The 240,000-nt window shown below is 39.5% G+C and overlaps 4 protein-coding genes and 1 pseudogene across 6 annotated transcripts in view; 1 reads left to right on the forward strand and 4 right to left on the reverse strand.

Annotated features, from left to right (window-relative positions):
- LOC146319268 (uncharacterized) overlaps positions 1-12,347 on the reverse strand; it is a 25,643-nt pseudogene extending 13,296 nt beyond the window's left edge.
- Positions 12,348-14,264: 1,917 nt separating this feature from the next.
- spry4 (sprouty homolog 4 (Drosophila)) lies at positions 14,265-21,440 on the reverse strand. The gene is made up of 2 exons (XM_084729865.1): positions 21,190-21,440; positions 14,265-18,752 (listed from the first exon to the last, which is right to left on the reverse strand). Exon 2 carries the CDS (start codon positions 18,699-18,701, stop codon positions 17,550-17,552), a length of 1,152 nt encoding a protein of 383 aa, XP_084585991.1. The 5' UTR covers positions 18,702-18,752; positions 21,190-21,440; the 3' UTR covers positions 14,265-17,549.
- A 63,982-nt stretch (positions 21,441-85,422) lies between these two features.
- LOC146319270 (putative fibroblast growth factor 1) lies at positions 85,423-93,612 on the reverse strand. Of its 2 annotated transcripts, XM_084729867.1 has the most exons (4): positions 93,455-93,612; positions 89,133-89,349; positions 88,027-88,130; positions 85,423-87,233 (listed from the first exon to the last, which is right to left on the reverse strand). In XM_084729867.1, exons 1-4 carry the CDS (start codon positions 93,494-93,496, stop codon positions 87,048-87,050), a joined length of 549 nt encoding a protein of 182 aa, XP_084585993.1. In that variant the 5' UTR covers positions 93,497-93,612; the 3' UTR covers positions 85,423-87,047. The 2 variants fall into 2 exon arrangements, with proteins under 2 accessions (XP_084585993.1, XP_084585992.1); XM_084729866.1 differs by lacking the exon at positions 93,455-93,612 and having other exon boundaries at positions 89,133-90,621.
- A 7,912-nt stretch (positions 93,613-101,524) lies between these two features.
- LOC146319271 (rho GTPase-activating protein 26-like) lies at positions 101,525-231,142 on the forward strand. The gene is made up of 24 exons (XM_084729868.1): positions 101,525-102,300; positions 151,344-151,439; positions 153,864-153,925; positions 154,784-154,855; positions 161,636-161,737; positions 161,840-161,950; positions 162,495-162,599; positions 164,327-164,456; positions 166,111-166,211; positions 168,850-168,944; positions 172,653-172,731; positions 173,963-173,999; positions 175,235-175,300; positions 176,651-176,725; positions 176,825-176,909; positions 178,378-178,436; positions 194,886-194,991; positions 200,089-200,248; positions 202,880-203,024; positions 203,956-204,136; positions 220,860-220,895; positions 221,030-221,140; positions 223,321-223,412; positions 228,165-231,142. The coding sequence occupies exons 1-24, from the start codon at positions 102,147-102,149 to the stop codon at positions 228,251-228,253; spliced, it is 2,349 nt and encodes a 782-aa protein (XP_084585994.1). The 5' UTR covers positions 101,525-102,146; the 3' UTR covers positions 228,254-231,142.
- A 6,436-nt stretch (positions 231,143-237,578) lies between these two features.
- The window catches only part of LOC146319272 (glucocorticoid receptor-like), a 100,808-nt gene continuing 98,386 nt past the window's right edge, over positions 237,579-240,000 (reverse strand). For both annotated transcript variants that reach the window (XM_084729870.1, XM_084729869.1), the window contains one exon: positions 237,579-239,092. In XM_084729870.1, coding sequence (XP_084585996.1) covers positions 238,940-239,092 — 153 coding nt within the window. In that variant the 3' untranslated portion in view covers positions 237,579-238,939. The remainder of the gene's footprint in view (positions 239,093-240,000) is intronic.

The raw sequence follows: 240,000 nt of genomic DNA on the forward strand, positions 1-240,000 counted from the left end.
TTTCCCTCAGCTCTTTCCAAATGGCTGGGTAAGCCTCTTCTTATGGAATCTAAAACACCTGGATAAAATAAATATACATAACTGACATAACGGACAATCCAGTTTTTCTGCCTACAAAGTTGCCCTGGAAGTGAATCTCTACAGCTAGCTGAAACAATACAGGCCAGCTATTACATCGGACCAATGTAATGTATCTCATCTCGTACATGGTCTCCTCATACATGGTCACAAGTTACGTAATTAATGCCACACAGCAGCATTTGCTGTGCAATGTATTTCAAGGATAAAACATATGCTTCTTTTGCTAAAAATAAAGTTGGACAGGACTATGAGTGCTTGTAACTTGACGTGTCTTTCATAAAAGAGAATAGTAACAAGTTATAACGGACCTGTCTGGTGCGTGTAGAGGTCTGTATGGTTATACTGTAGTAGCCTGGTGTTCAGGTGATTTAATGAAGGTGAGGACAAAAGACCTTTTATGCAGCCCCAGCCCAAGTCACTTTTTTTTCTGGATCTGGGCCTGAATAGCATGACCCTTCAGTCAGAATGGCTACAATTGACATCAATAAAATATTTGATTGCATGATGAAGAAATCCCCACTTTTTTAAGCAAAGGACTCAGAAGTGCCTGTAAATTTAATTAAACTGTCATTAAATGAAAAATTTCAACTTAATTTCTGTTTCTGGGATGACAAACCTCGTTCTAAACTATTACATAGAACGACTGGCTGCGGCTGAGAGATGTGTGACCTTCGAAAACAGAGAGTGCATGACAGGAACTTCACAGGAAGAGAAAAGGTCAGCCAACAGGAACACGAGAGTGCCAACAGAGCTAAAAGGAAACATTGAACCGTGGTGAGACATGCCAAGATACCCCACCCCGAGGTCCTAAACATGCACACATACACACACACATTTACAAATGCACACAACTCACACATATGTGAGAAAACATGACTTGACCTGTTTTTTTCTCTTTGCCTATAGATGCTGAAGCGTGAGAGGCTGGTTGTTTCTGATGGGTTGCCGTGGTGATTTTCCTTGTTGCTCACGATATTGACTAAACAGATGTATGTTAACAGGAAGAAGAGAGGGCATGTCAGGGTAGAACTTTGTTAGAAGAAGATGTGACCGTGTGAAATTTACGAGAGCGAAGTTTCACAAGAGTAGGGTCTCTCCTCTCCTGTCCTCTCCTGTCCTCTCCTCTCCTCTCCTGTCCTCTCCTCTCCTCTCCTCTCCTCTCCTCTCCTCTCCTCTCCTCTCCTCTCCTCTCCTCTCCTGAGCCACAGAGTGAGTTGGCAGATTCAGTGCAGTAACAGATGTGTGTAACATCATTATTTCAGTCGCTGGCCCGGCCACTGTTGGATTTGTAATACAAAGCTGCTGTAAGTTTATCAGAAAACATCCAACCTTCACAACTAAACACTTCGAGTCTCCCATGGTGTGTGAGAGTGATCCTGTACTTAAGTAAAAAGTTAAGGCCTGTGTGTTTATGTATGTATCCAACACAAGCTTTCTTTCTGTTCTGTTATAGAAAAAGAACAACTCTAGAGCAGAATACAACAGTTATTAAACAACAATTTTAGAACAGAATAGAGCAGTTCCAGAACAGAACCATACTATAAATACCAATAGCAATAACAGTTGTAGAACTGTTCTAGTACACTCCTAGAAAAGAACAGAAGTATTTTAGAACAGAACAGGACACTTCTAGAAAAGAACAGAGAGTTCTGGAACAGAGTGGAACAGTTGTAGAGCAGAAGAGTTCTAAAACAGAACCATTCAAGAACAGAACAGTTCCAGAAGAGAATCATTACAGAATAGAGCTGTTCTAGAACAGAACAGGCCAGTTCTAGCACAAAACGTAAAGTTGTATAACAGAATGGAACAGTTCTAGAACAGAACAGATTAAAAACAAAATAATAATACTTCTAGAACAGAACCATTCCACAGCAGCAACAGCTGCAGAACAGACAGTTCTATAACAGAATGGAAAAGTTATACAGAAAAGTTCTAGAACTGTCTAGAACAGCAGAAGTTAAAGGATTACAATTTGTTAAAATACATAATCATGTCACAATCACATTTGTACCACTGTTGGGCAGTTTAATCTGGAGCAAAGCATCATATTTTATAAGTCGTGTCTTCAAATGTTTTGAATGCAAAAATCTTAATTTGTAAAGTAACTAAAGCTGTGACATAAATATGGTGGAGAAAGAAGCACAATAGTTAGCTGAAGTATTAAAAGTCACTAAAAGAAAATACACAACTACAAGTAACTCAAATTTGCACTGAAGTGCAGAACTTAATTCCTGCAAACTAGCTGCTAACAACTCATCAGATTCCCATATGTATCTCTGTTCGGATGATTTAGTTTGACAGCAATTTAATCCACAAACATTAGAGGAAAAAATAAAACTCTTAAATTACAGGCCAGCAGAGAAATATTTGACAATTTTCCAGTAAATTTCAACACCAGTATTTTTGAATATGATCAAATCAAACAACACCATCCACATCTTATACACACACAGGGAAAACTGGACACTGACCCGTCCTCCTGAGTCCAACAACAAAGCTTCATTGTGGACCATGAAGCACACACACATACATCCATGAGTCAGCATTGAGCAATCTGCCCACTTATACACACACAGACATGCACACACACTAAAAACATGGACACATTCATGAAAGAAACAAACTGTCACAAAAGTATACAAGATAAACACAAGCCAGCAAACAAACAAACAAAAGCATGCATGCATGCACGCACGCACACACACACACACACACACACACACAATGGTGCTGACTTCCTGTGAAGTCATACCTGTTACATAAGTCTCTCTCTCCTCTTGTCTCCTCTCTCTCTGACTCTGCGTCCGTGTGTGTCTCTGTTTGTGCGTGTGTGTTTGGCTCTTCTGGTGTTTGTCCTGACAGAATAAACTGGAGCACGGACAGACAAACAGACACATGAATGAAACAGGTTTAACCGTCAGGAACATCAGTGAGAACGAAGAAGCATGAAGCCAAATCTAGGACAGACTAAGAGACAATTTGAATACATCATGTTGGGCTTTGGGGAAATTTATAACACTAACTTTTCACTATTTTTGTAGATTTTATAGACAACATGATTGATTAATCAAGAAAATAATCGTTAGTTGATTTCAGTCAGTTCATGCTAATTGTGTTTGGATTGATTCCACTGAAGGCAGTGACACTTTACTAGCATAACAAGAGAGAAGCACATTTCTTCTTAAAAAATAGGGACAGTGTGGATTATTTGCAGCGGGGCTGTATGAGGTACTCATCAATAGTCAGTGTATTGCCGATAGTAGATACTGGTTAGTATGTGTTAATGTGTGAAGAAGGAGGTTGAACATGCTTCAACTGTCTCACAAGGACTGAAGGCCTGTCAGGGGTGAGATACTATTGTCAAACGAAAAAATTTGGAGGATTGAACCAAAAACACTGGAGCACACAGACTGAGGCGACAAAACTTTTTTTTAGTAGTCAGAGACTAATGTCTTGATGCTACTGCGTCTTTATCAGAGTCTGATGACTCAAGAAGAGACCCATGATGTCCAGAAGGAAGATGCATATCAGTAGCAAGTGGAGGTCAGGGTGAAGGTGATGTTAATTGCTATGTAGTGAAATCATGAGAGGTGAAGAGTCACTTCAGAAAAGAGAAAACACGATTAGAGAAGGAACATAGATAGGAACACTTGGACAGAGAGGAGGGGAGGCAAAGATAGAAATACACAGCGGTGTTTTGCAATACCGTTCTGTGCAAGTGCGTGTGTGTGCATGTTCGTGCACTTTCTGTCTTCTGCATGCACACATGTGTCTGTTCTGTGTTTGTGTCAGTACTGAGTGTAAGAGACTCGAGCCAGGAGATAAATGTATGAAATGTTATTGTGGCGAGGCTGGCCCTGCTCCAGAGGAAGTGCTTGGCTTTGACAATGCTCTCACCAGGAATGCACTGCAGGCCGCCGCCAAGTGGGCGTGTCGCTGCTCCGGGGTCGGAAGCCAAGTTTGGTCGGTTCAGTTTTTGGCCCCTCCGACGCCTCGGGGGACCGTTCTGCTCCGCTGTTGTTCAGAAGGAGGGAGAGAAGGAGAGGGAGAAGAGGGAGGAAGAGGGGAGAGAGGGTGCAGGTTTGTGTGTTCTTGTAAGCTCAGTTTGTATAGATCTGAATGAGTGTGTTTGTGTGTGTGTTTTCCCTTTGAGAGGAGGATCTGAAAGGAATGCAACTGTTCCTTTACACATGTCCACCCCCCTTAGGCTGCCACAGGGCCTGTTGAAAACAGACACGCATCCATGACACACACACACACACACACACACACACACACACACACACACACACACACACACACACACACACACACACACACGGAGAGAGGTTGTGGAATGAAAGGAAGTATCAAACTACACCGGCAGAATACTTATCAAGACTGAGGAGCAAAGCTGCCCATTAAGATTCCAGACTTTCACTGCTTCACTTCTGCAATAAGAAAATAACAGGATCACAATAGAACAGAATAATATGTAAATACCACATTTTTAGGCTTCAGATGTTCAGAAAATGTTACTCCCTCAGCTGCAAATCTGAGAGGCAAGACTGTGGTCTTGAAGCTGAAGTCCACTGACAATAGAGAACTGACATGTGTGTTCCTAAATTATTGGTCTAAACTTTTAATACTGCATGAACATTATGTGACATGATCACTTTTCTTAAAAATGCACATTTAAGGGATGGATGGATTGATTCTGCAGGATTGATACATCGATACTCACCAAGCTACTTCATTTGGTGTAGATTCCTTTATTGAATTTTCCTTGACTTAATTCATTATTTTAATTATAAGTTTATTTGTATAGAGACAAGTATGTAGCATAAATATATGCCACACGCCATAGCATGTATAGCCCATCCCTGGCTAGGCCTTTAAAAAACAAAAGACTCAGTAACAAATATACAAGAGACAGTGCAGTAAAACACAACAACAAGAAAATGCAGACAGAACAATTCAAGACTTTTTGAGGGTCCCTGTGGACAAAAGCAATAGTTTTCCCACCATAATAATAACATAATATAGCATGAAAGATAATATGACCTAAATAAAGATCTCATTTTTAACTGGATAATGTACTACTCACTGTAACACAGCCTGTGAAAATGTAAACACACACTCTGTGTGATTTCATGGAGAATCTGGCCTGATGACACACAATAAGAATAATGGTACCACTTTACAATAAGACTAGGCTTATAAATTATTTGTAAATGGTTCATAATTAGGTTATTAATCACGTTTTAAACACTTAATAAATCATTAATAAACAATAGCAAACACATTTAACAGTTGTCATATATCATTGTGGGCTCACTATTTGGCAAGTTTGAGTTACTGTTTACTAATTAATCTTACTAATGAGTTACTGTAAAACACTTTGAATTTTATAAATGACTTACTACCATTCATAACTGCCAAAAGGGAGCCTTATGTTAAGTGTAAAATGGTGAAAATGTCAAGGTGAACAATATTGCCAAAGACTTAGTGTACCAGATTATTTGATATTTTAACTGATTCCAAATTAAACATTTTGAAGATTAAAATATGCTGATACTGGTGAAATGCTTGCAACTTATTAATAAATATGTGATGGAATAGACAAGTATAAATGCTGCTAATGGAGAAGAAAAAGTAAACTTGGTAAATGATGAGATGTGGGGCTTAACAATACAGATAAATGTGGGTTGATGTTGAGTAACAAAGGAGAAGGATATGTTCAGTACTTTTGCCACCATTGCTTGTATGCGTTGTGATTTTCTGATCTCTCTTATTTCTAAAAATTACCATTATTTTAAATTTTTAAAAAAGTCTAAAATTACATTCCCATTCGAAAAATATTATTATTGTTATCAGTAAAAGTGCAACAAAAAGAGTCATTATTGACTTTAAAAAGTTTGGTAACCTCGTCCCTATTTAAAAAAAAACTAAAAAGAAATGGAAAAATTGTCCTCCTTTATGCTGGAAGGTCAGATTAAATTCAATTAAAAATGCTGTTTGATGGGTTTAATTTCTTTTTTTTTTTCTTTTTAATGCGTTGCCCCTTTTGTTGACGCCCCTGAAAGCTGAGATGAAACCCTCCCCCTGGATACTGGGTTTGGGGTATAATGGTGGTATAATGAGAGACGGCAGTGACAGAGAGCAGTAAAGAGGCCGGTGTGGTGGAGGCCTCGGTGTGCTGCAGACTGGCAGTGCCTGGTGATAAGAGGCTGCGGCCTGGATGGCCTCTCTGAGGGGAAGTGATGCAAGACAGTAGCTCTTTGTTTAGTGGCATTACTTGGTCCCATGCCAGTGGCCCCACTGAATGAAATGGACCGGTTGGCTTGTTTGCTGGCTGGGTGACTGGCTTCATGGTGGACAGGCTGACTGCCTGGCTGACTTGCTGGTAGGCAGGCAACTGCAGCGCTAAAAATCGTGGCTAATCTCTCTTTTCTCTACTTCTTCTTCTTCTTTCTGTCTTTCTTCCTCTTTCGCCTCCTCAGGCTCAAAGGAACACATAAGCCGTAAACTGAGAAATACTTTGTTCCAGCACCACCAGTTTGGTTTTTGACATGCTAGAAGTGAAAACTATTTGGATGTTTGACAATAGCTGTCTTGAAAAACTTTAAGATGTTTTTGATCTAATATCTGCAGTTATAGCTCGAGCACACTGAGGCTCTTGTTGACCATTTTAGAACGGATGCACGTTAAATCACACAAGCTTCTCAGAATCCTGAACAACTGCTCCTCCTTTGCTCCCTGTTCTCCTCAGACTGTCCCAGAAGCTCCTTTCTGCTTTCCCTTACACTTCCCGAGTGTTGAAATGTGTGTTTCTCCTGCTGCTGAAGCCGTCCTGTCACACTTAGCTTCATTTTACTTTTGAATTCCACAGAGGAAAGAGAGGAGGAAGGGGTCAGAGGAGATACTGTGTGTGTTTGCACATCTGTGCATGTGTGTGTGCATGTGTGGTGTGAGGCGACATGATTTTGCAATATGCAGGTCTAAATGTCAGGGGTCCCATTTCCAAACAGCGTGCACTTGCCCTGTCTGTCCCATATAGGAGCGTGCATTTCTGTAGACCTGCACAGGATCACGTGTGCATACAAGCATTACGAACCCCAACTCACCCATGTGCACATGCACACAAACTCATTCTCACTTGCTATCATTATCCTGCTCCAAAGTCTCTAAGTGCATTTCCATCCACCTGTTATTATCTGCTTTTTCAATTTGTGTATTAAAAAAGTGGGAACATTGGAATTTGTCAAATTTTATACATGAAACAAACATAAACTCTGTTTTCTTTTGCTGATTTTTTCAAAATTCAGTTAAAATTAAAAAAAACTTGAACAGAAACTTGATTTCTGCCTACAGGTTTTTCCCTAACCCTAATGTTGTTGTAAAAATCAGCAGAAACGGCTAACAGCTAGATGCCACCAGACACGGCTGCGTTGCGGCCATGCTGCAGCAGAGAGGATCCGAAAGAGGTCAAATTTCAAAATAAAAGATCCTGTGGAGAGTCCTCTGGCAAGATGTTTTGAAACCTACAAAATAATAGCATTTACACAACAGCAGGGCAGAATTAAGACAACATCAGCAACAAAACAAGAATTCTAAATACAGAACACAAGCCCTGTAGAAAAGCAGGAAACAACAGAACATCAGAGCAATAACACAACAACAACAAACAGCATTTCGGCACAAATAGTCATGCAAGTAGCACAGCACATGTAGACATGCAGAGTGGCAATTAACAGTTGACAAACAAAATATAAGTCTTAATATTAATTTTGATAAAATGTTGAAAGATACATTTTATTGCACAAGGAAAAAATAAACAATTTTAAAAAATCTGCCTTTATAGATTGTGTTCTGCCAGACAGAAAAAGAGAGAGGGGCGAAAAGGAAGGAAGAGAGGAAAGAGTGCGTGTTTGTGTGTGTGTGTGTGTATTTGGGGGTTGTCGATGGGGCGAGGGGTTTTTGGTTGAGCGCTACACCAGATGTGAAAATGACTTTTGCAATATGTCATCTAAACAGAAAACTGCGGGGGATTTACTTGAGCTAACTTGAAGCACATAAGTGCTGGAAAGTCAAAAATTACAGTTTCGGCTTCTTGAAGCTCTCAAATGGATTCAGACACCAGCTGAGAGGAAACATCAGTCATTGCAGGAAACTGGCATGTGGTTTTCCCATGCGGCCTCAGAGCATTAGTCTAACATATGTCACCTAAATGCAGATTCACGCTGAAAAGTGGCGGTTTGCCCCCCTTTAAACTCTATCTCAGGTCACATCGATGAACGGAAACGCAGCAGATAAGAAGACAAACATGAGATGGGTCAAGTCAGATTGTGTCACTCAGAGGTTTCACCTGATGATCCCTTTGTCAAGCGTTATCGCAACACAACCTCTGTTTTCAGTGTGACTCGTGTAGTTATGGACCAGCACACACCCACACACACAAACACCTACACACACACACATACACACACGCACGCACACTGGGTTACATGTGTCCTAACTGGAACAAAGTCCCATCCAGCCTGAGGGCCACTGACACACTTTTACAGGATAAAATGACCCCTCTGTTACTGTCCTCTCCTCTTCTTTCTCTTTACATCATGTAACTCAACTCATTTACTCCTGTTTACTGCAGATAAGAAAAGTCGTACAAATCAGATGTATCCTGTCCTCTACAGATCTAAAACTATTAATTCCTATGACTAATTATTAATCACTTTAATTTTCTCCCTTCTGTATTATTATAATTCCCTTTACACATGTCTCAGTCAATCTGGTCTAAATCCTCTACAGTTGGCTCAAAATGCAGCTGCCAGGGTCTGTATTACAGAAACTTCTTATATTAGGCCTGAGACTTAAATTAAGATAGAGTCTAATATAGATTTTCCCCCCCAATATTAGGAATCCTGTCTTATTCCTTTCCTATCTCAGGTTAGGAAATTCCAAATACTCAATTCAGCATCCAAAATCTTATCAACTTTTATGTTTGTAACCTAGCCATCAACACTACTTTCCAAATCTTACCAGTCAAAAAAACTTTCTAACTGTTGATTTCTTAAACTTACTGACACATACTGTACATTGAAACATATAAAAAGAGCAAAAAAAACATTAAAAGTAAGCAATTAAAGATCAGCCATATGGATTAAACAAGGCAGCAAACACTACTGTTTGCTAGCGCTCAAGTTAGCTAACACTAATCTTAACACTACCATTAGCCACTGTTAGCTTACCCTACTGTCAGCTACTGTTAGTGGACACTACTGTTAGCAAACACTACATTAGTAAGTTACTAATGCAGGTGGAATGATTTTGGGAAGTTAGGATGCTTGTGTAATACACATTTCCTATCTCAAGTTACCATAGGAACATCCACTTATCTGTAATACTTTTTTTTTCTTAAATCAGGTCCTAACCCTAATTTCCATGACCAGTTAAGCTAAGATCTGCAAGTTAGGAACTTTCTGTGATACAGCTATTAACTAGAGGTAGCTGACTGTCCCACATTGGCCCTGTCCTCCACCAGCTTACTATAGAATTAACTACAAGATCCTGATTGCACAAGAAACTGCATGAATTAAACTTTCCAGTCTCCTCATACCATATTCCACCCCTCAACCACTAGGATCCTCAAACCTCGGACTTTTTAATCCAATCTCTGCTCCGACTGCAAAACAAAAGGTGATTGTGCCTTTGGTGTTTTAGACCCAACCCTCTGGAAGCATCTTCCCCAGTCTGAGCACTGTTTTAAATGGATCGCTGGATTATTTGAAATGGGGTTGTCTCCTCTCGGCTTCTCCAAACTGTAGATGCTGAGAGGAGTATCAGGACAGAAGCTTTTATTAAATGTACAGCTGTGGACAGGGTCAGCAGCAAAACCTATTACGTAAATGTAAACCTAAAAAAGGTCCACTAAAAAAAAAAAAAGAAAATCAATATCAGCTTAGGTTTTACACTATATTTAGAATATTTTTCAGTCAGACAGCCTTTTCCAAACCCCACAATTATATAAGCCAAATATCACTCTCTCCAAACTAACCAAACTCCAAGGATGAAATCAGTCATTTTACCCTGAAGAAGCCAAGAGCTGTTGGTCTACCACTGCCTCAATCTGAAAGTTTGTTTGTATTATTGAGTGACTTTAAACTATGTTTTTAAAAAACCAAAGTTACACAATAACACAAACAAGCTAACTGATCGAGGCAGCGGTAGACCAGCAACTCCCATGTTCTGCGAGGTAAAATAACTAATTTCGGCTTTGGAGTTTGGATGGTTTGGAGAGAGCAATATTTGGTTTACATAACGCCATTTCCTGCCAGAAAAGGCAGTCTGCTGGCAAGATAGAGTAGTGAAAATATTTTAAATATAGCATATACTTAAAACTAATATTGCTTTGTTGGCCTTTTTAAGTGACTAAAATACTTTTTGCTATTTTATTTTTCTCTTTAACAAAAAGGTGCACATTTAATTAATATCCTGTTCTGAGTTGTTAATTTAGATCATTAACATTGTGTTTTTTTCTGTTGGACATTAATGTAACACTGTCATATTTGGATTTGAGAATGTCTGCATGTGTAAGAAATTACCAGCACAACAGAAATACTTGGCCATAACAACAGCTGATGCGTGTTTGTGTTGGTGTGTGTGTGTGAGTGTGTGTGTGCTGGGTGTGACGACCTTATTCTTGACATTGTACAATAACACTGCAAATGAAGCACAGCACAAACATGCAGCAGCAGCAGTCTGATGTACTGACTTCCTCTCAGTAAACATGTGCACAATCTGTTTTTAAAAACTTTCAAATATCAGTTTTCTGGCTGGTGTTTGTTGCATTGTCTCCTGTGGTAAACCCAACCCTGCAGCAGGCCAAACCACGGCACAAATAATTATTTGCATACACAGTTTCTGACCCGCGACAGTGAATCCAGCCGCCCATAATACTAGCCGATAATAAATGGTTTCTTCTTCACCTGCCTGTGCTGAAGCTTCCTGTGTTGATGATATGTATGTGGCCCGGTGGGGTGGAGATGACAATGTAGGTGTGGAGGAAGTCAAATGCAGGTGTTTGTGTGTGTGTGTGTGTGTGTGCGTGCGTGCGTGTGTGTGGGTGTGTGTGTGTGCAGTCCCAGGTGGGTGCTGACAGACCGGCAGGTAAACAGGCAGGTTGGTCTCTGATCTCACCTGTTGGAGCAGACACTGCAGCGCCTGCAGGGCTTCTGCAGCGGAAACATGTTCTTTATGTGATGCTGCTGGAAGCTCTTCTCTTCTCTTCTCTTCTCTTCTTTTTCTACTTTTTCCTCTCTCACCATCTCTTCTCTACACTATTAGAAATAAAGTTGCTAACTAGACCCATATAGGGTTGTTTGGCTTGTCCCCGTCAGAGACCCCTTTTTTGGTTTCTGGTAGAATCGTTTATCATGGTTATAACTGGAACCCTTTCAAAGGGTTCTAGACGAAACCAAATATAAATGGTTCTCCTATGGGGACAAGCCAAACAACCCAATATGGTGTGCTAACAAGAAGGTGCTAACAAGAATCCACCCAGGGGGTTCTACCAAGAACCAGTTTATATCTAAAAGGTTTCATCAACGCTTCCAGTTTTTTTTTTCACCAAGAACTGTTTTATATTCCAGTGGATTCATCTAGAACCCAACCAGGGGGCTCTGCCAAGTGGTTTTTAATTCCGAGGGATCCATCTAGAACCCGGAGACGTCCTGCTCTCTCAATATATTGTGCACTCTCGCGCATGCACCTGCTTCTTAAAGGTGATGAGGACCAGCTTTCTGATTGGTTTATTGCATGTTCGGCCTAAACAGTGAATTAATCAGGGCACTTGGACACAGCTGATAGGTGAATTCCACTTTCCACTTGTACTTTAGATCAGCATAAGATAGGGCCCAAGCTCTGAACAATCCATAAACTCTTTTTTCTAAAAAGGATTCTTTGAAAAAAAAAAAAAAAAGGTTCTAAATGGAACCCTTGGTCTAGCAAAGAACCCTTTCTGTGTCATTCATTTGTTCTCTCCTTTCCTCCCAGGTGCACTCGGGTAAACACCCAGGAAACAAGCGTGTGGAGGGGAGGGAGGGGAAGGGCATGAGGGGAGGAAGAACGCCTCGGGGTAACAGCAGCAGCACAGGTGGGCTGGGGGGTGGGGGGTGACGACAGTGTGTGTGTGTGTGTGTGTGTGTGTGTGTGTGTGTGTGTGTGTGTGTGTGTGTGTGTGTGTGCTTCATAAGGAGGTGCTTTGGAGAGAAAGGAATGTTACACATCCAGATTATAACAGACCACCCCTATAAACTAGAAGGAAGTCAGTTTAACCTGCAAATCACACACACACACACACACACACACACACACACACACACACACACACACACACACACACACACACACACACACACACACACACAAAAACACACACACAGCAGCCATCAAATATAATCTCTGATATGAAGTGACCATCTGACTGCTTTGTGTCTAATGTTACATCGTCCAGAGAGGAAGTCGGTGAATTATTTCCTGCGACTTATGTAATGTTTTCTTTCAGTTTGAGGTCAAGCTGCTTTATTTGGCCTCCGCTGCCCTAACAGTGTTTTATGGAGAGCGATCTATTCAGACACAGGAAGGGGCGACCTCAGGAAGTTGAAGTGTGGATGTAAAACAACTAAAGCCCATAAATATTCTTTTACAGAATGATTAATAGTTTAAGTAATCAGCATCTAGCAACAAAAACACCTTTATAAGACGTCTGTAAGTGGTTGCAGGGATGTTTAAACAGGATGTCTGCATGTGTCAATAAGTTAAAGGCAAAATATGCAGGATTTTATCAAAAACAATGTATAGACTCATACAAAAATGATCCTTCTCGGCACTTGCATCTGCAGAGACCCCACCCACCACCTGTACCTTCTTATTTTCTCATTGTTTTGCTGTGCTTGGGATGCTTTACCAACCCAGTACATCTGTATTTGACATCCTGGGAAGGAGATTCAGCAACAATCCTACTGATTCTGCCTTTAAATGTAAGACTGTTTAATTAAATTCAAGGCCAATTTTGCTACTAAAAACTAAACATCAGATGTGAAACTATAGGCGCACTCTTCTGAGTAAATACATTTATTGTCATTTCTAAATTATAAGTAAGGCAAGATGACAACTGGTTAAGTTAAACAACATTTGTCAAAAACTGGTTATTAGTGTGTCTCATGGATGAGAGTCTCACGCTCGCAGGATGTGAACATAAACGGCGTCCTTCTCGGCTGAGCTGTAACCTCTCGTCTGTGAGTAGATGCATGCTGTTTTCTGCACGGTGATACACTTGGCAGGCGAAGTTTGGTAGAAAGGAAATAGTTCCTCCGTGGAACTGCTCAAAACAAGGTCTGTGTCTTATCTTGAGCAACCAGGTCATGATTTCTGGAAAGGGACATTACTGTTGAGTTTTTCAAGTGTATTTTTTGGCACTTTGAGCACCACAAGCTGAGCGCCATTTAGTCCCATTATATTCAAGAGAAGGCAGATGTCTCCACGGCAATGCATGGGATGTAGCAAGACACTGAGTACTGCAATATCTACTGTGATTTTACATGGGTAATTATTTTATTTTATAGTTTTACTTTATTTTATAAAATGATTAGCAATGACAGCTGCACCGTTTTTGTTTTGCAGTTGTACATAACTAATTCAATGATTGCCAAAGACAATTAATATAAATTTTCTGCCCATGATTAGGTCATGGCTGACTACTTTTAATCTATTTTAAAAGCAAACTTTAAATTAAAAAGCAAACTTAATTTTATATGAACAAAAATGCTGTACACATCAGGTTCATCATTTAATAGAGTATATTTTCTTGTTTTGGTATTGTTATATCAGTATCTCCAAAACTTGCAAAAAGTGCAAAAAATGCGTATTGTTAATTTTGGTCTACTGCCAGTTTAAGGTTTTTCTCACTATTCTGCAAAATGCTGCTTAATACATATTTGGCAATAAATTCCACTATGTATCTTCACACAAGGAGTAGATTTTTGTCCAAACTCCCTCCTACTGTAATGCCTCTCCAAGTGCATGGTCATTTGGAAGGTAGAGTGTATGATGTATGTGTGTGTGTGTGTGTGTGTGTGTGTGTGTGTGTGCATGTATTATTTGACAGAAAACTACTCAGGTAAGGAACGACACAACAGCCAACATATATTTAACAATATATATTTCCATTGTCAATGTACATTCCATTTCGACATAAGCTTTCTTCACAAACAAAAAAGTTGGCATCTAAATAAATACTATATAAAATAGAACTTCAAAATAAATATATCTATAAAGGGAACCTTTTATATGAGAGATTTTTTTTCTTTTTGTTATATCTAAACAAAAACAAAAGCACAGATCTCGTTCTTAATCCCCAACATTGACATTTGCAAAGGCATAAAGGAATGGAGTAGCATCACCCAGCTGTATGAGACTTTTCCTCTTGTTTGGGTTGAAAATAAAAATGAAAATCAGGGTACGGGTGTGTAAAAGTCACAGCATTGTAGCAAAGGAGAAAAAAAAAAGAAAATAATAATAAGTTTTTAATCACTGACTTGTCATTGTTGGTGATTTTTCCATACCTTGAACAGGCTAGCGAGCACATGTAAAAAGTATAAAGCTAACGTGAAAGTGAAGAACATTTACTCTTGCAGTGACAGAGAAGAAAAAGAAAGGCAGCGACTGTTTTAAAAAAGAGGTCCGCTGGTTAAAAAAGATGGCACAGAACACAACTTGAGAGAAAAACAAAGACGGCGGTGGAGGGGGGGGGGGCAGCGAGAAAGGGAGAGAAAGAGAGACAGACTTGTCTTTCTCTCCCGTCTCTGTGGTATGACAAGTTTATGCACAGCAGCTGTGTTTGTCAATCAAGGCCAGGGGTGTTTGTTGGACAATTTCTCAGGGAGGAAGGAGGGAAGAAGAGGAGGGGAAAAAAAGCACGAAAGAGAGAAAGAGAGGGGAGAGGGTTGAGACACTGAGCAGTAACAGCAGGAAATGGGTTGATCCGGATAGGGGTAGATTGTGTTCCCTGTGTGGATTCAATGAGTCCACAGTCTTTAGGACTCGGAGAGGAACCGGGGAATTAGCTTAGCCTCTCGACTGCTAATGAGCCATGGATAGCATAAACAGCAGGAGTTTTTCTTTTTTTATTGCCGGGCACACTTTTCTAAATCAAGTGCTAGTGATAGAAAGTTGTTTTTGTTACCCCCTTCGTGAACCTTCCTCTCACCAACCCTCCCCTCTTTTCTTTTTCTCTCTCTTTCACAACCTCAAAAATACCCTCAAAATATATATCTAATATATTCTCTATATATTTTTGTACTGAATTGTAGTTATAATGTACCATGCAATCTTTCAAGGACATTTAAAAGTCTCTTCTAAAGAACACAAATGTTGTGAAACTATTTACAGCAAATAACATTTCACCTGCATAGCTCTATTACTAAATATATTGTCAAAACATTTGTGATTTTTGTCGCCCCACCTACAGGTCACCAGGCATTTGCCCAGTCACACAATCATTCTTCAGTTTTGGCACCTTTCTCTCGGACTGAATTGCTAGGTTTTGAAAATATTGCCTCATACATTCAAGACTAAGGACAGTGTGTTTTTTCTTTCCTTTTTTTTCCAGCTTTGTGCAACAAGACAAATATGAGCAGAGTTAGGCGCCCTAATGGAAGTTAAGGGTGCAACATGAAAGAGAGGTGTGTGTGAGTGTGTGTGTGTGTGTGTGTGTGTTATGAAGCAACAAAGACAGTATGCCTTTATGCCAAACAGAAAAAAGGCCATCTGTATTAAAGGGCAGCATGCCTTTAAGAACCAACTGCCGTCAACTCCCATTTGGCAAAGAGTGCATAACAACTGTGATCACTCAGACAGCGAAAAACAAGCTACTGTATGCTAGCTTCCTTTGGCAAAGTCCTAAGAACGTCATGCAAGCCACAAAAATAGACTTTCAGAATAAAAGACAGACTATCTAACTAACGCAGCTATGCAGCATAATGATTAGAATTTAATGAAGACACTGTGTGTAGAGGAGGGGGGGCTGGGGTGTAAATGTAGTGCACGCAAACATAGTGTGAGATAGCTGAGGTGGTTAATACTGTGCTTTAGTACATCCTTTAAGGGGTTTGCGTCTTCCTAAAAAGGTTGTGCAAGTGGCAGGTTTGATTTCCGACAAAGGCTGACTAGATACGAACACAACAACGACTTTGCTATGCCCTCCCTCCCCTCCTCTCTCTTCACTCTCTATCACTTGCGTCCCCTCTCCTCCCCTCCGGAAACATCATTCTCTGGCCAGTTTGTCTCTCACTTAGCTTACTTTTGTTTTAAATTATTCACTATTGCCTTTTTGCCCCTAAATGTTTCTTTGCCATCTTGTGCAAAGAGGAAGTAGACCAGGCTCTTAGGCAGTTTAGAAATCAACATGCTGTAGGCCAAGTTCTAGAGAGGATTACTGTAACAGTCCCTGAGAAGGTTGGGTGTACTCTTTTTTCTTTTTTCTTTTTTTTTTTTTTTACACATTTCTCTACGACACATCGACTTCTAGCACGGTGGGTAACCATTAGACTAGAGCATGCAGGTCATGACATGCATTACCTCTGAGGTGATTGGTGAACAGCATTCAAAATCTTAGAATTTCTGGGCTTCACCCCCCCAAAAAATAGGAAACACACTGTAAAGTGATTATCTTTTTTCTCTCACAACAATACAGAGTGAGAATCATGGGAAATTACTATTATTTTAGGTTTGTTTTTACAGCTCCTCCGCTGAGAGCTATATTCTTAGCATTACTGAGCTAGCATCTTTAAGCTAAAAGAGGAAAAATGGTGACACTAAAAGATGGTGAACATCATAATAGTGGAGAGAGTAAGTGGTGGTTTCACTCTCGCAGTGGCCTATCATAAAGCCACAGCTATAGGTAATCACTTGTTTTGTTTAGACAGAGGGACACTGGGCTGTGCTCTTGGGGGTTTGGGGAGGGGGGTGTACAGATATTTATCTCCAACAAATAACTTTCAGGGTTATCCGAGGACCAGCAACCAGCTTCTGGTTAGTTACCGTTACAAAATTAGCTGTGAAATACAGAGCAGCAGAGAGGTACAATGACTTTTGTGCCTTCAGCCATCTTTGCAAAACAACACCAGTCCCACAAGTCTCTTCTTCTTGTGACACTCTTACAAAACAAAAAAAACATCTCAGAGGGGCTGTTAGCTTTTCCTAGGAGCCAACTCTCTCAGATCAGGCCCCTTTTGATCATCCACCCTATCAAACGTAGGTCAAGAAGCCATTTAAGTACCTTTGTTTTACATAAGTCATCTTCCAGCAGATTAATGGGGTAGTTTAAGGGGTTGGTGTTGGATTGTCCTATCCATAGAGAGCAAGCAAGTACTGTGTGGTCCTGTCCGTTTTTTTTTAGCACGGCTACTGCCAGCCAATTTGGTCCACTATCATGACCCCTGCTGCTGCTGCTTCTCTAGCGTCCCAACTTTTGCTTCCACACCTCCGTTTTTACACACAGGGGCGCTCATGCCGCCCTGCGAGTTCTTGCAGCGGCAGCCGGGCCTGCTAACATTGTCGTAACACTTCTGTCCCAGTTTGGCCAGGCCCGTAGCCGGCAGATAGCAGACCAGGCAAGGCAGGACGAAGGAAAGGGCAGCCATGAAGGACCAACGCGCACAGCAGTTGGCCTGGGAGCACGAGCAGGGCTTGTCGGCGCAGGAGCCCTCGTCGTCCTCGTCCTCGGTGCAGTGGTAGAAGATCCCTTTGACCAGGCACATGCAGGTGGCTGTATCCACCAGGCTCTGAGCAGAGCACAGGCACTCCTGGTTGCAGACCCAGCAAGAGGGTAGGGTCCGGGGGAGCGTACACTCCGTGCATCGACACTTCCCGCAGTGCTCGCAGAGAAGGAGGTGCTTCTTCTCGGCCGGGGAGGATGGGATCAGCGCCAACCCCTGCTGGCCCCCAGTGGTGCACACGCCTCCCACGGGCATCTTTGCAGACTTGAGGTCCAGCGATTTAGAGGAGGAGGAGCAGGAGGAGGCAGAGGAAGAGGAGGTGAGGACTTTTGATTCAGGGGAGGTGAAGCAGCCTGGAGTTCGGGTGGTGATTGTGTTGACGGGGCCCTGGTGGGGGTGCAGGTTTGGGTGGTGGTCCACTGTCGGGGTGGGTGCAGCGTGGTCCAGCAGCCTCTGATCGGAAGAGGTGCTGCTGCTGCTGCTGATGGAGCTGGGCCTCCCGCTGAAGGAAATCCAAGGGTGGGTGGTGGTGTCCTGGTGTGGGTGGGGCTCGCACCTGCCCTGCTGGTGGTGCTGGTGTTGGTGATTGTGGTGATGGTTGTGGTTCGCCCCCAGGAAGGCCTCCTGATTCTGACCGAGCCAGGTGATTCTTCGGTTCGCTGACTTCTGGCTCGGGGGCTGCTGGGAGACAACGGCGGGGCTGTCGATGTAGTCGTTCTCCACATGCGAGGACTTGATCTGGTCGATGGGGTAGATGGTGAGAGGGTGCTGCAGACGGCCGTATGGCACTCGACTGTCCAGCAGGGGCTGGGATATGAGGGAGGAGGACACTCCGGGGATGTGGTGGGGAACCCTGGACTCCATGTGTAGGCCGGTGCCTCGCACGTCTTCACTCTAAAGCAGCATTTAGCAAAACTGCAAAGACAAAAGAGACAGTCATGACCGGCTGCATCTGCTGCTGGTTTAAGTCGTGCTCTTTCAGCCTTTTGATCATCTTGTTTTTCTCTGACGACCTTACTTTAAACCACAAAGAAAGCATAGAAGTTGAAGGAAAAAACTGTGGCAGGGGAAAAATAGTTTTACAAGAAGTTTATATGTCAGAAAACTGTCCAAAGAGTGAGAGCCAGGTTAGCTATAAAGAGCAACACACTGCCTTCCTCAATTTGTCTAAAACTAAACATGATCCTTTGCATGTATTCAATCTTGTATTTAATTATACACATTAATTTGTGTTAGAGGATCAGGTTGAAAATACAATTTTTACCTCTGTTATAATTTCCTGCTGCTTTTGCATTGCTACCGTTGATGATTAATCTACTAAAACTACTTTTCCCACATGACTGAGACTTTTCTGTATGACTGTAATAAATCATACAACTATCCAAGAGCTGCAGGGATCACTAGTTTCAAATCAGCCTGTAAAACCAGCACAAGTAGTTTACATCACCCACAACAATTATTAAATCTTTACAAACCAAAGCATTTCAGTCTCCCAAACCAAAATCTTTTTTTTCCAGGGCCGGATCTCTGCAATAATCTGAATGTAGAGTTTCCAAACGATCTTGATCTTTCGACTGAATACCAACAGGGTTTCAAACCTCCTCCATTCTAACTTTGACATTAGAACAATGGAAGTTGGGCTCTCATCGCCTCCCTTCCAAAGAGCAGGGAGCACCAGAGAGCAGGGTTTGCATGCAAAAGACTCAAAGATGCAAAACAACAAGGCAGAGCGCAAAGAGAAGAGAAGAAGGTTGCCAGAAAAGGGGACTTCAACAAAGCCAAAATGAACGCAAGAAAGAGGCAAAGAAAATGAGGTCTTTGTATAGAATCACAACTATTAACTTACGCTAAGAATTATAATTTTATCTTATTCTTATTTCTCAGTGTGCGGTACATTTGAATCTGGGGATTTGTGAATGGATCTGATTTTGTGAACTGCAGGCTTTTTGTGAATGAAAGCTGCTACTGGCTGCACTGCATGAATTAATGCGCTCCAGTCATGACGAGCCTGAATGAAATCGGTTTCATCCATTTCATCGATGAGCGCTCGGCAGACCTAACCTACTTATTTACAGAAAACAAAAAGATTATTGAAGGCAAACGGCGCAGTACGGCCGTCATTTTCACTGACCCATACCTGCGGCGTTTAGTGACCTTATTGCAAAATCCCCCCACAGGATGCATTATGTTTTTGATTATTTATTAATTCAAGGCAAAGGCTGAATTTTCCGAGAAGAATCAGTCGAGTTGTGTTATTAGAGCTGATTTATGGTGTATTTCGTTTAAAAATGTGTCAGTGGTCGCCATCGTTTTTTTCTGTTTTTCCTCCGATTTGCAAAAGCCTGGCTGGTTGAGAAACCTGTTGCGACATTGCTGGCACCGACACAAGCGCTTGTGATCGTCAAATCTCGACCATTATGAGCTCCAAGCCGGAACAGTGCGTGTGCAAGTGCGTGCATGCGTGTGTGTATGTGTGTGTGTGTGTGTGTGTGTGCGTCCCTCCCTTCAATATGTGAATGGACTGAGTCATAAAAACCGGAGGCGGCCGCTCGGCATACTCAAATAGCATGTTTATATAGGCATTGTAACCACGTATTCAGCACCCTCGCTCTTAATATCAGTAAACGACAAAATTAAGACACTGATAAAGAAAATGGTACACTGTGTGCCCCCAGACACACGGCTGGGGGGGGAGTTTTAATCATCGGCGGCGGTTAAATGCGTCGTTTGATGCGTGAATCTGGACGTTTATCGCTTTTGGCGATTAAAAATAAGCTGATTTGAAGCATATTTTGATGTTTTATAAGTAGTTTGATGGATAAGGTGAGAAGCTAATGGCAAAAACACCTGACACAACCGATATGGTGCGCCAACCAGGCGGTCGCTGCAGAGCGAGGACGAGACACGCAACCGAACCGCCCGAGATAGACCACAACATGTACAGGCTTCAGAGTGGACACATTTACACAGACATGGGAATATTGATCTCTTATCGTGACACTAGACTTAGAATAACCATAAATAGCGACGAGGTAGATGTTCAAATACGTATCGGCTGTCAGAAAGCAAGTTACGCTTTTAAATACGCCACTGTGTCCCCTCAACCTTGCGTTTGGTACGAAATCGGTGGTTAAATATTGACTCAAAGTGCAAACACGGCTCCGAGGAAGCAGCTTGTTGCAAAATAGAGTTTGCAGGAGCGTTTTCATGCCTGCGATTCAGCGGCTGGAGAGGAACAGTGAAGCGTAGGTAGCAGCTAAACTGAAGGGAGCGAATAATCGGTTTGTGCAGCCACACGACCACAAGTTAGACACATTAAACGATGATAAAAACAGCAGAGGTGATCACTTACTGTGGTTTCAGGATAAAATTCTCATCTCTTCGTTGCGCACGGCGTTTGCGCGCAGGATATAGTCCAGTCCGAGCGAGTATCCACAGATGTTGAGTAAAAGTAAGTCCAAATGTTAGGAGATAATATAGGCGAAAGGAGAGCTGCGTCTCCTGCACTATTCTCCCCTCGCTGGTGCGTAAAAGGCGACTGCGGTTGTGGACGCAGAGCTTTGGATATGATGTTGCAACCACCGAGGGGGAGGGAAGTGAGTTTTTATGAATGGGAGGGCAGAGGAAAGGAAAGGGACGGCACTGCGCAGATGCCTCGGCGTTTTTTTTTTCTCTCTCTCGCTTTTTTTTGTGAATGGGAGGGCAGAGCGACTCGGGAGGGCTGAAATGCGGAGGTTACATTTTTATGAATGGGGAGGACTCCGAATGGCATTGCGCAGGCGCGATGCCGAGATTTTTATGAATGGGAAGAAATGGCGAATGAGGCGTGTGTGTGTGTGTATGAGAGTGGGGGAGAGAGGAGAAGGGGGGAAAGAGGAGGAGGAGGTGGTGGTGGGGGCTTTTTTTGGTCACAAGGGCAATGTCAGGGCTGATTTACATAAAGAGTCGACTCATCGGCTCTGGTGCCACTCTCGCTTTATTTTAGCCTGTTAATTTATTTATCTATGCAGCGCGCTTCCTGCTAGATGTTAAAGGAGACGCTGGGATTGTGTAATAGCTGAGAGGGAGATGTGAGTGGGTTAAATCTGCAATGAATTAGCTGCTTTTTCATCTGATCTCTAATATTCTGATAAATTGGTGCCAAAATGTCTAATGGAAAACATTTTTAGGAAGAAAAACATCCAAACAAAACCATAAATCTGCAGGAATATGATACCAGTGGGTTTGATGAATAAAATAATACAGCATGAGGGCTATTTTTCACTTTAATCAGTGCAGCCTCGACGAAAATACTTCAGATCACATGCCTCGGCTCGATTAGGCTTCATAATGGCCGCTCCCCTTGTGTTCCTGTTCTATGTAAAGCCGTTTATTGCGAACAAGGACGTGCCCTTCCTTCCTCTGCAACAATGTGAGGTATGACTACAGCTTCTATGGTAGTGTAAAAAAAAAACAGAGGAGAAGAGGAGGAGGAGAAGTGGGGTTGGAGGGGGGGTGGGGGGGTTATAACGCCTACTCTGAAACGCAAACCAGCATGAGGGCAGGCAGGATTCACAAAAGGACAGGATGTTGTTGATTTGTACCGAAACCACACGGAGGAAATGAGTGTGAATTTCCTTTCTCTCTGACATCCCAGTGTGTGTGTGTGTGTGTGTGTCTGCGGCAACCCCCCGCCGCCACCACCCTCTACCTCCCCCTCCCCTCCCTCAGCTTGGGGCTTTTAACCAGTCAAAGGTTAACAGTTGCCCCATTATCCGTTTGCACACATCACCATGGAAACCACTACACCTCCAAATTGGGATTATTGTTTTGGAGAAACCTAGAGACAGAGAGGAAGAGAGACGGGGAAGAACTATACGTTTATTTATATTTGCATGGATTAGGGATAGGTTACCGTCAATATACCATCAATGTCAGTAAACATACCGAAAAATAGAATTTAATCAGCTGAAAAACAAAAACAAAACACACTGTAGCATTTTCACAGACTTGTCCAATATTTGACCTATAATTCTAAATTATAGTTTAATGTGACTGAATTACACTTAATGTGTTTTGTTTCTTGGACATCACTATAATATTCATCTATACTTCTATGTGTCTGCAACACAGTATTTATATAAGCGTTTAAAGTGTGACTGCAGGGCTCAGCAGTAAATTCGTGACCTTATCATGCAGGTGACATGTCCTTTTTCTAGCACAATATTATTAATTATGGAAGCATATTGCTGTCACACAAGAAAAAAAAAAACACATCAGTTAAAAAAAGAAAAGTTGAAAAGTGTAATGTCATAATGACAAGATGTTTTTCATGTTGTAGCAATAGCCTATACAATACACAAACTTTTATAACAATCATGTTATAATTATGATACACTTTTCTCGTTAGGCTTTAACATTACACTATTTTTCCTATTATAGAATATAACTTTTTACATTATACTGTGATAACTTACATTTTTATAATGTCACACTGTAACCAGATAAATAGAACATTGTTATTACAATAAAAGTTTCCTGTTATAACTATATTTTATGTAAGGGATCATGTTTAGTGAGCTCACTGTACATTATCATGCTTGTTAAACTGCTACTTATTTCTTCATAATCAGTAATTTGACAAAAAAAAAAAAGACATTTAAAATGATTTTATTGATTTAGAAATTATTCTATTGCTCCTCCGGAGTCTATGATCAGAACTGTGTCCATAGCAACAGTCTGTTGTTCATAGCAACAGTCTGTTATACATATAGATAACATATCTTCATAATGTAATTGTATATAACATGTATAACATTTCAGTATAACAGTATAAGATAAGTGTATGACTGTTTTCCTTTTTCTGGCATGGCAGCAATATGCTTCTGTACATAACCTTTTGTTATATTATTATTGATATAACTGTACAATTTTACAGTAAATAAATAACCAGTGAGTAACTAAAACTATAAAACAACAAAAAAAGAGATCTGAATCACTGTAAAGAGGTTCTATTGGAGACTTGTGAGCTAATAATAATAATTTAGTGTGGATTCTTGTGGTAAATATTTTAACTCATATTCAATGTAGGATAGTATTTTTTAAATAGTGTCACTGTACAGAAACAATGCACTGCAGTTCTGCTAAGCCTTTATTTCATGACTTTATGGTTTTATCTTTTGTCTACAGGGACCTTTTCAGTAAAAAAGTAACTGAAAGAAGCTACTGTAAAGATGAATATAAGAAAGGAAGCTTTCATAATAGACCAACAAAAATGTAAATCATAGATGGCAGCTTCTCCTTTTTCCTCACATCTTCATCCCCCCCCCCCTCTCTCTCTTTTTCTCTCTCTCTCTCTCTCACACACACACACAGGGAGATGCATAAAGACAAATACTTGCAGATTTCTGTCCGCAGCTGTGTGGCTCGCAGGCATGGCCTACATGAAGTGCTTGTTGAATTGTAGATTTCTTGTCGGTGTGATCATCCAGGCATACATGCACGGAAGGGAAGGCCTAGATTTCTCTCCAGAGTCTTCCCTCCCAGCCTTCCTTCCTGCCACATCTGCTGGCTACTGCTGTGAGCTCAGGACTCTAATGGACAGCCCCATCTGCTTCCAGACAAGTTTCACATATTTAATGCTTTTATTCCATTGTGCAAACCCAACAAAGCCTCCATTATTTGTATTTTTAAGACTTGCCCTGCTATATCCAGACTAATCCACATACATTTCTGCCCAATCAAATTACAATAGCCTTTCTGTTTATCACTTAGGTCTATGACTTGATGTACTTCACTAATCTATCTGTGCTTGTCTGTCCTGTATTTCCTGGCTGCTCCCGAGACACAATGACTTGAGAAAAGCTGGTAATTGTTGAATGTGTGTGTGTATTTGTGTGTTAGGTGACAGTGCTTACATGCAAATCACAGTGATGGCTCTAAAGAGTGCTTGCAGCTTACATCAAAAGCTTCCTGTTGCAGGTAAGCCATCATTTACTCCGTCCCCCCATCCCCTGACACTTCACAATACGCATCTCTCACCACTTAACAGTTGTGTGGGTCTGCGGTTGCAGGAGTGCGACAGCCTGGAGATTTTGAATGCCTTCAAAGTGCATTTCACACCAGGTCATCATGTCTGTGTGCTCACAACTTACCTCACAGACATGACATGAAATCTCAAACAGAGACACCAAAACTGCTGGTAAAAAGGATTCATGACAGAGGAGGCATAATGCTGGTCTGTGGTATTTTTAGTAATAAACCCATACAGCATACAGTAAACAATAGCTCGCTTTTGAGTCATGTTTCTGAAACAGCTGAGGAGCTGAGTCACTCATTAAAAATAAATTTTTTTGCTGAACATGCTGGGAAAAAAAATGCTTAAAAGTTCCCAGGTTCAACTTCCGTTCCTAAACATTTTCCCAGCAAATATTTTGCATCTAACACAATAGAAACTTTAAAAATAGCCACATTTAGAATGAAAAAAATACAGATTTGTGTTGTTAAGGAAAACTTTTTAGTTGTGAGCACTGACCTCTGGCACATTCAGAGGGATGACTATTCCTGCGTATCTCAACAACTCTGCTTGGTCATGGTGATTTTCTTCCCGGTTATGGAGCAGATTGTTTGTTAGTCAAATTTTAAAAAAGGATGTTGATGCAGAGACGGATTTAAGGGAAATTGTGCAGGCCACTATGTTACATAGGTTATATCACTATCAAGTGTGTGATTTAATCCAAACCTGATCTGTACTGCTGTTGTCACATAATAGACCTGACTTTTTTCTTAATGTATTTTCTTAAAAAGTATCTCACTATGATGTCCAGCCATTTATGATTAAGTTATTCATGACAATGAAAAAATATACTTAAGCCTTTATCCACATGTCTGTATTATGGAAGACAATAAGCAGCCAAAAAAAAAAAAAAAAAAAGAAATGTATGTGATCATTTACAGTATTTTGCAAACCAATAAGCTGCTAATCAACTTGACTCCTTTGTAACTACATAGTGACTGGGAGGGAATGTTGCAGAAAAGTTAGCAGTTGAAATAGATAGCAGTTCACAGAAAGAGTAAGCTAGCAAAATGGTTAAAATAGCTAATGAGGGATTTGAGGACCAGAGACAAAAGTAGGCTAATGGATAAAACAGTTAGCTAAAAGTTATGGATACAAGTTTAAATCAGCTAAAGTAATGGTTGAAATAGTTCAAGGTTGAAATTGTTTAAATACTGGATTAGCCGTTAACGTAGTTAGCTAGCTAAGTAGTTGAAATAGTCAACTAAAGGTAGGCTGAGGGATAGGCAGTTTAAACAGTTAGCTAAAAGTAGGCTAATGGATAAGCTAAATATACTGAACTTGTTATTTAACTATAAATTAACCACTGAAACATATGTAATGGATTTACTAACATAGTTAGCTACAGTATTGATCACTAGTCGAAATATCTAAAAGCAATAGTTTAATTATTGAAACTGTTCATGGATCTCAGTTGAAATATTAGCCTAGCTATAAACAAAGAGTTGAAATAACTAAATGTAAGGGATAGGTCTAAATATTTTGAAATACTTGGCTAAAAGTAATGGATAAACAGTTAAAAAAGTGACTTATAATGGATAAAAAGTTGAAATAGGTAGCTAAATGGTTGAAATAGCTAAAAGTATTGACATATTGCAAACTTGACCAGAGCAACCAAAGACTGACAAATCAAATGTATAAAAAGATGTTCTTTATTATAGTATTACATAACATCCAGCCCGGTCAATAATCAGTTCATAAAAACATAAATTTGGAAGATGAGTGGTGAAGATGTAGGGTTACTTGAGCTCTTGTGAAAGGGCTGTGAGGGTTTGGAAACCACTGCAGCACAGTGTATCACCAATGCTTGTGTTTTTGTACAGTGTTACCGTAAGGGTGGACAGAACGATATAGGCTTAGAGCCAATAGTAACAGAATAAGCAAAAGTAATGACGTGTTAAAACCTACAGGAACACTCAAACTGAGCGAGCTGAGAGCTGCATTGTAGAAAACTCTATAGTTTGCCTACAGTAAGAGGCGGATCTCGACCACGAGGCCAGGTAGCTCTAACTCCTCAAATATTGACTTCCTTCCTCACTGCCCGCCTGGTCAGGAGGTGTGTTTGTGTGCTTTGGAGTCAAGAGAGGTGTGTGGTAAGAGAGGTAGGAAGGGGGTGGGGGGGTGGGGGAGCATGTACGTGTGGTTGTGTGAGTCTGTGTGTCCACATCCATCAAAATAAAGAGTTTGATGACTTTGGCCTGCCCTCATTGCACCATAATAGGATACATTAGACCTAATTCACTTAGAGCCATTAGAGGGCTCAAAAATTCCTGTAAAGGAATAACAACACAGAGGCCAAACGAGCTACACTGGCTCTGCTGCCTGAGGAATTTTACAACAGGTTGTTTTGTAACAAGATACGCACGATTATAGTACTTATAATCATGGGAATATTTGTAGACTTTGGAAAATCTAATTTCCTTGTAGAATTCTTGATACTGAACACACCGGCTCCACGTCTTCGTCTGCTAATAAGATACTTCGAATCCCTTTTAAATTCAAATTACAGTGAAGAAAAAACAGTGAAACTGAATTTTACAAAACAGAGATGGAGAAGCTTTTAGCTTTTGTAAAAATAACCTCATGATCCTTGTCTGAACAAGCAGCCTGTCTTGCACCTATTCGAGCCTGTTTACACCTCGCATTAATATGCGTCTTGGGTGATCCAATCACAAGTGGACATCTCTAAGTACGTCAGTTCACAGCTGGCAGCAGAATGTCTGTACATGCGGATCTCAGGTCTCACTTCCCTGCTCTACTGTATATGCAAATACAGAAGTAGCTACATCATTTCCATTTGGAAAGACCAAATGCTTTGTTGTTTTTAACTTATGGCACTATAGCCAGAATGCTGGGACAAGTGGACACAATGTTTTTTACACAAAAATTAGTGCACATATGCAGGGTTTTTAAAAAAAATGCAGCCAAACCTGCTAAAAGTAGGCAATTGACACTTGCATTTCTGACTTTTTGAATTGTCAGAAGTGCAAAGAGAGCAAAGAGGAAGAGGTTTTAAAAGCATCTGTGCGTTCAGGTCTCAGTACTTTTGTAACTTCTAATTGAATCTCTGTTCTTTGGAGTTTAATTTCTCTCCTGTGTCTCTTTTTGTAAAAATGAAATGAAAAATGAAATTACAAGAAGGCACAAATGACAAACAGTTTGTTGTAGCCATTTAGCGTAGTGTAATAAGTTTAGGGACATGAATTATGAAATCAGCCGAAATATTCGAATATACCTGATGCTTTTCTATGGAGTAAGACAGCCCAAACATGTAATTTGCATTATGGGGCACTAGAGCTGCAGCGATTAATCGATTATTAATTGACTCTTTGCCAACTATTTTGATAACCGATTAATTGTTTTGAGTCATTTTTAATCAAAAAATATCCAAGTTCTCTGATTCCATCTGCTCAAATGTCGGTATTTGTGCTTTCTTTATACTTATCTATGACAATAAATATCTTTGTGTAGTGGACAAAACAAGACATTTGAAGAGATCACCTTGAGCTATGGAAAACTGTGATCAACATTTTTCATTGTGTTCTGGCCTTAATGGACCAAACAACTAAATGAGGAAATAACTGACAGATTCATCTAAATTATAATAACAATTATCATAAGTTGCAGCCCTGTAGGGAAACAGCTGTTTCATATGTACTTGCAGGACATCAGTTGAGGAACTGTCCCTTTAATCTGGCCCAGGATGCATTCACATACACACTGCAAATGTGGTTCGAACGATCAGATCTTAGTACATCACACATGTAGAACTGTCCTCTTGTGATCGGATCACAAAAGATGCATGTTAATGCCAGGTGTAAACAGGTCCTGTTTCTTCAGTCAGACTCTGATGATGTTTTTTGTTCCCTCAAAATGCTTTAGTAAATCCAATGTTTTGTAAAGTTTTTGTTGTAGGCTGCATGCTTTGAAGGTCAAACTTGTTACTCTTCTTCTTTTACCCGAAACCAAACAATTGTTTTGTCAGTATGTAGTCAACTTTTACACAACTTTCTGCCGCATTAGTTGAAAAGCTTTGCATGAGCATTTGACATTTTGAAAGGAAAATTCGTGACCAATAATTTGACTTGGTTACGCAGGAGGAAATGGGTTTTGTGGCTCCAGATAGTCACACCCATTGTTAGAAAAGCCCTGCTGGTCCCTCAGCAGCGGTCTGTCCAGATCAGCAGTGAGCCCATAGGACGCTGTTGTTTTTGTTCTTTCTGGGCAGCCGTCCCAGGAAATGTGGTCTCACCTGGTCTGGGTTGGTCATACTTAAGACAACTTCAAGTAGCATATTATGGCATTTAGCAGAAGCTTTTCTCAATGTTATTACAGGCAAGAGCACTGCACTGAACATGTAAGCGTTCAAATGGTGACCTAAAAATAACTACAAATAGTCTACAGACCCACATTAAGAAGGTTTTGTTTCATGCTGTATAGATTATTGTTGAAGTAGGAAGAAAACATATTTGGTGAGACTATAAAACAAAGACTTTTGTAAGCTATGATCATGCTTTTCATGTGAAACATGCTTACAAACCATCAACTTAATCTTGCTAGTGACTGTCAGGGACAACTTGAGGATCCCTAGTTTGGAAACCCCTGACCCTCGAGGTCAGGTAGACTATATTTTCACCGGATGACCAGGACATGGTGTCCATGTTGACAAGCATCTGCCCTGCTGAAATGCTCTCGAGCGAGACCCTGAATCCATGTCAGCTGCAGGGGCCCTGCTCTGTCGCTGACCCTGACCTCTGAACTTCCTGGGCCGGTGGAAAAGTGATGAAAGAATTTCCCTGTGGGGATCAATAAAACCATCTCATTAAAGCACTGTGATACATTTTTAGCATGGGTGGTCCTTGAGGGAATCAGATGAAGAGGATTTAGCATACCTAAAGTCTTCATTATGTATTCTATATAATCGTTATTTCACTCTAATGAACCTGAAACCAGTGGTGTAGTTATGGATGAAAACCAGGACAAAGAAACTCCAAGGTGATATGTAAAATAAAGAAGAGCATGTTAAATGATTTATGTTGCCAGTGCCACAGCTTTGTGGTTATTCTAATGATGCTTTCCCTCCTCCATATCATGTTAACATGGTTTTGAGTAAACAAACCTATTCGTTTGAATAATTTCTTTATTTATTTAACTTTTATTTAAACAGGAGAGTACCACTGAGATGAACAATCTCTTTTTTCACGGGAGATCTGGCCAAGAAAGCAGCAGCAAAAACATAAAGTTACAGGCAGAAACACAAAGGGAGACAAAATACAATAAACAAGGATTTAAACTCACATTAAAAAGAGAACTTTATAGGACTCAGTTGTTAAAAACAGCTAAAAACACTGACCAGGATTTTTTTTTCTAATTCTTCAATCTAAATTATATTAAGTAATATATCCAATTTCCCTGCAAAATGCAGCCATCATGACTTTCATGAGTTTGGAGGCTTGTTTAATTGTGATGTCCTCAGTAAAATATGTTCCTGATGTGCCACACTGATTAAATTTACTCATCATTTGGACCAAATTATTAAACATTTGATCCCCCTGTTGTGTTTGTGATTGTAGACTCGTGATGAACACAAGATGTTGTAAACGTGTCAACTTGTCGTGTATCTGTTTCAATAGAGCTGTTTAGAAATGCTAAGTTGAACGCTTATTGGGATTGATCAAATTGCAAAATTGCACAAAAAATGATCGGCAGCCAGTATTTTCAGTTAATGAATTTTAGGTTCATTTTGGTGATTTTTTTCCCCAACTTTCTGTGAATTAATTTTGCATAATTTAAACCTGTCCTTACCCGACGCGAATGGTGTCCTGTTTTCTTTCAGAGCTTTAAGTCTGACCTTTTGTAACAACATTTAAGCTGACAGGAACCCAAAATACAAAAAAAACCCCCAAAAAACTGACAGCTCTTGAGTGATAATCACTTAAGATTTTATTGAAGAGACATTAGAGACAATTCACTATTCTATAAGAGGGTGAACTCAGATATTTTATACTGTATGGAAACCATTTTAACCTATTTTTCATGTTAAATGTATTTATATGTACATGTTATTTCTCAAAATCAATTCTGTTTGATTATCACGTAGAGCAATAGGCAGAAACATGGCGGGTATATTGTGTTTATCCAACTACATCTGCATTTTATTGCATTCTGTACGACTTTAAATACCAATAAAATACCCTGAGTAAAAAAATTACTAAAAACAGTTAAAGGTTGAAAAGACAGTTTCACTTTTTCTACAGACAAATACATCTAAAAAAAAATGGAAGGAATAAAACTATAATTCAGTCTATCTACATGTGAACTGTTTTTTCCTTTTTGTGCCTTTTTCATTTAAAGTCTGTGTATGCAATCATAAATCACAGAACCTATTGCTGCAATAATAAATATTACATAAATACATGAATATTTTATGGTGCACGGACATAAATGTGGCCCATTGAAAGCCCCACATCAGCCCTCAACAGTGTTTTTTCAACTGGTCTGTACATGATGTATAAATAAAGTTTTATGTTACTATAAATTAAACATGCTCAGTGTGTTCACTGAGAATGAGAGTGCAAAGTTGGCAGAGCTCATGTATTCCTTTTTATCAGTGTATTCACTTTTCAGCAGCGGTTCAACAACAAATTCAGGTGCTCCACGTCTCTAAAATGAAAAAGCAGTCATTGCCTTAAACCTGCATTTGAACTTGAGTGTTTTCTTCATTTTGTGGTTGAAAAGACACCAAACCCTTACCACATTTTCCGGCTACACCAGTTTCAGACTGACACTCCTCTTGTGACGGATGCTGTGGAAACTACTATAGTTTACGACACTGTACAAGGCAAAACATTGTTAGAAACTCTCACTCATATATCATATTGGGAAAACAAGATGCAACAGACATTCCTGTGACCAGGCGACGTGTAAAATTTAAAGGTAGAATCAGCAGGATTTGTCCGAGCAGTTCATAAACTTAACAGAAAGATAGTTGATTGTTGAGTCTCATTCCGATGTTTTGGGTCGGTATAATGTTACGAGAAGAGCAAAGTAATAAGAAAATAAGGATATACAGATACAGAAAACACCATACACTTCCAGTGGGTCATTTACATTGTTTTTAAGGAAATGTTGCAGATTATGCCTTGAATTCTTGTGTTTCAAGGCGACTGAGAATGTTACACACTGCACTACCTGATCTTCTCCATCCTTAAACATACAGTTCATGCTGAAATCACACACACACATGAACACACACCCCTCAGTTGGCCTTCCATTCCTGTTTCCATAGTCAACCGGCTGGCTGATATTATGTCTAATTCCAGGCATGTAATTAGTGTGTAGCCTGGTCTGGTTCTGTCTGGGTCAGTGTCGAGACTGTGAGTGAGTGTGTGCGTGAAAGAGAGCGGTGTGTGTACCTATATGTGTGTGTGTAATTGGTGTGTGTGTTGAGTCTGATGTTAGCCAGCACCACAGGATGGGATGCGGACTGTACCACTCTAAGCTGAGCCACACATGAAGGGCAAATAAAAAACACATTAAGACACACACACACACACACACACACACACACACACACACACACACACACACACACACACACACAGAGAGTAGGTCTTTCCCTGGTACTCTTGTGGCAGGGATACGCAAGTATTCACATGCACAAATACATAAATAGCAAAGAACAACCAGTATGGGGCGAATGCTTTTCACCATTCAGCCGCAGAACGTACACACCAGTCACATCAGTCATATTAAAACTCGTGAATTTGCCAAACTAAGCAGGCAGACAGACAGCAACAATGTTTTGACTTTCAAATTTAGTTGAAATGCTAATGACCCACATCCCAGCGAGTAGTAACAGGGTACATCAAAGACAGAATAGGACAGAAATAAAAACATCACCTCATGTGCGGGCAAATTATTGCACGCATGAAACTAATTCTGACACTCTGACATATGAAATGTTCCTTTGCAAATATCAATGAGAATCACAGCGGTGGGAAACGTGACCAAAGTCTCGGGGAAAAATACCATATTTCTGCCATTTGGTTTTGTGAACGAGGTTCAACCAGCTCTTTGCAACATCTGGAAGTTGCCATTAATCCAAACGCTTCACTCAATAAATTTTTACACTTAAAAACTCCACCATTAGCTCAGATTTTTTGAACAGAGCTGCCCAAGGATGCAAAAAAGAATTTCTGACAATAAAGTTGTGTTGTATCATTTTTATGTGACGATGCCGACCTCATTCTCATCACCATCTTGTTGCTGCTGATCACATTCAATCATATCATAGTTACCTATTCACTTATTTCAGTAAATGTATTGCATGTTTCTTCTTTAATATGTACAGATTCACTGAAGTCACACTATATAGGAAACTAACTGACTGAGGAGTCTGGAGCGATATAACAGCTTCAGTTCCCTGTTGGTGAGTTGGCTCAGGCTCAGAGGCTTTATTACACCTGTTTGAGTGAGAGAACTGACGTTGTGGAATTTTTTTATGATTCATTCACATAATTTTTTCACATAAATGTCTGAGCATAACCACGCAATTCAGGAAAGTGGATAAAAACTTCTAATACATTTTAGATGCTTATTATCATGCTCATAAGACCCTGAATTACATAGAGAGCTATGTGGATTTTGGTTTCCGGTGGCTTTAACACTCTAAGTATTACATGCACAATTAATATTGAAGCTGTAATAAATAATTAGCTCTTGTCATGGTTGTTTTAATTATATTAAATGTTGTTTTTAAATTTTAATTTATGACAGTGCATCATATATTATAAGCCCATTTGATGTTTTGCATGATCTTAATTAACTAATAACTATCAAATAAATGTGGGGGAGTATATAGTATAGAACAATATATTACTTGGAATTATGGCATCAAAATGGAAATATAAAGTACTTAGTTTCATTTCACCACTGAATGTGTGTGGTTTTTGCATGTGTGTGTGTGCATGTGTGTGTGTGCATGTGTGTGTGTTCATCCCTGGGGTGCCTGGATGATATGTGCTCTCAGCGACACTTGGAATGTCCAGAATGTGAGAGGTTGAGAGGAGAAGCGAGGTCCTTTGTGGCCACGCCCCTGACGGCAGGTCACGCTTCAGCGATTGGTTGGTCCCCGGAGGTCGGAGTGCAGTTGGGGTCCTGTCACTCCTCTGAAGAAAGGTCGGAGGTCAACTTCCACCGGAGCTCTCCTTTCCTCCCCTCGCCCAGCGGGGTTCTTCCAGCTTAGACGAGAGCCACGAAGTCAGAACTGCACTGCTTTTTTTTTTTTTTCTCAGGGATTTTTCAAGCCTTACCGCTGAAATCCACAGATTTGTCTCAACTTTTTAATCATCTAACTACATGCATGTAGTTGTGCGAACATGATACAGAATCTAAGAGTCATCAAGTATAAATATCTCATTGTGGTTTGAGTTTAAAGCATTGAAAATATTATCTTAACATTTTATCGAAAGAGTGATTTAAACCCACGTTGTTCCACAGTGGTTTGACTGGTATGATCAAATTATTCTGTATCAGTTCATGTGCTCGGCTGTAGGTATTTCAGTGATGTGTCACTTTCCTAATGGGTGGTGTAGAAGGTGTAGTTGAAGCTGACAATGCTGCTGAGGGAAAGTTGGAATGTTATTATGTGACCACAATTATTAGCACTTGCATAAGTTCAGAATTTCTCAATATTTCTCAGTCAGAGAACCCTTACGAGATAGAAAATGTACAGGGACCCCTCAGGTAACATTTGACAGCAGTGCGAAATTACAGTCAATGGTACCTCTTATTTACAATTTTTTATTATTATTATTTTTAGTTTTGAGTCACAGTTTGGTTTGATTCAAGGTAAGATCACGGGTTGTCTCTGCCATGAGGTGTAAATAGCCACATTGCCTACCTACACCCTGGATGCAAATAGCATTGTCTCTGCCATGCTAGGCCATATACTGTAGCCACATTTTCTAAAACAAGACAGGTGCAAATAGCATCTTCCATTAAAACATTATTCGTTAAAGTATGCCTTTTGTAGATAAAATAACTGAATAAATAAACAAACAAATAAATGCTATGGACCCCTGGAGGTCCACACACTGGGATTTGAGAACCACTACAGTCTGATGAAAGGAACTACCTCGGAAATCATGTCTAACTTTCCACACAGCAGTCTCATCATTTCAGTAAGTCAAGTCAAGTTTATTTATAAAGCACATTAAAAAACAACCAAAGTTGACCAAAGTGCTGTACAATAAAATAACGACAGTTAAGTAATATACCACGGTAAAGATTTAGATATGAGATAACATATAAATACCATCCATACTATTTATATAAAAAAATATATAAATAAAATAAATAAATAAAGATCTTTTTTACTGCTGTGCAAAAGGCTGCCTGATTATTATTATTCTACTTATATTCCAGTAAAAGTCCAAAGATGGCTGTCAAATCCTCTTTCTCTTCTTCATATCTTCCTGTTTGTCATGGGACTCATGCATTGATAAATAAATTCCATAAAAACAGGTCTGTATACACACAAGGTCAAACTCCTGTTTAGTTCAAACTGATATCTTTGGCTTGCCACGTCACTTCTGTATACACTCAGCCTCTGCACAGCTAGTTTCAATCTGTTATTGTTGCCACAATAATAAGAAGAGTCACAGCTACCTACCGCCTACTTAACTTGTAAGAGCTGCTGACAGATACACTCCAGAAGTATACAAATTCAGCAGAAAGTCATACATTACTTCACAAAAATCTGTTTATTTACTTTTCAACAGCCTCCCCCAGTAACCAGAAAATCTGTTTTGATTGTAAACCATGTCGCGGCAGGTTATTATTTTAACTTGCTGGGTATATTTAAAGAACTAGTGGGCAGATGCCAGCAAGGTACAGAGGTTAATTTCTGGTAAGTGGAGTCACAGCAACAAATAATACCTTAAAAACTGAAACAAGAGATTCTGTTTTTGTCTCAGTAGTATACTGTATATTAGGTGAATAATTTATGGAAAGGCTTGTGTTCCTGTTTATTTTTCCCCTTAAACATGATTTACATTATAGAATACTGTATTCTCAAAACTACAGTGGCCCTGAGACCTCAGTGCAACTAAAGAAGACTGCTTTTAATCTTAGTGCACCAGACTCAGGCCTCAAAATTAACTTTTTACCCAGTGTCCCACGCTCTATTTTCAACTGAACCAGACCCTTTTTTATTCTACATAAATGTGCTTTAATAACTCTCATCTCTGACCTGCCATGTAAGTTTTGCTAGTTGTTCCCCGCACTTAGAACTGAATAGAAAACTAAAATCACCCTCAGTGTTACCAGGTTTTCATTATTATTTTAGTCACTGGTTGAATTACTGTTTCGTGTTTATTTCCATAAAATCAATAAATGCATCACTGCAAACTGCAAAACCTGCTTCTGATTTTATACAGCAATGGAAATTTACATACTTAAATATGTCTCATACACACTTATTTTTTATTACAAACACCACGACACTAAATGCATGTATGACGAAGCATAAAGGTTGTGCCGCCGCTATGTGACAAATTTTAACACCTAACAAATAAAATAATAAACCTTCCATGGCACATAAACATAATAATTTCATGTGTAATGCTAAGTTTCTCTACTGTCCCAGAATTGTCCCAGACACTGTATTTTTGTGACCCAGGTGCTGTTTTTATTGTCCCTTTGACAATGGGACATCCTTAATTTTGAGTGTTGAGTTCCTCCTGGAGCAAAATAGAGCACCTCTTTAAAATCAGTATACCTGTTGGACATTTTAGAAATCTAGATCTTAAGCCCCCAAACTCTACTCTTTACATGACTGTATATTATTTATGATTTTAATTCATTTAATTTAATCAATTTATCTATATTATTAGCAAGTTTTAAGGCTATTCACAAAACTTTATTTTATTGAACATTTTAATATCTAATTTATCAAAATAGTCTCCTTAAATGGGAAGGTTTTTTTTTCAATTTAGATTTAATCACATTTAAAAACAACTGTAGTTGACCAAAGTGCTATTCAACAAAATAACAGAAGTCAAAGCTACTACAAGGAGGTTTTTTTTTTTCACAATTTACTGATCTATATGATCTATAGCTCTTCTTATTGCCTCCCATCAGGTCAGATTCTCCTTGAAATGAGATAAAATGAGCCTGTGTTAACATTTTTCCTGGCCAACGTTACAGTGAGTAGCATGTTAGCCAGTTAAAAGGATTTTTATTTTTAATTTTCATATTATATTTTCTGGTTATAACAATGGAAACGCTGCTGCTTTTGTCCACAAAAGCCTCAAAATTTAACTAAATATTAAAGGTCAATGCAGTAGCTTTAAATAATATAACACTGTAACAGTAAAATATCAGTAGACAAATGTAGACAAAAAAAAAGCAACCTACCATCCCATACACAAATAAAGAACAGGCAAATTGTGGTATCGCCTTTTCTCTCTGTTTTTATTTTGTTTCCTTCCCTTTATTTCTGTAACCAACTCAATATCACTGTAAATCAGAGTCTTCCCTCAATGATCTCTCTGGTATAAATAAAGGCTGAATAAAAACAGATGCAAATAGACAAACACAATCAAATGAAAAGGACATCTTCACCAGTTTGATAGCACACACGTGCAGCATGATAAAACACGCTGTCAGTACAGAAAACACAATGCAGAAACACTGCAAACTGAGACAACACAAGCATATGTTAAAAAGGGAAGGCTGAAAAAGCTATAGTGGGAAAAGAGTCACATGTAGAAGCCGGCCTGTCTCAGAGCCAGATAACACATCGGTGAAATCCAGACCAAATCCACAACTTGCTCCCTATTTTTAGACAGTCTGTGAACCAAATGTCTTTCAGACTTTTACTTATTTCTCTCTGCTCTCAACAAAAAAGGTGAGAAATAATCAGTTTGTCATGTGAAACAGGCACAAATAGACCGGCAGGCGAGTTACACCCCAGCAGTTGTGGTGGCTGCAGCATCAGCAGTATCCAGCTTCAGCTCACAGACACTCCTGATGACAAGCTTAAATTAAGCCTTCAGAGGAGGGACGGGAGGACAAGAGGAAAGAGGAAAGGAGCAGAGGATCAGGTGAGTGGAAAAAAGGAGGAAAATGAGAGGAGAGGGCAGCAGGAGGACGGAAGAGGGAGAAGAACAGAGAGTAGATGAGAGAGAGGCGAGGAGATCAAAGGAGAGGAGGAAGGAGGTGAGAGGAAGACGAGCAGGAGATGAGAGGAAGAGTATAAAATGATCGCGGGGAGGAGATAAGGAGAGGAGCAGAGGATGGAGGAGAGGAGACGGCGAGGGATGAACGCCAGGACGGTTACAGTAACTTCCTGTGAGCCATCAGTCTGGAGACACACAAGGGAGGTAAAGTGGGCGGCGGACAAAGGAAAATCAGTTTCATCCTGAGAAAATTTCCCAGTCTGGTCAGTTGTGAACTGGTCATATGTAAAGACGCTGGCTCATGAAAAGTCTGGGAACTTGGCTGGACATGTTAGACCACTGCAGAGCTTTTATTAAATATCTGATGTAAGCTGGTGGATGGTCACATAATAGAAAATGCTTTTTGTTACCTGTAGGAGGTCTAATACTGCACTTAAGTTTATTTTCTTCACTTTAGATCATGTTTAACTGACTCTGAGTCTGAGTGACTGCCCAGAAGCAGCTCCATAATTATGATTTTGAGTGTCTCACATTGTGTTAAAGGAAGTGTTCAACATTTTGGGAGGTCAGTTTTATTAACGTCGGCTAGATATGAAGATTGATGCCACTTCATATTTGCCAAAGTTGAGGCCTCGGGGATAAGGAGCATTTCAAAACAGAAGAAAATTGAGTTTCTAAGACTTTATTACCTGCATCACAGTGACTTTTATGGAATAACAGCATTATTATGTTAAATACATAATTTTTAATTTAATTTTTAATTCTCGCGAAACAATACAGAATAATTCACCCCTCTGTTGTGTAGTTGAGTAAATCTCTGGTATAAACTAATATCCATCAGTTTTCTTTCACTCGTTTATTTTGCTTGCCCCTAAAAGAAAACTGACAGAGCAGATTATACAAAATGAATGGCCCTTTCCTTAAAACTTTCCTTAAAAAACAGGAATTCTTCTTTCCAGGAAGTCTGGAGCTGTGTTGTGCCGGTAGAAACAATAGACCAATAGAATACAGCAGAATTGTGATGTCAGGGAGAAGGCAATGAAAAACAGACGTCTCCTGGGAAAATCAGGAAGGTTGGCAAACATGTGCTAATGTCATGTCTGTGTGTGAAAGCTTGTTTTTGGCATCACTGGGCAAAAGTTCCATAATAACCTTTAATAACCAAAGACACTTAAAACAGAGCGATCAGGTGGACACAGACACGACTCTAAAAGGCCGATAATGTTTCTCCATATAGCTGAATGTATAAATAATAAACTCCCTACTAACATATCATGTTAAGGTATACTGTTGATTGATTGGTATCTATTTCACCATAATCATTAGCAATGGTCTTTACATATGATGCTTGTACCGGCCATCCTGCTCGTAGATGCTTCCTTCAGGTTAAAATGAGAGGCGCAGCTCGCACCGCGGCAGACTTACATTACAAAAATTCAGAGGTGCGCGACCAAGCGCCACGACAGCTTTTGGAGCATTCACACTTGACTTGACACAGGATATGACATCATTTTTGTTGCATGCCGGTCACACATAAAGTCGAGCATAAAGTCAGCTTAATGTGCAGCAGTCAATCATAACAATTTCTCCTTGTTACCGGTCTTCATGCTAAGCTAAGCTAATCATCTCCCGGCTCTGGCTTCATATTCAAGTCGGCAGTATAAATTCTCCTAAATTTTGTTCAGTAACCTACTTTTACTTGAGATCTTCTGATTTTACTTTTTTTGTACCTCATTTTACACTTACTCTAATTTAATTTCACAGTTTTTCTCATCTTATTTTTAATCTGGTCCAGTTTATTGTCTTTTATATACCTTTATGCCATACTATTTGCTTCTTTTTTGTTTTGCATAAATCATTTAACTTGTTTCATAATAGAGGCTCTACCAGAAAAAAGCATATTGGCCTTCTCATTAAAAAGTAGAGGCTGAAATGGCTCAGAGATGGCCGTCAAATTAACTCCGATGTGTGTTTTAACACAGAAATATTAGTTTGTAATCTGTAATGGTGTATGCAAATCAGATTTAGCCTCTGCAGAGTTGTTTGTGTGAATTCATGTCCAGATGTGAGTGTAGTGAGTGTGCTTCACAGGCCTCTGATTAATATAACAAGATCTCCTCCTGAGCTGAGAGGATGTGGCTCGAGAGGGATGCTTTGACTCACCGTCTGTTTTGTTGTGATGGATGATGAGCTGGTCAATTTCCGAAGTGAGGCCCAGTCAATACAGGATATGAATCAGGATCCGATTCAATATGAAAAGAAAATAAGAAGTGGCTCTTCACTATAGGGTCTATTTTTACATGATATGGTTCTCACAAAAATGAATCATTTCAGCTTCAGGAGCTGAGTCAGCGGTAATGATTACATCCTGACAGTCATTGTAGTCTATAAAGAATATTTTTCTGCATTAGATAAGCTGTGTCACTCAGTGCATTTACATGTGCTTCAGTAATTTGGTTCCCTCCAGCTGCCTGCAGTAACATGACCGATGAAAACAGGAGAAAACTGGTTAACAGAGATATATTTCTGACGAGGATTTCATAAAATAACAATACATGATAAACACTTAAGACAAACCAAATATTGCTGCAATAGCAGTGCGGAGGAAAGAAAAGAAAGATAATTTATTTTAAACAGCAGTGTAAAGTCACTAAGTACAATTACTCAAGTACTGTACTTAAATACAATTTTTAGGCACTTGTACTTTGAGATTTTTCATTTTTATCTATACATCTACTCCACTACATGTCAGAAGACAATGTACTTTTTTTTGCACTACAATATTTGATAACATTTGTGACTGTACAGAGTTGGATTTATTAACACAAAATATAAATCAGTTAATAAATGAGGTTGTATTATCATAGAATATAAACCATGCAGTAATAAGGTGAAATCACATCACAATATTTACCAGCTGCAACATAAAAGTGATGTTTGCATGTAAGGCATCACTATTTCCAATCAAATAATATTTCATCAGGAAAGACTTTGTTTAACTGACAAGGAATTATGTGAATTTTGGGCAAACAAGCATTCATAAATAAATAAATAAATAAATAAATAAATAAATAAATAGGATTTATTAATTTCTCCTTAATGGCTCACTGTTTACTCAAGATCTCCTATTTCACTTATATTTGGTCATCCATCCCTTCAGTTATTATTAAACTAATTATTATTAAAGTTATTATTCAAAAGATTAGTATTAATTATCATTAAAGTTATGGGTAGTATTTTGTTAAAAAGAAAAAAGTTTAAATCAAAATAATTTGCATTTTGCATTTATTATTAAAGAGATCATTAAAATGATATTAAACTTTTACAGCTGATTTTCTTTGCTTAGCTTAACTGGAAATATTTTGAACTGATGTTATTTATACAAACATCTTGGAAATAAAGTGTTGGTTTTTCTGAGGCTGCCATGACAACAACAAATCTAACAAGAGATCACATTAGTTTCTTTCTTTATCTAAAGGTCTGCGTGTTTCTCTGACCCTCTGCTCTGTAAAAGGGGAGGAATCGGCATAATTGACCCGGAAATGTGACATTTCAGTCTGGACCTCACCTTCTCCTCCATCCACCCTCCTTTCATCACCACACCTTCATTTCCTTAATTGATCCCCACATCCTGCATATCAGGCAGATTAGCCTCGGATTAGCCAGGTAAACACAGCAAAGAGTGTGTGTGTGTGTGTGTGTGTGTGTGTGTGTGTGTGTGTGTGTGTGTGTGTGTGTGTGTGTGAAACCAGAGGGGGAAGTGGAGTCTTTGATCAGGCTAATGAGCTGCCAGTCCTCCCTCCAGGGCCTGCTGGTTGGCTGGGGGTGTATGGACACCTGAAACAACATGGAGACCACGCATAGCCTCTGGTGGCACACACACACACACACACACACACACACACACACACACACACACACACACACACACGTGCTCGTCAGTGTAGCACACCCGCATCCTGCCACCATTATTCTCTGGCTGCCACCTCCTCCACCCCCTGCTACTCGTCTCTATCCATGTGTCAGTCACACCCTTACTTCACCTCCACCCGACTAACAGTAGCCTATCCTCTCACAATGGCCACACCACCCACCTACCGCCATGCCCCCTACCTATCCTCTGTTCTGTCACTCACACACACACTTACACCTTCACTCATCATCCTCCATCTACTGTTCTTTCCTTAATGAAGCTTATCGCCAAGCGGCAGGGCATTTTTCTTCTTCTTTCCTATCTTTTTTTTTTTGTTGTTTCCATGAATACACATTAATGGGCGTTCACATATACAAACACATACAGTGACACACAACTTCCTGTCCTCCACATGTCTCATCCATGTAAAATGTGACCAGGCCTGTAAAGGCAGCAACTAACGCTTATTGTCATTGTTGATTAATCCGTCATCTGTTTTCTCAATTAATTAAAGTCAATTAAAGTCCTCAAATATCTTGTTTTGTCCAACCCAAAGATATCCACTTTACTGTCGAAGAAACCAGAAAATATTTACATTTAAGAAGCTGTAACCAGATAATGTTGACATTTTTCTTAAACATTTACTCAAACCAATTAATCAATTATCACAATAGCAAGCAATTTAATAGTTGACACCTACATCACCCATTCATTATTTCTTTATTATTTCATTATTTCTTCTTTCTTCACAGACTAAATTAAAGTTGAAATTTTTTTGCTCTGCTTTCTTGCCTTGCTTTTTTGTTGTTTTTTTTCTTACAAATTTTAATTCAGTTAAGTTAGGCAAATAATACACACAGCACTAACAACAATAAGGATATTATGATATAGCTAAAAAATAAAATAAAATAATAAAATGCAGACAATTAGACAAAATTGAAGAAATATAGTATGAAGAAAAGACAAGGGTAGAGTGGAAGCTATTTAGAGTTACTAGCTACTACTTTCCAAAAGAAACTGGCTTTGCAAATGTGTAAATTCAGATTAAACTTTAAGATTAAACTTTATATGTAATTATTTTACCTCACACAATTTATTCCTACCTTTGACAAGATGTTTTTATTTTTATTTTGGTCTTAAGATTCTGTTTACACTGGCTGAAATTAAGTTCAGGTGATTTTATGTGAGTTTAAGAGCTGACCTTAGAAAACCATACTCCTGTTTCTCCTCGATCCACTGTGGCCACCAGAAGCGTTAATTAAAAAGATTAAAAAAAAAGATAAAAACAGACAAAGAATGACTCCTGTGTGTCTCAATTGCTGTGTAACACAAACAGTCAAACGAACAAACAAACAAACAGATAATTGGCACATCATCTGCAGGGATTTGCATTGCATTCCATTACAACAGGGCTTAATGAGAGTGCTGTTCTTAAGCTGAGGAAGCTATAAAACAGTGGATAAGTAGATTTAAATTCCTATAAAGTCTTCACAATAAAAGTCCCCTGATATTTTATTATTTAAAAGTTTTTTATTATTGAGCGACATAAATGTTGGGTTTTCATCAGCAGTGACACAACTCCTCTCCAGCTGAAATCGAACATGAAACAGAAAAATATGCCAAATACCTTAAAGTATAAACACTGGTCCTAAGTTACTGGTAACTAAAGTTGTCAGATAAATGTTGTGGCGTAAAAAGTACAATATCTCATGTGAAATGCAGTGGAGTAGAAGTGAAAAGCACCTTAAAATGGTAAAGAACAAATACATCAAAACTGTGCTTAAGGACAGTACTTGAATAAACGTAGTTTGTTACTTTCCATCAGTGTTAACATTTAATCGAATCAATGATCCTTCCCTAACCTTATCAAAAGCCTAAACCTAAACACACACAGAGTGCTCTGGTGTCAAAGTCCTGTGCTTTGTATTCTCACCATCCACCCCCTGCTGCAGGGGCAGCGCCTCTTTTATCACCCAGGAAGTATCAAGGTGGATTTCGCAGTGTGAACAGCTTTGAGAGGTCAAACACAGACCTGCTGGCAAACTTTTGTGCCACATACAGTCAAGCACTGACTGACGCTACTATCAAGAATTAAGACTTTTTTTTTTTTTTGGTTAATGCGTCCTCCTGATTTCCTTTGCAAAGTTTCCACAGTTAATAAACAAGAGAAGCTTTTAGGGCCTTGATTGGTTAGTTCCTGAAATTTGGTCCTGCAATCACTGCTTTTATTGTTCCTCTCCAGGGAAGTTTTACAGCTCCTCACACACACACATACATCACACTTCCTCACCCCTGCTGACCCCTCAACCCCGATGTGTGTCACTCAAGGTGGTGACAGTCAGAGATGGTGCTGCCGACACGAGGGCACTCAAGCGATAAGCATTTGTCTTTGCCCTCCTGCGTTTTCTCCTCTCCTCTCTCTTCCTCTGTGGCCTTTGCAGCCTGTCGCTATGTGACCCATTGACCCATGACTTGATTGGTCTCTGACAGCCATCAAAGCACTTTCTTATTTCACAATGACAGCTACAGGACAATGTACGACTCGGATATGTTTAAAATACTTAAAAAAAGATAAGGACGAAGAGCAGCTGGGTGTTCTGTTTTTACATGCTGTGTAAAGGTATAACCTAGAATTTATTTGACCGTCTAAAACTGGCATGCGTTTGTTATGTTACATGGCCGAAGAGGAACTTTTTTAACCCGTCAAATTACAGGTCTATAATGATCAGGAGGAGAAACTTAATATTAAGGTTGAAAAACCCCTGAAGTTCAGTTCAGTTCAGCTTCTTCAAATAACACATCTCCTGAATGTACGCTGCTCACTCATCCTGTCTGGAAGTCGTCTCATACAATAACTGGGAGGACTTCACGGTTTCACAGCCACCGTCTCTGCAAAAAGCTTATCTGCATGATTTCAAAACCTCCTTACCACACATCTCTCTCTGTTGTTATATTTAGCTCTCTGTTGAAGCAACACTTTCAGTCTGCTGACACGGGAAACCAAAGAAAGTTTCCGAGGTGAGTAGGATGGAAACAAAACTGATACAGTCTGTGGTCAGATTTGATGATGAAATATGGTGTCACAACATGTGAAGGCGTTCTGAGTTAAAAGTCATAAAAAAAAGGTTTCATGGTTGATTCTTAAAGTCAAGATTAAATAAAAATAATTTTTAACCCTTTTAGATCTCATTTCCATTCATATACCTATTTATCAATATACAAAAATATTGTTTTTTTATGTCAAAATTTGCTCATTTTTTCCTCCAAACAAAGTAAATATGAAGTATCTGTAACAGCATATTACATGTATTGCTCCACCAGAGTCTATGATCATAACTGTGTCCATAGCAATGGTCTGTTCTTCATAGCAACGGTCTGCTGTAAAGAAATAACAGACCTAAGAATGCTGTAACTGACCAATCAGAATCGAGTATTCAACAAAGCCATGTGATAATACTTAATAGCTTGTACAAAAGTACAACTTAATGACTTCATTCACTGAATCACATTTTATATAAATAATGCTTTCTGGTTTTCACTCTGATATCCCCCAGCTGCTTAGCTAACTTAGCTGCCATTAGTGGGCAACAGAACGGGGTTCAGCAGCTTCCCAGTGAACACAGACCAGGATACAGTTCCAAGGCAATTTATGGAGTTTCCTGATGGAAAGATGACTTTATATGTTGCTAAAGTACCTGACTACTACCTGCTGTTAGTTTGGTTAGCTATGCATGTAGCTTAACTGACTCAGTCACAAGGTGACAGGAGTAAACACGGCAAGGAAGCCACCTTTGTACTGTATTCCCTTCCTCAAACCTCTGTCAGGGCAGGGGTGTTGTGGTAACAGTGTTATAGAGTGCCTAAGTCACGTCCCTTCAAGTCATGCACCATGGGACCAAAATTTGCAAAAAAAATATAAACGGTAGTCTATGGCGAGAGACAAATTATTTTGCAGTTCCATTGGAACTAGGCCACAAATTCCATATATGTTGTTTGTCAGTTTTAAACCTTATTTACAAGTCAAGAAAGTTTAGGTTTGTCGTAATTTAGTTTACTTTTGTGTGAAACTGTTTAGTGATCTACATCTCTTGTCTCGCCCAGTATACATCACCAACATCAATCTTGTTGACCATCTTGCCATCGACTACAGGTTGTATTTTTTGCAAAATAAGGTCCCATGGCTTTGGCTTTCTGTATTGGCTACCACAGCAAGTCCTCCCAAGCTGCCTGTTTTTACAGGAAACAGAGACAAAAGATGAAGCAAAGCACTTTGTGTTTCATGTGGATTTAAAAGGTTATCTGTAAAGATCATGTGAGATGTGGTTCATCAATTCACTTTGTGTCACGCGAACAAAATATGATAGGTTCCATGTGACTCATCCTTTTTATCAGAAATGACTGTGATGTGCAGATATAGATGGTAAAAACTTCATATTTTGTTCCTATAGAGACAAAGAAAAGCACTCATGTTCATTTTAATTTTAATTCTTATATTTTCCTTCACTCCTCTCCACCAGCTGAATTATCACTCATCTCACATGGTAAGTTCTTGTGTGTGTGTGTGTGTGTGTGTGTGTGTGTGTGTGTGTGTGTGTGTGTGTGTGTGTGTGTGTGTGTGTACGGGTGTCTCAGTATGCTCTCAGGATGTTTTCACAGCGCTCACTTTTGACTGGGTGATTTACATCCTCTTAGGCCTTCTTATTTAGGACACACACACACACAAAAGCCACGTAAACACACACTCCACAGGCCAAAGAGCGGAAGACATGCTCAGCAAGAAAACAGGTTGATGATCAAACTGGTTTAACAGAGGCCTTATGATGTTTGTATAGAGATCTTGAACTAGAAATCTGTTTCACATACTCAACGCTGACAGCACTTCCGCTGAACTCTGAATGTGAGGGTGATGGATATTTCAGAAGTTAGTGGGGTCCTGTCACACAAACATGCTGCTTCTTTAGAAGACGGCCTTCCTGGAACAGGATTATGACCACTTCTGAAGCAACACTTCGCTTTGATAACAAAGCAAGACATTTTCAACACACACCTTGACATATCATGAGACAGAAACTTCCGAGTGTCACCATCAGTGTGTATTCACAGCTGCAAATGTTAATGTGTTAACCCACTGGTGAATTTGACTCATTTCCTCTGGTAATTTAATAATTGCTGACAGGAAAGAGTGAATGTGAATTATGCACCTTGTAACTAGCTGGTGTTTGTTTCTTAGAGGGTATCACAAATACAGTAGTTGATATAAATCTTAACCCTCCCTGTCCTGTCCTGTCATTTCATTTTCATGTTATGTAAAAGCACTGTACTGTATTCTTTTTTCATTGAATGTATCATAATATTTCATGGAAATAGTGATGACTATATGATTAAAACTCTTTTAACTACCTAATTTTTGTACAAAATTAAAAAATATATCACATCATATTTTTTGCATATGAGAATTTAGCGACTTTGGTGCCTCCCAGTAGCTCACATGGGACAGCATGTGCCCTGTTCATGTGTGTGTGGATATTGTTGTTTGTTTGCACATTTTGCTGTTTCATGTTGTTTTATGTAAAGTACTTTTAACTGCTTTTGCATGATATGATGCTACACAAATACATTTTGAATTGAATTGACTTGAATGTACAGAGGCTATAGCTCTTTTTTACAGCGAGATCCTGCAATATAGAAACTACACAACATTACCCCACAAAGACTTTCACCAAACACTGTGGGAAATTGGTCCATGTGCCCCTGACATTAGCGCAACACTGTGCCCGTATCCGTGTGTGAATGTGTGCGTCTACATGTATGTTTGTTTAAGCATTTTTCCTGCTCTTCAACAGCCTCTCTCTGTGTCACCCTTTTCTCCTGTTGTCCTCCTGCTCAGGTGAAAGGGATCCTGGGAACAGCCAGGTTCCAGCTTCCCAAAAGCCTCTCAGTCCTCGCTGCTTACAATGGAACAAAGATTGTCTCAGTGTTGGGATGCTTATGGGAAACCCAACCCAGACTGTAATGGCCACGGTTTGACAACAGGAGAATTGAAGACAGGATACATCTACTGTACAAGCCTGGGACGTGAGATTTTTACACCCTAATGTTTTAATATCGTGCCAGTATATAAAATCTGGCAACCTGCTCTGCAGACAAGAACTAATTTAGGACAGAAAATGTGGTCAAATTCCATTAATGAACCAAGGGAGTTGTTTTGGCTTGCCTTTATCCTCAAGGACATTGCACACCAACTGTTTTCACATATGCACACTGAACAATGCCCTGAGAATTATAGGTTGATAATTTGCCCTTTCACACATGCAGCACATGACAGGAGATTGTCCTCATCAGACGTGTTCTCACACGTTGGAAATACTCCTGTCTGATCTGTAGTAATGACAGTTTGGTATACATGTACAGGAATTTTATCTTCATATTGTGTGTTGCTATTTTACCTAACATAACATATTTAAATATTATAATTTTTTTCATAATATTGTCAAGTTTTATATGTAGCTTATCTCCATGCCATCATGTCCCATTAGATATTATACCATAGTGAGATGGGGTACTTCCTTTTGTGAACAGTTTTAGACAGGGCACTGAGCTCTGCTACTTGAAGAGAAGAGGAGAGTCAGTCAAGTCTACCAGAAATGAAGATATTGGAAGAAAGCCATGGTGTGAAACCTTTGTAATATCAAAGATCATGCAAATCAAGAGAAAACAGATGGCAAGAGTGAACAGGAGTCACGGGTGAAAAAGAAAAGAAAACAGGTGACGAAAGACAGAATGTGCATTATTCACAGGGTGTGACACCACAACACAGTCTCCAATGGTAAACATGTGTGGTGGTTTGGGGCCTTAGTGGCTGCCCCAACTCCCAAACACATAAGTTTGGGCTGTCTGGTTTGGGGTTGCAAGTTGGCTTGTGGAGCGTTTCTCAGTTCTCTGGAACTGGCATTTAAAAGGATTTGAATGTTTTAGCCAATTAACTACAAATCATGTACTTTACAATCCAAAGTAATGCCAGTTCATTGTGTCTAGAGATACCTAATCCATCACAGTGGATATTTGTTTGGCTTCAGTGTTTTGTCACAGTTGCATAATCATCATGTTGTAATCCAGCTGCAAGCAGGACCTGTTTGGACACTCTGTATGTCTCAGCGGAGCAAGTACCCAACGTTTGACATCTGATATTTGAGATTTGGCCATTGCTTTCACAAGTTTGCTGGGAAATCAAAAGCCCAGGAGATTAACAATAAGCAATCATGAATGCTAATGTCGTAATAATATAAAATAAATGGTTTTGGCCACTTTTTAAGCACTGCCTTTCAAGAAAATTGTCCAGGAGGTCCTGTTCATCAAATGCTGTTAAACAAAGGTTACAGTTCAACAAGATTTAGCCAAGTTAACAAACAGATGGATAGTCTTTTGTGTGTGTTCTGTGCTGTTGCCAGCTTTTCTGATTGAAAACTTCAACTCTGGAAAAAAGAGACAGTAAAAGTACAATCCTCTGCTCCATGAAATCAGTTTTACTTTCACAAATCTCCATTAAATCTTCATGTTTTGTTCACAGTCTGGATCACGAAGGACCGACCAGTGACTGATAAAGACAGACCAGGAGCTCTCTGGGTTGCAGTGATACACAATATTTGCAAAACCTATATATAAACATATTACACTGACTGCTATATGCGCAGAAAGTCATAAGCAACTGTTAGGCTAAAAGCCAGGATTACCTTGTCTGTTGCAGGCCACATTTTGGCCTTTGTCGTGGCTCAAAAGCTAACATCAACAAAATTATGCATCCACATCCAACCCAAACTTAGGGCAGATGCTGAACCCAAGGCGAGTAAATAGTCAAATAAACAACAAACCTCAAAAACCAACATCCACAGAAAAGTTTTGTTTCATTTCATACCTGATACATATGTGTGCAGCTGCACAGAGCCTACTAACCGGGCAGAGAGTCAAACACAGGAACAGCAAAGAGAAAAAAACAAAACAAAACATCCTGTGCAGATTTACAATGATAAAAAAAGACAAAAAAGAAACCATCAACTATAGCCTACTTATCAGTCCTAGAAGAACAAAACTCAAAACCAAATCACTGAGCAAGTCAGCAAAATAAGGCAGGCAAAATCCTCTGTTGATGATGAGGAGGTATGAAACCTCGTAGAGGATGGATAAAAAACAAACTACAGATGCAACATCACAGATCCTATTTTTTTTTTTTTTTAAATATTAACCATAATATAATTTGTATTATATTAAGGTTTTACATGATGTATCAAATGCAAAGTAGACAAAAGTGCAGGACAATTTGCTGGATAAGATTATGCATTAATACAGATCATATTCACGCATTCAATGTCCTGGGGATGTAAAGGCCATGATTTGGTAAAGCTAAACTCAAAGTTTTGGCACCCCTAGACTGGCTCCATTCAATTAAAGGAGGCTGTTTTTTTTTCACGTAGGGCTAAAGTTGGTCTGGCCTTGAATCAGTAAAATATTGTATTATCAAAGTCTTGTCAGCGGCCATTTCCTGATGCCTGAATCTTTTAGCCAGAACCCCAATTTCCTGGACTCAGCCCTCGTTATTACAAAAAAACTGTCATTCATGAGACCTGTCTGTCTGTCCATCTGTCTGTCCGCCTGCGTGGGTGTGGTCATGCCTGTCTGAAGTTTCTGAGGCTTAGAGCGGAGCATTGTACAAAGTGACAACCCCATCAAAGAGACCGGGCCTGCATAAAAGGACGTTTTATGACTCTGCCCTTCAAAAGAGCAGTTTGAGGAGTTCAAAGCACACACACAGGGAGAGGCAGGCTGTGGATGGAAAGTTCAGCACAGAACCAAGAGTGAGACAGAGGATGGAAGAGAGAGAGACAGGGGAACATAAAAGGCAAGGAGAGGAAAACCCTCAAAAGCCATTTGATATCTCTCATCAAAGAGCGATGCTAACCTGCCTCACTTTGCATTTCCAGCCCGACACTAAAGCTCCAACATGAGGTTGTCATTCTCTCCACGGCCGAAGAACATCAAGCCCAGCCGCGGCGTTTGATCGATCTCACCAGCCCGCACGTGTGTTTTTAAGGCACACACCTTCCAGCCACATGCCTGGGATTTCTTCAGAAGACAGGAAATGTCATTTTGTGATTTACAGTGAGGTATTGATGGATGGTTAAATAGGAACAATGGTCAATGCTGATGGACTGCCCTTTTGTACATTTATCTGCTAAAGTGCAAAGATTTAAAGCCTCTGCTGAATGGTTTGGCATGAAGGCAGACACCTGCTGTGTTCTTAATTAATGGCTGCAAATCAAAGCTGTTGAGCTGCAGTTTCACCCCAAAATGCTTTCAATCCACCAAAAATCCTCCAATGTGAACCACGCTCAGATATACAAACATGACAATGTGATTCTTTTGCACGCATCAAGAAATCAAAAATGTCATCAGTGTTGACTTTAAATTTCATGCCAGCAGCCAGTATGCATGAACATTCACTGCATTATCTAACTGTGGAACTAAAGTCTTCATATTCTTGTGTATGTGTGTGTCAGACCTGGTGTTAAAGTGCATCCAGGGTGATGTGATACCACAAGTGGACAGTTCTAACTAGAGGTATGAATTAGGTTTGGTGACTGGATTAGTGTATCTCCTATCAGCAATGGGCTGAATCCATCGCTGGCTGGTTTTTTGAGGGACGACATTTGTTATGTTATTTTAGCGTGCATGTAGCCTTATTTTTTACCAGCTCATATTGTTTTCACCTTGTGTGTCTGTGTTTTAATCTATCCAGAAGAAACTGTAGAAAGCGAAACTAATCAACACAAAGAACCAAAGGCAGAGAGAGAGATTGGAGACAGACGGCAGGTAATGTCTCATTCATTATTCATTATGGAGAAAAATGTTGTCTTCCTTATTGAATCACAATGTTAAGCACAGATGGTCACTTCCCCCAGATGACTGTAACCACAACAGTGACTGGAGTGCCGTAATGAACAACTAATGCAACAGCTAATACTGATTTGCACAAATTAGGTCAAACGAGTAAACATCTGTGAATTTGCTGTCAAAGTGCTCCTTTCTTCAATCATATTTCTGGTTTTAAGAGCAGAAAAGCATCCAGTCTATGCAGGCAGTGGACATTTTCTTAATTTTGTGTGTGTAACAGGGTGTGTTATACTGGTGGTCGTGATTAGAGTTGGAGGTGTGGGGTATGGTGTTTGAGGTGGCAACCCTGCCCTCACCTCCCTAACTAATCCCCCAATAACAAAGGCCTGCTTCTCTGCTCTGCTGGACTCTGAGCCCTGCCGGACTCTGCATCAGCCTCCAGGCCCAAAAAACCTGCTGTTTACAATTTCCCTACTACTGCTTTAAATGTTGCTTCACTCCGAGAGAGAAAAAAGGGTGGGGTGGGGTTAGAGAGATGGAGAGACGGGCCACAAAGGTGGTGTTTTGTCCGACGGGAACAAGGGAGCTATTACACGAGAGATGGAGGGAGGAAGGAAGGAAGGAAGGAAGGGAGATTCAGGGGGGGTGGATGAGGAGGAGAAGGAGGAGGAGAAGGTCCCATTGGGGATTAGCTGGCCAGCTGCTCCCTCAGGGACCAGACATGAGAGACACTTTTATTCTGACAGGAAGAGTGACTCCAGAGAGCAGTGAAGAAGAGACAGGAAGAATAACCGAAGAAAGACAAACATTAAATAAGGCAGAGGAAGAATGTCAGAAGGATAAAGGCAAATAAGAAGGAGAAGAATAAAGAAACTACAGTTAAAAAAAAATAAATAAAAAAGAAAGGCATGAGATGTCATCTAAGGTGTCTATTCTGTTAGCAGATACAGTGAACCACCACACCTGCCCAATAGATTCTGAATGTTCAGCAAATTAAAATGTCAATCAGGATGCTTTTCCAGTAACCGTTTCTGTCAAATTCGATTGACAGGACGTGACAAATGACTAATGCAAAAATCACATGGTAATGGTGGTGCATGCAGATGCTGCAGCTCCTTCAAACTTTGCAACATTTTTGTTTTTATCTGTTATTTTTTCAGCTTTATTGCTGAAACACATATTAACTATGAGAGCATAAACAATTGAAAAGGAATCATAGAATTAGGATTAAAGAGCAACGGACGTCAAGACGATCATCAGCGCTCACAGCATCTTTCAGCCACCTGGCTAGATCAGCTGGACTTCACCGCCACAGGAGGAGACATCTTGCAGAGACCTGCTTCATCAAAACATCCTGGATCAAACTATTTCACTTTACAGGCAAACTGTTCTAAGCTGACAGCATGCAACATGCGAGGCAAGATGAGGGGACGTGGACTGTGTTTACATTGATGATACTGCACAAATGCAGTCAAAGTTAATAAACTATGTTTTCCAGATGTTTGAGTTTGAAAAACTTACTGTCTAGAATCAACCAAAGTTAGAAACAGTCTCCCAGTGTATCATGTGGTGTTTTTATCAGCCATTATGGCGATAATAGCTGATGAATAGCTCAGCTGCAGCACATTAAACAGCATGTAAATGTACCTTCTTATATTCTGTAAGCAAGATGACATAATATAAATTTTTTTAATCTAATTTTTGGAAAACGGTTATAGTATAAAGAACACACCACTAAATGCATAAAATCTGAGTTCAAAAAGTTTATTTTTTTGTGCAATCAGAACAGTGAAGGTAGATAACAACACTGCTATCTTGGTTATGTCAAGGACCCTCACAATAGATGCACAGACCCCCAATTTGGGTGGATTCTGTCTGAAAATACCCTCTGTGCCATTTTTTCTTAAAGGGTAATTTCATCGTCAATCAATGATCAAACTAGGATCACTAAATTACAATAGATCAAAAAGATCAGCCCTTTTTCTCCCTTAATTGTCTTCACTTCCAATAAATGTGATAAAAGTAAATCTAAACATATTTATACATAAAATATTCTATTCCTCCTTTCGCTGGGGACCCCCTACAACCCACTCAAGACCCCTGTTTGCCCCCGGACCCCAGTTTGTTTACTTTATCTCTCGTTCACTACAGTGTAACATCAGCAGCCTGCCAGCTGCTGTCACTCAAGCACAGACACGACCCTCCAGTCCCCAAAAACATTTTTCTTCCTTTCAATAATAAATAAAATAATGAAAAAATAGACGTATAAGTGAGCATGATTTGATTTCAGTAGGACTTAAAAGGTAACAAAGACACAAAATCTGGTTTCTTGCATCATATTCAGATGCACTACACCTCTCAACCTCCACATCTTTACTTTATACCTCGCCACATCAAAGACACACTAGTTTAGAATTAAATGTTGGCTTTGGAGTAAATGATGATGGGTAATGGTCCAATATGGACATAATTCTTAAGGATACTTGGCTGCATAGCCTTAATTAATAAATGTAAATCAATGCACCAATATCTGTACTGGTGAGTAACTACAATACCACCTCATCTCAAGTCAGCTGAACTCTCCCTTTAAACATTTGGTTGTGCTAAAGGCTTCACATGTATATGGCAGAGAAATGTGTCCCTGTGGAGAACGGAGACGGTGCGAGTGTGGTTGTGGTTTACAGCCCACAGAAGCTGTACATCTCTTTACAATGAGACAGGATTGATATCTCCATCAGCTCGATGAGACAGCAGGCAGCGCTGCCATTCGTGTGGCACGAGACACGGAGCCATCCAGCAGGAAATATTAACACGGCCCGCGAAGCGTCGTCAAAAAACTGATGGAAATTTCAAAAACCCCTGAAGAGAAAACTCACAAGGCCACAGAGACACAGAGAGGACGCAGAGAGTTTTTCCTTCCTTCCTTCTCCTCTGCCTTTCTTTCTCCATATGGCAGCCATTTGTCTGGAGGAGGTCTGTCAGACATAAATAATAGGTTATGAAAAAACAGTAGGAGGGAGGGGGACGCTTGCTTTCTTCCTGAGGGACGGGATCTCCAGAGGCCTGGTGTCCTTCACGGCAAAATGGGGAGCAAGCGAGACGGAGGGAGAGAGACAGAGGGATGGATTGAAGGAGAGATTGAAGGAGAAAGAGAATGACAGAGAGGGAGGAAATACAGACTGCTAGAAAGAGAAGTGGTTAGTGTGTCGTCTGGAGAACCTGGCAGCAGAATATCATAGAGATACTTTTTTTTTTAATCTAAACGCATTTTTAATATTTATGTTTTTTATGTTAAAAGAAATAGGATTATTTGAAGTGCTTGTATGAGGTACATAGCGATTGTCTTTTAGTAGTTGTCAGTTGGCACTCCCCCAGTTTGGAGAAGCAGACAGGGGCACCGGCATGGAAGCTAAGCAATGTACTGCAACAGCAACAAAATGTATTTCAGCCACTTAAAAAGGTCCACCTTAAAAAAAATCATACCAGTGTTAGTGTACGTTATATTTAGAATATTTATACTGCTTTATTTTGCCATATCAGACAGCCTTTTCTGATGTGAAACCACCGTTATACAACCTATATGTCACTCTCTGCACACTGTCTCTCGATCAGTAGCCCAGCCAACAACAGCGTCCTGAGCTCTGAAGCAGCACGGAGCAGCGTCTGTCACCCTGTAGACCATTCAATTAGCAAAATAAAATGACAGAAATTGCCCCCAGAATTGGTCCTATTGCCCAATTTTATGGCAACCACTGAAAAGTCATACATTTGTGAGTGAGCATGTGCAGCTCGGCCAGTCTGGTCCCAAAAAATTAATATGAACTTTTTCAAGTAATACTCGTAGTCCAGGAGTGAGTGACCATACATATTCAGAAAAACTCTTTTCTTCAGCCATTGTTAAAAAACAAGCCACCAAAACATGCTTGCTAGTGTTAGCTAATGTATTTAGGAAAGTTTTTCTGCCTCCACCTGAGCACTGCCCAACAGAAAAGGAGTCTGGTTGGTTTGGAGAGAGCAATACAGCAATTCATGGCTTCGCTTTCGTGCTGGTCCTCTTGTCTGCCTCTCCAAACTGGAGGCATGCCGACCAGCATAGCTAATCCACTGACAATAAGTGCTTCATACAGCCCTGCATCAAATAATTTGAACTGTTCCTTTAATGCAACTGTCTTGAGCTATGACCTCCATGACACTACAATCATTGCACTAAAACAAGACAAAGTTTGATGAATTGACCGGTCAGGACGGCAGGAAGACGACCAGCCAGCCAGGAGGGAGAGAAAGTGAAGGAAAGACAGAGAGGTGGAGTGTGTTTTTTGAAAGGGAGATGGAGTGCAAGGCAGAGAACATTAAGGCCTTCTCAAGTTTGTGCTCGCTGATTTTCATCTGAAACCAATTAGTTCCAAACCACGAAGACAACACCAAGCCTAGTTTTTAAAAACATCCTCTCTTTCTCTCTTCTTCCCCCTCCTTCCCTCCCGTTCATTCATGTGTCAGGCTCTGCTGCAGCTCTCTGCTCAGTCTAGACTCCTGTGTGTGCATGCATGCAGGCATGTGTGTGTATGTGTGTGTGTGTGTGTGTGTGTGTGTGTGTGTGTGTGTGTGTGTGTGTGTGTGTGTGTGTGTATGTGTGTGTGAGCGCGTGCACTTAAAGGCATCGTGATTAACATTCGCCCCAATTCGCTGAGGGACACGCATTCTAAGCCCTTCCTTCCTGCTCCGAGTGGAATTCTCATTAGCTGATAACTACTTTTCAAGAGACTGCTGCATTCCTCTGCTGGATACCAGGGGCCTTACAGGACTCCAGAACACACACACACACACACGCACGCACACACACACACACACACACACACACACACACACACACACACACACACACACACACGCATGCACAAGGAAGCAAACCCACAGATACAAACAAGAATTGGCATGCCGACAGGCAGAGACACAAGTGGACAGAAGTGGAAGTAACTAAATACAAATACATTGTTACTGTACTTTAGGTTTCAGGTATCAGTATTTCACTTAGTATTTATTTTTCTGACAACTTTTTACTTTTATTCTCTACATCACACACAAATATCTGTACTTTCTACCCCTAACATTTCCAAAATAGACTTGTTACTTTAGTTTTAATACATTTGTGGGATTTATTTATTGCATTTATTGCTTATTTCTATTTTGTATCATTGTGTGCTACTGGTCCAACCTAAATAGGTAGGACAATAACATAGAACAGATGATTCTTTGGTGTATCCATCAGGGCATATTACAGAAGACAGGCATAATGAGAAAAAAGATGCAACAAGATGAAAAACAACAAACAACATAACAAAAATGAAAAATGTCACAAAACATGTAAAAACATAACAAGACAATACACTATGTAAAAGATGTAACAAGACGAAAAAGGCATAAGACAAAGGTTATAACCAGGCAAAAAAGAACATGACAAGACAAAAATGATGAAAAAGATGAAAAAGATTTTAAAAAGACGATAAGATGAGACAGGATGTAAAAGACGTAGCAACACAAAAAGGACGCAACGAGCCAAAAAAAATGACATAAAAAGATGAAAAAGACAACAGGACAAAAATCAATGTAAAAGAAAGTAAAAGAAGTAACAAGATACATCTTTTACATAATTTTCTGAAAAAATATGGAACTAGACAAAAAACGTGAAAAGAAAAAGATGCAACAAGACAAAAAAACAACGCAAACAAATGTAACAAAATGAAAAGCAACAAAAAAGACAAAAAGATAACGAAACAAAAACAATGTTAAAGACATAAGAAGATGAAAAAGATGTGACAAAACATAAAAAGATGAAAACAACATAAAAGACATAACTAGATAAAAAACTATCTAAAAGATATAAGAAGACAACCAATGATGTAAATGATGTAATGATGAAAAATACATAACAAGACAAAGAGGGAGGCTCAGCTGCAGAGAAAAGGTGAGGTTCAGCAAGCTTTACACAGAAACAGCCAGCAGAAATGTCCTTGTACTTTTTCACTTTTACTGCGATAAATCATTTGAATGAGTACTTCTACTTTCACCAGTCTTTTTGTTTTAACATAAGTATCTGTACTTCTACTTGAATAAAGAATGTGTGTACTTTTGCCACCTCTGCACTTGTTCAGCTTGTTAATCGGATTTTGGACATTTCATTCACGAGCTGAAGAGTTTCATGGCCGTATATTTGTGCACTAACAACCCTCATAACTTCAATCGTAACCCAGAAGTTTCCACAAACACAGACAGGTAGACAGGCAATAATAATTTCTGTTGGGCTCCTGTATAATTCTGCCTTCCTGAGCTGGAGGAAGAGAGCACTTTCTTTATTAGATTCTCACCAGAAGGTTATGGTATCTGTTAGCACTGAAACCAAATGCTCTCCAGCATCCCTCACTCGCTTCCCAGGACTGTCTGAGGCTGCCAAGCAGACCAGGTGGGGGGGGGACAGAAAAGGGAAAGAGAGGTGAGCGTGTCTCTTTTTAAGTGGGGGCAGACAGAGGAGAGACAGGGACACCTGGTGCTCAGTTTTCTCATCATCATCACACCTCATTTGGTTTCATCTGATTTTGAACTTTGGGGAGAGCTGTATAAGATATCGACTACATTCAGAGAATTCTGACATTTATGATGCTCACGGGGGCATGAAATCTGTTGATGGCGTGGAGAAATATGGTCATATGTGGTGACGTGGGAAAAAAAAAACCTGCTAGAAGGGATGTGGAGAACCACATTCGTGCAAAAAAAAGAGGAAAAGTTAGTTGGGTCTTTAGCCAGCCACGTCTGGCCAGAGTGTAAATGTGCAAAAGGTGCTCGGTGAGAGATTAGTCAACAAATGACCATCTGTCTCATATTCTTCCTGCTCTGCATATGTAAACTCACCTCCTTTGCCTTCTGCCATCTGCCTTTTGGCTTACAGCGATGTGGGCTGTTTTGTTTTACAACTTTCAATTCTCAAACAAACCCTGAGATTTCTCCTGTGCTCAAAGTGCACCACACACTCAATGTTTCATGTCAACACGTTGGCCTATTAATTTATAATGTGTAATGCAGAGTGGGCCGGTTATTACATAGACTGAAGGGGAAAGGTCTCTGTAATAATGGGAGGACGACAGTGAGTAACTCAAGGATTATTTTATTTCTGAAAACAAATCATTTAAAATGGAAAACTAAAAGCAGAAGCAGCATTTATCAAGAACAACAAAAATTAAAAATTAATCTTAAAAGAAGTTTTATTCATGCCTGCTGTAAGGCCATGTCAATTGGTCAGTCCAGTATATATACTATACTATATTATTCATGACCCCCAGAGGATGCATCCAAATGACTTTGGTGATCCCAGGACTTTCTTCTAGCACCACCAGCAGGTCAGGTCGGTTCTCACTTACCCAGTAAGGAACACCCACATCTGCTTTAGGGACTGGCACAATCCAAGGCTCCACAATAATTTATCCTCCAGACCTTTGGTAATTTTGGGTGAAATGTCTCAACCGTTGGATGGATTCCTGTGAACTTTGATTAAGACATCCATCTTCCCCTCAGAATAATTTGGTTCCCCAGCGGTGCTGGAAAAAGGAGGAAGTGGGATGATACTAAAAGTCAATACCCACCCCAGCCACGGCCTTTTCACCCTGCTGCCATCTGGCATGAGATACAGAAGTATCCACTGTCGTAACACCAGACGACAGAGCAGCTTATTTCTTCTTCCTCAGGCCGTGAGACTGCTTAATTAATCCTTTTTCTTCCTTTGATTAAAATCCTTTATTTTTTTAGACTTATATTTGAAAGGGGGTAGACCAAGGGATGTGGAGGGCCCCACGACTGTGTTTACCCAAAAATGACTAAATCCACACCTGCCTATTTTCAGGTTGCATAGTGATGTTCAAATTCAAACTTTTAAAATAAAAAATATTTTTGTTTCTGCTTTTTGCACTGTGACTCTTCTCCTACTCTTGAAATGCTAGAGAGCAAAAGTTGAGCTATTCTTTGCCAGTTTGCAATTTCTGTTCATATCTTTCCCTGTAAGTCAGAGTTGGCCTGTGTGATCCCTGTTGTCTACCTGCAGGACTGATGAAGGCCAGTAGCTCTGTAATAGGCCAGTGTTGCCACCCACTTAGCTCTCATTCAGTCATTTGTCTGGCTCCATCCCCTCTCCAGGAACACTTCCCCTCAGCCTGTAAAATGATCACCGGATGGCTACTTGATTTCCCTCTCTTTTCTCTGTCTACTCTCCTTTCCTCCCTTCCTCTCATCTCCTCTTATTTTCACTTTCTCGACCCCTCCAGCTCACCCACCCCGGCATATAACCTTAATTCTCAGTCCTCCCTCTCCTTTTCTCCTCCTCCATCATTTTGCCTTTCTTCCGCTGCTCTTTTCCTCCCTAAAATGGATGCTGTTCCCCTGGGAGTGGTCAGCCGAGAGCTGTGGAGGGAGGAGGCACTTACTGAAGAGCCAACGCTGGTGCCTAAACACCGATGCTCCTGTAAAAGAGGGCAGTTAATTCATGGAGGTATTACAGTTAAGGATGCTGGCAGTTAAGGATGATGAGTGAGGCGCTGGAATTACTTCCTGTCTCTTAATTAAAACCGATTAACACAGTTTGTAGTATTCAACTTGATTACATCTCAGCCACAATAATTTTTCTTTTTATTTATCTATATGCATGTCCTTTGAAAACCCCACCTCTCCTGTGATTAAGTCTTTGGTAACATTGTACTCGAGATCAGTTTTGGTCTCAAAACCTCTTTTAAAGGTCTTGTAATTGATCTCAGTTTTATTTGGTCTTGTCTCTGTCTCAGACAAAGATGACTCAGGATTTTATTTCAAGACTGATCAAGACCACTGTATTTCCTGTGCATTGTTTTATTTGTTATCTTCATAACCGTGATTCAATGTAAAACTTCTTGATCGTCATGATCATTCTACTATAGGGGGAAAAAACACTTTGGCTGGTTTGTATTTCTTAGGACCAATCACAATCTTTGTAGGCAGCGCTAAGCCCAGGATGCAGTGACTGCGTCCCTGCAAAATAGTGTCGAGGGTAGCCTAGCTTGTTTCGGTGGAACATTTGCATGTCAGGAGGTGAACCCTGGCATTAAAATGGTTAAATCACCACAAAAGAATCAGATTATCACTTGGGTGAGACAGCTTAGAAATGTGACCACACTTGGTCAGGACTCTGTCTCAACCCTTCAAAGTCTTGGTCTTGTCTCGGTCTCGATACACTCTGGTTTCGGTCAGGAGCTGGTCTGAGTTTCGGTAGTCTTGACTATAACACTGGTCTTTGATCTCGTTATATCTAATGTTTATGCACATATTTGAGTATTTAAAGGTAACATAGTTACTAGTTCTTGTCAGTCAAGATGTCACAGGGGCCTCCAGTTGGTGGACTGTGCGCCCCATGTGCCTAGACTATGTTCACATCCACACTACTACCTTTTCCTTTTAAAATGAAACAAAACAAAAATTATCTATGTCCAGATGTTTCAGCACCATTTGAGATACAATTTCTGTCCATTCTGACACACCTGAAAATGCACATCGCATGCATTATAAAATGCAGAATTTAACTGCACAACAGCTGCTAGCATAGACAACAATGTCAGCAATGCCTGTAACACATTATCCATGTTGAAATAACTGCGGGAAGCTAAGGCTAATGGATGCACTGGCTAATGTCTGTTGTTTTCTTCTGATAAAGGGTATCATGTGAACGCTTATGACGAATCAGGGAACGACACACAGGGACTAATAAGACCCAATCAGGACGAAAATCTGGGTGCTTGCGGCATTGTTTCTAAATGTCTCTGTCTCTGTCTGTTCAGCCTTAATGTTTCCCTGGAGTTTTAAAACTGGAACGGGGCTGCCAGCGTTTTCCAAAAGCTTCTGTTTTATGTGTCCTAAAACGTAGCAAAACTTATACAAACAAAATCATAGTAATGGGGATGTGGCCTATGAGTCCTCGGCAGTGGCCATGTGCTCAGCTCCCGCCTTGGTGCGTGTCATCCTCCCGCTCTCTCTCCCCATATATATTTAGCCATTTTATAGTCCATATTTCCATAATCTAAGTGTTTGTCAGAGGGGAAGCTCATAAAATTCATAAAACCAATAACCCAATTGCCTTCCATTATCTATACACGTGAATCATGTGCAGGATCATAGTGGACTGAACACATCCCTGCGTACCTAAATGCCTAATAAAACTACCAGTGATACCTAAAAGAGCCACAGGACTGTCTCTGAGATTGGCCCAGTTGTAAAGAGTGCAGGAATTTTGGCATTTGCTCTCATCAGGTAAATCTTTTATGGAAGCCGGTTTGTGGTTTTTGCCAGCACTCAAGCAGAGGTTTATGGAAGGAAGTGCACTTTCTATAATTTATGTTCTAAACTAACTATAAAAGTTGGTTTCCAGTACTCACACTTGTGAGTTTTTTTATTTGAAATTGAATTCTTCCTGTTTCCTACATCACTGTGTATCCTCAATCTGTTGGGATAAAATATTCAACATGGGATTTTGTTAAGTGCATTTTACATTGTGTGTGTGAGTGCGTGTGTATGTGTATGTGTGTGTCATCTACTTCAGGTAAACTGTGTCTATAGGCTAAAGGTTTGTACGTCACTGTTTATGCCCAAATTATACCTTCTGCAAGTGATGATAAATATGCGTGAACACAGTGTGGCACACGGCCAGTGTAGTATAAACAGAACTGTATGCATGTGCACTGTATAGTATATCCTATTTGGGGTTGGGCTAAAGGACGGTCATTATGTCTGACAGCCATCTTCCATGAGCTCTGTGCCATCGTGTGCTGAGGCTGCTATCGCTGTGCAATAGGTTTCCAAAGTCATGTGACAGGAGCCAGCCAAATAAGCCCGAGCTGTTTTGGCACAAAATTATGCATAAAGGACTGAAAACATTTAGAAGTCATGCAGGCACACACAATTTTGTATTTAAATAATCTTGTTATCAATATTTCTTAAAGGAATCACCCATCACTAAACTAGTTATGGAAAGGATGTCAGAGAAAGGAGGGTTATTCTGCAGGGATGATAGCTTTAGTGGTCTATTTTGGTGAGAAAAAAGTCAGGTAGCCATTCTCTTATTGTTTAGTCGTTTCAGTGGAGACAGGATATTGGATATGGTCTAAAAACTGGTGCACGTTTTCAGATTTATCTGGCATTAGCAGTGATATTCACATTGATGTAATCTTAGTGATTCCATGCAAGGTTTTCATTTGAGAAAAACAGCCAGCCAACAATTCAAAGCTCAACATGTCTCGTGGTTGCATTACAATCTGGTCTGTTCAGGAAAACTGTTGTTGGAGAAATTTACTGTCTTTTTTGCAAAGTGTTTGCCAGCCAGTACAACATGATTCTGCATTTATTGTTGATGAAGCTACAAGGAGACTTTATGCCCCAAACTCCAGGCTCAGAGCATCCACCCAGCCGGCTCTGCAGCCTGGTGCCCCCGTTGTTGCGTGATCAGACAGGCTCAGGGGCCCCCGGTCGCACTGGCTGACTCCACTCCTTTTCAATGGGGTCTTCCGCTGTCACAGTCACAGCCATGGCCCTGAATTCCCGTACGCACACACACACATAAACAGTGCTTACCCATCCGCCTGCATGTGCACACACACTCACAGTCATCAGGGGTGGTAGAGGCTGGAGCCAGGGGGACGAGTAGTGGAGGGGGGTTGGGGGGGTGCACATGGGGATAGCCCCGACCGGAGGCACGCTTCTAGACTTGTGGATGAGGCAGAAAAGCCATTATGGATTGTTATGGTTGGCTGATCGCTCCCTTTCAGCTGCTGAGCTGCACACAAAAGCGGCAGGCAGAAGCTAAAATAATGGATCTCTTTTCCACACACCCCCTCCGGAGCGTATCTGACTTTATGTGATCACAAATGCATGTTGGGAGGTGGAGAAGAGTGTGTGTGTTTATGAGAGTATGTGTTTATGCCAGTTGGAGTGCGTGAAAGAAAAAAGGGACCGTGAGAAATGGGGGAATGTCAGTTTTTTTTTTTTTTTTAATCTTTGCAAATGTAGGTGAGTATTTGCTGAATGGGTTCAGAGATGTTACGTTTTCATTGACAGAAATGTCGGGAGTTGATGTGCTGAAGGTATTTGTATGATCCTCAGGTGTTACCAGGGAAACAAAGCTATATTTAGTAAAACACACACACACGCACACACACTCACACATACATAAGTGCATGCATGCTTGAGTGTGAACACATACTCCCACACAAACATGAAAAAAGAGCCACATCCAGCCGAATGAGATGATACTCTGCCATGCTCACTTAAAGGAGCAATATGCAACAATTGCAATTGGTACTGCAGTCCAAATAATGACTTGGAACCCCACACTGTATATTAAATAGGTTGAATCCCTACTTAACATACAATCTATGGTTGAAGCAAGTTTTTTCCACCACCCCCTCCTCCCCACACTTCAGGAAGCTCTGCAGTCTGCAGCAACACTGCAGGAGTCAAAAACGAGCACAACGTTATCGCTTGACAATAACGAGCAACAACAAGTCCTTGATTGTAAGCTGATCAGCTGTTTGTAACTGTCAGTTGTCTGTTAATATAAAGTTAAGCCTGTTATCTTGAAAACAAAAGCCTGCTGCTCTGAAAATACACGATCTGGACTTCTAGTTCAGTGGCTGCCTGTTTCACTGCTGCCAGACTCCATTAACATATTTCTCAGTGTATCAGTTATAAACATCTTCTCCCTGTAAATGACAATTATTTTTTTTTTACAACTCATAAACACTCACTAATTCAGCATTAATTCTAACCCTACTAAACACAAAAGCAGGAAAACAATAACAGAAATTTCAAAAGAGGGCCCAAAGAGAAGCAGGTATATCAGTTTAGCATGTTTCTGTAATCTCTGATGTTATATCACGGTAACCGTATGATTTATTACAGTAAATATATTACAGATTTCTTTAAGTTAAAATGTGACATTGAATATGTTCAGCAGTGAGTGAGCATTTATAAATGTGATGAAAGTGACTCATCAGTGATGTTGACCTTCTGACAAAAATATTTCCTTACCACTAGGAGGAAATCGGAGTCGGAGAAATGTGCTGATTTAAGGACAAATTTTTGAAAATATTTTACTTTTTCACATTTTCACAAACATCTACTATATTGGAAGATGCTATCTTTACTCTCTAACACAGGACAATGTCAGTAGTGGCACACAGGCTCTTGTTATGTAATTGGGTTTGGGTGACATTGAGGGGAGTTACAGCCATCCATCCATCCATTGATCTATAAATAGACCTGGAGCCATTTATAGACCAATGCCACATTGTGACGCCTGAGCGCTGCTTTTTACTAAGTGGATGACATGTCTCAGTCAATATGAGACAACTGAACAATTGGATTATGTCTCGGTGATGCTCCCACCTCATACTGTAATGTGATAGCACTTTTTGTTCTTATTTAAATGTGCATTTTAAATGGATTTGTATTTTTTTTTTTGTTTTATTTACAGTTAAACTGCTGCTCCTCTCTGAAAGGCCACGTGGCTGTCCAAGCTGGCTGTTACAGAATCAAACCTGTGACCTTTTAGTCACACTAATAGGACCTTTTAATAGGTCTGTCTCTGTGTGCCATAGGTCACCTCGATCCCAGGGTGCATTTTCAAAGAGTAAATTTTTCATTCATGTTCTAACTTGTGCCAGTCCTGCAGAAAAGCTGATCTGTGGCCATTGCCAATCCAACAAAACAGGAAGATTTAAATTTATGTGTGGATGCCTCTGTCCTGTTTCCCAAATCCTAAGCAGCAGTTTTTATCACATTTGCTCCTCTGTGTTCTTCTGTCTAAAAAGATTTAAAAAAAAAAAAAAAAAAAAAGATAACAGCTGCTAGCTTGTTTATGTTTGTGCCATAAGCAACTGAGGTGGTAATTTTCAGCATATAGGTTGTTATCTCAGAGGTTGTTGTTTCCTGGAAACTTTGAAAACACAGATAGCAGATGCAATGATGCCGACTGAAACAAGAACAAGCAAGACCCATTGCACTTGTGACTAAATCCCGAAATGAAAACATGCATGCATCATAGCTTCTGGGTGTGTTGTCTTTCTAATTATGTAATCTAATTATCTTCACAGTCTGATACATCAACAGTTTTATGACAAAGAGGGACTTTCTTGACTTGAAAAAAATATCTTTTAAATCGACAAACATCATATATGTAATTCACGGTGCAATTCAAATGGGATCAGAAGAATATTTGTCTCTCGCCATAGACTGCAGTTCTTATGTTTTTCAAAAGTAAAGTCCTGTGGTGGTGCACCAAAAGGAGAGGGACTTGCCACCCTATCAGACCACTAGCTGCACAGCTAACTGAGCCAACTAGCTAACTAGCTTAGTTTAACAAGAAGTAAACCTCAGTCCATCCAGAAAGTTCATACATCACAGAGTTGAAGCAAAGCAGCTGAGCACCACAGAGGGAAAACCATTAAATACTGTATTCTCTCCATAAAATATGATTCAGTTTCACCAAAATCAACGAATAAAGTTGTAAAGTTGTGTTTTTGTACAATAATCATTGAGGCCTGACCCTGAACAATTCTGGCTTCAGGGCTTTCTTATTGCCTACAAGTTCAGAATTATGTTCATGATTCACCTAGTTTGCATGAAGATGCTCAAGCAGCACAACTTTTATCTGAATGGAAACATCAGAGGTGTTATCAGTGCTGCACTTTATCCTCTGATTCAAGTCACCAGCCAGGGTGGCATCTAAACCTACAGGGCATTTGTTTCCCTTCTGTTGAAGGACTTTTACACCTACATGTAAAGTAGACAGATGCAAATATGAAGATTAAGATAAGATTAAATTCCAGTGGTGGAGGGGAAAAACAATATTTTGCAATGAGAACTGAATTACATTAACATTACATCTAACAGGCAGATTTCAGTATACAGCTGATAGACATTGTTTATTGGACTTCAGAGGTATTATGGAGTGTACCAGACTCTTTAGCTGTTTCCCACACCGTTTGATAAGAGAGCTGGACTGACTCAGTGCTCAACCAGTTATTTCCTCTCATTGTCTCTGATTCAAGCGCACACACTCACACACAATCGACTGTGGGTGATGAATTTTCCAGTGAACTCGTGTTTTTATGTCTATTTCCACCCAAGTGACGTTAATCAAAGATATTTTTAAACTGTTAATGTTTTGTCAGCTGAAGGTTAATTATAGATAATTGTTGTGCAACTTTTAAATCCATGTCTCCATATCTGCATGCATGTAGTTTCCCCCCGTTTTTAACTTTATTTTTTCCCCCTATCTCTGTCCTTAAAGTAGCTTTTTCATAAGGTCTACGTAGAGGTTCACAGCAATGAGAAAATGGTTAGAGAAAGTTCTTTTCAACTAAAAAATTCCAATTTCTCAGCTTTGAGAAGATTTGACCTCTGTGAAAGAAGTCATTTTCAGGTTCAAGGCAAAGGGAAGTGCTGGCAATCTGTCTTTTCAGGACTTACAATAATGTAAGAGAAGCCAAGCCTGGGAGTCAAGGCAGTTCTTGGTGTAGTGCAGCAGTGGGGAATTTAACACAGAGTTTGTTGATGACAAGCAATGTAATGACATGTTATACCACGTTAAGGCATCTGATACACTACAGCTAATGAAACAGCCCTGTGATGTATTGTGCTTCAACCCAGCCTCTCTCAGACCGCTCAGGAATGCGTCATCATTTTCATTTTGGTCGCATATTGAATCGTAACCTGATACTTTGTCAAATTGTGGGAAAAATCTTCAAATAGTTTCAGTAAGTTTAAGCAGGGATGAGGAGCCAAGTAACTTTTCTTTTCGGGTAATACCTCAAGCTGCTTTAAACCGGTTACGAAACGGTCTCAGTAGTTTGCGTGCCAGTGACTGATTTTGTACAGGAGTTTTGGTTCCTTCCCAGTTTTCAGTCTTTTATTACCTGTCATCAAAGTCTCATGTTCACATGACGCTGCGTCTTGTTCCAGTTGCACTACATCTCGATTGTTTGCATCTAAAGCAGCCTCACTTACAATTTTGTTTCAAGTTGGTTTGCCCTAGTTTTTGTGATTTACATGCATATTGAAAACACAGCTCATGCTCACTTTCATGATGCTTTGTTGTTGTATTTGTTGTCATTACTATATGCAGCCCACTGTCTTATGCTTACTCATATTGTATTTGACTTGACTAGTGTACTGTATATTACTAGAAAGAAAATATTAGTATTCCCTCACAAACTTCAGAGAGGAAGGGACTGAAAAAAAAAACAAGAAAAAGTAGGTGTTGCTTTATGTGTGACTTTAAATAATAGCCCAAATATTACATCTATTGATTTTCTACCAACATATAGACATTTATATACATTGACAAGTGATTTTCATGCCTTATGCCAGGGCTACAACTCTGTACTGTACCTGTGCATGGCAGCTACCTCTTACACATGTGGCGTACACTGCTGCAGCAGCACTGCTACTGCCAGCTTTATCTTTCTACACCGAGTTTGCAGAAGATTTTTGACAAGAGGAAAAATGATTGATGATTTTTGTTCTCCATCATTCAGAGAGAGTGAGAGAGAAAAGACAGAAAGAAAAAAGAGAGATGGCACCAGAAAGATAATGCCCTTCATCCGATCTTTTCATGTCTGTGACATTTTCTACAGACATAAAGACTGAAACTGTAGTGAAAGCTAGTCATGTTGCTGGTATGATGCCAGTGTGACTGTCAACAGATCATTATCACTGTTTAATCTTGCTGAGAACCATGTGTGTCACACATAAAAAATAGGCGAGATGCCAAATCTCTAGATCAGCCATTCCCAAACTTAAGAATGCCATGGCCCAGTTTGACAACTGATGACTGATACTTTTATTGTCAGAACGAGTCTGACATTTGTCTTCAGTCATAGCTCGGTTTGCAACATCATAGATAACAAACATTAGAACAAAAACAAAATACATACATTTAACATGGCAATCACAAATATTAACACAGGAGACAAACAATACACAACATTTAACTACATAAACACAGAGGATGACATTCATGGCCCTTTAACATACATTTGATCTGGGATTGAGCTACATATTTAATTTTAAGATTGACAGAGGCACAAAAGTTTTTCAGTCTAACCTTATTATATTGTTATTCACTATTCAGGACATGACTGGGATTAGAAACAGTGTTGTTAACCAATCTTAATACGTTGTTATGGTGGGCTGATGCATAGAGTTTCTCCAAAAGTTGGCCTACAACCTTTGAGCATATTTTAATTGGTGGAGCAGTTTCAACTTCCACAGAGCAAGAATTTGTCTACTCACCCCAAAAGACCTAAGGCGGCGGAGAAAATAAATTCTTTGTTTTGTCTTTTTGCAGTTCAGTGTGATTTTTCTATGATAATAAATGGTAAATCGTGACACCCAAGTATTTATATAAAAATACCTCCGTATGTCTTTCATTATGGATAACAATGGTAACTTTATGAGGGTCGGATGGTGAGCCAAATGCAATCTCTTGTGTTTTCTTTGTGTTTATCTCAAGAAAATTTCTGTCACTCCACTTGACCGCACCATTTTGTTAGGTTATATGATGATCTTACCTGGTGGTGCAATTAAATAGCTGTTCATATTTAAGTATTTCACCTCTGGTCATTCAGTGGGATCATTTCTCACAGAAAAGCAAGGTATGGAGACGGGACACTGAGATATACTGGAAATATTGAGTTTGTCAGTTTAACTTTTCCTCTCTGGTAGACAAGGCGTGCTAAAATAATCTGTTGACATGCTGACATCTATTGTTTTCAGCAAGCTACAGCCACTTTGTTAGCGTTTAAGCACCTAGTTCTATATTGTGGCGCCGATCTTCTCCCTCCGGTGATTTTCAGACTATGACACACTGTTGTTATCAGCCCTCCAGCCTCAGGGGGCAGTAATGAGCTCATTACAGCTTTGCACACGTGAAGCAAAGAAGATTGCACACTTGAAACCTTACTTGGACAAGCAATACAAAGATGCGGTTTCTGCTACATCAGACGTGTTTTTCAACAGTGTTTTCCAGAGAAAAGAGTTCAAGGATGAGGACTAATTGGTTGGTTTGGCAAATGCACATCTAATTAACTTCCTTTAACTTTAGAAATGCATGGGCTTGACTTGGGATATTATCTTTTCATAAAATTTCCTTTTTGCTTCATCTGTGAGTTCAATTTTTTTGATTCAGCACAGCACTAATGGTCTAATGGGTAAACAACTTTTTCTGCAGCATAATAGCAAAATACTCAGGATAATGTATCCCCATATGAGTAACATTTCTTATCCAAGAGCCAAGCACTGGATGCCAGTGTACTGTCAGTGCTGATAATGAGTGATTCTTGGTCATGTGTGAGTAATAAAAACCAGCACACTGTTTATTTCCTCAACCTGACCTCTTTTCAGAGCACGCATAACTAGGATTATTACACCGACCGCAGTGATTGTTTTCAGAGCTCTCTGGTTTTAACACATGCCATATAAAGTCAGTGTAGTGTACTTGTGTGTGTGTGTGTGTGTGTGTGTGTGATTGACAGTAACAGCTTTAATGCAGCAATAGTGGAAGAGGAAAACAGTCCATTCATCATATTTTGCTGTGATGCCAGAATCACTTTCGTCACACACCTCGTCTCTTTTTGCACCCCTCTGCTTTTTTTTTCTGTCCTTATTTCCTCCTGATCTCTGTCTTTTTTTTTTCTTGGACTCTGTTCTGTTGTCTCTTCCTCCCCCTCCCTCCTTCTCTCTCTCTCTCTCTCAGCCCCCCCCCCTCCAGTCTTCCCATGGGCCCAGAGGAGATGATAAGGTGATGTCATACCTCCGCTTCCTGGGGATGTGAGTAACTGTACACTGTGTGCCTTGGGCCATGGCAGGGAGTGTGTGTTTGTGTGACTGTGAGGAGCAAGTAGTTTGTGTTTGTGAATGAGCGAGAATCAACTAGAGAGAAGAGGGAGGGGAGTCAGTGGTGGAATTATTACAGCTTTTTTAAATGATTTATAAAACCCTCATCAAAACATGGGCTCAAAACCACGATCTAATTTTAAAGGGACAGTTCACCCCAAAATGTAAAATAAATATTTTTCATCTTGCCTGTAAGTGCTATTTATCTACCTAGACAGTTTTGGTGCCAGTTGGGTATAGGGATGTCTTCTCTCAAATATTATGGGACTAAAGGGCACCCATCTTGTGGCAAAAAAAATTAAAGAAACATTTGAAAAATCATGACCTAGTTACTCAAGATAATTCACAAACCTTGTTGTGAGCAATTCCATGCAAGAACTATGCAAGTTGTATGCAACTAATGCAAGTTCCTAGGTTAAACGGATCACAACAAGGTCTGTGGATTATCTTGAATAACCAAGTCATGATTTCTGGAAAAAGACATTGTTGTATGTATTTCTGAGAATGTATTTCTAAGATGAATGCCCTCTAGTCCCATTTTATTGGAGAGAAAGCAGAAATCTCAACAGCAAAATGCCTTTTAATCAATATTCTTATTTCAACAATGGATCAAATAACTGTGTATATTAAACAGGACGCTCATTTGAGTCCACAGATAACTCTCAACTGAATCTGCAGCTTCCCTCAGTTCAGTAACACATTTCAGCATCTTTCAGCTTATTGTTTTGGTTCTCAAAACAGTAAAGTCTCATCAAACAAAGCAGTCAGCTGTTTTCAATGACAATTTTCTAAAAATTGACCATATGCTACCTGCCCAGTCCCAAAAGACACAGAAGAATGACGCTTGTGAACATATTCAAGCATTTTGGCAGCTAAAGAGGCAGATATTAGCTTCAGGAGTTGTAAAGAGCTAAAACAGATAATTTGCTAGATGTATAAATAAGCAAGTGTTTGCTAACATGTTCGCCATATCAACTTATAGGAAAAGATGATAACATGTTATTATGACATTTATAGTTTGTTTTTGCTGCCCCCAAGTGGCAAAAAAACAAAACAAATTTATTGCAGGTTTAGTACGTCAAATGTAGTATGCCATACAGGATAATGAGGAAAGAGGTTGACATTCAAGGCATAATGTTGTTATAGGAAGTAGTAAGTCCCAACTGTATACATACAGCACACAACAGTAATTTGTAACGGCAGCTGTAGTTTGTACTAAAAGGGGGAAAATGTCTGCAGTTTGGAACGTAGCCTATTTATCAGCCCAAAAAGTTTTGTCTGAGGCTGAGGTTCAAAGATGTTGCATAGTGACCAGCCCACAGACAAAGAAAGACAGTACAGACCTGTGTGAACTAGTTTGAACATGTAAAGATATTCTTTTATCTGCGGCCTTGTGGTTTTATTTGTGTGCTCACAGTACTCTCATTTGTGGAAGGTGAGTTCAGTCCATGAGAATAAACGCAGGTTACCTATTGATCACTTCCTAATGTCAACACTACATCGAAATCTGCTGCTGTTACAGATTTACTGAAGTTGGAACCCGTGGAACTTTTTTTCCCCTGTTAATCAAACTAGACCAAGTAAACCTCTGGGATTGTGATCAATAAAGAAAGGGACAATTCAAACAGGCTTTGGAAGGGTTCAAATGTACAACTGTCTGGCCTTAAATTTAATATGTTGCTCAGCACCATTTTAGAACACCAGCAGTTTTTAAAATTATTTTCTATTTTTCTTAAATTTTTTCGAAAAAATTATGAGACATGAAGTTTGACCACAGTTAACAAGTTTACTGTTGAAATTATTGTTGACTGAGAAATTAGGACGCAGGAAGCATTATGAAGCCATCAGTTGATTAACTCACAGCAGAGCGAGAGAGAGAGAGAGAGAGAGAGAGAGAGAGAGGAGAGAGAGAGAGGGAGAGACAGAGTTCAAGACGAGTGACAAAGACAGACCGTGTGAATATGATATCAAAAAATGTACTTTATTCCCAAATTCTGTTGTGTATCAGTATGAACTACACTGTAGACTGAAGTCTCTGCTAACAGTGATAAACCGACAGATCTGTGTTACACACTTATCCTCTATGAAACATGTATATGCAGTGGAAGCCCATTTCTGCCAATGTGATGGAAAAAAGAACCTGTAAGTCATTATAATACAAAACTTTTTTGAAATAATTAATTATCTCAAAATAATGAGAAATGTTCTCAACATGACTTACATACTATATCATTATTTTGAGGTACTGCTTTTGAGATAAATGGCTGTTAATAACTATAGATATAAGTTATTTGGGCCATTGCCATAAGAATTTTTGGCGCAAAGACAAATAACTGACCAACCATGAGGGATTACACATTGTCTGCCATTTTCAGATCTCTGTAAATTCTTGTTCATACCATACTGGCAAATAGAAGCCACTATAATTAAAGTTTTACCTTCCATTTTACATTTTTACTTTTAGCATGGATTCTGGATGGTAGGAAATTAATCTATAAATGTTAATGTTAATTCACAAATATGGTGACTTAACATGCATCAATCAATTACTGAACTAGTATTGTACATTATAATGATTTACACATTTAAATTAATCCAAGTTATTTTTCTGTTATTCAAAAAATCCTTAAAGTAACACGTAACACTGGACCAACAACACTTAAGTGCGGTTAGGAAATTAATACAACCTATAATAATATATAGGCAACTGTGCAGTGAACTGAGCTGCGCAGATGAAATACAGCTCAGTTCAATCCGTGTTGTCGGCCAGCTGACTAACCCTCCCACTGTTATGTTACAGTAACAGACATGCTATTTTGAGCGAGAAGTTCTTGGCGTTCATTTTTAGTAAAATTATACAGATGAGATCTCTGGGAGGAGAACAGGCCGGAACAGAGGGAGTCTGAAAATAACTAAAGGAGTGGAAAAAGAGAGATCCCCCCCCACCTCCTGTTGTCCCTTTAAGACCTGCCTGTGTGTGCCCTGAGCCCGAGGCAGGTACGCTGGACGGCAGCATGAAGTTGTAAAACAATGTTGAGGGTGTGCTCAAAGCGGTTACCTTATAAATCAAACATAAAACCGTGCTGGCGCTGCAGTCCATCTGGGCCCAAGAGCAGCACTTTGAACCACGATCACGTGGAGCTTTCACCTCAAACGAGGTGCGTTCAGCTTCGATGCTGCACTTAAAAGGACAACACCTACACCGTGTTGTTTCAAGTTTGTGCTAACCCTCTGTATTGCTGATGCTGCTGTCTGACATGTTCGGAGGAGTTCAGGAAGCTATTTGCTGCCATTTATTACAAACTTCCACTCATTTGAAAATTGATAAATGATAGATTTTTTTTTCAAACTTACTTCAGTTTTCCTTGTGTTTTGTCTTTATATTTACCTGCGTGTAGACCTATTTGTAAGTCTTTTCATGTGTTTATATTAAAATATTTTTCATTGAATAAATGAAAATCAAAAGCTCAGATCAAAAACTTGAAGGTGCAAAAGACACAAATTTTCTTTCTTTTTTTCCATAAATGTATGGTTTTTATTGTAAAAATGCCACTTTAATCACAGAGAAGTTTTTTTTTCTCTTAAACATACCACTTTAATCTTTGAAATGAAGAGTTTTACTCTGATTATTACCCTCCTCTCCCTCTAGTTTTTTTTTTTTTTTTAACCTAATGGCCCTACAGAAAACAGAATTCCTCTTAAGAAGTCTGGTTTGGTGTTACTGTACTGAAAACAGTCGACTTTTAGAGCCGTATAGGGCTTATACACGCTGTACAGTGAAAATTAAAAAATTGTCAGAAATTGGGAGAAATACAGGAGACTTGTGATCCCAGGAGGAAATTGGGAGAGGGGAATGAAAAGCGGGGGTTCCCTGAGAAACTTGAGAGGGTTGGAAAGTATGCTGAATACGCTGAAGTCTTATCCTCCCCTTCCAAGCACATAGGACAAACTACAGGGGCTGCAAAACCTGCAAATAACACAAAAAGTTCTCTACAGAGTCACTGTTTGGTTTTTACTTTCTAGGCTACTGTAGAAACATGGTGGCTCAACATGGCGGCCTCCGTGGAGGAGGACCCATGCTCTCTGTAGATATTCTAAGGTAACGATTCTTATTTTCAGGTGATTATACACAGAAAAAATACTTAAGAATATTCTGTTCCATTTCTGCCAGTACATCCCCTCAGATCTTACACAACCGACCTTTATCACCAAAATATTTTCCTAAACAAATTGTTCTTGTAGCCGAAACCAAATGACACAGTCTGTGACAGGACATGAACCCTGGTCCCTTGAGTGAAAATGCTGGTCTTTTTACGCCCACCATCCGTTCCGACCACCGCCCAGTGAGTTTTCCGTGGTAGGCTACGTAGCACTTCCTGGACTGATGCAACAGTCTCCAGTGAACGTAATCCGTGCAGCAATTATGTTTTGTCCTCAGAATGTTCCAGGTTAACCCATGTAGACAGAAATTTTAGGAGACGGGGTTGAAAGTATTTTTCATTTTGGCATCACAATGTGGACACTTAGCTGGAAAATGGTGGAGCGGAAAGACTCGTAACGAACACTTTAAATTTGATCTTCATCAGTGAAGACATGGCCCAACTCTTTATCATCAATGTGGCAGTTGGATTTCACAACTTTTTCTCATCAGTCATTTCTCTCTCCTTCCCATCCTCTCCTGTCCTATTTGCTCACCTTTCCATCAGTCCCTGCTACTCCACCCGCCCCTCTCTTCCCCTCCTCCACCACCTCCTCCTCACCTTCTGAGGTCAGCAGACAGACAATGGGCCACTTCAAAAGGCCTGTTGGCTTTGGACATTCTTTCTGGAGAACGAGAGAACAATTATAGCTGCTCCTCTGGCCTGGGCACACACAGAAAAAGGATGTCGTCTAAAAACAGAAAGGAAAGGAAGCGGGGACAGAATAAAACGGGGGAGTGAGTAAGACAGAAAGAAAGAGGGAGGAAGCCACAGTATCCTGCAATGACATGGCCGCAGCCGCAACCAAACAGTATGAGATATCTGGGATGTGTGGAATGTGAGGCATTTGCCATGAATAGGCCTCGACGTTTGTTTAAAGATCTATTTTTCCCTCAGTTGGACAAGTTTTTTTTATTTTCATGTTCTGAATGACAGGAAGGGGAAAGGGAAGAGGAAGAGATAAGAGGTTAAACTTGGACGTTTCTTTCCCAGAACAGAGACTGGGCAGTGGTGCACAGAAGAGTGGGTGTAATGGCTTTGCTTACGCATTCACTCCCAGAATAAGAATTATTCCATGACGACTTCCAGGGAAATGAAAAGAGGATACTGTAATGCTTTTTGCATCATGTCCTTGACACAAGTGCAGTCATGCCTTTATTATTTTTTTTTTTTACGCGAGAAGTGGGCTTTCTGCTCCTGTTTGTTCGTTGGAAATTAGGCCACATATTTGGATTTTTTCCGTTTCGCAGCACTTGTTTTAAGATCAATTTATTCAAAGATGTAGGAGTGTAAGACGAAAAAAATACATGATAATGAGATTCGAGAGAGATTTATTGAGACTCCCTTCAACAATAAAATTGCACTTGCAATTTCAATCAGGTCAGGAAGAGACGAAAAGATATCAAATATCAGGTAAAAAGAGTCATAGCCAACATATAAGTTTCCATATTTGTGGTTCTTTTTGTTAAATATATTCTGACAGACTACAGGAATATGAATTCCAACTAGGGTTGGGTGAAGCGTTAAAATTTTACAACCAAAAAGATGGTGTTTAGTGGTTGAGGTTTGCACATACGTTGTTCCAAGTAGTAGCAGTAACAGGTCAGCTGGCAATTGGTTGTATAAAACAGAGCGGTCAAAAAATTCATTAAAAGAAAAGAAAGAAAGTAAAACAGAATTATTGTCTCACAGTCAAGTTACAATTTATATCCTTGTCTATCCAGACTCCTATTATGTACTCAGTGAAGACTTTGAAGGAATTTTGACCTGTAACTTTGAAGGAATTTAATAAAAACAGTTAAGAGTATTTTTTGGCAAAATGGAAGTTCTCATAATACATGTATGTTTCTTGTTAATAATTTCCAGTGAGAATCACCTTGTCTTCACCCAGACTATTTTTTACAGAGGAGCACAGAGGAGTGATAGAGAGTTGAACATTATGATGTCACAGTGAAGTTGACCTTTGACCTCTTGGATATAATCATCATTTTTTTTCCTACTAGATTAGACATTAGGGAATTAATTTTGTCAGAATTATTGTGTGAAATCTTGAGTTATGGTGAAAAATGTCTTGACCTTTGACCTTTGTTCACCAAAATCAGTTCATCTTTTAGTCCAAGTGAACATTTGTGTCAAGTTTGAAGAAATTCCCTCAAAGCATTCTTGAGATATCATTTTCAAAAGAATGGGATGACCTGGAAACATGATGCCTGTGGCAATAAAAACAGCAGAAGTCATTAAAAAGTGTTTTTTCAAGAACTCCAAATCACAGTGGTCCTCCAGCATAAACTCATGAATGTGAAACAAAAAAAATGAGGATGATCACTAGTATTCGAGATTAGCACCAGACAAAATGTAGGTTCAGGTATCACACAGATGATCACTCATACACACACACACAGACCAAATGCCCAAAATCACCCAAAAAGGTCGCACCAAAAAATGTATTTTGCCATGTTGCTGAGGTCCAAGTCCCAAAGAAGTTTTCTCTTTTTTTTTTTTTTGTAACGTTGTATGTTGTAATAATCGTCATCTTTTACTTCATTGCCTGGAAAATCATCAGCTTCCTTTCAGTGGACTTAATGTTCCTGAAGTTTTGGTTTCTATTTTGATGTAATAATGGGACAGTTGTGAATAATCCTTTTGAACAATACAGTACAAGTGAACCGTGGTCCCTTTCCTGCGTTCTGAACGTCATCAGGAAGTCTAAAACGTCACAGTTCTGTCGAAAGACGCGCTAATAAAAGATGTTTTCGGCAGCTCAGCTTCCCATAGGATGCTGAGTAATATGTCAAGACATCAGCTGCCACGGCGCCCGCAAAGGTGTCGCAGAAACTAATATCCTGACTTTAATCATGTAGCATGTCAGCATGAGTGAGAATGATTGCGTGCTATAATAATATCTGGTGTCAGGCTGCAGTGACAGTGGATTCCCAGGATGTTTTAAAAAGGATAAAAGGAAACAGAAAGAGGTCTGACTTCACTGCTAACTATTCCATTCAGGATATTTTTGACCATCACAGGCGTCATCGCTGCAGTCGGTCTGTGTGTGAGAGTGCATTTGTGTGTGTGAGACATCACAGCTGAGAGGACAGGGCAGCTTCCGGTTTTGACAAGGTGTCTGTTCGCATGTGTGTGTGTGTGTAAAACAATGGATGACAGTTCTCCCATATTTGCGGAAGTACAAGCAGTGATTTAAAGAGTCACACTCAGAATGTGTGAGACACTGGGGTGATGTGTGTGTGTGTGATGGTGTGTGTGGGAACAAGTCGTACTGAGTGCAGGTGTGACAGGGGAAACAATCACCCCATTTATTTTCCTCCATCTCTCACAGTTTTTAGGACATTTGTAGGATCATGTGCAGAGACTCACGATGGCAGTCAGTCTGGGGACTTTTTTTTTTTTTTTTTACATCCAAAACTCTATAATTTCTTGTTTCCTACAATATGGTTAATGGTTACTTTTCACATTTAGAGCACATTATTTCCTGCATTGGCACTGACAGTTGGGCATTGGGCATAAATCCTGAGGTGCAGAATCAGTGGTGGAGTCAGGCTGTCTGGGAGGCAGGGGCAAAAAAAAGAAAAAGGGCATCGGTGCTGCAAAAACTGTTATCCATTTAAGGTGAAACAGTTCCAATTCCTGGTTTAGATTTTGTCCACTAGAATGGCACTTGAAATGGCACGTTACCATATTATGTCCACTAGAGGGACACTTTAGAGGGCACTTTATCATATATTATTAACCATAGGGGCATCCAAGTGGGCACATTTGTGTAGTTTTTTCAGGTATGGAGCCCCCAGGTGTGTGTGACCCCCCCCCCCCACTCCACCAGTGTGCAGAATCAAACATTATGGAAGTAATATTAGTCTGCTCCATGAGAATTATCTAGTTTTAGAAATAAGTAAGCTCAAGAAGCAATGTGTCAGTAGGTTCAATTCATATTAACAACAGTGGTGGAGTAGGTGTTCAAGTATCACGCTCCAGCAGCACTTGTAGTATTGCAAACGACTCATCAAAGAAACGTCTTTCAGTCTGTGGCCTTCAGCAGGGACCCTTAATACTAGAGAGAGGCCAAACATAACAAAGACACAATAACAAATAGCTTCTTATGACAAAACTTTAAAAAACTGTGAATAATTTTGCTCAAAATATATATATATAAAAAAAGTTTAACCTTAATATTTCACGTAATGAAACACTGCCTACATTTTCAGTAGTTTAGTAGTTAGTTCAGTAGTGTCTGTATATGTTGGTGTTGATCAATAACCTTTCATTTTGTTGGCTCCTATATATCCATCCTCTGCAGCCGCTGCCTCCTCATACTATAATCAAAACATTCAGGGCTAAAATATTAAAAAGAATTACTCTAACCACACCACTGGCATACCCACTCCCTCGATTCCACGCACACCACTGCCTGTCAGTAAGTGGATAAAACATCTAATGTGGCAGCTTTGATGAACTGAAGCCCTGAGCACTCCGGAGACTTAAAGCTGCACTCAACAAGCGTTTAGTCGCTTTTGGCTCTTTGTCTTGTTTTGCTTTGTTTCGCCAAAACAGTGCAGCGACTCTCAGCTTACATACTTGCAAGCCGGTCATACGCCACCGTGAAATAGCAAAGAGACGACCTAAATGAGCTCCATGTGAAGACGGTCAAATACGAAGTGTACCAATGAGACGCGCATAAATCTCCCAGGGCTCTCTTTTTTTCTTTTTTTTTTTTTTTTTACAGTAATAGCTGTGTCAGTTTCCCTTTGCTGTACTCTGTGGCTCAGTCCTAAAGGGTCTACTGGTTGACAAATGCCATTCGCTTCCACTCTGAGGGAAAGCTGCATGTTTGGAGCCCCTGCAGAATGTGTCGATCCAGCACAAATCATCTATTAGGAAAACAGTTGCTGTAGGGCCAACCACAAGCATCCGGGCGATTCTCTTGGTTGTCAGAATGCTCCCTCTCGCGCTCTCTGTCCCCCTGTTTTCTTCCCCTCTCTGCTTTCCTCCCCTCTCGTCTCAGAGAGCAGTAGCAGATGGGGAGACCGGTGTCAGCATTTCCAGTTGGATCAGCTGACGGATATGCATCCCCTGTTTCCCTTCCTGTTGGTGTGTGTGTGTGTGTTTGTGTGTAGGAGAAAGGTGAAGCGAATAGCATGCATACAGTAACGTTGACAAAGCATCTCTGTTTTCATGATGAGGCCACCAGAACAGGATGAGAGCAGAGGAGGAGAGCAGAGGGGCAGAAGAGAGAAACCGCAGGGGTTCAGTGACTTTTTTTTAACCAAAGAAATGAGTCATTATTTGGTAAGATTTTGCCCAGTGGATCTTCATTGCACTGTACATCTTAATGTACTGTTTGCTGGAGTTCCCCAACAAGGATCCAGGGTCAAATGAAACAGGAAAAAAAACACAAAAACTTTCCCACTGACTATTAATGGAAGCCCATGGTTATTGTTTGACAGTCCAGAAAAATCCAAGGCATTCTGTAAGTGTAAATATTCTTAATCAGTTCACGGATTATTAATGCATTTTGGCTGCAAATAACAAAATTTTCATAATCAATTAATCTGTCAATCATTTTCTTGATCAACTGATTAATTTTTGGACCCATAAAATTTCAAAAAAATAGGGAAAAAAATGTTGATCAGTCTTTTCCAAAGCCCAAGATGATCTTCTCAAATGTCTTGTTTTGTCCACAACCAAAAGATGATCAGTTTACTGTCATATAGGACTAAACAAAACAAGAATATTAACATTTTAGAGGCTGAAACCAGAGAATCTGGACATTTTCTCTGAAAAAAGAGTCAACATGATTAAATGATTATCAAAATTGCTGGTGATTAATTTAAAAGTTGACAACTAATCGACCAATTGACTAATTGCAGCTCTAGTTTCAGCTCACAGAGTATTCATCGGGGTAAAAAGTGCAATGAGAGCAGGTGTAGAATTGAAAAAAAATATCTAGTGCTCATATGACCAGGTCACAAAGCATGCTAATTCTGCTTCTTGAAGGCAACCACACATATTGACATTAAAAGAAAATAAATATGAGATCTCTCCAAAAGTGAAGTGAAAACATCTGGACTGCCCCCTGGTGGCTGGCTGCAATATTTATCGAAGTACACATCAAATATATTTTGGTATCTTGGTTTCATTTTTGGTAGTAATTATCACACAAATATTTGTTCAAGAGTTCATTTTTCTTTTAAGTTTGGTTTTATTTAGTTATTTCATGCTATAAATACATAGTTTGACAGCATGAAATCTGAAAGCGCAGATCTGACCCTGATCACTACTGTCAGACTCCAAATGACGTCACCAGAGCAAGATGGCAGCACTCGTAATTGGGATATTTTAGCTTCTTTTTCATACAGTGGGAGGAATTGGAGATGCAACGTCCATCTTTATTAATGTCACTGTGAAAAACCTTGGTCAATGCTAGAAAAAGAGAAAAAGATATAGATACAGTGAAGAAAACTGGATGCAGCATGGATCAGGGTCCAGGGTCTTTTGAAGACCTCAGTATATATATATATGTTTATACTAACAGAGAGGAACAGTGAGAGAAGGAATGCAGGGAGAAAATGATGAGGAGAAAACAATAAGACAGAGACAGAGGTCAAAGGAGGCTGGAAACTGAGAGACGGGCAGGAAGGGAGAGTAAAGAAAGACAGAATTGAGGAAAGAGAGGAGAGGACTAACAGATGAGAGAATGTGTCCCAGTTCCAGGGTGTGTACGCGATGATTTGTGTGTGTGTGTGTGTGTGTGTGTGTGTGTGTGTGTGTGTGTGTGTGTGTGTGTGTGTGTGTGTGTGTGTGTGTTTGCTGGAGTGGTTTGTGTTGCAGGGATCTTGGCTGCTGTCAGGCTAGGGGACTCCCAGAGGAAGCCAGTCCTTGTTCAGTTTACAGTGAATGATTCCCTTCCTGCCCTGCACAGCCCTGCAGGCCAATGGCCAACCAGGTTTGTGTGTGCGTGCGTGTGTGCATGTGTGTGTGTGTCTGCGTGTTTGTGTCTGTGTGTCTGTGCAGCTTCATAGGGTGGCCTGGTGGAAAGAAGGAGAGAGACTGTCCTGTAAATGAGAGGTCACAGGTTGTGTAATAGTCAATGTTTGTCCACCAACAGCCATGTGTCCGCTCAGTGTCCTCAACTTAGAGAGAACTGCATGTTTTTCTGGTTTTTGTTTGCAGACCAAATGCTTTAGTGAAAGAAGACAGATGCGTTTTTGGTGGCAACAGGTACAAGTCAAGTCAATCATCGAATCATAGTCAATCAAGTGATCTCAGGGCACTTTCCATATAAAGCAGGTCTAGACCATCCACTCTTTATAATATTATTTAAAGAGACCTAATATTTCCCACCATGAGCAATATCTTGGCAACAGTGTCGAGGAAAAACTCCCTCTTTAAAGGCAGAAACCCAGCATTGGGTGGGCGTCCATCTGCCTTTTGTTTTTGTTGTTTTTTGAATCATCTCAGTCATCTTTGTCATCTAAAATCTCGTTGGTCGCTTCCTGAATTGATTACAGAGTAGGACAGTGGTGGAAGAAGGAGTTTTTACATAAGTACAAATATCAATTGGTTACAGCACTGTAAAATTAAAATAAAAAGAAGAATTAAGAGGAAAAAAAAAGATAAACATGAAGAGGTCACTCAGTAGAGTGCGGATCCCCACCAGGCAACAGATGGTGAAGCACCTATTGCAATGTCACCACAACTGCAAGATGCAACCAGCAGAGATTTGACCCGCACATACATTGTCCTGAGCTGAAAAAAGGTTTCAGACTGAAGCAGTCGTTGATCATGTGCGGCTCCTAGTGGCCAGTTAAGAGGAGTCAGAAGGCAGAGAGGTCGTATAAGTAGAATTACTGCCTCACAGTTGCATGTCTCAACCAACCAGTCAAGTTGCATTGCATGAGCCCCAGGATAACAATACATAATTTTTATATACTTTTTATATGTTTGCAGATCTTACAAGTTAGTTTATTACATAGCTTTGTTGAATATTCAGTTCTGATTGGCCAATGAAGGCATTTTGCTTCAATGAATAACACCGTTGCCATGGCTGCAGTTCTGATCATAGACTCTGAAGGACTTGGTATAAGCAGTAAAATCATCAACCAATATTTCGTGTCAAACTATTGATTTTTGTGTTTTTATTAAGTAGCTGTGTGATAAACAGGATAATATACAGTGAACAGGTTATTATGGAAACATAAACTCTGACTGGGTGGTGCAGAATCCTGACACAAAGCTGTCAAATAATACTAGTGGAGTAGATTTTCCTCTGAAATTTAGGGGATTCATAAAAGGGAAATGCTATATTATAATACCCACAGCTGACACAATTGCAGGTCAAGTCAAGTCGTGCTGTTATCTTACTGACAGGGCATACATTTTTCAGCAGAGACATCAGCGACATATCAGAACAACAAATCAGGGGATGGAAACACGGTTATAAGTAAGATAATTCAGCTCTGATCTGACATTTGCGAAGGCTCATCAGAAAGTAATTTCTGAAATTGGAAAATGTAGAACTATTGCTCAATTTGAAATTGTAATTTGTCACACTCTTGGAAAAGTAATAACCCTACTGTAATGTTCCCTGCCAACTCTGTTTAAATCCCACAATAATATGGAACTTGTTGGAGCCATGAATCAGCTCCAGTCCTCCCAAACATCTTAAACCACGTTCCAGTGTTTCCTCCAGGATCTTTTTCCTGGCACAGCCGCCTCTGAAACAGTGTTTCAGGCCATGTTCTGTTTCAGCCGTTACACATTAAGTGTGGATTAAACGAATAATGCTATTCCTTCCAAAAATGTGGTGAAAATACTTGATCGGGGTGAACAGAGGTCCTTCTCCGCTCGTATCATCTGTTACAACGATATGGACACAAGCATTTTGACTGGAAAACAGCAACCTGACTGAAATTAATGACGATTTTTATTTTCTTAAAGGACATTAGATACATTAACTTGGCCAACAGTTTCGTAGAAAGAGACCTAAGGCTGCATTACACCATGATACTTTTTAAAGTGCTGAACAAATTTCTACCAACCATAGGACGTTGGCTCTGAATGTTTGCTCAGATTCTTTGATTACGTATTTTCTGATAGAAATCACAAATTTATTAATTATTATACTGTGATTTTATTCAAGCAAAGATTTTGCATGGCTGCCTGGGTCAAGACAATTTTTATTTCTTTTAAAGTTTTGATTAATGTTCAATCTAAAAAAAAAAGTACTGTAGAGACTGTTTACAATCAGCAAAGTAAGGTATGAAAAAAAGTTTAAAATACTGAAAAATTAACTTCATATGAAATGTTATTTTTCAAATTAATTTAATATATGTGACATTTTCTTTATTTAACGATGAAGGGTTTGCTCATACATCTGCCATAACCCCCTATTCAACATGTACAGTGGTTTAACTTTACCAGTTTTAGTCATGATTTATTATTACTTGGATTTGAGGGGTCCCTTACACAGAGTAATAATAAATTAAAGACTGAAACACTGCAGCTTAGTATTTAGTGCTCAGTGCCCGAGTGAAACACCACGTAATCTAAAGCAATGCTGCCATCTTGTGGCCAAACATCAATATTTCTAATGCTTGTGTCATGAGGAGGAATGTGTCTCTGGTGAACACCTGTGAGAGTGTCATTTATTGATAAATTATATTAAACAGATGTTCACATGTAATGCCAGAAACACACACACACACACACACACACACACACACACACACACACACACACACACACACACACACACACAAACAAACACACAGATGTACTGGACACTAACATATTATTTTAATTATATATATATATACACTAGAAGTATTGCCTTTAATCACATGATTTGGGCTCAAGTCAGACTTTGTCAAAAAGTTTGATGATTTAGGACAGTGATTTTCAAGCTTGGGTTCAGGGCCCAACAGGGGTCCTTGAGTTGTTTGTAGGGCATCCCCAGCAAAAGGAGGAGTAGATTATTTTAACTTTTATCAGTTTTTTTGGAAGAATGTAAGTTATGGTGATCCTAGTTTGACCATGTTTTGACTATTAAGACTTTATTAGCTTCAAACCTAAAGAAAAAACAAATTATTCTCTAAAGGTCCATGGTCTAATGTGCATCTGTTGTGGGGGTCATGAAAAAGTCCCTGACTTAAGACTTAAGACTTAAGTTCCCCTGACTTTCCAAGTCATAAATCCAACGTGTCTTCTTTATGATGCTTTTTGGACTCGAAACTCAAAGTTTACAACTTGGGATTTCTTGGATTTGACTTGACTTTGACTTAGGCCCACTTGTGATTTGCAAAACAAAGATTTGGTCCCACATCTGGTACACACTTATGAACTTTTATTCAAAGTTTTTTTTGGTTTAAGATGAAAAATAACAAACAAACGAACAAACTATTTTATTATGGATTATAATGCAAATTTTATTACATACATTTAAATACACTTGATACAATATGTATTACTTTCTGAAAAGGTGGTCACATTTACCTTTTTACTCCTTCACTATGTATGTATAAATTATTATTCTGAAAATATCCATTATAAAGTACAGTAAAATTAAACTCATTAGCAATAAAAGTTTATAAATAAATATTCACAATAGTAATTGACTCTATTGTATTAATGTTACAGTAACATGTTTTTCAACAACAGCAGAAGAAAGTTTACAGGAAGATCTGCTGGGATGTGAAACTGATCCGCCCAGTGAAAGGAAACTTTATATGACTTCTGTGGTCCAGAACAGAATGGTCTATATTTGGTCCGTCTCTGCTTCCTTAAAACCAAAGTCAATTAATCCACACTTGAGCATTTGGTGTCACCAAGATGTTAAGTCTTCTCTGGTTTCTCCTTTACCTAAACCTCAATAATAACTTCACTGATTACTGAAACAACGTTTTCACATCAGCCCTAAAGACTGTCAGCCAGTCAGGGTCAAAAATATTGTGAAGATGGTTAAAAGATGTTTTTTGGGACCTGTAAAGGTAGTACAAACTAGTAAAACTAATCACATCTTAAGGTGGGTAATGTTAGATAAAACACTACTAAAAAGCAAGTCCAACATACATTAATTGTTAGCTAGCTAGTTACAACTCATAGCTAACTTGCTAGCACTTTGCTAAAATTTGCTATGTTGTTTTTACAGGTCCCCCAGTATCTTTTAACTATCTCCAGAATTGGTACAAGAAAGGATAAAGTTGACCAAAGTTTTGCCAGTTGCCAAGCTTCATCAACTGTTATTGGAGAACAGAATGAAGAGGGGCGGGACTTAGGAATGGTCAGTTGCAAGACGTTCTACATAGAACACAAGTGGTTACAAAAAAGGGCATCAAACAGGCTGGAGCAGATTAAAAGCAGTGTTATCATGAGGACTGTGAGTCAACCAGAAGTCATCAGAAATCCACCCTAGTGAAGAACAGTTGATCAAGACACTGAATACCACTTTGACTTCCTGTACTGTAGACTTTGTTTGCTTCAGTTTGAATTCAATGCCAGATGGTAGTCTTTTTTTTTTGTTTTTACTGCCTTGTTGGTTTCCTCTGAGCCAGACGTGATCAATTGTAAAACTATTTCTGTGTAAAAGCGGTTCATTGCTGTCTTCCAGCAGTGGTATTTCATACAAGGGTTCAAAGTGAACACCCATTTATCAAAACTGACACTGACATGCACTGATACCGCACACATTTTCTGTGTGCAGTAAGAGGCTGTATATGTGCTTATAAGCAGAAAGTACTCTGGACATTAGCTCATATCCCTGTGATCATCATATACAGTAAGTTGCTCAGCCTGATCATACATTTCCTGTATGTTCAAGGAGAATAAACAAACATTTAGGTTAGAGCTTGAACTAAAACAGCATTATGTGTTTGCTCCAGGCTCTACCGCCCTATCGCACTGATTGTAAGTGACCTTTAAATGGGGGCACTTTGCCCCAGCGTAAAATTGCACCTTTAATGTGCATTTTAAGACTTCAGTGAGCGTGTCCATGGTTCCTGGTGCCGTCTTGCTTTACATGTTGCCTGCAGGCCTCGGCAGGAAAAAGATGGCCTTCTGTCCCTGGTGGGTGTCTGGTCCTGCTTTGGGTTGGCCGTTCCTCTTCAGCCCAACGTACCAGTTGTACTTCTGCGAGCGATATGTGTTATAGTGGTTTTCTTCATACTTTTCCAGGAAGTAACACTCATCGTTCAGTGCTTGCTGAGACAAGAAAATAAAAAATGGGAAGGAGAAAAGAGAAGAGCAGAGGAAAGTTTGTTTCATTGTGAGTCCTCTAATAGTTCCTGTAAATTCAATTTAAAGGTTGCTTAATAATAGAAAAAATAATCTGCAGGACAAATCTGGAACTCCTTAATGGCCTTTGTTTGCCATCAGTTGCTTTACATGTCACTGTAAGTTCTAAATAATTCTTCGCAGTGATTTTTTGTGGAGAAAAATCCTTTGGTCAGACTTTGGCACAGTGGTTTTCCACTGTTGCTGTTGCAGTTTTGGAAATATCCTCGGCTATTACAAAACAGTTGGAATTACTGAGCTCAAACATATACTGACAAGTTAATAAGTATTATCTGATGTGACGAAAGTAGCGCCAATAAAGCCGGTCCAAAAACTATTACGTAACAGTTTGAAAGAGAAGTATAATCTTATTTCATTATGATACATCGCACCATGATTCCCAAACGGTGGTGTGTGGGACAACCAGGAGTGTGACACGTAAAAAGCCCTGATTGATTGACGTTTCATTATTTTTTTTCCCACCTGCCTCTTGCTGACTAGCTCTCGTTGCCTCTGTTGGTTAGGTTGGTTAGGTAGGTTAGGTAGGTTAGGTTGGTTATTGGGGCTTGTCGAGGCCATACATTATAGGGGATATAAACACAGGATAAACACGTTTTTTGAGTGGAGGGTGTCTTTAATATTGAAACAGATGAACATTTTTATCAAATATTAATCTTTCTTCATCACAGTAGTAATTTTGTGACAAAATATAAACACTTACTGATCCATAGAGATGTCCCTTTTTGTTCATAGCCAGGTACCTTCCTGTCATCTCGCCCTTAATGACCACGACACCTACGCTCACAGCCTTCAGCCTCAGGATGTCTGCAACACAAATTAATGAAACTGTTCAACATAACTCCGCTGCTTGATGTTTTTTTGTTGCTTTTCCAAGAGTAAAGTGGGAGATAAGCTCACTTAAACACAATGTAACCATCATTTTTCTATTAAAATAAATATTTGTCCTTGCAGAATAGCTCCCGTCAAGTGAATGTATACACAGTGTAAGTATTTACAGACCCAAATCACTGAGCAGCTTTAACAGAACTGCTGTGATTACATACCAAGAGAACTTTAATAGTTTGTTCAAATAATTATTAACTTACCACACTCAAGAGTCTTAATATTCTCCCATTTGTTTAAATTCAGTTATCAGTTTCCTAAAATAACTTTGGCAACACTTTCTGTGAAAGTCATGTCTAAAATGCATTATAAGCATATTAATATGACAATAATAAAACTATTTACAAATGTTTTCAATCATACATGACGACTTATAACAAGATTTATGGAGTGTTATAAGTGATGGACATAATGCACCATAAGTTAAGCATTTATAACACTCTATACCAAAGTGACAACATTGTTTAAAAGAAGAATCTTAGTTCAGGGTTATACAGCACATTATGGAATAAATGAAATAATTTGAAGTTATAACGTGACTTTGTGAACTTTAAGTAAAGTGACAGCACAGCACTGTAGGCTATAGGATTACGTGCAAATGACCCTTCATAAGTCCCTCCCCTTTTCATTCTGTGCTCCAGTAGCCACTGAGCAAGCTTGGTACCCCCGTCGATATTAGAGGCGAAGTCCCTCCCCTACCGGTGGACCACCATGGAACTATCTTTTATCATTATTTTAACAACCATGAAGATTTTTAATCATCAGTAAAGTTAAAACTCTTTAAAAGTATTAAAAGTTAGAATTTTTTTTCCATAATGTTGTAGCTAAACAACTCTTCTTCACATCTTTTAGTTTGCTCCTGATACTGAGATACAACAACCAATCACACATCAAAAAGAATGAAAAAAAACATTCCTTCCCTACCATAAGGATCGTTTTCCTGCCTGCCACCACTCACAGTCCCATCTGGTAAAATCCTCAGGTGATATCCTCCATTCTGGCTGTACAGTCTGGTCAGCGTCCGGTTCTCCTGCCTGGACAGGTCCAGAGACGCAGGTCCAAACGGCAGCACTGTAACGTCTCCCTCGGACATCCTGCAGAGAGTTTGAGGCTTGGATGAAGTGGAGTGGTGTCCCTGTGTCTGCAATGACAGAGAAGATCCACCGTTTTCATTGTCCGTGTCACCTGGGCTGTGTCTGAGACATGAAGAAAAACAGCAGGACAACGCCGCCTTCATGATGATTACGGGAAATGCTTTCCTCCCCAGCCCTCCTCAATCACTTTCTCCCTCTCTCTGCGGCTCTGTTTCTCTCTGTCAACCTTTTAAGGTACTCTGGTTTTTTCATGAACTGATGAAACTAGGCCGGGAATCAGATCTGGACAGAGGCCAAGCAGAGCCACATGACCACACTTGTTTTCCAACGTAACATCACTCAGATTTTTTCTTTGTCGAAAATAATTTCCAGATGTCAGTGATGTAACTTTCACCTGAATCAGTGCAAGGCCAGACAACAGAATAAACTACACTACAAAGGATAGAAAAAATTTGCGGTAATGGTTTTTACTCCTTGCTGGAAATGTTGCAAGTGCCAGCAATAGTCTAACAAGTATATGCAACAGTTTAACACATGACAAGTGAAACACAAGAGCCATTTTCCTCACTCTGTTTGACGCAGAAATGTTTTGTATTAACACCCTGCAGTCAGTTGGCTGAGCAGCCAAACAAATCTCCAGCAGCCACTTCAAATCTTTCCGCTTGTGGAACGAGAATCCATCCAGACCTTCCTGTCTTGTCTTACCCTTGGACTGTCTGCTTCCTCAAGTGCTTATCCAAAAAACAATCAAGGCCATTTTTAAAGCCACAGAGTCAGTGTAATCTCAGTCTCCTGGAGAATAGAGATCCCAGAGCAGCAGTGGCTGTCATAATATCTGTCAAATGGAAAAGGAGCTGGGAAGCAGTGAAGGTCCCAGCCAGCCAGCAGTGGTACTGTACAACTCTGCTCTTTGTTATCATTTGTAGCCAGAGGTAGAGTGTTGCTCCAATAGAGCCCACATCTGGAATGTCTTGGAGAGGCATAAGAAACAGAGGGAGGAAGGGAGAAGGAAAGCGAAAGACAGAGCAGTGCAAAAGCCACAAGAGGAATGTGAGGCCTACCCACTCACAGCCGCTTTTTCCTAAGAGCAGGAGCAGGACCTGGAGAAGAATCTTGTATTACTGGATATGAGAGGCTAGTTAGTGACAGACTGGTCCACGGGGACCTTCGGACAGAGACACTACTGGTGGGCAATGACGTCAAAAGTCTAAACCGTTGCACGAGTCAGAGTGCAGATGCGTGGGAGGGGAGACTGAACCTGTGAATGTTTTGGTCAGGGGTAAGATAGTTGAAGGGGATGATATTTTGGCTAGAGTCATGTTCAGCCAGAGGAAAAAAAAAATGTTGAGTCATGGATGTGCAGAGTACAAATACTTTGCTGCTGTCACAAGTAGATTTTTCAGGTATCTGTACTTTACTTGAGTATTTATTTTTCAGGATTCTTTTTGCCTGTAACAAATCATACAGGAATGTTGTGGCTCAGCTAATATTTTCTTTTTAGAAAGCTTTTCTTCTAAACACATTATAAGTGAAGTTTCAAGTTAGAAAATAGTTGTCGAAAACATGTGAAAAAGCTGACAACTGTGAAGAACTGAATCATGGAGTTAGAGCATTAAACTAGTGTTCAGAATTTCTGTGTTCTGGATATTTGCGGGCCTGAAATATGACTTAGTAACATGCCAGACCCCTGGTACCCCAAATGCTATATAAGCCCCTCGAATCAACACTGCCACCTCCTCACTCTGTACAGTCAGTAATGAATGCACCTTCAGTGACTCTATCAGTCCAAAACAGCCCAGCAGGTACCGTTCACTTCGGTTCCAACAACCCAACACAGAAGGAAAAAATACCATACTGTTGCAGACTGAGAGGAAAGAGTTCACACAAGTAGTTGAAAGGTCATTGTCCTCTGGATCTGGTGGCTTAGACATGTCTGTACAAGTCCAGTGAAGCTGCTAGATGGACCATCTATGCTTTAGGTCATAGTGGAGACAGTGGACTGTCAGGGCAGAGAAAACTGCTCATTTTTTCAGGATTTTGAGACCTAACTTTATGTACTAATTTTTCCAGTTTGGCTTGGGGGCTAATAAACACATGTTTGTGGTGTGAAGAACTCAAGACACATTTAATATAACATGTTTTACATAGACTTTAACCTAAGACAAATAATCAAATTTAATTTATTCAAGTTGATTAAACTTAGTATTTTTTTGTTCAGAACACACAAACATGAGTTCTCATAACTTCAAGTCTTTTTGACTTGAAATGATGAGTTAAAAGAATGATCTCTCTTCTCTTCTCTAGTTTAATCATCTCATTAAATTTAGTTTCTATAGAAACATAATCAGCATATTAGCATACTTCCCAGCAACTCTCCTGAGACTCCTCCTCCTTTTTTATAGTTTGAAGTAAATATAGATGTTGAGAACTTGGTGTGTGTCTCTAATTCGCCTTAACATTAGTTATGGTTGCTTATTTTCATTATAATGAAAACACTGTGAACCCTTATGATGGTTAGTATTTAAATGGACCCCTCACATTTAAAATGTATAATTCACTGTGGGAGCAGTTTCACTTATTGTCTTTGTACCAATAATGGAACAGTAGCTGACTTTTCAAATTGAAAATCTGAAAGGAAATCAATTTTTTTTTTTTTTTTTGTCAGCGACTCAAAAGTTGTTGATTCAATTTAATATCTTAAGCTTATCAAACATGTTTTCTCAAGTACAACTGAAGATCAAGTTAAACTGGCTAGAAAGGTTTCTTTAAGTTATTACAAAATTACCTCAATGTGTCTTTTCAGATTCAGTCAACTTCAAAGTTTAAGGCAGCCCTGACATTAACTTTTTAAAGGTGCTAAATACAACATTCAGCCTGATTAGAAGTCAGCAACCAACTATTTGCAGTGTGAAGATATGCTGGAGTAATGCCTTCCTGAGCAAAGAATGGCATCATGCTCTTAGCTGTGTACATGTTTGTACGTGTGTGTAAATATTTGTGCATGTGAGTCCCTCTCGGTCTTTGCCATGTCCGTTTTCACTGCCTGGTGAGTAACTTTATTATATTACAGCTTAACAGTCACTAAAGCATGTTTCTGAAAACATTTTAGGCAAGAAATAGCCAATAACATAATATTGATCCATTTTTGATCAGCACTGCCTAGATTGATAGTTTGATCTGAGTTTCATCAGCAGTCTGAGTTCAGATGACACTTTTTCCCACAAATTTTATTGAGAAAACAAAGAATGAACTTGTTTTGCCCTGAGGTTCTGGTGCTCCACTGCACCCTCTAGGGTAAATGTCGTATACAGCATCTTTAAGTTGGAACAATTTGCTCCCTACATTTTAACACAAATACCTGCAATTTCTACTCCTTATATTTTCAAAACAGACTTGTTACTTTAGTTTTAATTCATTTAAAGGGAATTACAAGTTATATTTATTTTGTGTCACTGCACACCAAATACACAATATCAAGACCAATTTCACCCCAACTGAATGGGCAATGAGCATGACAGACTTAACGAGATGAAAATGACTTAGAAAGATGTCACAGGATGAAAAAGACAAGGCCACTGCGGCTGAACAAAGGATTCAGGTATTCTTGTAGAGTGAGAGAATTTCTAACATAAGAAAAAAAGTTCAATTAGATCTGAAGTGTGCTCACATGTTGATGACAATGTCCCAAGTTCTCTTGCTGACAGTGAAAGTTAGAATAGTTCAGGTTTAATAGTACAGAAATTATATTAATATGATGTTAGGTTCAGGTTTATACTTTGAGTACATTTCAGACCCTGTACTTTTTCACTTTTACCTGAGTAAAGAAGTTGAGCCAGTGCTTCTACTTTAGCAGAATATCTTTACACAAGTATCTGTACCTCTGCTTGAGTAAACACTACTTTTCCTACGTGACTTTGTGTTTTTGCCACCTCTGATGTCATTAAAAGTCATGGATATATATTTAAAAAATTGCACAACCACACATAAGACAAATCACCTGAATCAATTCCTCACAAAAAAGCAAGTTCAGCTTCGACTTGCTTTCCTGGCATCAAACATCTGTTATTGGTGAATCAGCGGAGGTGATTATTAGTTAGCTATTTTCCCACACAAACACCAAGTCTCCTCTAATTTTGTGACTCAGTCACCTACCTGTGAGAAAGTCATGCAGCAGTGTCCCTGATGAGCCAGCATGTCCTCCTCTTTTCCTCTTTTTTGTATTACTGAGGTTTGGGTGAAACCGGCTCTCGATGCCAAACTGTCTTCCTCTGTTCTCCTCCAGAGCAGTGGCTGGACTTAAAAGACTTAAGTGTGTGCAGAATGTCTGTATTTGTACCCTATCTACCCCCCCCCCCCAACAACGTCAGTCGACTCATTTTAACAGGCCAACGTCAGGACTAAAATTATCACGCTAGAATATATAGAGAGAAACAGACTGAGACAGAGTGACGTCAGTGTCCAGGCCGTGGGATCCAGCCAGAGCCTGGAAATGAGCAGAGCTGCCTGTCTGACTGAACGCTGATACATTCTTATAGTGGTATCCTCCTGGAGACACAATACAAACATTTATAAAAGACACAAAGCAGAATGACTTCAGTTCCCAGAATTAATCTTACATAAGGCCAGTACCTCAGCCCAGCAGTGACAGTGCAGAGGTTAGTTAGGTCATGTTACAGGACTAAAGGACATGCTTCACATTCCTACAAAGTTAAAATATGTACTCCCACATATGTAAAACATGCAATCCTATATATAGTAAATGTCTTCAGTACATATAGTAAATGCAGGTACAGTCATAAAAGGATTGAGGTCAGAGGAAGCTGGGAAACACCACAATCAGTTTTCTATTTTAAAAAAAACGTAACTGATGGTCAGTAAAGTGTCACTCTGCCTCTCATATTGCAGTTTTGTAACTGGGGCCTCACCATGAGAGAGCAAACAGGAATGTTGACACTCTTTCTAGAGAGTCTGAAAAATGCAAAGCCACCACAACGGCCAGATGCAACTATTGTCATATATAAAGATGGATGCCCTTAAAGTGAGGGCAAAAACATCTTGATCGCCCCCTGGTGGCTGGCAGCAGTATAGGTCATAATCCCACCCCCTCCATTTTAGTAGAAAGGACATGGGCCAAACTAAAACACAGCAAATAATTAAGGCTGACATTTAGGCTTAGATCCAAATAGCTCATGACAAGGGAAAAGGCCAAAGATAGTAAAATGTAAGAGGGAGAAGATAAATGATACTAGTGGTTTATAATTAATAATTCTGCATTACATTACCAAGAGCAGTTTCCAAAGCCCTGTCATCTACTTCCTGATAATTTTTCTAAGTGAATGTTCTCAGCTGAAAATATTTATATTTAGCCGGTGGTGTTGACATTTCTCAAAACGGTGGAAATGGCTTCTAAGAAGGCAGCAATCTGAAGATCTATTTTTGCACACTTTCACTGTCTGCCTCACACTTGCACGACAATAAACAGCAGTGGTGTGCAGGCCGGGTGAATTATTCACAGTCGGCTCATCTCTGTCCTCTACTAATGGAAACTTCAAGCTCTCCCCTCTATAATTCATCCCCTACAGTACATCTGCATTTAAAAACACTCAGCCTTTCTAAGTCATATAATCGTGAGACTATGTGGAGAATGTGCAGGAAAAAATAGTGTATAGTAAGCTGCCAAAAAGTGGGGAGTCTGACCTACTTTTCTCTCACCTGTTCAGCTTGAGCCTCTTGGAGTTTTTTTGGCAAGAGCTGCTTTACTTCTGTTTAACAGGAGATGGCAGAAAAGGTCTGTTTTGCTATTGTAGTGCAACACAATATACAATAAAACCTGACCACAAACTATTACAAAACAATTGAAAAGTGTAAAATTACAATGACGCTTTAGTTGGCAAAAGCTCCTTTTGCACAATCTGTTATAAGGATCTGTTGTTCTGTTACCATTGTTATGGAGCTGTGAGACACCCCCTCACTAACATGAAAAACACTTTATAGAGTTTACTGCATACACAGACACACAGTCATTTCAGTTCTAGTGGCGTGATGAAACAAGAATTCATAGATTTCTTTCACAGCGTTGACACAGTATTACATTTTAAAACATGATATGGAGGAAATGTTAACAAAGAGTTGCCTTTCTTCAAATCCAGCATAGATTCTTGTTAGGATCCAGGTGATAACTTTAAGTTAAATATCTTTGTGAGAGTGATAAACGCTCCACCGTGTTCTGCAGCTGGCTGCTAATTTTGTCAGCTTTTATGCTGAAAAGTGAGAGTGAACAAAAAACTGTGAAGTTACAGCTGTGAAACCAAAACAACAAGTTCTAAGGTACTAAAAATCACAATGGAACTGAGGAAAACTGCAGAGTTTGGTGATAACTCTCTGTAGTATATGCCTTTCACATTGTTACTGAAATACTGATTATGGTAGTTTTAATGAGTGTGCCCTATAAAAAAAATCTATATAATCTGACAACCAGTAATAATTTCTTATTGGTGAAAAATTGCACTGTAAAGTAAGCTCACAGGTGAGGCCTCTCCAGCTCATTCAGTCCTCTTAATTGGACTAAACCAAGCTGAACTGAGGAGAGGGGTGATACATTGTGTTGTGATAGATTCACTTTGTTGTTTATTGTTATGTTGGTTTGTTCTGTCATCCAGCTTTTGTTGCATACTGCATATTGTTTTTTTTTATTCTGTATAGTACTTGAATATTGTAAAGTTGTAAATACTTACAGTGTAGATTATTCTTGCACACTACCACTATTGTAAATACAGTAGTGGGAGCACAGATATGAATGGAGAACTGTGGAGATTGACTGTCACATTTGAACTGAACATTATTTTCTTAACTGCATTTACAATATTTTGCTGCCTCTCACTTTGTAATTCTTTTGGCAAAAAAAAGGTGTCCGAATTATCCTCAGTAAGGCCTGATGTCTGAGAAAAGTAGTCTTGAACTGATATTGCTCAATCCTTTTGTCCACCTAAATCTTCCCAGCTATGTTAAATTCAGTAAGAAAAACAGTATGATTGTCTTTTTTAATACTAAGCCTGGGTATATTTAGGCTTCATTGTCCTTAATAACAATCAGAAAACAAACCCCTAACAAACAGATGGTGGTATCCACTTCTCCCACTTAGTAATAATGTATATTACAGGAATCATCATCTAAATGTGACGTTCATGTGTTAATGCAGCCTGCGGTTATCTTCTTCAAAGGAGATATTTGCTCATCCAGCTATCTCAGATGCAGCTGCTTTGGAAAATACCACTTCAGTCTTATGAAAAGAGAAGCCTGCACTCTGATCTTGCTCCGCAACACAGTTTATTGATCACAGTCATGTTTCTGTCCCTCTGGACCTTCATCAAGAGCGTTCAATTGTCCTGCAAACAAATGGTTGCATTATATATTTAATATCAATATTGTATGAATTGTTCGAAACACTCTCAGCGAAGGTCCGGACGGACCAAAACATTAGTTTGATCAATAAATTATGATGCTGAGCAAGAGCAGAGTGCAGTGTCTTTCATAAGTCTAGGGTTATCAAAATAACTAGAATCAGCTTTATGTGCCACTTGTGTTTGGACAGACAAGGAATTGGACTTATTGCAGTGGCAGGATGTTGTGCTCAGACGTGAGTGTTACCAGGCAGCACCAGTGTTGTGTTTTTATCACCTCTGACAGACTCTACCTGGATGCAGAGAGACAGCCTCTGAATCCCCACTGTGGAAACACCTCTGGCTGAGAACAGAGACACAAGATGGTCTCCGTCTTCGCTGTCCAAGGGAAAGAAAGTAATTAAATATTGGACGGGAATGATGGAGGACTGTAAGACCGTTAAGAGGAGAAAGATTGATGTGACTGGCACCTTGTCAGAGTAAAAGTGAACCTCCTGAACCAGACCAGACCAACCAGCAGTTGCATTAAAGCTGCAGATACATATTTTAAATTCTAGTCATGGTTTCCAAGACAAATGCCTGTCTGAATTCTGAGCAGATGTATATAAAATGCAGGGATGTGTATGAGTTGTGAAGGGCTGAAGAACTCAGTTTGTCAGCTGTCACTTCTTTCACGTTTATGAAGAGGAAATGGAAACATGCACATATATTTTTAGCTGTCAAGTCGATGATTACATTACAGTTCTCTCAACAGGGAGTTTGTCAGGGAGAGGATGAAATTAGAGAAGGGCCACAAAAATCTAATTAACAGCATCTTGATGGCCATAAAGCATCTTAGCACTGATATTGATTAAAGCTACCATCTTTAAATACATTCAGTGACACTGCTGCGAATGTAAATTCTTTTTTTAATTAACCGCTCCCCATGCCTTCACTACAGAACAGGTTTATGTTGTAGGATTGGAAACAATTTCTTTCTAATATAAATCAGCTACAGTACATGAGCTCATACTGACTAATAATGTGTAATGGCTAAACATTGTTTTTACATTTTGAAGAAAAACATTTTAGTTTTACAGTTTTACATGCACAAGTTACACAGTTATGTTCAAACTATACTGACTATAAGGGCAGGTTTCTGAACAATCAGAATAGAAGTACTTATCTCCAATCTCCCAAAAATGTAATTATTTCATACAAATCTCCAAATGTCAAAAGTTTTGGTACCAAATCACAGCACGAAACTTTCTGTGGTGTTTCTTCACGTCTTGGCCTTTTAGTGTGGTATTTCTGAGGAATTTTGGACAATTCTGATCAATTCTCAAGTGGTCAAAATTATTAGACTTTACACCAAATCTGTGTAACACAAGCCAAAACTTAGGAGGCATAATTGAGCACTCAACTTAACTCAACTTAATCCTCAGTTTTCCAGCTTTCCAGTGGTGTGAACCACCGATTCCCAACCTGTGGGTCCTGACCCTGACTAGGATTGGTTGACCAAATACCCTGAAAAATTCAGAATGTCCTGAATCCTGAATTCTGTCCTGTTTGCCCTGAAAATAAATCATTATAGTAAAAGATAATATGAACAAGCTGAAACGAGAGCTGCCTGTGCTGTGAGACTCAACTTGACTTGAGCCTTGAAGGCAAAAATTCTGAGGAGACCTGACTTGGTGACACAGTACCATTGAAAAATGCAGTACCTAAAGGGATAGTTCACCCAAAAATGAAAATTAATTCATTATGTACCACTTCTATATGGCATATACTGTTGATATACTAGCTCCCACTAAAGACCCCTGCCCCTCCCATAACAATTGACAAAAATGGTCTATGCTATATATTGTTATATTTTAATGTCATCTTGTGATATCGTAAGAACTATCACTTTTTAATAGTTTGTGTTTTCATTTACAACAGGAGCCAACACTCAGTAGTATGACTGAACATGCAACAGTCTCTGTTTCCCTCATGTATCCGACTGCAAACTGGTTAATTCTGGTTCTTGAACTAGCCTCTCATACACAAACAACAAGCTATGACTTCCTGTAAACGGGTGTCTATCTCTGTCTGTACACCACACTGTGACAGATGGAGAAATGAGCAGGCCACCAGGCGCTGCTCTGTGCCCTGGCAGAGCAAGTAACGCAGCTAAATCTGAGCTGTTTTCACACAATAACCACAAACACAAACTGTGCATGTGTCAATGATATGCATGTAATGTTTAAAAAAGTTTCATCATCTAAATGGTGAGGCGGGGGCTACAATACACAGTCAATACATTTTAGATTAGTGTGACGCAGATTCTTCATTAAAATATGAACCACAATAATTTTAGAGTGAAGGGAGTCATTTAAAAGTTGGCAAAGCAATAAAACTGTGTTGTGGTTCGGCATGGTGCCAGCAGAGGGCGCCAGAGAGTGATGGAGGTTTTAATCCAAGGCAGATCCCCTCCACAGAAATTCCCCGCTCTGCCTGAAATGACATCAGCGTCTCCTCCCACCAACCAGGAGCCCAGAAACTCCCAGCCCGCTGCATGCACAGATCGTCTCTGCTCAGGAAGAGGTAATACTGCTCTACAGATATCTGTCCCTACTTCCTGACGTGCATCCACTCTACTACTGACTCTACTTCAGACAGAAGATAGTGACTTACTTCTGAGTGGCTGGTGAATTTGAACTTTCATATCTGTTAGCAGCTGGTAGATTTTAAAACTCACTGTTTCTCATCCTGGTTGTATATAAAATGCTAAGTCCTAAGTGTTTTATATAGGGCACGTCTACTGTTAGTCACCCTTTCTGAATTGACATGTGATGAACTGTGGGCTAATATTTCGTTGGCAATGTCCAAAACTTGATGTTTTACAGGAAACTATGCATGCCGCCTACAGGTTGCAATGATAGTGGCAGCAAAAATAGAAGAAGAACAACATAAACAACATGGAGGTGCAGCACTGAGTGAATCAAGTTACAGTTTAATATAAAATATACAGTTCATTATCATTACCAATTAACACAGCACTGACCCCTTCCAAAATAAAAAACTAATTACAGTTTAATGGTAAGCAAAATCCTAGATTCCTAGCTTTTGGTATTTCCATTATGGCCTTGCAGGCCACATGTAACCTTTCAGTGGGCTGCATCTGGTCCCCGGGCCGCTTTTTCACCAGGTCTGGTCTAGTTCAAAGTGACTAAAATGTTAAAGTTTGTCACTAGCAAGTTGCTGTTGAACATCCAACCGAGGATGAATTCTTCTGACTTTGGTGACCTTTTGATTTTTCACTGAACACCATCATCAGGCTCAGCTGACCAGTTTGGATTTTGCAAATTTTAAGAAGTAGTCAGATATTTAACTTTAGTAAATATGGCAATGTATGCATTGTAAAAATACTATTTTAAATGTAAAAGGCATTGCTTTCATAATCTTATTCAAGTAAAAGTATGAAAGTATTGCATCACAATATATACTTAAAATACCAAAAGCTATTAGTATCCATTTCAAAAACATAATGTGTACTTTGCTTTGTTGCAGCTGTTAAAGGTAGGGCTAGTTTTCAAAGTGTTATGGTGCTTAGATGGCTGTTGTTCCTGATTCACAGTATCACAGTATAGTGTCACAGGTAACTACAGCATAACGAAGCCCTGTGACTGACAACACACCCTAACAAACAACCTTTATGTTTGGCTAATTCATTAACACCCTGCAGTGATGTTAGATGATTACAGGCCCTTGTGCTCACAAGTTCCTGTTTATGAAATACACACACAGGCACACAAATATTTCTCTCCTAACATTACCTGATACATGTTTGTTGACACACCAGTGATGGCAGCGTTGATGCTGATGCCAGCTGAACCACTAGAACGTGGGTTGTCTGTGGGCTGCCGCTGTTTGCTACCTTCTCTTCCTGATCTTTTCTGTCCTGTCTTCTTTCTTACATGATCAAAATGAGACCTGACATCAACATATACCCAGAATTCAGTATTGCATCTGTATATGAACAAATACCAAAGAGGTAAATGCATTAAAGGTGAAGGTAAACTGTGTTGTATACACAGTGATACATAGTACAACATACAGTGAGATTTAGGTTTTACATTTAACCATCTGGGGGGGGGGGGGGCAACTTCTTAGCAACCACCCTGAAGTACTGACAGGAGAAATTCAGCTAGTATAGGGTGACATCAGATAAATTTGGCTACTTTTTGGTTAATCGCTCGGAACGCTAGCAAAAAAAAAAAAAAAAAAAGTGACATTTAACTGTTTTGTTATGATTGATAAGGACTACTTCTACTTCTTCTTTTGCTTTGAATTGATGTAATAATTGTGCAGGCCCTACAGCTCTTGAAACATCAGCTGTCCCACATTTTTGAGATGAGCAGTGTTCAGGTAAAATGTGCCGTCTGATCACAGTCAAACTGCAAAATGAAACAGTCATTTCTGATAAAACAATCTAAAACTTTAATTTCAAAACACATCCATATAATATAACAATATAACATTATTTATAAATTACATAAAAGCTTTTAGCCTACTTTATGAACTTATGTAATTTTTGAACAAAATGTTTTACAGGTCAGATTCAGTGTGTATGTGTGTGTGTGTGTGTGTGTGTGTGTGTGTGTAACTACTTGCGTCAATGTATCTAGTCACTGCAGCACCTGATGGGATGCAGAAGCAGTCTGAACTCTTTCCGGCAACATTGTTTCTAGAAAAAAAAAAAAAGATCAGAGTGAGCCCTCTTCTCTTTTTCCTTCACCTCTCATGTAGAGTAACTCACCGCACGCCCGCCCCACGCGGTCATCTCTCCATCCCCGCCCTCTGATTGGCCGAGAGAGGCGTCAGTCAGCGGATTATCCGCGTTCGGGTCTGCAGCGCTGAGCTGAGCTGAGCGGGTCTGTGCGTGGAGAGAAAGCAGTGAGTGCATTTAAAACCGCCCAGGGAAGACACCGCATTTACGAGCCTAGTTTAGTGTGTTTTTATCTTCCTCCTCCCTCCTCCTCCTCCTCCTCCTCGGCCCCGGGTGACTCTGTCCGCTCCACAATGACTCGGTCGAGAGGAATGCAGCACCGGTTTACCTGAGCAAGTGTTTTCTTTTAACCAGCCATCTCTACAACACTTATTCTGCTGCTCTGACTTTTTTCTCTCATTTAATTGGACATCGTGTCGGACTCTGGCTTGTGTCAACCTCCATTAAAGAAAAAGAAAGGTTATGTAGTGGGGGATTTCTCTCGGATACCTCTCCGCTCCGCTGTTTACATGTTGTAATTGGATTTTCCATCATTTCCAGCAGCAGCAGCAGCAGCAGCAGCAGCAGGAACAGTAGTAGCTCAGGTTTTCCTCCCTCCTCCTCCTGCTTCTCCACTTCTTCTTGTTCCTCCTTCTCCTCCTGTTCGGAGCTTTGTCTTTTTTTTTGCCGGGTCGTGCTGGTGGCGTGAAAGAAGATGGGACTACCTGCTCTGGAGTTCAGTGACTGCTACCTGGACAGCCCTCAGTTCAGGGAGAGACTCAAGTCTCATGAACTGGAGCTGGACAAGACCAACAAGTTCATCAAGGAGCTCATTAAAGACGGCAAGGCGCTCATCCAGGCTCTCAAAAGTAAGTGGAGCTGGTGAGAAAGTGTGTGTGTGTGTGTGTGTGTGAGACATTCATCCATGCTGTCCGTAGTGATAACAGTCTTTTTTTTGTTGCATGTGGTTCTGACAAAGTTGAGATGCCTTCAAGTGCGTGTCTGTGCAAAGGAGAAGGATCTGAACTGCTCTGGAAGTCTTATCTTATTGGACTCATATAAAGTAGTCACACTCTTGCTCTGTGTGTGTGTGTGTGTGTGTGTGTGTGTGTGTGTGTGTGTGTGTGTGTGATACTGATAAGAAGTTAAGAGCCAAGGCGGGTGATTTTGAGTGAGCATGGTGTCCTGTGAAGCTGTCAGCACATTTGTTCTCATTATAAGGCATTTATAGAGAAAGAGGGAGTGTGTGTTTCACCCTCACTTGATGGGTGCTGGTGTGTGTGTGTGAATGTGTTAAAGGCTGTGATGCTGTTTAATGTTGATAAGAGGTTTAACTTTGTGCTCCTGATAGTTGTTGCTGTAAGTCAAAGTGAAAACCAGCAGGTTTGCTTCTTTTAGTTACTGGATGGTGTGAATGAAAGCCTGGACAGGTGCTACCAGGTTTATAGGAAGAAGAGCTGTCAGTGGCCCAGTAAACGGTGATATCTCTGTACAATATGAGTATATATAGTTATGTTTATGTAGTTTATGAGTTAGGTGATGATTTGGTTAGAGAGCAATCTGAGATGGACAAAGGTAGGGCTGAATGATTTTGAAAACATACCTAATTGCAGTTATTTTGAGTCTGTAGAATCTGATTTGTGGGACAAGACATCTCTACCTCATGACATTCATTAATTTAAAAGTTTTTTGACACACATTTTGCCTGTGACAAATATTGCACCACCTGTGATTTGAAAATTGCAAAAAGCCATATTGTGATTTTGATAAAATTTTCTTTAATTGTGCAGCCTTAGACTAAGGTATAAAGAAAGCAGTATTAGATCGCATTGCAAGATGTTTTACATTACGGTTGGGCAATGTATGCTGAACTGTCATGATGATGCATTCAGTGAAACACATCGTTGTTGGGGGGGTTCCCATAGGAAAAAACCCAAAATGCTCAAGCGAGCTTACCACTGTAGTCACTACTAAGCTGGTTTTCCCCAGTGCATTGCAAGCCTGGTGGCCCACTGGTCCTAAGCTAACCCCTCACCGGGCCTAAGCATCAGAGAATTTTAGCATTTCAAGACTGTACATTGTAAGATGCTTTCTAAAACTCTACTATAGGTGTAGACCCTATGAAATCTGTGTCATGACTTTTTTAAATTCTCAATTCTAAGATTCCAACAGTGATTATGTTATCACAGAAACTGTAGCACTCGACCTTAATGCCGCCATCAGCCTGTCGCTGGCCCATGCCGGGCCCCGTCAAAAAATACACTTGACACTGGATAACAACTTTGCTTTGCATAACTTTGTGTCTTGGGCTCACCTAACTGAGCAGGTTAGATTTGAAATAGTAAATGGGACGTGGAGATGTAATGTCATGACCAGCAGCAATAGCTTCTTTGTATTTTCTCTACCACAAACAGAATTTCACCACCAACTCCTGCCTTACGGCAACTCCGAGGGGACAGACTGCCTCAAATACAGAAGGCTTTTAAAACACAACATTACAATTAGGAATTCACAATAAATATCGGAGCTGCTAAATTATTGGCCGATATTGGCCTATATAGCTATATCGGTCTATATTGATATTAGCATATTTTAGCTGAGAAATATCAGCTCATACTATTATCTGATTTGACAGCTTGTCAAAGTATTTTATTTGAATTCTTTGGAAAAATGCTTTATAAAACCCAAAGTATATTTGTGAAGTTTCTGATGAACTTTTCTAGAAAAAAATAATGAAGATAAAATGAATGAAAAGTCAGAACTGTTCTTTGTTTGTATTCCAATGATGATGTCAGTGAGATTTGGTTCAGTTAGAGCTACAAAATATGAAATCTTCCATCTTTGCCCGCTACATCTGAGCCATTTGTCCTCCGGTATGCATAAACTACAGGTTATGTGGTCCCTTGGTCCCTCAACTAAACTTAGCTCCTCTCCAAGAAAAGACAAAGATAACAGTTACCTAATCAGTTTTCCAAGAATCAGAAAGTTTATTATTGATGGTGGAAGTAGCAGTTTTAAAAAGGTCCTTTGACGAGGTGTTCTGTTCCTCTATCACACCATCTCTCTCAACAAATGCAGCTGCAAAAATAAGAGGTTAAAAGTTCACAAGAGATCACAACTTTTAAGACTACGTTGAGTACAAGTCCTGTATAACATCTATAGGTCAATGACAACTGGACTTTTCTCCTTTGTGGTAACAAAGTTGGCACCTGTCTCAACTCTGTGTGTTTGGACAGTGTAACACTGTACATACACTCTCCTGATTTACTGTAGATAACTGTTGTGTTTTGGTATATAGTGTATTATTCACACTGCTCATGTTCAGATTGGCAGATCCTGGACAGTCCAGAGCAGAGCAGTCTAACCTGAACTTTCCACCCTCTGTGTGTTATCTGTCGGCTGTACCTTTAAAAACAAACGAGCTCAGTCCTCCCTCTGCTGCCACAAAGCTCTGTCAGCTGATGTGTCGCTATAAAGACAATTCTGCTTTTGTCCAATGGTGAGGTCTAGAAATCAAATGGCCTGGCCTGATTCACTGAGGTTGCGGTGAGGGTGGGAGTCATTTGCTTGTTCTGTGCCATTGTAGCAGGGTGCTGCCTCACAAAGAACCAGTCAGCAAATGTCCCCAGTTAATCTCTTTATACCTGTACTACACAGTATTGTTTGCTTTTGCTGGTACATGAGATAAATCAGTTGCAACAGGTCTTTTCTAACAGCACTTTGGAGTTCTCCATGCAGCTGCAATGTAAATCTCCTCTGCTGCGTTTTTCGTCACACCTCAGCCTCTTCTGCTTCTCTTGGGGCACTGAGAGGATGTGCGACTGTCCTGGGAAGCCCCTAAATGTTTTGTCAGTTACTAATTGCTGCTGGAGGAGACATGAGGTCTCTTGACAGATGTCACACATGTTCTTGTTGTAATGACTACATGCATTTTACCACAGAAAGTGAAAGGGAAACATTTACAGCACCATGTGCAGTGTTGCTCGGGACTTGCTACTGTGGACTTAATAAAGCCTGTCTTCTAGGGCTGAAATTCTACCTACTCTTCAACCAATCGATTGGTCGATGCAGTAAAAAAAATCTGCATGTTATCTAGATTAATTAAATCGGCCACTGTACACTGAGTACACTCTACCTGGTAGCCTAAATGGGTGCTGATAAAGGTTACACAATGTTGCCAAGCACATGAATTCCTGCAGTTTGACCTTTTATTCACTCATAATGATATCATTACCTTCAGGGCATGTCTATCAAGTAAATTAGTGTCACAGCAGCAATACAAACACACACACACACACACACACACACACACACACACACACACACACACACACACACAGCGGCAAGAAGGATCACAGAATCAACCGGCCTCTGTACAACACTGCAGTTTACGCAGTTGGCTCAACAGTATAAACTTCCACAAAAAGCAACATAAAAGAAAACAAAACAAAAAAACAAACAAACAAAAAAAAAAAAACAGTTTCAGCATCCAGCTGACCACTGTTGTGCATTGGGTGATATGATGATATGGACTGGTGATGATAAAAATCTCTCCATAATTATTTTTATGTAATTTATATGAATGGTATTTGTCCTTTAAAGGGATAGTTCTGATTTTTTGAATTGGGGTAGTATGAGGAACTTATTGATAGTCAGTTTATACCTACAGTAGATGACAGTTTGGAGAGGCAGCACTAGTGTAGGAAGCTGAGCAGTGTACTGCTGTGGAGAGGGTCATATTGTAGTCACCTTAGAAAAGCCTTTTCCAATGGGAAACTGCAGTTATATGAGCCAAACATCAAGTTCACTGGCAAAATCAGGAATTTTACCTGGCAGAACACGGAGTGGTTAAGCTACTGCTGCCTTGATCTGTTAGTTAAGTTTGTATCTACAGGTTATGGCTACAGTGACTCGAAACTAACCTTTTGAAACACCAAAGTTTCATAATAACACAGATCAGCAACTCCTGTGTTCTGCGAAGAAAAATTACTGATTTTGCCAGTGGAGTTTGGTTGGTTTACACTGACTATTGATAAGTAACTCATACAGGCTCACTTCAAATAATCCAAACTACCCCCTTAATGTTGCAGAGTGAAGAAGCATGATAGTAAATTGCACAAACTACACGTGTGGTACTGTATATATTATGTAATATAATCAGATGTCAGGAAAAATAGACACTGTTTTTTGCGTATCTGTGCTAAGCTAATATCAGCTGATAATAATGGCTTTCAGCTTCATTGTTTGGGCCCAATAAGAAAGCAAAGGCTTGATACATTTTGGTGACAGTTTTGGTCACAAACTGTCACATGTGATTTTGCTCTAAGCATCTCAGACCTTGTCATCTTCTTTTCTTTCTTTCTTCTTCCTCTCCTTGTGGGAAAGTTTTGTGACATTTTGACATGGGTGTTATTGGTGCTCATTTGTGCGAAACCTTCCTCTATTTGAAAAATTACATTGACGCCATCATCACCATTGCAAATTTACAGCAGCTCCATCCTGTTTGTGGCTGCCAGACTGGTTTATGTAGCAATTAAACATGTAGACACATTCAGACAAATGCCTGTGCTCACACACTCAGCAACTCTGTTTCGGTATAGACTATGAAAACCACGAAGAGACACACACAAACTAAGACTGCAGATGTATATGCACACATACACACAAAGAGACACAAATGTGTGTGTGTGAGTTTAAGTGTGTGTTCGCCAGATGTCATTTCAGGGCAGATCTAGCTTGTCATTACGGAGCCTGTAGAAATGTTTGGTTCTCTGCTCCACCTCTAACATGACATGCTTCAATCAGCCAAACAAACCCTAATTACCAGCTGGGAATTCACTGGTGCTGTGAGGGGAAACGACACACCGTGTTTAGACAGTTTATGTGACACCGACACATGATGTTGCCATGTTTTCAGCTCAAAGTTTAAAGCTTAATGGAGTTATTTTTGAAGTTCACGTGATTGGCTCAGTGGAGGGCATTGCCTGTCATTTGTTTGATATGTTATGTTGCAGAAGTGTCTTCAAATATTGTGTCGAAACACCCACCAGATCTGTTTTGTGTCGCATTCAGTCTAACCCTAAAACTAGGGCTGCATGATATCATCTGCACATCATCAGTATTGGCAGATAAAAGCTTTAAATGATATGAGGATGCTTTAATTTTGAGCCTGTGATGCAAGTTTGTTTTTTGGAGTGTCTGTTTACAATGACTGACCAGCGTCGGTCATGTGAGGAATAGCCAATCACATTCTTTCAACACTACAAATTTAATTTGACCACTACAGCAGTAGTTTTCTTATTCTGCCAATTGCATGTCTACATTTAGAAAACCATTGTATTTTATTTTGAAAAGCATTATATTTTACTTTGAAAATGTTGTATTTTATTTATTATGTTTTATTTTGAAGTCCATTGTATTTTATTGTGAAAACCATTGTTCTTTTATGTCTGCATCTGCCCATGATCATCATGATAAGATGAGGCAGAATAATATGTCAGTTCCAGAAGAGTTGGAAAATATTGGCGCGTCGGATATCGGCAAAAATCCGGTATTGTGGATTCCTACTCAAAACTAGACTGAGTCATTCCCAGGGCTCAGCTGTCATGTACTAGTTTTTCACAATGAGGTCATCACCCGCTGCTCTGACAGCGCTGCGTCCCAGAGTGAGGAATGTTTTAGTCTGAGAGTCATCTTACCATTAAGACATTGCGTGATAATCACATTGTCATGCGCTGTTTAGCACACACACACATGCATTACAGTGAAAGCATCATTCTGTCATAAGATCATTTTTCTTAACCATTAAATGGAGCTTTCAGGGCATGGAAGTCTGAAACATGAGAGGATACAGCTCAGGGTGCAGCTGCTCAGTTAGTGTGTTGATTGTGTGAGTATGTGTGATTTCAAAGCATTTTTGCACATTTATGCTGCAAATATGTATATGAATATATTCATTGTATCCAAACAAGTGTTTAAGTGGCTTGGCGACCTCTGTGTGCACTGTGTGGTTAAGGAGTGTGTGTAAAATCCTGATCTTCAAAGAGCTCATGAGATGATGCTAATTGATGGAGCGTTAACATGTCAAGATGACAGATACTGATACACTGTGCAGTGATATAGAGGCATACAAAGAAAAGGAAAATATCAACCAAGAAGCATGTGCTATATAATATTAAAAAGGTACTGTTTTTGCACTAATTCTGAAAAAAGTTTGAAAAGACAACTTGTATTAGATCATATATTAGGTCTAGATTTGTTTTAAACCTAAGAAGATGTCTTCTAAGTTAGATTAACTTTTTTAATTTGCCCTCCTATTGCAGGAGAATGCAATTCTTGCAAAAATGTCAAGAAATGTCAAAAATTTTTCATGTGAATGTCTGTGGTGTTCCTTAAAGTCTTGGTGTTTGAATGTAGTGGTGGGATTTCTGACCATTTTGATCAATTCCTGAGGGGTTAAACAGTCAAGCGTTTTTTTTTCTTCTTTGTTTTTTTTAAACTTTTTATGTAGGATTCATTTATGAAAAAAAAGCACAAAGTTAACTTGAATTTGTTTAAAATTGTCTCAACTTATCAACAGCTACGGCTTGAAGAGGAAGTCTGTCTCTGGTTTAATTTGGACAAAAATAGGAAAGTTGAACCGTAAAATTTTCAGCGACTATTTTAGTCCCATGTAATTGTCCAGATTTAGCCAATAAAACAATGCCTGTAGTAGACGCTGGCTCTTTGGAGAGAAAGTTGCCTAAACTTTTATGAACACAGCCCAAAACTAAAATGACTCTCCAAGAACCACTGCTGCATGGTAACCCTGAACGACAAGTTGTCTTGTACTAAAAAACTACAGTATATGTATCCAAGACCTGACCCTAAAAGCACACGCGTCTGCTGTGTGCGGCCGGCTGCTGGTTAAAAACAGTCCTCCTCCACCCATTAGCGCCGTCTTGATAATGGCTTCTTTTCCAGGCGTTTTTACCCTGACTTCAAATTGAACCTTTAACTGCCCTGAGCAACCTCACAAACAAGCTGCTGGCGATGAGGACGCGTGTGTAAACGTCCCAGAGAGGGAGAAGAAGTGGGAATTCCCTGCGGTGGATGGACCGCACAGCACTGTCGCAATCCATGCCTTCCTCTGTCTTTACCTCCTGTCTTTGTTTTTCTGCAGCCACCGAGTGTGCTGTTAGTGAGTAATAAGAGGGGTAATAGAAGTCATTCAGTGGCTCAACTGTCAACTGCCCTGATAGATGAGGGTCACACACACACACAAACACACGCAGCACCATAACTAATTCTCAATTATGTCTGATGGAGGGAGTGAACCCTCCTTTTAAAAGGTCCAGAGCAGAGGGAGAGTATGCCAAGGGGCAAAAGAAAGAGAGAAAGAGGAGGTGGGGGTGTTGTTGTCTTTCACAACAGTGTTTAAAAGCCGACATGGCCTTATTTTCTACCCGATGGAGGAGGTTGAGGCAGAGTAATGTAGGCTAAGGAGAGAAGAAGGAGAAGAAGAAGAGGAGGTGAAGGGGTAGAGGATGGAGGAGGAAGGAGGCAAGAATTGGGGAGAGAAAAGCGAGAAGGGGTGTCACTGTCTGAAGGCATTCCTCTGCATACGTCACATGGTAACAAAGACGAGAGAAGGGTGTGTGTGTGTGTGTGTGTGTGTGTGTGTGTGTGTTTATGCATGCAGCATATTGTCTGCAGTTATGAATCTTCTGGATTTGCACAGAGATCATACAAAATATACATGTTTCCCATTAAACCAGTACATGTCTGCTCATTAGAAGATGTTTGTGCTCTGTGAGTATGTACATGCTTTTGTGTGTGTGTGTGTGTGTGTGTGTGTGTGTGTGCGCGCGTGTGTGTGCGTGTGTTGCCACTGCAGTACAGCACAGTGGGGGTTGGGGGTCTTCCTCTGGCCGTGACGTAGCGTGGAGGAGAAGGAAATTAGGGCACGACTCAGCTCAGCACTGGTGCTATTGTTGCCTTGCTTTTGTTGGGCTAGACTGTCTGACACACACAAACACACACACGCCCTACATGCAGTGACTGACTTTTAACATCACACTGGATCAAAATTACGTATAATTTGTCTTAAAAAAAAAAAATGTAAGGAGCACCAACGCCCACATTCAGAATTTTGCAACAGAACAGTTTAACCCTTTTCCTTTCTGGTGTAACTGATCATTTGTTGCAGAACACTGGATTTTTTTGGTTAGAGCTCAAGACTGTGCAACAATGTATTTTGACATTGGCGTACACACACTTAAACTCCTTGTGCATGATGGTGCTTTAGATCAGAGACAGATCAAACGATATTTTTTCCGAGAGAGCTGTAAACCGAAAGAGCCCAAGGTGATGTCTTGAATCTTCTTGCTTTGTCTGACCAAACCGTCCAAAGTCCAAAATCTAAGAAAAACAGCGAAGCCACACATTTAAATGGATAGTTTAGATTATTTGATATAGGGTTGTATTAAGTTCTTATCTGGTTGGCACACCCGTTTAGCAGAAGCAGAGAGAAGCACTAGCATGGAATTTAACTTAAAAAGGTATTTTGGGCACTTAATAAAAGGTCCACCTAAAAAAATCAATATCAGGTTAAGTGTATTCTATATTTAGTATATTTTCACCGCTTTACCATGCCATCAGACAGCCTTTTCTGATGGGAAACCACCACTATATAAGCCAAATATTGCTCCTTCCTAACCAACCAAACTCCATAGGCAAAAACAATACTTTTACCTTGCAGAATGCAAGAGTGACTGGTCTACTGCTGCCTTGGTCTGTTAGTTTGTTTGTGTTATTATGTGACTTAATTGTTTTAAATGGATAGATTGGACTCACCAAAGTTACACATTAACAGAACCAAACTAACAGATCGAGGCAGCGGTAGACCAGCGACTCTCGTACTCTGCAAGGTAAAATGATCGATTTTCCCCATGGAGTTTTGGTTGGTTTGGAGAGTGATATTTGGCTTGTATAATGGAAGTTTCCCATTGGAAAAGGCTGTCTGATGGCAAAGTGAAGTGAAAATACTCTAAATATAGTTTACACTCTGACTGGTATTGATGTTTTTTTTTTGTTTGTTTGTTTTTTTGTTTTTAAGTGGCTAAAAAATCTTTTGTTGCTGACCTGGTCCATTGCTCTTATCTGCTTCTCCAAACTGGTGGCTGCCATCTACTGTAGGTAATAGAGTATCAGTCAGAACCTCATAAACCCCATTTCTTTGCTTTGTTGCAGAAATGTCATGTATGTAGACTGAAAACTTGCATATCTTGTAACATTGACCACAGAAGTAGATCTCCAGCCAGTGTGCCGCTTCATCTCATTAGCTGAAACTTTGATGTGGAGTTTTGGCCCTGGACTCCAGCTGGACTGAAGCTGGTAAATATTTTAGCTCAGGGACTTATTCAGTTACACTGCCCGGCAATGACATGGTGAATCAGCCCCTCGGTGCACTGTGGTATTACTTACTTATGTGTGTTTCCTCTCATTATATTATGGGACTTATTTTGCTGGTATGCCACCTCTGCTTTAAGCCCCAAAGATGCAAGCAGATACAGATACTCTGGTTATGGTATGTCTTCAGGAAGTCTTTAGCTTGTTTGAAATGCACGTTAAGTGTACAACCCCAACTCCAAAAAAAGTTGGGATGTTGTGCTAAATGTAAATAAAAACAGAATGCAATAATTTACAAAAAGCTTTTGAACCATATTCTATTGAATACAGTACAAAGACAAGATATTTAATGGTCAAAGTAACTGCAGTGTCTTTTGTAAATATATACTCATTTTAAATTTTATACCTGCAACATATTCCAAAAAGTTGGGACAGGGGGAAGTTTACCACTGTGATACATCGCCACAACACTTAGGAAACGTTTAGGAACTGAGGACACTAATTGTTGACGTGTTGAAGGTGAAATTATTTCTCGTTCTAGTCATAATGAGCTATACATTTTCAGTGAGAGATGGACGGGTCTGAACTGCAGGCAGGTCAGTCTAGCACCCACACTATTTTACATCAAAGCCACACTGATGTGGCAGATGCAGAACGAGTCTTGATATTATCTTTCTGAAATAAGCAGGGATGTCTCTGAAAGAGTCTGGATGGCTGCATATCTTGCTCTAAAACCTGTGTACCTTACAGCAAGGTTTAGGAGAATGACATTTTAGAGATTTAAAAATGAATCATCAGAGGAACTGAAAGAAGAACTGAAAAAGAAGACAGGTTTGTTTTCTCATGGCATAGTTGTAAACAGCGATAAATTAATTAGAAATATGAGCATTTAAGAGTACATGAAACCGTAAAGAAGGAAGTGGGATTCACACATTTGTACCTCAGAGGCTTCAGCAGAACGACCACATCGCTTTTAGGAATGAAAATGTCCCTCTGACACGTCTTGTCAGTTACTTGCAGAACTGTAAGCGGCAGCTGTGGTGAACTTGTTCATTCTGTCATTATATCTGGTTGGCCACAAAGTCACAGTTCTATTTAAACAGAACGCTGAGATAATTTTCATTTCTTTATCGTTGGTCATTATTAGAAATGTAAGTCTTGTGCACTGAAGTTTACACAGAACATAACTGCCTAGACCAAAACGCAACAACAGTTGCAGTTGTTCTGTGTTTCTGCCAAAATAAAGTGAAATCATGTTTCAAATGAAACCTGCTGTGGAGGAGACTTTGTAGCTTTTTGTTGCACCAGCCTCAATCAAGTCTTGTTACCCAATGTGATATTTAATGTAATGTAGCAGAATTTGAAGCCTCACGCAGGAAATGATTTATGGCTTTTTTTCACTCCTGATGTGTCTTTTAACACATGAAAAACACCACATGGAAATGTTAACAAGGTTGAACATTTTCACAGTCTTTAAATAGGTGCACAATTTGACAGGGGATATGATTTAAAAAGTTTAAAAAGGCATTTTTAGCCATTCTTAACTAATGGTTTGCTTATTGAATTGTTTAAACATATTAATGAATTGTAAATATTAATCAAAAACATAATTGGTAATTCGTCTGTCATGCCCTGCATTGCACGTCTTTTTGCTTTTGGTACGTACTGCAGCTGCGCTTACAAAGTATGGATTGTTGGATGCAGTACAATATACATGTAACTGGGACTTAATGCTTCACATAACAGTATGCCTTGAAAGTTGACCCTCTTTCTCATACATCTGTCACAGTAAAAAAAAAAAAAAAACAGAATGGGATTTGGAACGCAGCTAATGAGCTGTCATCTGTCTGTGCTCTCTCAGTGGACCAGTAGTCATAACATATTGTCCACTGTGCAGAGGATTGTGGGTCACAATAGCTAGGAAAGCATACTGGCTTGCATACTGCAAAAAGTGACTGGATGCAGTCTTGGTAATTTTGGCATTATGCATTTGACATACTATGTATTGGAACATATTAAATCTTTTTCTGGCATACTAAATAGTATGGTAGTATGGGTATTGGAATACACTCTTAGTCTAAAGAAAGAAAAAAACAGAACAGAAAAAAAAATCCATGAATGAGTAATCATGGGGGAATAAAATGTGTGTGTGTCTTGAGGTCAGTTGCAACTTTATCCACCTTCCTCCACCTGTGTACTTTGTGCCTGCAGCAGCACAGAAGAAACAGCCAATCCTCACAAGTTAGAGTGTTGCATTCATAAACACAGCTCAGTCCTGGCAGATTCCCTGTTTTTAAAGTCTGCCTTTAAGGTGAGATACTGTCACTTGTAATCCAATAAAAACCAACCTGATTCAAGAATGTTCTTCAATTGTGCTTCAGTTTCTTCTCTCTGCTGCAGATGTCTGCTTCCTTCTCCCTTTAAGCTAGAAAAGGTTCTGTAAAACCAGGAAACATGGCAGAATGGTATTGATTTCAGAAAAATATCAGTCCAAGAGTACATTTGACGCTTGGGGACATGCACAGCTTTGTTGGCTGCACACTAATTTGATCACATTACTGCACTCTTAAGATCATAAAGCAGCAGGAAAGAAGCTGGAAGAGTGGAGGGAAAGTGAACTCTGAGGAATGCTCTTAACTTTCTGCATAGGGCTACCTGATTCCTGCTGTTCGCTCATAAAAGAGACAGCTGTGCTTTTCACAGCTGTTTAAAAACCTTTGTTTACTGCAGGTGGTTATGGACACAAATAGTTTAATTTGAGGTGTTTTTAACAGCAGAATTACTGTACGTGACACCTTAATCCTGGACCTCCTGCACCATAAGATGAACAGCAGTCTAGTGGACTGAGCTTTAATGTCAAGTTTGTGCTGCACTTGAAAATTTACTACAAACACAGAGACAGGCTCTTATCCTGTCCAAGAAGAACGTAATGCACCTGAAAAAAAACTCAGTTTTACTGAGGTTTTGAAATGGAAACCTAATAAATTATTCAGCTTTTCTATTCTCTGCTCTCCTCCTGTTTTGGAGTTGCCTGGCATCGTCCAGTTCATTTTTGATTTCCTAGGGGTGTCATCAACGAGCGCAGACCAAGATGCCTCTGGACGCAAACTAATCAGAGCAACAAAATGTGACAGAATGGTGCTTGGTCTGTTCCTAAGCCAGGCCGTTTTTAGCCCTGACACTGGATGCAATTGGATAGTTATGGGATGTACCGATACTGAAACCAGAACTGGGTATCAGTCCCATACTGTACTCATGTACTCGTAGTCTACTCCGATACGACCACACCCGATACCATGCTGCAAATGGCTCCTTCAACCAAAGTAATTCAGGAAAACAATTAAAAAACCAACACAATGCCAAATTCAATGACTAGCTAGCAGCGGGAAATGGCAACAACAATTTGTTACATTTAGAAAGCGAGGAACATTTGATGAAAATAAAACGTGTTTTTTAAAGTCATTTTAATAACTGTAATGGCATTTTTAAGTGCTCACATTGCTACGTGGTATTGTTAACTACCCAAATGGAAGTACTTGGTCTGGAAAAAGCAGTATTACTGCATCCCTAGATAGACATACATCCAATCAGTGCAGTGAAATGTTTTACATGTGACTTTTGAAATCCGGACCAGTGAGGCTCCTCTGTCAATCATTGTATTGAACCTGCCATTGATGAGATAAATGGTTGTGATTGGCCTGACCAGATCCAAGGCTGTTTGAATTTTGTCTGAATGGAAGGGGACCAAGTGTGCCTGACAGGGCGAATGAAAACGTGAGCTCGATAGATTCCATAGTTTCCAGGCTAGTTTTGAAATATTTCTTTCTTTTTTTTTTTTTACAGGAAGAGTAGATGTGTCGTGTTAAGTGTGAATCTTATCAATCCTCTCAACTTTATTGTCAGTGTCACTCCTGACACCTGGATGTTGTTCCTGTCCATAAAGTGTCACAAGACCTGAATAACTTGAGTGGAAAAAAAATGTGCTTCAGTGTAGAAACACCCAGGTTATCCAAACAAGAAACTCCTGACTGAGGTTAATTATTGAACGCTAAGGGAATTAAACTAAGTTTTTGCTATCCTGCAGGAAAAATAAATGTCACTCAGAGATTTATCAACTTCTCTGAAACTTTTAAAACTAAATCTTCAGCTCAAGGTTATCATTCACTCCTTAGCCTGCAGTGTTTAGCTGTCAGTCCCAAATTCAAGATGTGTGTGATAATGAACTAGAAACTCTGAGCCTGCGGTGGAGAAAAGGTGTGGCTCTGAGACACTGTACAACTCGCTGCCCAGACATGCAACAGGTGTTGTATTCTGCGGGGAGATTTTGACTCTAGTTTCTTAAATGTTGTTAAAGTGTTACTGGCAATGCTTATAGAAGTAGCCTGACAGGTGTGACTCAAATCGGGGAGAAATACACAAATACACCCACACTTGTAGACTCACATTCATGCTAACACATGTTGTTGATAAAATAGCTATTTTCCTCCCACATCAAAGCTCTGACAGTGAGTCAGAGAAAGGGGAGCAGAAGATCCAGTGTTACCAGTGAGAAGCTGGTGTTAGTCCAGACTCTTTTTTTTTTTCCTGGGAACTGTGAGTCGGCGGGTCTGTAAGCAGGTGAAAGCAGGTTGTTCTGTTCAGGAGGGACGTTATTGTCTTTGACACAGGAGAGAACAGTCCCTCTTTGTTGTGTTCAAGAAGACTTCATGTTAAGCTGCAGGGTTTTAGTTTAGTTTCTGCAGATGTGAGCATTGTGCAGTGAAAGTTCACTTCCTTGTTGGTACAAAGGAGAAAACAAGTTTTGGTTTCCCGGCCACTTGACATCATGCTGAGGTCAGTGCTGGAAACAAATGTAACTAATTACAATTATTCAAGTATTTAAACATGGTGACGTCCATGGAAGAGGGCTGACACCCTCTGTAGATATAAACAACTCATTGTAAGGTTACAGAAACACAACAATTCTTGTTTTTGGGTGATCATACACTAATGAAATTATGGTTATAAATGTTATAGTGTTCTACTGATAGATTCCCATAAATCTTACACACTGAACATGTAATGCATCAGTAAAAGCACTCACAGGTGCTGTTTGTCTGCATAATAAATAATAGTACTTTTCTAATATTTAAAGGTCATTTTGTAAACATTACATGGTTTTAATCAAATACCATTTCCAGTGCTGGGCTGGGTATAATGGATGCTGCTTAGATAACTCCACAGATGTTCATAAAATAAATCAAAGCATCCAAGATTCAAACACAGCTCAATGAGAAAAAGAGAGTGATGGGACAGAGGTCATGCTACATTTGATCTCTATGAGTTATGAGATTGCGGTTTGCGCCTACAGCCTGCTGAGCAACCAGGACAACCTTTAACACAGTCCTTCTTTGTTGGATTTCTCCTTATTGTGCCGTCTGTGTTTTTCATGAAACCGTGAGGCTGAAGCTTGCATGGGAAAGACAGGTTTAGTGTCCATGAAAGAAAAAAAAAGAATTATCATCATCTGTGCAAAAAAACCCTAATTCCTTGTTGTGTTTTTGGAAAACTAATAGCAAGACTCCATTTCAACATGGTGACAAGTTTTGCGCATCAGCTTTTCTGTCTGTCATTATTAAGGACAATCAGGAGTTTGTTTTTAGATGAGAAGTGATCTGTGGGAGAATAATGCAATAATTCTCTTATAATTCTCTTTTTCTTTTCTTTTTCTTTCTCATTTAATATTCATTGTCAGGTTATTTTGAGGGAAAGTTAATGGCAGAATTTAAACCTTATATCTTTATATTGACAGTATGTTGCATGTTTCTAACTGTATCACATCCTTCTCTTTGTTATTTTATGTCACCAGCATCAGATGTCTTTATTGTGTTATAAAAGATTAAAAAGCAATTGAAGCATGGTAATGATTAACATGTAAAACATGTCAACAACCCACCTGTCTCCTTGAAAATGCTCTTTATCACAGCTTAAAGGGACAGTTTGAATTTTGAATTTATAATTATTTGAAGTGGGACTGTATGGGATACTTATCAATAGTCAGTGTTTTATTCACATCAGTACGGCTCCAGTGTGGAGAAGCAAAGGAGTACCAGCACAGAAGCAAATCGGTGAACTGCTGTAGACAGGGCCAGCAACAAAATGTATTTTAGCCACCAAAAAAATCAACATTGAGTGTACATTATATTTAGAATATTTTCACCACCTTACTTAGCCATCAGACAGCCTTTTCTGACAGGAAACCACTGTTATATGAGCCAAATATTGCTTTGTCTCCCTCAACCAGACTCCGGTGGCAAAATCAGCAGTTTTACCTTGCAGGACAGGGAGTTGCTAGCCTACTGCTGCCTAGATTGGATAGTTTGTTTGTGTTATTGTGTTACTTTGGTAATTTAAAAGGTTAGTTAAGATTCACCAAACTCACACAATAACACCAAACTAACTAACTGACCATGGCAGAAACTTCTGAGCTCTGTGAGGTAAAATAACTGTTTTTACCAGTGGAGTCTGGTTGTGGGAGAAATAGTATTTGGCTTATATAACAGCGGTTCCTTGTTGGATAGAGCTGTCTGACAGTACCTCATACCATCCCACTTCAAATAATCCGAACTATCCCTTTAAGACCCTTACTGTGTTTGGTCTGATTGGCATTGAAGGAGACAGTTGACCTTCCCACACAATGATTCTACTTTCCCCCTCTCCTCCTCTTCCTCTTCCTCTTACTTCCTCCTTCCTCTGAGCGGTGGTTGTGCACATACTATTATAAACATTTTACCCTCATCTTCCCTCACCTTCTTCTTCTCATCCTCCTGTCCCTCCTCATTTCCTTTTGTCAGTCTGACATGGAAATGCCTGTCACTTGTCTTCTTTCCTGCAGCCTTTCTCATCCTGTTTCGTGTTATTAAAATAGGATAAGTGCTTGCAGAGAAACCTGACTTGGCCATGACTGGAAATGGCCTGGCGGATGACTGAAGGAGTGGGTATTAAATGAAGTGCAGGAGCCTCTGTAACTCCCTCCATCACTCCCATTGTTTCACTTTGGACCACAGCAGACATGACCGGTCGTTGGCCAGGCCTTATGACGCGTTTAGCCAGAGGTTGTGTTATTTTTATAGCAAGGAGACATGAGCAAACCCCCGCTGTGGTGAAGTAATCACACCGGGCATCAGTCCGAAACAAACACAGAAGGCTAATGTAATGCTGTGACTCAGAAAACTACCAGCAGTCGGGAGATTGTTAGATAGGATTTCTGATTCTGAGATGCACATATTGAAAAGTGTATTTAAATGGTGCAAGCTGAAGTGTGATCACACCCAGCCAGACATTTTCTATTTATATTATGGTAATACGCTGCATGGCTGAGCTGGAGATGCAAACTGGTCTCAAAAAGGAACGGATGCTCTGAATTATTGAACACAATGCAGTGACCCGAGCTGAGGCGTGCCCTTTCTCTAACTGCTGGTCTGTCTAGTGGAGAGTCAGCAGTCTTGGAACAGACATGGAAGCAGAGAGGTGGAAACTGCAGCTGCAAAGGAGAGCAAGTCAATAAATACCCGGTAGTAAGACCTGTTTTATAGTGAGAGACTGTGTGGATTACCTGTTAAGAGGATGCAGTCATTTTCAAGTGTAGGATCAAAATGAATACAGGAAAACGCTAGAGGAGAACGTATGCAAAGTCAGTGGAAGGAGGCTGAGTTTGAAGTGTCAGGTTTCAAGGCAGTGAAATCGACCCAGCCTAACTCATAGTAGTGCAAACTATGGTACAGATGTATTTAATCTAGATAAAAAAAAATCCAGGACTGCCGTCTGTATTTTTTTAGTTGATTTATTTATTTATTTGTTGTGGACAAATGTGCCTTTTGGGTACCGTGGACCAAAGAAGACAGTATTTGTGTTGTCCTGACAGATATGATAAAGAACAGAAGGTCACTTGCAGTGATAAAGCCACATCCTAACCAAGACTCCAGGAAGTGCATTGGGCTTTGAAGCCAATTTGACAAAGTGGCCAAATGTGTAATTATGATGTCATGTGATGTCCAAAAAAACTTTTTCCCATATGCTTACACTGTGAAAAAAGTGGCTATAAAACATTGCATACATTTCAGCGTGAGAACCCCTGTGAAATGTCTGTGAATTTGATCCATTCAGTCCAGTAACATTTGGAAAGTCTGGAAGAGCTGCACAGTTAAATGATTTTATCTACATTCAAGTTAGTAGAGAGCTAAAGCTGAAGTTAGCTGGCTCGGCTGCATGTCTTGATGGGCAGCTGCAAGCACCGCTGAACTTTCTTAGAAATGAACTGAGCCCCGCCTCCAACACCGCACCCATGTCTCCCTAAGTCAGTGTTTTCCAAACTTTCTGGCATGCCCTCCTTCAGAAGCAGAAAAATGTTCACACCCCCCCCCCCATCAGACAATTATTATCAGTCATTAACAATAATTGAGGAAGCAACTGATTAAAATAAAGGATTCAAGTTGAATTTTAGTGAAATAAAAGTTATCCTTATAGCACCAGCAAGCTCTTGATTGTTTTTCTCCTACCTAAATCAAATTCATTCAACTTTGTTTCACTGCCTATTTCTCTTTTGGTCGTTCATGCCCCCCTGCAGTGGCTCTGTCTCCCCCCAGTGGGACCCGCCCCCCAATTTGGGAGCCATTGCCTTAATATGTCCATACATTGAATACTCAAATTTCTATGGCTGGGGGCCACTTTTGCTAATTGACAGGAGGAGAGGGGCCATTTTTTCTTGAGGTGCTGCCAGGTGGGAACTTTGCACCGAAGCGAGCGTGTTTTGACTCGTGATGGTGTCTGATATTTGCAACTTCGCATACAGCAGTTGTCATTTGTTACATTAAATACAGAGGGTTTCGATTAGTATGAGGTGGCAAAGTAAAGGCAAATTCAGAGAGTGAATAGGTTGAAATGAAAGTAACAGCTCTGCTTCTCTTTCCATCTCCGGCGCTGCAGCACTTCAGACGTGTTTGTTGGGGAAAGGAAGCGTGCTACCGCTCAACTTCCGCCGCCCAGATTTTCCCAGCGGGTTGAGGGATTTGAACTGGCAGCCCTCCAGTCACAACCTATTATATATGTAATGAAGTCATTTAATGTGTTGTCTTGCTGCCCCACTTTACCCCATAATGATGTTCACCCCATATCGATGTTTAAGTCTAGAGACACGCAGTTTTTAACTTGTGTGTCTGTGTGTAAGAGACAGAGCACGTGCAGGGGTGGGCTGAGGGGAAGACTCGTCTCCACTGCTGACCAGAGCCAACCCAAACAAACCACAGTCCACTGGCATGGAGAGGCGCGCGGGAGTGTGTGTATGTGTGTGTCTGTGTGTGTTTTAACAGTGTGCGTGTCTGTGTTCAGCTCCCATCCTGCTCCAAAAATAACCCCCTGCTAAGAATATTTAATCCCCAGGTTACCGCACTTCCTTTTATTTCTGGCTCTTTATCACACCCTCACACATTTGATGTGTGTACTGTACACACACACACACACACACATGCAGGGGCGTGTGGGGGGTGGGTGAAAAGCCAGCCAAAACTCAGGCTTAGTGGGGGTAATCTGGGAGGTGTGTGTTTGCTTTATTCTGTTTTCATGCGTCTGGTGTCATTGTCGGGGGTAAAGTTGGCTTGTCCTGGTGTCTGGCTCTGGTCGAGAGATTACCGAGGATGACAGAATCTCTGCATGTTATTTATTTGTTTAATCTAACAGTTATTTATTTAAAACTTATTTGTATGTGTAAGTGATGTTGTAGATCTTGTCTGCGGGGTCGGGTTGTGTTGCTGATGGGACTCGGGGTCAGCAGGACAAGCTAAGATTAATGCAGGGGAGTGGAGGGGGGGTTGTGTTTGGTGTAGGTGGGAGAGGATTGAGTTTGGGGGGCAGGGATTTATGTCCATCTCTGCGGGAAATTATAGCAAACAGAGTGTTTGTGGGGTGGCTTGTGGTTGACGCTGGTAGCTGAGGGCGGGGTCCTCCTCTAGAGGACCAACAGTGTTTGGTAGTTTGACCATTTCACTCATATTTACTGAGATTGTGCGCTGCAATGATTAATTGATTATTAAGTAACTACTAAATTAATTGCGAGCTATTTTAATGATTGATAAATCATTAATCTTTTTTTTTAATAACAAATTCTCTGATTTCAGCGTCTCAAATGTGAATATTTACTGGTTAGCTTTGGATTGTGGACAAAACAAGACATTTGAGGACGTCATCAACATTTTTCACCATTTTCTGACATTTTATAGACCAAACAACTAATCACTTAATTGAGAAAGTAACTGACAGATAAAGAGAAATGAAAACAATCATTAGTTGCAGCCCGAGTTTTATCTTTGGCTGCGATTCTCCCCACAAGCAGTTAGGACCACGGAGAACTTCCATTACCTTTAATTGTAAACTATGTTTTGCTAATAGGGTATCCCCTAGCTAATATTTCTTTAGCTTTCAGTATTAGCACTCGTAGTGAAATGTATTGTTCTTTTAAAGGAAGAACAGCATTTTTCAGGTTTTGTCTTTAAAGTTTGGGAAAATGGGTCATTTTAGTGGTTAAGTTAATCATCATCATCATATTTGTCTCCTGGTTGAAGTTAGTGAGCATCAACAGATCATCTGGTAAAACAAAGTGACCATATACATACATCACTGCTGTGGGCATAAAGGTATTCTGTAAACTTTATTTTTTGCGATGTGATGATAAAGGCTTTGAGACTCTGGAAATCCTTCTTGAAAGTGCTTGAATTTTACTCTTAAAAAGCTGTCTGAACCCTGATTTCTTCATCTGGCTGATGGATGATAGAAACTTGCTGTCTCTTTCTGAGTTATTATCTACAGTCAGGTCTGTGTAGCTCAGCGATTACTTCTCTTTGAGCAGCATTCAAGGTTATTCTCCTTCACTCGCAAGTTGAAATTGAGGTCAAAGAAAAATTGCCAGTGTAGATAAATGGCTGAGTTTGGGTCTGTCTGCTGATCTGGCTCTATCTGCCCCAGGTTTTTGTTTGCCTAAGTGATAACAGCCCATGGAGCTGAATAAGGACATCTCTCTTCATCACGTTAAGCATAAATTATGCTTTTTTGTGCTGCTGGATAACTTATAGACATTGACAGCAAGCAAATATATATTTTTATCTTGCTTTAATGAATTGTTATTTGGGTGCATTGAGTGGCTTTGTGAGTAGATTCTGCAGGCATGTAGGGCAGCGTTTCACCACTTAACCATCATTTGTTTTAAAAACGTTTTTACTATTCCCAGCACCACTTTTTGTCCTCTTTTTCGGTGTCAGCATCTTTTGTGCTGACACATGAAGCCGGATTGACTAGTCTGTTTTTCATTGTCATGACAGATGAGTTGTCTCATCCAGAAAAAAAAAATCTAATTTTATCTGGAGTTTATACAGAGAACATTATTCTCTACTCTAAATTTAGACCATTATATAACCTGACACAGTCTTTCCAAAAGTGATTTGTTTTATTGTGCCTTCTTTTTGAAGAGGAAAATGAGGGCACAAGCCAAGAAAGACTCTGACTCTGAAATGTAAATAAATAGAATAGAAAGTGGAGACATCAGAAATAAAAAATGAATGGAAGCCTTCAGCGCTCCAACAGGGTACATTTCTTAATATCTGGCATTTAAAGTTATGTTGTTTTTATACCAGCATTAACTCAACAAATACATGATTTAGCCTATACATTCTCATTTTTGTAATAGTATCTGACATCAGTGTCCAGAGACTCCTTCTCCAGAGCAGGAGAATGTAATAATGCAGTAAACCATTATCATCACTCCTGCTTCACGCAGCTGACCACAAAATAAAACTTCACCCTTCAAATTGAACATGTCACATCGAGAGACGTCCAATAGAAATCAAAAGCTGACCACGGAGATCGCTGCGGAGGATCAAATGGTGATAAAAGCAAATTTTCTGGCTCAGAACTGAAACACCAAAACCACAATAACGTAAAGCTCATTTGTCTCCCCTGTACGCTGTAGGTCCAACAAATTCAGTTTCCCACCCACCGTCAACAGACCATCACATGCTGGATTCTTTATCTGATTCCAGCTAATTGGAGTTATTTGACTTTCTATAAGTGGCTATTGATTAGACTGTTCTAGACCAAATGAATAACATGTTAAAATGTTAAACTGCGTGGAATTCCCCTCTCAGCCTCTCTGTAAACCAGCCCTCTGTCTTTATTTGTAGGTTGTCCAGTGTCATTTCACAGAGCGACATTGAAGTGTTAAAATGAGATGTAACCTCCTTTCAGCTTCAATTTAAACGACCTTGATAATTCTTTGTGATGTTATTATAATGGGCCTGTTCACTGAATTAAATGCAGGTAATTTCATAAATAAGATATTGACATGATGCTTTATTTGTGCTCAGAACTTCAGAGTTTGTACTTTAGTCTATTACAGTTGCAACTTGTGCTCATTACCTAGGACTGGATATTGTTCAAAAATTTTCAATACCTGTACTGATACCTTGACTTCAATACCGGTTCCTGAACGATCCTTTTTTCTATACAAATGTAATGAAATCCATTTTAACTTAAGAAAATGACATTGCACATTACAGTACAAATCTTTAGTTTCATTTTTCAGCTTCCTTTTTTACATACTCAATGAAGTTTCATAAGATGAAAATATAAACCTCATGACTATGTGGTTAAGCTTAAGCTGTCTGTTTCAACTCTCTAGTTTTAGTATCTTGGTACTTTTTCCACTGAAGCCGTTTTACAACAGAAAAAATAAAACATTGTTTTAGATTTACTCCTACCCTATACTAATGTATTGAAATTCAGTATCAAATGACAAACCATTTTTGGATACTCTATCAGTTTTAGAGCCTGTGCATGTGCCTTAGCGCCCGTGTTTGCCTGAAATATGCCATAACAACGTTGTGCATGTTCACATTTCACAAGAGCTAGCTCAAAGTTCAGTTCACATGTATAAAAATTAACAAGTTTGTGTGCATAATTCACAACTTTGTGTTTAGTTCACTGTCCCCCCAAAAAATGAACAAGTTCATGTTCATTTCTTCCGTTAATCCTGCTAGTTGTTTGGAAACTAAGGTAATCTGTCCTTTGCAAAATGCTGTGAGTTTGACTTGGGTGGAGGAGCTTAGTGGCTTTTGGCTGATGGTCTCACCCTAATGACTTCTTGTGATCATCATTCAATCCCAGATATTTTCCAACACTGGTTGGATGCCTCAACTCGATGTGTTGCTTCAAATTTGTTGCCGACATGGCTGACATTCAGACTTGTTTTTTTTTTTTTCAGACATGGCAGGCACAATTTGCATAAAAATCTGAGACTTTTTCCATTGGAACCTGCACTGATTTCATAAAACTCCCTCAAATATACGGCCGTTCAGCAGGTTCATGCACGATACTGCATACTAAATCATCTCCACTGTATTAAGCTGTAGTCTCTCTCATTGCTTTGTGGTCTGTAGGAGCTTTTACTCTGAAATTCAGCTCCACTAAACAATGAACACTAATTGTTCAAGGCTGCTGCAGGACAAACGTGTAATGTCCTGTCACATTATGTGCACGTGCACTTCCTTGCACATACCAAGGTGACAAAGGTCTGCTGGGCTGCTTGAAAAAAGGAAGTGCCTGACAGAACATTAAACCTGCTTATTCTGCCACCAGGACTTTCAAGTGTAATGTGACACTAGTGTAACTGGAAGTTACATATTGGCTTTCAGTATACAGTATTTTTTGCAGTCAGGATGAGGCAGCGGTGGGAAAGATCCTCTATAGTGACAGACACTGAACCTGCCCTAACAATTGAGGGTAGAGTGGAATTTGTAATCCAGTACTTCGCTGCCTCAAGGCAAAAAAGCATATATCATGTCTTTGAGGTTCGACTTACAGTTTGTTCCTCCCAAATTCTGCATGAGTGCATGAGCAGGGTGGCATTTCATTTGTTGTCTCTCAACCCTATCCTCTTTTCATGTTCGTCTCATCTCTGTCTCTGTGTTACGCTGGCCTCAGAGGAAGGACATTAAACTGACAGACCACCGAGCAGCAGCCACTCTGCTGCACATCCCCCAGGCTCTTGTGATCCAGGCTGCTGTGATCCGTCCTGACAGACAGAGAGAAGAGAGAGAAAGAGGGAGAAACAGGGTGAAGGAGGCCAGAGAGAAAGAGGCAGTAATGGCTACACTACCAAAAGCCTGTAACTGACTCGCAGGACAGAACGTGCATCCTCTCTTTATCTGTGCTATCTGTGCACACTGTAATAGTTAATGAACAGAAAATGAGTGTGTGTGTGTTTGCCTGTGTGTGTGCGTGTGGTTGGACACTAATAAAGCGTATGATGGTGCCTTCAGGGCTGCTTTTAGTCTCCCACTGGGACAGAGAATGAGGGGAAGGGAGCTTTTATTACCATTAATGTGAAGTGCTGTAATCTTCTGCACTATCGAAGTCATCTCTCAGATAGTTGTAAAATATCTTGTCTTGTTTTTCTTCCAGATTTTTTCAGTCTTTTCTCTTTCTTTTACTGAATAGAAATGGATTTTAAAACTGGCCAGTGCGTGCTGTCATTTCTACTGATTAACTGAAAGCTTGCTTTTCCTCTGACCTGCCTGATTGCTAAATACGCCTGGGGAGGATTATTGGCCCAAATTTTGAAACAATTTTTGGTGCTTTGAAAGTCTTTTTCCATGTAGATCTCTTGTGTTCCAAACAGTGAGAATAACCGTAATTTAACCAGAATTATAGAAAATTGCTTTTTTTAATCCAGTTAAATTTAAAAAGTACATAAATTCAAGACTTTGGACTCCTTATGTTATCATGAAAGGGTTTTTTATAGATCTCTGAACCAGTAGAAGATGGATTGTCTGTCACTGGCAGAGAGTTATGTTTGGTGTTGAACTGTATGAAAAATTTTGTACAGTCAACATATAGTAAACTGTAATTAAGCACCTCTCTATTGTGATGCCCTTGAGCAACAAATTTAGCATTTTGAAGAGTCCCAGAATGTGTCTGAAAATCCCTTCAACCACTCACTGTGCCTTAATTGAATTTGCAAATATTTATCATGCACGAATTAGTAATTTCCTCACTTTACTTCTTTGAACTGTATTCACAGTAGGATTTTGCGCCCATTGGCCGCCTTTCTTGGGAGAGAGATGGTGACAGACAGAGAGACAGAAATAGACACGCAAAGTGCCAAAACACGATGACGGCAACGAAAGGACGGGAAGATATTCTTCATGCGTTTCAAACAAGCAAAATCGTGACAAGCAAAAGGAAATGCAGCCCTGTTTCAATTTGCCGAATATGTTTTTGAGTTTATGCCTCAGTGTTTTGACACAGTACCATCAGGCATTTTCTTGTCATCAGATTCATCAAATGGGGATAATGAGGGATTCATATGGCATCAGTGGTGTGTTAAGTGCTGTGTGTGTTCAGGGGAAAGCCAAAATCTGCACGCTATCTCTGCACACTCTCTGCCCAGATCACAGCCTGTACTAGACATTTAAATCCTGCAGTGGCTCAGATTCACTGGAGGTGTCTGTGAGATTTCAGCTGCCAGTATGCTCTCTCAGCAGAGCTTGTTGGACAGCTTCGGAAGCACGCTCCCACCTCACCTTTCCAGTCTTGGATCATGGAAGGGTTTTGTCTGACCATATCTGTAAGTTTTTCACGAAAATGACAATCCAACAATCACACCCACTTTGAAACGGGACCGGCCAGCTGTGTGGAGGTGATGGTACGTTCCGTTTGAGCTGTGAAGCTGAAATTTCCCAGTTCCCAGTTGAAAATTTCAACTGAAATGCACACGCACCATGAGACAGGGGCCAGGCTTTGATCTTCTCTCTTTTTTCAGTCAAAATGAAAATTGTGGTGCAAATATGATCATTTCCATGAATCGTAAATCATATTGCAATCACATCATCTGTCCAAATAATCACTATTACCGTATCATGCAACACTAGTTCAAAATTACACCTGTTTGCTACAGACACAGGGATGTGCTGCAGTGCTCCTCATCCTCGGTTAAATATTATTGCATTCGCTCATATGCAGTCAAACTGAGTGGCTGATGGGACAGAGGACTGGGAGACAGCAGAGGCAGAAGGTGCACCGGCCAAGAACCACATACTTCTGTAATCTCCTGTCAGTCGATTTGAAAAATAATGACAGCTTGTCCATATGCACTCCCTGATGCTGTCAAAGTCACTGCATTTCTTTGCAAGTGGGTCATTCTGGCATCCAGGTTGTTTATATAGGGCCTTCAAGAAAATGTTCACCATTACCCCCATATAAACCGTATCATGAGCCTCCTCTCTCTGATGGCTGTTTTCCAGTTTGTCCATTTGCATCAGCTACTGTATAATCTGACTTTGACTTCATGTCATATGGACTAGTTCTGTTTGAGCATTAACCTGATGTTATGCTGCTTTGTTGCATCGTGAATGTGACTCACTTGCTGCCTTTGGCAGTAATACACCACAATTTTTGTTATGCAAGTAGGAAAAAATCATCTAATTCAATACACATTTACAACTCTTCTCTTCTCTTCTCTTCTCTTCTCTTCTCTTCTCTTCTCTTCTCTTCTCTTCTCTTCTTATATAGAATAAATGTCTACTGTCACACTAAATTACTTATTTATGCACTATTACAATTATATTCCCATTTATCCATATGAGTAACATAATATTACCGTAACGTTAATGCAACATTATTGGATCATTATGTCGTGACTTGGCGCCAGGCCTCTCTTAACCTCGCAGCAGCTTGCCTGAGGCTGCAGCAGGTGTCAGAGACAGCTTGCTCACACATGCATGCGTACGCACAGCAGCATGAACACATGCGCTGAGACACACACTTGCCCCATTAGTTTGCCTTGTAGCTATGGTCACACAAAAATCCAGCACAAGTACAAATTTACAAGAGACAAATGAGCTCTCCTCGCTCGGGTGCAGAGGCGTGAGGAAATGAGCGCTCAGGGCGTCAAATTTAACACTCAAAGCTCTGTGAATTAATAGGATTTACCCAGATAACCTGGTGACACCTTTACAGGAAAGGAGTGAACAGGAGAAGGAGGGATTAATGAGGGAAGAGGAGAGAAGGAAAGGGAGATTACAGCTCGGTCTGTGTGGGGTTTGGCTCAGTAAAGGTTGAGGTTTTAGTTCTGTGATGGTGGGGGTCGGTTGGGGGTTGGGTGTTGGTGGGAATGACTTGGAGGCTCATTCATGGAGCCAGAAGAATATTAATTTAAATGCATATTTCTCTGCCTCTGGGGAGAAGGAGAAGGAGGGAGGGAGAATTATCCAGAGCGAGAGAGATGTTTGGAGGCAGACTAGCAGGCTAGACTTTACGTCCAGAGAGGGATCAAAGTGTAATTTCTTATTCCTGCTCCCAGATTCTGTTTGAAGCTGGATTTCTCTGAATACCTCAGATACCTCCAGCGAATTTTCCTGCTGCCACAGCACATAAAAGGCAGAGAGGTGCAGGGAGAAGGGGGCAGGGTTGCTAGGCTGGCTGGCAAATGTCAGATGGCATTGGATACACAACGAGAAGACTGCTCTGTATCTGCTGCTCATTGGAGAACTGGTGCTTGGCCAAGTTAAAGGTTACCATGTGGTGGACATTCAGACTGTGTGTGTGTGCACTGAGTCAGAAAAGTAAAATGGGATCACACTTTTTTTTTTAAGCAAACTGTAAAGGCCTATATTTCAAGCTCATGTTTCCACAGTGTGTCGCAGCAGATCCAGGCCTTGAGTTTGCCCACTAGATGCACGTCACATAGAAATAAATTAGAGTTAACCATTTAAAAATGCATTTAATCCATATTCTAATCTGAAATTATGGCTCATTTGACATATTTTTGTCTGCCTGAGACATTTCTTGAATATGAAATCTTAAAATGAATTTTGTATTTTATTAATTTTTAATGATTAACTGATTAATCAGCAATGTTTTCAACAATTGGTTAAGGAAAATGCAGAAATTTTGAATGATACTGTTGATTGAAATGTGATGCGATTATCCAATTACTTGATCGAAAGAAACAATTTTGATAATCGATAATTCATTTCACTCATTTTTAAAGAAAAAGTGTCAAACATTTGTAGCTTTGAGCTTCTTAAAAGTGAGGATTTGCTGCTTTTCTTTGTCATTTATGACAGTAAATGAAGAGTCTTTGGATTTTAGACTGTTGGTTTGGCAAAAGAAGCAAATGAAGATGTCACTTTGGGCTCTGGGAAAATGTGATGAGTACTTTCCACTTTTTATTGACTTTTTGTAGACTTAACAATTAATTGATTAATCGTGAAAACAATCAGCACACGAAGTGATATTGAAAATAACATTTTGGGGTACAATATTAACATAAAATAAACACCAGTTGATAGAATAAGTTGTAAATGATGTTATTTCGGTTATCTTATGGAACTCACTGCAAGTAACCATCAGTTTTGTGTCGGTGAAATGAAAAACTATGAAAAGTTCAAAGTGAATGTTTTAACGCCACAGATCTTTTGATATTTCCTGTGCTCTAATGTGGCAGAATGTTCCCATGTCAGGGTTTGAGTTCAGATTTTCTGGCTGGAAAACTGGATGGAGGACCTACTTCCTCTTCCTGTTCTTGTTTGGCACTTCCTGTTTCAAACTTCCCAGAGCTGCCACAAAGAGAGTAGGAAGGGAGGCAGCTGTAAGCCTGGGAAAACTGTTACAGCTCGACACGCTGATCATACTGTGTGTATGATGTGTATGAATATTTTAACAAAATATTAAAAGTGGCAACTCCAAAGTATTCGGTAAATCATCATATATGAAAAAGAACAACAGGAAATCCTCATACCTGAAGTGAAAATGAAGCATCTTTGCTTGAAAAATGACTGAAACAAGAAATCAGTGATCAGAATAGTTGTAGTGTGATTTTCTGTTGATAAAGAAAATGACTAATTGACAAAATGTTTCAGCTAAAAGTACTTCTTAACTCCAGATCTACGTACTTTGATCAGTTCTTCTGGAAATTGCTCATCATTGACCTTATAGGTGTGATAATTTGATAATTTGAAAGCCAGGTTTAAAAAAAAGACTATTTAAGAAAAAGTCACATTATTTCGCTTTCCAGGTTTTTCCTCGGTAAATGAAAATTTGTCATCAATCATGATACTGTACATTTTACTTTTGTTCCAGCTGATTTTTCCGGCTTGCCACATTAATAATGGTATGAAGGCTTTCTGGTCCAGAGCAGCAGTTTTATGACCACTAGCCAGCCTGTAAATACCTCAACTTTTCACTGCCAATTTTCGCTATTTTACAAGCAATTATATTTTGGAATTTGAAAGAAGGATAAAGTAGGACAGGGCGTCACAGTGGCTACATTAAACAAACTTGGTAATAAAGAAAATGCAAATATTATCATTTTTATACATGAGTCAAAGTTTGACAATGCCTGTTTCCAACTTTTCCTTCTTTTATGACTTGCAGTCTTTTTTTTTTTGGCTTCTCTCTTAATCCTTCCCTCCCTCTGTCTCTGAAGAGGTGAGGGAATGAGGTCGGAGAGGATTTCATCCTGTTAAAAACTGCTGATTTATTTTTCTGGTCGATGTCTCACGGAGGCCGAGCTCAGAGCTGCTGTCCCGTGTCGTCTTCAACAGAGGAGACTGGCATTCATACAGACGTCTTCAGTGCAGTCAGCAGCACTGGCAGTCAGGCAGCGTGTTGGCAGCTAATTCACTGGCATTTTCTCCAAGTATTCAGATGTAAGTGAGGTTGGCATTCACAGAAGGCAGTTTGCCACGCTGTCGAGCTGGCATCTGAGGGATAGTCTACTCCACTAACCATGTAATGTGTTTAAGACGGGCACGGCAGACATAATAGCTATTATAGCTGTAATAGATTCCACTTATGTAGGACTTGCAGTCAATTCTGCATCAACATGATGACTGATTTGGTCCTCTGAGGCCTTCATTAGAACACTTTCAGGACTTTTTAATGACTAATGCAGGAACAAACTGAAAGGTCAGACTATAACTTAACTTATTGAGATGATCAGTAAATTGTTGATATACAGACATTCTAAGACGTCCATGAAAATAATGCCCTTTTATTAACAGAAAGATGCGATGAAACATCTAAACCGTTTTGTGCTACCATGAAATGTACAGTGATGCAGGTGCAAATCAGACTGTGAATTTGTAACATTACAGCCATGTTAACTCTGAAAATTTTCACAAATAACAAGCAAATGTTTTTTGTTTCAAAGACATTACATTTTTCCTTTTTGCTAATGTCACCATCCCTTTTCTCCTCACTTTTCTTCAGCAGTTGGAAACTTAAATTTTAACAATTTTAGTTTGTATGCTGGCAATTTTAAGTCCAATTTTTTGTGTAATCGTTCCAAATGTCAGTGCACCAAATACCCAAAATTTGGTTAGACATAGAACCCTTTCACACCTACCTTTTAGTCCAGACATTCTGACTTTTGGATTTGATCAGAACAAAAATAACTGTTGTGAAACCTCGCCTGACCACAGTCTGGACCAAACAACCTAAACCTAGATCCAGCTGACAGAAGTGGTCCTGGTCTAGATCAAACTGAACCATGGTTCGGTTAGTTTATAGTGTGAAAACATTGTTCTGGATGGTTCAGCCAGTCTTGGCAGGCTCTCGTCAGAAATGGAAAAAGGAAAAACAATGAAACAAAACAAACAGAGCCATGGTTGTACATGAGGGAAAGGAAGAGTCCAAATGTTTGTGTGTAACCGATATTTTCTCTGACAACTTTTAATTGGAAAAAAATGTAAAAATCCATAGCTTTGCAATTATTTACCAAGGTTTCCTGTTGAATCTATTTGTTCATTCAATCACACAACAGCTATTTCTCATTTTAGAAGTCTTTTTTTTGTTTTTTTTAGTGGCATTCAAGCTGACGCTTTTTGCCACTCAGTGACTCCGCCTACTGTGACATCACATGCACATCCTTTATAGTTCATGAGGGCATGTGCATAATTGCAACGTGAAACCAAAACTAACTGGATCAAATGTATACAGTGTAACAACGTGAATCTTGGTTCAGACTTTCAGGTGTGAAAAGGCCCTCGTATAGTCATAGGACGCAAGGTCACGCAAAGTTATTTATTTTATATTACTTTTATTTTACGTGGAAGTCCGTTGATATCAAATCTCATCTCTTTTACCAAAATCTCTACTGTAAGTGAACCGCTTGGTACCAATGTGTAGGCTTAAGCTTAGTAGCTTTAAAGTAACGAGCAGTAAATGAAGCCTTTAGTATAACTGAGTACACAAGGTCACAGTTTAGCTGTCGGAGAGTGTGGGCAGTGTTTCTCTGTATGTTTGTACTGTTGTCTGGAACAGAGGTCAGGTTTGTGTCGGGCGTAGGGGAGGAAGTGGACGAAGGCTATTTGGAGACTAACGCTAATCTGGTTAGTGCGGTTTCCACCCTCTCTCCTTTCTCTTTCTGCTATCACCATTCCTGCCAAACTGATCTATCGTGTGCCCAGCAGCCCTTTGTCCGCTGCTGCTCGGACACTGCACAGTTCAAGGCCTTTATAAGCCAGAAGTGTTCAGTCTTTTTGTGCAGTAACACATTTTGCATGAGAAACTAAACTCCATGTCAGACTAGTTGGATCATGTTGGTTGATTATTTGAGAACACTGCTTTAAGAACGTTTTTGGGCAAAGCTGATGGAAAAATGTGTGAACAAAGTTGCCTCAGTGTTGTTGCTTTAGTTTGATTTATTCACAACCTCCTGACATGATGATAAAGACTAAATGTTCTTTTTCCACTGTTTGTGTTGGAATGGCATTCGGTTAGTCCTGTACCAACGATGACCTCAGGAGGGACGACAGAGTCTCCGAGTCAGCGCAGAACAACTTCAGCAAGTCACAGCAGAAGGAAAACCACTCTTTCATCCCCAGGCTCTTGTTTCCTTCTCTGACTCTCTGTCCACCTATTTCTATCATCCCGGGTTCTCTGCTCTTGCTGTCAGCTCTGTGTAAAGGAAGGTCATATATTCTCTTACATTTCCTGTTTTGAAGAGGACGCCTGGCCTCTGGTCAGAGTCATGGCTGTAATGTCAGGGAATGCTTTCAGATGAGTTGTTTTGGACATCATAAGCGTTAGAGCTGCAACAAATGTTTATTATAATTAATCTATCATTAATTTTCTGGATTATTCAATAACGGTTTGGTCTATAACATGTCAGACGAGAAAGAAAAACGCCCATCACGGCGACGTCTTCAGTTTGCTTGGTTTGGCCAAACAACAGTGAAAAACAAACCAAAGATATGATAGAAAAACGGCGAAAGCTTGAAAACGAGAAGCCAAAAATAATGTTTGGCATCGGCAACTATCAAAGTAGTTGCTGTTGACTGACAAATCTATTATATGACTTATCTTTTCAGCTCAGATCAGCTTATTTGTGTCGTGACAAGAGCACTTTATCACACAATACATAGAGAGATTGCTGGTGACTAATGTTATCTTAAAAATGAGACAGTGAGAAGTACTAGATGCGTTTCAACCAAAGACTAAAGATTTAAGAATGTTATGCAAAATATGGCACAAAAATAAGCTTTTAAGTGCTTTCCATGGCTGCAGCTCATGATTATTTAAGATATGATAAGATAATCCTTTTAGTCCCACAGCGGGGTAATTTGCAGCACCATTAAGAGCTCAACAGCAAGAAGCATCAGAACAATGTAATGAATATAACAAAGCAGTAAACAAACTCAGCAGTTTGGTTCACATTATTCCGCAAGTAAATATCGATATTGCACACTTTGGTATAAATTTACCCTGTAAAGAAATAAAGAAAACTGAAAAATGACCATGAAGTTCCCAGAGTCCAAGTTGTCTTCAAATTGCAGTTAAAAGCCTGAAGGTACTGCGTGACATTTACAATGATGAGGGGAAAAAAAATGCAACACAGCAGATCCTCTCATTTGAGAAGCCTGCAGGTAATTTGCATGTTTACAGACGAAACGCTTAATTTACTTTTCACAGGACTGCATTATTGATTCCCGATCAATTTATCATAATCTAAAATGGATGAAATGAGAGAATTTTTGTACAGCATTCATTTTCATTTAGATTTCTAATCCAAAAAAAAAAACTGCTAAACCTGCCTGTGTGGCGCCAGTTTTTTCATACCATACAGAATCTTTAACCTGAGTAACGGATGTGCTTCTCTGTTGTGTGCAATGAGTGTCAAATACATGATATTCTTGAAAATTTTAGCCCATGTTGGGTAGACAGGTCTTTCAGCATGTTTTCACCCTTAACGTGAAATGATAACTTTAGAGACATTGAAACTAGCACTGTCATCATCTTTGTGAAGTCATGCTTTGGAGTGTTTCTTCCTCTCCACCACGACTCCTCCTTGTTGCAAGTTTGCAGCAGCGTAGATACAAGTTTGATGTCATTATTTTGCAATGTCAGAAAAACATAATTTGAAATTGAAAGATTCAGAGGCATACGATTCTAAGGGATCGGATAATTTGGATGCAGTTCTCAACATTTCCGTCCTTAATTTCCATCCTTATTGATAATATATAAATAATCTGAATTGACTGTTCCAGCGCTCGTCTTTTTCTAACGCCTGTCTCAACATCATGAAAAGAGTTCTTGAGGAAACTGGGGATACTTGTGGCATCTGTGTTCTCCTCACTTCACAAGAATGTTTCAAAACTTGGTGTTTTCCTTTAAATTACGAGGTCAGTTTTTAGCTGGAGCAGGGCATTTCTGGCCCTGTGTCCTCCGCGCGGATTCCAAGTCAGATTGTCCCACATTCCTGCTGCGGATTTTTCCAGCGGCAGCCGGCGGTCCGCAGGATGATTTCACCCCACAGACGCTCCTTTTTAAAAAAGAAAAAAAAAAAAAAAAGAGAGAGGAAAACCTCCCCGGTTGTCTCTGTTCGCTGTGTCAGCAACAGGCGTGGCAGTGCCAAAACGAGAGCGGGAGAGCCAGAGAGAGGTTGAAAGAGGGTTACAGAGAGTAAGTGAGGGGAGAGGAGTGTGACAGAGCGTAAAAAAGTGAGAGAATCTGATAGGAAGTAAACAGGAACAACAGAAAAATAATGAAAGAGGGAGGAAAAATTGCCAAAGACAGAAATGACAATGAGACTTAAACAGAGGGAGATATACTGTATAAGAGGCTTTAAAAAAAAACTGAACCAAGGAACTGAACTTCCTGCTCCTTGTGGTGGCCTGGCTTCTTTGTGCCTGTTGCTAGGATACGAGAGCTATGTGGCCCGGGACAAGAGAAGGGGGAACGTGAAAGCCTCAATGATGTACAGTGTTTCTCTCTTTTATTCCCAAAGCTATACAGACAATTTCCAACCATTAGAGTCAATTATGCAGTCAGTAATATAATTTCACCCACAGACACTGGAAAGTGTTGTGGAAGTTCAATGTTTCACTGTCTTTGTGAAGATACAAAATGACCGGTCATGACATTTTTACATTCATTCTTAATGTATCTATGGCATTTTGCATGCTTGTTAGAGCATGACTAGTTCGACATTTTGAGGCAGTTATGAAAATATCAATAACTGGAAGCAGTGCTGAAGAAAAGTTTTGATAAAGTTAGGTTCTTGATACAATTCTGAGGAAGCAATCAATCGATTCTTCCTTCACTTGATAAGACATTTACGGTTGGCTAACAGTGAGCTGAAGCACAAAGACTGGTGTATTGTTACAGAGCAGGAAGCAACTAATGATTATTCATTATCAATTAATCTGTCCATCATTTTCTTAATTAAGTTGTACAAATTGTTTAATTAGTTTTTTATCAAAAGTTTGCTGTCATATAGGATAATTTGAGACGCTGGAATCAGAATTTGGACATTTTTTTTCTTTAAAAATTACTCAAAGCAATCATACAATTATAGAAATTGTTGGCAATGAATTTGATAGTTGTCAACTAGGGTAATCTATTAGTCAACTATCACTGCAGCTCTATTATAGACTATTATAGAATAATAAGCCCATCTTTCATTTTTCTACTCTCTGGCTGATGCTCCTCATTCATTAGTTCTGAGGTGCTAAATTTTTTGATAAATTACTTGTATTGGGCTTTTACTTGTTGCTTTTACTAGTTGTTGCACTTTCAGTAGCGAGATTTTACTCGGCAAACGGTTAATCTGCTACTGGGTCTTAATTTGAGACCCAGTCCCTCCTGACCCTGGGTGGCTTTTAAATCACGATGTTACAGTGGTAGAGGGCTCAGTGCTCAGTAACTGTCAGGCCTTACAATGGAACGATGGCATCTTCCATCAGCCCGACCCCAACAAATCACATTTTTGCTTGCTTGTCTATCAAGCAAAGATGTTATTTGTTGGTTCCAGTTTCTGAAATATGAGGATTTGCTGCTTTTCTCAGTTTTATAGCATTGTAACTTGTAGAGAAAATGGTCAATAGTGTAATATAGTATATTTAACATGATACAAACAAACATTTTTGACATGGATATAATTGTTTATCCATTGCAACATTTGAGCTGATGCTCTGAAAGTAGCGTACAGGAGCAACTGTAGGTAAAATTGAAGTTTATTGAAAAGACAGCAAGGATACATCAAATGCCCTCAGCCCTAAAACATCTTCTAATTCCTCTTCCACTCTGATGCTTTACATCCAACAGGAAACAGTTCACACATGTCCTTCTCCTCCAGCTGTTTCTCAGCTCAGTTCCCTCCATCCCCTCACTAAAACTATACGACTTTCTTCCTCTTTTCTTCTCCCTGCTCCCCTCCAACTCTTCCTGCCCCCCCCCCTTCTACCACCAGCTGACTCTCAGTTCATTCTGGCCGGGACTGTGTGTGTGTCATTGTAAGGCTCTTTTTGTTCCCGGGCTTTATTTAGCCATTGTTAATCACTTTGTTGGCCTCCGACCACCATTCAGCCAGTTTCTGATGAGCAAAGTGTTGTTACAGGGCAAAGAAAGAAGCCACGATGATAAACTAACACAGAACACAGGAGATTTTATGATCTCTGTGAGATTTGGAGGATTTTTTAAAGATGATTTCATCTTGTTTTCCTGCCCTTTTCGTTCTCTTGCTCCTTCCTTAAATTCCTTCCATGGGGTTCCTCCTCGGGATGGGCAGTTTGACGCTCATTAAACAGGAATGAAGATGTAAGTGGGGTGTGTGTGCGTGTGCGCGCTGTGTGTGTTTATCTCCACTGTATGGGAAAATGAAAAGGTTCTGACTGTTCTCAGCTAATTACAGTGAACTTTTATGATACACACACACACACACTCTCTCACACACACACACACAAACACTTGTCCTCTCAGTCGCTGCACTGACACATTCAAATCTGATGAAAGCCATCTGCTGAGATAGACAAAGGGAGTGTTTCCAATGTGTGCGTATGTGTGTGCTGGGTCTGCTTTGTCAACCCCGGTGCTGTGTCATGTGTTGGCCCATGTTTGCTTTTATAAGTGGTTCCAAATGCGGGCCAGTGAGTGCCCCTGTTAGTGCCTCTGTGTGTGCGCGTGTATGTGTGTGTGTGTTTACTGTCATAACTCCCACATACGAGGGAGCTCCATCACAACTTACTGGTGTTTATGGTCCTCAGAGCTGCTGCTGGCAAACACACAAAGGTTTTCACAACATTATCCTAGTAAATATAAAAACTAATGTTTGTAATCTGTTCTCGAACATATACACATGTTTCTGGGATTTATGAGATTTCAAGGTTATACACATTAAAGTTGTGAGCTGAAGAACCTAAATCAGGCATTTTGGTTTAATCCAGTTTAGTGAAACAAATGACATATTACTTTAAGTTCCCATATATATAAGCATGGAGCTAATGGACTAAGTGCTAGTTCTTTATATGTAAAAAAAAAAAAAAATTGATTCAGCAGTCAAAAACATCAATCCAGTGGGCGCCTCTATAGCTCAGTAGGGCGCACGCTCCCCATGTATTGAGGCTGTTGGTCCTCTGCAGCGGCTGCTGGTTCGACTCCCGCCTGCGGCGCATTTGCTGCATGTCATCCGCTCTCTCTTTCCTGCCATGTCTTCAGCTGTCCTGTGATTAAAGGCATAAAGCCCAAAAAATAATCTAAAAAAAAAAAATCAATCCAGGAACCTAAAGAAAAGAATCTGGATACTTGAGAGAATCTTTTTTTTTCTTCCACCCTGATTGGTTTATGGATATTCTTAGGTGTTTTTAATGGTATTCCTGTAAAACTGTTGATGACTCATCCTGGACTTGTGGGTGTTACTAAAATTGAGTCCAACGAAATGCTTTCATGCTTATGACACAGTGGAGCATAGATACTACAATATGTCCATTCTTTGGAGCGGACTGCGGTGTTTCTGGAGGCTGAGCCTCACTGTACAAAAGCACAACTTTATAACTTTATTCACTGATTTGGGTGAACCTGGCTCATAATTTACAGAGATTTTTTTTTGTGGTTTCCTCTTTTGATGTCCTCTGATGTCCTCAGATTCCAGATGGACAGATGGCTTTTGCTGACTTGTGGCTAAATTAGTTTACCTTAACTGTTAGCAGGCAACAGAACTGGACTCTTATAGAAATATAAGGAGTATAATTGCCATTAGTTTGACTAACTGTGACTCAGCTCCAGGAGCCAAATCAGGCAAGAGCACCACCTCGGTACTGTAACCTGTAACCTATCGTCAAACTGGCCTCTGTTGGTTTCGATGGCTGATTTGGTTGCGATTCGGCTGTGTTTCTTGTGCTATTGGCATCTGTAAATTCCAATTAATGTCTGTGACAACCCCCCCAGGTCTGTTTTACAGGAAACATGTTACCAATAAGCACTCAGCTGGCTGTGTCATAGGAATTTCAATAGACTGGACAACTAACAGTTATATAGTTTCATTCACTGTTTTAAAATCTGGACAAATATTTTGAACCAGTGTCAAATTTAAGTACTAAGTTGTGGCTTTAATATTACCTCATTTCCTCCTTCATTACCTTCTGTGGTTAAACGTGTGTTAAAAATAAACCTGACAGTGAATGGCTGGCAGCGTTTTGGGGGTTGGTGTGGAGTATGACTGAGGTACTGGACCTCAGGTCTGTGTGTCAGCCTGTAGTTAAAACACCAGCAGGAATATTTATACAAGTGGCGGCAATTAGGGCGTGATTGAGAGGTATGTAGAAACTGTGTGCGCACAGATGTGTGTTTTTTGTCTTTTGAAGCAGCTGTAGTTGATGCGGTAGAGTAAGTTTTGGATCGCTCTGGAGCACGTGTTCGTGGTCACCATGCTGGTGACAGAATGTGGAGCTATGTGGCCAATAAAAACTCTTTCTCTATCTCTGATCACCTTGAACCTCTTGATCAATTTAAATGCTGTGAAAATAAGATCTCATTTAGAAAGTATAGAATTGACCGCATGTCCATTTCGCTACCTTTGCTTTTGAAACGCTTCAACTTTGAACAATTTGGTATGTTTTATTTAATAAATTCATAATCCAATGCAAGACTGAAAGACATATTTAGACTAAAATTAAAGGAAAATGTGGTAGACTCCTGCGTGTTGTCATTTAAGGCTGTCAAAAGTACTGACACTTGTATAGTATTTCAATATCACGAGTTTAAAATATCTGTAGTTCTAAAACAAAATATAAGTGCTCATTCAAGACCATACTTTAGTTCTGTCTTTATTGTCCTGCCTGAATTTGGCTTGCAATATAGCAAAACTAGAAAGTATTTAGTGACTTTTTACTGTACCAGCACTACGTCCAGGTTGTTTATTAAAAAAAGAAAAAAATATATAATATTTTGTGTTGTATTTTGTGCCTAAGATGTTTTTTTTCTTTTTGCCATGGCATCTAAAGAGGTATTGATTAGCCTTTATTATACTAGTATGCCTTGAATTCCCAGTCCCCAACAGTAATCAATTATCAAAGTTGGAGTAGATTTTTGGACCACAGAAGAAGTGATTGACAAGAAAATATGGAGATTGAAGTTGTAACTGTAACGTTGTTTGTTTGAGTGTTGTCGAGTGTTAAATAAAAGAAGAAAATAATCGAATGTGATGAACGGTCCAGTTATTTTAAACTATTTCTTAATAGGATGCAGTACAGTACAGCGAGATGATGAGGATGGTAAACATTATAAATGTTAAACAAAAGCATGTTTACGTCATTGTGAGTGTAGCATGCAGGGATTAGTATTTAGCTCATAACACTGCTGCACTGCAAGTATGATCTCACATTTCTCGTGTGTGTGTATGTGTGTGTGTGTGTGTGTGTGTGTGTGTGTGCTCACATTCATATATGTATGCATGTGTCTTCTGCATGTGTGCGGTGATGTTTGTGTGAAGAGTTTGCCACAGCCTGGAGCTCGTCTCAAGCATCTTGGCAGCAGCTTGTCCTGATGACATATTTACTGTACAGGCAGACAGCTTAGCCCCTGGAAGGTGATGAGATAAAATATAACCCTGTTCTGTTTTTTTCTCTCTCTTTCTTTCCACTTCTCTGCCAATCTTTCACTCTTTCTTTCGATCTCTAAAGTGACGTTATTGCTTTTGCAGCCAACTCAAACTCACGCGGTGTTGAAATGGCCTCGGAAATTGACTTCCTTGTTTGTATGCGGTTAGAATACACACTCGCATACCATTTTTCAAGTCAACCGTAAAATTAACAATGTTCATGACACAATATTCCAATGACTGAGTTTGATTCCACTGCGATTAGTAATCCACCTTTAACCTCTGCACATTAACCCACATTACACAGCCCACAGCCCACAGGGCCTGCACCGTGAGGTATTAGCCGGTGTAGACTTAATGTTACTGGACAGCGCTGAACCATTTTTCTACTGTTCTCCAGCTGTGTTGGCGGATTGTGTTACAGGCGGATGATGGACCTTAAATGTGGGTCTGTAACAGGATCTACATTCATGGCCAGATTTGACCTTAATCACCCGTATATGCTCCACTGCGGGCACGAAAAGAGCGATGAGGCAGTATAGTCGGCGTGCACCGACCCGGCCTGCTTCCCATAAAGCTGACAGAGCAGAATGGACAGACGAAGGCTGACCTTTGACCCTGGCTTCCCCTCCCAACCTGCCCTCCCCACGGCAACGCCTGAAAGAAGCCATCTCCACTTCCTTGCCTTTTCTCAGTCTCACACTTTCCCTGCTTGTGGGGCTCATTGTTGCCATGAAAGTTGTGTTTCCTCCCCGCTAAATGTCATATGACCTTGTGTTCTCTGTCCAACAGGAAAGTCCAGCCGTGAACAATTTTTATTTACTGTACAGTGGGCATTCTTTTTTTTTTTCCCCTTTAAAAGTTGTTGCTCTGCAGTTCCTGCTTTATTGTTGTGGAAGAAAAGAGACAGGGCAGAGATTTCATTAGAATCAAACTCACAAGGTTTCAATTAGCTTGTATTTGTTTCAGCCACAGTGAGGATATTTGAGTTTGACAATATTGACCTTTCCGGTATCAGCTGCTCTCTCTGTACAGTCTGTTCCTCCCTCTGCCTCCCTGTCTATCAATCCTCCCTCATTTACATGCACACACACTGAACTTGCTGTACAAGGAAAGTATTTGGCCGAGGGGGAGGTCGTTGGCTGTCAGAACAGGGGTCAGTTTCACAGGATTGTGCTCTAAGAGTGATGACGGCTTTGGCAGCAGTATGGTGATGTTAACATGAAGGCCATTAGACTGATTAAAAAAGGTGATACTTGTGTCAGTGGATCTGTTCAGTGTAAAACTGAGGAAATGTACGAGGTTGATAGAAAACTTAATTTGTAAAGATGTCCAGAGAGGATCCTTTAGGGTGGATCCCTCATCCACATTATTAATTCTGCAGAGCCTGACCAATAAATGGGCCTGTACACTGTCTTATTGATGTATATGTTGGCAGCTAAGTAGAAAGTAATCACAGTACAGAAATGTCACAGATGTGTTTTAGGGCTCCATATCAAATTGTCTCATGTTTTGTATTTATTTATTTATTTATTTATTTTAAATTGGTATTAACCAATGCATCTTTACCAGATTCCAACTACTGACATTGGCGTCATCCTCAAAAATCTAGACTACACTACAAACTACACTGTAGGCTCAAATATCTTTCACAGTATGACAACACAGAACTGTGTTTGTTTATATGGCTGTTAAATTGAGATCAAAAGTCAATGTACAGTAACTAACAGGACGTTAAAAATTAATGGTTTTTTTTTTTTCCCTCTGGCTGTTTTTGGAAACACAAAGAATCACATGATTTTCTTTAGTTTTTTAAAAAAAAATTTCAATAAATTAAATTCAGCGCAGCTTTAAATAAAAAGTAAATATTGCACCAAAGGACACATTTTTGCACACTATAATAAAACATAATGAGCATTTTTTCACATTTAAAAAAAAAACCTTTGTTGTAACCTCTTCTCACCAACAGGGCTTGAACTGAACTAACATGAAACATACTGTAACTGGAACAACTCTTACATCCATATAGACTGGAGCCACATGTGGAAGTAAATTAAATTCAAACGCCACATTTTTCTGTTGGTCCTGGAACAATGGCAACCACAAACCAATATTTAGCCTGTGCCATAAATTTCTTTAAGATCAAAACAAAAGTGTCTCAAGCAAAACTCTACACGAGATCATTTCATCTCGCCTGGACACTTAAATATGTCAATCCATTGTTCTTTAAATATAGCTAACATCCTGGCAAAGGGTAAGATTTTAGGAGAGGAACATTTTTTTACAAAATAAATGGTACCAGAGTCACGTGTTGTATGATTTTTACAGTCTGTCACTGTCTGATTGAGATCACAAATTCCTCTCCTTGCTTGGCTGCTGGGTCATGTAAAGAATTAGATGAGGACACTGAAATCTGTCTTTGTCCCCGCAGATGAATGGTCTGCATGTGTGTGATGGTGTGTGTGTGTTTGTCCCACTTGGTGAATAGAGTTTCTATTCACATGCCTGTGGAACAAAGCTACTGCAGAGTCCAAGCTACTGCTGGATATCCTGTTGATATCACACAGGCCCATTCTTTCGACTGTGTCTGTGTGTGTTTGGGAGTTAATACACATAGCAGCCGTTGTACACTGCTGCTGCATGGTTGTGGTTAATTACAGATTCCTTTTTGTGTAGCTTACAGAGCTCTGTGTGTGTGTACTGTATGTGTGTGTGTGTGTGTGTGTGTGTTTTCCCTGCACTTTTGTGGGCAAGATGCTTCATTCCAGCAGCATCCAAGCCACTGTCCCTCAAATGTCATTACTAAATTGCAGACGGAGCATGTGACTGGCTGACAGGATTCCCCTCATCAGTGTTGCATCACATGACACGCAGGGGGGAGACACTGACACAGTGATGTTTTGCATGGCCATATTGAGATAGATACACGGATACAAGTATCAGTCTTTTATTACGTTAATTATTTATACTGCAAATGCAAATTAAAGTTTTTGCTTCATTGCTTTTGTTTGTTATTGTTAATTGCTTTTTCAGTCCACTAGATGGTGCTGAGTTTTTTTCTGATGAGGTCAGCAGAGGTCACGGCAGCAGGATTTGTCGATTTTTGTGACAGTGTTGGTCAATGTTTGACAATCCCATTTTACTGCAATAATAATGGTTGAATCTGTTTATGTCATTACATAAAGCAGATTTGCAAAGTTTTCTTTTGGGGATATAATATGCATTTGAAAAAAAAAGATAAATTGCAATATATGTTATCACAATACTTCACATGTTGCAAGATGCTCGTCATGACATAATTTTTGACATTTTCCTGTATAGACATAGATATAATCTCTCTAAATCGTCATTTCTAACCCACTAAAAGTGTTTGGTGGAGACCCTGCACTCTGCCTGTATTCCCTTTTTTTCTCATCTTTTGCTGTGTCCTGGAAGTTTCTGGGCTCTAGCCTGCTTAGCAGTGGTGTGTCACCTCCAGCCAAGAACTCTATAAAAATGTCGAGACCAACGATTGCACCGTGTTGCCCCTCTCTTTCCTCAGCTCTCACTCTGTGAGAGCTCCTGGAAGAGTTTTACACACACACAGACAGATCGTTTCAGCTGCATTCACATAAAATCTGGCATTGTGCAGAGGTGTGGTAGCATTGTTTGCAATCTGAACTCAGTGGGTAAAATCTTATTTCTATTAATACACCTGATAAACAAAATAAGAACCACGTTGTAATTTGATACAATTGTTCTCTGAGGTAAGCTGGAGCATGAATGCATGAAAATGGACGTGACATGTCAGTTACTTCTTCTATCATAAATATGTATATAGGATCACAAGACAAGACATTCATTCATACAGAAGTCCCGGGTTCCTGTGTCGTAATTGCTTGACACTGTTTGTTTGTTTATTTTTGCGTGTCTCATTGGGTTTTGTTCTGGACTCAGGAGGAAGTGAAAGGGAGAAGAATGGGGGGAATTCTGTCATACAAGTGTGAGAGAAGAGGGGAAGAGGATAGAGAGTGTCAACAGGGTCATTTATTTATAGATGTCAATGTCCTTAGCTGTCCTTCCTGCCTGGGCATGGACATGTACACACACACACACACACACACACACACACACACACACACACACACACACACACACACACACACACAGACCAAATAGCACTGACACCACAGCGTCATCCATGCATCTTGCATCTGGGAACCCCCATCAGTGTGGCTTTTTATCTTTCTGCTGCAAATCTGATGTTGCATATTCAAAATGTTTCAAATACTTTCCATCTAACAGTTGATTTTTATCACTTTAACAACAGACCTACGCAGCAACACCAATGGTGGAATGCTTCTGGGGCAACACAACATGCAAATTCAATCCTGTTTGGTTGTTTACTCCTGTTGTCTCTCTAATGCTGTCTTCAATATAACGTTAAAAATGTTCCACAAAGGTACAAACCAAATTGGAATCCATAGTTTGGTACTGTTTTAACATCAAGCACTAAAATTCACTCTAAGCACTCCTATAATCTTTACCTGTTGGTATCTAGCCATAAATATCCCTAGGTTTTAGGGTTTCAGTCTACATGTTAGGAAACCATCTCTTAACCTGGGTCTTGAACTTGTGAATCACTGCATTGAAACAGCTACCATAAATGGTAAGGCGTCTGTGCTCGCTACATCTGTAAGGAGACATTTTCTTACACGAAAGCTTTTCTGGACAATGTACTTGTTGTGGCATGTAATTCCTCCTTTGTTTTGTGGTAATTCATTTGTGTTGGCGAGCTCTTACAGAATCATATAGGCCAACAATGTGCTTTTGATTTAGCAACTCAGTTTGAGTGGGCCGAGAGAGCCCCACGTTGGGCTGATGTGTGTGCACGTGCACAGACGTGTGAACTTATATGTGCGTTTGCATGCGTCCGAGTGTGCCGCTGCTGGCAGCATCTATCGAGAACGTGGCTGTGGGGAGCGATACGACACGCATGATGTATCTGCGTGTACGAGCCAGAAAAATTCTGATGTTACCTCATCACCTCATTTGCCAAAATGTACAGCGAGACGTTCTCCAAGGGCACGTAAGCTAAACACCAATGCATGCTTGTGTGTTTGTTTTTCATCACAGTTTTGAAGCCATTGTTTCCAAAGTAGAATAAAGCCATACTTCAGTCATCAAGGAGTTTATTCAATATGCCAGCACAAGTAGATATCGACACTGAAAGTACTTGTGGCAAGTAAATACAGCTTGGACCTTGTAAAATTTGAAATCTTCTTATAATTTCGTTATACTATATATATACTGTCATGTAACTGACAAATAATGATATGTACAATAATGCAATCATAACAGTTTCTGTACACACCGCAATGGAAACGAAGGAGGGAAGGCCTCATCAGACTGCTATATCATATGGCTCATAGTGTAGAGTGTGTTGCCTCATTATGCAGTGTAGCTACGTTATGATGCAGCAAGACAAGGGTTGCAAGTTCTGTGTGTTTTCCTTAGCTGATCATTGAAAATGTTAGTCAATAATCAATTAATGATTAATAATTGATAAGATACAAAATACATGCTTTCTTTTTAAGATTCATTTGAACAGTAGCAGTTCTAGACTTTAGGACTTCACAATTAAACAGCCATTTATCTTTTTGATCATCTCTGATCATCTTAAACCTTTTGATGTTTGTTTTACTGATCCATAAGCTGTGGTGAGCGCTCCAACATTTTAATGGCTATGTAAAATATGTCTGCCTTTTTTAAGAGGGTTTGTGTGTGCTGGACAGGACAGTTGAATAAAAGTTTAAACACAATATAAAATGTGTCTCTCACTATATGTGAGATTTCTCTAGAAGTGATATTCTGGTGTTTTCCAATAATCTGTAACTTTAGTAACATATTTGCGGAAGTGGGAAAGGTTCAAAACCAGAAGTCAGAGGTTTTTAATGTTTCAGCTTCTTCAACACTTGGTATGTTTTCTGAGCTGGTAAGAGCATATAAAAAATAAGGAATAAAGTTTTCAGTTACTTGAAGCAATTTAATTTAATCAGTGAAGAACTATCAAACCAAACAGAGTTTCAATCTCTTGTGTTCATTTTGAATTCTGGCTATGCTTAAACATGTATATTAGTGATGTACGCTGCATTCCTAAATGGATCTAAAACATCAGCACCAAACACGTTTTGGGGTGACTCTCTCCTAGAATCAGAGGAGGGGCTTCTCTCCATTCTCATTGTTTTAGGCGGATGTCGGAAAGTCATACAGGAAGAAATTCATCAACGACCAATTTCTCCACTCCGAGTGGAGCAGCAGTCACCATGTCTGTATGTCGAAGCATCCCTGGAAATCCTTTAAAATGCAGTTACTGTAATGGCTTAAGATTCTGGTTTCAAATGACAAATAGTCCTATACAAACATTTATTTTGTTTATATTCTAGAACTTTATTCAAGTGTCTTGGTAAACCTCAATCCTTCCTATTTGCTTTTTGAATAACAGAACTCTTCCATAACTTTTTTTTAATTCAGGCCTTTGCAGCAATTGTGAAAATCGTCCTATGATTAGCCGTTAAGTCAACAGTAGCTTTTCAACAGTTGTGTAGAATGTTATGTTAGCAACACGTTAGCTCCTGCAGCTAGTGCAGTGGTTAGCCTGGTTAGCAGTTAGCTGTTCATAGAAACTCTGAAGTCTGTTAAACCACAAAACAGCTGTGATAAAAGTGTACCTACAGATTGTTCCAACAAGGGCTTTTGAGGAGTAGATCAAAGTTGTCTGTCAATATTTTCTTGGTCACAGATCTGACAAAATGCCGAGTGCACGACAATTTCAGTTTAACTGCTAGAGAACTTCGTCAGAAGTGGTTGCTATGAGCAACAGAACCAACACCGACTGCTGTTGGCAGAACAAAACGCCTGAAACGATAAAAAGAAGCAGAAGTGGACGCCTGTTTTACTGTTGCACAGTAACTGTTATAGTACACATCTGATGATATATAACAGTGTAAGTGTATCTGAAAGCCCTTCTGTTTTCCCCACTCGCTGGCCTGTGGTCGGTTTTGATGTTCATGAAGCGGAGCGTGGAGAGTGTGGCTGGAGCCGGGGGTGAAGAAATTAACAGCGACAGGCACGTTTCACTCACGAGGTGCTGAGAGGAGCTGTCAGTGGCAGAAAGGAGGAGGAGGAGGCAGAGGCCAAAAATAAGAGAGCGGGGAGGCAGTGCAGGAGGGCAGTGTGGAGACAGATATACACTGGTCCATACTCAGTGGGCACAGAGCATGACATCAGTCACGATGAGGCCACCCAGGCCTGTTTATACCTGTTGTCAGTACAACCCCATCTGCTAACATAATTATGTTGGGTGGCTGGTTTTGATATAATGATGATAATATAACTATTTTACTGTATATTATGTTAATATAAGTCTCTACAAACCTTCTACAACTTTTCAAGCTTGCAAGACGTGTTAAATAGCTGATACCGAACTTTTTTTTTTTTGATATGAGACTTTTTGTTACAATTAGGGTTTGCAGTTTCCTTAACCTCTAACAAATGCTAACAGTCAATTCGCTGATTAATCATTAACAGTTAATAAGATACAAAACATGCAATATGTTCTTTCTTATTTTGGCGATGGCGATTAAGTGATTAATGATTAGTCATTAGTTACAATTTCATCTGTACCAGTCTTCTTTTTTTCAATAGGAATGTTATTTTTCAAAATAATAAAATCGAGTTTGGACGTCACATGAAGCATACTGGCCAGTAATAACAAATTTATTACAGATGCAAATAGAGTACAATTAAATAAAAATGTTTGTGCTAATTAAGTGTGAAAAAGTGTCTATTTTACAGAGATAGTTTGATGAAATGATCAGAAAATAAATAATTTTCTTTAAAATGCATGAAGAAGTTATTTGTGTTGCTGCTCTGCTGTAATATGATGTGGGTCAGCTGAACACAGTATGTCAGGGCTGTTTATTGCCACAACAATTTTACATAAGTACTAAAAAATGTTTGGACGTGATGCAGCCACCCACATTTTGTATTTATATTAATTATAAGACTTTTAAAAGGAATCAATACAAAATGAGTAGTTTGTATCAGTGTAGAATCCAGCTGCACATCCTTATATCTTATAGCTTTCACTTGGTTGTTGCGTCACTAGTATCTCACAGATGACTTTGCCAGGTGCTGACATGTCTGGCGTTCAAAGCTGCAGATCCACACACAGCAGCTTCAAAGAGTCGGCGGTTCTCTGCTTTTAGAACAAACACACTGTGCTGCCTCAGACCTGAACAGGACTTTATCTGCTCAGCACTGGAGAACAAAAAGCACAAGTAAGCAAAAACTGTTGTGCACATTTGCTGTGGGTCAAATCATTTCTGTAATTTTTCACCAAGCAGTATCAGACTTGTAGCAGTGTATTGTTCTTATTTAAGGTTTTTTTTTTGCTCTAACTTATTATAGGTATAGTTTTCATGTTATTATAATATCACAACACTGACTGCTCCTGTTGAATGAATTGTAACAGAATACAGTATTAGGGTATTACTGTAAGAACTGAAGTATTTTTTCTTCTACTGGACAGTGGTACTGTAAAACCGCAGTTTATCTTTAAAGGCTGGACTGTGGTTCCAGTTTGGTCATACTTTAGTTATTTTGACGCTGCAGAGCCACTGTGACTCACTGCTGACTGACATCCTACGATGTTTTTCTGAGTCAGTCCGGAGAGAGACAGCGGTGTGTGTGTGTGTGTGTGTGTGTGTGTGTGTGTGTGTGTGTGTGTGCCGCCATGTGTGTGTGTTTCTGGCAGCACATGTAGGAGCTGCCTGTGTTTTATTTCTCCGACTGGCGAGCTGCAGCGTCTCTTTCTGAACACACACATACAGACACACACAGACACACACAGATGTACGTGGAGGACCTGTGGTATTTACATAAACATGGCCAATTACACTCTGTCTTTCTCTCTCTACACTCTCTGTCCTTTCCCTGACTCCCATCTGTCTTTCCACGAGACTCTTGATCTCTCCTCTCTTTTCTCTGCATCCTTGTCTGGATTTAATATTAAGGTACATCAATAGGATATAAAACACCACAGAAGTACATATTTGCTTGTGTACGTTTTGTGTAGTTTCTTCCTTTCTTTGGAAAAGTGAGATTTCCCTGCACACAGCATATTGTATGATGATTATTAGCCAAAGTATCAATAGAGATGGACATAATTTTAAAAGTTCAGGTTAAATGTCTTGGCTGCTTTTTGCTCTGTGCGCTAATAACAGCTGACAAATCTCTTGAGAGTTTCACAAATCAAGGGTTCCCTTGTATATGCCACTGAAGTTGACTGCGGCTCAGTCAGGTATCAGCTGGCTTGCTTGCTCAACTGTTATTGGAGCACAGAGCAGAAAGACACAGGACTATGGAAGCGTCCATTTCTGTTCCCTCTTGATTCATTCTGTCTCAGGATAACATGCAAGTTCCTGGTTGCAGTGTGTTGCTCCTCATTAGGTTTCACTCCAATCCTGCGCACATGTGGCTGACCTCGACCACTTCAGCAACAGGAAATATTGTTGTGAAGGTAAAGGTGACCCTGCCTCGAGTTTAACCGGAGGCGAAGCCAAGCCCGCCCTGAGTGTCGGTCTCCTAGGAGCTCTTAGCGCCTCATGTTTTATTTGAAAGGCATCCATCTGTCCGAGGCCTTTCACTGCCTCACTTGGCTAATGTGACTTAAGTTTAATGGAACTTTTTGCACTTTTCAGCACACACTCACATGCGCACACACCAAAAAGCCTCCGTGCGAATGTAGGAGCTGTCAACCTTCATCACTAACGCCACTGGGGATCCACTCTCAGTCTACATTTAGCCTCTCTCCGCTCACTCTCACTTTCACTAACTGCATAAAATCAGGACAAAGAGCGATATTCTCTTACGCGGTCGTGTTGCGTGTTTTAGGCCAGGCAACCAAACTTGAAAGTAAGAATGTGATCCTTTATGAGCTTGCGGTTGAATCACTATGAACTCCTGCAGAATAACGGGCCTTAAACATGAAATATGGCTTTTGCTAAGAAAGCATGCTGTCTCTGTAGTGTCCTTTAGTAAAGCTAACGGCCTCTTTTTCTTTTCTCTCCGTTCTCTCAGGTCTGTCAACAGCCAAGAGGAAGTTTGCTGACTCTCTCAACGAGTTTAAATTCCAGTGTATCGGAGACGCCGAGACGGATGATGAGATGTGCATAGGTGAGCTTGCTGATATGAAATCCAATATATCCTCTGTACCGACGGAGGAGGGAGCCTGTAAATAGACGGCAGACAATGCCCTCTCATTTTATTTGATGAATGCCATCCAGTGGAATTCATAGTGATAAGTCATGTCAGTTTAACTGTCAGGTCACTCCCTGACTTTGGTGCCTAATGAAGAAAAAAAAGTGAAAACATGTAAAGCCTTTTCAGCTACTAGTGATCAGTTTTGGGAATAGTGCATTTGGTTATTTGTCTTTCATAAGATAGATTTATTCATCATTATACAAACAAGGTTGTTCAGTCTGATTTATATGTAGGTCCCTCTTTGCTACTCATAAAAATCAACCATTAAAATTATTTTACATGGAGGAGCGCTGAGGTATTTGAATTGCATCCTAGCAGTAGTCCCTGCTGCTAGATAACCAATAACAAAAGGCGAAGAGCGAGGCTCAGTGAAAGAACTGGATGCATCTCCGACTCAGTCATTGAGAAGTGCAGTGGCAGGCTGCTGGTGTGCTGCACTGTGTCACCTTTGAAGTGTTTTTCCCTTTGGAAGAGCATCAGACGTGCTCAAGAAGGTGGTGTGGAGAGAGAAGAAAAGTATTTTTATCACTTTTATACAATATCTTGAAAAAAAATCTATATTCTTTTTTTTTTATTATTAAATATAGTAAGGTTATAAGATGACAACAGATACTCAGCTGGAGCAAATGGGACCAGTGACTTTACTTGAGTAAATGAGAGGATGCAGGGCCATGTGGGCAATGTCAGAGGGGAAAGAGATGAAGAAAGTGGAGCCAGCGCCTGAATATTGATCCTGTGTAAAATGAGCATCAAAAGCATTTCTAATAGTCAGTAATGATCAGTATATCAATGTTTCCGGTGTCACATTTCTTAAAATCCACAACTCGATTTGATGTTCCATTTTAAGGTCACAGTTTGATTCGATTTGAATCGATTAGACTCCGGTTGCGATTTAAAAATATTTTTTGTTAACACTGATGGGTATGCCATCGTTATGCTATTGAGTCTTGATTTGCCGGTAAGCTACACTGTGCCATCTTTGAAGTGTTTTTTGTTTTTTTTGGACGGGCACTGTGCACTGCAAGTAGGCGGGGATGAGGGGAAATTGAAGGCTCATTTCAATTGATTTTTAATTTAATATCCTCCTTGAATTGACATGATTCAGAGCTCTTGCCTAAAGCCTGTCCGGGGTTTTCTTGTTTCAACCTTGCTCTTGTTTGACATTAACTACTCCCTTCTCTCCAAGCACTTTTAATAAGTTTCATGCTGACCCAAACCTAACATATTAGCGTGTTATTGTTGTTCAGCACAGGAGAGTATAATTCTTTGATTCCATGAACTCATCCAGGCCTCTCCGTCGCCGTCCAAACAGTTTGCTGTGAAACATGCAGCAGTCGGTCACCACACCCTCTCATGCTGCCTGGCTGTGTCTGTGCAGGCTGCAGCTCCTCACTGGTCCGACCCACCCACTACTGTTGTTTAACTAACCCCGGCTATCTTTCCTGAACAGCTTGCTGCACCGCGGCACTGTTGTTTTTAGGATATTCATAGTTACACTCACGTCAAAACTCATCTCTTCTCTCTGATACAATGATGAGTTCACCCTAAATGGATGTAGAATCTATCAAATTACTTTTATTATTAAAAAAAACAAACATTCTCTGACACAGCAAGTAAAAAATAGTCTACAAACAGCATCTGAGGGTTATATTGGGTCAATATCTTCTGTGTTTATCTGTTATTCTCTCTATTACATTTATATGAGTCTACGTGAGTGTGATTGAGCTTACTGAAAGGATCTTTCTGCTTTTTACGAGCTTTATTAAAAGGATTGCACTGTTTTTCAATGCATTCCTTGAATAGTCCTGAGGTTCTGCTCCTTTAAAGTGGATCTAACTTCCAAGAACCGAATCCTGTAGCTTGAAGTCTGATGTTGAAAAGCAGAGTGGGCCTGACTGTGTGTTTTATCATGTGATGATTAAGGAATAAAAGCTAAGTGCGTGTGTGTGAAGTGTTGGACAGGGGACGGAGGCAATTGAAGTGGAAACTCTGACCCAAAACAATGCAGCCATGCCTCGCCTGCCTGCCAGCGAGCGGGGAAACAAGCGCTGAGCTGTGCTGTCTGTGAAAGCACCATAGAAACGAACCATATAAATTGCGGTTTCATTTCCAGTTAATTACTCTGCTGTGTCATGAGTTTAGAAAAATTTGTGAGGCGTCCAAGAGCAGAAACAAAGCCTCGTCCCCACCACCTCGTGCCAACGCTTTTCAAACACTCCGTTTCTGTCTGCGTGTACTTGTGTGTCTCTCATCATCACCATTTCAAACACCAACTTTCTGTCTCTCTTTCCAATTATCTCTTGTGTTTTCTGTCTGTCTCTTTCTGTCTGTCCTTAGCCAAGTCTCTGCAGGAGTTTGCAGCGGTTCTACAGAACCTGGAGGATGAGAGGACACGTATGGTGAGTGACCTAACAAATTCTAAGGAGTATTACGGGTGGTTGATGGGAGGGAGTGGAAACTTTGTTTTGCACATAAATCTTGTCTTTACTCAGAAAATGTTTTGACAGTGATTGTCTGACCCCTCTAAGTCAGTTAGTTAAATCAACTTTGAGGACATGCTGCTAATTTTGTTGTCTTTTATATATATATATATATATATATGTATGTGTGTATATATATATATATATACATGTATATATATGTGTATGTGTGTATATATATATATATATATATATATATATATATATATATATATATATATATATATATGTATATGTTTATTTTTTTATATATATATATATGTATATGTTTATTTTTTTATATATATATATATATATATATATATATATATATATATATATATATTTTTTTTTTTTTTTTTTTTTACTAACTATTGCAAGCAGATCATCTGGAAAACAGAGCAGTGAAACAGTTTGTCAGTAAAAGAACAAGAAGAATGAGCAATCTCATTGAAGAAACACCAAAAATGGTCCTGTTTGTCTGGCAATCTAGTCACCTTCCTCTTTCCAGCACAGATATAGACCTAAGGCTGGCTGGTTCTGACCAGTTCTTTGCCCAGCAACAATTAATTAGAATATCAGATGAAGGAAAAGGAGAAGTGCTCACTGGGTAAAAGGCAAACACACATTCAAATCAGTGATATGAAAAGTTAAATTAAAGGTCATCTGAATGATAGAAGATTCAAATTTTCCATCAAGTCGTTTTTGTGTGTTTTTTTTAGTCCAGTGTCGTTCTTAGAAAATGTCATGTCTGGCACGATATAATGTTCACAGATAGGTTTGTGTCTGTGTCCACAGATCGAGAATGCCAACGACGTGTTGATAATGCCTCTGGAGCGCTTCAGGAAAGAACAGATCAGTGCAGCCAAGGTAAGGAGGTGATAGAGTGCACGGCAGCCACAGCATTGGTGACAGAAACGCCTCCCTACACGTGTACTGTGCATCAGTATTGATATGCTGGGAGTGAAACATAAATCAGCAAATCAATGAAATCCTTTTAGTGCTTCTGCAGCTGTGGGAAGAGCACTGGCAGGCACAACACCACCTAAAACGTACAGTTGGTCAAAATATACATTAAATCTTCAATTTAATTAAAACAGCAGTCAGGCACTGACAGATGTTATGTCTGTACATCTGGATAAAATTATTCATATAATTTGTAGTCACTGTAGTCTCATGTAATTTCCTTTGAAATGAGTTTCTTCTGCTGCTCACCTGGTTTTTATAAAACTATTGGCACATATTCCAGTGAGATCCTCCTTAATGCCGGATAACTGCAGTATTAACTCCCTATTGAGAGTTTATATGGATGTTCACTACGCTGTAATATTAAAGGGATAGTTCAGATTATTTGACGCGGGACTGTGTAAGCACTTATCAATAGTCAGTGTATTACCTGCAGTAGATGGTGGTCGACACACCCCCAGTTTGGAGAAGCAGAGAGGAGTACTGGCACAGAAACTAAGAAAGGTACTGCTGTAGACAGGGTCTGCAACAAAACAAATTTTAGCCAATCAATATCAGTCTGATTGTAGGCTTTATTTAGAATATAGTCACCACTTTACATTGCCATCAGACAGCCTTTTCTGACAGGAAACGGTCTTTATACAAGCCAAATGTTGATTTCTCCAACCCAACCAGACTTCATAGGCAAAATTAGTTGTTTTACCTTGCAGACAACGGGACCAGCACGTCCACTGCTGCCTCAATCTGTTAGTTAGTGTTATTTTGCACCTTTGGTGAATCCAAACTAACCCGTTGAAACACAGTAGTCAGACAATAACACAAACAAACTAACCGATTGAAGCAGCGTTAGAGCAGAAACTCCCTTTGTCTGCAAAGTAAAATTTGTGATATTCACCTATGGAGTTTGGTTGGAGTGATATTTGGCTGATATAACTGCAGTTTCCCATCAGAAAACGCTGCCTGTTGGTGACAGCAAGGTAACACTGAATTAAAGAATTTCCATCAGTAACAAAATCTAGTATATTTGACTGACAGGACTGGTACAGGAGCTACTAGGAGCAAAGACTTGAGAATAAGAAAATAGAACGAGCCAAATGCCATCAGATAAAAGTACAGTATACCTTAGAGATGGAAAACAATGCCATTATATCTCATTTTGCCCATACCACAGACCTGCATGTGTTTTAATGACACCTTAAAATACTCCATTATGAAGTTTGTCAATTCAGTCAGTTGCCTCACAGTTCTTGTACCAAGAGAGAAGTCCTTTAAGACTGGCTTGTAATAAAAAGTTACAGTATAAATACATATACAGAGGATTTACTTCATGTGGGTTAGGGGGTTAGGGTCTAATTCTTGTCCCATTATTGTCCGTGAATGTCTATCAAGGTCTGAACGATCACTGCATGACCTGGATAGGAGATTAGAGGAATACATAATCCTGACATAAATCACTGATTCCCACTGGGGGGTCTCACAGGCCAGCAGGCCTCCCTCATGGCACCGCCGGTGTTGTTTTAGTGTGTCACTGTGTATAAATCTGTTTGTACCTTGACTGCATGGTACGAGGGTATGAAAACATAGAATTAGCTAAACAGGAGGATGTTAATTCAAGATTTACTACATAACTGTTATGTTCATTTGACTTCTTTAGCACTTTAAGATCAAATTCTACTATAAGTTCAAGGGTTAGTATTATACTGTAAATTCTGGGGTAATCCTTTGCCCCACGTAGTAAATATGTAATGTTTCTGTGTTCAAATCTCCTTACAGCCGGTCATGGTGCACCGACCCTGTGCAGTCATTAGCCATAGGACCTAGATGAGTAGCCACAGGGGGTTCCCCTGATACATGCAGTATTAAACATGTTACCAGCGTTTACCCTGCTAATCCATCTCCTTACAGCAGGTCATGGTTTGATTGTGACATGGTGGCCAGATTAAGAAGTGAACACATAATCTGCGCGGTCAGGTCACCATGAGTGATGTTCTAATCCCAGTTTAGCCCTAAAAGAACCGACCGCATCTTCGCTCGGGACAGTTTCACCTGGTTCTAAAGCTGCAGAGCTGGCAGGCCTCTGACATAAGTGGAATTACAGTGAGTGGATAAAGAACAGGAGACATGTATTTAAAACAGTTTACAGAAAACAGAAAACTCTCAGGCTCAAGTTTTAATCTTGTTTGCCACTTATTATTCCACACTTGGAAATTTGTTTAGTCCGGTGTAGAGCTGCAGCGATTAGTTCGTTAATTAATTATTTGTCGACTACTTTGAGGCATTTTTGCCTCACAACCAGTCCTTTGAGGGCAACCATAATGCTGATGTGGGCAGGGATTAAATTGAGTTTGACACACTTGTGTTATTGTTTCCATCAGTTGAAGCCCCGTGCTGCCTCTGTTAAGGATACGTTTAATAATACAGTGCAGCACATTTCCTTTAATGTTAGTGAACTTTGGTATGGGGTTAACCTGAAAAAAGCACAATAAAGCGAATGTTTACTAAAAGTTTCGTGCCATGTGCTGCATTCAGAAACGGTGGGTGATGATGTTTTGTTTGGCCTCATGTTTCAGTGGGACTCGTCAGTAATTGTTGACATGACGGAGCAGTGGAGTGTGGAGTCGAACTTGATTGTAGCTGTGATGAGTCAGATGTGTGGTTGCAGGGCATGATCCTGTATGAAAACACTTCATTCACCTCGCTCCTCTGAAGGAAGACCATCAGTTAGCAATTATACTGGGAGGAGACTGCCACCTGCTGGCTAAAGAGGAAAGTAATTTAAAATAAACATTTAAATGCCTCTTTAATTTTGTCATCAAAGATTTGGTTAAAAACAACAGAGATTGGCAGAAAATAGGATATTTACTGGCTGCGTAATTTGTAAATTGTTTTCACAAAGGAAGTCAGGAAATCAAGCTTCCTTCAGTTGATTTTAAAACTGTTTTGTTTGTAATGTTTTAGTTAAAGTTACATTATGAAACTCATGCTGAGGGACACACAGGAGAGGGTTGAAGCAGCAGCAGCAGTCACGTCAGAACTGATTTCCTCTGTGAAAATGAAAAAGTCAAAGATTCAGACTTTAAACAGAGGCCTTGTTGTTTAGAGGAGCGTTCATCATCTCTGATGCGTTCTGCAGCTGCTGTCTGTTCCTCCTCTGGCCCCGAGGACTCCTCTCGCTGTTGAAACCGGCTTGGCAGTGAGACACCTGTGTCATGTGACTGCAGCAGGGGGGTGACATCATGGGTTCGCCCGAGTTCAGACTGACGAGGCATTTATTTCGTTGTCATTACTGATCTGGGAGTTTTATTTCCAAGAGGAGTTGGAAAAACTATTTCACACAGACACAAATTACCAGACGGGACGACTGCAGGCAAATCTGGCGAATTACATACATGACAGATGAAGGCAATTCATCACATTAATGCACAAAATCCTGTAAATCCAAAAATACCATAAAACAGTGCCGCTCAATGATTTACAACATCACCAACCCCCAACTGGCCTTTTTCAGAGCAGACAGTGTGAAAGCACAGGTGCTACCAGAGTAATAACAGCAATGTCTCTGTTCTATTTGTCCCAATAAGCCATGACAAACGGAAAATGGGAGCAGTCTGAAATATTATGACTAAAAGGCTACTCAGACTGTATGATGACGGTTTAAATTTAATGAACCATCTTGGGTTTGATAGATTTAACTCAGTTTTTTTTATCCTGGGAAGAAAACTTCCCAAAGAAGTGGTGTTTCTTCTCCTCCGTCGACACGAGTAATGCTCATCTAAGCTAAAATTTAATGCTCGCCTTTTTTCTTTTCTTTTATTGCATAAATACATGGTGATTATTATGGTGAAGTAAACTTATTCAGCATTAATACATGAAAAAATACAATTAGATAATGGTAATTTGGCATCCCTGTGCATTTATAGTGTCTCTTTTTTTGTTTTTCTTTTCTTTATTGTGCAATAAAGTGCATACAGAACAAGTGTAGACAAGCACAGAGAGACACACATTAACAGCCAAAAGATTTCATTCAAATAAGACAAAGAGCAAAAACAAAGGAGACAAAAAAAAACAAACAAAGTGGGGGATATAAGATGTGTTCAGACTGTGTTCGGTCTTGATATGTGTGGCTGGTGTGTGTGTGTATGTGTCTCTCTAGTGTTAATACTGGAATAATGTTGTTGCTCCTGTTTAACTAAAGGAGCAAGTGAAAGAAAGATGAGAGAAAAAACAAAAACAAAAAGAAAAAAACAGTGCAATTAGTTAAGGCAGAGGGTATCCCATATATAGTGGCGTAGGGGCAGATACCCGGTCCAACCACCCATGAGTATGCCCAAGCTGCACAACAGGGAGACTGGACTCCTCTCCACCCGTGGCGCAGAACCCATTAAAAACCCTTTTTTCCCCTCCTTTCACCCAAAGGTTAAGTGGAAACCGATGACTTGGTGGGCAATTCTCAGACCCTCAGGAGGGGGTAGACTGCTCTGCAGGCTTTACTTTTATTTATGCAGTTATTAAAGGGTTATGGGTCTATAGAGCAGCAGCATCTCTCTGCTCTTCCTGTCCACCATTGAACGCTAACTAACCACTTACAAGTGAGGTCAGACAGCCGTTGTCAAGGATACAGGCAGTCTTGTGTGCATTCAAAACACTGAAACAGGCATGGCAGGATGAATGCAGATATAAGAATGGAGTTTATATTTCTAGTTAGGAACTTATGTGAAATCTGAGAGAGGCTGGTATGCAGCCATGAGTTTCAGAACAGGTAGGAACTTCTTTCTATGATGTGGCTCTGTAGGAACCCAAAACAAACCATTATCAGCCATTATTATTTCATTCACTGACATGTCAAAAATCAATACCACATGTTTTAAATGATAAAATATTCATCAAAGTATTCATTCAAAACCTCAGTTCAGTTCAGTCTTTTTTGTCCTGCCTGAAATTTAGCTTGCAGCAGAATCAGGCAGTGTTCACTGACTCTTTCCATACCAGCACTGTGTGCAGGATGTTAATAAAAAAAATCCTGTCTTGTTGTCCTAGGATTCTTTTCCCTTGTACCGTGGAATCAACAGAAGTATAGCAAGTTTTCAGTGGGCTAATAAAGTCGATTGTTTGGTTTTTTACATGATAAAAAATAAATATTCTCCGTCTGTGAGTATGTCTCATGTTTTTGAGTTTCTTTGTGAAGCTCCAGCACACTCATGTTATGAGTCTGGGATGAAGAAATGCAATAACCTTAACAGGCCGGGGCAGATGTACAGTAATAATACCCCAGGGCCTCTTTGACAGACCCACCCTGATCTGCCCCTCCTCTGTTTGTGTGTTCACTTCTCTCCTCTTGTTTCCCACTCTGTCTCTCTTTACTCATGTCCATTTCTCCCACTTCAATGGGCCGATAATTACTGTTCAACTATTAGAACATGGGAAGAAAGAATGGGAAGAAACAACTTGCAGGTGTTTTTCCTTTTCGTGTCTTTTCATCTTCTTGGACACTAAAGTTTTTCTCACTGTTTTTCAATCCAGCAATCTTAAGAAATACACACCCTGCTGCTTTATTTGTCCCCGGTTTATCATCCATTTATCTGTCTACTTCTTATGTCAGTGATCTCAGCTCTGATGAAACGGTCTGTTGTTTAATAAGCAGCTGTGCTCCCCAAAGGACCTATTACATATTGGGCTCTTGAAAAAAACAAAAAAATTAAGTTTGCCTTTCTCTGTTCTCAAAATCTTTAGCTTTTTGTCCAACTGCACAATTGCAAAGGCAGTAACTAATCAAAGTACTTAGCGACTATGTTAGTATGATAAGAATGAAAATGTGTTTGGTCTATTAAAGGGACAGTTTGGATTATTTTATTTTATTCAGGTATGAGAACCAGAGAGGAGCACAAGCACGGAAGCTACTTAATATTAATTAAGTCTAAGGATTAGATTAAGTCGGCGCTGTATTTTAAGTATTTTCTCCACTTAACCTTGCTGTTTTCTGATGAAAAACTGCCATTATGTAAGCCAACGATATTGCTCTCTCCAAAATAAAACAACCAAATAAACCAAACCAAACTCCACAGGTGAAATCAGTAATTTCATCTTTGCTAACGCAGTAGCTGCTGGACCACCACGGCCTTGATCAGTTAGGTTGTTTTTGTTATTATGTGCTTTGTTGAATGTGAACTAACCTTTTAAAACACCAACACTGCACAGTAACATAAAGAAACTAACCAATCAAGGCAGTGGTAGACCAGGATCTTCTGTGTTCTGCAAGATAAAATGACTGATTTTGCATGTGGAGTTTGGTTGGTTTCAAGAGAGTGATATTTGGTTTATATAATGGCAGTTTCCTGTTATAATAGGCCGTCTGACAGCAAGGTGAATAAATTTCTAAATATAGTGTGCAGATAAACTGATATTGATTCTTCTGGTGGACCTTTTATTAAGTGGCTTAAATACATTTTGCTGCTGCCCCCGTCCACAACCGTACATTTCTCAGGTTCCATGCTGGTACTCTGAACTTGGGAAGCGCCGACCACCGTCTACCGTAGTCAGTGCACCGACACACTGACATCACCTCATGCAGCCCCACTGCAGACAATCTGAATTATGCCTTTAACAGTGCAGACCTCAAGAAGGGAAGTGGAATAAGCTGAGACGAAGCTCTTACAAATAAAAGGTTTTTTGTTTTATCTGTTACAGGAAGCCAAGAAGAAATATGACAAAGAGACAGAGAAGTATTGTGCAGTTCTGGAGAAGCACCTCAGCCTTTCAGCGAGGAAGAAAGAGTCCCATCTACATGAGGTAACATGTTGTGTCTGAGTTTACAGTTTGATTGATGACATTTCTCATATTTTTCCATGAATGTCAGTCTGTTATTTTTCTACATTTTCTTACCCATTGCAGGCGGACAACCAAGTAGACAACGAACGGCAGCATTTCTATGAGGTGTCTCTGGAGTACGTCTTTAAGGTGCAGGAGGTCCAAGAGAGGAAGATGTTTGACTTTGTGGAGCCTGTAAGATGAAGCTTTTTTTTTTCTTTTCTTTTATGCAATTTTTAAACTCATGTTTTCCCAGATGTTGCTGTGCACACATGCCCTTTTTCATCAGTATGACGTGTACTGACTTTGACATGTCCACACCCTGCAGCTGCTCACTACACCACACCACGCTTCGGTTGTAGACATAGTGGTTTGGAGGTTTCGGTGCCTTGCTCGAGGGCACCTCAGTGGTGGTTGCTGAGGAAATAAAGACAATTTGTTGCACACATACCACATAAACCAGACTTTTCAGTGTGTAGAAATGTACAGTGTAGCTTGACTTGCCTCCTTTTTCCTCCTCTTCCTTCTGTTTCTTTGTATCTGCTTCCACTCCAAACCCTCAAAATTTCTTCTCCACATTCTTATATTTCCCTCCTTTGACTTTCACTCCTCCTCTATTCCCCGTTTTTCTCATCGCCCTTCTTTCCCTCTCCTCTCTTTCTCCTTTTCATGATCTCTACCTCCTCCTCCTCGTCTTCCTTTATCTACATCACATTCTTGCTGTTTTTGTTTCCCTCAGCTGTTGGCGTTTCTTCAAGGCCTGTTCACCTACTATCACCACGGCTATGAGCTGGCAAAGGACTTCAACCACTTCAAGACTGATCTCACCATCAGCATACAGAATGTAAGGTCACACACACAAAGAATAAAATCACACTATAACCCTGAGCACTGCCTGTAGAAGTTACGTGTGTGAAAAAACTAGTGAGTTGTAGGTTTTTTTGAGTCCTAATGATACGTCCATCTCTGCTAGACTTGTTTTGTTTTTGACTTTGAATTAGGAAGGACTTCATGTTCTTAATCCCTCATCAGTATTACCAGGGAACCTCATATGATTCAGAAATTACCCTCCAGTGTCTTTCTTAAGCACTTGATGAGCAAAGTCTGCGTTTTACTTGCATTTGCTCATATTATTGCTCGGATATGCCTCTGCTGTTTGATGTCAAGCCTGTTAAAAGATGTAATGATGTTCCTCACCCACTGAAAGAATGTATGTGCAAGGAACCCTATTACTGCATGTCGCCATTTTATGTTATCCATCTCGTCATCTTTTGATGATCTTTCATTGGGTTTGAATTGGGTCTCTTTGCTTTGCAGCTGGATTAACCTCCTGAATTTGCAGCAGAACTTTCATTTATAATTGCCAACACTGCCTCCATAAGTCTTGACCACGAATAAGGCAGAATGATGCCATGGAGAAAACAAAAACCCTAGTGAAAAAATACAAAACCAAAATGCAAAACAAAAAAAACCCCAAAACAAAACCAAAAACCAAGACAAAACAAATTAAAACCAAAAAACACAACAAATTAAAACCAAAAGACAAAACAAAACATAACAAAAAACAAATACAAATATTATCACATGACCTCTCTGTGTTTAGCAAAATATGATATTGGCAGTGATTTCTAGTGGAATTTTTCTTACTTTGCAAATTTACTGCAAATTTCAGACATGGCAGACTCGCACGAGATTAAGATCACAGACGACCTCTGCGGTTATTACAAATTACTAGAGGTCCCCAGGAAATGTTAGTCCAGTGCGAATAAGGCTTTAGTTGTAATCTCCAACTGGAAAAGCTCCTTCACCCAGAATGCTGTGAATGTTTTGAAGCGTTAATGTTGAAAGTTTAAAGGCCGCCTAAATCTGAGGTCATTCAGGTCAACCTCATTACCAGAGAGGAAACATTTTTGAAGCTAGAGGAATATGTGAGAGGAATAATTCTCTGAGTGTGAAAAGGCTGCAGGCTGAAAGGAATTTAAAGGTCAAAGAGTTATACTCAGAGAGCCTTCTGAAATTGCGTTTGATCCCTGAAGGAAACAAAAAACCTCTCTAGAAAAAAATGAGGTAACATACAGTAGTTACGACTCTACTTCTAGCAAAAAGAGGAAATTATCAAGAATGCAAGGAGCATTCCCCAGTTTTTTTTCCTGTAATAGAGCTTTAGGCTTATCTGTAAGGCCAGTGACCCAAAAACCACTATGTGTTACATGAACATAAAGTCTATGCCATCTGATTACATGCGTTGCATAAATGCACATCTTTTTGTTTGGATTCCTGTCTCACACATTCAATTTTCTAATATTTATTTCATATTTTATTGTCAATTTTCTACATTTTAACTTTCAGTACTTTCTTTTTATCTCTATTTTTTCTTCTGTGTTTATTGTTTTGCACTGAGCAAGATTCCTCGCATGTAAAAAACCTACTTGGCAATAAACCTGTTCTAATTTTTTAATGTATTTCTTATACTTCTGAAAAATAAGTTAGTCGAAGTTCTGCTGTTGTTGCAAGTTCAGGGTACATACTGTAGGATGAGACTGAAAGATGTTTGTGTGTTCACGCTGACAGACGAGGAACCGTTTTGAGAGCACGCGGTCAGAGGTGGAGTGTCTGATGAGGAAGATGAAGGAGAATCCACACGAGCATAAGAGTGTGAGCCAGCACACCATGGAGGGATACCTGTTTGTGCAGGAGAAGCGTACGTATCAGCCCACCTCTCTCTGTGTGTTAGTGTTACATCTTACAGTCAGGGCACGACTCGGCAACAGTTTACAGCATTGCAGCGCCATGGAAACATGAATGACTTGGCGGGTGGGTGGGTGTGTGCGCGTGGGCACGTTGCATACATGTTAAGGGCATGTTGTGGCTCACGCGCACACGTAAATACGCACACAATCACACGCGCTGTCACAGCAGCAGAACAAACAAACCGTAATGAACCTACGGTTGGCAAAGTTAAGTCTGATCTGCTGGAGACGTGAGAGCAGTGCTGACCACGTGCGGTTACCATGGTAACATCTAGCACTAAAGCAGGAGTGACTAAGACTCATTGTTTTTTCTGTTTTTTTTTCTTTCTTTTGCTTTAACCCTGTCTCCCCCTCCTGTCTCTGTCTTAGTTTTTCTCTGACCGTCTGACAGCACTGTTTTCTCTTATGTATCAAGCCTTTTTGCTTTTTCATTTCATTCTATTGATTTTTTTTTTGAATGAAACTTCAGATGTCTATCATCATATTTTGTCATAATTCTCAAAAAAAAAAAAAAAAAAATCCTTGAACGCAATCCTCAATTTGAATAAAGTGATTCATCAGATTAAAGAGAGTTTTTTTTATAATTAACTCAACTTTCTTTCATGAATATTAGTCTTCAGTTTCATCAAAATAAATGTAATTCATGTTTCTGTTAGACTGACGTTGGACTGCCCCTTAATACAGGTATGTCCCTCTTTCAACAGTGTTGGGCAGTAATGCATTAGTTACTTTTGGAGTCATATAATTACTTTACTCAGTAACAAGTAGTATAAGGAATTACAATAGTCAAAATAGAAGTTATATTACAGTTAATAATTCAAGCAACTCTAATTAAATTTTGACCTAAGTAGGTTATCTTATAATAACGTGTGTGTGCAGCAAGTCAAAGCAGGTCACATCAGCTGCAAGCCAAAAAGCTACACAAAGGATGAAGGGTGAGGGAGAGGGGGAGAGGCATACTTTCCAAAGGTGGAAATATTGTCAGTATATTTGACTTTGTCTCAGTCGAAGATGCATGAACATGTCCATCTGTTGTAAACTTTGTGAAAGCAGCGATGAAATCTAACTTGAAGGCCACGCTCAGAGAGGTCGGCTTTGTTTCAGCTACAGCCGACGTCTGGACAGATAAGAACAAAAGCTCTCTGGGTGTTAACAGTTCACTGGATCACCAGTTCATGTTTGAAGTGCCACAAGGTTCAAAAATAATATAGGAATATAACAAGTGATATAACTACTTTTGATACCAAGACATAAGTAAAGAAATATTATTACTTTTTAATGGAGTAGTAAGTAAAGGATAGTGTACAGTGAGTAATTATCCTGCTTATTTCACAATAATTTGACACAGAATACTGATTTAAATTTATTTTATTTATTTATAAATGGTTTTATTTATTCCCCAGAGTATATAACCAGAGCACCATCCTTAGGAACGGTTTGTTCTTTTTTATTTATAATTATATACAGTAATCGGTGGCAACAAATAAAAAAGACACAACAAACTAAGAATTTCATTGCATTGATAACTACTTCTACTGCTTTCTGCATGTGACATTAAAGCCTTTGAATCCTTGAATCACTCCCTTTATTTCCTGTCTCCCTCAGGCTCATTCGTATCAACCTGGGTGAAGTACTACTGTACGTACCATCGGGAGCCAAAGAGGGTCACCATGGTCCTGTTTGATCCCAAATCTGGAGGGAAAATGGTGAGTAGACAGACATGGTTACGGTGTCACTGAAAATCCAAGCTATCGTCTGTCCGGATACCCATATGTATATCTGTATGTTAGTAGGAATCAAAACATGAGGTTTGCATAGATTTTTACAGAAGTAGAAACATACAGTCAGATGCTCCACATGCTTAAGACACACAGACAGGTACAGACACCTATTTTGTGTCTCTTCAATCTGTCATCATGTTGTCTAATGTGCAGTTGCTTCTCATCTCACTGATCTGCTCTCCAGATGTAATTAACACACTCTGCTCGCTCCTGAGCTCAACAAGCTCTCACTGTGTGTTTATTATTCCCAACACACAACCTGATGTTAGAGATATTTTTCAGGGAAGCTACAGTGGCGCTTCGAGAGCAGAAGACCGTTTGTCTATTTTAAGTCATCAGCCAAAAATGTCAAGTTGTGCGTCAGTCCTTCGGCATGGAGACGGAGGAGCGTTTTTGACGCACGGTGCCTTTTTACACCATCGCACAGTCATACAGGGACAGGGAGAGATAACAATTTCTCCTGCAAGAGCAGCCTCGGTAGATGAGAGTGCAGCATCACCAAAGATGTTGTGAGTAAGTAGCATGACTCCAACTATTTTCTCGAAGTCTTATCTGTTATCACCCTCTCCACCTACATGCTGAATAACCCGAAGCTGATGCAAGTTCAGGCCTGTTCTCTGTAGGAACATTTTGCGTGGTTATCTGAGGTAAAGAAGTAAAAAGTGCTGAACATCACAGAAAGAATTTCAACACCATAAGACAGAAAGAGCATATCATCAGACCGGGGCCTGTTAGTGTTATATAGTACGAGCATTTCCAGAAATCGACACATCCCTGTATGTGAAAGCTGAAAGTAAGAGCTCAAAGGGAAAATTAGTTCCAGTCTTTTGAGGTTTTAACATGCACATGATGAATATTACTCTGCATCATGCTAAATATTTACTTATTATTCATTATTCAAGATAATATGCATGTATTTGCTTCTACCAATCAGCACATGAAAGTAGCAGAGGACTATTATTTTATTTTGACAAATCGTTTGCCTAAGAGCCTTAGTGCTTTATATTCCATTATATTTTAAATTTTTACCTGGTACCTGAATTTTGTGTTTTCCTTTACAGCCTAAGTAAAAACATTTTCACTATAGATTTATGCAGAAAAGGCAAAAATCTGCCTCAGAAAAAAATCATATTAATGCATATATTACATATATGACTGTTACAACCCTAAAACGTTTCACATACAGAAAATGTAATCAGATTTTGTACCTGCTGGTGTACCTGAAACTAAAGAGCTGAGTGTGTAACACAGACTTACGACAACAGTTTGTGAGATAGTCACAAAATCTAATCTATTAGATTTGTGAACAAACCGTCAGTTATTTTCTTGGCACTGGTCGACTTCTGGTTCTCATTCCACGGTCAAATTGGCAATAATAAATAGTTTTTTACCACTGAGTATCAGAGAGTTCAGAACTTTTAAACCTTTTAAAGACAGTTTGTAAACATGGTTTAAGGCAATCAGGTCTGTAGGCATTGAGCTACAAGACACCAAATATATCCATTATTGGTAAATTGTGTGGTTAGTAATTTCTTGTACTGATTAAATATCTTTTCTAATGAGGGTGTGGGTTTTAGAAGGAATTTAGTTTTGTACTTCAGTTATCTATGTAGAGGTGCGTGTTTTGTTTCTTAGTGTTTGTCAGTTGTGTGACTAAGTGTAAGTTTTCCTTTACTTTGATAGATCTTTTATCTCTGTAACGTGCATCAGTGGTGGCCTCAGCCTAGGGACTACAGATCAAAATGAGCTGTTTGCTTTATCTGGCACGATCCAAGTATTGTGCACAGTTCCTGCTAAATAAACCATAAGAAAAAAAATGTCAGGAAAAAATATAGGTTGTAGGTTTAGGCACCAAAACTACTTGGTTCTGTTTAGAAAAAGATAGCTGTTTGGGTTAAAATAACTACTTCCTTAAAACAATCTTAAAACAATTCTCACACAGGAACTGAACCTCAGTCTCCTTTGTGAAAGTCCCGTGTTGTCCCACCTGTACTGTACAAAATAATGACAATTTGTGTACATGAATCACAGATACATGATTACATTTCATGACTACGTCACGAGTGTCTCATGAACCATGAGTGATGGGGTTCAGTCTGTGATGACATAATGCTCAAATCTTTTAAAAATGGCAAGTTGGTACAGTAACACCAAAGTTTTTGGCCCCTATTCATGCACATTTTCCATTTTCGAGCTCATTTCTCGTTAGTTCCTGCAGAGATTTGTGTCATTGCCCATCTCACACTGCAAGTGTTTGTCCAAAATTATCTTGGTGTGTGCTTCCAACTGGAAGTTATACAAGTTAGAAACAGTTTCTGTAACTTTATTTGTACTTCAACATGAGAGGAAAAAGAGTTAGTCCTCATAATTGAAACCATACTAAGAACTGACCTTGTGTTTTACGAAACCTGTCAGAGTTGGTTGGTTCAGGATTCTTCTTCTTGTCTGCTAATAGCCAGCTGGTTTGCATCCCAGTTTGATGACCTACATGCTGTAATGCAGGTATCAAAATGAAACGAACTTACTGTGATGCTTTTTTTCTCTTTTACTCTCTGTTCGTCAGGGAGAAGAGGAGAACTTCATCCTCAAGTCGTGCACCAGGAGGAAGACCGACTCGATAGAGAAGAGGTTTTGTTTTGACGTGGAGGCTGTTGACAGGTCAGTGAGTGTGTGATTTCACTGCATATGTCTCTGTTCAAATCATGGATTTGTCACACAACCTTCCTTTTACCCACCTCCAACTCCAACCTCGCACTGGGTCTCATGCATGAATGTTTGATCTTAAATTGGATGTGCATGCCAGGAAATTTGCAATACCACAATAACTCCACGTATGGGCAGCAGACTTCAGTGTTGTGCACAAACCAAAATACATCAAAATTAACAAAACAATTAAAGAGAAGATGGTGTTTTGGATGCTTCAGAAAGAGATTCAAATCGTAGACTTCATGTGAAGTTTGTAACGCTGTCAACAAACAAACGCTAGAGCTGTTATCTAAAATACAATCATATATAAAGCCTCAATTTCATACTTGGCAACAAAGAACTACTTGTTTATTTATTTTCATTCAAAGGGCGAGTACATGCATTCATTGGAGGCTCATTGGATCAAGCTCCTTGAATAGAGTGTGAAATGATCCATTGGTCTCTCTGTTGAGTAGCCAGTAGATTGTGTTTTTCCTCCAGCATACCAATAAGCATTAACGCACCAGTAGCTCTCTTCATTCTCTGTGACAGCCAGTATGAAACAAAGTAGTCAGCCTGTGCCAGAAGAAAAAGTCCAAATTGATATTGTCTGTGGAGAAAATGATACAAAACAAGATACAAAGATGCAAATGTAGTTACTTTTCACTTGATATAATCTAGTGAGAAAACAATTACTGGGATAAACTTACCATAAATTACCAATCCAGTTAGCTAATTAACTGTTACATTGCATGAGACTTTGATTATGTTTGCTTCGTGAAATTGTCAAGTTGCATGGAAATTATTTTTCATGCAATTTTCAGCTTGCAAGTAGTTGCATGAAAAGTCTCGCTGTGTAAACCCAGCCTTAGGGGTGCAGGTGCAGCCAAATCGTAAGTATGCAAGTACTGATGAATGCCACTAAAGTTCTTCAATTGTTTGCACACACGATTTAATCTGTGCCTATAAACAATTCATGAATGAGGCCCATTGTTCTACTCTATCTCAATTTATCTCTTATTCAGGGTACAAACTGTGCCTTTATTATCCCTAATCAGTGTAGTACAAGAACCTGCCTTCCTGTGTCTATTTTTACTGAATTGAATTGAACTGAATTATTGAATTCTCTGGGGGTTTTTTTTTTGAGTTTTTTTTTTCTATTAATATATTAGACTCCATTTTACAGCTTGTTTCACACCTATACTACAATATGGTCTAATGCAATTTTCAAATTGTAGGAGGTGCAATATTTCTTAAAGGTGAAATGTGTGTTGAAATACTATTTTAATATAAATATTGTTATGCTGCAGAGATGTCCTGGCCCACACATCATGTTCTACAGAAAATCTTTGTTTCAGTACAGATCGCCCCTAAAATTGCACAATAATCACTTTAAGATATTTTTCAAAGAAAACTAGAATAATGATGTAAAACTTTTCTCTAATATTATGAATCATATCACAGTTGAAACATCAGTCAAAATAATCACCATTACATTTGTTTTTTGAGGATTTTCATTCAGGTGATTTTGGTCCCCGGCACAACAGACAACAACTGTAGTGGAAAAGCTCCTCATATCTGTGACAGGCATGAGTTTTATGTGGTGTAATTACAGCTAACAGACACATGGGGGTGCTCAGTTGACTTGGACCTGAGGACGGGACATCATGGCTGTTTGTCCTCACAGGCTCGGCCCCCTGTGGTGCTTCCCTTCCTACACTCCTCCTCCTCTTTCCTCCACCTCCTCTCCCCTTGCTGCTCACTCCTCCTCAACTTCAACCTCACGACATCAATTCAGCTCACCCTCATCTCATCCTCATGTTTCCCGTTCCCCCATTGTGCCTTTATTTATATTCCTGTTGGTGTGTGGTGTGTGTGTGTGTCTGTCGGTGTGTGTTTGCTCATCTCTGAAGAGGTACACGGGAATGCTAAAGCATGCAAAGATGTTTCCTCTAATGGGCTGTTCACACATAAATGTGTTGCTATTGCACAGAGTGGCATAAATACATTTCGTTCAGTCAATTCTGTAAATGTCCTGTTGCTTTGTATGTATTTGTGTGTGTATGTGTGTGTAGAACGTGGCTGCACATACATGAGTGTGTCTGGATGTGTGTGATTGTATGCCGGGTGGTGTGTGTCGTCACTGAAGAACAGTGTGTAGATCAGTGTGTGTGTGGAGGAGGAGGCAGTTGAAGGTGAGGGTGCTGCCAGTCAGAGAGTGACAGACTATATAGGACCGATTGGAACCCTATAGGAGACTAGGATGGACATGACTAATGAGGCTGTGTGTGTGTGGGTCAGTGTGTGTGTGCTGAAGATTGTCTATATCAGGGTTTCCTTGATACTCAGTAGAGTGAATCATCCTTAGTTGGTAAATTTTCCAGCTATTATCTTAGCATTTTTTTCTTTTTCTTAATCTTTTTAAGTTAAAAAGCTGCTGATCACCTATTTTACTTGAAAGTGATACAGGAATCATTAATAGTTCTGGCATTCACAAATGAGCATGCATTACTCTTGAATAAAGTAAATGTATTTTTTCTCAATTGCATGTTTTTTCCACGTCCATCTTTGTAATGTTTGGCATTTAACAGACAATGGGCCTCATGCAAGAGCTACTCATATGAACAGATTCGTTCTTAAGTGGTTTGTATGAGTGATTTAGGAGAACCTGCCACATTCAGCAATATTCTCTCATCTGAATTTTTTTCAGGGATATGAGCACAATTAACGAGTGGTTGAGAGCTCAGTTTTTCACTAATTACTTTATATTTCATTAGTTTGAACATGTTTTGAGTCTGTAAAATAATTATGTTGACTTTATCCTGTTTTACTACATTTCAGATTGTGATATAAATCTAAATTTATGCATAAAATCTATCATCATTAATTTAAATTGGCTGTTACCTACTGTCAGGAATAGTGGTCGTATCTTCACCTGCAGGTTTGTGAAGTTGCTGTCCAGGAGAACATCCTCCGTTACCATCCTTGACAGTGCAGCATCACCTATTATGACACCTATTGTGTCCTCCATTGCTGTGATGGAGACTTCACCTTGACCTCCACCTCCTGTTGCAGTCAATGAACGCTTTGCTGTCGCAAGGCATTTTTTTAAAGCCATTTTCATACTGAACCATTTCTTATTCATTTCAGTGACAGTGAGAGCCTCACTTAACACAGCATTAACAGCACGTTTTTCCTGTTTCTTGGCTTTAGCAGGTCGCTTAATTCCACTGCTGACACTGTGAAAGTCATAAACTTTCCTGTATGGATCTCTGAAAGCAGAAGTTCAGTCTCCAAACTTGTTGCCATTTTCATGAATTAACACTTCCTGACGTATGCGGCAGGACGCATAGCCTTATATGCTGTGATTTGGGTGTTAATCGTGCTTTTTTTTTTTACAAGACCCATGAATGTGCACTTAAATATGCACAGCTGGATCATTTACACAGTTATGAGTTAGGAGCATTTGCTGAATCCGACGTGGCATGTTCATACGAGTCCACCGCACTGAAAAGAGTGAACGAAAATTAAGTTAAGGGTATGAAAGTGTTCTTGCATGACGCCCAATGTTTTCCACTGATCTTGATATTTGATAAGCTAATTTGCTGTTCGTGTGTGTGTGTGTGTGTGTGTGTGTGTGTGTGTGTGTGTGTGTGTGTGTGTGTGTGTGTGTGTGAGAAGGCCGGGAGTGATCACTATGCAGGCTCTGTCAGAGGAAGACCGCAGGTTGTGGATGGAGGCCATGGATGGGAGAGAACCGGTAGGTTACCACGGTTACCAGTTTGTTCTTGTGAGAGAGAGAGAGAAAGAGAGTGTGAGAGAGAGAGAGAGAGAGAGAGAGAGAGAGAGAGAGAGAGAGAGAGAGAGATGTTGCAGTTATTGAATGTAGTAAAATATCCATTAGGACTATATGTTATGTTATTAATGTTTGCTTATTAACTGCCCCCTGGCCTCATGTCATTTTGCAAAAATGGCAAAGCAAGTTGAGTGTCCCTGCTGTATAGCCTCATTTCCCAAAAGTGATGCTCAAAAACAACATGCAAAGAGAGGCTACAACCAAGTATGACAGCTCATTTTGTTCATAAGGACCAGGGCTACCGATATGCTGACTGATGGTCAGACAAACCCATAAGTTCTTGTGCAAACCTGAATTAAACAGCGAGCAGGATGCTGATTGCCTGCTGTGATTGACAAGGTCTTACTGGATAATTTAGCTGCTTTATGCCTCCCAACAATGAAACAATCTGAGAAGGTTGGAAGGACAAATCTGTGTTTATTGGAGCTGCTCACAGCTCTTGATATCAGTATGTGACCTGTGATGAAGGCTTGCACGGAGACATTGCTTCATTTGCTTAGTTGCAAGCCAAAAAGGTCTGTGCTCCACTGGCGTAGAGCCATTGATAATTTGGGTTTTTATGTTGTTAATGGAAATGCTGACTGACAGCGAGTCTCAACACTTAGTTTAAGCCCTCTTAATAGACAGCTTTATTTTGCCCTAAGGCTGGAAGTGTTGTAGTGCTGTTTTCCACACTCAACTCGCTATTTAGTCACGTTCGTGTCCCAACAACTCCCTAAGGTAATCAGCATCCATAAAGCCACCGCAAGCTTGAGCAAGCAGTTGCTGAGCTCAGGCGATCTGTAATAAAACAAGAAATGTTGATGCTCATGTTTCACTTAAGCTCATCTTGTCTTTGCTGTTGTTAAGACATCTGTCTTATGTGGCTGCTACCTTAACTTCACCTTGATAGTCTATACAAACTACAAACTCACCACCGTCTGCAGCTGCAGCATCCAACCACGCAAGATTTGAGCGTAATCACACACAGTGAGACAGAATTATATTTGCTGCATTGTCTATGTTATATTTTATTTAATATTATTTATTGTGATCATTATGCAGGTTGCAAACGCCAACAACACCTCAGTATCCCGATATACTCCAAATGATGCATTCAGGTTAGCTTACTTACGTGTGTGTTTTTTATTTGCAGGTGTACAATCTGAACAAAGACAACCAGGCTGAAGGCAGTAAGTAGCTTTAATTAATTAACTGTTTACTCAGGGTACAGCATTAGTTAGCATTTGATTCTATATGAGCAGGGTTAGATATTATCATTTAGAAATCAATATATAAAATAATAGATAACATATATTCAATTGACTACAGTACAAAGACAAAATATTTAATGTTCAAACTGACAAACTTTGTTGTTTTTTGTAAAAAGATAATCACCTTTTCTTTTAACAACACACAAGCGTTTGGGAACTGAGGACACTAATTGTTGAAGTTTTGGAAGCAAAATTCTTTCTCACTCTTGCTTAATAAATAACTTCAGGTGCTAAACTGTCCAGGGTCTCTGTTGTTGTATTTTGTGCTTCGTAACGCAGCACACATTTTCAGTGGGAGGCAGATCTGGACTGCAGGCGGGTCACTCTAGTACCTGAACTGTTGTAACACATGCAGGATGCGTCTTGGCATTGTTTTGTTGAAATAAGCAGGGACGTCTCTGAAAAAGACACCATCTGGATGGCAGCATATGGCGCTCCAAAATCTGTATATGCCTTTCAGCATTAAGGAGCCTTTACAGATATGACAGGTTACCCACGATGCCTTGGAAAATAACGCTCGATGCTGGCTTTTGGAGTTTGCGCTCATAACAAGCTGGATGGTCCTTTTCCTCTTTAGGCACGAGGACACAACATCCATAATTTCCAAAAACAATTTCTGAAGATGAACTTGTCTGATCATACCACACTTTCCCACAATTCATTTCAATCCTGCTCCCTATATGCAGTGATTTCTCTCAGTGCTCTGAATCTTTCAGTGATTTTTTGGACAGTAGATGGAAATCCCTAAATTCTTTGTGGTGCTGTGTTGAGAAACATTCGTCTTAGACAGTTGGACTATTGTCCCTCACAGTTTTTCAGAACAAAGTGTGCTTGTGAACGACTGAGCCTTTCCAGGATGCCCCTTTAATACCCACACTGTCACCTGTTACCAGTTAACCTGTGGAATATTCTAAACAGATGTTTTTTGAGCGTTCTACAACTTTCTCAGTCTTTTGTTGCTCTTGTCCCAACATTTTTGACATGTATTTCAGGCATCAAATTCAGAATTAGTGTACATTTACAAAATTAATAGTTTATCAGTTTGAACATTATTGTCTTTGTACTGTATTCAGTTGAAGACGAGAGGAAAAGGATTTCAGAAAAGCAAATGTAAATAATTTTTCCCCTTCCGACGTCACCTGCTTCTCAATCAGTGGCCCAGCTGGATGTGATTGGGTTCAACGTGATGAAAAAGTTCATCTATGCCGTGGAGACTCGAGGTACAGTGATTTCTGTTTTATTCTTTTCGTTCTGTGGATTTCTACGTAGTTAGTGTGATACACTGTGCTTCATTTAGTTTCATATCAGATCTGTCTTTATGTAGGTACACAGTCCCGACTACTGTCTGAACTATGAATAGCAGCTGGTTTATTTTTGAATTATTTATTAGTTATTACAAAATGCACCTTGAAATAACAGCACACCAAAAATACCAGTGCCTCCATCGTCTAGATTGTTAACCTGTGAACCTGAGAGTGGAGACGTGATGAAGTGGTCCACCTTTTCCCCACTGGACTCCTAAATGCTAAATGCTCGCTATAAGTAAGGGATGATTACACAGAATCAGAAACGGTGGGTAGGGCAGCGGGTTTTGAAATGACAGGCGTCAGTGGTCATCATCTGGATTTAAACGCTCCACCTTCTGAGTATGTTGTCATGACGATGGTGCATCTTAAGGTCCCTCTTTACAGAGACTCTTCTTCTATTATTCCGAGCAACCAGGATTTCTCTTTACATGAAGGACGTGTATGAAAAAAAAATGGATGTTGATTAACCAGATTTTAAGGCAGGGGATCTCAAACTCAAACCAGTAACGATGGTATAGTCATCTCTTGAGGAGCCACTTCAATGTTCAAGTAGCGCTACAGAGTATGTGGTGAAAGTGTTATTGTGTCTATTTTCAGATAGAGAAATATTGTTGAACAAGTTATTCTTTTCTGGACATAGAATATCAGCTAATTGCAAAATTAAAATCCTTCAGAAATGCATATATTCAATATTTTGTAATAGAGTCGTGTTTTTATTTCAGCTGTATTCAACTGAAGGGTAGTTAAAAAAGCAGGTAGTTTAAAAAATAATTTTGCAGGCATGGTTTATATTATATTTTCAATGTCATGTCACAGGCTGTAATATGGCCCCTGGGCTGCAGTTTCAGACCCCTGTGTGAAGGCAAATATATTGATAAAAATTCTGAAATTACTTGAATTGTACTGAAATGCTTTGTTACTGCAGTAACCCTGGCTAGGTTGAAATGCAAGCTGAATAGTTCTCATTCACCTTTTCAGATTTAATAATTAGATTTTCTGTCACAGTTTAGTCGACTGGCGGTCTTTGAGTGATGCCAGGTTTAAAAAAAAAAAAAAAAAAAAAGCAATGAAAAGGTGGCGCTTTATTACCATTAATGCCTTCTTCAGTTATGGATCCTGACCTTTATTTTAGGAGGATTGTTTGTGAGTGGGTGTATATTACCTTTATCTTTGGTAATGTTGAATGGTGTGCAATACTCAGAGAGAGGAAGCCCAGAGAGAAGTGTTATGTTTTATTTGGTAATCTCTCCTCTCCTCCTGCAGGTATTGATGAGCAGGGCCTGTACAGAATAGTTGGCGTCAGCTCCAGAGTACAAAAACTACTGAGCCTTGCTATGGGTAAAACACAGAAACCCTCATATTCAGTCAAAACTTAAAACAAAGTATGTTTTCTTGGGTTTTTTATTTTTGAATCATCTTTTTTTTTTTCTCCATCAGATCCTAAGACGTGTGCTGACGTGGAGCTGGAAAACCCAGAGTGGGAGATTAAGACGATCACAAGTGCTATCAAGCACTATCTAAGGTTTGTGTGAAAAGGCTTACACCAGGTGTAGAAATAGAAAATCCTGTGAAACGGCTTTGCAGAGTTCTGTAATAAAATCTCCCCACTCAAAAGTTAGTTTCTGTTTTTGTAGATTAAAAGAGATAAGAGTGTTTTAACCTCAAAGACCCGTGGCAAATGGATTGACTGCTCTTTTCACGAGTCCTATTATTCCTCCCATTCTGAAATTACAGCACTTTTCTGCTCTTTTCACTCACAGTGCCTGAATTAATTCATATTGCTGCTTTCAGTCTGCTTCTTAAAGGGATAGTTCACCCAAAAGTAAAAATTCAGTCGTTATTTTCTCAGCCACATGCCAACTGAAAACTGGGTTCAGTTTTTTAGTTTTTTAGTCAGGGCTTCAGGAGACCAGATGAGCAACATGTAGGCATTTTATTTTTTTTACTTTTTGTTTTTTTTTATTTGTTGTTGATTTTTCCGTTTGAAAACTGGTCACCATTCACCTCAGTTGTTTGGGAGATTATGCAACACTGTTTTCCTATTGAATTCCAGCAGTGTTTTGTGAACTTAAAAGCTAAACCTGATATTCAATCAGCATGAGGGTGAGTAGATAATGACTGAATTTTCATTTTCGGGCGAACTATCCCTTTAAGCTTCTTTTATTATGCCCGTCCGACCATCATCTGTCCATCCCATTCCTGTTGCTGTGATATCTTACGAACGCTTTGAAGGAATTTCCTCAAACTTAGCAGGTATGTCCACTTGGAGTCAAGGATGATCTGATTAGATTTTGGCAGTCAAACTTCAAGGACACTGTGACCAGATCTGGGCATTAAGAACTGGTTGTAAACTTGAACATACAAAAGCATGGTGGTAGTTGTTATAAAGACTTATTTCCAAATAGAAGGGTGCAAGTGAACTTTTTCCACTTCATATTCACACAATCATAAGTTCCCAGTACAACCCCAGTCTCACTTGCTGGCCAGTGAATATTGCTTGATGGTTAAATTACTTCCTCAAGTGCATCTCGACAATTGGAAATGCTAGAAGGATTCGGACTGTGGGAGACCAGGAATAGGCAGCTAAGTGGAAGGAGAGAGATGAGCAGTGGTGTTCAAGCTGTGCTCAGTCTGCTGTATCTGAATGAATCGACACTGTGCACAACACAAATGTTTACATATAGACACACATGCACTTCAGTGAAAGCATCACAGAAAGACCCACTGTCCCCGCTCATGCGTGCACCTCACATACACCATTTACAGCATCAAGACCTGAGGTCAGGCCTCATTGAGAGCCAGCAGGAACCACTGCGCTCCTCAGGCAGCAGTGATTAAACTGATGTCCAGTTGTTCAGGCTGGCATGGTGGAGGAAAAAAAGACATCATGCAGAAATTTATAGATTTTTGCAAAGCAGCCAACCCTGAACTTTAGCAGATTTTCCAAGCTGACATTCTGCACCTGACGTCTCCGTTTACTGTGTTTCCAGAATGCTGCCTGCACCTCTCATGACGTACCAGTACCAGAGGAGCTTCATCAAAGCTGCCAGTGAGTGTTTTACTTTTATTTTTCTCTCCAGCGTGAGTTAATTCTGCAGAAGACGAGATAGATTCTCCTACAATTGGAGATTGTTTGAGGTTACCTATATAAAAACACTGCGAACAGCTATTCCATGACCACCTTCGATTAAAATGACAAACAGCATTGAATAAAGGACCATATTGTTTACATGGAGCGCACAGATTCTTACAACTAGTCAGTAACCTTGTTATTGATTAAGATGAAATCCTCTTGAGTCATGTCACGCAGATATGTACAGGTGAATGGATTAAAGCTGGATTAGAGGTATTTTAATCTTTGTTAGCACTTGTGACAGGGATTCTTTCTCCGTTTCCTTTTTTCCAGTGAATATTTGTTTGAAGATAATTATTAAAGGGAAGATTTTGCACCTTTCATATGGGTGTCCTGCCAGTGTTAATAGAAAATGTAGTCAATTTAAGCAATAAACTCCTCAGTTAGGTCTTTTACACCAACAAGAAACCAATTCTGTCAACTGATTTGGAACCTGACAAGTTGTTTCTCAGCTGGAACCAAAACAAAATCAGATTTTCCTTGGGAACTAAAGTTGGCGTGTCATATTCTACAGGTTCTTGTGCATTGTGCAGCACCCTTTGCTGATGGCATCCATGACTACACTGATTCTGGTCAAAAGTGGTGGAGAGACTAGCAATCCAAGCTGAAATAGCCTGTAGTTCAGCAGGTTTTGCAGCAGGAGAACTATAACACACATGGAGGAATTTATTGCTTCAGTTGACTGTATTTACCATCAACACTGCTTGGGCACGCATGTGAAAGTTACCAAATTTTCCCTTTAAGCCTTCCTTCTCAGTTAAACTTGGAGACTCAGAAACTCAAAACAACCTCTTCCAAGTTAATAACCTTACAAGCTGAAAATGACAAGTTACCACCTGTTTGCTAATGGTACGAATGAGAATTGATCCTTTGTAAACTTGTACAGGAATTTTGCCTTTGTAAGTTTCCTTAAGAAATACAGCCATTAAGCTGATGAGCTTTCCTCATCAGGGTGGAGATGTGTGATGTTCATGACAGGTTCTCTGTGATGCATGAAGTCAAATACATCAGTATTTGATATCCTTGAAATGAGACTCAATACAGATATCTCTCTGGGTTGAAGACAGGTTGGTCAATGCAATCATTTCAGTGTTTTTGATTCTCCTCATATGGCTCAGTGGATACAAAATAAAGTTAAGCTCTAACCGATTTAGACTATGAATTGGATATTTTGCATGAAGACTCTTTACTTTAAGGGTAATTTTGGTTATCTTCAACCTTGCCCCCGTTGTCCCATGTTTTTGTGGACATTGTTAAAATTACAGTTTTGCAAAGAGAGCCTGGATAGTTTGGCGAGGGCAATAAAACAGCTGCTTCTAGTAGGGCGGCAAGATTCTTTCTAAAATGTGAATCTCGATTTTTTGTTTTCCTCTGCATGAGTTAAGATCGCTGTTCTTTGACACGATTCTTATATTTTCAACAAAAACTTTAATTACAGTCTCAGACGCTCAAGTGAAAAACCGCATCTGAGTCACTTGCTGTCTAGACTTGCTGTTTAAACAGACAAACATACATCAAAGTGCTGGACTTCAACTCGAAAGTCTTTTGTAACAAATAACCCTCGAGTCTCTTTTCCTGTCCTACTTTGGAACATTTAATTAAGCAACAAAAATGCTGATGAACATAAAAAAATAAAATGTGTATAAAGTTTGCATTATTGAGGTTTGTGTGATCTGGTGGCTCTGATTTTGTGATGTGGTTTTTTGTCCTTTGGGACCAAGTGAATCATTGTCACTTAGAATTAGTTCACATAAATGTATGAATTGAGATTAGTTTAAACAAAATGTTTCGTACTTTTTTAAAAATAGGCTTTGTAGTGATCCTTTCCATAATGTTGTTAGACACTTAAAATAACAATCTGAGCCTGTCAGTGGTAAAACAAGCATTTGTAGTGGACTTGATGGTTTGGCAGTTGCCCACAAAGCAAATCAAGTTGCGCCACACACATTAGGAGAAACCTCACAGATTGTCTTCTCAAACGCTCACACACTATAAGATTTGAAAACAATGGCACACTACACACCACAGGATATTGTGCCAGCGGTGAGGGCACACTGCCATGGGATTTCATGAAAAACGTGTTCTTGTGTAATTTCATGGCTGAAGCAGAAGTACACGATAGAAGCGGACACAGCGGAACAGCTCACAGTAGTCACGTTAATTATTTGCAGTGAGAAAAAACAAAAGCAGAAGTTCAACAAATCTGGACGACAAAATGTTTGGAGAGTCAGCACAGGCTGTGTTTTCTTCAGTGAGAACCGGAGCTGAGATTTGAACTGTCAGTTTTGGTCAACAGCGGTGTGCAAACTAAGCTCAACTGGCGGTTCGATCCCTGGCTCCCTCGAGTCTTCGTGTTGAACTGTCCTTGGGCGAGGTACTAAACCCCACGTTGCTCCCGAAGGCATAGCCCTCAGTGTGTGAATGAGATTCAGAACAGAGACACCTTGCATGGCAGCCTCTGTATGAATGAGTGCCTGAATGGGTGACGTGGAGTAAAAGTGCTTTGAGTGGTCGTAGGACTAGAAAGGCTCAGTACAAAAGCAGGTCCATCCATTAGTCACTCAGACACAAAAAACATGGGAAAATAGTACTTCTAGCTCGTGTCTGGCCTTGTTTTGATCTAGTTTAGTTTGGTTCAGCCTGTTTACCCTGGCTTTTATGGTCTGAATCATTTCCATTTTGCTACTGTATCTACTTATCTACTTTTTACTGAATTATTGAAAATTGGGCTTATTCTAGCGAGCCCAGGTGCAGCCGAGTCTGGTCCAGTCTGGTCTGCTGTGTTACAGGATGTGTCGGTGACCTGTTTTCTTTGTTTGTCGGGAGCTAAGCCCTCCAGAAAGCCGAGCTGACAGGGGAAGGAAGTCCAGGAAATGACCGCGTGTCTCTGGCAACGCCACCAGGAAATGGCTCCATAGTGAGGCCAACTGGAAGGAGAATGAGAAAAGTGTGTTCAAGTGTGTGTTAGGAGAAAGTAGTAGAGCGTGGCGGTTAGGAATGCCAAGGTAGCTGGTTTGATACCAACTTGGACCACCCATGCTATAAAATGCATGTATTCCTGGTTTTGTAATAATCATAAAATATACCAGGAGCCTGCCAAATATTTGTATAAGTTTACAGATTTATATCTCTCATCCCGCCCCGGTTCTTTCCGTCTGTTAAAGTTCTTCCCCTGCCATTACTCAGTCTCTGTTTATGTGGGCGTCTTTCTTTTGCATGTCATGAATGTGTGTGTCGATGCATATGTGCAAGAATGCGTGTCTGCCCGTGTGAGTGCTCTTTTGTGTTTTCTCCGAGGCAATCATTTAGTACAGGCAGCGGGGTGATTTAAGGACAGCGTCCTCAGTTGAACTCTTCCCTTTCTCCTCCTCTTCTCTTTCACTCATCCACTCCAACTCCTCCCACCACCATACTCATCTTCCTCCTACTCCAGTTTCATCTCAGTTTACTCTCTCCCACCCATGCTACTCTGGTTTTAAATATCTCATGTAAAAGGAGGGCTTAGTGTTTGTTAAGGTCCGTTGGGTCAAAAAGCAGCTGCAAAGCTTTCCATTCATTTTTTTTCTACCAGCACCTGATGGGTGCGGTGTGTTGGGTCAAGATGAATAATTAGATTTTTCAAAAAACACTCAGCTGTCTTGAAGACAAATTGCCTAAACTCTCCAACAGTCACTGCAATCATTTCAGTGTATTAGATTTTTCACATGTGGCTCCTAGACAGCATAATAAAGTTTCGTAAGCGCTAACTGATTTAGACCATGAAATAGAGACTTTGAGGGAAAGATGAGCAGGAGGCGGGGTGGAGTTCCACCTGGATTTCAGATACCTGCCTGAGGCGTGTACCGACAAGAAAACACACATGCAGTAATTACCCTGTCTCCAGTCATTAAACTTTGCTCGCTGTTTCTCTTTCTTATTAATTCGTCAATTTTCTGCTCGTATTTCACCTTCTTCTCTTTGTTTTCTTACTATCTTTTATCTGACATTTTTGCTTGTAATTACCATATTTACGTAGCAGCCATTTTCCTCTGAGGTCACACCGTTATAATTTGATTGCTTCCTGATTGATGGACAAGTGAAGAGACAATGGATGGTAAAAATCTGGAGGGACATCAGACCATATTTCAAGCTAAAACAATGCATTTGATTACATATTAGCTCCTGTTACACAACAGCTAAAATTAGCATTCAAGTACTATGTACAATACAATAGGAAAAGTGTAAATTAATTTTGAAATATCAACACCCATCTTGGACAAATTTATTTAATCCTGGAAGTAAAACACACTGGATGTAGACCAGCCTACAGTGTGATGTTGGCAGTCTTGCTGTCTCTTGTCCAAGTAAGCTAAGCAGCTGAAACAGGGTTATCACTATGTCATGTTAGAATGAAATAAATCTGATCATATTTATTGACATGTCTCAGATTGCATATGACAGGTTTTTCAGGAAAGTGTTGATCACATTGAAGTTTCACACACTCATGTATCAAGAATGACAGAAATGGCGTTACAGGGTTGAGTATAATGTCACATGACATTGCAGACTGAACCAGAACATTTCTGAAGTTAGTGAACAAACAGTTGACATAAAAACATTGCAAGCTTGTATACATCCATCATGTTTTACAACCAGGCTTAAATGAATGTTTCCAAGATAGGCAGAATAAATTTTTTCCAGTCTTATCACTATGTTAGCTAGAAAGTGGTTGAATGCTAATGTTAGCTGTTGTTTCACGGTAGCTGATTATCCCGCTGATTATCGGGTTATCAAATATGTTGTTCATCATCCATCCATTGTGTTTACAGCTGCTGATCAATCATGAAGCAGTGAAATAACAACAAATTGTCAGATTCTCTACATAAATATAACTTGCAAGCTGGTATTTGAGCTTCCCACCCTGACTGAAAAGTCAGAGGAAAGTGGCCGCCATTTGAATATAATGAATAGCCTAAATGCCTTCAATTCACTTTTCAATAGGCGCCATTCTCTACTACTGCAAGGTGAAGGTTTCTTTGTAAAGGTTGTTAAAAGCTGAACTAAACATTATTCACTTTAATCATTGAGCTTTATAATCTAGTACATAAAAGGAAGAGATGAAAGCTTGAGAGATGATACAGAGGTGAAAGGTGACGACAGTGAATTTAATGCTAATATGCAGTCTGACATTGAGAGTCTTGCCTGCGTGGAACAAATTTCACAGGATTTAAAAGACCCTATCACTTTTTTCAGCCAAACTGACAGAAAATGACTTGAAAAAATAGCACTGTGTCCCTCAAAACTAGCTATTCTCCTTGTTCAACAAGTTACTGTCACTGTCTTCTCCACAGACCACACAGTGATCATAATGTTTAGCTGCAGATCAGAACAAAGAGCTGAAGAGGGAATTCAACATTTGGGTTGGGAGGTCAAGCTTATCATTATTACATGATCCTTCTCTCTATTTTATCTCTGTTTTGAAAGACTCTCGAAAGTGGTCAGGTGAAGACTTCAGGTGAACAGGGTACTTCTGCTGGAGCAGAAATAAATAGATCCCCACATCAAGTAGCTCCCGTTAAAGGGATTTTAATAGCTGTTGTTAAATTGCTGCTTTCCTTTTAGGCTTCTTTTTATCGTTTCTTATGGGATAAATGTGCTGCCTGATTTTTGAAGTGAATGTGGATCAGGAGATTTCCTCTCAAAATCTTACCCTCTTGTTATCAAAACGTGTGTCCTAGTTTTCCATCCATCCATTAATTTTCTGGCACTTATATTGATCAGTGTTATGGTGATAGAAGATAACAGGCATCAGCATTCTTCAGACAAACTCCTTGTTGGATCGTCGAACAGGGCCTAGTATCCTGTTACGCCTCCACCTTTCTTTTGGAAATGAGGTTACTGCATCTGGCAGTTTTTGTAACTTTTTGAAACCAGCAATCTGTCAGGCAATGACTGGCCAATTGTCAAAAGTGAAAAATTATTCAGGATTTTAACTCTTGTTCTTCAGACATCTATTTTTGTTGTATATACCCCTAGGGAATTTTCCTCCTTTCGGTTAAAGGTTATAAGAGCAGGACATGTTTGGAGTACAAATCCTAAGAGCATATTTCAGCCATCTTTCCCTCCTGTCTTCTGTCTCTGTCTCTGTCTCAGTGAAGTTGTCCTGATAATGCAGTCTCCAGCTCCCTGAGACCAAAGCCATAGCGGGTATATATTTGTGCTTTACGTTAGACCAAACAGTCTGACACAGAGTCGGTTCTCAGTTCTCCTTGATCGAGCTTCAATAAGTGCTTCTGCGTAATACATCGAGTTTTTCATTTGGAACAGGTGTAAGCACATGAACCTTTAGATGTGATCTGTCAATCTTTTGTACTAACTTGTTGATTTTAAGTATACTTGCTTACGCAGGTGCTCAGAAGCCTGTTTGTATGGACTGTAATCTGTAATCTATGAATCTCAAATTAATTTAAAATTCACTGCAACCCGCCTGACGATCAGTGATTTCCCTTTATATAGTGCTTGCACAAATGAGGCTTTAGCAAAGGCGAACCTTTTGGAAGATGAGATCACAGTCATGTTAAAGGAGATTGAAGCCAGGCAACACGTAATTCCTATCATATTGTTCATAAAGGTAATACAAAGTTCACCACAGGCTTGGGCGCATCCCAAACTGTAATATCCCTACATGCCTGGCAGGAAAATCACTTAGATCAAGTCTAGTCTTTGCTTAGAGCTATGATCATCACAAGTCAGTCTTAAGATCAAAATTTTATAAATGAGGCCCCTGCACTTTAGTAAAGTAGCTCAAGATCTCCAGGCATTCCCAGGCCAGATGGGACACTAAAACTCCTCCTCCAGTGTATTCTGGGTCTAGCCCTCTTGCCTCTCCTATAGTTTGGACATGTCTAGAGTATCTTCAGAGGTCACACCTCAACTACTGTTCAGCGTTTTGTCATCTGCAGCTAAGAAAGATCCTTAAAAAAACAAACAAAAAAACACAAACTTCCAACGTGCTGAACACAAAGCCGCCAAATTGGAAGTCCATTTTTCAGTTTGCACTAATGTCAATCAGATGTGCAAAGATCTTTCATGGCCTTCTGTAGAGGGAAGATTACAATGCAGCCTTCTGACCTTCTTCAGGAATGTCTTAAGTGACAAGAAACCCTGTACTTTTCTCACCAGGTAGCATAATCACCTGACTAGACAGGCCAGTGCAGGATATCTCTTGCCACCTGGACGTGGGATGAATCTCTTCATATCTAATCTACTATCATTTACAGAGCCGTTACAGGATAGAGCTCTTGTCCAAATCATCTCATTTAAGCAAACACCACCGCTGCTCTTCGGAAACTGGTAAATTCCTACAAAGCTGTTAAACAGCGGCCATCGCGCCATTTTTTTAAGGCTGCAGTGCTAGACCAAGTACCCAACTATAGACCAGTTTCTTTTTTACCTGTTTTCTTAAAGGACTTGGAAAAAGTCATTGCAGAACACCTAGTTGACTACCTTGAAAGCAACAAGCTTACTTGTCCTAAACAATTGGGATTAAGGCCAGGAGACTCAACAGAAATGGCTACCTGTTCTCTGACTGGTGTGGGAGCTGTGTTCTTTCTTTTTTTTTTTTTTCTGAGGCAGGCAATTGGTTGGTTTGCAAAATATCTTGGGTATTCCACTAGGATTTACCATCATGCTGTAAAAGATCAAGTTGTCAAATGTACGATGAAGACACAATTGTTTATGTATCAGATAAAACCCCTTGTGTAGCAGCAGAGACTTGAGCAAATGAAATTGAGGGTGTATCTCAGTGGCTCAAAATAATCAATAAACAGTCTAACACTGAACCTTAAGACTCTTTTGATGTGTTTTTTCCAAAGGGATCCTAATTTCAGGGGTCATTTTGCACTAGCAACTCAAATTCGACAAACACAAGTATGAACTGTTTTAGAATCTGTTTTTTTATGTCATGATGTTTTATGTAGAAGATCCTAACCAGGGACGGTGGGTTGCGAATTAGCCCCAGCTAGAAATCCTACATTCAACACTAATACTGTCTCTGTGTGAGACCCCAGGAAGACTAGCTGACATCATGACATTAGTTAATAGGGATCCAGATAAACTAAGAAACAGGTAGGCATCCAGGCATCATCCTAATCAGAAGCCTGAACCACCTCAAGTGGCTCTTATTTAGAGCAAAGAAGCAGCGGTTCAACAGCTTTCAGATGTGTGAACTTTTCACCCTTTTCCTAAGACTCAGCTCACACTTCAAAGGTAACTCTTTCAGCTACTTATACACACAATGCCATTCTTTTGGTCCTCACCCAAGGCTCACGGCTCTATATTAGAGTTGGTATGTAGATGGACCAGGAAATCGAAAGCTTTGCACTCACACTTCGCTCCAACACCCACGTTACTGATCCCACTGACTGTAGTAATCCATATGGTGATCTCAGACTCCATCTCACCCTCTTGTTTCCTCTTCTGTTTTCTGTTCATGCTGATATTGTTTCCAGAAAGATCCCTTTCTGCATCACCACATCATCCTGCTTAACCTCCTCATAAGATTCTCTGCTTCTGCTGTACAGATTGACGTGGCTTCAGTGGCAAAGGGGATAATGTCTGGCAAACAGTGATGTCTCATTTTAAACGCAGTGGAAAACACTGTGGTCAATAATATATACGGCTATGTGCGCATGATTGGATGTACGCAGTGTTATTTTGCTCCTTGCCAGGTGGTGTGATTTCAGCCTGCATCTAAAACAGTGATCAAACATTATGTTTCCTCGTCTCCCGCTTGATAATTCAGGCCAGCGATGGCAGCTCGCAGCATGCCTTTCTGCTTGACAAGAAACATCCTACATAAAACAGGGGATTGAATCTGTAGATTTAACAGGTTACACGTAGACTGCTGTTCAGCCATTTGGTCATCTGCAGCTAAGAAAGAAAGAAAGAAAAAAGAAACACAGATTCTGAATCTAAATCAGTGATCAAACTTCATATTTTCTTGTCTCCCGCATGACAATTCAGCTCGCAGCATGCCTTTCTGCTTGACAGGAAACAGTTTACATAAAAAAGGAACCAAAAACTGAAGTGAGACAAAGACAAACACCTGATTTTACTCCCAATTCAGACACCCCCTTCACCATTTAGAGATTTTTTGACAGGCAATCCATGAAGTCTGATGCCTGTTATTTAAATAAATAACCTGTATTTTTGCATGCAAAGCTTGTTGTCAGTGAACATCTCACATCAGGACAGCATTAGTTTGCCTGCACCTGCTCAGAGCAATTATTGTTTGATTGATGGAAACTGTGTTCAGGATTTAAACTGTAACTCTAGCCTGTTCTAACCATTACTTCTTATAAAACTAAATCATTGTTTGTGTTGTGGCAGCTCCAGCTGTCACCCTCATGGCAGACTTTGCCAAAGTCCTGGCTAGTCCAAAAATGGGCAAAGAGGTACAGTGTTAGCATGGCTAGCTCCAGGGTTTTTTCTCTCACTGTGCCAAGAGGGGCTTGACTAATGTGTGGGATGCTAAGGAAATAGTTGATTTTCACTCAGACTTCAGAGTTACTTTATAAGGAAGTTTTCGTTTTTTCAATAAAAGCAAATTTGACACACAGCACGCTTGTTTCATGTTCAGCCAAATGGTTATAAGCCTAACGCAACTGACCACAAGGCAATGACAAAAACGTCTTTTACATGCAAAGGTGAAAGACTTCTGCATAGAACGGACCTTATTTCTATCTGCTGTAAAGTTGGGCATTTTAACATGGGGGTCTGAGGGGACTGACCCACATATGGAGCAGCTTCAAGTGTCCATTTGAGGAACTGCAGTTTTTGGCATTTACCCACTGGCTTTATTTTTCAGCTCTGGAGGTTGCTGCTTGGTTTCTTCCCAGGATTTTATGAACAAACAAGTGACAGGTGGTTGTTGGTAGATAGGTATGACAGTGTCTTTCACAGATAGACTCAAACGCACAATCTGCCACTAAGGTCTCTCTCACATTAAAATAATAACAAAAGATGTAGTTTGGTGATGTGATAAGAGCTAAGTTAACCTGGCTTAGTGAGCCAGAAAGATGCATTGTTGTCGACCCACTTTGGTCGGAGGTGGAGCTTAACAGATTGTATGTCAATTGTATCATTTCAGAAAATATGAAATGTTTGACCCTCTGTTTCTTAGATTTGTCATTCTCTAGATAAATTAAGATCATGTGGTATCTGGCTTTGCAGACAGAAATGTCAAATATGAAACGCTCAGTTTAAATAACCTGCTCTTAAAAAAGAATTACCACAGCAATGTGGCTGAAATCGTGAAACAAATAAAAACGAAGTTCTCCTTGTTAAAACCGAAGATGTTTTGTGTTTCTGTCTTTTGCATCCCACCACCGTGTGAATCCAAGCAGGGAGCTCCATATGAGATATACAGTGCTGCACATCCTGCACAGGCCTGGAGATGTCGAGTATGAATAATGAATTATAAGAAAGTAGAACAGGTGGCAGTGGAGCTGGAGTTTGTTAAGAATCGGCCGATGGTCAGCAGATGTGGCAGTCCTGAAGTAATGCACGCTTCATTTACTCTAAGTGGGAATGTGCATGTTTGCTTTGCTGACTTTGATTGTAAAAGTATGTACTCCATACATAATCAAAATCCCGTCTTGCATAAGAGATGCACTGATGAAGTTTTAATGAAGTGGGACCCGGACTTGTTTTCAGGACTTTTCTTTGCTTTTCAGCACCAGGAGCCGTAAGGAAGGTGATTTTTTTTACACAAATTAATGCTGTTATATCTCATTTCATCGTTAAAAAAGCGAGAGGTTAATAAGGCTATGAGTGTTGCCAGTTCTACTGATGCTTTTTTAACGATGAAATTAAATATAACAGCATTGATTTGTGTAAAAAATCACCTTCCTGGTGCTGAAAGGCAAAGAAAAATCCTGAAAACAAATCTGGGTCTCACTTCATTAAAACTTCATCAGTGCATCTCTTATGAACTGGCAACACTCACAGCCTTATTAATCTCTTAACAAGACAGCTGAAATCACACCACCTGCCTTAAATAATTAATGAGCTTTAAATTAGTTAGAAAATATTAACACTGTGTCATCAACATAATGTACAGGCACTTTACAAGATATCAGCTGTAAATTGTCCAGACTTTTTTCAGACTTGTTAAAATGATGATAATTATGATAATAACCTTCATAGTCAATTCCTCATACCAAGATTACACAGACAAATGGGGTCATTTGGCTCTGCATGAGGCTTAGTTCAGAAGTTGTGAGATTTTTGGACAGTAAAATGTCTGCAAAATGGACCATTAGGACAATATTTCGAGCTGGGAAGATAAAAAGTTGTTTAATAGACATCTTTAAAAAAAAACTTAGAATAATATACCAGCAGAGTGTTTGAGGAACCCATCTTCCGAAAGAATAGCTTTGAAACCATAACCCAAACCACCATACAATTACCACAGCCACTTTATTTCAAGTTTAATCAACTTAATTTGTATTTAACCATTTTATTTATCAAGGAACACAGGTTTTAGACTTACTAAGCTTAAAAACTTGTTACAGCAGCAAAGTTGCTAGCAAAAGGAAGTATAAAAGTAATAGGATCAATACAAACAAGGGGAAATATAGAAAAATAGTGACAATATATGCAATGTAAACAAGAAACAGACTCAGCAGATGCATTTACATAATTGCAGACAGGAAATATTAATATTGCACAGGTGAAATCATATTACACCTGAGTTAAATATTGGTGTTGCACAGAATGAGGTGAAATTAAACCTGAGTACTGAAATGATGACCTAGAATTTTTTCCTCATCATCTGCACTCATTTTCTCACTCCAGACTGTTTCTGTTACATTTGATTTGGTGCAACTGAACAACACACCTGTGAAATGTTTGGCTGTTTGTGTGTCACTCCGAGCACCGTCCATTATCAAGGAACACAATAGAATACAATAGTTTTTGTGCCAGGGTGTGTTTGTTTTAGGCTTTCATGGAAGTTTGCAAATAATGCATAAGTGAATTGAATATTGAACATTTTATTGAACAATGTTATAATATATTATTAATGTTATATTAATATTATTATTGTTTCATTGCTTAGGCCTAATCTGAAATAGCATGATGAGTCACAGACTGCTTTTTGTGATATTGCAGTAGATTAAATGTTTTTTGTTTGTTTTTTTAATTGCTAAATTAAAAATTGGTGGCAGCCTGAACATTCTCTAATTCTCTCAACATTGTGTGGTCAGATGTTGTAAAATCATGGCATATTTTATATTGTGTCTGGCTACAGTATGTCAGAAGACATTAGCATGAATATTAGGAGCATAGTTTATTCATAATTTTGACTGAATATCTGAAAAAGGTGACTTTTAAAGGTCATCGTCTGTGAAGTGATGGATGTGGTGGAGGCTGAGATGATGAATTTCTTCTGCTTGGTATAATCACATGTGAGTCAGCACCAGAGCTACTTACATCGACATTCAGACAATGATTTGTGTGTGTGTGTGTGTTTTTTGACTCATCAGAGTGGCTGGTGTGTGTGTTATTAGTGTGTTATCATCATTTGCTGCTGAATGTTTGTGCCTGGAGTGCCTTAATCTGGAAAACAATATAATTAATGTTCTTGTTTTGTTAAAACTCAAGGTACAGTAATATTGTAATTAAAAAGTCCAGGATATGATATTTGTTGCAATATTAAAAAACAAGGAAAAATGTTGAAAAAAACCCCCTATTTTGAAAATATAAATATGATGCTCACAGTGTTTTTGATCCTATAAAATTTGCTTTTCCTTAAAGGGCTTATGCTTTTCTTTCTTTAAAGCTCCTACAATGAGTTTTTAATTGGTTATGAAAGAGCCTCAATTTAATACTTTACTTTTTAATACTTTAATATATGACCTGCATAGCAAACAAGGCCATCAGTGAGAAGATCTGCTATTTCTCTTGAGTTATTCTTAACGCCTGCCACTGAGTTGGATTCTCCTTCAAATCGGATGAAAGACGAGTGTGTTGAAAATGTGTTTACATTTTCTCAGACAACAGTTACACTGAGTAGTGTATTAGCCAGTTAAGAAGAAGCAGAAGGAGATTTTTTATTCAGATAAATTTATTTTTGAAGTTATAGTTTGCTGTTATGGAAGTGGAAATACTACCAATTGCACACAGTGGCCTCCAAAAGCAACAAAATAGAAAAGTTTCTCATATTAGTTTCAATAAAATGAAATAAAAGTAGCCAGCCATGACCAAAACATACACAGAAATGGACAATAAATAGTCTTTGGCAATGCATTTGAGAATTATATATGTAATTGCAAAATAAAACCAATGCAGCAGTCAGTAGCAGTCATTATAAATTAAGTTTTTAACCATGTAATACTACCGTCACAGTCTGGTACAGTATCAAGATATTTTTTGTTGCAGTATTCAGTATATTATTTCCTACCATCATTGAATTTGTTTCCCAGTTCTGTTTTCACAGTTTTATGGTCGTTTCCAGCGTATATTGAAAGTGTATTTAGCTCGCTGTGTAGCTGTGAAATGTTACTGCACTTAACTTTCTGTTTGTGTGCAAATTAAACTAATCAGATATGGTCAGATATAGGTCGTACATAGACCTGTCTGTTCTACATATTGATCTTTATCCATCGGACCAAAATGCGACTGTAATCTTAACAACTGCAACACAACTTGCCTTCAGTTAATACACTCCTCAAAGCACCAAAAACCTACCTTTCATCAAATGTTCACCTTCCTTGGTAATGAGATAAGTTGAAAAACAGATGAAAAATGAATGTAAAATAGAAATGACCTCATTGCTGAATCATATTGACGTGACACGTTTTATCTCTCTCCCGGCGTTTGGTTTGTGTTAGTGGGAGTTGATTCCAGACTTTATTATGATTAGAAAAATAAGTCAAGGATAAAAAAAAAACAAAAACAGTTCTGGTTTAAATTCACTCCTGCATTGAATGAACACATTTTCTGTTGTGTTGAAATGTTTTTGTAAAAGTGTAAAGGAAAAGAGGAGTGTGTGCTTCAGCATAATGTGCATGAAACAGTGGCTATACCACATCCTATATAAGGAGTAATGAGTGTTAGTGTTTTCATGTGCATGCATCTGTCTGGAGGTATGTGTGGGTGTAGTGGACGTGAACATGCATGTTTATGGTATAGGTATTTTAGTTAGTGTGTGTGTGACTGCTTATATGTCTTTGCTTTTAGTGTTTGCACTGTGTGTGTCTGCTAAATTTGCGATTAGTATGTTTGCAGCAGCTGTCCTCTCTATATGTGTGTGTGCTTGTAAATATTTGGTGTGTATTGTCTGTATATGTGAGTGTTTTGGTGTGTGTGCATGTTTTAGCCTGTCCGCTGTTAGTTTGTGAGAAAATGTGCGTCTGTGTGTGAGATGCTCTGCTAGCTGTGAGTGTACAGCCTGGCGCTGACAGTGAGGGACTGAGGGTTGATCTAGTGCCAGTCTGCTGACATCTCTCTATAGACTGGCTGTGGACAGCTGTGACTTATTATAGTCATTGATCAACAACAGGTCTCCCTGCTGGCCTGTCTGTCTACCTGTTAATCACCAGGACACAGACTTTTCCCACTTTGCAGCAGAGTGTCTGAAACTACCTTTTCATTTGTCTCTGGCTCCCGTCACTCTGCCTTTGCAGCCCGTCCTCACCAGAAAAACATGTGTCTATGTTGTCTGTGCAGGCAACTCATTACAACTCATATTTAGATTTATTATTCACCTTATACCTACCCAATAGAATAGGATGATTGCCAATGACTACATTTATACCGTTTTTAAATCTAAATTAGCTTGTAGAGGCAGGTTTTTAAATGTGGCTAAACCTGCTAAAATTATGCGATTGATCCTTTCCCATTGCCAGTAGAGTTTGCCTTTCTGGTTTTTTTTTCTGACATGTGCTGGAAAGCCAAGACTCAGCTGTGTGTCTGCAGGCGAGCAGAGAGAATGACGTTTATTTATTTTTTTTTAAGTCTCTGTGTTTTCAGCTGTCAGTGCTTTTGCAGCTTCTAACTGAACCTCTGTTGTTTGCGTCACTGTTTGTACTTTCAGGAATCTGCTTTATTTTGATGCACCATGTTATATTGAACTATTTAGGAGTCCTGTTAAGTTACTGTTCTTGAAAAACCAACATTTCCTGCTTCATTAAAATGCTTTTAAATCCTAAAATAACAGCAGGCTTTTATTTTGAAGACTTTATGGGAAATGAAACATTGTTTTACAGACACTCAATTTAAGACAAGCTCATCATCAACACATGCCTTCAAACTGAGTCAAGTCAAGCAGCAAGTCAGTACTGTGTTGGTCTGAATACTATTCTGACTTTGGTGCCCAGCCCCAAGCCCATTGGTGCCTACTGAAGATAAAAATCTTTGAAAACAGATCACAAATAAATAATTTCATTAAAAAACACAAACAAACTGGAGTAGCTAGTGTATTGCCAGTCACAGATGAATACACATTTAGTGCTCTAGTATTTTGGGTAACAGGATGGTGTATGGGGAGTCAACTCAAAATCAAATACAGTGTCCTTGGAACATCCAGTGCAACGCTCAAGGTCTTTGGCTCAGAGGAATATATTAGGCTTTAGCTACACAGAAACTACTCCTTAAATTTCCTCTCCTTGCATTGATTAAACCCCTAAAAAGTACTTTCTGTTCGTCAAAATGACATGTGTAGAGGTTTCCTGCAGGTTTTTTCAGAGGTTTTTTAAATACCACCTTGAATTATTTGAAACACTCTTGTCGACGGTCCAGAGGGACCGAAAGGTTCATTATGATCAATATACTGTGATGCTGAGCAAGAGCAGTCTGCGGGGTCATCTTTTCCCAAGACTGAGGTAACATTTTCAAAATGGACCTCTACAAAATGACTACTGCAAACCAGAATTTTTTTTTTCTGAAAGTTTGGCTAGGATATCACAGACTTTTGGCTTTTCCAAAATAAACTCCACACATTTCTCTCAGATTTTCAGATCCTTTTGTAATACAGGCTCACCATTTCTCCTTTTGCTGCCAAAAACAGAACACATCTCTTCCATTGTCATGAAAATAGTGGAAAGTATTGTGCAACGCACTGATCAATAGCTATACCTGGCTTCTCCACTCATCATACATCTTCTAGCATATACAAAAAGCACTATTTGGACATGTTAACAAGTTTAAAAACTCTATTTTAATGTCTGTAATTGGATCAATTCATTGTTGGCTTGGTCTTTTTTGTGTCTGCTCCTTACATGTCAACAAAGAAGTCCTTTAATGTGACACTCTGTTAAATAAATAAAGACCTCAGCTTGAAGTCCAGTCTCTCACTCTGTCTTCATATCTGTCTCCGTCCAGAGCTGGACAACCCAGAGGCCAGGGTGACAGAGATCCATGCTCTGGTGCACCGGCTGCCTGAGAAGAACAGACAGATGCTCGAGCTGCTGATGAAACATCTGAGCACGTAAGTGGAGATACCACACACACACACACACACACACACACACACACACACACACACACACATACCAACTGCAGTCATTCATTATTATGCTGCATCAGAGACGCTTTGCACTTAAGGAACAGCACAATATTGAATTTTAGCCGCTACTATGTAGTGCTAATAGCAACAGTGAACTCTGTCCTCTTCTCTTTATACACCCACACTGCTGGTATACTCCTCAGCTTGATTGTTGTTGTGGTCCATCCTCGAGGAGGATTAGGGCTCCCTGTAATCTCTTGACCGCATGCATTAAGGCAGCGTGAACTGAAAATAGAAACCCATCCAGCGGCTGCCAGGCCAAATCTATTTCCCGACTTATCCCTTGATGGGAACGAGGGGTTAATGGTCAGGTGCAGGTCTGTCTGTGACTACCAGGAAGTGTAGGAGCCACCACGGTCACAGTCTGGTACAGTGCAGATTAATTCGGTGATTCGCAGGACAAAAGATGACCCCAAATTTAGGTTGAATACTTATGTTTTAATCAGATTTAAATGACTATATATCGGCCTGAAGCAGGTTCTAACTACACGTTGACATAAAGACATTGATGTCTTTGAATGAATGTTATATGAAACGTAACTGTTTGGAAGACGTATCCCTTTTTAACCTACATTTTTAACCTGCAAATCACCAAATCTGTGCTTACTGGTGGGATAATAGGATGCTACTCACTATTTGAGCTGATTGAGACTAAATGTTTTGCTCAAGGACATTTCAGCGGGGCAGATGCTGATGAGCACTCCAGATGATTAAGTTCAACAAATCTGTTGTAAGACTCCTGCAAAGATCTCATTTTTTTTCCCCTCACAATTGCCTCTTCATTTTTTTGTTTCCCCCAGGACTTCAAATCACATGCTTGCCTCTGCGTTTTAGATGCTTTTATACTGGCATACATAGGCAACAGTATACTCCTTGTGAATCAAACAGGTCGTCTGTCTGTACGTTACATAACCACAAGCTGCCGCAGCCCATAAGCAAAAAAAGCAGGGCATGACACTGTTGGCTTATGTGCAATTATTCCTCTAATGCTGCCGACTGGCATTGTGTTTTCCCTCTAAACCCACATCTAAGCCCTGTGGCTTTATCAGGCTTTTCTTCAACAGCAGCGGCATGATATAATGTATGACAAATGGGACGCCAGCCATACTTATGCAACATGTAAGAGAGCATGAATGCAAGCATTCTGAGGGCAGACGCATCTTTACCTGGGCTTAGTGGATTACACCTGCCTTGTAGGTTGTATGGCTGAATGACAGTAAACACACCTCAGCTCTCTGTCTCTTTCAGTTCAGATCAGATGAAATCAGAAGGTTTATTGGTATCAGCAGCCTGTAAAAACAAGGAAAGGTTCCTCTGTCAGTTGAGGCACTTTATTAGATAGACTTAGCTAAAACGAACACAGTCTAATACGACCGCTCTGCAATAAATCTTTTCTTCATGAAGGTCATAATATAATGAGGTGTTTCTGTTATTTAGCCTACGTAGCCTTCTGGAAGCACATGTCACAATTCAGCGTCACCACAAACTACAGCCTCTAAAATGTTGAAACAACACGTTTCTGAAACTGAACTTTATAAACTTCATGTAGATAGAATTTATTGCAGGACTGTTGTATTAGACTGCTATAGTTTCAGCAAGTAGTCACTAATAAACTGGTGACTGAGTTTATTCAACATAGTGGCAAATGATACCTAAACTAATCATGTAAAAAAATCACATCATGAAGTAGGGATTATTCTTTTCTTGAATTTATCAATTAATCTAAAGTTTTTTTAATTATTAAATTAACATAACAATTAATTCACAAAAACTAGATACCAAAACTTTGCCTCATACTGCCTCAACTTGCCTAATATTTCAATGTTATATTCAGTCACAAGCTTGAAAAACAGACACACAAAGCAAATTAAATACTGATAATTGTGGTGTATTTTAAAATTAGTCTAATTTCCACCTTATTTAATAGACTCGCCTGATAACTGATCAGAAAAATACTGGTCTCAAATTCACAAGAAGCTGTGACACATTCATTTAATTACTGTGTCAGTCTTTTCCTTGAGCTGGACAATTAGTATTTTTTCTTAAGAACTTGACTTAAAACTCAAACTGGTTATGACATGGTTTTATTTCATTGCTGCAGTCGTGTGCAGTTAAGACAATCACCAGCGCTATATTTTTGCGTAAGTGTGGGACAAGGATAATAATTGAAATGACTTGCAGACTGTAGCAACAGTCAGTTATAGTCATTTTCTTACTCATACATGTCCGGTAAACAGGAAGTATAAAACAGCTGACTAACAGTGTTACTGTTCCTGCCCTGTTATGAAATAAACAGGTGGGTTGTGTAAAATGAAAAAAATACAGCCGGCGCCACAAGTGTACAGTAAACTTTAAAGTGCTGCAAGAATGGAAATGAGTCAATGCTTTTAAACTTCCGGTTCACTCGAAGTCATTGGGTTTTTTTGAATGTTCTTTTTTTTTTTTGCTAGATGCCTGAAATCAGGTCTGTGGTTAACATAAGCTTAAGAGATTTTCACGTTGTGTCGTTTAGAAAACATCATTATAAATACCTCAGTCAGTTACCGAGGACGTTAGATGGTTAGGTGGTGATGTGAAGTCATGCAGCCGTGGTGTGGTTTGTTTATGGCCTAATGTTTGCACTAATCCAAAATCCAGTGGAAGAAATTTGATTGTTTTTTTTATCGAGGGAACCAGAGCAACTAACACTTTGGTAGCCTTCAAAAATATGCCATTCCTGCAGACACATTAACGACAATGAGGATTGTATTGGATCAGATGGGGAGGTTATTCATTGTCACATTCCAGGGGATATTAATAGTCTGTCATAGTCTCACATTTCTTAGTGGCGGTAAATTATTTTTTATTTTTTAAGGTTTTTATATTATTCTGTAGCTTCCCTCTAATGTTCACTAAGTATTAAAATCAGATCATTAAAATTTTGATCAAAGTGTGTATGTTTTCTCATGTGACCTGACAGGTTTCTGCATGATGATGTTAGTACATATAAACTCCTGTGCTGATGGAGGACAGGAGGAGGGTATGAATGCTCTAATTCATGTCACTTCTTTCTGGTTGAGTGGGAGTTTTCATTTGAAAAACCATGAAAAGGATGCAGATGAAGTTGCCCTTTACTGTATTCTACTGTGATAAGATTTTCTTGCCTGTGCATCTCTTTTATTTCGAAATCAGTAAAACTTAACTCCATCAGAACGTGTTGCCAAAGCGTAAACTCGACATTAACAGAGGAAATTAATGCATTCGATGTTTCTCTGACCGTCCACTGCCTCCCAGTCGATGACTTTGACCTGTTGTCCACAGAAAGCTGATTCTCTTTGTCTCTGGTGCTCTTTCAGGCTTTTTCTCGGGGCCCTTCCTGTTTCACTAATAAAGTGTTTTCCACAGCTGTCACATGTAATGTCATAAACCTCTGTAGTTTTCCTCTCAGGTTGGAGGGAAACAGTCTTTGGGTTGTACTAACACAGGTCTCAAGGTGTTGAATGATGTGTGGCAACGTGTTGAGTCTTTGTCACTTGATAACTGGCAGCTCAGCCGTGAACATGAGCATGAGTTGGTTGAGGGTTTGCCTTGGTCTCAGTTGGGGTGGAACCGCTATTTCCAAGATCAATATATAACCTTCAAGCTCAAAGGATATTTTGTGTCTTGCTTTATGACCATAATTTCCTTCTGGTTATGCCACCTCAGAGTTTTTCCTACCTTGAAGGGAAGGACACACTTGGCAAATTAAGAGATAAATGTATTTCTTGTTTTTTCATATTTGGGGCCTTCTTTAAGAAAATTTACATCTGCCTTTCTGTTTCACACTTGGCAAAGATTTTTTTTCTTTGTCTAACTACTGTTTTCTATGGCAGCCTGTTTCAATAGCCATTTTCCATAATTCTCTACGCAGTTTAAAACAGTCTTAATTGATCTTTTTTTAGCAACTGGGGGCAGCGGAACAAGTTGTAAACACAACACTGACATATTAAACAATTCTCTGTTAACATCAATTTGTGCTCATGTTTCAAACAGTCCAGTATCTACTCTTCTTTCAGCTCTGTTTGTTCTCTCTACTAAAGCTGCATTCACATGGCTTGATGCAGATGGTAGATGGCAACCCGATAATCATTTTAGTGGACGAGAGCGGTTCGGTAAAATTAATTGAGAATTCTGGTAAATGTAACAGTAGGTGGCATTCCTATCCAGAGTAAAGATATTTTAGTTTTTTGCCGTCCCTTGTGATGGAATTCACAGCTGGATGTAACCTAGCTCCCTCACACAAAGATTGATTGAAACACAAACACAAGATGCACCACGTTCAGTTCTCCTTTCACTTTCTGTGTTGGAAATTAATAAATATCCTCATGTTCTGGAGGAAATTTAGCATTAATTTTAAGTTTGCAACAGAATATTAAAAGAAAGCTGCATTTTATAGCTACACACATCAGTAATAATATAAAATAGACTTGAAATCATATCAACTGCTAAATTTTATTCAATTTATTTTTAAAGCAATATAACATAAACATAGCAACGTATCATCACGTGTATTTTGAACTCTTTGTTCACCTCCAGAAGGTCCATCTGCCATCTACTGTCTGCCTGAATCCATGTAAATGCAGCAAAAACTCCTCAGGGAAATATCTGGGTCTGTAGCACCTAAGTACTCCACTATGCTCACATGTTTTTCAGAGCTGGATAACACAGTAGATGAAAGTGGTGAACCTGAACCAAATAGTGAAGTTGCAGGCTGTAAAAACCAAAACAATGAGCTGAAAGATGGTACGATTCTTTGAGGCGCTGAGGAGAACTGGAGAGTTACGCATAAGCTTGGCAAGTTTCTTATACATGCTTATGAATGTAATTTAACAATAAATTATTATAATAGTAGTTATATAATCTTATTAACAAATATTAATGTTGTTTAGCATTTTACAAGCGCCTTATTACCAATTAATATAAAGTGTTACCCAGGTATTTAATTTGTATTGAATGTGGAGCTGCTCACCCTGTTTCTCTCCATCTACCCCTCCTCAACAGCGTGGCCAGTCACCACCAGCAGAACCTGATGACCATCGCCAACCTGGGTGTGGTCTTTGGGCCAACTCTGCTCCGCCCACAGGAGGAGACGGTGGCAGCCATCATGGACATCAAGTTCCAGAACATCGTAGTAGAGATCCTCATAGAGCATCATGAGAGGGTAAGAGGGTGCAAGTGTGTGTTTGTAGAAGTAAAAAAAAAAATAAGACAAACAGCACGAATTAAAGGACATGAATGGATGGTAAATCTAATGTATTACATTATTATTAAAATACAGAGTAAACAAACCCGTTCACAGAAATCATAAAGGTGGACACCCATCATTTTTTGAGAATGTCATGAATTACACTAATTTAGGAAAATTGAGGAGGCAGTTGTTTAACACAGATCTGTCTGTTTGTAACTGCTAACAGAGACTGCAGTCTGCAGTGTAAACCACAGAAGTGTAGAGTAAAATCAGCCTTCATGATCAAAGAAAGTTCATATCACGCCAACACTTCTGTCCATTCAGCACGCTCCCTTTCTCACGCTCGTCTACATAAGTACTTCCTTTCTCTCTCACTGTCTCTATCACAGTTAAATAACCCAGTTTTCCAGTGGTTCATACCAGCTCATACCACCGGTTACGTGCACAAAGTTTCACTTGTTGCTCAGAATCTCAATAAAAGACGCTGGTGTCTAAAGACTTTTTCAACAGCAAAGAGCCAGATGAGATAACAGTGAAATCAGCTGAAGCAATGCAAGCAGGGCATCAGGGCCACTGTGGTCACAGGGCATGTCATTTTTCAAGGAAGTTTCTGCGCTGCTTGTAACTATGGTTGTTTGGTTTTTGTTTATTTTGTTTCTTTCTGTTCTTTGTTAGATAGATACATGTTTTATTTGTAGCCACAGCCCTTACACACAGAGGAACGCTTAAGGAACAACAGTGCAAAATGGCCACGGGAAACGTGTTTTTTAAAAAGTCATAAGTTAACATGCACAATACTTTTGTTTGTATGCTCAACAGAACAAAAGCCTGATAAATAAGCTGTTATACAGTAAGTAAAAAAACCAAACAGCAGAGCCTGGTGACAAAATTGAGGATTAAATGAATCCTGCAGCTTTGTCAAGCAGATTAACTTTTATGTAATTGTGCACTGAGATAACAATTAACACACCTAAACATTTATATGAATGAGTCCCTGCCACACACACTCACACTCACACACACACACACACACACATGCACACAAGTGTACTGTATATAGTCTATATACAGTACACTTGAAAGCCACTTTCCCCTGTAGATCCAAGCAGCTTATTGGCAGGCCAAGCTGCTTACAGATGTCACCATGGCAACAGACAAATCAGCCTGACTGTTTGAGACCCTTTCATTGTGCTCACGCAGTATGTTCAGCCAGTGAAGAAAAAAAAATGGTCAGACATGCAGACGAATAGCACATGTGCCTCACCTGTTTGCGTACATGACTTTACACACGGACAGGGTAAGCGTGTGTTGAATAAATGACGCACACAGACTAGACGTCCTCTTGACTTCCAAGACAACAGCTGTCTCTTGTGCTGCGTGTGAAAATAAAACGAATGGAGTACACATACTGTGATAGAGCGGCTCTAAATCCTCTAAGAGAGTCTGTCCTTCACATGTCTGCCTTCTCCTTGTAAATAAAAGGACTATTAGGTCCATTTTTCTGATATTTTGTTCATTTTGTTTAGCCTGAAGATTTGTGAAGTGCTTTATTCACCTTCTTTGACAATATAACTATCAGGTAAAATGAAAAAATTTCGTTTTAGGGCAAGTGAAAAATGAGCTTCAATTCAAGTCAGTTTGATTTATATAGACCAGTGTCACAATTTGCATCCAGGGGCTCCCTGACATACTGAAGCGTCAGTACGTTTCATGTGATTCTGCTTATGACATTATTGCGCCTCAAGTTCAGTGTGTTAAAATGGGTTCTGCAGCACTCAAATCTGTTTTTTCCCTCCCTTTTCCATCTTGAGTGGAACTATGGGTGTGGAGCTGGCAGAAAAGTAGAAAAAAAAAGGGATGACAGATGAATGGATGTGAAGATGGTGACATTTGACTGGGGCTGAAATAGCGGACTAATAGAAACAGAGCAGCAATAGTTGTGGAAAAAATAAACAAGTGTGAAAATTATAGCGATATTTCATTGGTGAGGGGACTTGAAAAAAAAATGAATCACAGAGTATGTATATATTTATCGCAGCATGGGATTTTCTGCATCTTGCCTAATTGTGTTTCAAGGAGTAGAAGTGATGTCACAATCAGTGCCGTAAAATAGATCTCAGCCCACAATGTCCCCTGTTGTTAAGTTTCTGCGTATATAATTATTCACAGTTAAGAAAAGCTTTGGACAAAGCAGCAAGGAGCTGTTATTAGAGTCTGTTCTGGAAAGGATGCAATTCAGAAGCACAAATCCATGAATTAATATTAGATATACTGTGTAAAGTCTCTTTTCCACAGAGAGCAAGAAGGCAAGAATTAGTAACTAGACATAAAGTGAGTCATACCACTGGTGGTTTAGCTGACCTTTGTACTGTGTCTTGTTGCTTTTTTTAGTGCTGTTTATGTAGTAAATCACAATCTGGCAAAGCATTGTCATCATCAGGCTTGGGGAGTAATGGATTACATGTAACAGGATTAAATAAATTTCATATAAATAAAGGTAACTGTAGTCTAACTGTAGTATTCTGATTTAAATCAGACATTTAGTAATAATGGGGATTATTGGCAGGTTGCACTCACGCTTGATTATTTGCCTTGTTTGTGCAGATATTCAGGGACGTGCCGAGTTCCGCAGGCGGTTCGACCAACATGCAGCTCAACCTGCCCAGGAGGAGAAGCAGCGAGAGCAAAGCCCCGTCCTGCAGCGAGAGGCCTCTCACGCTCTTCCACACACCGACACATTCCCAGAAAGGTGAGATGAACCACTTAAACCCCCTTTTCCATACACATGTGCTGGCAAGGCTTGACTCGGTTTGACTTGGCACGTCACACCAGCATGGCAGGGATTTGCATCTCCATTACAACAGAGCTGTGCACTTGAAGGTGTGCGTTTTGACCGAAGAGCCATTTGTCTTGAGTCAAGTGGCTGTACAATTGTGGAAAACACATTTTATTTCTCGTTAATTCGTCACAATAAAAGTCCCTGATTATTTTATTATTTAAAAGCTTTTATTGGACATGAAAGAAAACATGAAACACTAAAATAAAGCAGATACTTGAAGGTAGAAACAGCGACACGGGAGAGAAATGAAACTTCAAACCAAAGGGGAGAAGGGGGGCCGTCACAGTTTGGCCACAGTCGGCAAGATGTCACCACAACCTGTTTTGAGGCGGTTGGTTGTGCTTCGGCTCTACTCCAGACATGGTCCATCTTGGATGCAATTCTGCACAGATTGGTGTGTAATGGAAATGCAAATCAGTGTGACAGGGTTTGATTATGTGTAACCAAAAGTGACAATGGAAAAGCCTTGTTCTAGTTTGGCTAACAAAAATAATAAAATGTATTAATTGTGTCTTTACTCACCTTAGTTTTTCTTTTGTTTTTCATTAGAGTTGGCTCACACCTGCCACATGTTGGCATATGGTAGGCTTAGAGAAAACAAAAGCCTCTGTGACCACCACTTTTTGTTGAAAAACAAATACAGCAGGCTGTCATTGGTCAGTTTGCTTTGATTTGGTTAGCCTATGAGAGAGTTAGAATTAGAGAATTCACGGTCAACAGATGCATTGTTCTAGAGGAGGAAAAGGCATGTCAGTATGAAAGTGGCCACTTGTAGCAAAAATGGACAATGTTTTTCTGTCTGAAAATACCGGAGTGTATAAATCTTTCTTAACGCTTGTAGGTGAAAAGAGGAACAGCGTAGCCAACGCCACAGTCGCCGAGCTGCAGCAGCCGGTTTCATCCTCAGCCAACTGTAACAGCAGCAGCAGCAGCAACAGCAGCAGCCAGGGTCGAACCCCTAGACACAGCCTGACCAGCAACGACGGGGAGCAGGACACCCGACAGATCCGGCCCAGCTCACTGTGAGTCACATGATCAGAACATGGAAGTGAATTTAACCTGTGTAGTTTCTCATCGATATTCTAGGTCATATTATTTACCGTTTTTATTTTAAATTTTAAAAAAGAGAGTCAGTCATTGACAAAATAAAAAATAATTTGGCAGTGCTTTTAATAAGAAGAATAATTTAGTGAAGTTTAAGCAATAACTGACATTTAATTTTATCTTTATTTTCTGAGCTGTCTTTGTTTACTGTAAACTAAAATGAAAAGTGTGGAGGAAACACAGACACTTTTGGATGTTTGGAGGCATAAAAAGGTGATCGTAATCTGGGTAATTTAATATGTTTAATAATGCCGAACCTCATTTTTAGACTGCAGCTTCAGTTCTTTGCACAAACAACATCAAGACAGGTGCAAATGTAAACATGAAAAAGAGAATACAGACAAACAATATTAAGACTGAAGTCAAGAAAGGTAAAAATATAATAAAAGATTTTCAGTTTAAAGGCAAACTATGCAGCATTATTTGCAGGATATTCAGAAGTAACTGCAGCTGTACAACCAGACTGAAGAGCAGCTTCTTCCTTGAAACTGTGATACTGTTTAATTCATCCTCAACACTCCTCCATGGAAATTAGTTCTATTTGTTCTATATGTTTGCCAGTCCAATCAATCAATCAATGTAAAAGAGGGGACTATGTCAAAATCTTGGTATACAACCTTGTTGTAAATGATGTATAAATCTTGTCTATCAGCAGAGACCCTGCCCTCTTTCTGTATTTTCTTATTTTCTCATATTTTGCCGTGTTTGAGACATTTCTGGGCTTCAGCCTGCTTGGCAGTGTTGTGTAGTCCCATCCAATACAGGGACTTTATAAAAAATTAGCATCCTCTGCTCTCTGTCTGTGAGAGCTGCAGACAGAGTTTTACACACACGGGCAGAGCAGACAGAGGATCACTTCAGGTGTATTCACACAAAATCTGGCATTGTGTGGAGATGTGGGCATGTTTTATTTGTGCTTTAGAACCTGACCTCTGTGAAATTATCAGAAAATAATAATTTATTTCTGTGATTCACGGCTTCTTGTAAACAGCCCTTGCTCTAATTCTCTCTAAAAGTCTCTCTACCTTTGCCTCCTGTCTTCCTTCAGCCAGGGAAGGCTACATTTTCTACCTTCACCATGGCATTGTCAGATCAGCAAATGTTTTTATTTGAAATGGAAATGTCATCCTGACAACAAATACACACACACAGGGAAAGGAGACTTAGGATCACTGCGGCTGTATTTACACAAAATCTGGTGTTCTGCAGGAATGTGGGGCTGTTTATTTGTGCTTTAGAAAGTAATCGCTGTGAAATGGTTAGGAAATAATGTTCTCTGACCCATTGCTTTTTTTCTCATTCACTGGGACCAACTTTGAATGGTGCATAAACTAACAATGCTTTTAATACATGTTTGTGAGTGAGGAGTGAAGGACGGGCACTCCTTTGTATATACAAAGAGACATACATAAATTCAAACACACTTTCTGTATTCAAGAATATTCACATCCACTTTTTCATGCACTGAAATTCACAGGCACGGGAATGCATGAGCACGCACACACATGTGAGCACACACGCATGCGTATGTTGCGGCCTAGAGCTTAGAGACGTAGTCTTGTGACAGGCAAGTTGTTGGTTTAAATCCCCCAGAGCATCTGGAAAACATTAGCAAAAAGTAACTGAACTCTAACTGCACCAACACTGAAAGGCTGTGTCTACTGAACCTCGCATGAATTAGAGAAATTTTAAAGGAAAGCAAGTACACAAAATCCCATTCACATGCATGAGCACATAAACATATCGCGTAGCAGTCCCATAATCTTGTCAAATAAGTTTTGAATACAGTCGAACTATAAAAAGGACCTGCTGTGTATATCTTGGATTTATCTTCCACAGCGTCTCAACTTTTCAGACTGTCAGTGTCTGACCAGCAGTTTACACAACTGAAACCTAAAGACTTTACCTAAACAAAAATATTTGAACAGGTCCGAACAAGACCCCTCTCCCCGTGAGAAGTTCCATGTATCTCCGTATAAACACTGGACACGCCCACCCTGAGGTTATTAACAGGTGTAAACACACGCCTGCATAAGGAATTCACAGCGACATGAGGCTGACACACTTAATGCACACACACACACACACACACGCACACACACACACACACACACACACACACACACACGGTGTCTTCATTTGCCTGTCCGTCATCATGGCATTGTCTGTTCCGTCATGTTGTTTCTTCAAGCCACTCTGGTGTTGACTTGCACCTTGTTAGACCAAAGAGGATTCGCCCTACCAATCATCTCATTTACTGACACCGCGGCGACAGACCTTCAAGTGCAGCCTGTCACCAAGACAATTGCACGTCGGCACTGATTATTTTTCACCTTCTATCTTCCCGCCGCCACCTACCACTCAATGTTCCTTTACTCTCTCACCCTCCTTCATCTTCACCCCTTTAATCTCTCACTCACAGATAGTTGTTATACCCGGCTATCGTTCATTTATTCAGCTCTAGATATGAGTTCTGTGTCGCTGTTATTTAATGCTTTTGATACATTGTTCGGTAATGTAAGATTTCCCTCTAGAATCATGTTTTGCTCTGTCACTAATGAGGACATCAGGTTGTAATCTGACTGATTTTATTATATGATTATTTTATTATAGATTTGCATTATAAAATGAATAGTAGGAGTCCCTGATTATGATTGGTAGGGCCACATTCAAAGCTGTTGTAAAGCAGAGGGTATGCACTGATGTCACTTTCCCACTGTGACACGCCCCCTTAGTCAGACTGAGGGGCAAAACATTCTGGTTGTATATGGACAGGTCTGTACAGATATTTTTATTTCATGACATTATCGGAGAACCATGTTCACACACAGTTGAGGACGCATGATGCAGTGCATGATATTTGCACGGAATATAAATGAAAAATACTAAATATTTTATTTATAAGCTACATTAGTTAATACAGAACAGTTAATACAACCCATTTGTTTTTACGGACTGCTTTCAGCAGATCGCTCTGATTTCTTGTTCAATGTATTTGTGGCGTCAATCGCACAACAGCTCTGTCTCATTTTAGATTTGTTTTTTTGTCACTCAGTGGGTGTAACTGCGGTGACTCTGCTGCTGTGACTGACATCACATGCGTACTCACTATAATCTATACATACACACTTTTGAGCACATTACATCAGCGTTAATAAGCAAAAGAAAGTGATTTGAAATGTCAGACATCAGATTTTTATTTGCTGGGTGGGCTGAGCGTGGATGATTGTTTGAAAGAGATGGAGGGGGAAGATAAAAAAAAAGAAAGGAGCTGACAATAATGACAGAGAAACAGAAGAGCTGGAAAAGTCAAGAAACAAAGTTGTGACCATTAAAGAGTTATCATGTGCCAGACCGAGAGCGGTCAGAAGTAGGCAATGCTTTCATTTAGGGATGTCGTAATTTAATATTAAATTGAAAACTGATCAAGATTCTCTCTGTATTTTTTCTCTCCATCTCATCTATTGGTAGCATCCAGCGCGTGTCCGAAGCACACTTCAGAGATGACACAGAGTTGCTTTTGAGCTGTTATATCACCCTTAATACCATGTAGACTGTCTTTTAAAAGAAGAATTTGAAAATGCAAGTTCCAGTTATATGGGCATAAAATCAATTATCCGTTGTATTTACAAAATCTAAAAATTTGAAATTGTGGGTTTGAAAAATTGTGACCCCCCTACTTTCACTCCATGAATGCACAGAAAAAAAAAAACAAAGATGCAAGCGAAAGTAACAAAGAGAGCTTGTGGGCATTTATGTTGTCATATATGAGCTGACAGGAGAACCGGTTGTGTCCCGTCGCTTCATTGGTTCGAAATACCTTTCAGTGCTGCAGCCCTAACAGCACCCCTTAGCTGTTTTAAAATCACCGTAAACCACAACGTCTTGGGGTTTATTGCTTTAGTAAACACTTGGACAGCGGACCTGATTCTGTCATGTGCTATCGTTCTCTTGGGGAAACCGTACGATTGTATATCTTGTGTCCGATGGCTTTAGACTGACAAGGAGATCGTATCTCAAAATGAAGGAACGCAGACCACAGCCGTACCCGTACATGCACTTATGTTGTTCAGCCACATTCAGTAACCATAGAGAAGCACAGTTCCCCAGTTGTGCTGCCGTTTCTGCTGCAGAGAGCTGCAGTGATACCAACTGAAATGAAAAAGCTACATTTAACTGCTGTTTTGTATAATTGCTGCTACTGTGTCATAAATTGGAAAAGTAATGAAACATTCATATAAACCCCTTGACAAACAGCTTCATCCGCTGTGAAAATGTCTCATGAGTTGAAATCTTACAGTCCTTTCAAAATGAGGTGGGTGGTGTGTGTGTGTGTGTGTGTGTGTGTGTGTGTGTGTGTGTGTGTGTGTGTGTGTGTGTGTGTGTGTGTGTGTGTGTGATAGAGCAACGTCTGAATGTGAAGACAAAGGACGGACTTCAAATGCCATGAATAAATGTAATCCAATTAATTAGTTGACATTTGATTAGTATTTTCTAGTAATTTGTCAGGACGTGCACACAATTTTTTTTGGCATTTCTTGAACCAAGGCCAGCGTCCATCTCTGGGTTTAATGCAAAGGCAGAAGTGATACGACATCTGTCATCCCTCCTCAGAGATATGAAGAGGGGAAAAAAAGACAATAAAGTAAAAGCAGAGAGACAAAGGGTCTGAAAGAGATATTCAAGAGCACTGACAAGCATTCTCAGATAGTGATAGTGATATGAGTTGCATTAAAGAGGCATTTAATGACTGAGTTGAACAACCTGTTGGTCACGATGCTGCACCTAATGGTGCGCGAAATATATTCACAACCGTCTGCCTGCCTTGTATGAAATATAGTGGTGTCAAGTGTTTTCTACATGAAGCTCTTTATATATCTACTGTGTGTGCACATGTGTGATCAAGGTGAATTAGATTTCCCTTTATTATCTCTGCCCCAGCCAATTTAGTCACTAGTGTCTTGCAGTTGCTAAGATTGAATACCTTATGGTCTTTGCACTTTGTCCATGGTTACATTTTATTATCATGCATGAAAAAAGAGCAGTGTGTAGTTAAAAATTCCACCAGCTCAATGTGAACAGACATGAAGCAGAGGATTTTAGATTTAAAGATAGAGCTGTTGAGAGATTTTCAGCCACTCTGCAACCACAAAGAAAACATTACACATTGTGGGGAAGAGAAAGGGTATTTCTAAAGCTTTTAGACTGTGAAGTGTGAATCTCGAAGGACCTGCCAAGGCTAAGATAGATATGGTGAGATTCTCAAGATTTTGCCCAGTTGTCTTTTTTTAAAGCAGCAGTCCCACATTGTGGGAAAATGTGTGCATCATCTTTCAAAGTCAAATTAGAGAATGCAAATCCATAATAATCATTTGATCTCTGTGTGTTATGTACAAAGATAAGTCTAGCTTATCTAGACACAAAGACTGGAGAGAAATCAAACAGAAATGAAATCAGTTGCCTTCTGAAGTACAGTATTAGTTTCAGTGTTGGTTGGTATTATGATGATTTGATTTCCAAGTGGTGTTATTGACACACACAGACCAAAATGCCTCGGGACGCAATTGGATAGACGTACAACTAATCAGAGCTGTGAAACATGCAATGTAGCGGCACTTGGTCTGTTTTCAAACAGGACACACAATGGCTGCTGCAGTCACAATGGTTGCAGTCTTTGTTGTGTTACAGCTAAACGGTGCACTAAAATATGTTTCTGGAAATGTTTTAGGTGATAAATAGGTGATTTAGTAACAGAATCCCTGCACTGCCTAGATTTTTATCTGCACTTTGGGAGCCTGAGGCGATAGCTAGCTAGCTAGATAGATAGATAGATAGACACACATCTAGAAATGGAATAAGTCTGTTAAAAACGCAACTGGCAAAATAGGACTGAGTGCAGTGTCTATTTTAAACTGTTCACAGTGGTGATTGCAGAAGGGGTAAAGTTTTGTTTTGTTTTTTAACTTGTGTTTCAAGCTAGTAGAACATGGCAACGTTGGCCAGACGGCAGTAACTGGATGTATGGTTGGAGGGGGTGAAAGGGTCCCTGTTTGACCAGAGTGGCTTTTCTGATCACTGGCCAGGTGTGCGGTCCAAACAGGGGAGTCTGGGGTGAACCAATGATTTTGCTAGCTTGATTAGTTATATGGTTTTGTGTTTGATGGTGAGGGCATTTTATTTGACTGAATAGATTCTTAGTTGTGGCATGATCAGAATCATGCAAAAAAAATGGCCTCGAGCATTGCACAGATACTCAGGAAAATGTTCTTGACAAGAACAAAGATGGCAAACAGTCCTGAGAGCTTGAGTTAATAGATTTTGCCCGTGTAAGGACACAAAATTATTACATTAAAAAAGAATAAGCAACACATATTTTGTGTTTTGTTTGTGGACAATGGCCATGTTGTCCTTGAAAGGATGAGTGAATACAGAATACAGAACAGGATCATTTTGCATTTTATTGAATTAGATGATATCTGGCTTTTTGAATTGCTGCACTCCCTCTAGCCTTTACATCTGTCAAAAAAAAAGGGTTAAAGAAGGGTTAAGCAGGATAAAAGAAACAACATTTGGGGATTTTGGAAGCTCTATCTAATCTAAATGTACTCACAGGTCAGGAGGTGATCCAGACCCGCTGGTAACAGATTATTACAAACAGATTTAACTTCATGTGAGCATGTTTGAATACACACGCAAACACTCTGCCTTAATAGATAAGATTTTTGTTTGACAAAAACCTTGATTCTCCTGTTAAGCAGTAAAGATCAGAGGAATATAACCACATACCATCCATAAATAGTCATAATTCCTGGCCAAGTGCTCAGTATGAGTTTTCTAAAAATATTCTGATGAGGGCATGGAGCCTAAACATGGATCATTCCTCCACAATTCCTCCATCAACAGTTCTGATGGAAGTTCAAGTTTCAAGTTTAACTGAGGATAAAAGTGGCAGCAAAAAATCATTTTTTCCAACTTGTGGCAAAGGGGGATTCTTAATGGGAGCAAAGGGCAACAGTTTATGTGGAGGCTGTTTAGTTCAACAGGATTCTTGGTGATTGTATCCAATGTTCCAATATGTGTAGACAAATATCCAAGGATTGTATTCTTTTCCATGAACATGAAGTATTTAAAAAAATTAAAGGATCTATAGTCCTACTTTGAACAAGTAGCCTTCTCCCAGTAGCTTACGGATGCCCAACATCTGATTTATTAAAAAACATTTACAGCATAAAACGCTCCGCAGAGTCAGTCTGGGGTAATTGACCGGGATCCCAGCCCAGACCGTGTTTTCTCAATCTCCCCGAGCCAGACATCCTGAATTTCCAAGAAAAGCCGGCCAACACCCTCATCAGAGACAAGAGAGAGGCACGAAGGTCAGAGGTTAACAACTTCTGTCTTCAAAAGCCCCGCATTCCCTGGAGGCAGAGGTTATTTTCAGTCTTGACACCCTTTGTTTGCTTTCAGGTGGGACATGCCTCGAGTTTTTTTTTTTAAACACCTCTTTGAAAATGTCACTTTTATGCTTTCTCAGAAACAAACCACTTCTCCTTGGCTCTTTCCAGTAATGCAGGAAATAAAACAAACAAAAAGGAGCTACAAGTCAAATTGGGAAATGAGGCAAGTTCAGTGTTAATGCAGGATGAGTGTGTAGAAGTTTACTGTCCGAGGAGTTTACCTCTTGACACCGTGAACTTGACCTTCAACCTGACTTATAAAGATCAAAGTCTAAATGTCTTCCTCGTGAACCTCAGGGAAAGTCAGTGAATTTTTATTTATTCCTCTTGTCTGTTTGGCATTTCGAGAGCTTAAAAGAAAAAAAAAAAGCAAAGAACAAGCATTTGATAAAGAAAGACTGGAGATAAAGAGAGCTGTGAAACAGAATTACACCCTCTGAAAAGACGCATTCAGAGGGTGAGAAGTTAAAAAAAAATCTCTGTTGTGACAGCAGTTTTCTAGGAAACCTGTCATAGAAATATTTCTTCCCCACAGCAAAACACCGATTACACACACACTCACTGGGTTACAAGTATCTGCTTGCTGCTTTTGCCCCATTTTGTCCTATTTTTATTTTTGCCTTCAGCATAATACAGACACAATCTGTCTCTTTCCCATACTCTTAAATCTTCAGATATTACACTGAACACTGGCGGTTTTTGTAATAGATTTTAAAGCAGCAACCCTGATAACACTAGATATTTTTTGAGTTTGCCAGTGGCATAAAGATCAGAGAAAGTTCTGTGAAAGTTCTGACTTCCACTCTGTGACATTTTCTTCTTCAGTAGCTAGCCCTCTCATCTGCGCCGCCTTGACCGATCAGTTATGAGTTCATGTAACTCTGACTAGCACCTCGAGCTGCACAGTCATGAGTGCGGCTGCCTGCTTGGATGACGATGAAAATAAAAACTCCACATCAGCGGTCAAAATGATTATCACTAAGCAGAGAAATTAATTAACAAGCAAAGAAGCCTTATTATTCCGACTGAATGAATATAAAGCGGCTGCTTTTGTTCCCCTGGTCTCACTCTGTGTCCTTTCATGATCGTACATGTGCCAGTGTCAAGATAGCACAAAGAAAAAAGGCCAGCCGCTAATACATGTCAGGGCAGTGTAACATCGATCATAAAAACTGACAGGTGAAAGGACTTGAATTAAGTGGTGATTGAAATCGGTATTTATGATAGAGAAGCTCAAAGCAGCAGAGTGGAGAATATGACATGACTGTTGCTGTACTGAAATTATCAAGACAAAGGGTAAACATGGAGGATGGTGTAAGTTTTAATTCACTGGGAAAGTAGGAATAAAATGCAAAATAAAGACTTAAGCTTTGCCCTCATGCAAAGTACAATCCCAATCCCAAAAAAAGTGTTGAAAGTTAAATTCTTTCCCATTCAGGCCTGGCTTTTGTTTCAATCAGTATCAGTACCCTTAAATGATACAGATGCCATACCTTAGATAGTCATTTTTGTTTTTTTTAGATCTGGGTATCAGAAGGATTGAATGCAGGTGTCGTTTGACTGGAGAAGTTTCGTTACTACTTGGCACTGTTATTTCAGTCAATACCTTAAAGGTATTGAGTATACCCTGGAAATGCTTGTAGTAATTTTCTGCAATTTATTTTTTCTAAGGCAAAATGTGAGGGCAACGTTAGCCTAAGTGGTTTATGCTATCAGGCACTTGTTCTGTCTGAAAGTGAAGTAAATTATTTTGGGAATTTCTGGTAAAAGTGCTACCACTGTAAAAATATGAGATGGTGTCAGGACTTTGTAGTGGCATCAAGCCATCATGTATTCATGTCATCATTTCTACAAATAGAAATGCACTCTGAGGACAGAAGCAGCTCGGTTTATTAACCAACCAAACTTGTCTTCTTTGTGTCGATGTAATTGATAATTGTATATTATTTTCATTGTGAAAACAAAGGGATAATGTTCTGCTCAGTCACACCACTGTGACAACTGCGGCCGCTGAAATTTACGATGCTCATTATTGAAATATTTCTGAGAGCTTTTCACACCCTTGTGTTTTTTCTGTAGTGCAAACTTGACATTTGCGGGGCATGCAGGTCGCGCGGGTTTATTTTGCCAACAGCTTTCGAGCAGAAGACGATACTCTTCTATTTAAGAGATCTTCCCAAGGTTGAAAACCTAAACTGTATTTGTCACCTTTAAAAAGACATACTGTAAAAAGAGATTGCATGCTGTTGTTGTAGTGCACCAGCATTTTAACTTTTAGTTGTGGTTGTATCAGCACATTAAATACAAACACACGTCGTATTAATTTGAGATTTTTGTTTTCAGTATCAAAGCTGTAAAAATGTTGATCACTGGTTACATGTATTGTCTATAAATTTTCGATACATCCTATCACTATAGGCAGCTTCCACATACATCTTTGTGAATTGATGTCCTGTCAGGTAGAAGAAGGAGAGACAAGACATCAGTTTAATTAAATCAGCTGTCAAATGTGCTGTGAGTGCGATGGGGAAGCTGAACTCACCTGACAAGATGGCTGACTTTGTAACCTGTAATATTTATCACTTTATTTGCACGATGCTGGCAAATATAAGGTCTTATGTGACAAAGAAGAAAATTCAATCTTTCTCCAGCAGAGTAGGAAAAAAAACACTATTGATTTACATGTTCCATCCTAGTATCTTGATTGTCAGCTGGAAATCATCCCTCCGTGTCTCTCCTCCTGCAGCTCTGCAGAAGGGGCTAGACAGAAGGGAAAGGGATTGAATCAGAGGAAGCAGATGAGAGAGAGCACACTGACAAGCAGTGAGTGACAAATGGGGAGAGAAGGTGGATTGCTGAGACAATCGTTCAAGCTGACAGTTTAATAAATATATAAAGAACACAAGCACAACTTTCTGCTGTTTTGCCTTTAAAAGGATAGTTTGGATTATTTGAAGTGGGGTTGTGTGAGGTACTTTTTTATAATCAGTTTTGGCTCGTCCCCAGTTTGGAGGAACAGAGAGGAACACCAGCAGGGAAGCTGAGCAATAAACTGCTGTGGACAGTGTCAGCATAAAACATATTTTAGCCACCTAAATAAGCAATATCAGTTTTAGTGTTTGCCACATTTGGAATATTTTTACCATTTTACCTTGCCATCAGACAGCCTTTTCCAACCTTTTCTGTTTTATAAACCAAATATCAATCTCTGTCACTCAACGAAACTCCTTTTGCAAAGTCATTAATTTTACCTTGGAGTTGCTGGTCTACCACTGCCTCGATATGTTAGTTTGTTTGTGTTATTGTGTGACTTAAGTGAATCCAACAACTAACTGTTCAAAACACAGAAGTCACACAATAAAATAAACAAACTATCTGATTGTGGCAGCGGTCGACCAGCAACTCTTGTGTCCTGCGTGGTAAGATGACTGATTTTGCCAGTGAAGTTTGGTTGGTTTGGAGAGAGAGCGATGTACTGTGAACAGGCTCAGCAGCAAACATTATAGATACCCAAAAAAAGAACCACCTAAAAATAATATTAGTTTAGTTGATATGGCAGCATGCACAAGCAGCAAGCAGAATTATCTTTTCCTCAGTTTTTTACTATTTTTTACTAGTGTTTGTGTTGTGAAATGTGCTGTGACAACTTTAGGTGTGCTCGAGCAGATGAACTGGGATGCCTTTAGATTGGAAGATGGGAATGTCGATTCAGAACTATCGACTTGTGACTTGCAGTTGCTTGCAGCATATTGATAAGTAACTCACACAACCCCACTTCAAATCATCTGAACGTCGTCTTTAAGTTGGAGGTCTAAAATACGAAACAAAATACCATTGAAATGAAATGCAAGAAAGAAAATGTATCCAGTTCTGTATGTTGAAGAACAGATAAGACCCACATAATGGCTTAAATATGCTAAATTAAGCATGTTTATTCAGTTTTATCATCCTGATAGTTATTTGTACTGCAGCTCATGTACCAGTATTGCGATGTCAAGGAAAAAAAAAACAAAACAAAATAAACAAACAAAAATAACAGGTCGCTTTCACAGTGTAGCACTGAATTAAAATGATTTCAATTCTGTTTCCAGTTTCTTTTGGATATCATGTCAGAGCTCCATCTGCTCAACACTCACCCTAAAAACATTAGAGTTGATGAGATTTCATAGGAAGAGATTTATTTTACAAAGTCAGTTCTTTAAGTCCAACATTCACAAAATGCGGTCGGCTCAAACATCCACCGTCGGTGCGATTCAGTGGAAATCTCCGAAACAGCCACTGTGAGTGAAATTGTTTTGATATCTGCTTCCAAGGTCAAGAACGAACTCTCCACCTCAAATTCATCACTCTGTCTGTATTTGTCACTTGGCAACATGTGATCGCACTGCAGAGTTAAAGCCGGTATTATCTGCCGGAGTGCATTGTTGGCATCAACAGATGGGCTTTTTACTGGATATGCAAAGAACATACATTTATCACCTCTCGTCTTCGTGTTTTTGAATGAGTGACAGTATTATCGGTGGTCATTGATGTGGTTTGTTCCTAAAGAGAGACAGATCTTGATCATCCCAAATCTTGCCTAAGGGTATAGCAGTGTCGCTATGGCAACCACATTTTGCGTCATCAAAAAAGGGAAAATCTATGTCTAAAAAAAAAAAGGGCCCTGCTTTGAAAGAGTTGGTGGTATGTGCAGAGTGGTAGATAAGAGGAGAAAAGCACTAATGCCTTTACCTGGTTCACCTTTATTCTGTGAAATAGCAAACAGTGAAAAGGGAATGAAATATCTCACACTGACAGAAGAATGGAGTAATACTCTGCCTTTGCTATTCATGTGTATCCATAGTATCTTGTTTTTTTTTTCAAATGAGAAGCCTCAAAGCTGCTGTAATCAAGATTTTTATATTAACATTGGATGAAATGATGTGAGTATAATGTGAAAGGGATTGTTCAGGATTATTGTGTGACTCTGTACAAGTTTTGAACCCTTTAGCATCTTTCAGCATGTTGTTTGGGTACAGCACCAGACAGACAGCAGACAGACAAAGTGAGTGTCCAGCTGCCGAATATAGTAGAGCGTTTCACTGCTGGAGAGCCAGACATACTTCTCAGAAAATGGCAGGTGAGCAAATTAATGTTAGTGGTGGCCCGTGTTTGCTGGATATGTAAGTAAGCAACTGTTTACTAGCACCAACCAGAGTAGATGGTAGTCAACATGCCCCAGTTTGGAGAAGTGGAGAGGCATACCAGCATAGGAGAAAAGCAATATACTGATGTAAAATCACTGATTTTGCCGATGGAGTGTGGTCAGTTTGGAGAAAGCGATATTTGGCTTATATAACAGTGGTTTTGTATTGGAGATGGCTGCACATGTAGATGCTGCAGATGGTAGTTCTGTGAAATATTTTGCTACTTTTCTCCTTTCCTCTGTCATTTTTCAGCTCTATTGCTGAAACGTGTGTCGCCTATGACAGATATATACTTCTAAGTGTTGGAAAAAGAAAATGTGGGGTTTGGATTAAAGAGCAACAGACCCCGAAACAATCAAAAATGTGCAGATGGCATCTTTCAACACCCAGCCAGGTGACCTGGAAGCACTGCTGCAGACCACCCCAAGGCAAGAGGAGGTGAGCAGAGACAAGAACCATACTCCAGCTTTGATCTAAGGCTGCTCCTGGCTAATGTCCAGTGAAGGAAATGAAATGGATGCAATAGGACTCAAGCTGGCCAAGCAACAAAAACTCCGAGACTGTACAAAGTATATTTTCTAATATCAATACATTGCTGTATTGTTTTCACAATGCATTTACAGAACCTTGTCTCTCTCTGAAGCCAACTAATGATGCACTGACTTGTTTGTAGAACCCCAATGCTACACAAAGCCTATAGAAACACCTGTAAAAACTTCAGCATAGAAATGCAATCAAAAACAAAAAGGACAGCTGTTGTTTTTCCTGATGTAACTGTATTAAAATTACAGCATAAAAATAGATTGATGCCAACTGTAAGGAGTTCTCCAAGTCTGTTGAATAATTGAGATTTCTTTCTGGCTTCAGGGGCAGTATATACATTAATTATGTGGTATTTTTCACCCCAATAAAAACAATTAAAAGGCTACCTGGAATTATTTCTCTTTTTCTAATTATAATAACATGTTGAGATTTCATTTTGTCGTTCTCCTGCTGTCAGCATTACCAGGTTTTGTTTGAATGAAAGAGGGAGAGCTTGCTTGCTGTTGTTACAGAGTGCGCCTGGATGACATATTTTTACTTTTACATCAATCCCAGTTGAGAGCAGGTTTCCTTCTGTGAAGAACACAGCGTGTGGCCAATTGTATTTTAGAAAAGAAAAAACAGCAACAGCTGACTTCAAAGCTACGCTTAGCCTAAAAGTAACAAGTATCGACAACCTTCTTAGAAATGTAGTGGAGTCAAAAGTACAGTATTTGTCTTTGAAATATACTGGAATGAAAGTCAGAAGTTTCCAAATACTCAAGTAAAGTACAAATACTCAAAAAATGTACTTAAGTACAGTATTCAAGTAAATGTACTTCGTTACTGTCCACCACTGTGTACAACCGAAGGTCTTCATTATAAGTGGCAATCAGAAATCTGACCATTTAGCTCAATTCTTGCAGGGATAATTGAGGCAGTCTGAGTGCGAACAAGTGTATTTTAAACTCAATAGACTGATGAGTTAAATCTATGGATCTTTAGGAACCCTGTTGTCTATACATCCCTTTGAAGAACAAGAAAAAGGCTCAAGAAGAACTTTTGAAGCAGACAGTTGAGAAAAATTCCTTGCTGTGCAGTATATGAACGTGACAGACAAGATCTCTTATAGAAGATTATCTGTATAATTGTCTCCAGTTAGAGGTTATTAATAATGGGCAAATGGCTGAACATTAAGCTTAATTAATGAAGCTAAACTTTGCTTGCATAGCCTGTCAAGACCATCTCAGTATTATTACAGGTCATATTGGGCAGAGAAATAAATTAATGGGGCGGCAGATGCTGCAGAAAATCTCTCTGAGTCTGAGACACATGTCGACAGTCACGATGCACAACAGCCTGGCTGAGTTTTTGCCAGCGCTGCTTTGTGAATGCAAAGTGGTGGGCGTTCTGTTTCCTCATGACTCTGCTGGCCTTGTGTATGACAGATTTTTCTGTGATGGATGCATCATAATCTACGTAAATGTTAAGGACTAAAAAAATACCTGTCAAGGAAATTTATCTCAAAGCAAAACCTTGACTTTACATAATTTGATTGACTTATTACGCCTTTCGTTGTTTTCTCACTTCCATCATCAGGATGCCTCTCTGTCTGTCTTTCACCTCCCATTCGAGACCATCATTTAGCCTTAAGGGCAGCCTGTGATGGATATCAGCCTGCGTGTCGTCTCTGAGAGAGAAACTGAGACTTGAATGATCAACATGGTCGATGAGTGTGTGTTTGGCTGCTGACTGTGTCAGTTCACCTGCATCTTGCAGCATGAGATTAGATGGATAAAATGACAAATGGATTGATGAAGGCACCTAGCTTGTTCAGATAGAAGGGTGAATTATATTTTACAGCATCATGTTGACTGACCATTTTGAAAATTGATTAGATTACTGTTGATGCACACTCGTCCTTGGAAAGCTTGGAGTGAGTCCCGCCGCAACTGTGTGTAATTACAATTGACGAGGCCTGTTCAGTTATACAAGGAGACAAGTTGATTTATTCATCATTTTACAACACGGTCGTATAATGAGATTTCGATGTAGTTCTCTGATTGGTTGATTGATTTGAATTGGCTGAAGAGACGAAATTAAAGGGAGAAAATAGAACAAACTAATTTACATGGAGGAGTTCTGAGGATGAATTAAGCGGCGTCACAGCCTGAGGGAAGAAGCTGCTGTGGATGGTTTTACTGACCTGCTGCAGCTTCTTCCTGTCCTTTGCTTGCACATCTCATGGCAGTTTGTGATGTTTCCAATCAGGATGCTTTCAGTTGCTCCTCTGTAGAAGTCAGTAAGACCTTGACATGCGAATTTTACCCTTAAAGTCTCTTAAGAAATTCATCCGTTTTTGAGCCAGGGTGGAGATGTGCGATGTCCATGACAGGTGTTCTGTAATGTTGGTTTTGCTGATGTTGAGCAGTAGATTGTTTTCTGTGCACCACTCTGCGAGACTGTTGGATTAACTCTGGATACTTTACATTTATTTAACATGACAGTCTTTAGAAGAAGTAATTTCAAAATATCGGTAAAATAAAGAATATTGTCTTTTGCATAGTGGCTGCACATGTGCAACCCTTTTCTCCCACAACATGTGCTTCTCTGCACCTCTCCAATATTGGTGTGCATTCCTCCCTCCTACTAATCCAAACAACTGGACAAGAAACATACTGTATACAAAAGTACAGAAAAAAACAAAGCACCTGTATAATCCTAGAATAGATTAGCTTGTTGTTTTAATAAACACAGTGTTTCATTTAACATCTGTTTTTTGATTCCGTCCGACTGATTCAGCCTGAATGTAAGTGCCTCTGTGATTAACAACAGACAGAACCAAAGAACGGGCTAATTAGTCTCACTCGCATTTGAGGAAATTTCTTATTTATGCTTTATAAAATAATATTTATGAAAGATCAAATATTAATTTTATTTGTAACCATGTTAGTCTTACCAGTGGCGATGTTCCATGTCTGTTACCACTTTCCACAGATGCAGTAATCAGTTCATATGTTGACCAGGTACCAGAATCATATTAGGGTCAAGCGTTTCCATGTGGTGACTTTGCTTGTTCACCACAATGTAGCGTTTTCTTATTGTGGCTATTAGCCTTCATTTAAGATTATTTTAATCAGGGCTGGAGCACATTAAGTCACTCTCACCAGCCACTGAGACCTATTAGGGAGTCTCCTTGCAGCTAAATAATTTGGGTTTTATTTTCTTTTTTGCTAAGCAAGCTGGGAGGTCTTTTCTGCAGACTTGTCATTTGTTCTCGTTTGCTGTAAAGCTGCGGCAGGTAGTCCTCAGTGAGAAGAGAAAACCCCTCAGTAACTTAATCTCTCTTCAGGGTAATGTGTTTAAATTAATATGAGGTTAGTTATTACAGTCCAGAAATGTTTTGCTACTTAACCTTATGGCCCGTTGATTAGAATGGATTACTTTATCTTGGTTTTTATTTCATTTTGTGTTTCCAGGCTGAACCCAAAGAGTCGTAGCAGCATCCCAACCAGGTATGAAAACCGCGTCTTTTTCTATGAACATCTCACTGGTCGCAGCTGATAATGTCCAAAACTGTGTGCGTAAAATCTGTATAATGCTACCAATATTATTAATTGCACATTTTTTGTGTATATGTGTCCATCAGTGCGACGTCTCCCAGCCCCACGTCGCCACGTTCCCCCTCCTGGCCGATGTTCTCAGCCCCGTCAAGTCCTCAGCCGACATCCTCCGCCTCCAGCGACTCCTCCCCAGTCAGGTTGGTCCACATTGTTTGTGTAATGATTTAATCGCAGCTTGTCACTAATTACAGTGAAGCACTATATAACAGTAGTTGTACTGGGAAACTAGTCCTCAGCTGTAAAAGTGTGTGACAGTGTGCAGTGACAGTGAAGAGAGGAAAGAAAAATAAAATAGCTCAACAATGTAGTTGTCAAGAAGTTGGACTTCTGGAGGTGTTTGAGTGCCTGTAAATTTAATTTAAGCACTCATTAAGTACTATTTAGTAAATTATTTGATTGCTGTTGGCAATATGCTAATATCCTGTGGAGGTTATGGTTTTGATTTGGTTTGTCTGAAAAACTACTCGCCTGATTTTCATGAAACCTTTTGCAAGGGTGTATCACAGGCCGAGGAAGAACCCATTTAAGTCCATGTCCAGTCATATTTCAAACAGTATAAAATACTCTGCAAGAAGTAATGAATTGGGTCTGATGTTTTTTGTTTTTACAAAATAAGTTCAAATATCTTGTTAAAATGGCTTACATATAGCTCTACACCTTGCCTTCATTTAGTATTCAGTGATTCATGGATATACTTATAGTCACACCCTGTGACACCCACACCTGCCCCTAAGTAGTTGCATCTGGCTTCTCCCCTGTTTTGCTAGCTAATCATGGTAACTAGCTCCATCTGGCTGAAGGACTCCATTACAAAAGTTACATTACACAAACTACGCAAGCTTTCCAAACTGAAGTTCAGTTTCAGCCTCATGTAATCTTACTACTACTACTACTAGTACTACTACTACTACTACTACTACTACTACTACTAATAATAATAATAATAATAATAATGATGATAATAATAGTAGTATAATAAAAATATCAGACTCAAATTGGAACTGGAAAAAAAAGATTGCTACTTCTCTATTCATAATACTAAGTTTACACAAAGAAGTTGTCTATTTCCACTTTGAAGTGAAGGGTGTGTTGCAACTAAACATACAGCAAAACAAAACAGCCACCTCAAACATCACTGGGGAAACATAAAGCTGGTATGTAAGGAGTAAACAACGACTGAACTGCTGGCCTTAGCGGAGGTCTTTGCTCTCCGAGTACTCTTCTGGTTTCCTTGAGTAGCTCTTCAAAATTCATCATTCCAGATGTATTGCCAGTTTTCTCTGAATGCATGAAGAACAGCAAGGTCATTCAAGAAAAAAAAAAAACTCTTCAGCCCAAAGACTTACTGCTGTGAGTGCAAGCACCAGTCGTGAAGTGGATCATGACTTCTGTCCTTCTCGAAGAAAGAAGGGAATTTAAAAGCTAATATAGCATCTTGAATCAATGATGTACTCCAACTTTGCACAGGTCAGGCGGCAGTTATGTTATATTTGAATTCGATAAAAAAATGCACATTAGTTGGATGTAGTTATTCAACTCAACCTTGGCAGACAAACAGTCTGGTCTCACTTTGCGTTGGTTTGCACGCTAAAAACACCAGCTTTTTCCTCAGCCGCTAGCACCTGCATGACAGTTTCCAGATTCTGTGGCAGAAATTCATTCTGTATAAACCACAGGGATAATGGAAAATGACTTGTAACAGAAGAGAAACGGTAGTTTCAAAAGTGCAATATTTAAGAATTGGCCACCTGTTAAACTGAAATAGGGTAGCAAGTGCTGGAAACTGTAGCTGTCAGCTGTTAGCTTTTTGGCACAGTTAGCCGTGTAGCTAGTGGTCCAGAACACTGGTAGCTAGCACAGGTGCACAGGTGGCAATAGGAGGTTTTGAGGCCCTGGGTGGGGGTGGTTAGTATGCTATCGCAAGTAGATATCTCTGCAACACACTACATAGACATCTTTGACATAACATCAAAACTGTTATTTCTTCACATTCTGTTGATAATTTGAGTTAATTTTTAAAACTAAATTCTTCTATACTGTACCTTTAAATTTGATATACATGGGCATTATGTGTTCAATAAACCACTACAACCACACACAACATCCTTATCCTTTGGGGCCACTTGATACTTATAAAACACTTTATATAAAGTAATGACCTGTCTGGGTAACTTCAGGTGTTGCTTTACTTATCTTGGTGTGTCTAAATGAAGCAATGTCTCAAACAGAAAGCTGTCTGTTTTTTTGTTTTTTTTCCCCCTGAATCAGTCCAGAACCTACGGCCTCACTGTCACTGTCATTCTCTTATTATCTCCAGTATTGTGGGCAGGAAGGCTCGAGCGCTGTATGCCTGCAAGGCGGAGCATGACTCGGAGCTGTCCTTCATCGCCGGGACCATCTTTGAGAATGGTGAGTCAGGCTCTGAGCTGGCCAGCAGAAAGGAAAAGGGAAAGAATGTGGGTTGGTGTTTGTCTAGAAACAAACTGTTACTGTCAAAAAGCAAGAGTCAGCCTTGAGAATTTGTTGGACTTAATTTAGCCTTGGTGTTGGATTTCATTCTTAGGGGAAATATGTCAGAAATACCCAAGCAGTTGAGGGGTTTTGCTAAAAAAAAAACGTATAACTGGAAGGCGTTTAACACCATTTTCCCTTGACTCCCATTTTTATAATGAAATTGAATGGTTATTTCTCCCCAAAGGTTTTCCTTCAGTAAAGTCTGGTGGTGGAGAGAGGGAAGTGCACTGTAGTTGTACAAAGAAGCTCTTTAGTTTACTACTTGCAGTAAATTACTGCCTGAATCCATAGGTTGAATGATATATTATTCTGTTTGTAAAACCTATTTTTATCCAGCACTTGGCTTTAAAATAAGCTTGGTTGTGCACTTGCTCTTATTGCACACTTCTCCAGAGGATATTAGAGGCTGGCAAGCAGATTAGAGTGTAACAGACGCAGTCAAGTGCAATGCATTTCTTTTGCACGCAGCCAAGAACTTAATGTCTTTCAGATCTGAGGAGTCATGTGTTCAGTTTTTGGCAAAAACAGTATGAAAGTAACCCTAGACATGCACACAAAGGATGACAAAGGAGAATATTGAAAATATTATCTTATTATTCAATTTTACAATGGCTTCCTCGCTTTTGTATTTCTTTGTCTTTCCTATTCTTTCCACTTCTGCTCTGCATAAGTGTCTTGATACAGACAGTCTCAGGGCCGTTTCCAGCCGAATCTCAGCTTCTCCAACCTTAAGCTCCCCAAACTCTAAATCACATTGATCTCTCCAGTTTTCTTTGGCTTAACTCGCCTAATGAAGACCAGACTTGCACAAATTTAAGGATAATAAAACTACTTATGCCGCTTTACTCGTTATCAGGCAGAATAACAGTTGATCTGTGTAGTTATCATGGTATGTTGTAAATCCCTGTGGGTAAACAGATAAACACACTCAGGATCTGTGGGATTCACTTTTTTGGTCACGCCTGTGGACACATGGACTCTCAGACCCCCAAACCCTAAATAGAGTTAGCTGTGTTCAGACTATTGCAGGTTATGTAATGCAGAGCAGTGTCACCAGAGCCTTTTGGGTCAAAATGTGACCTTGGGGACATGTAATCCCTACAGTGGTATCTCAACACCCCAGTCTGTCCATAGCAAGCCAAGGCTGGAGCATCCCAGCTGTCCCTGTGGAGCTCATACTGCAGCCGCATTATGTCTTCAACGGTCATATTAACTCTGTTACAGCGCAGTGTGTGAGATAACACTTTATTGGAAGGGGTGTGCATAAGACTGATATGACACTGTTATAGCTATATCATGTCACCTGTAAGTCTGTATGACTGTGTATGGCTGTTATTAATGCAAAGTTGACATTGTTTGAGTCGTCTTTGTTATGACAGCTTCACATTATCAAACTTAAATAAACTGTTTAGGTTTATGTTTTAATATTGCAGTAAACTGTCAAATGTGGTTGGTTTTGACACTGACCTTCATGAGACCATTATAAGCATAAGCATCATAAATATTTTCCTTGACCTCAACTACAGTTATACTTGTCACAAAGATGTCATTAATGTTATAAGGACAGTTTGAGGACAGTTCAGTGTCGGGGTGATTAACAGAGTTACCTGATGGACATATAGTGACTAGCTTGTTTAATTGTTGCTGAAGTTTGGCTAACTGTAATCTGCTGCTAACTGTAGTTAGTGTTAGCTAGTTCGCTCGGTTAACCTTACAGTAGTAGACATAAGCCTGCTGTTGGAGACTTCACTATTTTCAAAGTCCCTGGGAAACAATTACTAACCTTAGAACGAGCACACCTGGTCATTAACGTTACGAATGTCAACAAGCTAGCAGCTGTTACCTTCTCTTTTGTGTGAATTTAGCCATTGCCAGAGTTTGCGTCACTACATGCAAATGTTTCACCAAAAAAAAAAAAAAAATTCAACCATGACTGGTTTAGAGAAATACAAACAAGCCAGAACATTTTTCCCATATAGCAGGAGCTAGACCTTTCTCCACAGTGCTGGAGAAAAGTATACAAGGCTATTTGTGCAGGAAGCCATTCACATGGTATGTGCAGGTTATGTTTTCTTGGTTAATGTCCTGATGTTCTCAGATGATATCAACTTGATGACACATTTGACAGAGGCATTCATAAAGACTGCCTCAGGTTCATGACAGATGTCCTGTTGGTCTTATTCACACCCCTTCAAACAAACTGTTCAAGAATGTAAAAAATCCGAGCTGTTATACAGAGCAGAATTTCACCAGTTTTGATTCATCCTTTGATGCACAAACTGAAATCAGAGGAAGAGTTTTTTTTTTTACATTTGTTTAAATCAGGCAGATCCATTAAGATCAAAGACAGAGAACAACCTCGTGCACTGTCTCACATTCACTTCACATTTGGCGTCTGTCTTTGATGTAACTCTGTGGTAGCACGCTCTGCAGTGTATCTGAGTCGGATTCCCTGTGAGGACAAAATGTGGTGAACACAAAATTAATTTCTGCATCGGTGTTCCATTTAACCTCCTTGTGTTTTAGCCGTATCCTGCCAGAGGTCCTCTTGTTGTTTGGTGGATCTCTAACCAGAACATCACAGAACAATAATTTTAATTTTGGTTTCACAGCCCACAGCTTTACTGTTCCGGTTCAGTCTAATTCACCCCGTTTCCAGCTGTAGCAGGTAGCTGTGATAAACACACTGTGCCGCTGCCTCGGTGTCTGCCAGACTCCATAAACATGATGCCCAATTTCTCCATTATAAACATCTACTCCTTCTAAAGTATTATTAATGATTTTTTTGAGACTAAATACCAGACACTAGACCATTACTCATTCTGCAAACATTCTGCATTGATTTTAACTCTAGTAAACATGAATCAGGCAAACAAAAACAGATGTTTTGCAGCAGAATGGAAATTTCAAAGAACATGCTGGCTGTAGCATTGTTCCTTAATCTCTGATGACATATCATGAACAATTTATGATGTAATCCAGTAGATATATTACGTGTTTCTCCTTTAACTCGCAAAATCTGAAGTATATCTGTAAGTCTCCACATCAAAAGTGGCTCATTTAGTTTGCGCTGTCTGTGGCCTGACAATTTTCAATCCAATGTAGCACAATTTTATGTAACTGAATAAAAAAAAAGAGAGTTTGAAGTGACAAGGACAAATGAATTGGGTATAATTACGTAACGATTTTAAAATGATGGACTTAATTAAGTAGACTTCTCAATAACAAAACCACAGCTGCTTTGAATAATGTATAACCATCATTAGTTTGGTTTGATACCTTTTACCAAAATATAATTAATGTGGTTAGCTAATTCTCACCTTTGTCTACAGTTGAGAGGGCAGAAACACCTCTGTCTGGAGTTGACGTCTCCCATGTAAGGCAAATAATAAGGGCCCAAAGATGGAGTACTCCAAGTCTCCATCTTTGGTCCCATATTATTTGTCTTAAACACTCTCACATTAGGTTCCAGATTCCAAAATCTCCTACCATTGCTGCTCAAATGACAGGCAGCTATACTTCCTATGACAACAGTAATAACAAGCCCCTCCCTTGATGTCTCAGGGATGTGAAATATTGGATGACTAACACCTGTCTTCAACTAAAAGACTTTTAAACCAAAGTGGTCTTATTTGGTCCCCCTGACTCCACCACTGGTATAGCTGACCACTTTGGGCCCCTGGTGCCTAATTTTTACGCACATGCCAGAAATCTCAGTGAACTCTGTTGTGAAAGGTTATTTTTTTCCAGAAATATTGCCAAAGTCAAACCGCCACTCTCTTTTGATAACCTAGAGATTGTGGGAAAATTTCTTAATTTTCTCTCGGCTGGATTACTGGTGCTCTGTTTATTTGGGGATAAGCCAGTCATCCATGTCTCGCCTGCAGCTGGTGCAGACTGCTGCTGCTAGATTATTGACCGGTACCAGGAAGTGTGACAGCAACACACCCATACTGATGCCCCTCCATTGGTCACCAGTTAAGTGGAGGACAGAATTTGGGCTTCTTTTCAAACCAGCTGCTCTTAGCTGTCCCTCAATTGATGCTGAAGAAGACGAGCAAACAGATATTTACTGCAGACACTCCGAAGTGTTTTATTGTCGACCCATGGTCATCTCCTTTGCACTTGTCAACCTACAAATGTGTTTTTGCGCTTTGATATTTTAGATTCCTCAAAGAAGCCACCTTTGATGACAGCTTTGCACACTGTTGGTAAAATCTGAACCATTTCTCATAACAAACACTGAATGAGAAGCATGTCCAAACTTTTGACTGGTACAGTATATTATCTATACTGTTATCTCTAGTGCTACATACAGCACTTGCACAAAAGTGCTTTCTAAATAAACTTGATTTGATGTGATTTAATATTTCATGATTGCTAGCAGCTATTGGTGTGTGGTGCTGCCAGACATGTCCACTCAAAATATTTAGCTATGAGACTATTAGACTATTAGATAATGAGGAACATTTGAAATTGTTATTCCCCAGTTATTTACGTCTGTCTCTAAACACACATGTTCTCTCTCACATCTGTTTGTGTACATGCGTGTGTCCATATGTTTAGGTGCAACATATTTATGGTTATTTTTCCCTTTATCTTGTGACATTCAAACAAAACTCAAAGTTTTTCTTTCTCTCTCTGCAGTTCATGCTTCCAGGGAGCCCGGCTGGCTGGAAGGGACTCTAGATGGCCGGACGGGACTGATACCAGAAAACTACGTGGAGTTTTTATAGTCCAGGGCCGTGGAGAAGACTTGAACCAGATGATACAGGACTGGAGTTAAAAAACCAAAACTGGACTAGATTTGACCGCACACGACTGAACAGACTCTTGGATCATGACCTATACTGGACCGGACCATTGTTGATGAGGCCGTTCTTGTCTTGACTGGACTGGGAATTGAAACTGGACCAAACAGAACCATATTAAATGGATATGACGTGGAACGAAGCAGAGCAGATGGGGGGAGACCTATGAATTGCACTGGAAAAAAAAATAATCTCCCACTGTGGTTTATTGGATTAGTGTGGATGACTTCCCAAGTACTGGTGAAGATGATGTGGTAATGAATCTGGAATGTGTGTGTGAGTGTGTGTGAGAGAAAACCACTTGTATAAATGAGTTTCTGAGTTGTGAGGCTTGTGATTTTTTCAGCCCTTGCTTTATTACTTTGAACTGCACTGCCACTGCCCCAGCATCTCCTTATTTTATCAGCCAGAAATAGAGAAGATCTTCCTGCGGAGATGATGACAGGGAACATAAAACAAAGCAAGTGGCCTTTAACTTTGGACTTACTGGTTCACCTCCACACTGCACGCTGTTTGAATGATGGCTAATCGCATCGGGGGACTTGAGCTTTTAAAGCCGATTTAAATGATTGGGTTTTGTTGTACAGCTGTAAATGTGTTTGTGAGCGCTCGCTGTGGCGGTTTCGGTAATTCCCCAGGACAAGAATCAACCTGGCTAATGTTTCAGAGCTCTAGCTCAGCAGCGCGGAGCCTCAGGGCAGATCAGCACAGGATGAGGTCGCCTTGAAAACAGTTCGCCGAAAGGTCAGCGTTCGGTTTATCCTTATTTATAATGCCTCTCCCTGCAGAGCCCTCACAAGAAATGTGAAAAATTTCAAACAACCTCCACGAGCAGACCAGCGGTTTATAAAGCGGCATAGGAGCAACAGCTGATTCCTGCTGGTTAAAACAAGCCCAGCTGTGAAACCTCGCTCTGCCTCCCCAGCTTAGATATTTCCTTTGATTGTTGGAAATAATCGGATCCAGTATGGTACAGTGTCGAGTCACGGTTGCACTACTTCAGTCCATTCTAGAAATTTTTATCAACCTGGATTTGTATACAACGCAGAGCAACGTCAAGTTTTGATTGTGATCATCACATGTATTTATTTTAAACCTGGATCTTTTTCACAGAGTTTGAACCATCATGTGGAATCAATCAGTTGGTTTAAAGTTGGGATGCTGTGTAAAAAAAAAAAAAAATTGCAAATCATTCTCGAGCTCTACAGTACAAAGACAAGATATTTAATTTTCAAACCGATAAACTTTACTGTTGCCTATAAAAAAAAGTTTGGACAGGGTCATGTTTATCACTGTGTTGCGTCGCCTTTTCTTTTAACAGCAGTAACGATTTGGGAACTGAGGATGCTAAACTTTTGCTTGATTTATGACTTCAAGTGCTCAACAGTCCTTGTTGTGTGTTGTGCTTCATAATGCACCGCACATTTTCAGTGGGAGACAGGTCTGGACTGCAGGCGGGCCAGTCTAGTCTAACTCTTTTACAACGAGGCCACGCTGTTGTGTCACATGCAGAACGGGTCTTGGCATCGTCTTGCTGAAATGAGGAGGGACATCTCTGGAAAATATGTTGTCTGGCAGCATATGTTGCTCCCAAATCTGTATGTAGCTTTCAGCATTGTCACAGAAGTGACAGTTAGCTATGATGCCATGGGCGCTAACACAACGCCACAGATGCTGGCTTTTGCACCACCAAGAATTTTGGTGGTCCCATTTCTCTTGAGTCCAGAGGAAATGACATCAGTAATTTTTCTATTTTGCATCAGTCCATCTCAGATGAGTTTTGGCCCACAGAAGTCGGCAGTGTTTCTGGATGTTGGTGATACATGGTTTGATTTTATTAACATTTTACACAGCATCCTGACTTTTTTGAAAATGAGGTTTGTATTTTAAGCCTTGTTCTTTTTCAACTAGTTTTAACAATCATGGAATCAATTAGTTGGTTTGCGATAGATGCTTTATTCTTCAACAACATGGAGTGAGCAAACAGCTGAAGTCAGAGTCAAAATACAACACATAGCTGTCTGAGTCTTTTACGCCATGACTCATCACAAGGTTTTTTTTTTTTTTTCTGTTTCCACATACACTTACAAAGAAGATGCTAATAATGTAATTATCTGAAGAGGGCAGAGATTTCCATTTGGATTCAGAGTTATACTTACAGCCAAGGCTGTTATTCATAAGTAAATGAAATGCAGATGTGGTTTCCACAGAAGCTCAGACATTAGACGGAAAGAGAAATTCATTTTCACAGAATTGCTTAAAACTCGTGTGTACATGAAGGCTGGTCTGCTTTGGGGCTCCAACAAACATCCTCATTTCAAGAGTTAGAGCTGAACCTGTTGCTTGAGCCACTTGGAGAACGTCTGTATCAACTTTTCTGAAATTTTTTTTTGTTTGACTTCTTTTTTTTTTTTTTTCTTTTAGGACAGAATATTGAAAGAACATTTTAGCATTTTAAAATGAAAAACAAATGGGAGAGCAAAAAAAAAAATACTTAAATGTGAAATGAGACTACTTTGTTCATACCTGAACTTCTTATTTATGAGAGTTTCTTAAAGGCGCAATCCTGAACTGTATTCATTTTGAGGTGTTTTATCAACATTGTAAATAAATACACAGCATTTGATAAGGTATAATTTTTTTTTAAGTATGAAATTTTATATTTTGTATTTTTAGCATACTAACTTAATTCCTTAATTCCATCTTTGTTGCCCAGATTTTTGTATCATTTAAGTCTATCTACAGCCTTAAATATTCTTCCAGATGTTTGGTGAATTGACAAGATTGTGCAGAATTAAAGATAAGTGTTCAACAGCTGAGGTCTTCGATTTCTTTTTCATATTTAGCGCCTGGCCTGAATATTCAGACTGTGGCTACATTCATACATTGTAGTGCCTTCTTTGTATTTTTGCGTGACTGCAGTGTTGAAGAAGTCACAGCACCACCTACAACTGTGAAATTTTGGACCAAAATAAAGTCATTACAGTCATTACATTGCAGCAGTAAACAGATTCTCTCACAGTTGCAAAGTAAATTTGTGCAAATTTATCTTTGACACACAAATTCATGCTACTGACCATTTCTAAACTAGTTCTGACCTGGTCAAACAATCATGTTAACTTTGTGGCACGACCCTCAATCACAACGCAGTTTTTTGAGAATGCACAAGTAAATTCCACCATAACATTTGTTGATCTAAACAGGGTTATTTTAATCAAAATTTTGGATCCAGTTGTACCAAAAGCTTCTAATGTAAACTTGCAGCTGAGATAAAAATCATCTGCTTTTTAAAATTAGTTCAGAAATTTTGTAAAATACATTTATTTGCTTTCTTGCTGACAGATAAAAAGGTTGTGACCAGACTGATGTCTGTGTGTTGAGCATTAGATGGGTTGAAAACACAACATTGAACTTCCAATCAGTTGTTCTTCAACTCAAGTCTCTCAGGGGTTTTCAGTTTTTCCTTTGGACATTGAGCCTCACAAGGACTGAATACACAATCTCAGTAGACTAAAACCTTTCTCTTGCCACCTTTTCTTTGAACATCAGCTGGCAAAACTCACTGATGATCAAACAAACAACCGCCAACATCTGAGCAGTCCTCTTACATCTAGAGCTATCGCAGGTAGTTAAACTCTGTTTCTTAGTTGTTTTCACTTTTATCTGTGGACACCAACCTTCAAAATTGACTGAGCCTCGGTAAGATCAAACAAACTTAAAATCTCTCCTACAACCTGAGTTAATGGGTGAGACATTTTCACAACTTTTTGTTTGGACCCTTCAAAATTCACAGAGCCTAATCACACAACCTCCAAATCCTACACACTTATTACCTAAGCTATCGTGCCACACCGTTGAGGCCTGGGTTAGTTAATGATAATACTGAGTAAAAGACATGAGCCAATTGTGCTTGCAGCTTGAAGTTAATCAGAAAAGAGTCTTGGTAATGGTGTAACTGAAGTTTTTACTTTTATTAAAGTTACCCTCTGCTCCTAAGTGGACAGACTGTTAAATCAAGCTCAATTCTAAAAGTGTTTTAGGGAAAGGGCATATTTTTTTTTTTTATTCACATTTACATAATAATTCACATAAATTGAACTGACCTTTCTAAAAGTGAATCTTCTGAACTAACCCACAGCACGAAAGAAGCCATTAGCAGTCGTCGTGCACGGTCAGGACTGGGAGAAACCTCAGCTGATGCCCTCTCCACGCCAGCTTGCGGAGGTGAGTGAAATCGACACCTAGGGAGCGTGATCTTTTCCTGCATTCACTGGCACCCAGACATCAGAGATACACTTGTAAATTTCTGACAAGTCACAAGTTGTCATGCCTGTATTTTTGAATTAGATTGTCCAAACCTGGGGTGTCTTTTGTATTTACTATTCAAACTGCATAACATTTATTCACTAATAGAAATCCAGAAGAACATTCATGTGTTGTCTTTTCTTATTTTGCCATTGAATACCTGTTTTGTTCTAGTAAGGCTTTTTTTCTTCGATGTGTGGTGCTGTAGCAAATGGTCTGCAATCCAAGTGTTGTGTGGTGGTTTAGAAACCCTAACATTACCCCATACAAACTGAAAAGCAGTGTTTTTTTTTTTTGTTTTTTTTTTTAATCTGTTTTGACATCACGACTTGGTTAACCCTCTGGGATCCTAGTATTTATATAATAGGGTGTGTTTTTCTTTAATATCCTGACAAGTTATTTGTGCACATTCTAAAAACTACTGTTCACAATCTGTTTTCTGTTGATTTAAGAAAAAAAATACAAACCCGGCATACATACTGCTCCCATATTGTTGTAAGTGACTTAATGCTGTGAACAAAAATATGAATCGCTGTGTTTGATGTTGCTGAAATGTACAAAAAAGACACAATCACCACAGTTTCTCAGTTAGGGCTTTGACATTAAATGATTAGAAATACAGAGCCAAATGTTGTATAATTGAGTCTGTGTAAAACTTCAAGGGTGGGGGGCAACGGCCACCCCTCTAGATCCGCCCCTGATGAGCAAATTTCCCAAAATGTGTGGGTATGATCCATTTCACAGTTCAGTGCAAGTACCAACATTTCAAGATAATTTTAAATAACTGAGATCTGACAGAATAAATAAAGCAACCGGAGCTGAGCGTTGAAAAACAGGAAACTTTATTGTGTAAGATGTTTGAACTAAAGAGAAATCAGTTCTTCTGAATTTCCACTTTGAACCAGTGATGACAAAAACATCATCCAAGTTGTTACCAACACGATGCAAAATCCAATGTCAAAGAACAACACAGATAACTTAATTCAACATTTAATCAAATAGGTGAAAATATCGACACTGACTACAGAAGAGGTGTAATACAGAAGTAAAACAAACTATTGTTTTTTTTAAACAAACATTTTATATTTTTTGTTTGTTTTTTACATTGGATTACATTTACATAACTGAAATACGAACAAAACAGACTTCAATGAAAGCCATAGCCATATGTACCAGTGAAACATGATCTGCCCTTAATCTTTAAAGATAATATTTGCATGTATTTTATACAAAATAGACTTTTATCAACCAGTATGGGGGTAGTGCAATTCCATCAGGCTCTGGTAGATTTACTTTCACGCGGAGATTCACCTTTTTTTTTTTTGTTTGTTTGTTTTGTTTTCTGTTTTAAAGTGACCAGTAAATCCTCACAGCAATGTACATGGGATCCAAAGCCTGGACCTTTACAAAAGATACCTTTCAAATAAAATAAGAAGTACTAGAAGTTGAAGAATAAGTGCTACTTAAAATGTAACTGCTTTAATACTTCTGTTTGTTAAATCTTTTTTTTTTTTTTTCTCCTCTGCTTTGGTCACTCTTATATAACGCAAAAACCTCCCCCAGTCCGTCGAACTTTCCGCCCCTCCCTCCCCCCGCTCCCTCCCTCGTTTCCTTATAACTTTAAAACACAGTGAGCATTCATATAGACTTTCCCGTTGACTTGTAGAATTTACATTTACTTCACAAGACAAACATGTTTAACACTTCCTAAATGTATTCAACACGTCTACCTTTTATCAAACACAAACCAACAAACAGAAAAATATTTACTTTCTCGACTCGTTCAATGTACAAAAAGGATTGGGTAAAATTATTCATATCAAAGAGGATCAAGCTGATGTATTCAAAATCGCAGAAAATATCTTTTTTTTTTTTCTTTTTCTTTTTACAATAGATCAATCTTCAAAAGCATTGATATTTGTTAAGGGTTTATCTATTTCCTGATTTGAAATCTTATTTCTATGGCTCTCTGTCTCCCTTTCGCAAGGCCTTTAGTCAAACATGTAGTTGAAAGGTAAAAGAGAAAAATGTAAAGGAGTATAGAGGTTATGTCCATGTAAAAATATTTTGTAATAATAGACACTGTTTACATTGCACTGGATATGTCGGCGCTGCTATATACACCTATGGCCATTCAGAAATGAGCAGGGATATGGTTACATCTACACGTTAAAGCTGGTTTTCTGAAGCACCACCACCTGGAAACAACTGTAATACTGTATGCAAAAGTTACCCAAACAAATAGACAGTTTAGTCAAATCTTCCCCAGAATAATCAACAGTGACGCGAGCACCATTAAGCTCATGTTCTTTACAGCACGAGGCCACGAGACCGAGTTAACAGGTGAAGCTGAAAGCCTGCACTGTACATGAAACAACCCCCGCTGTGAGTGACCATCCGATGCTGAATGGCTGATTAAAAACATGATGGCTCTCATTGAATAGTGGCCTGTATGCGTCCGGAGCCTGCTGTGCTGTTAGCCGTGAGTAACACAAATGACCGGTCTCCATGGCAACCCGCTACCTGGTCTGTTAACTGCCATTCAGAGCTATGCGCTGCGGAGGGGATGAGTACCATTCAGAGTAAACAGCTGAGAATCTGTACAGTGGACATTTGAGAGGCAGTTACAAGAAACACTGAGGAAAACAGAACCGCGTCTGCTATGAGAGGGGGGAGAGCATTGTGTTTGCACTTCCAGCAGAAGCCAATGTACAACTGCGCTCTTAAATGTATTCCGCTTTGGCCATCGCAGAAGCTGGTACGAACATGTTTTCACATTACAAATGTACCAAATTGCTGACCGCCACCTGTCTTGACAGCAGCAGACCTCACTGCTTAGTTTGCAAAAATACAATATTTTGTGCATCTCCAAAAAAAAAAAAAAAAGAGAGAGAAAGAAAAAGAGTCTATCATACACTTTCTTGGATGATAACAATCATTACGTTTAAGCTGGTGTAGGTGTCACACTGATCTTGCTCATAAATGAGCACCCTCACGCCAAAGTTACAAAAACCACATAATGTCAAAACGCCAACTGAATAATAATCACTCGTTCACATCTCCAGGAAAAGACATATAAAAACTTGCTATTACATTTGGCACTAGTGGAACACATCCAAGTGATGTAGTCACTCATCGCCTGAGCTTTGATTCACAAATTATTTGGACCAAACTGCATCTTCTTTCAAAAATATTTCAACTTTAGAGATGAGAACATAGGTTCCATCGATTATATGTCTCTATTTTTTTTTACATTGCATGTACAAAACAAATATATATGTAAATATATTGATTTACCTTTTCAGCCATGTTAAGCTCAACAACTTAATAATGACCCGAGTTCCTGTTTGTGCAAACGCTCTGAGATGAAGATGATTAAAGGGTATATTTAATTTAAAATGGAGTCAAAATAATATTCATGTTTACCTGTCAGGAGTACAACGTGTTAATTATGTCAGGAAAATTCAGATTTAGACTTCTACATGTTTGAGAAGTGTACAGCAGTCACTGTGTTCATGGTTCCTTATCAAGAAGATCCAACCAGTCTGGTACTCCTGTTAGGTTACAACACACTTTGGGAATTCTTTCCACTCCTGTTTGATCTTGCTGTGATTTCTGAGGTGGGAACAGGCAGTCTGGGCAGGTGAGTCACTCCGAGCGGAGCGCTCTGAAACCACGTTCTAAAATAAAGCTGTATGAAACCATTTTACTAAAGCAGAACCTCAGTGTGAATGCAGCTGGCAATGAAAGGATGGACTTCAAGCCAGGTTTGCTTGAGTCATTATGGCTATTTACTAACACACAGACACCTTGGATGTTTTTTTTGTTTTTTTTCAAAGGCAATTTAGTTCCAAAAAACCCATTTGTGCGATTCCATCTGAATAAATTGCAAAAGTTTGTAAACAAATTTCAGTCCCATTAACATCTCTGATTATTCGAACCCTAATGTTGAAACCAGTCAGTCTGCCCCTAAACATTACAAAACATCAGACTGGTCTTGTTAAAAATTCCAGTGGTGTCAATTTAGCACAAAGACGGTTGCAGTTTCTCAAAGGAGGCTTGTTAAAGAGTAAGTATTTGTGTATTCGACATTATACAATCCCAGTTCCAAAAAAGTTGGCATGTTGTGTAGAGTGGAAATAAAAATAGAATGCAATGATTTGAAAAAAAAACAAAAACAAAAAAAAAAACTTTTCAACCTACATTCAATTGAATGCAATACAAAGACAAGATATTTAATGCTCACACTAATAAACTATGCACTCATTCTGAATTTGATACCTGCAAAATGCTCCAAAAAAGTTGGGATCAGGTTTACAACTGTGTTACGACACCTTTTCTGTTAACATTCAGTAAGCACTGAAGTTTTAAAAGTTAAATTCTTTCTCATTTTTGCTTGATTTATGACTTCAGGTGCTCAGAAGTATGAGGGCTCCAAACTCTTTTTCTATGAAGCCACGCTGTCGTATCACATGCAGAATGTGTCTTGGCGTTGTCTTGCTGAAATAAGCAGGGACGTCGCTGAAAAAGATGTGTGGATGGCAGCACATGTTGCTCCAAAACCTGCATGTGCCTTTCAGCATTACTATTTTATAGGTAAACTATTTTGTTGCCCCTGTTCCAACTTTTGAAACATGTTGCAGGAATCAAATTGTAAAAGTGTATATTTACAAAAAACATGAAATACCTCGTCTTTGTACTGTATTCAATTGAACACAAGTTGAAAAAAATGTGAAAAACATTCTGTTTTTATTTACATTTTACACAATGCCCCATTTTTTTGGAATCAATGTTGTATTTGTTGATATACTTTAACTTTTAACATGATTTGTTACTAATTGGGAGATGCAGTATATTTATCAAATATACTTTACATGAGGAATAAAGAGACAAACACATTAAATGTGTTCTGGGACTTGAACGTTTTTTTTTTGTTTTGTTTTGTTTTGTTTTTTTTAATTTTTAGACTTTTCCTGTCTTTCTTTATGTGATTCTCAAACTTTTTTAAGACCTAAAAATTAAGATCTTAGCATTTCACACTGCTCTACATGTCTAATCTGTACCATAGGCTGTCTTCCTTATGTCTGGGGATCAGAACAGAGAGAGCTGCCCACATTAAAAACAGCAACATGGCGGCCTGGAAAGAAAACAGAAATTGCCAGCATGAAAAAGCTGAAACAGAAAAAAGACATGGAAGGATGTCAAGGTTAGATTCTTATGCAAAAAAAAAACAAAAACAACCATATAGAGAGGATGGCTATGAAGAGCTTTAAAAGCTAAAAGGCACTGTTTTTCCCTTCTCAGATACATCATGTGTAAACATTTTGCTGAGTGAATGTGTGTCTGCTTATACTCTATATTTCTGTGTGTAAGCGTGTATTAAGAAATGCATGGCTGCATAAAATAAATGAATATTCCTCTATCTGTTTTTTTTTTTCTCTTCCATCGGTCAGGTGTATAAATCTGATTCATATCATTCCAGAAAAGGATAACTGATTCACAGCTGAAAACAGTTCGCCCTCGATGTCCTCGGGTCCAGAAGAAATAAAAGATTCTCTCATAGTGACAGAGTATGTTTCTAATTTTTCTGCGTTTCGGTTTATCCCCTTCATCGCCGACAGTCCTCGGGAAACCACGACAAGTGAACACTCACTACATTCTTTGCGCAGTGGAGCTGGGAAGGGTAAACAGACAAGCTGGGCAGGTGAGCGATAGGAGGAACAGTAGGCCTGAATGTGGGGGCGAGCTTCAACAGGCTGCTAATCCGGCGAGTTGGACAGTATATTTGGTGGTGAGTTGAGGGAGGAAAAGGTGTTTCTAGGTGTTGGCTTGTCAGTGAAATCAGCAGTTAAACACTAGAGGCAGGAGACAGTAAGAGGCAGGCAGCATTAGAAACCTGAGGACAGGGCCGTGGACGGAGGAGGGGATGAGGGGGCTGAAAAAAAACAAGATTGTCCATCCTGCCCATGAGACATTCAGAGCCAACACATTTCTCCTGGAGGACAAATTCTTTGTGGTTCGCCAACAGGAAGGGCTACAGGTCGGTGGGTGGATGTCCTACCGTAGTTTGGCCAAACCTGGGACCGGATTAGATATTGTGCTCCGAGATTAGGCTGTATGGCTGAGGCCGGCAGGGGAGTGGCAGAATTCCTAAAAGGGGCCCGGAAAACAAACGAGGAATCGAATCAGAGTGTTGTAGGGAGGCAGGACAAGCAAAGGCTTAGGGCTTGGGGCGAAAGCTTGGGGCCCCTGGAGAGGTACACGGGCAGGGCAGAATTTAAGGCATTGCTTCACAGTTTAAGGCAGTCATTTCTGATGAAACAGCAGAGGCTTGACACTCCCGTCTTTGAATTTTGGTATCTGGTTGGTGATGATCTCTGCCAGCATCTCTGGGAATTCCACACTGAGGGTTTTATTCACAAAGGTGTAGAAACAGATCTGGAGAAGACCCTCGACCATCTGGAAAGACAACCAGGGAAGGGAGGCAGAGACGCAGACAGATTAGTGACAGGAGTTCAAGCACCTTTCAAGAATTTTCAAAAAATATGAATGTGAAAAATTGTCAAGAACCCAGATATCAATGGTAAAAATCATCAAGATCCCAATTTTCAATGTTATAAATGATCAACAACCCAGATATCAGAGCTTTAAAATTCAGTCCATTAACATCCACTCTGGAAGGATCATTGCAAATAGCTTTGCTTATGTATATATTTTATATTCTGTGCATTATAATCTGCATAAAGAATATCGGCCCATATATCTATATTTGGCTGGGTGAGTCAATATCTAACTTATTTTATTTCTTTATCAGAAAAGGTAAACTATTCAGTCAGGCAGCGATTTATCATGAAAGTAATCAAATTACAATTACAAGCAGTTTGAAGAATGTCATCCATGAACTTTTCAACAGTGTTTTCAAACATTTTCAGCAACTCTACGAGCCGTGTAGTTAGACTCTGTACTTTCTTTAATTTGCAGGATTATATTTAAATTAGCCTCGGCTGTAGGTCTTTATTTCTGCACTGAAGAGGCTTGTAGCACCCAATAATGTAATAATTTACTGAAAATGTAATAACGCCTGAAAATGTGCTCAAATTTGCACTTAACTCAATCGAAAATGTAATAAAACCCAATAATGTAATAACTTGACCAATAATGTAATAAAATATTCTGACTGATATTTTAGTAACATTTTTACCGATAATGTAATACCTTATTACATTATTGGAGATTTATTACATTTTCCGGTGGGTCTTTTTTAAAAAAAATGATAATGTAAAACTTGACAGATAATGTAATATAGAGGTCTATATTTTGTGTTTTGAGAATCTAAGACTGTTAAATACACTGACTTTGAAACAAGA

The sequence above is a fragment of the Lutjanus erythropterus genome, chromosome 11 (assembly GCF_056507025.1).
Source record: "Lutjanus erythropterus isolate fLutEry1 chromosome 11, fLutEry1.hap2, whole genome shotgun sequence".
Lineage (NCBI taxonomy): Eukaryota > Metazoa > Chordata > Actinopteri > Lutjaniformes > Lutjanidae > Lutjanus > Lutjanus erythropterus.

Coding starts and splice junctions, on each gene's coding strand:
- spry4 (XM_084729865.1), bottom strand. CDS start 18,701: ATGGAGTCCAGGGTTCCCCACCACATCCCCGGAGTGTCCTCCTCCCTC.
- LOC146319271 (XM_084729868.1), top strand. CDS start 102,147: ATGGGACTACCTGCTCTGGAGTTCAGTGACTGCTACCTGGACAGCCCT. Junction 161,738..161,839: donor AAGAGTCCCATCTACATGAG/GTAACATGTTGT, acceptor TACCCATTGCAG/GCGGACAACCAAGTAGACAA. Junction 176,726..176,824: donor ACTACTGAGCCTTGCTATGG/GTAAAACACAGA, acceptor TTTCTCCATCAG/ATCCTAAGACGTGTGCTGAC.
- LOC146319270 (XM_084729866.1), bottom strand. CDS start 89,445: ATGAAGGCGGCGTTGTCCTGCTGTTTTTCTTCATGTCTCAGACACAGC. Junction 88,131..89,132: donor GCAGGAAAACGATCCTTATG/GTAGGGAAGGAA, acceptor TTTGTGTTGCAG/ACATCCTGAGGCTGAAGGCT. Junction 87,234..88,026: donor AGGGACATCTCTATGGATCA/GTAAGTGTTTAT, acceptor TTCTTGTCTCAG/CAAGCACTGAACGATGAGTG.